The 288,358-nt window shown below is 46.0% G+C and overlaps 1 protein-coding gene across 1 annotated transcript; it reads right to left on the reverse strand.

Moving 5' to 3' along the window:
- Positions 1-24,379: 24,379 nt before the first annotated feature.
- Positions 24,380-229,482, reverse strand: LOC143808262 (arylacetamide deacetylase-like). The gene is made up of 5 exons (XM_077290750.1): positions 229,304-229,482; positions 118,708-118,930; positions 95,332-95,401; positions 34,683-34,854; positions 24,380-25,147 (listed from the first exon to the last, which is right to left on the reverse strand). The coding sequence occupies exons 1-5, from the start codon at positions 229,439-229,441 to the stop codon at positions 24,539-24,541; spliced, it is 1,212 nt and encodes a 403-aa protein (XP_077146865.1). The 5' UTR covers positions 229,442-229,482; the 3' UTR covers positions 24,380-24,538.
- Between the last annotated feature and the right edge of the window lie 58,876 nt (positions 229,483-288,358).

The following is a 288,358-nucleotide window of genomic DNA, read 5'->3' on the forward strand; positions in this document are numbered from 1 at the left end:
TATTCTGACTCCTCTGGATTCCTTGCCATCTGTCTCATGCAAGAAAAGCGAAGTCCTGTTTGCATACTTTGGATCATTTGCATTATCAGTGTTTTTTGTCCAGCTTGCTCAAAATGTGATTTTCTAACTCGCTGGAAGCTCTAGGGTGCTGATATTCTCCCCTCACACCGTCAGTCGGTGCGGGGGTTCTTGAATATTCAGCGTGGATGTTTTTGCAGGGTTTTCTGCTGACCGCATAGTTCACTTTCTATTTTCTGCCTATCTAGATTAGTGGGCCTCACTTTGCTTAATCTAGTTCATCTCTACGTTTGTGTTTTCCTCTTACCTCACCGTTATTTTTCGTTGGGGGCTTTCTACATCTTTGGGGTTAATTTCTCTAGAGGCAAGTGAGGTCTTATTTTCCCTCTAGGGGTAGTCAGTTCTCCGGCTGGCTCGAGACGTCTAGAATCAACGTAGGCACGTTCACCGGCTACTTCTAGTTGTGTGTGTTAGGATCAGGTATGCGGTTAGCCCAGTTTCCTCCTCCCTAGAGCAGTTCTATGTTTTTTGCACACTGAGCCAGAATACCAGAGATCCTCTACCATTAGGATCATAACAGTATACCAGGCCTAAAAGGAAATGTTTAATGCATCGCAGAAGTGGGATTAAAAAGAAGTTCTGAGGTTTTTGTTTTTTTGTTTTTTTTTGCTGCAGTTTGTCTAGCTTCTTCCATCCCCTTATACTCTGAGTGGTTTTGAACTCTGCTGCAGACATGGATCTTCAGACTCTGACTTCTTGTGTGGAGCAGCTTGCTGCAAGGGTGCAAAGCATTCAGGATTTTGTCACTCATAGTCCTATGTCTGAACCAAAAATACCTATCCCTGAGCTATTTTTTGGAGATCGATCTAAGTTCCTGAATTTTAGGAATAATTGTAGATTGTTTCTGTCTCTGAGACCTCGTTCCTCTGGTGATTCCACTCAGCAAGTTAAAATTGTTATCTCCTTCTTGCGTGGCGACCCTCAAGATTGGGCTTTCTCTCTGGCGCCAGGAGATCCTGCATTGTTGAATGTCGATGCATTTTTTCTGGCGCTTGGTTTGCTTTATGAGGAGCCTAATCTTGAAAATCAAGCTGAAAAAGCGTTGCTAGCTATATCTCAAGGTCAGTACGAAGCTGAGGTGTATTGTCAAAAATTTCGGAAATGGTCCGTGCTTACTCAATGGAATGAGTGTGCCCTGGCCGCAAATTTCAGAAATGGTCTTTCTGAAGCCATTAAGAATGTGATGGTGGGGTTTCCTATCCCTACAGGTCTGAATGATTCAATGGCTCTGGCCATTCAAATTGATCGGCGTTTGCGGGAGGGCAAATCTGCTAATCCTTTGGCGGTGCTGTCTGAACGGACACCTGATCCTATGCAATGTGACAGAATTCTGACCAGAGCCCAACGGCAAAATCATAGACGTCAAGAGGGGTTGTGTTTTTACTGTGGTGATTCAACGCATGTTATCTCAGCATGCTCTAAGCGCTTAAAAAGAGTTGTTAATCCTGTCACCATTGGTACTTTGCAGCCTAAATTTATTTTGTCTGTGACCTTAATTTGTTCATTATCTTCCTACCCAGTCATGGCTTTTGTGGATTCTGGTGCTGCTCTGAGTCTTATGGATTTGTCGTTTGCCAGGCGCTGTGGTTTTGTCCTCGAGCCTTTGGAATTTCCTATTCCTCTTAGAGGAATTGATGCTACGCCATTGGCGGAGAATAAACCTCAGTATTGGACGCAGGTGACCATGTGCATGACTCCTGTACATCAGGAGGTTATTCGCTTCCTTGTTCTGCATGATTTGCATGATGTGGTCATTTTGGGTCTGCCATGGCTACAGATCCATAATCCAGTTTTGTATTGGAAAGCTATGACTGTGTCAAGTTGGGGTTGTCGGGGGATTCATGATGATACTCCGGTGGTGTCTATTGCTTCTTTTACTCCTTTTGAGACCCCTGAGTTTTTGTCAGATTACCAGGATGTATTTAGTGAGCCCAAGTCCAGCGCCCTTCCTCCTCATAGGGACTGTGATTGTGCTATAAATTTGATTCCTGGTAGTAAATTTCCTAAGGGTCGACTCTTTAATTTGTCGGTACCAGAGCATGCCGCGATGCGGAGTTATATTAAGGAGTCTTTGGAGAAGGGACATATTCGCCCATCCTCTTCACCTCTTGGTGCAGGATTCTTTTTTGTGGCCAAGAAGGACGGGTCTTTGAGACCTTGTATTGATTATCGTCTTCTGAATAAGATCACTGTCAAATTTCAGTATCCTTTGCCATTGTTGTCTGACTTGTTTGCTCGGATTAAGGGTGCCAGTTGGTTCACCAAGATAGATCTTCGTGGTGCGTATAACCTTGTGCGCATTAAGCAGGGAGATGAATGGAAAACAGCATTTAATACGCCCGAGGGTCATTTTGAGTACTTGGTGATGCCTTTTGGACTCTCTAATGCTCCTTCTGTGTTTCAGTCTTTCATGCATGATATCTTCCGGAAATATCTGGATAAATTTATGATTGTTTATATGGATGATATTTTGTTTTTTTCTGATGATTGGGAGTCCCATGTGAACCAGGTCAGGATGGTGATTCAGGTTCTGCGTGATAATGCTTTGTTTGTGAAGGGCTCAAAATGTCTCTTTGGAGTACAGAAGGTTTCTTTTTTGGGTTTTATTTTTTCCCCTTCTACCGTGGAGATGGACCCAGTCAAGGTCCGTGCCATTCATGACTGGACTCAGCCTACGTCTGTTAAGAGCCTTCAGAAGTTCTTGGGCTTTGCCAATTTTTACCGTCGTTTTATCGCTAATTTTTCTAGCGTAGTTAAACCTTTGACGGATATGACCAAGAAAGGTTCTGATGTTGCTAATTGGTCTCCTGCGGCCGTGGAGGTCTTTCGGGAGCTGAAGCACCGGTTTACTTCAGCGCCAGTCTTGTGCCAGCCAGACGTCTCTCTTCCCTTCCAGGTTGAAGTTGATGCTTCTGAGATTGGTGCGGGGGCCGTTTTGTCGCAGAGAAGCTCTGATGGCTCTGTGATGAAGCCATGTGCTTTCTTTTCCAGAAAATTTTCGCCTGCTGAGCGGAACTATGATGTTGGTAATCGGGAGTTGTTGGCTATGAAGTGGGCATTTGAGGAGTGGCGACATTGGCTCGAGGGAGCTAGGCATCGTGTGGTGGTTTTGACTGATCATAAAAATCTGATTTATCTCGAGTCTGCCAAGCGTCTGAATCCTAGACAGGCTCGTTGGTCATTGTTTTTCTCCCGTTTTGACTTTGTGGTCTCATACCTGCCTGGTTCGAAGAACGTGAAGGCTGATGCGCTTTCTAGGAGTTTTGTGCCTGACTCTCCGGGAGTCTCAGAACCGGCTTGTATTCTCAGAGAGGGAGTGATTTTGTCTGCCATTTCCCCAGATTTGCGACGAGTGCTGCAGAAGTTTCAGGCTGATAGACCTGATCGTTGCCTACCAGAGAGACTGTTTGTCCCTGATAGATGGACCAGCGGAGTTATTTCCGAGGTTCATTCTTCGGTGTTGGCAGGGCACCCTGGGATTTTTGGTACAGAGATTTGGTGGCTAGGTCCTTTTGGTGGCCTTCCTTGTCGCGGGATGTGCGTTCCTTTGTGCAGTCCTGTGGGATTTGTGCTCGGACTAAGCCTTGCTGTTCTCGTGCCAGCGGGTTGCTTTTGCCCTTGCCTATCCCGAAGAGGCCTTGGACGCACATTTCCATGGATTTCATTTCGGATCTTCCAGTATCTCAGAAGATGTCTGTCATCTGGGTGGTGTGTGATCGTTTTTCTAAAATGGTCCATTTGGTGCCCTTACCTAAGTTGCCTTCTTCCTCCAATTTGGTTCCTTTGTTCTTTCAGGATGTGGTTCGTTTGCACGGCATCCCTGAGAATATTGTGTCTGACAGAGGATCCCAGTTTGTGTCCAGATTCTGGCGATCCTTTTGTGCTAAGATGGGTATTGACTAGGGTTGAGCGACTTTCATTTTTTTAAGATCGAGTCGGGTTTTGGGAAACCCGATTTTGTCCAGAGTCGAGTTGAGTGCAGTCGGCCGATTGTCGCTAAAAGTCGGGGATCGACCGAAACACGAAACCCAATGCAAGTCAATGGGGAAGCATAGTCGGCAGTGAGTGGAGGCCAGGAAAACACCTACAGTGCTCCAGCTGAACTGGAGCGTGTGCAGAGAAGAGCGACCAAGGTTATTAGAGGACTGGGGGGTCTGCAATACCAAGATAGGTTATTACACTTGGGGCTATTTAGTTTGGAAAAACGAAGACTAAGGGGTGATCTTATTTTAATGTATAAATATATGAGGGGACAGTACAAAGACCTTTCTGATGATCTTTTTAATCATAGACCTGAGACAGGGACAAGGGGGCATCCTCTACGTCTGGAGGAAAGAAGGTTTTAGCATAATAACAGACGCGGATTCTTTACTGTAAGAGCAGTGAGACTATGGAACTCTCTGCCGTATGATGTTGTAATGAGTGATTCATTAATTAAATTTAAGAGGGGACTGGATACCTTTCTGGAAAAGTATAATGTTACAGGGTATATACACTAGATTCCTTGATAAGGCGTTGATCCAGGGAACTAGTCTGATTGCCGTATGTGGAGTCGGGAAGGAATTTTTTTCCCCATGGTGGAGTTACTCTTTGCCACATGGGTTTTTTTTGCCTTCCCCTGGATCAACATGTTAGGGCATGTTAGGTTAGGCTATGGGTTGAACTAGATGGACTTACAGTCTTCCTTCAACCTTAATAACTATGTAACTATGTAACTATGTAAAAAACATCCATTCTTGTTTCTGAAGCTTGTCAATCTTAATTAACTTTATAATAATAGTTGGGCATTGGAACTTGGGGGTCATTTGGCAAAAGTTGTTGGGGGTAGGGCTGGTTCAAGGTTTTAATGGGCCCAGGAAACGTGGACTACGTCACGGCAGTGGAGCAGGGAGAGGTAAGTATTTCAACGTTGCAAGTGCTGTGATCCTGAGCAAGCAGGGGGGGCCCACTCGTTCGCATTGGCACTGGCACAGGTCCCCTCAAAGTATGGCGGTGTGTTTGCATGGCGGGGGCGCCTCCCACCAGCAGCGACACTTTTGCGTACTCTGAGGGGCCCTGTGCCAGTGACGTCGCCAACGAGTATGCCCCCCCCACCTGATGAAGGAACCTGCACTTTCATCTGCACCTTCCTCTTTGTCCCTGTGTAAGGTGGTATAACATGCGGGAAGGGGAACCTTACTTTCAGCAGGGTCAGATTCTGGCTGTGTAGAGTGCAAGGGGAATGTAGTGGTCTAGGTCAATGTACCAGCAGACTCATCTAGCAGTGGCTGGGCAATGGGCAGGATGAGGAGGAAACAGATATAGGGCCAAAGAATAAATTAGGCTAAATGCAGTTCAAAATTGGTAACAGGACTAAACAGGCGGCATTGCTTTGATCAGTGGAGTAGCAAACCCAAGAGCAGCAAACACTTTTTCAAGGGCCCAACCACACCAGTAGGCCAAATGCAGTTTAATATCTGATACTATAGGCCAAAAGCCAGAAGGTAGAAGCTCAGCTGTATTCAGTTGAGGACAAACACCAGGCAGGGGCAGACACCGTTAGTAGGCCCTAAACACCATTTTTTTTTAAATAAACAGCACTTAATGAGAGCCAGAAGGTAGAAGCTCTGCTGTATTCAGTTGAGGACAAACACCAGGCAGGGGCAGACACCGTTAGTAGGCCCTAAACACCATTTTTTAAAAACACAGCACTTAATGAGAGCCAGAAGGTAGAAGCTCAGCTGTACTCAGTTGAGGACAAACACCAGGGAGCAGCAAACAGAGGTATTAGGCCCCATCCAGCAATTTAAAAAAAAAAAAAAAAAAAAAAAAAAAAAAAAAAATGCTTAATAAGAACCAGAAGGTGGAAGCTCAGCTTTATTCAGTTGAGGACAACACCAGGGAGGGGCAGACACCGTTAGTAGTCCCTAACCACCAATTTTTAAAAACACAGCACTTAATCAGAGCCAGAAGGTAGAAGCTCAGCTTTATTCAGTTGAGGACAACACCAGGGAGGGGCAGACACCGTTAGTAGGCCGGAACCACCAATTTGTTTAAAAACAGCAGTTAATCAGAGCCAGAAGGTAGAAGCTCAGCTTTATTCAGTTGAGGACAACACCAGGGAGGGGCAGACACCGTTAGTAGGCCGGAACCACCAATTTGTTTAAAAACAGCAGTTAATCAGAGCCAGAAGGTAGAAGCTCAGCTTTATTCAGTTGAGGACAACACCAGGCAGGGGCAGACACCGTTAGTAGGCCAGAACCACCAATTTGTTTAAAAACAGCAGTTAATCAGAGCCAGAAGGTAGAAGCTCAGCTTTATTCAGTTGAGGACAACACCAGGGAGGGGCAGACACCGATAGTAGGCCCTAACCACCAATTTTTAAAAACACAGCACTTAATGATAGCCAAAAGGTTGAAGCACAGCTTTATTCAGTTGAGGACAACACCAGGGAGGGGCAGACACCGTTAGTAGGCCCTAAACACCATTTTTTAAAAACACAGCACTTAATGAGAGCCAGAAGGATGAAGCTCAGCTTTATTCAGTTGAGGACAAACACCAGGCAGGAGCAGACACCGTTAGTAGGCCGTAACCAAAGTTGAAGGCCAAATGCAGTTTAATATCTGATACTATAGGCCGAAAGCCAGAAGGATGAAGCTCAGCTTTATTCAGTTGAGGGCAAACACCAGGGAGGGGCAGACACCGTTAGTAGGCCCTAACCACCAATTTTTAAAAACACAGCACTTAATGAGAGCCAGAAGGATGAAGCTCAGCTTTATTTAGTTGAGGACAACACCAGGGAGGGGCAGACACCGTTAGTAGGCCGGAACCACCAATTTGTTTAAAAACAGCAGTTAATCAGAGCCAGAAGGTAGAAGCTCAGCTTTATTCAGTTGAGGACAACACCAGGGAGGGGCAGACACCGTTAGTAGGCCCTAACCACCAATTTTTAAAAACACAGCACTTAATCAGAGCCAGAAGGTAGAAGCTCAGCTTTATTCAGTTGAGGACAACACCAGGGAGGGGCAGACACCGTTAGTAGGCCGGAACCACCAATTTGTTTAAAAACAGCAGTTAATCAGAGCCAGAAGGTAGAAGCTCGGCTTTATTCTGTTGAGGACAACACCAGGCAGGGGCAGACACCGTTAGTAGGCCGGAACCACCAATTTGTTTAAAAACAGCAGTTAATCAGAGCCAGAAGGTAGAAGCTCAGCTTTATTCAGTTGAGGACAACAACAGGGAGGGGCAGACACCGTTAGTAGGCCCTAACCACCAATTTTTAAAAACACAGCACTTAATGATAGCCAAAAGGTTGAAGCACAGCTTTATTCAGTTGAGGACAACACCAGGGAGGGGCAGACACCGTTAGTAGGCCCTAAACACCATTTTTTAAAAACACAGCACTTAATGAGAGCCAAAAGGTTGAAGCACAGCTTTATTCAGTTGAGGACAACACCAGGGAGGGGCAGACACCGTTAGTAGGCCGGAACCACCAATTTGTTTAAAAACAGCAGTTAATCAGAGCCAGAAGGTAGAAGCTCAGCTTTATTCAGTTGAGGACAACACCAGGCAGGGGCAGACACCGTTAGTAGGCCGGAACCACCAATTTGTTGAAAAACAGCAGTTAATCAGAGCCAGAAGGTAGAAGCTCAGCTTTATTCAGTTGAGGACAACACCAGGCAGGGGCAGACACCGTTAGTAGGCCGGAACCACCAATTTGTTTAAAAACAGCAGTTAATCAGAGCCAGAAGGTAGAAGCTCAGCTTTATTCAGTTGAGGACAACTTGAATTAGGGACTGCAGACAGACTTAGCAGGCTGTCCCCTGTGTGGACCATGCATCCAATACATTAACCCATTGAGCCACAAAGGACACGTAACCTTCCGTGGCCATGCCTACAGGTCCATGTGTCTGTTGTCAGGTGTACCTTTGGACTCACAGATTGACAGAATGCAAGGACAATGCGGTCTTTAACATGCTGGTGGAGGGGTGGGATGGCTTTTCTCGCAAAAGAATTGTCAACTGGGTAGCTCATAGCGTGGTACATCGTAGTCCATCCTGGCTTTATTAATATTAAATTAAATAAAAAAATAGGCTCTATGCACTTTATAATTGGTTCCAGGGGTACACGGGCAGCAGTGGTCTGGTCAGTGGAAGCCTAGTGGAAGGAGGGACCGCAGACAGGCTTCGAAGGCCTAACACAATAAAATGGGCTGGCTGGAGGCACTTTATAATTGGTTCCAGGGGTACACGGGCAGCAGTAGTCTGGTCAGTGGAGGCCTAGTGGAAGGAGGGACCGCAGACAGGCTTCGAAGGCCTAACACAATAAAATGGGCTGGCTGGAGGCACTTTATAATTGGTTCCAGGGGTACACGGGCAGCAGTGGTCTGGTCAGTGGAGGCCTAGTGGAAGGAGGGACCGCAGACAGGCTTCGAAGGCCTAATACAATAAAATGGGCTGGCTGGAGGCACTTTATAATTGGTTCCAGGGGTACACGGGCAGCAGTGGTCTGGTCAGTGGAGGCCTAGTGGAAGGAGGGACCGCAGACAGGCTTCGAAGGCCTAACACAATAAAATGGGCTGGCTGGAGGCACTTTATAATTGGTTCCAGGGGTACATGGGCAGCAGTGGTCTGGTCAGTGGAGGCCTAGTGGAAGGAGGGACCGCAGACAGGCTTCGAAGGCCTAACACAATAAAATGGGCTGGCTGGAGGCACTTTATAATTGGTTCCAGGGGTACACGGGGAGCAGTGGTCTGGTCAGTGGAGTCCTAGTGGAAGGAGGGACCGCAGACAGGCTTCGAAGGCCTAACACAATAAAATGGGCTGGCTGGAGGCACTTTATAATTGGTTCCAGGGGTACACGGGCAGCAGTGGTCTGGTCAACGGAGGCCGATTGTAATGAGTGTCTGCCAGTTAGTAGTCAAAAACAACAATTAAATGTGAATGTCTCGCATTAAAACAAAACAAAAACACTAAAGGGTGCAATCATTAGGTTCAGGGGTGGGATCCTCTGCGTTGTTTCAGACCTACTAATTTAGCGCAAAGTATTTACTGTGGTAAATAGAGGACACTGCCCCTGACTATGGTACGTACCATCATACATGTCAACACAATGGTATTGTCAGTGGCAGGTATGGAAGGATGTCAGCGCATAGACTAAACATTGGTGGAAGTGTGAGAGATAACTGTGGAAGTGGTAGAGCAATGTTTGACCTGGGGGTGGGTGAACTCTCTTGTGGCCGGCGGTACAGGCCCAGGGCCCCTCATGTTACAACAGTGTGTCTGACGTTGGGTGCGCACCACCACCGCCAGAGACACTTTATTGTACTATAAGGGACCCAGTAGCAATGCCGTCGACCAAAAGCGAGCACACCCACCTCTTCAGACAAACAACAGTCTCACGGGTGCTTGTGCGGCGCCCCCGCACCGCCGCAGGGCCGAGGGGTACCCGGAGCCGGGCCTCTAGTTCTCAGTCTCGGGGTTGTCACGGTGGCTAGACCCGGTCCGTGGCCCTGTCCGTCAGTGGGGGACGTCCGGTGTAATAGGTAGTAGTAATGGTAGCGATGGAGCAGTGCGGTTGTGGGGTGTAAGTCGCGGTAAATAACGAGGACACCAGGTTGCAGTCTCTTTACCTCTTTACTGGAGATCTCTGAGTCCTCAGTCCAGAACACGGTTCACCAGGCTACGCAAGTCCGGCCGGTCCAATGGCACCTCCAGAGTTCTCCTCTCAGGTGGAAATCTGTGCCTTCCTTCTAGCGCTATGTGTTGTAGTCCTTCCCTGCTGTGCTCACGGAAAGTAACCCCACAACGGTTGTGTCTGTTTCTTAAGTTCCCTCACAACTCGATTTGATGTTCCTCTGTAATCCACCCCTTCCCTGTATTCAGGTTGGAATGGCACCCGTTTGTCAGGTAGGCCTGGAGTTCTTCCGGGACCCTAGAGTCGCCCCTCTCCCGCAATTGCCCCCCAAGACTTCATAGGTGATATGTGGTAGACAGCCCGCCTGAGACCGACTGTCCTGCCGCTGTTTGGAGTATGGCTTGAAGCTGTATTCTAATCCACTCCCTCGGCGTTCCGGCCACCGGTATTGCGCCTCAGCAGGGTGCTGCCTCTTTCAACAAAACCCCTGCTGGTATTCTCCTTCTGCTTGATCTCGTTTCTCACTCAGCACAATCTATCTCGCTTCTAGTCCTTTCTTGAGTCCCGCCGCTTCCAGGAGCCTGCGCGGACCCGTTACGTTCTTTCAATGCCAAGCCTCTGCCAGGATCCCACCCCTGGCAGAGACCCTACAGTCTCTCCCTTCACAACACCCCCTGCCACAGGGTGTTGCTCCGTTCAATCCCGTCAGCGTTCTGTCTAACTTCCTGCCTGACCCCCAGTTTACCCACTATGGTGGGGAGTGGCCTAATGAATAGCACCCTTAGCTCCCCCCGGAGGCCCAGCTGTGAAACATATTGGTGTCTGTGATACCTGATTGGAGGAACTCCTTCGGTGCCATCGAACATACCATGGCTCCCCTTAGTGGCAGAGCCACAGTACTGCAACGACCAGAACTCTGGGGCGCTGCACTTGCGCCAAGTCGCGATACCACAGCCCCGTGTGGGGAGTTTGGCCATTTAGGGAGGTGTAAACATGTCGTATGCTGGACAATCAGCTGCAGAAAATTAGACATTAGAAAAGTAATTCACAGTAGTCCACAGGCAAGAGCTTTTCATAGGAAAGCTAGGTGTCGGCCGGGCAAGGTGGGGCAAAAGATTTCGAAATCCAGTTGTGGTTCATTTTAATGAATGTTAGATCGTCAACATTTTGGGTAGCCAGACGAGTCCTTTTTTCGGTTAATATTGAACCTGCAGCACTGAATACTCTTTCTGATAGGACACTTGCTGCCGGGCAAGCAAGCTCCTGCAATGCATATTCTGCCAATTCTGGCCAGGTGTCTAATTTTGATGCCCAGTAATCAAATGGGAATGACGGTTGAGGGATAACATCGATAAGGGATGAAAAATAGTTAGTAACCATACTGGACAAATGTTGTCGCCTGTCACTTTCAATTGATGCAGCAGTACCTGTCCTGTCTGCGGTCATAGCAAAATCACTCCACAACCTGGTCAGAAAACCCCTCTGTCCAACGCCACTTCTGATGTGTGCACCCCTAACACTCCTAGTCTGCTGCACCCTGGAGCTCGTGTGAGAACGATCACGTGCGCTGTGTGCTGGGAATGCCTGAAGCAAACGGTCAACAAGAGTTGATGGTTTGGTTGCTAATATTAGTTCCAAGTTCTCATGTGGCATAATATTTTGCAATTTGCCTTTATAGCGTGGATCAAGGAGGCAGGCCAACCAGTAATCGTCATCGTTCATCATTTTCGGAATGCGTGTGTCCCTTTTTAGGATACGTAAGGCATAATCCGCCATGTGGGCCAAAGTTCCAGTTGTCAAATCTCCGGTTGTGATTGGTTGAGGGGCAGTTTCAGGCAAATCTACGTCACTTGTGTCCCTCAAAAAACCAGAACCCGGCCTTGCCACGCAACCAATTTCCAGTGCCCCCGGGAAAGCTTCCGCATTAAAAATATACTCATCCCCATCATCCTCCTCATCCTCCACCTCCTCTTCGCCCGCTACCTCGTCCTGTACACTGCCCTGACCAGACAATGGCTGACTGTCATCAAGGCTTTCCTCTTCCTCTGGTGCAGACGCCTGATCCTTTATGTGCGTCAAACTTTGCATCAGCAGACGCATTAGGGGGATGCTCATGCTTATTATGGCGTTGTCTGCACTAACCAGCCGTGTGCATTCCTCAAAACACTGAAGGACTTGACACATGTCTTGTATCTTCGACCACTGCACACCTGACAACTCCATGTCTGCCATCCTACTGCCTGCCCGTGTATGTGTATCCTCCCACAAAAACATAACAGCCCGCCTCTGTTGGCACAGTCTCTGAAGCATGTGCAGTGTTGAGTTCCACCTTGTTGCAACGTCTATGATTAGGTGATGCTGGGGAAGGTTCAAAGACCGCTGATAGGTCTGCATACGGCTGGAGTGTACAGGCGAAAGTCGGATATGTGAGCAAAGTCCACGCACTTTGAGGAGCAGGTCGGAGAAACCAGGATAAGTTTTCAATAAGCACTGCACCACCAGGTTTAAGGTGTGAGCCAGGCAAGGAATGTGTTTCAGTTGGGAAAGGGAGATGGCAGCCATGAAATTCCTTCCGTTATCACTCACTACCTTGCCTGCCTCAAGATCTACTGTGCCCAGCCACGACTGCGTTTCTTGTTGCAAGAACTCGGACAGAACTTCCGCGGTGTGTCTGTTGTCGCCCAAACACTTCATAGCCAATACAGCCTGCTGACGCTTGCCAGTAGCTGGCCCATAATGGGACAACTGGTGTGCAACAGTGTCATCTGCCGATGGAGTTGTTGGCCGACTGCGGTCTGTGGAAGAGCTGTAGCTTCTGCAGGAGGACGAGGAGGAGGAGGAGGAGGAGGGGGTGCGAACGCCTACAGCCAACTGTTTCCTAGACCGTGGGCTAGGCACAACTGTCCCGAAATTGATGTCCCCTGTGGACCCTGCATCCACCACATTCACCTAGTGTGCCGTGATGGACACATAACGTCCCTGGCCATGCCTACTGGTCCATGCATCTGTAGTCAGGTGCACCTTTGTATTCACAGATTGCCTGAGTGCATGGACGATGCGCTGTTTAACATGCTGGTGCAGGGCTGGGATGGCTTTTTTTGGAAAAAAAGTGTCGACTGGGTAGCTCGTATCGTGGTTCAGCGTACTCCATCAGGGCTTTGAAAGCTTCGCTGTCAACTAACCGGTAGGGCATCATCTCTAACGAGATTAGTTTAGCTATGTGGGCGTTAAAACCCTGTGTACGCGGATGCGAGGATAAGTACTTCCTTTTTCTAACCAGAGTCTCATGTAGGGTGAGCTGGACTGGAGAGCTGGAGATCGTGGAACTTTCGGGTGTGCCGGTGGACATGGCAGACTGAGAGACGGTTGGAGACGGTATTGTTTCCGCCGGTGCCCTAGATGCAATATTTCCTCCTACAAAACTGGTGATTCCCTGACCCTGACTGCTTTTGGCTGGCAAAGAAACCTGCACAGATACTGCCGTTGGTGTGGAAAATGGTGGCCTTACAGTGACGGAAGGGATGTTGCGTTGCTGACTAGCTTCATTGGCCGAGGGTGCTACAACCTTAAGGGACGTTTGGTAGTTAGTCCAGGCTTGAAAATGCATGGTGGTTAAGTGTCTATGCATGCAACTAGTATTTAGACTTTTCAGATTCCGACCTCTGCTTAAGCTAGTTGAACATTTTTGACAGATGACTTTGCGCTGATCAATTGGATGTTGTTTAAAAAAATGCCAGACTGCACTCTTCCTAGCATCGGATCCCTTTTCAGGGATTGCAGACTGAGCTTTAACCGGATGGCCACGCTGTCCTCCAACAGGTTTTGGCTTTGACACGCATTTTGGGCCAGATACGGGCCCGGTAGATGGAACCTGTTGCGATGTTGATGCCTGCTGCGGCCCCTCCTCCACCTCCGCTTCTGAACTACTGCCGCCTGCACCCTGTTCCCCCAATGGCTGCCAATCGGGGTCAACAACTGGGTCATCTATTACCTCCTCTTCGAGCTCGTGTGCAACTTCGTCTGTGTCACTGTGTCGGTCGGTGGTATAGCGTTCGTGGCGGGGCAACATAGTCTCATCAGGGTCTGATTGTGGATCAGTACCCTGAGAGGGCAATGTGGTGGTCTGAGTCAAAGGAGCAGCATAGTACTCTGGCTGTGGCTGTGCATCAGTGCACTCCATGTCAGAATCTACTTGTAATGGGCATGGCCTGTTAAGTGTTTCATTTTCTAAGCCTGGGACGGTATGTGTAAAGAGCTCCATGGAGTAACCCGTTGTGTCGCCTGCTGCATCCTTCTCTCTTGTTGTAGTTTTTGCTGAAGAGGACAAGGAAGCGACTTGTCCCTGACCGTGAACATCCACAAGCGACGCGCTGCTTTTACATTTACCAGTTTCAGAAGAGGAGGCAAAAGAGCTAGAGGCTGAGTCTGCAATGTAAGCCAAAACTTGCTTTTGCTGCTCCGCCTTTAAAAGCGGTTTTCCTACTCCCAGAAAAGAGAGCGTTCGAGGCCTTGTGTAGCCAGATGACGAAACTGGCTCCACAGCTCCAGACTTAGGTGGAATATTTTTATCCCCACGACCACCTGATGCTCCACTACCACTACCATCATTACCAGCTGACAATGAACGCCCACGGCCACGACGACCTCTTGCACCAGACTTCCTCATTGTTTTAAAAACTTAACCAAAGTAACTTTATTTGTTGCTGTCAAACAACTTACACGGTGAGCTATAACTTCAGTATGATTTCAATATCCCTTAACAGGTTGGTGAGACCACAAGGAAAATCAGGCACAATGTTACACACTCTGTTTTCTGTGGCACCAAATCACAGAGATGCCACACACGCAGGACTGTCACTCAAGCACAAATGTCAATATTAATCTCCCACTGTTTTTTTTTTTTTTTCTTTTTCAGGGAGACTTTAGAAACAAAATAATAAAAAATAAATAGGCTTTCTATGGCCCACTGAGTGAGAGATGGCACACACAGGAGTCAGGAGAGGCACACAAGCAGAAAGGGCAATATTAATCTCCCACTGATTGATGTAGTGTTTTTTTTTCAGGTAGATTTTAGAACCCAAATCAAGCAAAAAAATAAATAGGCTTTCTATGGCCCACTGAGTGAGAGATGGCACACACAGGAGTCAGGAGTGGCACGCAAGCAGAAAGGGCAATATTAATCTCCCACTGTTTTATTTTTTTTTATTTTTCAGGGAGACTTTAGAAACCAAATAATAAAAAATAAATAGGCTTTCTATGGCCCACTGAGTGAGAGATGGCACACACAGGAGTCAGGAGTGGCACACAAGCAGAAAGGGCAATATTAATCTCCCACTGATTGATGTAGTGTTTTTTTTTCAGGTAGATTTTAGAACCCAAATCAAGCAAAAAAATAAATAGGCTTTGTATGGCCCACTGAATGAGAGATGGCACACACAGGAGTCAGGAGTGGCACACAAGCCCTGAGGCCAATATTAATCTCCCACTGATTGATGTAGTGTTTTTTTTTCAGGTAGATTTTAGAACCCAAATCAAGCAAAAAAATAGATAGGCTTTCTATGGCCCACTGAGTGAGAGATGGCACACACAGGAGTCAGGAGTGGCACACAAGCAGAAAGGGCAATATTAATCTCCCACTGATTGATGTAGTGTTTTTTTTTTCAGGTAGATTTTAGAACCCAAATCAAGCAAAAAAATAAATAGGCTTTCTATGGCCCACTGAATGAGAGATGGCACACACAGGAGTCAGGAGTGGCACACAAGCCCTGAGGCCAATATTAATCTCCCACTGATTGATGTAGTGTTTTTTTTTTCAGGTAGATTTTAGAACCCAAATCAAGCAAAAAAATTAATAGGCTTTCTATGGCCCACTGAGTGAGAGATGGCACACACAGGAGTCAGGAGTGGCACACAAGCAGAAAGGGCAATATTAATCTCCCACTGTTTTATTTTTTTTTTCTTTTTCAGGGAGACTTTAGAAACCAAATAATAAAAAATAAATAGGCTTTCTATGGCCCACTGAGTGAGAGATGGCACACACAGGAGTCAGGAGTGGCACACAAGCAGAAAGGGCAATATTAATCTCCCACTGATTGATGTAATGTTTTTTTTTCAGGTAGATTTTAGAACCCAAATCAAGCAAAAAAATAAATAGGCTTTCTATGGCCCACTGAGTGAGAGATGGCACACACAGGAGTCAGGAGTGGCACACAAGCAGAAAGGGCAATATTAATCTCCCACTGTTTTATTTTTTTTTTCTTTTTCTGGGAGACTTTAGAAACCAAATAATAAAAAAAAAATAGGCTTTCTATGGCCCACTGAGTGAGAGATGGCACACACAGGAGTCAGGAGTGGCACAGAAGCAGAAAGGGCAATATTAATCTCCCACTGATTGATGTAGTGTTTTTTTTTCAGGTAGATTTTAGAACCCAAATCAAGCAAAAAAATAAATAGGCTTTCTATGGCCCACTGAATGAGAGATGGCACACACAGGAGTCAGGAGTGGCACACAAGCCCTGAGGCCATTATTAATCTCCCACTGATTGATGTAGTGTTTTTTTTTCAGGTAGATTTTAGAACCCAAATCAAGCAAAAAAATAAATAGGCTTTCTATGGCCCACTGAGTGAGAGATGGCACACACAGGAGTCAGGAGTGGCACACAAGCCCTGACTGAGGCCAATATTTTTCTCCCACTGATTGATGTAGTGTTTTTTTTTCAGGTAGATTTTAGAACCCAAATCAAGCAAAAAAATTAATAGGCTTTCTATGGCCCACTGAGTGAGAGATGGCACACACAGGAGTCAGGAGTGGCACACAAGCCCTGACTGAGGCCAATATTAATCTCCCACTGATTGATGTAGTGTTTTTTTTTCAGGTAGATTTTAGAACCCAAATCAAGCAAAAAAATAAATAGGCTTTCTATGGCCCACTGAGTGAGAGATGGCACACACAGGAGTCAGGAGTGGCACACAAGCCCTGACTGAGGCCAATATTTTTCTCCCACTGATTGATGTAGTGTTTTTTTTTTCAGGTAGATTTTAGAACCCAAATCAAGCAAAAAAATTAATAGGCTTTCTATGGCCCACTGAGTGAGAAATGGCACACACAGGAGTCAGGAGTGGCACACAAGCCCTGACTGAGGCCAATATTTTTCTCCCACTGATTGATGTAGTGTTTTTTTTTCAGGTAGATTTTAGAACCCAAATCAAGCAAAAAAATTAATAGGCTTTCTATGGCCCACTGAGTGAGAGATGGCACACACAGGAGTCAGGAGTGGCACACAAGCAGAAAGGGCAATATTAATCTCCCACTGATTGATGTAGTGTTTTTTTTTCAGGTAGATTTTAGAACCCAAATCAAGCAAAAAAATAAATAGGCTTTCTATGGCCCACTGAGTGAGAGATGGCACACACAGGAGTCAGGAGTGGCACACAAGCAGAAAGGGCAATATTATTCTCCCACTGATTGATGTAGTGTTTTTTTCAGGTAGATTTTAGAACCCAAATCAAGCAAAAAAATAAATAGGCTTTCTATGGCCCACTGAGTGAGAGATGGCACACACAGGAGTCAGGAGTGGCACACAAGCAGAAAGGGCAATATTAATCTCCCACTGTTTTATTTTTTTTTCTTTTTCAGGGAGACTTTAGAAACCAAATAATAAAAAATAAATAGGCTTTCTATGGCCCACTGAGTGAGAGATGGCACACACAGGAGTCAGGAGTGGCACACAAGCAGAAAGGGCAATATTAATCTCCCACTGATTGATGTAGTGTTTTTTTTTCAGGTAGATTTTAGAACCCAAATCAAGCAAAAAAAATAAATAGGCTTTCTATGGCCCACTGAGTGAGAGATGGCACACACAGGAGTCAGGAGTGGCACACAAGCAGAAAGGGCAATATTAATCTCCCACTGATTGATGTAGTGTTTTTTTTTTCAGGTAGATTTTAGAACCCAAATCAAGCAAAAAAATAAATAGGCTTTCTATGGCCCACTGAATGAGAGATGGCACACACAGGAGTCAGGAGTGGCACACAAGCCCTGAGGCCAATATTAATCTCCCACTGATTGATGTAGTGTTTTTTTTTTCAGGTAGATTTTAGAACCCAAATCAAGCAAAAAAATTAATAGGCTTTCTATGGCCCACTGAGTGAGAGATGGCACACACAGGAGTCAGGAGTGGCACACAAGCCCTGACTGAGGCCAATATTTTTCTCCCACTGATTGATGTAATGTTTTTTTTCAGGTAGATTTTAGAACCCAAATCAAGCAAAAAAATTAATAGGCTTTCTATGGCCCACTGAGTGAGAGATGGCACACACAGCAGTCAGGAGTGGCACACAAGCCCTGACTGAGGCCAATATTTTTCTCCCACTGATTGATGTAGTGTTTTTTTTTCAGGTAGATTTTAGAACCCAAATCAAGCAAAAAAATTAATAGGCTTTCTATGGCCCACTGAGTGAGAGATGGCACACACAGGAGTCAGGAGTGGCACACAAGCCCTGACTGAGGCCAATATTTTTCTCCCACTGATTGATGTAGTGTTTTTTTTTCAGGTAGATTTTAGAACCCAAATCAAGCAAAAAAATAAATAGGCTTTCTATGGCCCACTGAGTGAGAGATGGCACACACAGGAGTCAGGAGTGGCACACAAGCCCTGACTGAGGCCAATATTTTTCTCCCACTGATTGATGTAGTGTTTTTTTTTCAGGTAGATTTTAGAACCCAAATCAAGCAAAAAAATAAATAGGCTTTCTATGGCCCACTGAGTGAGAGATGGCACACACAGGAGTCAGGAGTGGCACACAAGCCCTGACTGAGGCCAATATTAATCTCCCACTGATTGATGTAGTGTTTTTTTTTCAGGTAGATTTTAGAACCCAAATCAAGCAAAAAAATAAATAGGCTTTCTATGGCCCACTGAGTGAGAGATGGCACACACAGGAGTCAGGAGTGGCACACAAGCAGAAAGGGCAATATTAATCTCCCACTGTTTTCTTTTTTTTTCTTTTTCAGGGAGACTTTAGAAACAAAATAATAAAAAATAAATAGGCTTTCTATGGCCCACTGAGTGAGAGATGGCACACACAGGAGTCAGGAGTGGCACACAAGCAGAAAGGGCAATATTAATCTCCCACTGATTGATGTAGTGATTTTTTTTCAGGTAGATTTTAGAACCCAAATCAAGCAAAAAAATAAATAGGCTTTCTATGGCCCACTGAGTGACAGATGGCACACACAGGGATGGCACTCTAGCAGAAATGCCAATCTTAATCTCCCACAAAAAAAAAAAAAAAAAAACAGGGACTGTCCTACAATTACTATCTCCCTGCAGTAATCTCAGCCAGGTATGGCAGGCAGCAATAAGGAATGGACTGATGCCCAAATTAAATAAAAAGTGTGGACAAACAAAAAAGATAGCTGTGCAGAAAGGAAGGAACAAGAGGATATGTGCTTTGAAAAAAGCAGTTGGTTTGCACAGTGGCGTACACACAGCAATACAGCTATCAGGGAGCCTTCTAGGGCAGCCCAATGAGCTACAGCGCTGAGAGAAAAAAAAAAAATGTAGCTTCCACTGTCCCTGCACACCGAAGGTGGTGTTGGACAGTGGAAATCGCTACAGCACAAGCGGTTTGGTGGTTAATGGACCCTGCCTAACGCTCTCCCTGCTTCTGACGAAGCGGCAGCAACCTCTCCCTAAGCTCAGATCAGCAGCAGTGAGATGGCGGTCGGCGGGAACGCCCCTTTATAGCCCCTGTGACGCCGCAGACAGCAAGCCAATCACTGCAATGCCCTTCTCTAAGATGGTGGGGACCAGGACCTATGTCATCACGCTGCCCACACTCTGCGTTCACCTTCATTGGCTGAGAAATGGCGCTTTTCGCGTCATTGAAACGCGACTTTGGCGCGAAAGTCGCGTACCGCATGGCCGATGCAACGCTGGGATCGGTTCGGTTTCATGAGACGCCGACTTTGCCAAAAGTCGGCGACTTTTGAAAATGAACGACCCGTTTCGCTCAACCCTAGTATTGACTTGTCGTTCTCATCGGCTTTTCATCCTCAGACTAATGGCCAAACCGAGCGAACTAATCAGACGTTGGAAACTTATTTGAGATGTTTTGTTTCTGCTGATCAGGATGACTGAGAGGGCTGCCATCACAGCTTGCAGATCCAAGAACTTACCGAACCATTTGGTCCGCAGCCACTATGTTGGCGAACCAGTTTGTACCTTTCTAAATACATTAGCGGAGAGATGTGAAGGCGACCTATGTAGTCAATGCATGGCATGCCCCAATATTGATCGCTGTGATACATTTTATAACTCCAGTCAATCATAATATGAGATCAGGAAATGGATCACATGCACCAGCACGAATGTTATTTACTACGCAACGTGCCCCAAAATATATGTTGGATTAACATGCAAACTAAAGGTATGCACAAGAGAACATGTGTTTGTTATTGCCACTACGGCGGCCCATGTGGATGCATGCACGCTCAAGATAATCCCACGCCATTTTAAATTGCATCATAATGGAGAAGAGCCTTCCCAGGGTTAGGGGCATCGACAAGATAGATGTCAATGGAGGAATCTCTAAGAGACTTGCTCAAATGGAGTCGATATGGATTTGGACACTTGGGACATTACACCCATCTGGCTTAAATGATAACAGTAGTTTTGCCCCATTTCTGTGATCGCAAGTCCTACTTTGTGCAAAACCAAATATTGATAGTGCTGTGTATAGAATTGCTGTAATTGTTTTTATTATTTTAATTTTTCTGTTTGTTCTGGTCTAGCAGACTCCGGTTGATGCTTGCATGTACCCCCGTCCCTTGCGTATCGTTCCCCTTGTGTGACAACAGCGACAATTGGAAGCACATTTGTAAAGAATAGAGATGACAATTCTTGCAGCATAAATTATAATATATTATGTCATGCGTATTGATGCATAATCTGTTATAAGTTCTTCATAGTTTGGGTCTCGGCATCTAATATGCTGTTGCAGTTTTTGTTTCATTTTTATGTAACACCCGCACTGGGAACTGTCAGGGCAGCTACTGGTATACTGGGACTTACAGACACTAAGAAGAGCTTTGCAGCTGCTGTTAAACAGGGACCTACAGACATTAACAGATTTTCCCCTGAGCTGCAGTGGACTACAATTCCCAGGGACCCTTGTTTCAGTCAGATGACACAACCTGGATTGAATGAGGAGGGACTTGGAGGGAGGAGCTGGGCAGAAAGTGAAAGCAAGAGTTCAGAGAAAGGAAAGAGCGTGGCAACTTGCTGGGAGAGACTGAGCACGGCGGATTTGCATCCCGCTACACTGCAGTGTTGCTGTCCCCTCGGATATACCCGCGCTGCTGGAGAGAGAGCGGTTTTGTTTTACCCTCTGGAGCAAGTTACATCAAGAACTTGGAAAGTTCTGCCGGCACTCCCACCGTATAAAGGACTGAATCCGGCTGCCCCCAGCTGGTGTCCAGAGACCCATCCGACCGTTGGAGACACGCAGTGAGTGCCCTTCTGAGACTTGTGGTTCTACCAGCGCTATTTACAGTGAGAACACTACAGCCCAGACTATTGCCCTTACTATTCATTTAAGTGCACCAACTGTTCTAATTTGCGCGCTAACATCCACGGCAACTGGGCGCCAACGTTTGGACTGAGTTAAACCAGAAGAGACAAAATACCCTGCTACGTTATACTTGCAGGGTGGAAGTAGAATTGGAGTGTGAGGTGTATATGACTTTGACAGAGCACAGTTACTTGTATTGCATGTTATTCTTTTAAATCCATCTCATTTATGCTGCATAGCAATAAATCCTGTTAAACTGTTTTATTCCTGATCCCTGTGAGTGTGTACTGAGTGTTGCAGGGGATTCCCGAGTCAGCCCCTGGCAGAAGATAATAGTCCTTCTGCAGTGCCAGAGAGAGCTCCAATCAAGATTCGGGTGGAGTCACTGCGCCCTGGAGAGGTGAGACCCCCCATAACACCCAGTGTACCGTGGTAGCCCTAAAGTGGTGTTACATTTATGTATGGTATGGGCACACCGTGCTCATCTCATTGACAAGCAATTGCTCTGAAAGGGAACCTGTCACCCCCAAAATCGATGGTGAGGTAAGCTCACTGTCATCAGGGGCTTATCTACAGCATTCTGTAATGCTGTAGATAAGCCGCCGATGTTACCTAAAAGAGGAGAAAAACAGGTTATATTATACTCACCCAGGGGCGTTCCCGCTGCGGTCCAGTCAAATGGATGTTTCAGGTCCGCTCCGTCACCTCCTATCTTCATTCCATGACGTCCTCTTCTGGTCTTCATGCCGCGGCTCCTGCGCGGCCTCTGTGACCTTTCCGGGGTCTGGGCACTGCAGTACTTTGCTCTGCCCTCAACAGGGCAGACAAAGTACGCCTGCGCCGGAGCCACGGCGTGAAGACCAGAAGAGGACTTCATGGAATGAAGATGGGAGGCGCTGTACCGGAGCGGAGACACCCATCAGAGCAGGACCGCCCTTGGGTGAGTATAATCTAACCTCTTTTCTCCTCTTTCAGGTAACATCGGCGGCTTATCTACAGCATTAGAGAATGCTGTAGATAAGCCCCTGATGACGGTGAGGCTTACCTCACCATTGATTTTGGGGGTGACAGGTTCCCTTTAAATAGTTCTATTTTTCTGTGGTTCCTTAATGCCTTGTTATTGTCACGTTTATCCTTGATCTAATTATAATGTGAGAATTATGCATACATACCCGTGCACTGGTTCTTGTGCTCCCTGTCTATGTGCACCCTGCTCCCATCACCCTTGCTGGCTTTCGGTGTCTCAGCATGGTGATTGGAATCCAGCATTTCCTACTATAGCCAGTGGGCATCATGGCGACACATGCGTCACTTCCAGCCAGGGATGTCACTTCGTTTTATTAAAGTCACTGCAAATGCAAATTCCAAGACAGTGTCTTTAAAAAAAAAGAAAAAAAAACTTTGCTGGATATTGAGGTATGTGCACGTGCTGACTCTGGCACCATTTTATTTAAGTATTGAACTTCAAAATTAAAGTGAACCGGTCACCAGCAGTAATGCTGTTAACCTGCAGTTAATATGCAGATTGCCAGCATACAGTCAAATGCAACGGGGTGAAAACTAACTTTATTCTCCCCACCCGCTTTCATTTTCAGTAATGATGGTGGCGCCAGTTTAGTTACCAATGTCAGTACACAGAGTGGCTGCTGTAACTGCACCCCCAGTCCTGACTGACACTGGTTCTACATTGAAGCCAGCTGTCAGAGCCAGGGACGTGGTTACAGTCACTGCTCTATATACTCACTCATAGTTGTGACAGAAGGGGCACTGCCCCCATGACTGAAACTGAATGCTAGTGGGAAGAATAAAAAGTTCATTTTCTTCCCATTGCATTTGGCTGCATGCAGGATCCGGGCGATCTCCAACGCCATTTTATTGAAGACATTGCATATGCGAAATTGCAGACTTTTTTTTAAACTAAAAAAAGTGCCGTATAGCATAGGGTATGTGCATGCGCGGAGTCCGGTGCCATGTTATTGAAGCATTGTAAAGGGAACCTGTCACCAGAAATAACGCTGTTAACCTACTGATATGGAATTAATTTGCAGGTTAGCAGCATTATGCTGCTTGGTGCCTACACGCAGCCGAGTACAGTGGGGAAGGGGGAAATGAACTTTATTCTACCTGCCATTATTTTGTTTCCACCATGGGGGCAGCGTCAGTTAAGTAACTGCTGGAATTATACAGGGTGGCGACTAACCGTGCCTCTGGCGCTGACTGACACTGGTTCTACATTGAGGCCAGCTGTCAGTCAGGACTGGGGTCGCGGTTAAAGCGGTTGCTCTGTATACTCCCAGTAGTGACCGAATTGGCTTTGCCCTCATTACTGAAACTGAATGCTGGCAGGGAGAATAAAGTTTGTTTTCTCCCAGCTGCATTCGGCTAGGTGCAGGGCACCATCATAACACTGTTAACCTGCAGATGTGGTCAATCTGCAGGATAACAGCCTTATTTCTGGTGACAGTTTCCCTTTAACATAGCACACAAATGTACCAATAAAAATGCTTGTCAACCAGGTGTAGAACAGGTTTAATAGCTAGCACAATCTATAGGCTGTTTATAATTGCAGTATCACCTATATAATGTATATACAGCGGTTTATGTACCTTATTCAGGTAAAGTTGCAACTGCTGTATACACACTAAAAAGGTTTCTATCTTGGCACTCACCCCGATCGCGGAGATTGAGGGGAGAGGGAGGATGAAGAGCTGTGGCCTTGTCAGCGGATGCAAGCAAGAGAACACGCGCACACAGGTGCTTAATTCAAAAGTTTTAAAAGGCCAGCGGCCAACTTTGACATTTGCCCAGTGAGCTGGCGGCTCTGAGCTGCAGACTTGGTAGATTGCCAGTTGTGGGGCCTGTGTGACATTCTCAAATGAACTTTTGTCTCCACTTTCATTGCATGCCAATAGAAGAGGTTTTCCTCTCCTGTACAGCTAGTACAAATTACATTTACAAGCCAATGTAAAAATGTTTTTGCCCTTGTTTTCTTACTCATACAGCTTCTTCAGGTTTCTTTAGGAACTGAGGATTGATCCATTCTAGTAGTCTCCAAATATAGTTAAGCGATAGCCATGCAACCCCTGCGATAATTACTTTGATTTAAAATGGATAATGTTAAAAACAATTTAATTGTAAATGAATGCACAGTCAATACAATTTGAAAGACCGTTTGAGAGAAACAAGCCGTAACATGTATAGCGCTCAGGTTTCAGTAGGTAGAATTGACACGTAATACATTCAAAAAGTTGAATTATTTTTGGAAGACTTGTCACAAATTAGTATCGAGCCAGTGTAAGTACTTTTCTACCATTCGACCTGCTATAGAATGAGTGAATGGTTCAGTGTTCATGAAAAGTATACCATGGAAGGCACTGTCATAATTTTCATGTACTACATGTACACCAGCATTTCTAAGTCGGGATACATACATAAAGCCATCATCTCTAAGCACATCATACATGCATGTGATCACATATGTCAATGGCAGACCCCTTAACTTTTCATCTTCTGCCAACAAAGGAGATGCTCTAACATCCAAGAGTCCTGGATACTTTTTCACAAACAATGAATTCTGGTTGTCAGGCATCTGGTACACGTGATTCTTTTTTAGATCTCCTGGCAATAAAGTGCTCCAGTTTACGTATTTAAATAAGTGAGCATCTTGAGATGGAATATGCTCGTTGGCCATCATGGCATCAAACAGCGATCGATCCGTGGTGTAGTATTCACTCCAGAAGCGGACCATCAGTGTCTTGGACAGTAGTGGCATGTAGGCATTTTCTTTATAAGATGGAGTATTTAAATCAAGGCTTTGGAGAACTGGGTATATTAAAACTTGAATCTTGAGATTCACCTTGACTTCTGGGTCATGAAGCAGCTGGAAAAATCAAATTCATATTTAAATAAATTAACACGTTTCAGCGTAGGAGTCAGCAAGTATTTCATGACATGCGGAGTCTACGTGTTTATTTTTTACAATGGACATTGATATACTTATAGGAGATGCAGACTACATTGAAACATTTCTATCTATTCTGCACTGATGAGAAAAACCCACTACGACAGGCAGTTGTACAGCCTTTCTATATACAGGTCCTTCTCAAAAAATTAGCATATAGTGTTAAATTTCATTATTTACCATAATGTAATGATTACAATTAAACTTTCATATACTATAGATTCATTATCCACCAACTGAAATTTGTCAGGTCTTTTATTGTTTTAATACTGATGATTTTGGCATACAACTCCTGATAACCCAAAAAACCTGTCTCAATAAATTAGCATATCAAGAAAAGGTTCTCTAAATGACCTCTTACCCTAATCTTCTGAATCAACTAATTAACTCTAAACACATGCAAAAGATACCTGAGGCTTTTAAAAACTCCCTGCCTGGTTCATTACTCAAAACCCCCATCATGGGTAAGACTAGCGACCTGACAGATGTCAAGAAGGCCATCATTGACACCCTCAAGCAAGAGGGTAAGACCCAGAAAGAAATTTCTCAACAAATAGGCTGTTCCCAGAGTGCTGTATCAAGACACCTCAATGGTAAGTCTGTTGGAAGGAAACAATGTGGCAGAAAACGCTGTACAACGAGAAGAGGTGACCGGAACCTGAGGAAGCAGTGGACTGAGTCTGGTGTGGAAACATCCAGAGCCACCGTGCACAGGCGTGTGCAGGAAATGGGCTACAGGTGCCGCATTCCCCAGGTAAAGCCACTTTTGAACCATAAACAGCGGCAGAAGCGCCTGACCTGGGCTACAGAGAAGCAGCACTGGACTGTTGCTAAGTGGTCCCAAGTACTTTTTTCTGATGAAAGCAAATTTTGCATGTCATTCGGAAATCAAGGTGCCAGAGTCTGGAGGAAGACTGGGGAGAAGGAAATGCCAAAATGCCTGAAGTCCAGTGTCAAGTACCCACAGTCAGTGATGGTGTGGGGTGCCATGTCAGCTGCTGGTGTTGGTCCACTGTGTTTCATCAAGGGCAGGGTCAATGCAGCTAGCTATCAGGAGATTTTGGAGCACTTCATGCTTCCATCGGCTGAAATGCTTTATGGAGATGAAGATTTCATTTTTCAGCACGACCTGGCACCTGCTCACAGTGCCAAAACCACTGGTAAATGGTTTACTGACCATGGTATTACTGTGCTCAATTGGCCTGCCAACTCTCCTGACCTGAACCCCATAGAGAATCTGTGGGATATTGTGAAGAGAAAGTTGAGAGACGCAAGACCCAACACTCTGGATGAGCTTAAGGCCGCTACTGAAGCATCCTGGGCCTCCATAACATCTCAGCAGTGTCACAGGCTGATTGCCTCCATGCCACGCCGCATTGAAGCAGTCATTTCTGCCAAAGGATTCCCGACCAAGTATTGAGTGCATAACTGAACATTATTATTTGATGGTTTTTTTGTTTGGTATTAAAAAACACTTTTATTTGATTGGTCGGGTGAAATATGCTAATTTATTGAGACAGGTTTTTTGGGTTATCAGGAGTTGTATGCCAAAATCATCAGTATTAAAACAATAAAAGACCTGACAAATTTCAGTTGGTGGATAATGAATCTATAGTATATGAAAGTTTAATTGTAATCATTACATTATGGTAAATAATGAAATTTAACACTATATGCTAATTTTTTGAGAAGGACCTGTACAGCATGGGCAATTTATATGGATACACCTAAATAAAATGGGAATGGTTGGCGATATGAACTTCCTGTTTGTGGCACATTAGTATATGGGAGGGGGAAAACTTTTCAAGATGGGTGGTGACCATGGCAGCCATTTTGAAGTCGGCTATTTTAGATCAAACTTTAATTTTTTCCAGTGGGAAGAGGGTCATGACACATCAAACTTATTGAGAATTTCACACGGAAAACAATGGTGTGCTTCTTTTTAACGTCACTTTATTCTTTCATGAATTATTTACAAGTTTGAACACATTTTATAAGTGGTCATAAAGTGCTGCCCATTGTGTTGGATTGACAGCGTCATTTAACTCTTAGCTCTTCCGGCGGGAAATGCGCGCAGCAGTGACCGCCATCATGTGATCAAAGGGTCATCGGCGAGTTGGCATAACCCGTGGTCTCCTTGAGACCTCTATGGTTTTTGTCAGATTGCTATGAGTGCCTCACTGTGGTCGGCACTCCTAACAATGCAGTAATTCTGCTACATAGGGGCGATCTGAGCATCGCCTCTATGTAGCTGAGCCGATCAAGTTGTGACAGCTTCTAGCCTCCCATGGAGGCTATTGAAGTATGCAAAAATTAAAAAAAATAAAAATAAATAAAAATAAAAATATGAAAAATATAAGAAGTTTAAATCACCCCGCTTTTACCTCATTCAAAATAAGACAAAAAAAAATTGTTAGATCAAAAAAATAAATAAATAAATAAAAATACTTAAAATGATGCAGAGAGGGAGGGCCAAAAGGGAAAATAAATATATACTCATGTACAAGCAGAGTTTTTCAGCCTTTTTTTGTGCTGAAAACATCTCCCTCGGATTATACACCAGTCATTGTCCCAAAAAGACAGCGGGGGAAGGTGAGCGGCAGAGCAGCATTTGACAGAGGGAGGAGCTGGCAGCTGCGGTCAAAGCCTGTGCCTGCTGCTAAAGAGAAATTAATGTTCACTGCAGTGGCTGAATATTTATTTCCCTTATAGAGCGCACATTTACAGCCACAGCTGCTGTCTTCCAGCAGCAGCTGGCCTAGCTTGGGTGCCTCCTCATTAAGGTAATGAATATTCACCTGACTACTCCCAGATGCATGGAGTGAATATTCATTACCTTAATCAGCAGCGACATGTGATCGCTTGGCCACAAGAGCTGCTGGCACCAGAACAAGATGCAGAGAGGGCATGCAGGGAAGGCAAGTTTTTTTTTTTGTTTGTTTTTTAAACCATGCATACAAGGACATGAATGGGGGGGCCTATTTTTTTTTTCATTTTTTTTTTTAAATTCTTAGAGGTCCATTTTCTTTTGGTGTTAAATAACATGGAGACAATCATTTCAGAAAGGTTTTGCAGTGAGCATCTCTTCCCCCTGACTAGTCCTGCCTCGGATCTTCTGACCACACCTGCAAGGCAGGATTGTTATGCAGGTTATCAATCGCACAAAGTTGGGATGAATGAATAATCTGAGGCAGAACTAGTGCCAAGAGGAGACCTGACTCCTTTGTACATGTGAAATCATTATGTACACCACTATATTAGCAGTTTGGGATAGTTGGATGATCTGACAACTAGTGTTGAGCATTCCGATACTGCAAGTATCGGGTATCGGCTGATATTTGCGGTATCGGAATTCCGATACCGAGTTCCGATACTTTCAGTATGTCGGATACCGGAATCGGAAGTTCCCATAATGCAAAGAGCCAGTTTCATTTAATTCAGCCAATGAGTAATCATTAGAAGTGTGGGCACATCCTGTTCTGCATGTTAGGCATGTAACTACTGGCATGGCTGAGATAGCCTGCTGAAATGATGTCATGATGCACACTAAAAGTTGCCACCGCCATTTTGTGTTCACTCTGCTGTGAATTCAGTTAGGGACAGGACGCTGTGTTCTGACTGAGGGCCTGTTTTGAGATAGCAATTTGCTTCATTGAGCTTTACCCAGGCTAATTTAGCAACCGCTGTGTGAGAACCTTGTTTTTGCCTTGCAGCACTGTTCACGGCTGTCTGTAAGGTGTCTGTGTGAGTGCAGCTCACTCTGTAGTCTGTTCTGCCGCCACCGCTGGTTGTAGTCAGCTCAGGGTGCGTCACTGCCTCATACTGTTCCATTGTCCTTTTTTAAATTCGTGCAGCCTGCTGCACATTTTTTCAAATTTATCGTATTAGTGGGTTTTCATCCGTATCCTGCTAGATTGTGGAAAAACACTATATAGGAATACATAGAGGAGCTTTTTTGGCCTTGCAGCGCCATTCACGGCTGTCTGCAAGGTGTCTGTGTGAGTGCAGCTCACTCTGTAGTCTGTTCTGCCGCCACCGCTGGTTGTAGTCAGCTCAGGGTGCGTCACTGCCTCATACTGTTCCATTGTCCTTTTTTCAATTAGTGCAGCCTGCTTGCACATTTTTTCATATTTATCCTATTAGTGGATTTCCATCTGTATCCTGCTAGATTGTGGAAAAAACACTATATAGGAGTACATAGAGGAGCTGTTTTTGGCCTTGCAGCGCCGTTCACGGCTGTCTGCACAGTCTCTGTGTGAGTGCAGCTCACTCTGTAGTCTGTTCTGCGAAAAAAAACAAAAAGTTAATAGAGTTCACCAAACACTCCACTTTACAGTTGTGTAGGCCACATTAGCTCATATTAAAGTCTAATCCACACTTTCTAAAATTAGTGTTTCCTATACCAGTTAGCAGCTGTTCAGAAATAAGCACACTAAGCCCTTAGTACTTTTCTGCCTATCTTTATCAATCTACCAAGATGAAGAAGGCAGGGAGTAAGGCACGTGTTCGTGGGCATGGAGGTGGATCAGGGAGAGGACGTGGGGATTCCGTGCCTGCTGTGGGCACTGGTGACTCATCATCCCCCAGTTTTAGCAGGGAACAGTCCTTCATGCGCAGCTTTGTAGGAGCTTACCGTACACCGCTGCTGCGGGATGAACAAATTGAAGCCGTTGTCGGATGGATGGCAGCTAACGCATTGACTTCAATTAGTGCCACATCCTCTCAGGCACAGAGCACTGAAGAGCACCCATCTGTCTCTTCACCACCTGCCAAATTGCCCAGGCAGTCAGAGAGCCCAGGACAGGAGCCATCTCTACTTCTGTTCTCTGAATCTCTTGGCTTGGAAAAAGGGGGCCAGCCAAGCAGCATTCGAGAAATGGAAGACGAGGCAGTATGCAGTGATGCCCAACAGCTTTGTCTCTCTGAATAAGAAGGTGGAAGGAGACGAGTTAGAGGCGAAAATATGTAATGTGCATGCCCATGAATCCCAGCCCCGCAGTGTAAATAAATCAGAAGACACTGCGGGGCATGATCTTGGGCAGCGCGGCCGCACAGGCGCAGTCAGCCTGACACCAAATGATGTCAGAAGACGGGCAGTGCTAACTGCGCATGCCCAAGGTTTAGCATGTGCTGCATCTCATTACAAAGGAAAGTCCCACCTCCGGGACGGTTTCACGGTATGAGTGGACACAGTTTATAAGTGTTTAGTTCAGCGTGTGCAAGGAGCATAACTAAAAGAGCCACCTTTTCCTTGTGCAGCATTAGTGCTGCACAAGGTGGCTCTTTCAGTTACAAATGCCTGGGGGGTTAAAGGTTTCTTTTCAACTTGCTCCAATTAGGCCTCAGCCTACACTCTGTTTCTCCTTTAATCCCTGGGCTCCAACAATGCCAGTTGCTGCTCGGAAATGCCGTTTGCACAGAGAAAAACACTCGCTCCTGTGTTAGTGGTGTTCAGTAACGTCAGCTGCTCCCCTGCTGTGTATCCGGCAATTGCTCCTGCTACCTCAACGCTGACACAACAACAGATATTAAACTGCCTCGAGTGCAGGCCTCGGCCTACACTCTGCTTCTCCTGGATTCCCTGGGCTCCAACACCACCAGTTGCTGCTCGGAAGTGCCATCTGCACAGTCAACACTTGCTGCCATGTTATTGGGTTTCAGTAATGTCAGCTGATCCTCAGCTGTGTATCCGGCAATTGCTCCTGCTACCTCCATGCTCACACTACAACAGACATTAAACTGCCTCGAGTGTAGGCCTCAGCCTACACTCTGTTTCTCCTGTAATCCCTGGGATCCAACACCGCCAGTTGCTGCCCGGAAGTGCTGTCTGCACAGTCAACACCTGCTCCAGTGTTACTGGGGTTCAGTAACACCAGCTGCTCCCCTGCTGTGTGTGCGGCATGTTCTCCACTCAGTTTCTTGCATTGACCCTGGGCTCCAACAGTGCCAGTTGCTGCCCGGAAGTGCTGTCTGCACAGTCAACACCTGCTCCAGTGTTACTGGGGTTCAGTAACGCCAGCTGCTCCCCTGCTGTGTGTGCGGCATGTTCTCCACTCAGTTTCTTGCATTGACCCTGGGCTCCAACACCGCCAGTTGCTGCCTGGAAGTGCTGTCTGCACAGTCAACAGTTGCTCCTGTTATTGGGGTTCAGTAACACCAGCTGCTCCCCTGCTGTGTGTGCGGCAATGTCTCCTGCCCCCTCCACACTAAGACTACAACAGATATTAAACTTGCTCCAATTAGGCCTCGGCCTACACTCTGCTTCTAGCATTGACCCAGGGCTCCAACACCGCCAATTACCTCCCAGAAGTGCTGTCTGCACAGTCAGCACTTGCTGCCGTGTCATTGGGTTTCAGTAATGTCAGCTGATCACCAGCTGTGTATCCGTCAATTTCTCCTGCTCCCGCCACACTCACACTACTACAGAAATTAAATGGAACCTGTCCCCCCCAGGCATTTGTAACTGAAAGAGCCAACTTGTGCAGCACTAATGCTGCATTTAGACAAGGTGGCTCTTTTAGTTATTCTCCTTGCACACGTTTGAGTTAACACTTATAAAATGTGTCCCCTCATACCGTGAATGTCCCAGAGGCGGGACTTTCCTTCTTTATGAGACACGGCACAGCCGTCATTCATACCCCCTTGGCGCCGCCTCCTGAGCGTTGCTTGAATCTGTCCCGGAGCCTGCGCTGTTATGTTATCCCTTGGCCATGCGCATTTAGCAATGCCCGTCTTCTGACATAATTTGATATCTGGCTGACTGCGCCTGTGCGGTCGCGCTGCCCGAGATCCCACCCCGCAGTGTCTTCTGATTTATTCACACTGTGGGGCTGGGATTCATGGGAATGTGCAGTGCATATCTTCGCCTCTCACTCATCTCCTTCCGCCTTCTTCAGACTGTGCCGCGTCACGGCCGTGGCATGTGATTAGGGATCAGCTGACGTGGGATCTTGGGCAGGGCAGCCGCACAGGCGCAGTCAGCCTGACACCAAATGATCGCATGCCCAAGGTTTAAAATAACAGCGCAGGCTCTGGGACAGATTCAAACAATGCTGAGGATGCTGCGCCCCGAACCAAGGGGGTATGAATGACGGCTGTGCTGTGTCCCATGTAGAAGGCAAGCCCCGCCTCCGTGACAGTTTCACGGTATGAGGGGCCACATTTTATAAGTGTTAACTTCAGCGTGTGCAAGGAGCATAACTAAAAGAGCCACCTTTTTCTTGTGCAGCATTAGTGCTGCACAAGGTGGCTCTTTTAGTTGCAAACGCCTGGGGGGAGTTAAAGGTTCCCTTTCAACTTGCTCCAATTAGTCCTCAGCCTACACTCTGTTTCTCATGTAATCCCTGGGCTCCAACACTGCCAGTTGCTGCTCAGAAGTGTCTTTGGCACAGGTACTCCCTTCTGCCCAGCCTGGTTCCATCACGTCAGCTGTTTCTGGGTAGTGTCAAGGTCACTTTGCCTCCAATACATTGTCCTGTCCTGTGTTGCGGTCGGGTCAGCCGACTCTATGGTGCCTGCAGTTTAGGTGCTTCCTATGTGGGCTGCGGGAACTGGCAATCAAGGCTGGTTCCGTAGTGCCAATAGGACAAGCTCCCCCTGTAGGACTGTGGGTTTTCGCTAACTCTGGCCGGCTCGCGGCCTAGCATTTTTTTCCTGTGGACCTTCTGCTGCCTATCTGAGTTCCAGCACCATTAGCTGGTTCTTAGGAAGACAATCTTGAATAGGTCCCCTGGTTCCAGTACTGTCAGCTGGTTCCAGGCAGAGCCTTTAGCTTAGGTGCCTCCTTTTGGGTATCAGAGTTCCACCGTCGTCAGGTGGTCCTTGGTAGTGCTTTCTGACACGGGTAGCTCCCTGCTTAGTAACCGGGTTCCAGTACAGTCAGCTGGTCCTCGGTAGTTCCATTGGCTCTTGTACCTTTGGCTACCCATCCGGGTTCCAGTACCGTCAGCTGGTTCTCGGCAGTGTCTTTTGCTCTTGTACCTTCTGCTCCCCATCCGGGTTCCAGTACCGCCAGCTGGTCCTCGGTAGTACCATTGGCTCTTGTACCTTCAGGTAGCCATCCGGGTTCCAGTACCATCAGCTGGTTCTCGGCAGTTCCTCAGCCTTCTTGTACCTTCTGCTACATTTCCAAGTTCAAGACCCTAAAGACGGCAACCCTGAAGACCACCCCGAAGAAGACGACGACCCCGGAGACAACGACCCCAGAGACAACAAACCTGGAGACCGAGAAGCAGAAGAACAAGAAGCTGCAGAACACAAAGCAGAAGAACATTAAGCATAAGACTAAAAATCAGAGCAAAAGATATTATCTAAATTATAAGCAGAAGAGTAAGCAGTGTATGGGGGTGAGTCCGTTCCTCCTCGTGGTGCCCCTGGAAAAAACCTGCTGCTGCAGGCCAAACTGGACGTGGACAAATCCTGTTGTAAACCTTTTGTGACAGGCAGTACGGAAGGTGTAATCTTCAAACTTTTATAGATAACTACAGGAATGCCTGTCACAAATAAGAATATGATGAAGAAGAAGAATATGAAGAAGATGAAGAAGTAGAATATGAAGAAGAATAATAGTTGAATAAAAAGAATATGAAGAATGTACAAAAAAAGAATAATAGGAAGAAGGTGAAGAAGAAGAAGATGAATAAGGTAAAGAAGAAGTTGATGGAAAAAAGGCTGCTGCTGAGGATAATGAAGAAGAAAGTGTGGGAGAAGTAAAAAAGAAGGTGAAGAGCATGGAAGTAGTGAAACATCAATATCTGACAAAATATAAAAAATCTTAACTTAGTCAATATCTTTGTAACTCCGAACGTCTTAAAAAAAATTAATTCCTGCTATTCCATTTGATTGGACTAAACCTCTATTCCTTTAATGTCTCCTCCACCTCCCCCAATACATCCTACATTATTCTTAGTTGTTTTCCTTCATGTAGAATTAACTTACAAGGAAAGAAAGGGTTTAATTTAATTCCGATATTTTTGTCCCATTGACTTGCATTGGTATCGGCGATATCCGATATTTTTTGAATATCGGCCGATCCAATCCGATACCGATACTTCTGGATATCGGAAGGTATCGCTCAACACTACTGACACCCCATTAGTTTTAAGAATCCCTGACAGACTTCCCTATTATATAGGACAGTATTAGCAAAACCTTTGATTTAAAATCTTCCGTTTAAAGCTTAAAACAGTCAATTTCTACAACAAATTCCAAATCAAATACTGATTCTTTAAAAAAAAATTGCAGTGACTTCTAAGAGAAAACTTCTATATGACTTCACAAAGTATTAAAATAATCGATTTGAGGACCTTATTTTGGATCCACACAGATCAGTAATACTGTTCAACAGTGTGCATAAGGTCATGGCAACAAAAAAACAAACAAAAAAACGAACAATATACACAGTATAAAGATATTAGAGACTGAAAATTGGCAAATCGTATGTTAACATTCATACCATTTGTGCTAAAGCTGCAGCTAGATTTCCTCCAGCGCTGTCTCCAGACGTGGCTACTCGATTAGGATCTACAGAATACTTTTCTAGAACATTCTCCTGCAGAAAGAATTTTGCTGCATTGTACACATCATCAATCTGGTTTGGGAAGTGAAATTTTGGTGCTAGGCGGTAGCTGTGAAGGAAGAAGAGTCATATAAGTACAACCTGGACCTTCAGAACATAAAAGCAAAAAAAGCATTTTCATATTTCTCGAAGTTGAAAAAAAAAAATCTAAAGCTAGCATCGTGAGTATGATGCAGATGTGCATGTCATTAGCAGTTATATAAACTACGTAGATAAACACTGTAGGAAAACAGCACAGCAAACCATGGGGAGAAACCTTTATATATTTAAAAAAAAAAAAAAAAAAAAAAAAGGATTGATCCAGATACTGGTCCTACACACCTCGCTTAGGTGAGCACAATGCCTGTAGAAGCTCTAATGGTTGCTACTGCCTTACTACTCAATGATCAACTCCGTCAGGATGCTTGCTAGTTTTGAGCTGCACTAACTGGTACATTGAACTGGCATCTTTCTCAAGTGTCCCAGTTGGCAGTTTAGATGTGTTGTGAACAGGAGGTGAGCGTAGCCTCTCTGTTGCCTGAGGCAAACGGCAAAATGGTACCCCCCCTTCCCCCCCGTAGTAAATTTTTAAAATCGGTAGACAAATCTGGTTCATACTGATTTATGTCTATCCTGTAAAACTGAGTACAATAGTGGACACTTTTTTCTATTTATCTAAATTAAAGTGTGCAGACACAAGGATGCCATCACACACACATACAAGAACCTCACAGAAGAATCCAGAACAAGGGTCATTCTTGGCAATGGCAGGCTTGGCACAAGCATACAGACAATGCTGGCTGCAGAGTGGTGGCAGTCCTGAATTTTTATTGCTCAGGAGGCAGCACTGATTGCCAACCTATTATCTCTGGCACACACCTACAGAACTCTGGGCAGCTGCAATGTGGTCGCTGCCTGGCACTAACTACAGAAGAGTCTGGGGATATAAACTGATGACTACTTTTGACATTCTCACTGCAGGAATGAATGTGTAGCATGGATTTATGTCTTTTTACATCAACTAAGGAACTTGCCCCTCATACTATGAGGGGTCATCATCACAACAGAACCAGACCCCAATAAAACAATCCTTATCTAAGAACTGGCTCAATATTTATGGACATAACTGTTTATCACTCATGGTAATTCTGCTTCATGTCACCTGTCTTATCCATGGTTTTTCCCTTTTTTTTCTATGCTATGTTGTGCATAAATATGTGATGCTTCAGGATTTGTTTTAGTCTTTGCCTGATGAAGAGACCTGTGTAGTCTCGAAAGCTTGCAATTTGTTACCATCTTTTCAGTTAAAGGTATCAACAACTGAGGACTCTCAATCCTAATATTTTTCTATCTACTGGCTAACACGGTACCAAGATATATTTCTTTCCTAGCACTAACTAGTCAGACATGTCCACCATGCAGCATCGTGCACACACCACATGCAACGACTTGCAGTCTGAGCATCAACAAGCCACTAAGCTGGTAAAATGGTATGTCTTCCCAACAGACCATGCCTCCTTCTCCTGAAACACTTAGCCAATCACAAGCACCACACACAGACCTGTCCGGAGCTAATAGCAGGGGCCTTCCAGTTGTGAGTAAGGGATGTGGGAGTGGGAAGAGCTCCACCGACAGGCCACCGCTTGTGAAGAGAAACACTTGAGCGATTACTTGGGGAGGTATAATGGAGACAAAAAATCCATGAGCACAACTATGATGGGTATAACTCTCCTGGGACGCAGCTATGATGGGGATAACTCATTGGTCAGAGCTATGATGGGAACAGAATAATATGGCAGAGTTGTGATGGGGACAGATTAGTATCTTCGCTCATCACTATTCTCCATTAGTTACTCGAGATTTCCCGAGCACGCTCGGGTGACCTCTGAGTATTGTTTAGTGTTCGGAGATTTAGTTTTCCTCACCTCAGCTGAATGATTTACATCTGTTAGCCAGATGTAGTCTGAAGGTACACAGGCCCACTTGTCACATGGTGAATATATAGTATCTTTATGCACTTGTTTTACACTCACCTCACATCTTGTGACCTACGACTAATTAACATACAGTCCCAGATGGTCTAGTATTACAACTCAGTCCTATTTATTGCTCAAAGGCCAGAGTCACAAGAGCGTATAACATGGCCGAGTGCTATGTGATAAATCACATAGCACTTGGCCCAGTGTTATCCCATGTTGCAGCTCAGAACTGCGATTTTCTCATGTCGATTCAGGAGGAGAGAACAATCGCTGCATGCTGCGTTTGGCACCGACACTCGGCTCACTCACACCCACACAAGTCTATGGATGTATGTGAAACAGACTTCACTCTGATGTCATTCCAGTGCAGTCCGATATACGCAGAGACAGGTAATGAAGGAGATGGAGGAATTACTTTTCCCGTCTCCTCCGCAGCTGTGCTCTGATCCTGTCATGCGAGAGCATCGGAGCACGGAACGCTGACTCTCACATCACGCTTGCAGCAGAGCTGGAGCCGAGGGTCACTGGCATATCGCATCCAGTGCTCTCATATCTGATGTTATACGCTTGTGTGATTCCAGCCTTAGTTGCAGTACCAAGAAAAGTTACTGCTTTACACACAGAGCGGGGTCTCGTAGATAATGAAGATGAAGCTGGGCTCGCAATCGTGCTACGGTCTGGTCCAAAGTGGCCACATTAGCTGGGAAAAATGTGCACAGAAAATTTAGCATATCGGCAAGAAAAATTGACATGGTGCGAATTTGAAGCATGCACTGCAGGTCAGTTTACACGGTATAAAAAAGCCCACTGGGCAGGAGAATTTTATACGGTAAATCCCATCCACATTGATGAACTGTAAGGTGCTGCATTTTTGATGCAACAAAAACTCACCAAAATCTCATCGTGGACGCAGAGCCTAAGGCCGGAGTTACACCATTGTGTCACATTGGATGAGATATGCCAAAGACCCTCGGCTCCTGCCCTGCTGTGAGCGTGATCCGAGTGTCAGTGCTCTGTGCTCCGACACACTCGAGAGAATCACAGCACTGAAGCAGAGGAGACAGAAAATAATTTCTCCGTCTCCTCCATGGCCTGACTCGGTGTATATCGGATTGCACTGGTGTGGTATCTGTGTGCAGTGTGAGGTTTCACTCAGACTTGTACGGGGGTGCGAGTGAGCAGAGCATGCTGCCAATTACAGCATGCTGCCATTGTTTTTCTCGGCATGATAGAAAAAAAAAAAAAACACTGCTCTGCCGCATAGAACACTGGGCCAAATGGTATTTGATAAATCACATGGCACTACCCCCCACGTTGTTTGCTTGGAAAAAAAAAACAAAAAAACCTGCCTTATTCACTCCGCAGATCCATCAGATACAGTTCTGATGTCACGTCAATAGTGCTGCAGCCAATCAGGGAGCTCAGCAGCCAATTCTCTGTAGCGCTATTGCCGTGATGTCAGATATAGACAATAAGGCCGGGATCACACACAGCGAGATACGGCCGAGTCTTGCAGGTTAAAACCAAGCTCTGGCACCGGCACTCCACAGCGGAGCGTGCGGCCGCATAGCAATACATGGAGCCGCACGCTACGCTCTGGAGTGCCGGTGCCACAGCTTGTTTTTAACAAGCGAGACTCGGCCGTAACTCGCTGCAGTGGGACTCCGGCCTAATAGATGCCAGCGCAGCAGCAGGGTGTATTCTTTTACAATAAACTGCAGAGGGGTAAATCTTCCATTGTATATACGTATGTGTAATATAATTGCATATATGTATAATATATATATGTATATATATATATATATATATATATATATATATAATTTATAACATACACCAACCTTGCGGATATATTTATTGATAGAAAAATCCCTTCTACATTGTGTACCCATTGCACACAATTGGGAAGGGGAAGAGGAGGGCAAAACTCCCACATAGTTTACTATATTGATTCAAGGGAGCATGATGACCCAGAACAAGAAATACGCAGCATAATCAAAGTTATGCAAATTGTAAATTTTTATTTAACACAATACAAACATAAAAGTAACACTGGCATATTGAGGATAAGATGTATGACATAGCCTCCCGAGGAAGCGATCAACGCGAAACGCGCGTCGGGGCTCCATTTCTGTGGACACCTTGCACGGAATATTGCACAAATGGGTAAGATTAGCTTAGGGTTCATGGCTTAGCCATATTTACTCTTCCGGGCATTTGCAATAGGGGTGGGTGTTGTTTTTTGGTGGGGCTTCCCCTCTTTATGAGGTGGACTGGTCATTGTACCATAGACTTTTTGCTCCCCTCTCTTACCGATAATTATATATCCCCGCAATTTGCACTTTATTGTTTGGTTATTAGTGTTATTATACACATTACCTGTGGTTTTATTACTGCACCCGTGTTACACTATTTCATGTGCATATTCCTATGCTGGTGTACTTATGAGTCATACACCTTATCCTCAATATACCAGTGTTACTTTTATGTTTGTATTGTGTTAAATAAAAATTTACAATTTGCATAACTGTACTTCTTGTTCTGGGGCATCATGCTCCCTTGAATCTATTTAGTAAAATATATATATAATTTAGTTGTTTTTTTAACCCCTTCAAGAAGCAGCCCTTTTTCGTTTTTGCCTTCTTCGTTCCCCTCCTTCCCAGAGCCATAACTTTTTTATTTTTCCGCCAATTCGGCAATGTGAGGGCTTGTTTTTTGCAGGACAAGTTGTACTTTTTAAGGTCGCCATTGGTTTTACTATGTTTTGTACAAGAAAACGGGAAAAAAAAAATTCCAAGTGTGGTGAAATTTCAAAAAAAGGGCAATCCCACACTTGTTTGTTTGGCTTTTTTGCTAGGTTCACTAAATGCTAAAACCGGCCTGCCATTATAATTTTCCAGATCATTATGAGTTCATAGACACCAAACATGTCTAGGTTATTTTTATCTAAGTGGTAAAAAAAATTAAAAACTTTACTAAAAAAAATAATTGCGCAATATTCCAATTCCTGTAGCGTTTCCATTTTTGGTATCTCTGGTCGGGTGAGGGCTTACTTTTTGCATGCTGATCTGACGTTTTTAATGATACCACTTGTGCGCAGATACGTTCTTTTGTTCGACCGTTATTGCATTTTAATGCAATGTCGCGGTGACCAAAAAAAACTTAATTCTGGCGTTAATTTTTTTTCTAACTACGCCGTTTTGCAATCAGGTTAATCCTTTTTATTGATAGACTGGGTAATTCTGAATGCGGCGATACCAAGTGTGTAGGTTTGATTTTTTTATTGTTTTAATTTGAATCGGGCGAAAGGGGGGTGATTTAAACTTTATTTTTTTCCACTTTTTCATATTTTTTAAAACTTTTTTTTTTCACTTTTGCCATGCTTCAATAGCCTCCATCGGTGGCATAGACTGATTGGCTTTGCTACATAGTGGTGAAGTTCAGATCGCCTCTATGTAGCAGAATTACTGCATTGCTATGAGCGCAGACCACAGGGTGGCATCATAGCAATCCAGCATCAACAACCATAGAGGTCTCAATGGCCGGAAGTGGTAGTTAAATGCTGCTGTCAGAGCTTGACAGTGGCATTTAACTAGTTAATAATAATAGTAATAATAATAATCTTTATTTTTATATAGCGCTAACATATTCCGCAGCGCTTTACAGTTTGAACACATTATCATCGCTGTCCCCGTTGGGGCTCACAATCTAAATTCCCTATTAGTATGTCTTTGGAATGTGGGAGGAAACCGGAGTACCCGGAGGAAACCCACGCAAACACGGAGAGAACATACAAACTCTTTGCAGATGTTGTCCAAGGTGGGATTAATAGCGGCGGGTGGATCGCGATTCCACCTGCCGCTATTGAGCGCACATGTCAGCTGTTCAAAACAGCTGACATGTCGCGACTTTGATGTGGACTCAGCGCCGGAGCCTACATCAAAGGGGGAGACACGACACGTGCAGTAATAGTACGGCGAATGTCATGAAGGGGTTAAGCTGACGGAGTATAAATGATAAGTAGTGTTGAGCGATACCTTCCGTTACTCAAAGGTATCGGTATCGGATGGTATCGGCCGATATCCGAAAAATATCGAATATCGCCGATACCAATACCCGATACCAATGCAAGTCAAGAGGACACAAGTATCGGAAGCTATCCTGGATGGTTCCCAGGGTCTGAAGGAGAGGAAACTCTCCTTCAGGCCCTGGGATCCATATTCATGTAAAAAATAAAGAATTAAAATAAAAAATATGGATATATTCACCCGTCCGGCGGCCCCTGGACCTTACCGATGTAACCGGCAGCCTCCGTTCCTAAGAATGAGGAGTTTAGGACCCTCGATGACGTCGCGGCTTGTGATTGGTCGCATGACCGCTCATGTGACCGCTCACGCGACCAATCACAAGCCGCGACATCATCGCAGGTGCCATGGCAGGTGCCATTTTTGTCACACTAGATGGAGGCCTGATGCTATTGCATCGGGAGGGAAGTAATGTCATGATGGGGCAGGCATGCGGTGCTGTTGTTGCCTAATGGCATCCTGTGATAATCTAATGACTTTTGCATCAGGGGACTCATGTGCTTGACGCCTACGCTTATATGCTTTGCTTTTGTCCCAGCGATGCTGTTGCTCTTCAAGAGTCTCATTTGCCCTTTGTTGTCTTAGACGTTGTGCCTTTGCTGCTTTACTTTCATTGTCATTGGCGTACTTTTTATGAGGAGCCATGTTGGCATTGATATTTGCTTTTTAAAAGGGGTTTTCCCACAAACAAAAACGGTAATTGGACCTACCGGTAATTGTATTTCCAGGAATCCATCCTGATAGCACCATGGATGACGTCCTTCTTATCCATAGTGGGACAGGAAACCACGACAGTTTAAAAGGACCCTCCCCCTACCACCCTTCAATGATTTTCCAAAGTAACACCTCTGGATGGATGCAAAAAGAGAATTTGGTTTGAACATAATCATTATACAAATGTTACTTCACATAAGTATGCAGCATATTTGTAATATGGATGGAACAAACAGTGCTGTCAGGATGCATTCCTGAAAATACAATTACCGGTAGGTCTAATTACGGTTTTCCAGGTCACCACCTGACACCACCATGGAGAAGTACCAAAGGAGATTTTTTGGTCCTAGGGTGGGACTACTGCTTGAAGCACATTCCTGCCAAAGGCTAGCTGAGATTACGCTACATCTAGTTTGTAATGTTTAGAAAATTTTTTGCAGCAGGGATTTAAGAATGTTAGGATGGTCAAAATCAACCGTTGTGTCTCCACAAAAACTGCAGAATGTTTTCCATATTTTTAAATAAATTGCAGAAGTTACTGGCTTCCTACTTGCTTGGAGGATGGAGATGACCCCTTCTGATAGCCCTTTTGCTTTCAGGATCTGGCATTCAGGATACAAGCCGCTAATTGGAGGCTGTCTGGGTTCTGATGAAGAATCGGACCCTGGAGGAGTAAATCTCTTCTTTTCAGAAGGAAAAAAGGTTCTTTTACCGTCAATTTTTTCAGTAAGGGGAAACCAGCTCCTTTTGGGCCAGAAAGGAACCACTAGAATGATCTGAGCTCTGTCCTCGTATATCTTCCTGATGATTCTTGGGATTAATGCAAGAGGGGGAAAGCATATAACAGACCCCTGCTCCATGACAGAGCATCTATTCCCACAGGTCTTTCCCAAGGGTTCAGTGAATAAAAGGTTTCGACCTTCAAGTTCTGTCTGACCGCGAATAAGTCCACCTCCGGTGTTCCCAAGCGTTGGCATAGCTCGCTGAAAACTTCGCTGTTGAGTACCCACTCCATAGCTGACAGCTTTTTTCTGCTCAGAAAATCCGCAACCTGGTTCTTCGAACCATCCAGATGCACTGCTGAAATTGAGAGCACCGATCTTTCCGCCCATCTGAAGATCCGATCCGCCAAGGTGTTGTAATTTTTGATGTCTTGGACCACCCTGATGCCAAAGAAAGGCTACAGTCGTCGTGTTGTCTGACAGAATCTTCAGGTGTTTGTTCTTTAGTAGAATTTGTGCTGAATACAGGACCTTCCAAACCGCATGTAGTTCTCTGCGATTTGAGGAATTCTTGCTGTCCTCTGAATTCCACTGCCCCTGATAGTATCTTCTGAGGATTTGACCACCCCAACCTTGTTGGCTTGCGTCTGTGGTCACCGTAACTGCTGGAGACTGACTGCATGGAACGCCAACCTGGAGATTTCTGGGAACAGTCCACAAGCGTAGGTATTGTCTGACTTGATGGGATAGACGGAACTCCCTGTCCAGTGAGGTTTGTCTTCTGTCCCAGGAAGTGAGAACTGCCCTCTGTAACAGACAGGAATGAAACTGGCTCCAGTTGACACAGGGAATGCAGGCTGTCATTAATCCGAGGATCTTCAATGCATCCCTAATGGAGACTCGACTTCTTGAAAAATGGCGAATCCTTTTTGTTCAAATCGGTTCCCTTCCCGTCTGGAAGAAAAAGATTTTCTGATGTTTGAGTCTAGGATAACTCGCAGAAACTTTATTTTTGGTTTGAGTGTCAGGTCTGACTTTGACCAGTTCACTACCCAACCCAATTTCTGCAGAGTGGAGATCACCAACTGACCAGTTGATTTTGAGCTGCCCTATAGTGTCTGCCACTATTAGGAAATCGTCTAAATAGGGTACTATCGTGATGTCTCGATTTCTCAGATAAGCCACTATTTCTACGACAAGTTTTGTAAAAACTGTGGCCGCTGTTGCCAGACCGAATGGGAGCCAACGAAATTGATAATGGTAGACTCCTTCTTTTTCCACTGCAAATCTGTGGTATTTTTGGTGATCTGTGAAGATTGTTACATGACAATATGCACTTTTTAAGTCTAAAGTGCACGTTACCACGTCTTTACCTAACAGGGGAATTGTAGAACGTATAGATTCCATTTTGAACCTCTTGTATTCTAGCCATTTGTTTAGGACTTGAGGTTTATTATAGTTCTGGATTCCCCCGAAGGCTTCTTAATAGAGAAGAGGCCCGAGTAATGTCCCCTTCCTATCTCCTGAGGAGGAACTGGAGATATTGCTGCTATCTGCAGAAGATCCTGGATGTCCAACCACTTAGGGGAGACTGAAGAGAGATGGAGGTTGGACACAGTTTTTCAGGGGGAAGGGAGTCAAATTCTATTCTGTACCCCTGGGAGATAACCTGGAGAGCCCAAGGACTTCTGGTAATCTTTTCCCACTCTGCCAGGAAGTTCGACAGCCGCCCCCTATCCTGATGGCGTCATTTCCTTCAAATCTTTGACCTAGAGGTCGAGTGACCTGAATCCCTATTTTTGTTCCTACTTTCTCCCCCTTTTTGATAGCTCCATCTCCCCTGCTTTCCCTTACCCCTATAGTCTGATCTTTGGCTATAATAGGGTCTGCAAAAGGGCTGATACTATCTATGTTTTTCCTCTGAAGCTTTTTCCAGAATATCATCCAGAATGGGTCCAAAGACTCTACCCCCTAAGAAAGGGATGGAGCACAGCTAATTTTTAAAATGAACATCTCCTGACCAGTTTTTCAACCATATAGCCCTCCTGGCTGCATTTGATAAAGACTGGCTTCTAGCTGTGAACCTAACCGACTCTGCAGTAGCATCTGCTAGAAAGCCGGTCACTAGCTTTAGTAGAGGAATAGCTTTTATAATGGACTCTCTAGGGGTTCTAGCTGACAACTGATCTGTCAAGTCATCTACCCACAAATGCATAGCCCACGCCACAGTTGTTGCCGCTATATTTGTGCGGATTACCGCCGCTGAGCTTTCCCAGGCTCTTTTTCAGAGCCCATCCGCCTTGCAATCCATTGGCTCCTTTAAGTTAGAGGAGTCCTCAAATGGAATAAAGGTTCTCTTAGGAACTTTTTCAAGAGAAATGTCAATTTTTGGGATATCTTCCCAGTCCTTGACTTCATGATTGAAAGGGAGGCGAAGCCTGAAGTCTCTAGGAATTGATAACCTTTCTGCTTCTTCCCATTCTAAAATCAGAATGAATATGGGCAATAACAGGAAATACTTTTGAGGTCTGAGATCGTAGCCCCCCCAAACATTTCGTCCTGAACTGTCGGAGTAGATGTGAGTTCCTCAATCTGCATAGTCTGTCTAACCGCTCCCAGGAGCTCCTCTATATCGTTAGACGAAAACAAATATTTCTTCCCTCTCTCTGGAGGATCCCTGCTTAACTCTTCCTCTTCCAGATCTGATTCAAAAGAGCTGTCCTCAGATGACAGATACAATTCTCTCTGCCTTTTCTTAGATCTCTGTGGATCCTGGACGTCAGACTGGATGGGCTGGGGAAATGTGAAGCCAGATATCGAGGCCTGCACCTCCTCTGACAATGGCTCTCATATTCGTCATGAGAGAGGTCTGTTCTCCCACAATAAGGCTGATGCAAGACTCGCAGAGAGACTTCTGCCAGGAGTCCTTAAGTCTTATGGCACAAATAGAACATTTCTTGTACTTCGCGGACTTCTTACCCACCAAAGAGGACAGGCCCTATAACACACCACTAAAACATAAAGGCCCATGTGACATTTTTATGTTAAGATCTGAAGGAGCAGACACCAAGCCGGGGACTTACTGCAGGAGGCCCAGGCGCATGTATCTTGGGTTTCACATCTTCCATACCGCTGCTTAAGCTTGTAACCCCCATAGCCCACACATACCTTTATGTGAAAATACTGTTGCCGCCCTGTCCCGGACCTCCTGACGCCCCAAGGAGTAGGAGGAGAGAAGACGCTGCCCCATGCTGCCGCCGCGACCCGGAAGTGACGTGCATGGCAGCCGCAAACCAGAAGTGACTCCTGCAGACACACCGGCCGCCCACTCTGCGATGACCTGTGGCACAACCTTCCCCATGGATCTGCTTGCTAAGGGTCTGCCTTGCAGAGGCGTTCAATCACAGGTACATCAGGGTCTTGCGCCAAGGGTCGAGAGCCCCCCCCAGAACCAGGAGCAGCGCTACACTGGTGCTGCTGAGTGACCCTATGACTCGGGTGTCAGCATGGCAGAGTCTTGTAGTGGGAAGGAGGAGGCCGAGCCCCCCCGATCCAAACCCTCTGCACGGGACGGACAGAACTCTCGTCGTTCCCATCCACAGTGGGACAGGAAAAACACTGAAGGGTGGAAGGGGGAGGGTCCTTTTAAACTCTCGTGGTTTCCTGTCCCACTATGGATAAGAAGGATGTCCTCCATGGTGCTGTCAGGTGGTGACCTGGAAAGTTAATTTTAAAATTTTCTGTCTCACTGTACCGAACATACCACAGCTCCTGGGCAGGGGAGGAAGCAAAAAGACAATATTGACATTACAGCAGGAGATACATTTTGTGAGGTAAAATATTTAAAAAAAAACAAAGAAAAAAAACACACAGTCAGTGAAATATTTTACCTCACAAAATGAATCCACTGTGATCCCCTGCTGTAATGTCAGTATCATCTTTTGCTTCCTCCCCTGCCAGGAGATGTGGTATGCTCCGTACACGGTCAGACAGTCAATTTTTAAAATGAACTTTCGTTCGTGGGAAAACCCCTTTAACCCCTTCACCCCGAAGCCTGTTTTCACCTAAGTGACAGGGCCAATTTTTACAATTCTGACCACTGTCACTTTATGAGGTCATAACTCTGAAACGCTTCAACGGATCCTGGTGATTATAACACTGTTTTCTCGTGACATATTGTACTTCATGATAGTCATAAAACTTCTTCGATATGACTTGCATTTATTTGTGAAAAAAAACAAAAATGTGTTGAAAATTATAAAAATTTAGCAATTTTCAAAGTTTTAGTTTTTATGCCTTTAAATTAGAGAGTTATATCACATAATATAGTTAATAAACGACATTTCCCACATGTCTGCTTTACATCAGCACAAGTTTGGAAACATAATTTTTTTTTGTTAGGGAGTTATAAGGGTTAAAAGTTGACCAGCGATTTCTCATTTTTGCAACAAAATTTGCAAAACCATTTTTTTTACGGACCACCTCACACTTGAAGTGACTTTGAGGGGTCTATATGACAGAAAATTCCCCAAAGTGACACCATTCTAAAAACTGAACCCCTCAAGGTACTCAAAACCACATTCAAAAAGTTTATTAACCCTTCAGATGCTTCACAGGAGTTTTTGGAATGTTTAAAAAAAATTGAACATTTAACTTTTTTTTCACAAAATTTTTAATTCAGATCCAATTTGTTTTATTATACCAAGGGTAACAAGAGAAATTGGACCACAAAAGCCATTGTACAATTTGTCCTGAGTACGCCGATACCCCACATGTTGGGTTAAACCATTGATTGGGCACATGGCAGAGCTCGGAAGGGAAGGAGCGCATTTGACTTTTCAATGCAAGATTTGCTGGAATTGAGATCGGAACCCATGTCGCGATTGGAGAGCCCCTGACGTGCCTAAACAGTGGAGACCCCCACAAGTGACACCATTTTGGAAAGTAGACCCCCTAAGGAACTTATCTAGATGTGTGGTGAGCACTTTGACCCACCAAGTGCTTCACAGAAGTTTATAATGTAGAGCCGTAAAAAAAAATTCATATTAATTTTCACAAAAAATTATCTTTTTGCCCCAAATTTTTTATTTTCCCAAGGGCACCAGGATAAATTGGACTGCAAAAGTTGTTGTGCAATTTGTCCTGAGTACGCTGATACTTCATATACGGGGATAAACCACTGTTTGAGCGCATGGCAGAGCTCGGAAGGGAAGGAGCGCCGTTTGACTTTTCAATGCAAAATTGACTGGAATTGAGTTCGGAACCCATGTCGTGTTTAGAGAGCCCCTGACGTGCCTAAACAATGGAAACCCCCCACAAGTGACCCTATTTTGGAAAGAAGACCCCCTAAGGAACTTATCTAGATGTGTGGTGAGCACTTTTAACCCCCAGTCGTTTCACTAAAGTTTAGAATGTAGCGCTGTGAAAATTAAAAAATCATTTTTTCTTTCCACAAAAATGATATTTTAGCCCCCATGTTTTTATTTTCCCAAGGGTAACAGGACAAATTGGACCCAAAAATTTGTTGTCCAACTTGTCCTGAGAACGCTGATACCCCATATGTTGGGGGGAACCACTGTTTGGGCGCACAGGAGAACTCGGAAGGGAAGGAGCACTGTTTTAGTTTTTCAAAGCAGAATTGGCTGGAATTGAGATCGGACGCCATGTCGCGTTTGGAGAGCCCCTGATGTGCCTAAACAGTGGAAACTCCCCAATTCTAACTGAAACCCTAACCCTAACCCCAACCCTAACCCTAATGGGAAAATAGAAATAAATATTTTTTTTTACATTTTATTATTTTTTCCTAACTAAGGGGGTGATGAAGGGGGGTTTGATTTACTTTTATAGCGTTTTTGTGGCAGATTTTTATGGTTGGCAGCCGTCATACACTAAAAGACGCTTTTTATCGCAAAAAATAGTTTTTGCATCACTACATTTTGAGAGCTATAATTTATCCATATTTTGGCCCACAGAGTCATGTGAGATCTTGTTTTTTGCGGGACGAGTTGACGTTTTTATTGTTACCATTTTTGGGCATATTACATTTTTGATCGCTTTTTATTCCGATTTTTGGGAGGCAGAATGAACAAAAACCAGCAATTCCTGAAATTCTTATAGGGGGGGCGTTTATACCGTTCCACGTGTGGTAAAATTGATAAAGCAGCTTTATTCTTCAGGTCAGTACAACTACAGCAATACCTCATTTATGTAATTTTTTTATGTTTTGGCGCTTTTACACAATAAAAACTATTTTATATAAAAAAATGATTGTTTTTGCATCGCTTTATTCTGAGAGCTATAACTTTTTTATTTTTCTGCTGATGATGCTGTATGGCAGCTTTTTTTTGCGGGACAAGATGACGTTTTCAGCAGTACCATGGTTATTTATATCCGTCTTTTTGATCGCGTGTTATTCCACTTTTTGTTCGCCTGTATGATAATAAAGTGTTGTTTTTTGCCTGTTTTTTTTTTTTTTGCGGTGTTCACTGAAGGGGTTAACTAGTGGGATAGTTTTATAGAGCGGGTCAATACGGACGCGGCGATACCAAATATGTGTACTTTTATTGTTTTTTTTTATTTACATAAATAAATGTATTTACTGGGAAATGTTTTTATTTCTTTATTTGGGGATTTTTTTTTCTTTTCTATACATTCTATTTTTTTTTTTTTTACTTTCTACCATTGTCCCAGGGTGGGACATCACTGTATTAGATCAGATTGTTGAACTGACAGTGTGCATAACAAGTTCAGGAAGCTTTTCGGCGCCTGCTCTCAGCAACTCTCAGCAGGCGCCGGCTAGCCAGGTCATTTCATGACCCGGAAGGAGTCCTGCGGCCATCTTGGATCCGGGGACTCCTTCCGGATCACCGGAGCAACGCGATCTCATCGTGTTGCTCCGGTGGGAGAGCGCATCCCCCTCTATGCCGCTGTCACTACTGACAGCGGCATCAGAGGGGTTAAATGCCCGCGATTGGCACTAGCGCCGATCGTGGGCATTGCTGTGGGGTGTCAGCTGTCATATACAGCTGACACCCGCACCCGATCACCGCGCCACTCAGCGCGAGACCGCGGTGATCAGTGCGCCGTACTAGTACTGCGGCTGGCACAAATGCAGTGCCAGCAGTGCAGTACTAGTACGGCGCATGTCACAAAGGGGTTAATGTGACCGGCTTCTTCTGCCTAGAGACACGTCGCGCATCTGCTGCAGGGATCAGCCGACTGATTCACTGCACTTGTGCGTAATTTGCACAGGAGCAGCAAATCAGACTGATGCCATCTTTGTGCAGACAGCAGTGGTAACAATAAAACTGTGCATGCACTCCTCCTGTGCACAGATGGTGGCAGTCAGTCAATCATTCGGCTCATCTCGGCGGTGGCGTGTTCGCGACGGTGTTCCGCTGGTAGTATCATGCAAGAGGCTGCGTGAGTGTGAGTGTGGCAAGAAGGTGTTTCCCCTGGTGGTACCGCCCAATAGGTTGGTACCAGCAGCAGTTTCCATAATGAGACAGCCATCACTTGGGTGTCCCAATATGATGGTCTGTGAACTTCCTCCTCTTGGAATTCTGGGATACGGTAACATCTGGACAGAACAGGAAATTAAAACATTGTAATCTAATTATATAAATAGATAGTTCACTATTATCTTCATGCCTTTGAGGAGAACTTTAACTTCCAGTATGTACAGCGGCTCCTATGGCTTGCTGGGAGTTACAGTTCACCACAGGAGTGGGGATTTTCTTTTGAGTTAGTGGCATGGGAGCAGAGTGGACACAGCTTTTTCTTAATTCTATTAATGCTTGCCTCTTAGCTTCTTTGTTCCTAGGTACAACTCCAGTGCTCTCTGGGCTTCTGCTCTGTGCACTCAGATAAGTTTTATAGATGCTTGTAAATACCTTCTGGCCCTGCCGCTGTGCTAGACAGGAGAAAGTGGGCGGTCCGGTGTCCTGATAAGAGCTGCAGTAAGAAGCAGGGCTGGAGTATGAGGTAACAGATGGGGAGGCTCTGTGCTGTTCTGTCAGCTCCAGTCTCCTATGCTGACTGCAGGCTGGAGCTACTACAGGAGAGCTGTGCAGTGATGTTGCCACCCCCTATGCACAGCAGCTGTCTGCCGCCTGAGGCAACATGCTCAACTTGCCTCATTTTAGGTGCGCCCCTGGTTGTGAAATTAAAACCACTCCTTTCCAATCAAGGATATTACATTTTGGTTAGCGCATCCAAAACCATGAATTGCCTCATTCTTCAGTTATACTAGCTGCACAGAATTCAGGGGTGTGGATTTCTACATTAAACAGTAGTGGGATCACAACACTATAGGAAAGTTTTTGTGCTTGGTAGGATAAGGACAAAGAAAAAAAAAAACACCTTAAAGATTATTCCACCATACCAAATATAAATGCATGGTTTTGGCCACAAGTGGGTCTCTTTCAAGTACTTTATGCAGTCTACACTTTTTTCGTTTGCTGCATATGACAGAGTGGGTTCCTTGGTCAATATGGATGTGCGCCCTACACAGCAAGTGCTGTCAGCCCCCTTGCCTGAAGGACTGTGGTCCTGTCAATCATAAGGGGTAACCACAGCACAGAAAAAGACAAAAGGCTTGATGCTTTTGCAAAGAGGGCAAGATTTGTTTGGATCCGGTATTGGAGAAAATAATTAATTCCAACATAGACAAGTGTAATGGTCACTTTCAAGGACATCCAATATGCAAAATATTACAAAATTACATTTAATCAAATGTGGATAATCTGGGATTCAAGAGGGAAGTGGGAATGTGGAGGGAAAAAAATCATATAGTTATGGCATACTGTGCAATATGTACAAGACGCAGCTGTGGATCCATGAGGAAGAGTAGGCAGCATGAAACGCCTTTCACTAGTGATTGAGCCACCTCCAAGTGTTCGAGTTCGGTTCGTCGAATTGGAGCGTGTTCGACGAACACAGTCGAACCCCATTAAAACCAATGGCAGGCAAACACAAACACATACAAACACATAGAAAACACCTTAAAAAGGTGTCCAAAAGCTGACAAACTGCTCAGAAGACACAACAAACACATGGAAAAGTCACAACTACATATAGTCATGCGAAAAGAAAAGAGGTGGAGGAGTAAAAAGAGGAGGAGACACAGATATAGGCATGTCATGCCCTTCTAAAAACAAGAAAGGCTGGAGTAAAAATCTAAAGTCAGCCTACCAACACCCAGACTGTTATGATCCGGTGGCCTTGGAGCAGCATGAGACGTACTTTAGAGAAGGTGGTACCTGTACTGACCGCAAACCCTGAACTTAACACCGCAACTAGAAGTAGCCGTGGGATGCACCTAACAATCCTAGACACCTCGACACAGCCGGAAAACTAAATACCCCTATAGATAGAAAAGGGAATACTATCTTGCCTCAGAGAAAATCCCCAAAGGATAGACAGCCCCCCACAAATATTGACTGTGAGAGGAGAGGAAAAAACACATGCAGACTGAAAACAGGATTTAGCAAAGGAGGCCACTCTAGCTAAATAGAAAGGATAGGACAGAATACTATGCGGTCAGTATTAAAACACTAGAAAATATCCACATCAGAGAATACAAAAACTCCACATCTAACTAAAGATATGGAGGGTATATCTGCATCTCCAGAGATTCCAGCTTGGCTGAATAAATCCTTACACAGACTAAGCTGGACAAGAAAAAACATTGAAAAGCACTGAACTGTAAGGCCCACAGCATGTGGACTGCAGAAACAAAAGCCAGAACTTATCTTTGCTGATTTGGGCAGCAGGGCAGGAGAAACCAGACAGAGATGTGAATCCTCCCAAGAACAATGGACAACTGGCAAGGACTAAAGGATCCTGCAAACCTAAATACCCAGCAAGAAAGCAATAAGCAGGGACACCTGAGCAGAATTACAATCCAGAGACAACTGCATTACCAGCAGCAACCACCGGAGGGAACCCAAGAGCAGAATTCACAACAGTACCCCCCTCTTGAGGAGGGGTCACCGAACCCTCACAAGAGCCCCAAGGCCGATCAGGACGTGCCAGATGAAAGGCACGGACCAAATCAGCAGCATGGACATCAGAAGCAAAAACCCAAGAATTATCCTCCTGGCCATAACCCTTCCATTTGACAAGGTACTGAAGCTTCCGCCTCGAAAAGCAAGAATCCAAAATCTTCTCAACTACATACTCCAACTCCCCATCAACCAACACAGGGGCTGGAGGATGAACAGAAGGAACAACGGGCACCACATATTTCCGCAATAAGGATCTATGGAAGACATTATGGATAGCAAAAGAGGCCGGAAGAGCCAATCGAAAAGACACCGGATTAATAATCTCAGAAATCCTATAAGGACCAATAAACTGAGGCTTAAACTTAGGAGAAGAAACCTTCATAGGAACATGACGGGAAGACAATCAGACCAGATCCCCAACCCGAAGCCGGGAACCAACACACCGACGACGGTTAGCAAAACGTTGTGCCTCCTCCTGAGACAACACCAATTGTCCACCACATGAGCCCAAATCTGCTGCAACCTGTCAACCACAGAATCCACACCAGGACAGTCAGAAGGCTCAACCTGCCCTGAAGAAAAACGAGGATGAAAACCAAAGTTACAAAAGAAGGGAGAAACCAAAGTAGCCGAACTAGCCCGATTATTAAGGGCAAGAAAGCCACCCAATCATCCTGATCAGCAGACACAAAGCATCTCAAAAAAGTCTCCAAGGTCTGATTAGTTCGCTCGGTCTGGCCATTTGTCTGAGGATGGAATGCGGAAGAAAAAGACAAATCAATACCCAGCCTAGCACAAAAGGCTCGCCAAAACCTAGAAACAAACTGGGAACTTCTGTCGGACACAATATTCTCTGGAATACCATGCAAACGAACCACATGCTGGAAAAACAACGGAACCAAATCAGAAGAGGAAGGCAATTTAGGCAAAGGCACCAAATGAACCATCTAAGAGAACTGGTCACAAACAACCCAGTTAACCGACATCCTCTGAGAAACAGGAAGATCAGAAATGAAATCCATAGAAATATGCGTCCAGGGCCTCTCAGGGACCGGCAATGGCAAAAGTAAACCACTAGCACAAGAACAACAAGGCTTGGCCCGCGCACAAGTCCCACAGGACTGCACAAAAGAACGCACATCATGTGACAAAGAAGGCCACCAAAAGGACCTACCAACCAGGTCTCTGTTACCAAAAATACCAGGATGGCCAGCCAACACAGAGCAATGAACCTCAGAAATCACTCTACTAGTCCATCTATCAGGAACAAACAGTTTCCCCACTGGACAGCGGTCAGGTTTGTCAGCCTGAAATTCCTGAAGAACCCGTCGTAAATCAGGGGAAATAGCAGAAAGGACCACCCCTTCTTTCAAAATGCCGACCGGTTCAAGGACCTCAGGAGAATCAGGCAAAAAACTCCTGGAGAGGGCATCAGCCTTAACATTCTTAGAACCCGGAAGATACGAGACCACAAAATCGAAACGGGAAAAAAACAAGGACCATCGAGCCTGCCTAGGATTCAGCCGTCTGGCAGACTCGAGGTAAATCAGGTTCTTATGATCGGTCAAGACCACAATACGACCCTGCCGGGTCGGATAAATGCTGGAGGGGGTGCGGTCACAGGGGAACTCTGGAACACACCTGGTGGTCGTGCCCAATTCTTCAACCCTGGTGGAGAGATATGGACCTTTTAATTGCACAGGTCTTGGGGATCCAGCTGACTCTGTCACCTAGGCAGGCCATTCTTCACATCGACCTGGAGGATATTCCACACATACTTCGAGGTACACTATCACATATTCTAATAGCTGCCAGGTTATTAGTCGCCTCAAGATGGAAAGACACTAATTCTCCCAATATTAGTGAATTGATTAATAAACTTAATGTCCACTGCCAATATGAACTCGCCTTGGCTCACTCCATGACTGCCAAAACCAAAAGACAAAATATTTGGCACCCTTGGTTACATAGCGGTCATTCCTCTATTGACCCGCACCACCTTGTTTGACTGTTTACTTGAGTGGGAATAAGTAAGCATAATTGACATATCTGTTTTTGTGTTTGTAATATTCTTATTCTGCCATAGTTTGCCAGGACCCCTTGTCTATAACTGAACTGCTAGATAATGTCTTGTGAATGCCTACACTTCTTTCCTCCCCCCCTATTCCCCCTACCGTACCTACCACTCCCCCCTCCGCTTCTCTCCCCTACTTCCTACTTCTTCCTTTCTGATTGGTTTTGTTTTTCTCCTCACTTATTTCTGGTCATTTTTAGTTGACCTCTGTTACTGTTATTACTGTTTGACTGTACTGTATTGTTTTGGAAATCTTCAATAAACACTAATTGATAAAAAAAAAGACCACAATACGGTGTTTAGCTCCCTCAAGCCAATGTCGCCACTCCTCAAACGCCCACTTCATAGCCAACAACTCCCGATTGCCGACATCATAATTGCATTCAGCAGGCGAAAACTTATGGGAAAAGAAGGCACACGGTTTCAACAAGGAACCAACAGAATCCCTCTGGGACAAAACGGCCCCTGCCCCAATCTCAGAAGCGTCAACCTCAACCTGAAACGGAAGAGAAACATCTGGTTGACGCAACACCGGGGCAGAAGTAAATCGGCGCTTAAGCTCCTGAAAGGCAGAGACGGCCGCAGAGGACCAATTCGTCACATCAGCGCCTTTCTTCGTCAAATCGGTCAAAGGTTTAACAACACTGGAGAAGTTAGCAATGAAACGGCGATAAAAATTGGCAAAGCCCAAGAATTTCTGAAGGCTCTTCACGGATGTGGGTTGAATCCAATCATGAATGGCCTGAACCTTAACTGGATCCATCTCTATAGATGAAGGAGAAAAAATGAAGCCCAAAAAAGAAATCTTCTGAACTCCAAAGAGACACTTAGACCCCTTCACAAACAAAGCATTATCACAAAGGATTTGAAATACCATCCTGACCTGTTTCACATGAGACTCCCAATCATCAGAAAAAATTAAAGTGTCATCCAAATATACAATCATGAATTTATCAAGATAAGTCTGGAAGATATCGTGCATGAAGGACTGAAAAACAGAAGGAGCATTAGAGAGCCCAAATGGCATCACAAGGTATTCACAATGACCTTCGGGCGTATTAAACGCAGTTTTCCATTCATCACCCTGCTTAATACGAACAAGATTATATGCCCCCCGAAGGTCAATCTTCGTAAACCAACTAGCCCCCTTAATCCTAGCAAACAAATCGGAAAGCAGAGGCAAGGGGTATTGAAACTTGACCGTGATCTTATTCAAGAGGCGATAATCAATACAGGGTCTCAGGGAACCATCCTTCTTAGCAACAAAAAAAAATCCCGCTACCAACGGTGAAGAAGATAGCCGAATATGCCCTTTCTCCAAAGACTCCTTAACACAGATAGATTGAAAAGTCGACCCTTAGGAAACTTACAGCCCGGAATCAAGTCAATCGCACAATCACAGTCCCTATGCGGTGGAAGGGCACTGGACTTGGGCTCATCGAATACATCCTGAAAATCAGACAGAAACTCAGGAATTTCAGAAGAGGAAGAAGAGGAGAGTGACATCAAAGGGACATCATTATGAACCTCCTGACAACCCCAACTAATCACAGACATAGACTTCCAATCCAACACAGGATTATGTACCAGCAACCACGGAAAACCCAGCATTGTGGCATCATGCAAATTATGCAACACCAGAAATTGACACTCTTCCTGATGTGCTGGCGCCATGCGCATGGTCACCTGTTTTCAAAACTGAAGCTTATTTTTAGCCAAGGGTGTAGCATCAATGCCCCTTAAAGGAATAGGGTTCTGCAAAGAAAAACCGCATCGCCTGGCAAACTCAAAGTCCATTAAGTTCAGAGTGGCGCCTGAATCCACAAACGCCATGACAGAAACTGACGACAAAGAGCAAATCAAGGACACAGATAAAATAAATTTAGGTTGTACAGTACTGATGGTCAATGAACTAGCGATTCTCTTTGTATGTTTAAGACAGAGCGAAATGACATGAGAAGCATCACCACAAAAAAAACACAACCTATTTTGACGTCTGAATCCTTGCTGTTCCGTTTTAGACAGAATCCTACACACTGCATTGGCTCAGGCATCTGCTCTGAGGACAACGCCAAAGTGCGCACAGATCTGCGCTCCCGCAAACGCCGATCAATCTGAATGGCCAGAGACATAGAATCACTCAGATCGATAGGCGTGGGGAACCCCACCATAACATCTTTAACGGATTCAGAAAGACCCTTTCTGAAAATTGCCGCCAAAGCATAATCATTCCATTTAGTCAGCACAGACCATTTTCTAAATTTCTGACAGTACAATTCTGCCGCTTCCTGACCCTGAGACAGGGCCAACAAGGTCTTCTCTGCTTGATCCACAGAATTTGGTTCATCATATAATAATCCTAGAGCCTGAAAAAAGGTGTCAAAATTAAGCAAGGCCGGATTCCCCAATTCCAGGGAAAATGCCCAATCCTGAGGATCGCCACGCAGCAGGGAGATGACAATTTTAACCTGCTTAATGGAATCACCAGAGGATCGAGGTTTTAGAGCAAAAAACAATTTACAGTTGTTTTTAAAACTCAAAAATTTGGACCTGTCACCAAAAAACAAATCAGGAGTAGGAATCTTAGGTTCTAAAACCGGAGTCTGAACAAGATAATCTGAAATACCCTGTACCCTAGCAGCAAGCTGGTCTACACAAGAAGCTAATCCCTGAACATCCATGCTAGCAAAAAACTCCTCAGCCATGCAGAGGTAAAGAGGGAAGGAAAGACAAAGCAGACTACAGAAAAAAAAATGGCTCAAAAGCTTCCTTCCCTTCTTCTGAGATGCATTTAACTCATAGGTGGCCAGTTGAACTGTTATGATCCGGTGGCCTTGGAGCAGCATGAGACGTACTCTGGAGAAGGTGGTACCTGTACTGACCGCAAACCCTGAACTTAACACCGCAACTAGAAGTAGCCGTGGGATGTACCTAACAATCCTAGACACCTCGACACAGCCGGAGAACTAAATACCCCTATAGATAGAAAAGGGAATACTATCTTGCCTCAGAGAAAATCTGCAAAGGATAGACAGCCCCCCACAAATATTGACTGTGAGAGGAGAGGAAAAAACACACGCAGACTGAAAACAGGATTTAGCAAAGGAGGCCACTCTAGCTAAATAGAAAGGATAGGACATAATACTATGCGGTCAGTATTAAAACACTAGAAAATATCCACATCAGAGAATACAAAAACTCCACATCTAACTAAAGATATGGAGGGTATATCTGCATCTCCAGAGATTCCAGCTTGGCTGAATAAATCCTTACACAGACTAAGCTGGACAAGAAAAAACATTGAAAAGCACTGAACTGTAAGGCCCACAGCATGTGGACTGCAGAAACAAAAGCCAGAATGTATCTTTGCTGATTTGGGCAGCAGAGCAGGAGAAACCAGACAGAGATGTGAATCCTCCAAGAACAATGGACAACTGGCAAGGACTAAAGGATCCTGCAAACCTAAATACCCAGCAAGAAAGCAATAAGCAGGGACACCTGAGCAGAATTACAATCCAGAGACAACTGCATTACCAGCAGCAACCACCGGAGGGAACCCAAGAGCAGAATTCACAACACCAGACGTCGTGACAAACTTTTTAAAAAGAAATATCTTTAGGTAGAATGGCGGGTCCATTCAGAAGACTTTCCTTAGAAGACGTAGTGGTATCCCCGCTGGCAGTCGTGCCCAAAAAGGAACCCAATACATTCAGACTATCCACTATTTGTGATATCCAAGGGGCAGGTCAGTAAATGACAACATCGACGCGGAACCAAGTACAGCACTATGTACTGTACCTCGTTTGACGAAGCAATCATGCGGATGAAGAAGTTGGGAAGGGGCACCCTAATGGCCAAAACAGACATTGAGGGGGCGTTCCGGTTACTACCTGTGCCTCCGAATAGTGTCCGCCTATTGGGCTGCTTCTGTGAAGGAGCATACTACATAGATCGCCGTTTGCCCATGGGGTGCTCCATATCCTGCTCACTATTTGAGGCATTAAGTTGCTTCCTCGAATGGGTCTTCATGGACGTTTAAGGCGGCACATATTATCCATTACCTCGACGACTTCTTATGCATGGGCCCAAAAGATTCACCACAGTGTGAATACATGCAGTAGTCCACCTGTGAGAAAGAGAGAGCTGGAGGAGAGCAGACACCCCAGAGCCGAGGGGTTAGATTGAGAAAGGAAGGCGGCGGTGTAGCTTGCTTCATGGGTGGGGTACTCTGCCGTGTAGCAGAAACTGCTACTAGGCCCAACAGGATTTCCTGGGCTAGATGCAGTTAAAAATAAGTAATTAGATAAACAGGCAGTGTAGCTTGCTTTATGGGTGGGCTACTCTGCTGACTAGCAGACACTGAAGCTTTGGAGCAGACCTCTGAATCCCAGGCCATAGTAATAGTAAACAGCTCTGTAGACTCAACTGTGTTACCCCAAGCCATAGTGTATGTAGTTTCTAAAGGTTAAAAGGGGGGGGAGCGACCCCACCCACCTGGAATTGATGATGCCAACGTCATGTAAAACACAACAAGGGGACTCCAAAAAGAGTCTCCATTTATTCCAAAAATTGGGCCACAGACACCACTTAAGTGGCATCAATTTCACCAGAGTTTCTTAAAATGGTTGGTGAGGTGGTTTTAAAAAATCAAGCTTTTAGTCTCCCCAGGATGACACGGGGGTAGAAAAGTCATTGCGGATCCAGGATTTCTTCATCTTGATGAACTTTAGTCTGTCTTCATTGTCACTGGAAGCTACGTGCGCTTATCTGTCAGCACACCACCAGCAGTGCTGAACACACGTTCAGAGAACGCTGGCTGCGGGGCATGACAAGATCTCCAAGGCGTGAGTGGCAAGCTCAGGCCATTTTTCCAGATTGGAAGCCCAAAATGAGCAAGGGTCCAGTTCCACAGTCATGGCATCGATGATAACTTGGAGATACTCTTGTACCATCCTCTCTAGGCGTTGGCTACGCGTCAGACTTCTTGTCTCCTGTGGCCTTGCAAAGGATGGTCTAAAAAAATTAGATGGGAAAAAATTGCTGTTACCACCAGATACGATGTTACTGTTATGGTTTGAGTGATCACTCGACAGTCCCATGGTTGGCAAGTTAGAACTCAGAGATTCTCTACGTGCACCACTGGTGTTTTGTGGAAAAGCAGATGTAAGATTCTGCAACAGTCTCTGCTGATACTCCTGCATGCGTGAATCCCTTTCTATGGCAGGAATTATTTCGCCAAATTTACTTTTGTACCGGGGGTCTAAGAGTGTGGCAACCCTGTAGTTGGCATTACTTTGGATTCTGACAATCCGAGGTTCATGTTGCAGGTAGTGCACCAAGAAGGCACTCATGTGTGTTGCGCATCCAGGAGGACCAAGTCCTTGTTGTCTTGGTGAGGATCATGCTTCCTTCCTGTGCCCTCTCCCCCCAACCTCGCACAACAGAAATTTGATCAAGGTCTCCCTCATCTGATGAGTCTTCCATGCCCAGCGCCAGTTCGTCCTCCAATTCTTCCTCGGCTCCTGCACCTTCCTCAACAGTTTGGCTGCTACCATGTGCCCTCTGTAATCCCTCTCCCCACCCTCCAATGCCAGCCGCCTTGGTGCTGCTGACCATCTGGACCTTGGAGATATTATCCCTTCTGCATACGACTCCTGCTGTTCCTCCTCTTGTCCCACCACCTGACTCCGAATACTGTTTAAGGTGTTCTCCAACATGTAAATGATCGGAATAGTCATACTGATAATGGCATCGTCAGCACTAAACATCTTCGTCACCATTTCAAAACTGTGCAGAAGGGTGCATAGGTCCCTGATCTGAGACCACTCCTGCAGCGTGATTTGCCCCACCTCTGGGTCTCGTTGGCCTAGACTATACGTCATAACGTATTGCACCAGGGCTCGTCGCTGCTGCCACAGTCGCTGCAATATGTGCAGAGTTGAATTCCACTGTGTGGTTGGAGTGCCCCCACTGCCGCAGGACCGAGGGGTACCCGGTACCGGGCCTCTCTGTCTCAGTTCTGGGAGTGTCACGGTGGCTAGACCCGGTCCGTGACCCTGCTGAGGGGCGTCCAGTGAAAGTTGAGAATGTTGTGGTGTGGTGCAGGTCATGGTGAATAACGAGGACACCAGGTTGCAGTCTCTTTACCTCTTTACTGAAGGCTTCAGGATCCTCAATCCGGAATACGGTTAACAGGGCTGTCTGAGACCGGCCGGTCCGATGGCACCTCCAGAGTTCCCTTTGCAGGTGGAAATCTGTGCCTACCTTCTAGCGCTTGTGTGTTGTAGTCCTTCCCTGCTTAGCACCACGGGATAGTCCTCACAACTGTTGTGTCTGTTTCTGAAGTTCCCACACAACTGATTCTGATGTTCTTCTTCGTCCCCCAGATGATATGGCTAGGACGCACCCGTATGACGGGTAGGCCTGGAGGTCTTCCGGGACCCTAGAGTCGCCCCTCTCCAACTGTTGCCCCCTATGTTTGCTTAGGTGATTTGGGTGAGACAGCCCGCCTAGAACTGACTGTCCTGCCGTAGGTTTGAAGTAAGGCCTGGAGCTCAATACTTCCTTGGCGTTTCCGGCCACCGGCTACGCGCCTCAGTAGGATGTTGCCTCGGTCTTACAGCACGACTCCTACTGGTGTTATCTCCTTGTTGTGTTGATCTCGTTTCTCACTCTTCACAATAAACCTCGCTTCTTGTCCTTTCTTGGGGTACCGCCGCGATGAAGTGCAGGCGCGGTCCCGTAACGTTCTTTCTGTTCCCTAGGCCTCTGTCAGGATCCCACCCCTGACAGGGACCCCCCTGAATCTTCCCCTGCAACACCCTCTGCCACAGGATGTTGCCTGGTTCCAACCCAGTCAGCTTTCTGTCTAACTTCCTATCTAACCCCCAGTTTTACCAGATTGTGAGGAGTGGCCTAATACATAGCACCCTTAGCTCCCCCTGGGGGCCAGACTGTGAAGTGTATTGGTGTCTGTGATAGCTAGTCAGGTGAACTCCTTCAGTGCCATCAGACGTACCAACACCCCCCTTAGCGGCGGAGCATCAGTACTGCAACGACCAGGGCTCTGGGGCGCTGCATGGTCACACTGCATTTCAGCCGGTGAACTGGCAGGCCCAACGACTTCTGTAGAGATACAAGTCGTTGAGCTGCGGGATGCGAACAGTGGAAGTGAGCACACAATGACCATGCCCTCTGCAGAAGCCCATCTAGTCCGGGATAGTGGGATAAAAATTGCTGGACAACCAGGTTCACAATGTGAGCCATACAAGGCACGTGTGTGTGACATTGCCCTGGCGAAGGGCCGCACCCAGGTTTGCAGCATTGTCGCACACAGCCTTCCCTGGCTGCAGGTTCACTGGGGACAACCATTGATGGAACTCAGTCTCCAGAGCTGACCACAACTCCTCAGCTGTGTGACTCACATTTCCCAGACTTTAACTTAAACAATGCCTGATGCCGTTGAGCCCTGGTTACAGTATAGTAAGGAGGTGTGCTGGATTCCTTCTGTGCAGTTAGAATGCAGGTGGCATTACCAGACAGGCTTTGGGTGCAGGACCGAGAGGTGGTTGAGGAGGTAAAAGCAGTGGAGGAACTTAGAGATACAGAGGATCGACGCGCAACTCATGGGGACGGCAAGACTTGGACAACAGCCCCTTTTCCCGATGTCACCATAGTTACCCAGTGCCCAGTCACTGACATGTAACGCCCCTGTCCATGTCTACTCATCCAAGTGTCTGTGGTGAAATGCACCCTGTCACACACAGAGTTTCTCAAGGAAGAGGTGAATTTGTGTGTGACATACTTGTGTAGCTAGCGCAGGCACAGCTTTCTTTGAGAAGTAGTGGCGACTGGGCAACTGGTACTGAGGCACTGCGACGGACACAAGGTCTTGAAAATCCTCTGTGTCCACCAGGCGGAAAGGCAGCATTTCTGTAGCCAACAGCTTGCAGATGGTGAAATTCAACCTCTTAGCTTTGTAATGGCTAGGAGGAAATGGTGTTTTACTTGTCCATATCTGAGGGACCGAGGGCTTGCTGCTGTGCTTAGACGGGGTTGAGTAGGGTGTCCCCAGCAAACTGCTGGTCTGTGAGGAAGGTGCAGGCGGAGATGTTATGTTGCCTTGATCAAAATGTGGTGGCATCGATGTTGGAGAGCACTCAACACCAGCAGGTGTTTGCACTCGCAAATTTACTGACGACCTGCCAATCACCTGCTGTTGCAGGTAAAGAGGTGGAAGGTCTGCATCCAAAACTATGTGCCACTGTTGTCTCCACAGTCACAGAGGATGAAGAGGCCAAGGATGCACTTGATGGGACGGTGGTTGGCCCAGCCCACTAGGCCGCATTGTAGCACCGTGAGCTTCCCACTGCAACTTATGCCTCATATCCATGTGACGGTTCATGCATGAAGTACTCAAACTAGTCATTTTTTGGCCTCTACTGAGATTTTGGTGACAAATCTTGCAGAAAACATGAGTCGGGTCATCCTTTGCGATCTCAAAAAGTGGCCAGGCTATGCAAGGCATAGAGCCCATGCGACCTGAAAAACTACCACGACTTGTGCTCAGAGGCACAGTTGTGGTTGAGGATGCAGTTGTTGACATGCTTCCAGTATGCAGTCTCTGTCCAGGAAGGCGCAACCTAACCTCATCGTCAGACTCATCACTAGCATCCTCCTCCACCTCCTCTGCTGACCTCATGGACTGGCGGACTGTGGGTGGACATCAAGTGGGGTCTCCAACCTACAGTAGTCATCACCCTGTGTGTTCTCACACCCGTCATCCTCAGAGCCAACCTCTTCCTGCCCTGACCGAAAAGTCAAGTTTTCATTCCAATCAGCTATCTCAGTCTCATCATCATCTTCCTCATTGTCTCCACCAACAGGAGTTACAGTTTGGGAACTAGGGTCTACATTATTCTCAGAACCTTCTTCATCTGGGCCTGGATCCGACTCACAAAGATTCTGGGCAACTGTGCAGATCATTTCCTCGTCTGGATTCACAGAAACTCTGGAGCAGACCTCTGATTCCCAGGCTATAGTATGAGTAAACAGCTCTGCAGACTCAACCATCTGTGTTACCCCATACTCAGATGAGCGGCTGGAGACATGGGAGCTGTGAGGAAGCAACTGCGATTGGGGTGACACCTCTGAGGACTGGAGTATTTGTGATGTTGAAGTTGAGGTGGAGGAGAGCCCACTTGAACGAGCACTTCATATCTGTACAAGCACCTGCTGTTTTTGTGCCTCATCTGGAATTTGTAGCAATGCTCGTAGCGATGGTCGTAAGAAAGGGATCATATCAGATTGTCCACAAAAAGAAGTAGACATCTTACTTTGGCTGGAAGATGGTCTTCTGCAGATGTTACTGTTGCTTTACTACCTACCCCACAGACACAACCTTTTTCTCTTTCCAACACGCCTATTCCCCTTTCCACCAGCAGCAGGCCTTTTGCCACTCATTTGGTGCTTTACTAATTGGCAACTCTGTACTTGCTGGCACAAAAAACGATGGAAACAGAGCAGAGCTGAGTGGACAAACTGTGGTACTAGGCCCAAAACGATTTACTGGGTTAGATGCAGTAAAAATTTAGATACACATGTGGTGTAGCTTCACAGGTTGTCTACTCCACTGATGTAGAGACAATGCTACTAGCCCAAAAGGATTGGCTGAGCTAGATTGCACCAAATGCTGTGACAAACACTTGCACAGCACTGGTACAGACCTGCCTGGCAAAAAGTGCTATGAACTGCTGTAACCTACCCTAAAAAAGGGCTGATATTACAACTATTCCTGACTCCCTAAACCTCTCTAATGGAAAAATTTGCTCGCAAAAAACTCTTAGTCTGTATAGCGCCCACAGCAGCGGTGCCGTCTAACACTAAGCTGCAGCAGTGAGGAAATGGTGGCGATGGGGAAAATGGATGGTTCTTATGAAGCAAGGACATACACAGCCAATGACACATGTCCTTGCTTGTGTGCATCACATGCACATTGCGCTTTGTGTGCACTGCTGATAGGCTGAGAGACTGCACCGCCCCACTGTAAAAGCGGGAAAAAAAGGCATTATTTCAGCACAGATCTATCCCCCGCCCCTCCCCGCCAACTATACACTGAAACAGTCTATTAACCCCTTCCCGACATTTGACGTACTATCCCGTCGAGGTGGGGTGGGCCCCCATGACCACGGACGGGATAGTACGTCATACGCGATCGGCCGCGCTCACGGGGGGAGCGCGGCCGATCGCGGCCGGGTGTCGGCTGCATATCGCAGCTGACATCCGGCACTATGTGCCAGGAGTGGTCACGGACCGCCCCCGGCACATTAACCCCCGGCACACCGCGATCAAACATGATCGCGATGTGCCGGCGGTGCAGGGAAGCATCGCGCAGGGAGGGGGCTCCCTGCGGGCTTCCCTGAGACCCCCGAGGCAACGCGATGTGATCGCGTTGCTGCGAGGGTCTTACCTCCCTCCCTGCCTGCTCCAGACCCGGATCCAAGATGGCCGCGGATCCGGGTCCTGCAGGGAGGGAGGTGGCTTCACAGAAGCCTGCTCAGAGCAGGCACTGTGAAGCAGCCTGCACTTCTCTCAGATCGGTGATCTGTCAGAGTGCTATGCAAACTGGCAGATCACCGATCTGTATTGTCCCCCCCTGGGGCAAAGTAAAAAAGTTAAAAAAAAAATGTCCAAATGTGTAAAAAAAAATAAAAAAAAATATTCCAAAATAATGAAAAAAAAAAAAATATTATTCCCATAAATACATTTCTTTATCTAAATATATAAAAAAAAACAATAAAAGTACACATATTTAGTATCGCCGCGTCCGTAACGACCCGACCTGTAAAACTGGCCCACTAGTTAACCCCTTCAGTAAACACCGTAAGAAAAAAAAAAAAAAAACGAGGCAAAAAACAACGCTTTATTATCATACCGCCGAACAAAAAGTGGAATAACACGCGATCAAAAAGACAGATATAAATAACCATGATACCGCTGAAAACATCATCTTGTCCCGCAAATAACGAGCCGCCATACAGCATGATCAGCAAAAATATAAAAAAGTTATAGTCCTGAGAATAAAGCGATGCAAAAATAATTATTTTTTCAATAAAATAGTTTTTATCGTATAAAAGCGCCAAAACATAAAAAAATGAGATAAATGAGGTATCGCTGTAATCGTACTGACCCGAAGAATAAAACTGCTTTATCAATTTTACCAAACGCGGAACGGTATAAACGCCTCCCCCAAAAGAAATTCATGAATAGCTGGTTTTTGGTCACTCTGCCTCACAAAAATCGGAATAAAAAGCGATCAAAAAATGTGACGTGCCCAAAAATGTTACCAATAAAAACGTCAACTCGTCCCGCAAAAAACAAGACCTCACATGACTGTGGACCAAAATATGGAAAATTTATAGCTCTCAAAATGTGGTAACGCAAAAAATATTTTTTGCAATAAAAAGCGTCCTTCAGTGTGTGACGGCTGCCAATCATAAAAATCCGCTAAAAAACCCGCTATAAAAGTAAATCAAACACCCCTTCATCACCCCCTTAGTTAGGGAAAAATAAAAAAAAAGTATTTATTTCCATTTTCCCATTAGGGCTAGGGTTGGGGCTAGGGTTAAGGCTACAGTTAGGGTTGGGGCTAAAGTTAGGGTTAGGGTTTGGATTACATTTACGGTTGGGAATAGGGTTGGGATTAGGGTTAGGGGTGTGTCAGGGTTAGAGGTGTGGTTAGGGTTACTGTTGGGATTAGGGTTAGGGGTGTGTTTGGATTAGGGTTTCAGTTATAATTGGGGGGTTTCCACTGTTTCGGCACATCAGGGGCTCTCCAAACGCGACATGGCGTCCGATCTCAATTCCAGCCAATTCTGCGTTGAAAAAGTAAAACAGTGCTCCTTCCCTTCCGAGCTCTCCCGTGTGCCCAAACAGGGGTTTACCCCATCATATGGGGTATCAGCGTACTCAGGACAAATAGGACAACAACCTTTGGGGTCCAATTTCTCCTGTTACCCCTGGGAAAATACAAAACTGGGGGCTAAAAAATAATTTTTGTGGGAAAAACAAAGATTTTTTATTTTCACGGCTCTGTGTTATAAACTGTAGTGAAACACTTGGGGGTTCAAAGTTCTTACAACACATCTAGATAAGTTCCTTGGGGGGTCTAGTTTCCAAAATGGGGTCACTTGTGTGGGGCTTCTACTGTTTAGGTACATTAGGGGCTCTGCAAACGCAATGTGACGCCTGCAGACCATTCCATCTAAGTCTGCATTCCAAATGGCGCTCCTTCCCCTTCCGAGCCCTCCCATGCATCCAAACGGTGGTTCCCCCCACATATGGGGTATCAGCGCACTCAGGACAAATTGGACAACAACTTTTGGGGTCCAATTTCTCCTGTTACCCTCGGGAAAATACAAAACCGGGGGCTGAAAAATATTTTATGTGGGAAAAATTTTTAGTTTTATTTTTACGGCTCTGCATTATAAACTTCTGTGAAGCCCTTGGTGGGTCAAAGCGCTCACCACACATCTAGGTAAGTTCCTTAGGGGGTCTACTTTCCCACATGGTGTCACTTGTGGGGGGTTTCTACTGTTTAGGTACATTAGGGGCTTTGCAAACGCAATGTGACGCCTGCAGACCATTCCATCTAAGTCTGCATTCCAAATGGCGCTCCTTCCTTTCCGAGCCCTCCCATGCGCCCAAACAGTGGTTCTCCCCACATATGGTGTATCATCGCACTCAGGACAACTTGGACAACGAATTTTGGGGTCCAATTTCTCCTGCTACCCTCGGGAAAATACAAAACTGGGGGCTAAAAAAATAATTTTTGTGGGAAAAAATTTTTGTTTTATTTTTACGGCTCTGCATTATTAACTTCTGTGAAGCCCTTGGTGGGTCAAAGCGCTCAAAACACATCTAGATAAGTTCCTTAGGGGGTCTACTTTCCAAAATGGTGTCACTTGTGGGGGGTTTCAATGTTTAGGCACATCAGTGGCTCTCCAAACGCAACATGGCGTCCCATCTCAATTCCTGTCAATTTTGCATTGAAAAGTCAAACGGTGCTACTTCCTTTCCGAGCTCTCCCATGCGCCCAAACAGTGGTTTACCCCCACATATGGGGTATCAGCGTACTCAGGACAAATTGTACAACAACTTTTGGGGTCCAATTTCTCCTGCTACCCTTGGGAAAATACAAAACTGGGGGCCAAAAAATAAGTTTTGTGGGAAAAAAAAGATTTTTTCTTTTCACGGCTCTGCGTTGTAAACTGTAGTGAAACACTTGGGGGTTCAAAGTTCTCACAACACATCTAGATAAGTTCCTTGGGGGGTCTAGTTTCCAATATGGGGTCACTTGTGGGGGGTTTGTACTGTTTGGGTACATCAGGGGCTCTGCAAATGCAACGTGACGCCTGCAGACCAATCCATTTAAGTCTGCATTCCAAATGGCGCTCCTTCCCTTCTGAGCTCTGTTATGCGCCCAAACAGTGGTTCCCCCCACATATGGGGTATCAGCATACTCAGGACAAATTGGACAACAACTTTTGAGGTCCAATTTATCCTGATACCCTTGTGAAAATACAAAACTGGGGGCTAAAAAATCATTTTTGTGAAAAAAAAAAGAATTTTTATTTTTACGGCTCTGCATTATAAACTTCTGTGAAGCACTTGTTGGGTCAAAGTGCTCACCACACATCTAGATAAGTTCCTTAGGGGGTCTACTTTCCAAAATGGTGTCACTTGTGGGGGGTTTCAATGTTTAGGCACATCAGGGGCTCTGCAAACGCAACATGGCATCCCATCTTAATTCCAGTCAATTTTGCATTGAAAAGTAAAATAGCGCTCCTTCCCTTTCGAGCTCTGCTATGCGCCCAAACAGTGGTTTACCCCCACATATGGGGTATCGTCATACTCAGGATAAATTGCACAACAACTTTGTGGTCTAATTTCTTCTCTTACCCTTGGGGAAATAAAAAAATGGGGGCGAAAAGATCATTTTTGTGAAAAAATATGATTTTTTATTTTTAAGGCTCTGCATTATAAACTTCTGTGAAGCACTTGTTGGGTCAAAGTGCTCACCACACATCTAGATAAGTTCCTTAGGGGGTCTACTTTCCAAAATGGTGTCACTTGTGGGGGGTTTCAATGTTTAGGCACATCAGGGGCTCTCCAAATGCAACATGGCGTCCCATCTCAATTCCAGTCAATTTTGCATTGAAAAGTCAAATGGCGCTCCTTCCCTTCCGAGCTCTGCCCTGCGCCCAAACAATGGTTTACACCCACATATGGGGTATCAGCGTACTCAGGACAAATTGTACAACAAATTTTGGGGTCTATTTTCTCCTGTTACCCTTGGTAAAATAAAACAAATTGGATCTGAAATAAATTTTGTGTGAAAAAAAGTTAAATGTTCATTTTTATTTAAACATTCCAAAAATTCCTGTGAAACACCTGAAGGGTTAATAAACTTCTTGAAAGTGGTTTTGAGTACCTTGAGGGGTGCAGTTTTTAGAATGGTGTCACACTTGGGTATTTTCTATCATATAGACCCCTCAAAATGACTTCAAATGAGATGTGGTCCCTAAAAAAAAATGGTGTTGTAAAAATGAGAAATTGCTGGTCAACTTTTAACCCTTATAACTCCGTCACAAAAAAAAATTTTGGTTCCAAAATTGTGCTGATGTAAAGTACACATGTGGGAAATGTTACTTATTAAGTATTTTGCGTGACATATGTCTGTGATTTAAGGGCATAAAAATTAAAAGTTGGAAAATTGCGAAATTTTCAAAATTTTCGCCAAATATTCGTTTTTTTCACAAATAAACGCAAGTTATATCGAAGAAATTTTACCACTATCATGAAGTACAATATGTCACGAGAAAACAATGTCAGAATCGCCAAGATCCGTTGAAGCGTTCCAGAGTTATAACCTCATAAAGGGACAGTGGTCAGAATTGTAAAGATTGGCCCGGTCATTAACGTGCAAACCACCCTTGGGGGTGAAGGGGTTAACATTGATAAACAGTTTTAATGTGAAAATCAAGCTAGGCTTTTGGTGAACGAACAGTTATTGAACAGAAACTTGAACAGCCGAATTTTAAGCAAATTGTTCTAGTTCGAACGACTCGAACATCGCCCAAAACAGCTCGAATTTGAAATTGGCGAACAGTTCGACTCGAAAACCGCTCATCTCTACTAGCGATATATTTTAATAGGACACAGGGATGTGGTTTTTACCATTGTGCGCGCAAGCTTTAACCCCTTCCCGACATGTGACGGTATAGTACGTCACATGTCGGGACCCCCGCTTTGATGTGCGCTCCGGCGGTGAGCGCACATCAAAGTCGCGACATGTCAGCTGTTTTTTACAGCTGACATGTGCGCGCAATAGCGGCGGGTGAAATCGCGATCACCCGCCGCTATTAACTAGTTAAATGCCGCTGTCAAACGTAGACAGCGGCATTTAACTACCGCATCCGGCCGTGCGGCCGGATATGAGCGCATCGCCGACCCCTGTCACATGATCGGGGGTCGGCGATGCTCCTCCATTGTAACCATAGAGGTCCTTGAGACCACTATGGTTACTGATTGCCGGTGGCTGTGAGCGCCCCCCTGTGGTCGGCGCTCACAGCACACCTGCATTTCAGCTACATAACAGCGATCTGATGATCGCTGTTATGTAGCAGAGCCGATCGGGCTGTGCCTGCTTCTAGCCTCCCATGGAGGCTATAGAAGCATGGCAAAAGTAAAAAAAAAAAAGTTTTTAAAAATGTGAAAAAAATAAAAAAAACATAAAAGTTTAAATCACCCCCCTTTCGCCCCAATCAAAATAAATCAATAAAAAAAAAAAAAACCTACACATATTTGGTATCGCCGCGTTCAGAATCGCCCGATCTATCAATTAAAAAAAAGCATTAACCTGATCGCTAAATGGCGTAATGAGAAAAAAATTCAAAACGCCAGATTTACGTTTTTTTGGTCGCCACGACATTGCATTAAAATGCAATAACGGGCGATCAAAAGAACGTATCTACACCAAAATGCTATCATTAAAAACGCCAGCTCGGCACACAAAAAATAAGCCCTCACCTGACCCCAGATCACGAAAAATGGAGACGCTACGAGTATCGGAAAATGGCGCAATTTTGTTTTGTTTTGTTTTTTGCAAAGTTTGGAATTTTTTTTCACCACTTAGGTGAAAAATAACCTAGTCATGTTAGGTGTCTATGAACTCGTAGTGACCTGGAGAATCATAATGGCAGGTCAGTTTTAGCATTTAGTGAACCTAGCAAAATAGGCAAGCAAAAAACAAGTGTGGGATTGCACTTTTTTTTCAATTTCACTGCACTTGGAATTTTTTTCCCGTTTTCTAGTACACGACATGCTAAAACCAATGATGTCGTTCAAAAGTACAACTCGTCCCGCAAAAAATAAGCCCTCACATGGCCAAATTGACAGAAAAATAAAAAAGTTATGGCTCTGGGAAGGAGGGGAGCGAAAAACGAAAACGGAAAAACGGAAAAAGCTCCGGGGGTGAAGGGGTTAAGGTCTTTAACAAGAAGTATTTTACTAAATACTACTTTAATTATTTTTAAAGAGTAACTACTATTCTAATTCTCTTTTCATACATTAACCCCTTCATGACCGTGGGATTTTCCGTTTTTCCGTTTTCGTTTTTCACTCCCCTCCTTCCCAGAGCCATAACTTTTTAATTTTTCCGTCAATTTGGCCATGTGAGGGCTTATTTTTTGCGGGACGAGTTGTACTTTTGAACGACATCATTGGTTCTACCATGTCTTGTACTAGAAAACGAGAAAAAAATTCCAAGTGCGGTGAAATTGCAAAAAAAGTGCAATCCCACGCTTGTTTTTTGCTTGGCTTTTTTGCTAGGTTCACTAAATGCTAAAAATGACCTGCCATTATGATTTTCCAGGTCATTATGAGTTCATAGACACCTAGCATGACTAGGTTATTTTTTACCTAAGTGGTGAAAAAAAATTCCAAACTTTGCTAAAGAAAAATAAATTGCGCCATTTTCCGATACTCGTAGCGTCTCCATTTTTCATGATCTGGGGTCGGTTGAGGGCTTATTTTTTGCAAGCCAAGCTGGCGTTTTTAATGATAGCATTTTGGTGCAGATACGTTCTTTTGATCGCCCGTTATTGCATTTTAATGCAATGTCGCGGCGACCAAAAAAACATAATTCTGGCATTTCGATTTTTTTTCTCGTTACGCCGTTTAGCGATCAGGTTAATGCTTTTTTTTTTATTGATAGATCGGGCGATTCTGAACGCGGCGATACCACATATGTGTAGGTTTGATTTTTTTTTTATTGATTTATTTTGATTGGGGCGAAAGGGGGGTGATTTAAACTTTTATGTTTTTTTTATTTTTTTCACTTTTTTTTAACTTTTTTTTTTCACTTTTGCCATGCTTCAATAGCCTCCATGGGAGGCTAGAAGCAGGCACAGCGCGATCGGCTCTGCTATGTAGCAGCGATCATAAGATCGCTGCTACACAGCAGAATTGCAGGTATGCTGTGAGCGCTTACCACAGGGTGGCGCTCACAGCTGCCGAGGATCAGTAACCATAGAGGTCTCAAGGACCTCTATGGTTACCATTCAGAAGCATCGCCGACTTCCGATCATGTGACGGGGGTCGGCGATGACGTCATATCCGGCCGCCCGGCCGGATGCGGTAGTTAAATGCCGCTGTCTGCGTTTGACAGCGGCATTTAACTAGTTAATAGGCGCGGGCAGATCGCGATTCTGCCCGCGCCTATTGCGGGCACATGTCAGCTGTTCAAAACAGCTGACATGTCTTGGCTTTGATGCGGGCTCACCGCGGAGCCCTGCATCAAAGCAGGGGACCTGACGTCGGACGTACTATCCCGTCCGACGTCAGGAAGGGGTTAATAGTGGACATGAAAATAAGTATCTTAGCAATATATATTTTCTAAAACATTGCTTTCCTTTCTGGACTGATCATTCTTAATTCATGAGTAAAGTCTATATTTAGTGAAGACAGATGAGAGATGACGGTTGGTGCTTCTAAAATTCTATGGAGAAGGCGAGGGATGAGCTAGAAGCAGACAAATACTGGTACAAGTTCTCTTGACGGACATTCAGTTTTCAATAGAACGTTAGCACCAATTGTTATTTTCCCATCTCTGTAATGGGAGAATCTGTAGTCCTATCTCTAAACAGCAAAAGCACAAAAAGAGGATTCGGAGATCCTCCAAAAATCGAAAAAACAGCAACAAAAGGCAAAGATTCTTACCTGCCTAGGCCTCCAAACAAAAGCACTAACAGGATGCAGTGGACCCATGTGGTTAAAATGGAAAAAACACAGGTGCAGCATAACCGATGAGGCAGCCACTCACCAGCTACCAAAGTAATAGAGGGGGTGGCTGCTTGGCACATTGCTGCACATAAAAACTTGTATGTGGCGCTGTTCACACAATGGAGATGCACAGCATCCAGGCAGGCCTAGTAGTGACACCCTTCTATTCAGAGGCGTAGCTAAGGGTTCAGCTCAGGGGGGGCGAACCTTCTGAGTGGGCCCCTAACCCTTGATTACAACTATGGTGGCACACTTTAATCATGGGTATAGGGGGAACCTCAGTAGATGATCCTGCTGTAATCGAAAAAGTATAATGGCCCCCGCTTTAGCCCCCACGTTGTATCTTTCTTGGATCCTGGACTCTGTCCCTTTCTGTGGGCTGCAAATTGCAGAAAATAAAAACAACCAGTAAATGCGTATAGAGTCCATCATATGGGAATAGGTCCCTGAATGAAACCAGGTAACCCTAAGGGCATGTGTCCACGTTCAGGATTGCATCAGGATTTGGTCAGGATTTTTCATCAGTATTTGTAAGCCAAAACCAGGAGTGGGTGATAAATGCAGAAGTGGTGCATATGTTTCTGTTATACTTTTCCTCTAATTGTTCCACTCCTGGTTTTGGCTTACACATACTGATGAAAAATCCTGACCAAATCCTGATGCAATCCTGAACGTGGACATACCCTAAAGAGGTGAATGGAAAGCAAGAGGAAAGCAGAAGAAAGGGGGGGGGGGGGGGGGAGGTAAAATATCACACAATGAAAGAAGAAAGTGCACCCCCTGTATGTCATCTCTTCTTTTTTTCCCTTCTCCCCATTTGCGGGCCATGTTATTCAGACTGAGTATATATATGCATCTATATGTGATTGTAATTATCTATACTCACCTACTGGCTGTTCCCATTTTTATTCTATTTGGTTTTCCATCATATATATTTATACTCAACTTTATGGGGATTTTTATGATGTTTGTTACCTTGTATTTTCTGATATGAGATGATACACACTGGACTGATAGGACCCTGAACCCAGCTGCAGGACCACATTACAAGAGATAGAGAGAGACTGAGAGACAGACAGAGAGAGATAGACAGAGAGACTGAGACAGAGAGAGATAGACAGAGAGACTGAGACAGAGAGAGCGAGACCTAGACTGAGACAGAGAGACTGAGAGAGACAGACAAAGAGACACTGAAGAGAGACTGACAGAGACGGAGAGAGACTGACAGAGATTGAGAGACAGAATGAGAGACAGAGAGACTGACAGAGACTGAGAGCGAGACAGAGACAAACAGAGTGAGACAAAGACTGAGCCAGAGAGAGACTGCCAGAGAGTGACAGAGAGAGACTGCCAGAGACCAAGACTGACAGAGAGACACAGAGAGAGCGCTAGACAAAGACTGAGACAGAGAGACAGTGAGAGACAGAGACTGACAGAGAGACTGAGAGAGTGACAGAGTGACTGACCCTGAGAGACAGAGACTCAGAGAGACTGAGAGAGAGCGAGACAGAGCGAAACTGAGAGAGCGAGACAGAGACAGAGCGAGACAGAGACAGAGCGAGACAGACAGAGAGCGAGACAGACAGAGAGCGAGACAGACAGAGAGCGAGACAGACAGAGAGCGAGACAGACAGAGAGCGAGACAGACAGAGAGCGAGACAGAGTGAGCGAGACAGAGTGAGCGAGAGCGAGACAGAGACAGAGAGCGAGACAGAGTGAGCGAGACAGAGAGTGAGCGAGACAGAGAGTGAGCGAGACAGAGTGAGCGAGACAGAGAGTGAGCGAGACAGAGAGTGAGCGAGACAGAGAGTGAGCGAGACAGAGAGCGAGCGAGACAGAGAGCGAGCGAGACAGCGAGCGAGACAGAGAGCGAGCGAGACAGAGAGCGAGACAGAGAGAGCGAGACAGAGTGAGAGGGAGACAGAGAGCAAGACTGACAGAGAGCGAGAGAGACAGAGCAAGACAGAGCAAGACAGAGAGCGAGACTGACAGAGAGCGAGAGAGACAGAGAGAGAGACTTACAGAGAACGAGAGAGACAGAGAGCGAGACTGACAGAGAGCGAGAGAGACAGAGAGAGTGAGACAGAGAGAGACTGACAGAGAGACAGAGAGCGAGAGAGACTGAGAGAGACTGACAGAGACAGAGCAAAACGGATGCAAGAAATCTCAGGGACTTGTCAGGAGGGGAACAGTGTCCTGCCTCTTCCTCACTGCACAGTGCAGTCACCTCCAGCCCCCTGCAGCTTGAGCTCCTACGTCGTCCTGTCTCCTGTCCTGCTCCTCTGTGCAGGGCTCAGTTAGGGAAGAAGCAGCGTCCTGAAGTCTCTTCAGCTGCAGCCACCACACAGCCGGCTATGTGTGCGTGTCTGCAGTATGCTCTGCTGGAGGCAGCAGGTACAGTGCCGGCACCCAGCGTCCCCAGGTACATGCTCCTCTACAGAACAGACCGCAGCAGAGCAGGGAGATTCTGTCCCTGCTCTACTGCAGAGCTCAACTATATTGGCGTGCAAGTAGGCTAATATAGTTAAGGGTAGCGTAGCTCCAGGTGGGCCCCCTCTGAGCTCGGGGCCCGGGGCGACCGCACCCTCTGCCCCCCTGGTAGCTACGCTACTGCTTCTATTAGATCAGGCGGGCCTGCCCAGCACTATCCAAATGCACCCCATGTAACAGACACCACAGTTTACAAGTAAAAAATGGGCCCAACTGCACCCCGAAAAAAGTGCAAAAAACACATAAAAAAAATTATTATGTCAGGTATTAGTTATATTCTGGCCAAAATACGCAAGCTCATAACCCACGTCAAGGGTCCTCACGCTTATGAGTCCTATCTCTAAACAGCAAAAGCACAAAAAGACGATTCGGAGATCCTCCAAAAATAGAAAAAACAGCAACAAAAGGCAGAGATTCTTACCTGCCTAGGCCTCCAAACAAATGCACTAACAGGATGCAGTGGACCCATGTGGTTAAAATGGAAAAAACACAGGTGCAGCATAACGGATGAGGCAGCCACTCACCAGCTACCAAACTAATGGAGGGGGTGGCTGCTTGGCACATTGCTACACATAAAAACTTGTATGTGGCGCTGTTCACACAATGGAGATGCACAGCATCCAGGCAAGCCTAGTAGTGACACCCTGTAGTTAAAAATTTTACTCGTGATTTGAGAATGCAAGAGAAGACCACTTTCACCTCCTTGTCTGGTAAAATTGATATCTTTTTAGACTATTTTCAGGTGTACTATTGATTTAGAATAAAATTAAAACTTCAGTTCCTTAAGTGATCATTTGACGCCATTCAGAGCAGTTCACTTCCAAATTGAAGGCTAGCAATAGGCGAGTTAAAGTGGGTGGTCCTGAACATCAGTTATTCTTTGTAATATACATAAGTTAATTAGTAAATCAGCATCTTTATCAGGCTTTATAGGCCTAATAGGTCTTCATTGTCTACTGTGACAAAATGGTAGTAATTGCTATATCATTATAATTATAGTCTCCAGGAATTGACTAGACTGACCGAAAACCTGTGGGAAAAAAACCCACTATTTATTTAATTTATTTTTTTGCTACATCATCTACATAATTTACTTACAAGGAGAAACAAGAGTTCTTTTGGGTATTAAGAGGTAAAAGCCAGAGTTTATTGAAAGTTCACATTACATATCATTAACACTGTTAAATACAGAAAAGAAATCAGATAAAGTGATACATGTGAGGAAAAAATACCGGGGTAACCAGAAGCCTCCAACAACATTTGCCCCTCAGTGCCAGACAATCCGTTCAACCATAAAGTGCATGTGCAGCAAAATATGGCACAGGTAGGTTTGCCCTGCCCAGAGTAGATCTTATATATGTAGTGACCAAAAGATAGAGAAAAATATATATAATACCATGTAGGACCGGCAAACACTTACCACGGGCAGGAGTTGGGGGGTTCTGGGCCGGGTATAGAAAAAGCCCGACGCGCGTTTCGCGTCCTCAATAGACCGCTTTCTCAAGGGAAGTGCAGTAACCAGTGCAGAAGGACCTTTTAAGGTCAAAGAGTGCATCACATGTCTTTTAGGGGCCAATCACAGTGGTCGGGAAGCGGCGCATGCGCACCGTATGTCACAGGTCCAGGAAGTGCACCGGAGCGTCATGCATAACTGCGCACGCGTGGGGAGAAAAAAGAAGCCCCAGGCGTGCGAGAAAGGCATAAAGACGCGCCGCTGCACCGCAGGGATCCCAGGCATCGGAGCGCATGTGCACAACCACTATATACCCGATATAAGGCATAGACATAGGTTAAAGGGAACCTGTCACCAGGTTTGGCCAATACGAATTACGGCCACTGCCTTTCAGGACTTGTATACAGCATTCTATAATGCTGTAGATAAGCCCCCGATTCGACCTGCAAAAGAAGAAAAATATCTTTTATTATACTCACCTGGGGGCGGTCCGGTCCGATAGGTGTCACTGGTCTGGCGCCTCCCATCTTCTTCTTACGATGCCGCCCTCTTGCTTGCTTCATGTGTATGATGCATCCCTGCATTATCCACACAGGCTCCCCAGCATCGACGCTCCTGCACAAGTGTACTTCTCTGCCCTGTTGAGGGAAGAGCAAAGTACTGCAGTGTGCAGGTGCTGGGAAAAGTCAGAGAGGCCTGGCACCTGTGCACTGAAGGACTTTTCTCTGCCCTCAACAGGGCAGATCAGTATGCCTGCACAGGAGCGCAATGACGGGAAGTCTGATGCAAGCAGGAGGGTGGCATCGTAAGAACATGGCAGTCGCTGGACCAGAACCAGCGACACTTGTCGGACCGGCCGCCCCCAGGTGAGTATAATAAAATTTATTCTTCTTTTGCAAGTTGGATTGGGGTAGATAAGCCCTGAAAGGCAGTTACCATAACTAGTTTTGGCCAAACCTGGTGACAGATTCCCTTCAATAAAATGTAGCGGTTTGAGCACCTTGAGGGCTGCAGTTTTTTTTAGAATGGTGTCACTTTTGGATATTTTCTTACATACAACCCTTAAAGTCACTTCAAATGTGAAGTGGACATTAAAAAAAAAAAAAAAAGGTAATTAGACCTACTGGTAATTCGGTTTCCAGGTAGTCCCTCAGGACAGCACCATGGAGGTCGTCCTTCCTTGACCTATAGTGGGACAAGATCACCGAGAGGTTAAAAGGTCCCTCCCACCTCCACCCTCCAGTGTTTTTTCAAAGTACCACAGAAGGATGGAAAGAAATGGTCTAAATGCGCCCTTACAAACACGTGTGTAATAAACCATTTAATGGCCTCATCTTAATTTCGAGCCATGGCGACTTGACGGACGAACGATCTGCCGGAAGATTAATCCCATGCAAGCCCAAAGAGAAATATAGGGGAGGGAAATAAGGATGCTGTCCTGAGGGACTACCTGGAAACCAAATTACTAGTAGGTCTAATTCCCTTTTACCATTACGTCCCTCCGGGCAGCACCATTGAGAATACCAAAGAAAAACCTCCCAGTGTGGTACAGAAGCTCAGGAATCAAAGTCCCAGACTACATATATAAATGATCTGAAAGATCATAAGAAAAAAAAAGATATCTAAAGAAGTCCACAAAGAAAATCACCGTAGTGAGTGTCTGGTAAACTAGGTATGCAGCAGAAAGAGTGAAAAACACCCATTGTACTCCAATACCAGTAATAAACCGCAGTGAGTTATTACAGTTATTGTGATAGACACATATAAACACTGCAGCCCCAGAATAGGTTTAGAAAACTTTACTGCGCCCCCTGAGGAAGGAGCTGCTTTGTCGCTCCGAAAAGCGCATTGGGGTGGGCTCTGGGTACCCCATCTGCTGCACACACCAGGTATGAGATGCTGTTCACATTCATTTAAGTGCTGGATATCGGGCCTTCAATACTATTATTTATTGTAGCATACTTAAGGTACCGTCACACTAAACGATATCGCTAGCGATCCGTGACGTTGCAGCGTCCTCGCTAGCGATATCGTTTAATTTGACACGCAGCAGCGATCAGGATCCTGCTGTGATGTCGCTGGTCGCTGAATAAAGTCCAGAACTTTATTTGGTCGTCCGATCGCCGTGTATCGTTGTGTTTGACACCAAAAGCAACGATACCAGCGATGTTTTACACTGGTAACCAGGATAAACATCGGGTTACCAAGCGCAGGGCCGCGCTTAGTAACCCGATGTTTACCCTGGTTACCAGCGTAAAAGTAAAAAAAACAAACAGTACATACTCACCCAGCGTCATACCTCCCCCAGCGTCATACCTCCCCCAGCGTCTGCTTCCTGACACTGACTGAGCGCCGGCCCTAAAGTGAAAGTGAAAGCCGCTGTGCTGTTAGGGCCGGAGCTCAGTCAGTGTCAGGAAGCAGAAGCTGGGGGACGCTGGGTGAGTATGTACTGTTTGTTTTTTTTACTTTTACGCTGGTAACCAGGGTAAACATCGGGTTACTAAGCGCAGCCCTGCGCTTAGCAACCCGATGTTTACCCTGGTTACCCGGGGACCTCGGCATCGTTGGTCGCTGGAGAGCGGTCTGTGTGACAGCTCTCCAGCGATCAAACAGCGACGCTGCAGCGATCGGCATCGTTGTCGCTATCGCTGCAGCGTCGCTTAATGTGACGGTACCTTTAGTTGTCTATATGGGTTGATATCCGAGTGTAGTTTAGTATGGTGTGTGTTAGCTATGGGTGGTACCTTAGGCCCTTTTCAGTACAGTGTACTGTTAATTAGTGCTTCACCATCCCTACCGTTGTCCTTTGTACCTGTCTACATTTACTGATTGCTGCTGCCAGGATCATATTCCTCGCCAACCGTTACACCGATGCCTCTACCTTGTGCCAGTCATTACACTGGCTACCCATCCAATCCAGAATCCAGTACAAAACTACTACCCTCATCCACAAAGCACTCCATGGCTCAGCACCACCCTACATCTCCTCTCTGGTCTCAGTCTACCAACCTACCCGTGCCCTCCGCTCCGCTAATGACCTCAGGTTAGCATCCTCAATAATCAGAACCTCCCACTCCCGTCTCCAAGACTTTACACGTGCGGCGCCGATTCTTTGGAATGCACTACCTAGGTTAATACAATTAATCCCCAATCCCCACAGTTTTAAGCGTGCCCTAAAAACTCATTTGTTCAGATTGGCCTACCGCCTCAACGCATTAACCTAATTATCCCTGTGTGGCCTATTAATAAAAAACAACAACATAATCACGTTCCTCCATCATGTTCTCATACACTTTATGCAGTTAATAGCCTCTGTGTCTGTACTGTTACATACTTAGGCAGTTAACTGGTTCATGCAGCTTTACATGAACACCCGAGCCTTACACTATGGCTGGTCCAAATAACTAAAGCAATTGTTACCATCCACCTCTCGTGTCTTCCCTTTTCCTCATAGATTGTAAGCTTGCGAGCAGCAGGGCCCTCATTCCTCCTGGTATCTGTTTTGAACTGTGATTTCTGTTATGCTGTAATGTCTGTTGTCTGTATAAGTCCCCTCTATAAGTTGTAAAGCGCTGCGGAATATGTTGGCGCTATATAAATAAAATTATTATTATTATTATTATTACTGATTTTAAGTCTCTTATTAATAAAAGTGATATTTTATGGAATTTATCTGCGTTTTGTGGTGATTAGGATATTTGTTTTCTTGCAGTTGTCCCTATTAGTCCTTAGCATACATATATGGGGTAGTTAATTAGTTGCGTGTATATATTATGTGCAATGTACCATGATTTTCCCCGTATGTAGTATGCATGTTACAACTTTATGCCTTGCTTTAGCACGCAAGATAGAAGCTCACCTGAGAGATCTGTTCCAAATGGAAGAAATGCTAATTTACTAAGATAGCCAAGCACACAGCTATGCTTGAACTAAGCCCTGTTGTAAAGAATTAAGTAACAGAAGCTGGATCTGGGTCCAAAAACACGAGGACTCTGTAACAAGAGCTGAGGCCCAAGACAAAAATGTGAAGTGGTAGGCCAACGATACAATGTGCGGCCACACAACAAGGCACCAGTCAGAAGGTCTAACCCAGTGGCCCACAGCCAGAGGCAAAAAAGGCACCAAGTTCGACAATAATGATACCCCATGAGGCACAGGGAATGGAAGCACTATGATGCAATATGATGCACAAAGTCACTATGAAGCGCTATGATGCATATAGGAACTATGAAGTAATATGATCTAATAGGATGCACAAAGGCAATATGAAGCATTATGATGCATATAGGCCCTACCATAGCCTAGAGGTCCAAGGCCTAGCTGCATATATGTGGAAACATACCTTTGCACATGGGTTCCAGGTACAGCTTTGGCACAAAGGCATGAGACTAGAATCAGCCAAGAGGCCTAGGCCATCAATGCAACATTCCACCATGCACTCACCTGTACTGGCTCCATACCTGCTAGAAAACAGGGGGAGCTGGTAACGCCGAGAGCCTACCATGGAAGGTAGTGGCGTCCTGTCAGGAATGCTGCATTACTGCCATGATTTCCTCTCCTGTGCCCACTTCTGCGTTCCACCGTGGAACGCACAACGACCTTATGTCCCGGCACCCCGCTCTGACGTCACCGGAAGCGCAACAGCCTTCACCACGTAGCTTCCCGGAAGTAGCGGTGTTTTGCGGGCCGGCGTCCGAGCATAGAGCCCCCACATCAGGAGGAAGCGGCTCTACCCTGGAGCCCGTCCACTCGACTGGTCTCTGGGGCTGAGGGACTCCCCACCGGGGAGTTTCCACCCTGGGCTGCTTGACAGGGGGAAGGATTGGACATGCCACACAATCCTCTCAAAAAGGAGTCTGCCACAGTCCATCTGACAGGGGAAGGGAAGGTGTAGAGACCCCCTGATCCCATCAGGTACAGCAACTCATAGCTGAGGGACCTCTACCCAGTGAGGTGCTGGTCACAGACCACTTGACAGGCGGAAGAGAAGGCAGTAGACATCCACAGGCTATCTTTGCTCTAGGAACAACTCTCATACAATGACTCCCTGTAGGGACGGGGGAGAAAAAAAAAAACACGGATTACTTACCGGTAATGCTTTTTTATTGAGCCCATGACAGCACCCACTGAGAGAGGGAATTCGCTCCTAGGAACAGGAAACCTACAGAGAAATAAAAAGGGCGGCCCCCCCTCGCTCCTCAGTTGTATTACAGAGAATAGGAGGAACCGCCACCAGGCTTTAGTTAATAAGCTCCATAACAATTATACATATAGATATTTACAAATTCTAATATTTACAGTGCACTATTTACCATGGAAGTACCACGTGCCACTATAATAAGGGAGGGATGTGAGTGGGTGCTGTTGTGGGCTCTATAAATGAGCATTACCGTTAAGTAATCCGTTTTTTTCTATTTGCCACAACAGCACCCACTGAGAGATTTACAGAGACAATCACCTGGGTGGGACCAACGTGTCAAGAACTGACACTCCAAAGGCTAAGTCAGAGGAAGATAGGTCTAGCCTACAGTGCCTATAAAATGTAGAAGGTGAAGACCAGGTTGCGGCCTTACATATAAGGTCTATTGGCACGTCTGCTTTTTCTGCCCAGGAAGTTGACATAGCTCTTGTAGAGTGAGCTCCCACATTTTCTGGTGGATCTCTTCCTTTAGCTTTATATGCCAGCATTATGGCATCTCTAAACCAGTGGGATAACGTATTTTTCGTGACCCTGGAACCCTTCTTCTTACCCTGAAAAAATACAAAGAGAGCCCTGCTCTGCCTCCAGCCCTTGGTTCTGTCTAAGTAGGTCAAAACAGCTCTCTTTACATCCAGACCATGAAGTTTCTCCTCCTCTGGAGTCAAGTTGTCTTCATAAAAAGTAGGCAGAAAAATCTCTTGGGACCTATGAAATTTAGTAGCGACTATGGGAAGATAGAATAATTTTAAAGACGGACCCGTCCCATCAAGTCTTATTGATAAAAAAAATAGAGGATCTATTGACAAAGCATGGAGATCGCTCACTCTCCTAGCAGATACCAAGGCTACTAATAATATTGTCTTTAACGAGATATATTTCAATGAGGTTTCATGAAGAGGCTCAAAGGGACTGTTAACGCGTCCAGAACTAAATTTAGATCCCATGGTGGGAACTGTGGTATATGGATCGGCTTTGATCGCTGACATGCAGATATAAACAGAGATACCTATCTATTACCTGCAATGTCATAATTAAAGAGAGCTCCTAGAGCTGAAATCTGAACTTTTAGAGTGTTTTCCAAGAGACCTAATTCAAGTCCTCTCTGCAGAAACTCCAATATGTGAAATATAGGTATGTCTGTAGATACCTGTGCTATGTAACAGACAAGAAATTTCCTCCAGACTTTAGCGTAAATTTTTGTAGTGAATAGTTTTCTACTTTTCATGTGTATCTATTAACCCTTCAGAGAAGCCTCTAAGTGTAACTGCCACTCAAATTCCAAGGTGTCAAGTTCATAGTCTTGACCTGAGGGTGAAAGAAGGGCCCATGTGACAGTATGTCTCTGGTTTGTGGAAGAATCCAAGGGTCTGAAATCGACATTGCCCTTAGCCATGCAAACCATGGCCTTTGGGGCCAAAATGGAGCTATCAACATTACTCTTGCCCTTCCCTCCATTATCTTCCTGATAACTATAGGAAGAAGATTCCATGGGGGAAAGGCATAGGCTAGACTGAATGTCCATGGAACCTGCAGGGCATCGAATATGTCCAGATTGTCCTTTCTGCACAACGAGGCGAATGTTTTGACCTGTCTGTTGGATCTTGTTGCAAATAAGTCTGAGGAACACCCCATCGGATAGTTATCATTTTGAAGATTTGTTTGTTGAGCATCCATTCGCCTTGATGAAGGGTGTGGCGGCTGAGAAAGTCTGCGTGAAAATGGTCTATACCCTTTATATGTACCGCTGATAGGGACAAAAGATGCCTCTCGGCTAGATTCATGATGCTTGTTGCAACATTCATGAGACTGTTCGATTGAGTACCTCCTTGATGGTTTAGATAAGCTACTGAGGTAGTGTTGTCGGAAAGAATCCTCATATGGGAGCCTCGTAGCTGCTGAAGAAAGTGGAGTATGGCATAATATACTGCCCTTAATTTTTTAACATTAGAAGAGTCACTAGTCTCTGTCCTAGAACATTGACCCTGAACTATCTCTTAGTTGAAATGAGCACCCCAGCCCCAAGGACTAGCGTCTTTGGTAATTATGTTTGAAGGGACTATTACCCAAGTAACTCCACCCAAGAGATTTTTGAAGTCTAACCACCATGTAAGGGAACAAACTACATCTGATGAAAGGAATATTGTGCAATCTAAAAGTCCCTGCATTCTGATATCTTCCTCTAGGACCAATCTCTGTAGTTTTCTAGTATGTAGTTGTGCCCACCTTACTGCAGAGATGCATGATGTTAGTGAATCTAACAAAGACATGGCTTTCCTTAATGACATGCTACGTTTTTCAACGGATAGGCTCACCTTATTAACTATGGATGTCTTTTCCTCAGGAAGCAGACATTTCTGGCTTACTGAGTCTAGAAAAGTCCAAGGAATCTTTGAAACGTCACTGGCTGGAGCCTGGATTTTTCCCAGTTGATAATCCAGCCAAGTGTTTGCAAAGAAGAAACCACCTCCCCCAACCTCTGCTCACATTGAAAGGGGGATTTTCCTACTATTAGGAGGTCATCCAGATATGGAATAACTAGGGTTTCTTTGAGTCTTAGAAAGGACATTACATCAAATAATAATTTGGTAAAAACTCGGGGGGCCATTGACAACCCGAAGGGCATTGCTCTAAATTGTAGATGACAAATCTGGCCTCCTAATGAAACCACTACTCTAAGGAACTGTTGATGTGATTGGTGTATAGGTAGATGATAATACGCATCTTTAACCCCTTCATGACCCAGCCTATTTTGGCCTTAATGACCTTGCCGTTTTTTGCAATTCTGACCAGTGTCCCTTTATGAGGTAATAACTCGGGAACGCTTCAACGGATTGTAGCGATTCTGAGATTGTTTTTTCGTGACATATTGGGCTTCATGTTAGTGGTAAATTTAGGTCGATAATTTCTGCGTTTATTTGTGAAAAAAATGGAAATTTGGCGAAAATTTTGAAAATTTTGTAATTTTCACATTTTGAATTTTCATTCTGTTAAACCAGAGAGTTATGTGACACAAAATAGTTAATAAATAACATTTACCACATGTTTACTTTACATCAGCACAATTTTGGAAACAACATTTTTTTTTTGCTAGGAAGTTATAAGGGTTAAAATTTGACCAGTGATTTCTCATTTTTACAACAAAATTTACAAAACCATTTTTTTTAGGGACCACCTCACATTTGAAGTCAATTTGAGGGTTCTATATAGCTGAAAATACCCAAAAGTGACACCATTCTAAAAACTGCACCCCTCAAGGTGCTCAAAACCACATTCAAGAAGTTTATTAACCCTTCAGGTGTTTCACAGCAGCAGAAGCAACATGGAAGGAAAAAATGAACATTTAACTTTTTAGTCACAAAAATGATCTTTTAGCAACAATTTTTTTATTTTCCCAAGGGTAAAAGGAGAAACTGGACCACGAACGTTGTTGTCCAATTTGTTCTGAGTACGCTGATACCTCATATGTGGGGGTAAACCACTGTTTGGGCGCACGGCAGAACTCGGAAGGGAAGGAGCGCCATTTGACTTTTTGAATGAAAAATTGGCTCCAATCTTTAGCGGACACCATGTCGCGTTTGGAGAGCCCCCGTGTGCCTAAACATTGGAGCTCCCCCACAAGTGACCCCATTTTGGAAACTAGACCCCCCAAGGAACTTATCTAGAAGCATAGTGAGCACTTTAAACCCCCAGGTGCTTCACAAATTGATCCGTAAAAATGAAAAAGTACTTTTTTTTCACAAAAAAAATATTTTAGCCTCAATTTTTTAATTTTCACATGGGCAACAGGATAAAATGGATCCTAAAATTTGTTGGGCAATTTCTCCTGAGTACACTGATACCTCACATGTGGGGGTAAACCACTGTTTGGGCACATGGTAAGTCTCGGAAGGGAAGGAGCGCAATTTGACTTTTTGAATGAAAAATTATCTCCATCGTTAGCGGACACCATGTCGCGTTTGGAGAGCCCCTGTGTGACTAAACATTGGAGCTTCCCCACAAGTGACCCCATTTTGGAAACTAGACCCCCCAAGGAACTTATCTAGATGCATAGTGAGCACTTTAAACCCTCAGGTGCTTCACAAATTGATCCGTAAAAATGAAAAAGTACTTTTTTTTCACAAAAAAATTCTTTTAGCCTCAATTTTTTAATTTTCACATGGGCAACAGGATAAAATGGATCCTAAAATTTGTTGGGCAATTTCTCCTGAGTACGCCGATACCTCATATGTGGGGGTAAACCACTGTTTGGGCGCATGGCAAGGCTCGGAAGGGAAGGCGCGCCATTTGACTTTTTGAATGGAAAAGTAGCTCCAATCGTTAGCGGACACCATGTCGCGTTTGGAGAGCCCCTGTGTGCCTAAACATTGGAGCTCCCCCACAAGTGACCCCATTTTGGAAACTAGACCCCCCAAGGAACTTATCTAGATGCATAGTGAGCACTTTAAACCAACAAGTGCTTCACAGAAGTTTATAACGCAGAGCCGTGAAAATAAAAAATAATTTTTCTTTCCTCAAAAATGATTTTTAGCCCAGAATTTTTTATTTTCCCAAGGGTAACAGGAGAAACTGGACCCCAAATGTTGTTGTCCAGTTTGTCCTGAGTACGATGATACCCCATATGTGGGGGTAAACCACTGTTTGGGTGCACGGCAGGGCTTGGAAGGGAAGGCACGCCATTTGGCTTTTTGAATGGAAAATTAGCTCCAATCATTAGCGGACACCATGTCGCGTTTGGAGAGCCCCTGTGTGCCTAAACATTGGAGCTTCCCCATAAGTGACCCCATTTTGGAAACTAGACCTCCCAAGGAACTAATCTAGATGTGTGGTGAGCACTTTGAACCCCCAAGTGCTTCACAGAAGTTTATAACGCAGAGCCATGAAAATAAAAAATATTTTTTCTTTTCTCAAAAAAATTTTTTTAGCCCTGAATTTTTTATTTTTCCAAGGGTAACAGGGGAAATTTGACCCCAATAGTTGTTGTCCAGTTTCTCCTGAGTACGCTGATACCCCATATGTGGGGGTAAACCACTGCTTGGGCACACGTCGGGGTTCAGAAGGGAAGTAGTGACGTTTTGAAATGCAGACTTTGATGGAATGCTCTGCGGGCATCACGTTGCGTTTGCAGAGCCCCTGATGTGCCTAAACAGTAGAAACCCCCAACAAGTGACCCCATTTTGGAAACTAGACCCCCAAATGAACTTATCTAGATGTGTGGTGAGCACTTTGAACCCCTAAGTGCTTCACAGAAGTTTATAACGCAGAGCCGTGAAAATAATAAATACGTTTTCTTTCCTCAAAAAAAAATTTTTTAGCCCTGATTTTTTTATTTTCCCAAGGGTAACAGGAGAAATTTGACCCCAAGATTTGTTGTCCAGTTTCTCCTGAGTATGCTGATACCCCATATGTGGGGGTAAACCACTGTTTGGGCACATGCCGGGGCTTGGAAGTGAAGTAGTGATGTTTTGAAATGCAGACTTTGATGGAATGCTCTGCGGGCATCACGTTGCGTTTGCAGAGCCCCTGATGTGCCTAAACAGTAGAAACCCCCCACAAGTGACCCCATTTTGGAAACTAAACCCCCAAGGGAACTTATCTAGATGTGTGGTGAGCACTTTGAACCTCTAAGTGCTTCACAGAAGTTTATAACGCAGAGCCGTGAAAATAATAAATACGTTTTCTTTCCTCAAAAACATTTTTTTAGCCCTGATTTTTTTTATTTTCCCAAGGGTAACAGGAGAAATTTGACCCCAAGAGTTGTTGTCCAGTTTCTCCTGAGTACGGTGATACCCCATATGTGGGGGTAAACCACTGTTTGGGCACATGCCGGAGCTCGGAAGTGAAGTAGTGACGTTTTGAAATGCAGACTTTGATGGAATGCTCTGCGGGCATCACGTTGCGTTTGCAGAGCCCCTGATGTGCCTAAACAGTAGAAACTCCCCACAAGTGACCCCATTTTGGAAACTAAACCCCCAAGGGAACTTATCTAGATGTGTGGTTAGCACTTTGAACCCCCAAGTGCTTCACAGAAGTTTATAACGCAGAGCCGTGAAAATAAAAAATCATTTTTCTTTCCTCAAAAATAATTTTGTAGCCCGCAATTTTTTATTTTCCCAAGGGTTACAGGAGAAATTGGACCCCAAAAGTTGTTGATCAGTTTCTCCTGAGTACGCTGGTACCCCATATGTGGGGGTAAAGCACTGTTTGGGCACACGTCGGGGCTCGGAAGGGAGAGAGCACCATTTTACTTTTTCAACGCAAGATTGGCTGGAATCAATGGTGGCGCCGTGTCGCGTTTGGAGACCCCCTGATGTGCCTAAAAAGTGGAAACCCCTCAATTCTAACTCCAACACTAACCCCAACACACCCCTAACTCTAATCCCAACCCTAACCACAACCCTAACCCCAACACACCCCTAACCCTAGTCTTACCCCTAATTCCAACCCTAAGGCTATGTGCTCACGTTGCGGATTTGTGTGGATTTTTCTGCAGTTTTTGAAAAATCTGCAGGTAAAACGCACTGCGCTTTACCTGCGGATTTACCGCGGATTTCCAGTGTTTTTTGTGTGGATTTCACTTGCGGATTCCTATTATGGAGCAGGTGTAAAACGCTGCGGAATTGCACAAAGAATTGACATGCTGCGGAAAATACAACGCAGCGTTTCCGCGCTGTATTTTCCGCACCATGGGCACAGCGGATTTGGTTTTCCATAGGTTTACGTGGTACTGTAAACGTGATGGAAAACTGATACGAATCCGCAGCGACCAATCCGCTGCGGATCCGCAGCCAAATCCGCACCGTGTGCACATAGCCTAATTCTAACCCTAATTCTAACCCTAAGTGCAACCCTAGCCCTAAGTGCAACCCTAGCCCTAAGTGCAACCCTAAGTGCAACCCTAGCCCTAAGTGCAACCCTAAGTGCAACCCTAGCCCTAAGTGCAACCCTAAGTGCAACCCTAAGTGCAACCCTAGCCCTAAGTGCAACCCTAAGTGCAACCCTAAGTGCAACCCTAGCCCTAAGTGCAACCCTAAGTGCAACCCTAAGTGCAACCCTAAGTGCAACCCTAGCCCTAAGTGCAACCCTAAGTGCAACCCTAAGTGCAACCCTAAGTGCAACCCTAGCCCTAAGTGCAACCCTAAGTGCAACCCTAAGTGCAACCCTAGCCCTAAGTGCAACCCTAAGTGCAATCCTAAGTGCAACCCTAGCCCTAAGTGCAACCCTAAGTGCAACCCTAAGTGCAACCCTAGCCCTAAGTGCAACCCTAAGTGCAACCCTAAGTGCAACCCTAGCCCTAAGTGCAACCCTAGCCCTAAGTGCAACCCTAAGTGCAACCCTAAGTGCAACCCTAAGTGCAACCCTAGCCCTAAGTGCAACCCTAAGTGCAACCCTAAGTGCAACCCTAAGTGCAACCCTAGCCCTAAGTGCAACCCTAGCCCTAAGTGCAACCCTAAGTGCAACCCTAAGTGCAACCCTAAGTGCAACCCTACCCCTAACCCTAACCCTACCCCTAACCCTACCCCTAACCCTAACCCTAATGGAAAAACTAAAATAATTATATTTTCTGTATTTTATTATTATCCCTACCTATGGGGGTGATAAAGGGGGTGATTTATTTACTATTTTTTTTATTTTGATCGCTGTGATAGAACTTATCACAGCGACCAAAATGTGCAGGAACGAATCTGCCGGCTGTCAGATTCGGCGGGCGTACTGCTCATGCGCCCGCCATTTTCCAAGATGGCGGCGCCCATGAAGCAGACGGCCGGACACCGGGAGGGACATCGGAGCTAGGTAAGTATGGGGGGGTGGGACCGGAACACGGGGGGGGATCGGAGGACCTGGGGAGCGGACAGGAGGACCGGGGGAGCCGACAGGAGGGAGGAGGGGAGCGGAACGGACATCGGGGCAAAAAGGACGACTGGGGGGGCGATCGGTGGGCTGGGGTGGGGGCAGATCGGGGTCTCCAGCCATGGCAGATGCTATTGCAGCATCGGCCATGGCTGGATTGTAATATTTCACCATTTTCATAGGTGAAATATTACAAATCGCTCTGATTGGCAGTTTCACTTTCAACAGCCAATCAGAGCGATCGTAGCCACGGGGGGGTTAAGCCACCCCCCCTGGGCTGAAGTACCACTCCCCCTGTCCCTGCAGATCGGGTAAAATAGTAGTTAACCCCTTCACCCGATCTGCAGGGACGCGATCATTCTGTGACACAGCATATGCGTCACAGGTCGGGAAGGCACCGACTTTCATGACGCATACGCTGTGTCACAGGTCGGGAAGGGGTTAAGATCCAAAACCGCCATATAGCAGCCAGGAAACAAGTTTTTAATAGCTGAACGTATGGACTCCATTTTAAATGTCTTAAATTTAAAGAAATTAAATACCTTTTTAAAATCTATTATAGTCCTGAACGAACCATCAGGTTTGGGAATCAGAAACAAGGGAGAATAAAATCCCTTCCCTCTTTGAGCCGACGGAACTTCTATTAACACCTGATTAGCCAGGAGAGACTTAATTTCTAACTCTAATGCCTCCTGCTGTGGCTGGGATTTTAAGGAAGTCAAAAGGAAGGAATCCAGAGGTTTCCGGATAAGGTCTAAGGTCAGGCCAGATGATATGATATTAATGGCCCAGGAATTTTTAGTTGTTTTCTTCCATTGGTGACTAAAATGTAGCAATCTACCCCCTACTGGCAGGAAAGAACTAGCGGGATCTATCAGCCGGTTTGAAGGGACGTCTGTTAAATAGGTTTCCCTTCTGTCTGAATTCTTTGTTATTCCAGCGATCTTTAAAGTCTTTTCTCCTGCCAAATGCCGGCTTCCTGTATGCCCTTCTGTAGGAAGGAATGAAAGGATTAGGAAACTCTTTTTTTCTGCTCACCTGACAGGGTATCGCACAAAGCTTAGACCTGGATTGGGCATCACCTTTCCAATTTTTTAACCATAACGCTCTACGAGCTGTATTGGTTAGATTAGCTGTTCTGGCTGCCAAACGGAGAGAGTCTATAGAGGCATCTGATAAAAAAGCCGCAGCAGCTTTAATCAAGGGAATAGAAGAAGGTAACTTCTCTTGACATTCCATTCTTTATATTCTGGTCCAGCTGATCCAGCCAAACTAGCATAGATCTGCCCGTACATGTGGCTAAAATTGCTGGCTTAAATGCAGTTATGCAGGCTTCCCAGGATCTTTTAAGAAGAGCATCTGATTTCCAATCCAATGGATCAGACAGGGTCCCTACATCCTCTACAGGCAAGGAGGAGCGACGAGATGTAGAGGCTACCGCAGCATCCACCTTAGGTACTTTAGTCCAAGTCGCTAGGTCCTTGTTATCAAATGGGTAGCGTCTTTTACAAGCTATGGGCACCAACCCTTTTTCCTGTTTGTTCCATTCATTTTTAACCAGATCTTTAATAGTCTGAATTACAGGGAACACGCGACCCTTCCGCTGGGAGAGACCCGCAAACAACTTCTTGCGGGGTCTGGGGTTCTTTGGATTCTGGAATCTCTTACAGATTTAATTAGATTATTAACCCCCTCTGTTGGAAAACATACATAATATTCCTTGTCTGAGGAACCAGAAGCTTGTGAAATATCTGAGTCTATCTCTCCACTCTCCGAAGAAGTGTCAGCTCTGGGTGAGGGTAATCTTTTGCTGGATTTCCTTTCTACATTCATGTAGGGGCCACTAAAGGACTGCAGTTCCTGTCTGATCATTAAACGATTGTCCTCCATTTTGACCGACCCCTCCTCCTGCAAGGCACTACTTATGCAAAACTGGCATAATCTTTTAGGATACATATTAGGCAGAGGTTCAGAACATAATGCACACTGCTTATGCTTGGTCTTCCCCGTCTTTTTAGCCTATGAAAGTAACAGAAACAAATAGGCGACTATGAGTCCAGTGAAGTTTAACTCCAACTCACCCAGCTGTATGATCATATAAATACCAGCTGTAGAGTTGTCTGCTTAGCCTGAGGTGTGGACTGGGGTGATCCTCTGTCCGTTCCTGATTTTTCAGGGGAATCACTCATTTTAGAGCGTCCACTACTCTTTTTGCTAGTGTCACGTGTCGATATTAGCTCCCCCAGTGGGCGCGCAGTATTAGCACTTGGAGATGACATATTGGCGCACCTACTAACACAGCTGAGTGCCTTATATAGTGGAGGTGACTCATACACCCATACATGCACACTCCCTTTTTTTTTTTTTTTTTTTTTTAATTACCCCAGCTGTGGATCCTGCTCCGGATGGGACTGCCTTAGAACTGCTATGAGCCCCAGAATAGGTTCGGCAGCAGCACGCCATTCCTCCATTGCAGTGCTCCCGGAAGTATACCTATCTATTTCCGGGGCGCACTCCACACTGCGCATGCGTCCCTGCAGGATGTCAATGGTATACAGCAGCGCCTCTTACCGGACCTCTACCAGGTACTTCTTGTGCTGTTCTGGGAGAAAAAAGGCGGCGGGACTTCCAGTTGCAAACTTGCGGTGCTGTCTCACCGCCGGGCGTACCGCTCTGGGCCTCTGCCAACAGGCTTGTCACATACGGTTGCAACAGGGAGATGGTCCATCAAACAGAGTCCCAGCAGGGAGACTGTTGAAAGCACATGGGAAGCCTTGTTCCACATGTGTCACAGAGGGGGGAGCCTGCAGGAACATTCCCCCGAACCTGTTACCCGCACTGGAGCCCCTGCCGCTCAGCCAGAACTGCACAGGCGGCAATCCAGGCAGGTTTTCCTCTTCATCTTCAGGAATCTTCTCCAAAGGTTCCCCTCTAGGAACAGGAAACCAACTGAGGAGCGGGGGGGATGCGCCCCTTTAATCTCTCCGTAGGTTTCCTGTTCCTAGGGGCGGATCCCCTCTCTCAGTTGGTGCTGTCGTGGTGAATAGAAAAAAAACACACACACACACACACAGAGGGTGGAGGTGGGAGGGGCCTTTCAACCTCTGTGATCCTGCCCCGCTATAGGTCAAAGAAGGACGACCTCCATGGTGCTGTCTGGAGGGACCTAATGGAAAAAAGGTTTTTTATTTTGTTGGAAAAAAGGAGAAATCGCTGGCTAACTGTTACCATTACAACAATAAATTTTGCTTCAAAAATGGTCCTGAAGTAAATTAGACATGTGGGAAATGTTCTTTATTAACTGAATTAAAAAGTTTGAAAATTATGAAAAAAAAAAAAAAAAACGGAAATTTTGCAAAATTTTTGAAAATTTCACAAATAAATGCAAGTCATATCAAAGACATTTTACAGCTATCTTGATGTACAGGGTGGGCCATTTATATGGATACACCTAAATAAAATGGGAATGATTGGTGATATCAACTTCCTGTTTGTGGCACATTAGTATATAGGTGGGGGAAAACTTTTCAAGATGGGTGGTAGTGACCATGGCGGCCATTTTGAATCTAACTTTACTTTTACAATGGGAAGAGGGTCATGTGACACTTAGAGAATTTCACAAGAAAAAAAAATAGTGTGCTTGGTTTTAACTTAACTTTGTTCTTTCATGAGTTATTTACAAGTTTATGACCACTTATAAAATGTGTTCAAAGTGCTGCCCATTGTGTTGGGTTGTCAATGCAACCCTCTTCTCCCACTCTTGACACACTGATAGCAACACTGCAGAACAAATGCTAGCACAGGCTTCCAGTATCTATAGTTTCAGATGCTGCACATCTCATTTTCACAGCATAGACAATTGCCTTCAGATGACCCCAGCATCTGAAACAGATAATGGAAGCCTGTGCTAGCATTTCTTCTGCTGTGCTGCTATCAGTATGTCAAGAGTGGGAGAAGAGGGTTGCATTGACAACCCAACACAATGGGCAGCACTTTGAACACATTTTATAAGTGGTCATAAACTTGTAAATAACTCATGAAAGAATAAAGTTACATTAAAACCAAGCACACCATTGTTTTTCTTGTGAAGTTCTCAATTAGTTTGATGTGTCATATGACCCTCTTCATATTGGAAAAAATAAAGTTGGATGCAAAATGGTCACCACTAGTGTTGAGCGACCTTTACATTTATAGGATCGGGTCGGGTTTCACGAAACTCGACTTTTTCGAAAGTCGGGTCGAGTGAAATTAGCTGATCCTATAAAAAAGTCAGGGTCAGGGTCGGCCGAAACTCGAAACCCAATGCAGTGCATTGGGTTTCCAATGGTTCCCAGGGTCTGAAGGAGCGGAAACTCTCCTTCAGGCCCTGGGATCCATATTTAAGTGTAAAATAAAGAATTAAAATAAAAAATATCGCTATACTTACCCTCTGATGCGCCCTGGTACTAAGCGGGAACCTTCCTTCCTTAGAATCAGCCTTCCAGGACCTTGCGGTGACGTCGCGGTGACGTCGCGGCTTGTGATTGGTCATGGAGCCGCCCATGTGACCGCTCGCATGACCAATCACAAGCCGCGATGTCACCGTGATGTCACCGAAGGTCCTGGAAGGGCTGATTCTTAGGAAGGAAGGCTGCCGGAAAGAAGCCGAGGGTGAGTATATTCCTATTAGGTATATACTCATCCTCGGACGCGCCCTGCTTCTTTCCGGCAGCCTTCCTTCCTAAGAATCAGCCCTTCCAGGACCTTCGGTGACGTCACGGCTTGTGATTGGTCGCGCGAGCGGTCACATGGGCGGCCGCGCGACCAATCACAAGCCGCGACGTCACCGCAAGGTCCTGGAAGGCTGATTCTAAGGAAGGAAGGTTCCCGCTTAGTACCAGGGCGCATCAGAGGGTAAGTATAGCGATATTTTTTATTTTAATTCTTTATTTTACACTTAAATCTGAATTCCGATACCAATTCCTGATATCTTAAACATATCGGGAATCGGTATCGGAATTCCGATTCCAGATTCAGAAGATCGGCGACTTCTGAAAATTGCCGACCCGTTTCGCTCAACCCTAGTCACCACCCATCTTGAAACGTTTTCCCCCTTCCAACCTTATTTCTGAGCCAGCTCTCAGTCAATACCAGGGGCACAGTTACAGCCACCACTCACTATGCACTGAGCGGTGACAAGCAGCACCTGCCCACCTCATGACAAAGCTTATGGCTGCCAGCAGGGCTTTCAGTGCAGATGCCAGGTAGCTCGAAAACACTATCAACACAGATTTTTCTCTATATCTGCAAGTTAGAAGTTGTTTTTTTTCTTCACATGACAGGTTTCCTTTAACTAGAATAAGAAAACAACATTTTGTACTAATATCTACATTTTTCAATCTATTTCTGAAGACTAGAAGAATAGACAAAACTATTAACAATTGTTTAGGTATTGTTTGATCCTCTTATTCATCTTTTACACTTCAATGCAACTTCCAAATTCTGTTAATAAGTTAAATTGTTGACTTTGTACTTCAACGTGATCCAGGATCAAAAGTCTGTTGCACATATTTGATGTGGGGCACAAGGTCATAGTATGAGGCGAGGCAAGGCACAAGTTAACAATGGAAGCTTGAGAACAGCACAGTACCTACTTCATTGACACAATTACTGCATTCAGTTTATGTGCAGATTGTTTTGATAGAAGATCATATGGCTTCATAGCTGCAAGACATCAAAACAAGGAACTTGATTAATTCTTCATGTGAGGGAATTGCAGAAGAGTTTACTATATTTGTAGACTTAAAAGCATCCTCAGGATGCAATGCCGATTAAATTATATAGTAAAGTGAGAGATGAATGGATTAATCTGCTGTCAATTCAGAAATTGTCAATTTTGAATAAATTTATATTCCAAATCAAATTGCAAACATTGTAGCAGCCACATAGTGGAATCTTTATATCTGGTGTGGAAATGTGGGCTTCACTTAATGTTTTGCAGTCATAACTAGTGATCGAATAGTGATCTATTCGGATTCTGGAAAATCTGCATGAATAATTTGCATGTTCGTACAGAATAATGAATCCAATGCAAGTCAATGGGAAGGCCGAATATTTTTCCGCTGGACCCAAACAGGTCTGGGGGCACGAGAGAAAAGCTGAAATTGATGAGAGAGCTAAAACTAAATGGGAACAGCATGGAGAAGATGCCTGCATGCCTTTGACTCACATATGGTATCTGGAAATGTTGTCAGAGTATTGCGCCGGTTTCACGGATTTTTGAAAAGACCTACCAAACCAAAAATATATGAAAAGGGAAAAAAAATGCCAAGAAACCTAATTTTCTTCATACACTGTGTGCTTCCCGCTCTGACTGTCTGCCGACCGGAAAGTGAGAGCAGATCACAGCGGTGACGTCACCGCTGTGCTGTGCTCTCACTGTACGGCGGCACTCAGTCAGAGCGGGAAGCGGACGGCAAGGGACCTGACGGACATCAGATGGTGAGTAAGTACGGTTTGTTTTTTTTACTTTTACGCTGGTAACCACGGTAAACATCGGGTTACTAAGCACGGCCCTGCGCTTAGTAACCCGATGTTTACCCTGGTTACCAGCGAACCTCGGCATCGTTGGTCGCTGGAGAGCGGTCTGTGTGACAGCTCCCCAGCGACCATACAATGACTTACCAACGATCACGGCCAGGTCGTATCGCTGGTCGTGATCGTTGGTAAATCGTTATGTGAGACGGTACCCTTACACTACAGTCCTCTGGCATGCATACACTGAAAGTGCCACGTCTGCCTCTAACATTAGATATGCAGATATCTCCTTGTACTGTGGGTCAAGAAAAGTGCACAGCCAGTATTTCATGGTGGACAAAAGGTCTCATACAGAGTTCATGTTCAGATGGCTTTCCTAAGACCCTCGCATGAGACCTTTGTGTGGCAGACTACAAAGAGTCAAACGTTCAGTGTCCTCACCAGGAATACTAACCATCCTCTCCTCCTCATGATGCACAGCCTCATCCTCCTCTTGAGACAATCCATGCTGGACAGGCATGAAGCTAGGATTGGGTGTCCCCTCTGTAGCACAGAGAAAAAAATCCTATTCTTCCTCCTCCTGTTTCTCATCACCCAATGTTGCCTGAGAATAATGTGTGAGGCTGGGTTGTGTGGTATCAGCCTCTGTCTCTCCATAGCCACCTGCTCAGCATTCAAAGCTTCCTCTTTCAGATTCTATAGCAAATGTTTTAATAGACAGAACAGTGGGATGGTTATGCTTCTAATAGCATCATCAGCGCTCACCATCTTGTGCAGTACTCAAAGTTTTAAAGAACCCCACATAGGTCAGCGATACACACCCATTCGGCATTTGTTGTGTGTGGGGTCTGAGTATTACTCTGATGGGCATGGAGATGCTAGAATTCTGAGACAGCCCTCTTCTGCACACTAAGCCTTGCCAACATATGGAAAATAGAATTTTCAGTGTGTGGGCAGGTCACAAATCAGTTGGTGACGAGGCAAATTAAAGCATTGCTGCAGCAAAGCTAGACTGTCGAAAGCCTGAGATGACTTCCGAAAATGTCCGCTGACACGACATACCTTGGCAAGTAGGTCAGGCAAGTCAGGGCAGGTTTTTAAAAGCCGCTGAACCACCAAGTTCAGCACATGGATCATGCATTGGAATGGGTAACAGCTTGCCAAGCTTTATATCCGTCACCAAGTTCCACCAATTATTGCACACAACCAGACCCAATTGGAGGTTCAGCAGGGAGTGCCACCTATTGGTCTGTTTTATCCCTTTCAACAACTCGGTTGCATTGTGAGCTTTATCACCTAAACAAATGAGCTTTAGCAGAGAGTGCTGCCGCTTCACCAAGGCAGTGCTGCAGATTTCCCAGGAGAATAGATGAAGATGAAGAAGATTAAGATGAAGATGGAATATAAGGCGACAAACTGATGGAAGTTAGGCCCGCCATTTTTGGTGTGGATAAGATGTGTGACATCCCAGCCTCTGCCTGTCCCAAACAACTAGGTTAACCCAGTGTTCAGTCAGGGAAATGTATCATCCCTGTACACAAGAACTTGTCCATGTGTGTGTTGGGCAGATCATGGCTGATATTGTGTAACGTGCTTATTACTGATGAGCGAATATACCCGTTATTTGAGACTTCCCAAGCACGCTCATTTGACCTCCGAGTATTTTTTAGTGCTCGGAGATATAGTTTTCCTCACCTCAGCTGAATGATTTACATCACTTAGCCAGCTTGATTACATGTGGGGATTTCCTAGCAACCAGTCAACCCCCACATGTACTTATCCTGGCTAACATGTAAAACATTCAGCTGCGGCGATGTAAACCAAATCTCCGAGCACTAAAAAATACTCGCGTGCTTGGGAAATCTCGAGTAACGAGTATATTCGCTCATCACTAGTGCTTATGTAACTTGAGGACGTCACTGGGAAAAATCGTGATGGCTGGGAATCGAGCACTGTGGGGCTGCCACCACCAACAGGTTGCAGAAAGGCTCAGTTCCCACAAGTTGAAATGGCAACATTTCCAGGGCTGGCAATCAGCCAACATGAGTGTTTAGCATTTGGGCCTGTGGGTGGGTGGCTGGATATTTCTGCTCTCTAGTAAATGTCTGCGGCAGGAACAAACAAAGTGGACGTGGTTGCTGGACTGTTGTGTGTGCAACCGTTGGTTTTGGGCAGGAGGCATCAGCACTTCTTGGTCAGCAGTTTGGGAAGGGGCAATGGTTTGACCCTCAGACACAGATTTGGTACCCAGTCGTGCCGCCCAACTACAGGGATGCTTGGCTGCGATTGTGCTTTTGCATGTTGGTGGTGCTCAGGTTGGCAATGTTCTTGCCCCTTAGCTTTGTTTGGAAGATGCTGCAAGTTAGTTTTATCTGAAGGACTTTCAGGAAAAAAACAAAACTGCCATACCAAGTTCATTTTAGGGCAAGCCACTACCTCTTGCCCATTTTCTTGCTGTGGATCCATCCCTCTACACTGCTGTGCTCGCTAGACATGCCAGATTGGATCAGTGGCCTCAACCACATCTTTCAAGTCCTCAATCTGATCCACCTTCTGAGCTGCCATTTGCAGCTGACCTAATGGCAACTGTGCCTCATTATCCTCCACTGTTTTAGACAAATGACTTTCCAATGTGCCTTTCTCCTGGCCATGGCAGCTTAAATGTTTGGGCATCACTGCCCTGACCCTCCAATGGTGCATGTTGAGAGACCTGACAAATCACAAAGGAACATAAACAGTTCCTCAGAGTGGCCAGCTTTGGGGTCATATATCTCCTGGGACTCTTGATGGTGGGAGGAAGAAGGGCCAGGTTGAGGATTGAGAGGCCCAGCCTCTTGGCTGCTGAGACTGGACCATGTGGAAGACTTTGTGGTACTGCTTGTCAACACACAGAAGCTTTTGTCTGCCATTCAACCCACAACATCCTTGCACTTGTCTGGATTCATTAGTGGTGCAGCACGCTGACGAAATTTTGACAGGAAACTAGAATGAGATAGTCCCCTTCAGATCTGTCACACAGCCTTGGCAGGCACCACCACATCCCTTAACGTCACCCTTTTGCATCTTGAATGCATTATGCTTATGAAACCCCCCAAAATACTGCCTTTCTTTTTCACAAATACCCTTACAAAGGTCTTCTGTACAAATTCACTGTATCTAGCAATGTGTGGCTATGTCTTTGGAGATTGTCTTGCTGATAAAGTGCAAAGGCAAGTAATGAAGGTTATTGCCCCAGCTAAGTTGTCACATACAGTTATATCTACTCAGATTGGGGCAGTCGCACAACTGCTAGACAAAATTAGGTATTTTAGAAGTGGAAGATAGAGAGCTGCAGCATGAAATTTCAATGATCACAACACCCAGGTGCACACCTTTCAATCACCCTATGTCCTATTAAATCTCACTACTAAATCCCCACCTACCAAAAAAAAACAAACAGGTAAATATTGAATTTTCAGCTCTCAAAAAGCTTTTTGGAACTAATAAATGCTCAGTACAAACTCCTATCACTACTTTCACTTTCCCTATGCTCTCCCTACGCCGTTTCCGGCTGAAATGTGTGCAAGATGGTGCCGGCAGGCTTTAAATATACCCCATCATGCTGGAAGGCCAGCCAATCACATCACTCACCAATCACACACCAGTGATGGGATTACTGTGATTGGCAAGCCAGCCCAGTATGTTCATTGGCTGCAAATAAAGCGCCAAACCTGCTGGGTGGGTCACTTGAATCTATCGAGGTGAATACCCAATGAATAACCTGAATACCGTACTATTTGTGCTACTAACATATTGTGCCGAATGTATTCGCTCAACACTAGTCATGACATCAGGTACAGCCAATACAGGAGGACCATCACAGCTACTGTAAATGATTTAGGCAGGGTAAGTGCAGCACCCCAGAGTCCTGGTTGTTGCAGTACTGTCGCTCCGCCACTAAGGGGAGTGATGGTACGTCTGATGGCACTTAAGGAGTTCACCTGACCAGGTATCACAGTCACACATTACACTTCACACTCTGGCCACCAGGGGGAGCAAAGGGTTCTATGTATTAGGCCACTCCTCACAATCTGGTAAAACTGGGGGCTGGATAGGAAGTTAGCGAGAATCTGACTGGGTTTTGCCCAGGCAACACCTAGTGAGAGAAGAGGTTGCTTGGGAAGATTCAGGGGGGTCCCTGTCAGGGGTGGGATCCTGACAGAGGCCTAGCGAAAAGGACAGATCGTTACGGAGCCGCGCCTGCACTTCATTGCGGTGGTATCTTAAGAAAGGACAAGAAGCGAGGTTTTTTGTGGAGAAGTGAGAAACGAGATCACAGCACAAAGGCGATAGAACCAGTAGGAGTCGTGCCCCGAGATCGGCAACATCGTACTGAGGCGCGTAGCCGGTGGCCGGAACGCCGAGGAAGTATTGGGCTCCACGCATTACTTCAAACCAATGGCAGGGCAGTTAATTATAGGTTGGCTGCCTCACCTAATTCACCTAATGAAGACAACGGAGGCAATTGTGGGAGAGGGGCGTCTCTAGGGTCCCTATAAAATAACTCCAGGCCTACCCCGTCATACGGGTGCGTCCTATCCATATCATCTGGGACGGAGAGAAAGAACAGAAACATACATGACAGTTGTGAGGACTATCCCGTGGTGCTCAGCAGGGAAGTACTACAACACCCAGGCGCTAGTAGGTAGGCACTGATTTCCACCTGCAAAGGGAACTCTGGATGTGCCTTCGGACCAGCCGGTCTCAGCCAGCCCAGTTAACAGTGCTCTGGATTGCAGATGCCAAAGCCTTCAGTAAAGAGGTAAAGAGACTGCAACCCTGTGTCCTCGTTATTTACCGCAACCTACACCACCACCTACACCTTTTATTGGACTCCCCTTAGCAGGACCACGGACCGTGTCGGGCCACCGTGACATCCTCAGAACCGATAGACCCGGTACCGAGTCCTGCGTCTGGGGGCCGCTCCATAAGCAGCCAACATTTTAGAATTTTACAGGCTAGGGATAGTCCTTCAGAGTGAACAGCTCATTACACAAATAATCTTAGCCTCATACAGACATACGATGTTGTATCCAATTTTTTTCCCCCACAACTAGATCACCAACCCATTATAATTAAGCAAGAACTGTCAGAAATTTGATGGGAGATGGACTCCAATACACCCTGTATTAGACATAAAGGAGGGCCTCCCTGAATTAGACAAAGGAAGGCCTCACACACTATGTCCAAATTGTTATGCAGTGGTACTTGCGACATCCGCTGGGGCCATGGGGTACTCGGAACCAATTCGGACGGTCCTTAAAGTGGTGGTCACAGCAGCGGTGACCCTGTCCATGGCCCTGGGCGCACAATAAAAGGATGATGGAATGTTTGTATGGGGATAAGGGAATTGTTTGTGACACCACCTGTGGTACTCGGCTAGGGATGGCAGACACTGCTAAAAGATCGCTGGGGCTGGCACAGCAGAGTTGTTACAGCCCTCCACAGGTAGAGCTTAGTCCCAGAGCATCTAAAGGTGTCAAGTAAAGTTACTGATGGATGGTAGTAGTGCAGGGCAAGTGGCGCAGGAAAGAATTGAGAGGACACAGCAGTTTGCAGCCTTCACGTTTTACTCACAGTTCTCACAGTACGGTATCTAACTGGGTGTGCCGTGTCCTCCGGGTCCGTGGTACAGCCAATTCTCCAGTAGCTTGGGGCACTTGTCCAGAACCCCCTTCTTATGTGCCTTTCCGGGTCGACTCTTTGCGCTGGCAGGGCTCTCCTGCCCTGTGCTCCACACACACACACACACACACACACAGTGTCCTAAACTGGAAGTCACGGGTCCTACCGGGCGACGTCCTCACTGTCCTCTTGACCCTCTGACTCCCTTTTCAGCGAGCTGTGCATGGCTGTGGCTCAAAGTTACGACAGCCTCTGGTTTCCTAGCTGAGACTTGCAGTACCTCCGCTAGTTCAGGGCCGGTCCCCTACTGTGACCTGGTCCCTCCACCTGACAGTCAGCATGGATGTGGGCCCTACGGGTGGTTTCCACACTTCCTGTGCCCCAAGGACACCTTCATTCCTTCTCTCCTCAGACTTTCTTCTGTTCTTTCGTGCTGGGATGAGCTCCTACCAGCTCCAGTCCTTGGCTCCAACTCACTCTCCATGCTTAACTCTTCCCTGGTTTCTATAACAACAACTGTCTCTACCCAAACCTTCTACCTAATCCCTCCCTGGCCTGGAAAGGCCTAGTGATGGGTGCTAGTGTCAGGGTCCTGTATAGTGTCCTCTCCTTACCAGAGAGTTGGGGCACCACATCTCTGGCTGAGGTGCAGTACCTCTGTGGCGACTGGACACTCAGGCGCATCACATATTCCTAGACTGTAAAAAGTTAGAAGCAGAGTCATCCATACACCAACTGGAGTGTGTTATTCAAGTATTGATGATTAAAAACACATTATGTGTTGCTGTCTTCTGGTGGTTGATAAAAATGAACAAATCCTGGATTAGCCCATACTTTAACCAGAGTGAGCCTGTCAGCATTTTCGGTTGACAGCTGAAAGTGCCTGGTTTATGACACCCCCGGTGACACTAAAAACCAGCTCAGACAAGACACTAGTGGAAGACCAGCACCAAACCTCCAAGGCATAGAGGTACAGCTCATGCCAGGTGTCCAGCTTTAAGACCCAATATTTGAACGTTGCAGAGAAATTAGGGAGTATGCTGGATTTGTCAACCAGGCATTGCTTGACCATATTTAAAAACTTTCCTCCTTGTCAAAAATAACCAGTCATCAGGGCCTGGACACTGGGACAGTGTCAGAAAATTGGCTTAAGCCTTTGACAGTGCACCCATGCTTCTGCTGTAACGGGTGCGTTTCTCCCTTGCCCATCCTACTTTGGGCAAATAAGTTTTCCCCCTGCCACTAGCATCAAATGGGAATTTTCTCAATAAGTTTTCTACAATGGCCTTTTGGTATAGCACTGCCTCAGGATGGAGAAGATGCAAGGTTCTCTTCATAGTGTGGGTCTAATAGGGTGAACAACCAGTCCTGTTTTTTTTCGGCAAGATGAATGCAACTAGGGTCAAGGCAGCGGTACCTAAAGTCCGCCATATGTGTCAAGCTCCCTACAGCCATTACTTCCCTGTCTCCACCATGATTATGACTCCAGCTCTTCCTCCCTCCCTCCTCAGCCCATTCACATAGAGATGGGATGAAGCGTGTGTGACTGCTAGAATCCGTTGCGCTAGCAACCAGCTCCTGTTCCTCCTTCTCCTCAGCCTTCTCCTAATTGTTACTTAAGCAGCACTTAGCAAATGACATGAGGCTGGACAAGATAGTATCTCCCTGTCTCATGTCTTCATTCCATCTCCACCTGGTTCACATACAAAGCTTCATATTTAACTGTGAGCAGAGACTGTTTAAGTAGGCATAGAAGCAGAATTGTCGCTCTGATTAGGGCATCACCACCACTCACCATCTTTGTGGAGTCCTAGAAGTCTTGGATCAGAGATATGTCAGACATCCATGCCCACACTTCAGATGTTATGAGTGGAAGCTGACCAAAATGTCAATGGGCATGTATTCCACAACTGACCTCTGCTGTTCACAAAGCCTTGCCAGCATGTGCAGTGTGAAGCTCCAGCACCAGCCTGTAAGCTGGCACTTGGATGCACTGCCATAGCAGTGGCAGCAGTAGCCGACTTGCAAAAATGAGTGCGGATGCGGTATACCTTGACCAGAAGCTCTGGCAAATCTGAGTAGATTTTAGAATCCACTGAAACCACCAAGTTGAGCATGTGGGCCAAACATGCCGTGTGCAAGTTTGACAAGCTTCACAGATGCCCCCAGGTTACTGCAATAATCACACACGACCATGCCCAGTTGGAGGTTCAGTGATGAGAGACACAGATCTGTCTGTGCCGTTATTCCTTGAAGTAACTGTCACGATGTGCGGTTTGTTGAATAAACAAATCCTCTTCAGCAGAGCCTGTTGCCGCTTTGCTGAGGCAGTGATTAAAGCTTCCGGTTAATGTGGACAACATGCTCTGAGATAACACCTCAGAGATAGATGGGGTGGAGGAAACAATGATAGAAGTAAGGGTATGTGCACAAGTTCAGGTTTTTTCACGTTTTTTTCGCGATAAAAACGCTATAAAAACTCATTAAAAACGCATACATTATGCATCCTATGATTTAGAATGCATTCTGCATGTTTTGAGCACATGGTGCGTTTTTTCCGCGAAAAAAACGCATTGCGGTAACAAAGCAGCATGTTCATTAATTTTGCGGTTTTTTCACGTTTTTCCCGCTATTCTATGCATTGGGAAAAAACGCACAAAAACCGCGGTAAAAATACGGTAAAATCGCGGTAAAAACGCATGCAGATTTCTGGCAGAAATGTCCGGTTTTTGTCAGGAAAATTTCTGCCAGAAATCCTGACGTGTGCACATAGCCTAAGGACTGCAACCCTCAGCAGCAAAAGCCTGGTGACCGGGTGGGATTCGACCCTGGCCTCCACAATGCTTACCACAGTGTGCAGTCAGGAAAATTTAGCTACCCTGGCCACAGAATGTGTTTGCTGTTAAATGGACAATCCAAGTAAGTGCATTTGTAACGGTACAGGGGATGCTCCTGGACACGTGCTGGTACAATGCAGGGACAACACACTGGGACAAAATAGTTGCAGCTGGGGACCAAGTACTGAAGTGGTCATGTGCAGCAGCATTTAGCGATGGACTGCAAAGCCCCAAGCCCTGCTTAGAAGCTGTATTCAGCCACTCTTTGCTCCAGCAATTGTCCCTAGGCTAAATGAAGAACACAAGATGAGCTCTTCGTAGAACTTTTACTATGATGATTAAACATCAGTCAGCACCAGTAGAATCACTAGAGTGCTTTGATCAATGACTCCATTCAGGCCTAGATCCCCCTGTAATCACAACTGTCCCTGAGCTGTGCAATGACATCAGTGAGCTGAGCATGACAGCACCTAACTTTTTATAAGCTCTGATGAGGTAATGCGGCCATCCAATCACAGTAATGCCACTACCAAGATTGCTACAGCATTACAGTGACTCGCAGGCAATACCTGCATGTATATTGGCTGTGTGACAGGTGCCATACATGCGGGCGGAGATTTGAGCATTGAAACAGCGCTCCACCTAATGTTTGACAAGTTCTGAGCACAGAACGCCCACAGACTTCAGTGATAGTCTTAGTTACTCACCAGTTAATGGTGTTTTTTGGAGTCCATGACAGCACCATGGAGAGAGGGGATCTGCACTTCAGGAACAGAAAACCTACAGATACGTCCCTCGCATCAGTTGGTTTACAGAGCACAAGAGGACCACCAAGGTTAACAGCATAATTAATAGACAACGATACTACTGCTAACTATTCACCACAAGTGGATTATATAAACAAAGGAAGAGGTGTACACCCAGAACTTAAGAAGGCGGGAGGGTATGTACGGGTGCGGTCATAAACTCAGTTACTCACCGATTAAAGGTGTTTTTCGAAGACTTTATCGGTCTTCCATGACAACACCACGGAGAGAATTACAGAGAGTAACTGTTTAGGGAGGGACTACGGCTTGCAGCACCCTTACACCAAAAGAGAGGTCCGAGGAGGCACCCAGGTTTATTAATCTATAGTGGTTATAGAAAGTGTTTGGAGAAGACCAAGTAGCAGCCTTACATATTTGGTCGATCGACACCTCTATCCTCTCCGCCCACGAGGCAGCCATAGCTCTCATGGAATGCGCTCTTAGACCTTCAGGCACCAGCTTGCCCTTTGAAATGTATGCCAGCGGAATAGCCTCCCTGGTCCACCTAGCTAGTGTAAATTTTGATACTCTATGATCTTTCCTGCTACCCTGATAGGACACGAATAGGCCGTTATCTATCTTCCAAGGATCAGTCACTGCTAGATACTCTAGGATACATCTACTTACGTCTAAAGTGTGTAGTTTCCTTTCCTTATCATTAGTAGGATTAGGGAGGAAAGATGGAAGAACTATCTCCTGTGTTCTATGGAATCTGGACACTACTTTAGGAAGATATGCTGGATCAGGGGACAGTATCACTATCATCCCCAAGTTGCATGTAAGGGGGAAGCCTGGATAACACCTGGATGTCGCCCATCCTATGATCTGACGTTAGGGCCACCGGGAAGGCTACTTTAAGTGACAGATTTTTAATAGAGGCTGAAGAAATTGACTCAAATGGGGCTTCTGTCATGGCCGAGAAGGCTAAGTTTAAGTCCCACGGCATGACTCTATTCATCAACATTGGCCTAGACCATTTTGCCGCCTTGATGAATCTGCTGACCCTGTAACTTTTAGAAATGTTGCAGCCAAAGAGGGCCCCTATGGCTGACACCTGCACTTTAAGAGTATTTGGGGATAACCCCATATCCAACCCCTTTTGCAAGAACTCCAAAATCTGGTCTATTGGTGTTGATTGACCAGCTACTACCACTGAGTTTTAAAGAAATCTTTTCCAGATCCTGATGTAAATTTTTGTGGTGATTAACACTCTGCTGAAGAGCAGAAAAATAATCAGGCCTGGAGAGAAACCTCTATCTCTTAACAGCGACTGCTCAAAATCCACGCAGTCAGACGAAGGCCAACCGCCCGGGGATGGTAGACTGGGCCCTGGGATAGGAGATCCGGAATGTCTGGTAAGACCCATGGGTCGGACATTGACATGGTCCTGAGACATGAAAACCACGTCCTTCTGGGCCAGATGGGGGCAATTACTATAACTGTGGCCTTCTCCTTCCTGATTTTCCTCACCAGAGGAAGTAGAGACAGGGGAGAAAAGGTGTAAGCTAGCCTGAAGTTCCAGTCCATGAGGAGGGCGTCTACTGACAGAGGATTTTCTCTGGGGTTCAGAGAGCAGAATTCTCTCACTTTTCTGTTTTCCTTTGTGGTGAAAAGGTCTACCTCTGGTTGACCCCACCTTTTCACAATGAGGTTGAAGATGGAGTCGTTTAGAGACCATTCACCCTGCCTCAAGGTGTGGCAGCTTAAGTAATCCACCATAGTATTTTCTGCCCCTCTTATATGAAGAGCCGTCAATGAGAGAAGGTGTTGCTCAGCTTGCTGGAACAGACGATCTGCCATGTTCATTAGTGATTTGGAACGGGTTCCACTTTGATGATTGATATATGCCACGGTGACCCGATTGTCAGAGAAAATCTGTACGGGTGGCCCTGTAGATAGACAAGGAGTCTTTTAACTCCCTCCTCCACTGCCGTTAACTCCTTCAGGTTAGAGGACATTTCCGTCTGCAGCTGATCACCCATGTGAGCCCCCCAACCAGAAGGGCTAGCGTCTGAGGTGATTATACGAGTTACGTTATATTCCCAGGGGACCCCCGTGGATAGGTTATTTTGGTCTAGCCACCATTCAAGGGATACATTAGTGTTTTGGGACAAGGTCAGCTGGCTCTCTAGGTGACCCCCCAACATTTTTTGTTGTGATAATACCTCACCCTGAAGTATTCTTGTATGATACTGGGCCCATCGGACTGCTGGAATGCAGGACGAGAGAGAGCCTAACAGACATTACTTTATGTAATTGTTCTAAACAGTGATCCACTGTTTTACTCATGATAAGGAGATCGTCGAGGTAGTGGATTACCAGAATGTCAGACTCATGTAGGTGGGCCATAACCTTAGTAAATACCCGGGGGTGACCGATATACCAAAAGGGAGGGCCCTATACTGGACATGTCTGACCACCCCATCTAACCGGACTGCTACACTCAGGATTCATTGGTGTCCTGCATAAATGGGGATATGGTAATAGGCGTCCTTTAAATCCAACACCACCATAAAGCAGTTTTTATACAGTAGTTTTATTGCGGTATTTACAGTCTCCATTTTAAACTGTTGTTTGGTCAGAAAATTGTTTAGTGCCCTAAGGTTGATAATGGTTCTGAAGGAGCCATCTGGTTTACGTATTAGGAACAGAGAGTAGAATCCTCTACCCCATTCTCCTTCCGGAACCTCTGATAGGACCTTCTTACTGAGCAGGTCGTAAGCTTTCATTTCCAGGGCCACCTGTTCTGCTGGAGAGGACCTGAGCGGGGTAACTGAAAAAATTATGAGGGATAGAGGAAAACTTAAGCCATAGACCCGTAGCTATTAATCCCAAAATCCAATTGCTACTGGAAATTTTGGACCAGGCTGGGTAGAAGGCAGATAGTCTACCTCCCACCGGGGGGACTAATCATTGGGGTGGCTTTTTGATCTCATGGGATGGCTCCTGACATCCCCCACCTCCAAACATGAATCCAGTACCTTTTTTCTTTTTATCGTCCCATCTGCCCTGGTCCCTGGCCGACCTTCTGCGAAAGAACCTTTTCCCTGTGAAGGTACGCCTATAAGAAGTGGTCGGTAGACTGAGAAATTTCTTTTTCTCATCGCCGGCCTTCTCCAGCAGTTCGTCTAGAACTGGACCAAACAGGTATTCTCCTTCACACGGAATAGCGCAAAGACAGGAGCTGGCCTGAAGGTCGCCAGGCCAACACTTCAGCCATAGGGCCCTGCGTGCCGCATTTGATAATCCTGCATCCCCAGCTGCCATCCTTGCAGAATCTGCGGACGCATCCGCGAGAAAAGCAGCGAAAAGCAGCGGCATTCTGGATTTTCGGCAGGGATTTTAATATGGATTCCTTAGAGGCTCCATCTTCTAGCTTATACCCTAGTTGGTCCAGCCAGACCATCATTGATCTGGCTGTGCATGTCGCAGCTACTGCCGGTCTTAGAGCACCAGCCGACATCTCCCAAGTCCCTTTAAGAAATGAATCAGCCTTCTTATCAAGAGGATCTTTTAAAGAAGCCATATCATCGAAGGGAATAGAGGATTTCTTAGAAGCTTTAGCCACCGCTGCGTCTAATTTTGGAGCCAAATCCCACGTGTTCACCAAGGGGTCGTCAAAGGGATATCTCCTTTAAAGGCCGGTGGTAAGGAGCCCTTTTTTTCTGGCTTTTTCCACTCTCTTGATAAGGTTTTGAACTTTGTCATGAAGTGGAAATGATTTACGCTTCCTTGGGTCTAGACCGCCAAACATTAGGTCTTGAGCCGAAAGTTCTGGTTTTTCGTCAGCCACCCCCATGGTGGATCTGACTGATTTAATCAGCCTGTCCATCTGGTCTAGCGGGAAGCAGAATCGATTAGAATCCTTTTCTGAAGAGGATGCAGGAGACGGAGGCTTCAGAATCACATTCTTTCCTAGGGGCAGTAGATGAATCTGAAATGCTAGGCTCCCTTCTCTTGGAAGGCTCTCCTTGGGACAAGGATTTTAGGGAATCTTTTACTTATCTCCTTATAATTTCTCTAAGGTTTGAAGTAAAAATTGGGAGACTCTTCCGCCACCTATGGGAGCGGAAAAAAACCCTATGTAATTTAACTAGTACTATAGATATACATACGTATACATATACGTACACGCATATATTTCCTTTTCTCCCTACCGTCTGTCGCATACACGACTGACAGTCTTTTAGGGTAGGCGTCTGGCAAAGGGCACCACATAGTGCGCACTCCTTATTCTTTACTTTACCAGCGCATTTTTTCCCCTAAGGAAAAAACATAGGAAAAGACTGCATCAGGGTACGTTCGCGAAGATCTCTTACCCAGGCAGCAGTGGTAGGTACCGGATTACTGGGGGAGTGAACCAGATCTTTCAGTCTAGAAGAAGTCCTGCGACTGGGCTGATCACTGCATCCGTGGGTCTTCGGCTGGGGGTTTGCTTGGGACCTCTGAGACTCTGTCCTGCTCCTGCTCCAGTAGACCGACTGAAGCTTCTGGCTCATCCATTGCTGCAGATGGGCTCACCAGCAGCCCTGCAGCATTCTGTGTGGCTATATATAGCCCTTCCCCCGGATCCAGTTTGTCAGCAGGTGTGTGGCCAGTGGATCCGCCCCCCATGTAGGTCACCACCAGACCCCGTGTGGCCTCCGACCACCCCCTGCCATCGCTGCACTTGGCTGCAGCACAGCGGCTGTTATGACCCCAATGGCGAGGGTCTCAGAGGAACAAGTAAGTCTGCGAAGTACAAAAATCCAGCTCATAGGGCAGTGGTAACTGGGTTGACCATATATCTACTCCTAACGCCAACACTAGAAGTAGCCGGGGAACATGCCTACGTTGGTCGCTAGATGTCTCGCGCCAGCCGGAGGACTAACTACCCCTAGAAGAGGAAAACAAAGACCTCTCTTGCCTCCAGATAATAGACCCCCAAAAGTAGGATACAAGCCCCCCACAAATAATAACGGTGAGGTAAGAGGAAATGACAAACACAGAGATGAACTAGGTTTAGCAAAGAGAGGCCCACTTACTAATAGCAGAATGTAGTAAGATAACTTATATGGTCAACAAAAACCCTATCAAAATTCCACACTGGAAATTCAAGAACCCCCGAACCGTCTAACGGCCCGGGGGGAGAACTCCAGCCTCCCTAGAGCTTCCAGCAAGGTTAGGATACAGATTATGTACAAGCTGGACAAAAATGCAAACAAAAACAAATAGCAAAAAGCAAGAAAGCAGACTTAGCTTAATCTAGCAGGAACCAGGATCAGTAGACAAGAGCACAGCAGATTAGCTCTGATTACAACGTTGCCAGGCATTGAACTGAAGGTCCAGGGAGCTTATATAGCAACACCCCTGAACTAACGGCCCAGGTGAGCATACAAGGGATGACTGATATACCCAGAGTCAAATCACTAGTAACCACTAGAGGGAGCCAAAAAGCAAATTCACAACAGTACCCCCCCCTTAGTGAGGGGTCACCGAACCCTCACCAAGACCACCAGGGCGATCAGGATGAGCGGCGTGAAAGGCACGAACCAAATCGGCCGCATGCACATCAGAGGCGACCACCCAGGAATTATCCTCCTGACCATAGCCCTTCCACTTAACCAGGTACTGAAGCCTCCGCCTGGAGAGACGAGAATCCAAGATCTTCTCCACCACGTACTCCAACTCGCCCTCAACCAACACCGGAGCAGGAGGCTCCGCAGAAGGGACCACAGGCACAACGTACCGCCGCAACAAGGACCTATGAAATACGTTGTGAATGGCAAACGACACCGGAAGATCCAGGCGAAAGGATACAGGATTAAGGATTTCCAATATCTTGTAAGGACCAATGAAGTGAGGCTTAAATTTGGGAGAGGAGACCTTCATAGGAACAAATCGAGAAGACAGCCACACCAAATCCCCAACGCGAAGTCGGGGACCCACACCGCGGCGGCGGTTGGCAAAATGCTGAGCCTTCTCCTGTGACAACTTCAAGTTGTCCACCACATGACTCCAGATCCACTGCAACCTATCCACCACAGAATCCACCCCAGGACAGTCAGAAGGCTCCACATGTCCCGAGGAAAAACGAGGATGGAAACCAGAGTTGCAGAAAAATGGCGAAACCAAGGTGGCGGAACTAGCCCGATTATTAAGGGCAAATTCAGCCAATGGCAAGAAGGTCACCCAATCATCCTGATCAGAAGAGACAAAACACCTCAAATAAGCCTCCAGAGTCTGATTAGTTCGCTCCGTTTGTCCGTTAGTCTGGGGATGAAAAGCGGACGAAAACGACAAATCAATGCCCATCCTACCACAAAAGGATCGCCAGAACCTGGAAACAAACTGGGATCCTCTGTCCGACACAATATTCTCAGGAATGCCGTGCAAACGAACCACGTTCTGGAAGAACACAGGAACCAGATCAGAAGAGGAGGGCAGCTTAGGTAAAGGAACCAAATGGACCATCTTGGAGAAACGATCACATATCACCCAGATGACAGACATGCCCTGAGACACCGGAAGATCAGAAATGAAATCCATAGAGATGTATGTCCAAGGTCTCTTCGGGACAGGCAAGGGCAAGAGCAACCCGCTGGCACGAGAACAGCAAGGCTTAGCTCGAGCACAAGTTCCACAGGACTGCACAAATGACCGCACATCCCTTGACAAGGAAGGCCACCAAAAGGACCTGGCCACCAGATCTCTGGTGCCAAAAATTCCCGGGTGCCCTGCCAACACTGAGGAATGAACCTCGGAAATGACTCTGCTGGTCCATTTAGCAGGCACAAACAATCTGTCAGATGGACAAGAGTCAGGCCTACCAGCCTGAAATCTCTGCAACACACGCCGCAGATCAGGAGAAATAGCTGACAAGATAACTCCTTCCTTAAGAATACCCACAGGTTCAGCGACTCCAGGAGCATCAGGCACAAAGCTCCTAGACAGAGCATCGGCCTTCACATTCTTAGAACCCGGTAAATACGAGACCACAAAGTCAAAACGGGAGAAAAACAATGACCAGCGGGCCTGTTTAGGATTCAGGCGTTTAGCAGACTCGAGATACATCAGATTTTTGTGATCAGTCAAGACCACCACACGATGCTTAGCACCCTCGAGCCAATGACGCCACTCCTCAAATGCCCACTTCATGGCCAACAACTCCCGATTGCCCACATCATAATTTCGCTCTGCCGGCGAAAACTTCCTGGAGAAAAAGGCACAAGGTCTCATAGTAGAGCAACCAGGGCCTCTCTGCGACAAAACGGCCCCTGCCCCAATCTCCGAAGCATCCACCTCCACCTGAAAGGGAAGTGAGGTGTCAGGTTGGCACAAAACAGGCGCCGAAGTAAACCGGCGTTTCAACTCCTGGAAAGCCTCCACGGCAGCAGGAGCCCAGTTAGCTACATCAGAGCCTTTCTTGGTCATATCCGTCAATGGTTTAACAACGCTAGAAAAATTTGCGATAAAACGACGGTAGAAGTTAGCAAAACCCAAGAACTTCTGAAGACTCTTAACTGACGAGGGTTGAGTCCAATCATGAATAGCTCGGACCTTGACTGGGTCCATCTCCACAGCAGAAGGGGAAAAAATGAACCCCAAAAAGGGAACCCTCTGTACACCAAAGAGACACTTTGAGCCTTTAACAAACAAAGAATTTTCACGCAAAATCTTAAAAACCATCCTGACCTGCTCCACATGCGAGTCCCAATCATCAGAAAAAAACAGAATATCATCCAGATAAACAATCAAAAATTTATCCAGATACTTCCGGAAAATGTCATGCATGAAGGACTGAAAAACTGAAGGTGCATTAGAGAGCCCAAATGGCATCACCAAGTACTCAAAATGACCTTCGGGCGTATTGAATGCGGTTTTCCATTCATCGCCTTGCTTAATGCGCACAAGGTTGTACGCACCACGAAGGTCTATCTTGGTGAACCACTTGGCACCTTTAATCCGGGCAAACAAGTCTGACAACAGCGGCAAAGGATACTGAAATTTGACAATGATCTTGTTTAAAAGCCGATAGTCAATACAAGGCCTCAAAGATCCGTCCTTTTTGGCCACAAAAAAGAATCCCGCACCAAGAGGGGAAGAAGAAGGACGGATATGCCCCTTCTCAAGAGACTCCTTGATATATGAACGCATCGCGGTATGTTCAGGTACCGACAAATTAAACAGTCTCCCCTTAGGAAACTTACTGCCAGGAATCAAATCTATTGCACAGTCACATTCCCTATGAGGAGGCAGTGCACTGGACTTAGACTCGCTGAAGACATCCTGATAATCAGACAAATACGCCGGAACTTCTGAAGGCGTAGAAGAAGCAATAGACAAGGGCAGGGAATCTCCATGAATTCCATGGCAGCCCCAACTTGACACCGACATTGCCTTCCAGTCCAAGACTGGATTATGGGTCTGTAACCATGGCAAACCCAAAACAACCAAATCATGCATCTTATGCAGAACAAGAAAACGTATTACCTCCCGATGTTCGGGAGTCATGCACATGGTAACCTGTGTCCAAAACTGCGGTTTATTTTTTGCCAAAGGCGTAGCATCAATACCCCTAAGAGGGATAGGATTTTCTAATGGCTCCAGAACAAAACCGCAGCGCTTGGCAAATGACAGATCCATCAGACTCAGGGCAGCACCTGAGTCTACAAACGCCATGACAGGATATGATGACAGTGAGCAAATCAAAGTTACAGATAGAATAAATTTAGGTTGCAAATTACCAATGGCGACAGGACTAACAACCCTAGTAAGACGTTTAGGGCATGCTGAGATAACATGTGTAGAATCACCACAGTAGTAACACAAGCCATTCTGGCGTCTATGAATTTTCCGCTCATTTCTAGTCAGGATTCTATCACATTGCATTAAATCAGGTGCCTGTTCAGACAACACCATGAGGGAATTTGCGGTTTTGCTCCCGCAACTGCCGGTCGATTTGAATAGCCAGGGCCATGGAATCATTCAGACCTGTGGGAATGGGAAAACCCACCATCACATTCTTAATGGCTTCAGAAAGGCCATTTCTGAAATTTGCAGCCAACGCACACTCGTTCCACTGGGTCAGCACGGACCATTTCCGAAATTTTTGGCAATACACTTCAGCCTCGTCCTGGCCCTGAGACATAGCCAGCAAGGCTTTTTCTGCCTGAATCTCAAGATTGGGTTCCTCATAAAGCAAACCGAGCGCCAGAAAAAACGCATCAATATCAGCCAATGCCGGATCTCCTGGCGCCAGCGAGAAGGCCCAATCCTGAGGGTCGCCCCGTAAAAAAGAAATAACAATTTTCACTTGCTGAGCGGAGTCTCCAGATGAACAGGGTCTCAGGAACAAAAACAATTTACAATTATTCCTGAAATTTCTAAATTTAAATCGGTCTCCGGAAAACAGTTCAGGAATCGGTATCTTAGGTTCTGACATAGGATTTCTGATAACATAATCTTGTATGCCCTGCACACGAGCAGTAAGCTGGTCCACACCTGTAATCAAGGTCTGGACATTCATGTCTGCAGCAAACACAAGCCACTCAGAGGTAAAGGGGAAAAGAAAAAAAAAAATGAGAAAAAGAAAAAAAAAACTCAGAATTTTCTTTCTTATAATCCCGCTTCTGCAATGCATTTAACATTTAATACTGGCCTGGCAAACTGTTATGACCCCAATGGCGAGGGTCTCAGAGGAACAAGTAAGTCTGCGAAGTACAAAAATCCAGCTCATAGGGCAGTGGTAACTGGGTTGACCATATATCTACTCCTAACGCCAACACTAGAAGTAGCCGGGGAACATGCCTACGTTGGTCGCTAGATGTCTCGCGCCAGCCGGAGGACTAACTACCCCTAGAAGAGGAAAACAAAGACCTCTCTTGCCTCCAGATAATAGACCCCCAAAAGTAGGATACAAGCCCCCCACAAATAATAACGGTGAGGTAAGAGGAAATGACAAACACAGAGATGAACTAGGTTTAGCAAAGAGAGGCCCACTTACTAATAGCAGAATGTAGTAAGATAACTTATATGGTTAACAAAAACCCTATCAAAATTCCACACTGGAAATTCAAGAACCCCCGAACCGTCTAACGGCCCGGGGGGAGAACTCCAGCCTCCCTAGAGCTTCCAGCAAGGTTAGGATACAGATTATGTACAAGCTGGACAAAAATGCAAACAAAAACAAATAGCAAAAAGCAAGAAAGCAGACTTAGCTTAATCTAGCAGGAACCAGGATCAGTAGACAAGAGCACAGCAGATTAGCTCTGATTACAACGTTGCCAGGCATTGAACTGAAGGTCCAGGGAGCTTATATAGCAACACCCCTGAACTAACGGCCCAGGTGAGCATACAAGGGATGACTGACATACCCAGAGTCAAATCACTAGTAACCACTAGAGGGAGCCAAAAAGCAAATTCACAACAAGCGGCATCTGCAGCAGAAGCCAGCATTCCTGGAGGGCGGATCCCCTCTCTCCATGGTGCTGTCATGGACGACTGATAAATCAAAGTATCACTGAGCACATTCACTCATTAATTATTTATATCTATGGTGCTATTCACATCTCCACGTTTTTTGTGGGAGCATGAATGACAAGGGAAAAAAGTCATTGGGTCTGTGAAATGCACTTACAGCACCCGGATGGCACACCTGTGTCAGTGTGATTGTGAATGGGTTGATCCATGATATTAATGTGCTAGAATTTAAGGAATTACATACAGTCATAGATAGATCATTAAAGATTAAAAAATAAAGATTAAATAACAGGGTCTGTACCACAGGACTGGCATGAGGGGACAGTACAAAGACCTTTCTAACAATCTTTTTACTTGTAGACCTGAGATGGGGACAGGGGGGCATCCTCTACATCTGGAGGAAAGAAGTTTTAAGCATAATAACAGACGCGGATTCTTTACTGTAAGAGCAGTGAGACTATGGGACTCTCTGCCATATGATGTTGTAATGAGTGATTCCCTACTAAAATTTAAGAAGGAACTGGATGCCTTTCTTGAAAAGTATAATGTTACAGGTTATATACACTAGTTTCCTTGATAGGGCGTTGATCCAGGGAACTGATTGCCGTATGTGAAGTCAAGAAGGAATTTATCGTCAATGTGGAGCTTACTGTCTGCCACATGGGTTTTTTGTCTTCCTCTGTATCAACATGTTGGGGCATGTTAGGTTAGGCTATGGGTTTAACTAGATGGACTCAAGTCTGCCTCCAAACTTAAAAACTATGTTACTTTGTTACTTACACCCCCCGCATGGCACACCCATGTCCGTGTGATTGTGAATGGGTTGATCCATGATATTAATGTGCAGAACATGATTTTTTTGTTTGTTTTTAATGCCTTGCAAAAAAGCAGAGCAGCATTAAACCCCTCTGTCCCAATTTTGGGTTTATGTTAGAGTTAAAAATGTTCATACAGTCCGAGGAGACCTCACAGTTCTATACACATTTTTGGGCTGTTAGAGGTTTAGCAATATGTAGATTCAAACTTTTAGTAAAAGTTCTCAGTGAAGCTGGCAAATATTTTGAAATTATTTGCTTTTCTCTAGTAACAGCCCATGGGATCACTGTCGCCAACCAAGGAATCTTTAGGCAGACATAGGAGATGCAACTTCTATTTTCTCTATATGACTCCAAGTCCTCTGTGTACACAGAATCTTTGAGACAATGATGTTACTGGCTTCCCTAGTAACCACCTAGATACAAATATGAATACTACGAGTGCTGTGTTCACTTTTTTTAAGACAGGAAATTGTATAATTTCCCTCTTACATTAGAGCAGTGTTTGCCATCTAGTCCTCAAGAGCCACTATCCATTGTTTTCAGGATTTTCTTAGTATTGTACAGGTGAAATAATTATCACCTGTGCAATACTAAAAATCCTGAAAACATGATCTGTTGGTGGCTCTTGAGGACTGGAGTTAGAGGAACAGTGCATTAGAGTATTCCAGGTGTTCATGTGACGTCTGTTGTAAATGAGCAGCATGGTGGCTCTGGAATTTGAGCCTATGGTCACACTCCATTAAATACATCAGAAAGGGGTTTGTATGTTCTCCCCATTTTTGCGGGCATTTCCTCAGGGTCCTCCAGTTTCCTCCCATACCCCAAAGACATACTAATTGTAACACCCAATGGGACAGTGATGGCAAGGTCTGTAAATTGCTGCAGAATAGGATGATGCTATGTAAGCAAGTAATATAATGGGGCAGAGTTATCAAAGTCAGCACATTAATTAACTGGCTTCTGGCACTTGAACCATGCTATTAACCATTTAATTTGTCAGGCGGACACAAAGTGGTTTGGCTTCTTTCTGCAGTATTATGCTAAAAATCCAACATGCTGAAATAGCACTTTGGTATCATTTTCAATATTCACACAGCATATGGTTTTAAGAGGAGATAACACCTAGTGGCCGACATGTCACATATAACTTGGCACAAGGCAACCATTATTTGCTTTAATTCCATTGTTTTTAAGCTGAGAGTATAACATATTGGAGATCAGGAAAGTACTGTAGAAATTGCCAATTGGTCCCATCGGGCACCTCTGCCCAGAGGGATTCCTAAAATTAGAAGTTTGCATCATGTGACTGCAAGTTTTACCTGGAGAGATCCCCTGTTTGGATTGCTATGGTGCCAACATACCGTATTCGGCTATCCTTATTGTTTAATTTAGAGTTCTCTCTACAGACATTTCTGACTGCTAGATAGTTTGTGTGATCTTACATATTTACAATTAAGAATTCTGTTCACTTCATATTTTCAGTTGAGTCCACATCTACTGTTATGACAGTATCCTTACCACCATGTGACAACCACTGATAGTACCTGACTCTTTACAGGGTAGTCTGTTGTCTGGTTTGGTCATGGCGTTTATTACGGTACATTTTGATGGAGGGGGGGAGGAAATGTGCAGCAAGGAGTATTCCCACAAAATAACTCTGTAACTAAAGCTTGAGCAAACAAGATGGTTACTGTACATACGCATGATGAGTTCTAAAATTTAATGAGGAGATGGGGCTTTTTTTTTTTTTTTAACTAACACTATACAGTAATTGTCAATATACAAATGTCCTGTTTTAGAGTTTAGTAAACAGCAATCGGCTAATTAGAGTCAGGAGTCAGCTTTCTTCTGTGAAAAAGATATATGTTGACATCAGGAAGTTTGCTGTATAACATTTTATCACTTACTTGCACTTCCTACGCACCATCCACCACCATGAATGTAGATAATTGCTCTTCTCAGTGTGTTGGATTTTCCTTTAGGTATATACAACCGAACTGGAACATCACTAAACTCAGTGTCCGTGACAATAACGTGGTCATCAGATATGGGCTCTGTGTGTTCAGCGTAGGTTAGAAGCATCATAACATCCATGTAATGCTTCACCCCGAACATCTCTGCCAAGGTACTCTGTGATTGAGATACAAATATCCAAAAAGTATAAGCGAGATGTAATATAAAAACACCATCACAAGAGGAACTGTAGCCGCTGCAGGCGATATGTGCAATATACAGCAGATGGAATGTATTTGGACTCTTAGTCTACTCGAGCTCAATTCCCCATTAGAGATTTTTCCTGGAGTTAACAGGATATTTGGCTTCATTCTAGACAATGGCATGAAAATGTTAAGGAATTTAGTCGCCAACTTTTTCAGTTTGCTTCTGTAGCTGGCTCATTTAGGATTTCTCCAAATCCCACCATCTGCAAGGCGTTTGTATGTTCTCCCTGTGATTGCATGAGCCCATGTATCACTTGTCCTGTACATCTAAGTAACTGACTGTTTAAGACGGTTTATATAACCCTAAATAGTGAAAGGAAACCTGTAATGATGAAGATGCAGTCCAATCTTCAGGCACCATGTTATAGAGCAGGAGGAGCTCAGTAGATTTATATCATGTGAGAAAATATTCACTATAAACTGTTATAATCCTCTGCGCTGGGATTTTAGATCCATTGGGGGCATTTATCACTGATTTACTGACGTCTCTGTAGGAATACATACAAAGCTAATAAACATAATCTACTATGGTAAGTGCAATATAGAGAAGTAATAGGAAACAAAACTGCTAAAATAATATCTTTAATTATCATATAGAAATAAGTTAAGAACACAGGGCAAATACAAAGAAAGCCGTCAGTCACTGATTGGACTGAGAATACCACAAAGAGCAGAGAATTAAATTATTAAAGTACACGCCATATTAAAATATTCTCTCACTAAACTATATATCCTTTTACTCAGCCCTCCCTGCTCTATAACATGGTGTCTGCAGATTCCATTGCATTTTCATGGTGCCAGGTTCTCTTTAATGGCATTTGTTTCAATTGTTTATGTAAATTTTACTTGTATACTTTATATGCACCATGCATGTTAAAGACTTTTTTTTTTTGGGGGGGGGGGGGCGTTTATACCGTTCCATGTTTGCTACAATTGATAAAGCAGTTTTATTCTTCGGGTCAGTACGATTACAGCGATACCTCATTTATTTTTTTTATGGTTTGTTGCTTTTAGATGATAAAAACTATTTTATAGAAAAAATATTTTTTGCATCGCTTTATTCTGAGGACTATAACTTTTATTTTTTCGCTCATGATGCTGCATGGTGGCTCATTTTTTGCAGGACAAGATGACATTTTCAGTGGTACCATGGTTATTTATATCCGTCTTTTTGATCGCGTGTTAGGCTACTTTCACACTAGCGTTAACTGCAATACGTCGCAAATGCGTCGTTTTGCTGAAAATACGCATCCAGCAAAAGTTCTTGCTGGATACGTTTTTTCGTCATAGACTAACATTAGTGACGCATTTGCGACGCATTGCCAAACGTCGCGTCCGTTTTGCGACGCTTGGGCGTGTGGTAGCGGACCGTCGGGAGAAAAAAACGTTACATGTAACGTTTTTTGCTCCCGACGGTCCGCTTTTTCCGACCGCGCATGCGCGGCCGGAACTCCGCCCCCACCTCCCCGCACTTCCCCGCACCTCACAATGGGGCAGCGGATGCGTGGGAAAAATGCATCCGCTGCCCCCGTTGTGCGGCGGAGACCACGCTAGCGTCGGGAACATCGGCCCGACGCACAGCGACGGGTTGTTCCCGACGCTAGTGTGAAAGTAGCCTTATTTCACTTTTTGTTCGATGGTATGATAAAACGTTTTTTGCCTCCTTTTATTTATTTTTTTACGGTGTTCACTGAAGGGGTTAACTAGTGGGACAGTTTTATAGGTCAGGTCGGTATGGACGCAGCGATACTAAATATGTGTACATTTATTTAGATCAAGAAATCTATTTGTGGGAACAATATATATTTTTTCTTATTTATTTTTTTTTTTTTACACTATCACATTGTCCCGGGGGACATCACATTACAGTGACAGATCGCTGAAAAAAAAAAAAAAATGTAATTCTGGCTTTTTGAAATTCTCTCATTCCAACTGTGTATGTTTGATTTCTTTTTATTGTTTTACTTTGAATTGAGCAGGTGGGGTGATTTGAACTTCTATTTTTAAATTTTTACAACTTTTTATTTTGCATGTTTCAATAGTCTCCATGAAAGACTAAAAGTTGCAGTACTTTGATCGGCTCTGCTACATACACGCAATGATCAGATCGCCTGTGTGAGAGCAGAAATGTTCACTTGCTATGAGTGCCGACCACCAGGAAGTGCTCATAGCAATCTGGCTATGACAACCATAGAGATCTACACTACAGGAGACCTCTGGTTGTCTTGCCGACCCATCAGTGACCAACGATTACTTGCCGTGGGGGGGGGGTGTCACTGATGGGTAGGATTTCTGGCACGCTTCCGGAAACCGCAAGTTAAGTTTAACTAGTTAGCATGTTGATCATGATTCCAAAACAGCCGACATGTGCCGGGAAAGATGTGGGCTCAGTGGGGGAGCCCACATCAAAGGGAGGAATTCCAAAGTGGGCGTACTATTACGCCCAATGTTGGAAAGGGGTTAAGGGGATAATTAATGGGAGTTCTTATTTCAAAAAACAAAACAAAACAAAACACAGGATAAATTCTTGTTCAGACATTAGTGTTTCAAATGTGTGCTCAGTGTTTTTCACAGAAGGAAGATTTACACATTACAGTCCATCATAATGTATAGGAGAAGCTTTGCAATTTATATAAAAATTAATGTACAAATTACATGAAATTATGATTAAACACCGATACTAGGACAAGTTTTTCAGACGTGAAAAATCACGTCCATCTGAATATGAATCAAGTCATAATTATGACAAATGAGATATTTGCCTTCGTTAGAGATATACAGTTAGGTCCATATATATTTGGACAGAGACAACATTTTTCTAATTTTGGTTATAGACATTACCACAATGAATTTTAAACAAAACAATTCAGATGCAGTTGAAGTTCAGACTTTCAGCTTTCATTTGAGGGTATCCACATTAAAATTGGATGAAGGGTTTAGGAGTTTCAGCTCCTTAACATGTGCCACCCTGTTTTTAAAGGGACCAAAAGTAATTGAACAGATTCAAAAATTTAGATAAAATGTTCATTTCTAGTACTTTGTTGAAAACCCTTTGTTGGCAATGACTGCCTGAAGTCTTGAACCCATGGACATCACCAGACGCTGTGTTTCCTCCTTTTTGATGCTCTGCCAGGCCTTCACTGCGGTATTTTTCAGTTGCTGTTTGTTTGTGGGCCTTTCTGTCTGAAGTTTAGTCTTTAACAAGTGAAATGCATGCTCAATTGGGTTGAGATCAGGTGACTGACTTGGCCATTCAAGAATATTCCACTTCTTTGCTTTAATAAACTCCTGGGTTGCTTTGGCTTTATGTTTTGGGTCATTGTCCGTCTGTAGTATGAAGCGACGACAAATCAGTTTTGCTGCATTTGGCTGAATCTGAGCACACAGTATGGCGGCTCTGAATACCTCAGAATTCATTCACTGCTTCTGTCCTGTGTCACATTATCAATAAACACTAGTGACCCAGTGCCACTGGCAGCCATGCATGCCCAAGCCATCACACTGCCTCCGCCGGGTTTTACAGATGATGTGATATGCTTTGGATCATGAGCTGTACCACGCCTTCGCCATACTTTTCTCTTTCCATAATTCTGGTAGAGGTTGATCTTGGTTCCATCTGTCCAAAGAATGTTCTTCCAGAACTTTATTCTGCGATCATCCACCACTGTTGTCTTCCGTGGGCGCCCAGGTCTTTTTGCATTGATGAGTTCACTGGTATATCCTAAGAAAGAAGGAAAGCACTAAACTGTAGATTTTGCCACTCCTAATATTGTAGCAATTTCTCGGATGGGTTTTTTCTGTTTTCGCAGCTTAAGGATGGCTTGTGTTACCTGCATGGAGAGCTCCTTTGAGTGCATGTTTACTTCACAGCAAAACTTCCAAATGAAAGCACCACACTTCGAACCAACTCCAGGACTTTTATCTGCTTAATTGAGAATGACATAACGAAGGGATTGCCCACACCTGTCCATGAAATGGCCTTGGAGTCAATTGTCCAATTACTTTAGGTCCCTTTAAAAACAGGGTGGCACAGGTTAAGGAGCTGAAACTCCTAAACCCTTCATCCAATTTTAATGTGGATACCCTCAAATGAAAGCAGAAAGGCTGAACTTCAACTGCATCTGAACGGTTTTGTTTAAAATTCACTGTGGTAATGTTTATAACCAAAATTAGAATAATGTTGTCTCTGAGACAGAGAGATATAGATAGAGATAGAGATATATATATATGCAGTGCCCCAGAGTCCTGGTTGCTGCAGTAATGTTGTTCTCCCACCAGGGGGAGCAATATTACATCTGGAGACAATAAAGGAGATCTCCTGTCCAGGTATCACAAACACACCACACACTTCACACTCCAGCCACCAGGGGGAGCAAAGGTTCTATCTATTAGGCCACTCCTCACAGTTAGGTAAAACTGGTAGTTGGAGGGAAAGTTAGTTAGAGGGTTCCTGGCTGGAGACAGAGAGAAAGGTCTCCAGGCCGGGCTGTCTGGAGTGATCTCCAGATCCAGACTTCGGACGAGGGTACACGGAGCTGCACCTGCACCCCATGCAGCAGCATCCTAAGAAAGACATTGAAAGGAAGCGTGTTCTAGTGAGTGAGAAACAAAGGCATAGCAACAAGTGGATACCAGAGAGGATAGTAGACGTGAGGCGCTGCATCCTTCTGGTGCGTGTTCCAGTAGCCAGAATACCGATGGAGAAAAGTGCTCTACGCCATTGCTTCAGAGACTGGCAGGACAGTCAATTCCAAGTTGGCTGCCCGACCTAAAATACCTAAGAAGACAGGTGGCAACTTGTGGGGGTCAGGGCGTCTCTAGGGTCCCTATAAACAACATCAGTCATACGGGTTTTGTTCTATCCGACCACGGGGAACAGAGAGAGAAGAGTAATAACAGTGAGAACTTCATTAGAGCTTAAGCAAGTGAGGACCTACTGTGTTGCTGTGCGCATAGGAAGGCTATTGCATTCCACCTGAATAAGGAGACTCTGGATTTGTCTTCAGACCAACCAGACTCTGCCTACCCCGTGATCCGGTGCCCAGGACTGTGGACACTGAAGCCTTCAGTAAAAGGTAAAGAGACCGCAACCTTGTGTCCTCGTTATTCACCGCGCCTTGCACCATCATCATCTACACTCTGGGAAGCACTGGGGATACACTTCACCTGTGGGAAGGTATACCATCTAGCTGCCATAACATCACCCCAGCGGACGCCTAAGCAGCGTCGGTCACCCTGACCAAATACCACAGGTGGCGTCATGAACATCTATAAACTACACCTTTAATTGGACGCCCCTCAAAGTGCCACGGACCGGGTCGGGCCACCGTGACATCCCCAGAACTGAGAAGGACCCGGTACCGAGTACCCCATTGTCTCTCTCTATATATACACGCATACACACACTGCATATTCACAAAATGTATCCAATGTCACTAGTAAATGCACTTAAAAGTGTAAATATTCTTATTGGCTCTGATACAGAAGGCACCTACTTTGATATCATAAAAGCACATGCTATAAATCTGTTATTAAAGGTCCACATACACTGATAGTTGTTGGTTAAACAAGTTTACAAACCAAAAAAAAAAATCTTTTAGCCTTGCAGACACATCACCTGACTCTTCTGTACCAGGAACACTTGCTCTGGTGAGCGGTCCTGTGGTCTGGCAGAAGCTCTCGTAGAGACATTTCTGCTACTTCTTACAGAACATAAAGGATCAGCAGTCCAAAATCAGGTGTGCAACACCTCATTTTCCCCCAAACATCATTTAGCCTCCTTACACATTAGACTGTCAGTCATTAATATTAATGACCTATTAATAAAAATCGGCAGGATAAGTGTTTATGGAGGCTTCAAGTACCAAACTCACAGCAGAGACCCTTGCTCAAGGTCTACAGGTAAATGAGCTACATCACATGAAGTGAAAAACAATATCCACAGACATCATGCATGAGACAAGGATGACTTGTTTGAAAAAATAAAAATAAAAAAAAAAGCTTTCAAATCTAAATTGAAATCAGAGCCAAATCTGGACAATAAAAAATATCAGCAATGAATGCTCACACACAAGCCAATAAGAGGCCATAGAATAGTTGCTGTGTCCCACATGTCAAGTACACATAAGATGACAAAGCAAATGCATTAATAAGTATTGCTGCACTCAGCAAGCCATCCAATCTGACCCAAAATGTAACATTAAAAATACAGGAATAAATACAGAAAATAAATAAATAAATAAGCACAAGTAAGAGGTGACAGAAGCAACATACATACATTTTTTTAAGATTCATTGAAAAGTGGGCTCAAAAAAATTAAAAAACACAATATAATAAACAAAAATACATTCTACCTATACATAAATTAAAAAAAATAAAATTAAATATCAAATAAGTACACATATTTGGTATTGTAGCATCAAGCCCAGCCTATAAAACTGACCCAATAGTTAACCCTTTTCAGTGAACACTAAAAAAACAAAAAAAACCTATGCTTTTCTATTATAACAAAAAGATGCAAAAAAAAAGGGAATCAAAAAGATGAATGTCCATAAAAATTGTATTGCTGAATATCTTATCCCTAAAAAGCAAGCAGTCACAGTTCGATCAGCGGAAAAATAACAAATAAAGTTGTAGCTCTCAGAATATAGTGACAGCAAGTGATGGTAATCGCACCGACCCAATGAATAAAGTAGTCTAAGCATTTATACCACACAAGAAACAGCATAAATAAATAAAATCAGTTCTTTACCAACTATTAATTTGTTAATTTTGCATCCCGAAGATTGCAATAAGGCTCTGTTCACATTTATGCTGAGCTGTACACTGAGCACTTATGCGACACCCACCAGGGCCGTGAGGTACTTGGAAGAGAGTCGGACAGTTCTTTGGGGGAGGAGGTTTAGTCACAAGGCCGTGACCCAACTTCATGGCCCTGGGCGTGCAATAGAATAGAAGAAAAAAAAATGATGCAAGGGGAAGTTATATGGGATTGATTCGTGACACCACCTGTACAGGTCCTTCTCAAAAAATTAGCATATAGTGTTAAATTTCATTATTTACCATAATGTAATGATTACAATTAAACTTTCATATATTATAGATTCATTATCCACCAACTGAAATTTGTCAGGTCTTTTATTGTTTTAATACTGATGATTTTGGCCTACAACTCCTGATAACCCAAAAAACCTGTCTCAATAAATTAGCATATCAAGAAAAGGTTCTCTAAATGACCTATTACCTTATTCTTCTGAATCAACTAATTAACTCTAAACACATGCAAAAGATACCTGAGGCTTTTAAAAACTCCCTGCCTGGTTCATTACTCAAAACCCCCATCATGGGTAAGACTAGCGACCTGACAGATGTCAAGAAGGCCATCATTGACAACCTCAAGCAAGAGGGTAAGACCCAGAAAGAAATTTCTCAACAAATAGGCTGTTCCCAGAGTGCTGTATCAAGGCACCTCAATGGTAAGTCTGTTGGAAGGAAACAATGTGGCAGAAAACTCTGTACAACGAGAAGAGGTGACCGGACCCTGAGGAAGATTGTGGAGAAGGACCGATTCCAGACCTTGGGGAACCTGAGGAAGCAGTGGACTGAGTCTGGTGTGGAAACATCCAGAGCCACCGTGCACAGGCGTGTGCAGGAAATGGGCTACAGGTGCCGCATTCCCCAGGTAAAGCCACTTTTGAACCATAAACAGCGGCAGAAGCGCCTGACCTGGGCTACAGAGAAGCAGCACTGGACTGTTGCTAAGTGGTCCCAAGTACTTTTTTCTGATGAAAGCAAATTTTGCATGTCATTTGGAAATCAAGGTGCCAGAGTCTGGAGGAAGACTGGGGAGAAGATATGAATCGCAGAGAAGATATGAATCGCAGATTCAGCACCAGATGCTGGTACGTGTGGTACCCAGCACGGTGCGTGTGGTACCCAGTGGGCACACGGGCGGCACACGTGTGTCGCAAGTGTTCCACACTGATGTACACCAGACACGTAGGGGCACATGGACACGGATAATTCCGGTACCGATTGTTTCCGGTACCGGAATTATCTGGACGTGTGAGACTGCCCTGACTCACAGTTTTAAGATACAATCACCAGCAGGTTGCTGTGTCCTCCAGGTCAGTGGTCCAGCCAGCTCTCAGGTAGTTCGGATGCTCTTTTCCGGGACCCCCTTGTGTACATGCCCAGGTCGTCTTTCTATGCTGGCTCACACTCTCCTGCCCTGTGCCTTACAGTGTCCCAAGCCTGCAGCCTCAGGTCCTGTCACACAACGACCTCCTGGTACCCTTGATCCTTAATAGCTGCCTTTTCAGTGATTGTGTGTAGATTTGGCTGTTGTCCATACAGATACTCCAGCCTCCGGTTCATAGCTGAGTCTCTCCACTAGTCTGGGGCCGGTACCTACTGTGACCTGGTCCCTCCACCTGATTACGGTCGGAGTGGATTTGGGTGCCACGGGTGGATTTTTCACTTCCCTGGCCCCTAGGACCCCTTCTCATGAGCTACTTTCCATTACTCTTTTCTTTAACTCCCACTACTTCACATGGTCTCTACCTTGTTCTCACTCCATCCTGAAATGGGGCCCTCCCTAAATAGGGTCCGCCCCGATCCCCTGGCCTGGAATGGTGTGGTGTTGGATGCTAGTGTGCGGGTACTGGTTGGTGCCCCCTCCTTACCCGAGAGTCGGGTACCTCTGGCTGAGGTGCAATACCTCTGTGGTGACTGGACACTCAGGGGCACCACACTTACACCCATGTTTCCATGTAAATTTTTGAAATACGTGATTCATGCATAACCCCCGGCTGAAGATAGTGCCTTCATCTGTTTCATTATAAGCTATGAATGGTGCCTGGCCTATGATGTGCCAGTGTCCATCTTTTTAGGTGTGCATAAAAGTGTTGCCAGTTACAGTAAAAATGTTCCCAACAAAAGCTTAAAAAAAAAAAAAAAAAAAAACCACACACACACTACAAAAGCAAGTCCTCGCTCAAGTATCTCATCTGTTATTGCTGGTATTATTAAGGCTCTGGAAAATCACTATAGCGCTTCACCAACAAACAAAACAACAAATTCTGCTCTCCCAAAACCTAAATGCCTCAGCCACACATTTCTGTAGCGATGACAGCCCGTCTAATTTACTGGAGCATGTTTTTAGATCAAGCTGGACATAACAGCACATTTGCCATTTTCCACTGCTGCTTGTTTCTGGAAATCACCCATGAGGTCAAGTCACCACTATACCTGTAGATCTACTCATTTTGGAATTTAATTTCCAAAATGGGATTTCTCAAGAGGTGTATTCTTCTCTTAGCACTTAGGGACTATGTAAATGGAGAGTGCAAAATGCTCTAAGAAAATTTGCGCTCCAGGAGGCAAATAGCACTCTGTCCTTCCCAAGTATCATGTGAATAAGCAGTACTATACTGCCACATGAGGCATTTCCATGTTCAGCAGAAATTGTGGGATAAATTTTGGTGCCATCTTTTACCCATTACCTCATGTGGAAATGAAAAATCTGGGGCTAAAACTAAATTTGTGGTAAAAAAAATTTTTTGTTTTTTTTTCACTTGCCCAAGTGTTTAAAATGTGGTGAAAAAAAAAAAAAAAAAAAAAAACACCCCATGGTGTCCATATGATCATTACAAACTTAGACGAAATCATTGAGATGTGTAGTTTGTAAAGTGGGGATATTTATGGGGCAGTTCAGCTATTGTGTTATCTTAGGGGCTTTCCTAGTGGGTCAGGGCACCTGCAAACCATAACAGTAAAATCTGCACTATAGTATGACGCTCCTTCCCTTCTGAGCTTTGTTCTGTGCCTCAAAAACTGGGATTAGACTTTCCGGTTATTAGGTTTCCATAATTCCATTCTGACCGCACCATGGAGGTAGTCCTTCTCCTTTCAGGGGCTGGAAACCCAAGATTGAAAGGCCCCTCCCACTCACCTCCCTCAGTGCTTTTGCCAAGTACCATATCAGGATTGATGCAACTTATGTTTTACTAAATTCCAATACAATGTTAAATCACAGTCGTAATAGGAAATCAGGGAGGGAACTAACCATGCTATCAGGATGGACTCCTGGAAACAATGGTAAGTTCAATCTCTGTTTTCCAGGACGTCCCTCCTGAGAGCACCATGATAAATACTAAAGTACCTCCTTCTAGGGTGGGACCACTGCCTGGAGAACTATCCTTCCAAAAGCTGTTTGTTGACCTGACATCCAATTTAAAATGTTTACAGAAAGTATACATTCTGGCCCAAGTTTCTACCCTACAAATCTATTCCACCAAGGCCCCTGCTCTTTCAGCCTGGGAGGTGGAAACTGCTGAGTGGGCCCTTAGGTTCTTGGGGGGGGGGGGAAATCTTCTCTAATCTATAAGCCAGAGATATTGGAGATTTGATCCACCTGGCTATAGTGGGCTTGGAAGCTTTCTGCCCCTTATTAAACAAACAGGTTGGTATCCTGCCTCCAGTGCCATGTGGTCTATGTAACTAATAATCACCTGTCTTACATCCAAGGTATGGAAGAGGTGCTCCTTTTGGTTTTTTAGGATGTTGACAAAAAGGAGAGCAAAACTATTTCCTGATTTATGTTCTGGGTAGATACTACCTTTAGCAGAAAAGTTGGATCAAATATAAAGACTATCCAATCATTCACAATCTGAAGATATGGATCCTGTAATGACAGAGCCTGTATCTTCCCCATTCTTTTGGTGGAGTTAATGGATACTAAAAATTTGGTTTAAAATGTTAAGCATTTCAAGACTGTCCTTTTTGGTCATGGAAGGGAGCTTACATAGGGCATTAAGAACTAAGTTTAAGTCCCATGGGGCACGGATCTTATAGTGGGTCTTAGCCTCTGTATTGCTATAATGAACCTGCTCACCCACGTGAGAGGCTAGGGGATGATCGAAGAAATCAGCTCTTAGTGTTATCTGGAACTTTAGTGTGCTTGGTAAAACCTGACTTGTAGGTAATCTAATATTTTAGGCATATCCAGCTGGGAAGTGTCTTTATAAGAACTGCCACCCTCCAAACAATCTTTTCCAGATTGTTATAAATTGCGAGGTGACCCTCTTTCTACTGGCATGGTTCTTAGTTATCACCTGATCAGACAGTCCCTAGGACCTTAGGATGTTCCTTTCAGGATCTATGCCAACAGATGGAGTCTCGCCAGTTCGTGGTGAAAAGCTGGCCTGTTATGGATCCTGGTGGTAAGGATCACAAAACTGACCAAGTAGGAAAGCCAAAATATTAGGACCAGCTCTGAGGATGTGGTAACTATACTGACCGCGACCCTGATCCTATCCAAACACACTAAAGGCAGCCGTGGAGCGTTCCTAAAAACCTAGACGCCTCTTCACAGCCTGAGAAACTATCTACCCCTAGAGAGAAAGCAAAGACCTCACTTGCCTCAGAGAAATAACCCCAAAGTTTAGACATCCCCCCCACAAATAATAACGGTGAGTTAAGGGGAAAGCACAAACGTAGAAATGAAAACAGGTTTTAGCAAATGAGGCCCGCTAATACTAAATAGTCAGAAGATAGCGAGGGATCTGTGCGGTCAGTAAAAAGCTAACAAAAATATCCACACCGAGAATGCAAGAACCCCCACACCGACTCACGATGTGAGGGGCGCAACTCAGCAACCCAGAGCTACCAGCAAGCGAGAAATCACATATAAGCAAGCTGGACAGAACTCAACATATAGTGAGAAACATTTTCAATGAAACAATGAGCAAATGAACTAGCAAGACTTAGCTTCTCCAAGAGGAGACAGGTCACCAGAGTTGTCCAGCAAATATCAGAACCAGAACTGAATACAACGACAGCAGGCAACCAGTAAAGGTCCAGGTGAATTAAATAGGCAGGAAACGAGACAGCTGAGCAACCTACAGACCAGCCGTACCACTAAAGGCCACAAGAGGGAGCCCAAGAACAGAACTCACACAGTACCACTCATGACCACAGGAGGGAGCCTGAGAACGGAATTCACAACAGTACCCCCCACCTTGAGGAGGGGTCACCGAACCCTCACCAGAGCCCCCAGGCCGATCAGGATGAGCCAAATGAAATGCACGAACCAAATCGGCCGCATGGACATCAGAGGCGACAACCCAGGAATTATCCTCCTGACCATAGCCCTTCCTTTTGACTAAGTACTGAAGCTTCCGTCTTGAAACACGAGAATCCAAGATCTTCTCCACCACATACTCCAATTCTCCCTCGACCAAGACCGGAGCAGGAGGATCCACAGAAGGAACCACTGGCACCACATACCTCCGCAACAAAGACCTATGGAACACATTATGAATGGCAAACGATGCTGGGAGGTACAAACGAAATGACACAGGGTTGAGGATTTCGAGAATCTTATAAGGACCGATGAACCGAGGCTTGAATTTAGGAGAGGAAACCTTCATAGGAACATAACGAGAAGACAACCATACCAAATCCCCCACACGAAGTCGGGGACCCACACAGCGACGGCGGTTGGCAAAGCGCTGAGCCTTCTCTTGTGACAGCGTCAAATTGTCCACCACGTGGTTCCAAATCTGCTGTAACCTATCCACCACAGAATCCACCCCAGGACAGTCGGAAGGCTCAACTGACCCGAGGAAAAACGAGGATGAAAACCAGAATTGCAAAAAAAAGGCGAAACCAAAGTAGCAGAACTAGCCCGATTATTGAGAGCGAACTCAGCCAAAGGTAAAAAAGTCACCCAATCATCCTGATCAGCAGAAACAAAACATCTCAGATAAGTTTCCAAGGTCTGATTAGTTTGTTCAGTTTGGCCATTCGTCTGAGGATGGAAGGCCGACGAAAAAGATAATTCAATGCCCATCTTAGCACAAAAGGACCGCCAAAATCTGAACACCAACTGGAATCCTCAGTCAGACACAATGTTCTCCGGAATACCATGCAAACGAACCACATTCTGAAAGAACAGTGGAACCAAATCGGAAGAGGAAGGCAGCTTAGGCAAGGGCACCAAATGGACCATTTTAGAAAAACGATCACAAACTACCCAGATTACAGACATTCTCTGAGAGACTGGAAGATCCGAAATAAAATCCATGGAAATGTGCTTCCAGGGCCTCTTCGGGACGGGCAAGGGCAAAAGCAATCCACTGGCACGAGAACAGCAAGGCTTGGCCCGAGCACAAATCCCACAGGACTGCACAAAGGTACGCACATCCCGCGACAAAGAAGGCCACCAAAAGGACCTAGCCACCAAATCCCTGGTGCCAAAAATCCCAGGATGACCCGCCAACACTGAAGAATGAACCTCAGAAATGACTTTACTGGTCCATCTATCCGGGACAAACAGTCTCTCCGGAGGACAACGGTCAGGTCTATTGGCCTGAAATTCCTGCAGCACCCGTCGCAAATCAGGGGAGATGGCAGACAAAATCACCCCCTCTCTGAGGATACCAGCCGGTTCCGAAACTCCCGGAGAGTCAGGCACAAAACTCCTAGAAAGGGCATCAGCCTTCACGTTCTTCGAACCCGGGAGGTACGAAACCACGAAATCGAAACGGGAGAAAAACAGCGACCAACGGGCCTGTCTAGGATTTAGCCACTTGGCAGACTCGAGATAAGTCAAATTCTTGTGATCCGTCAAGACCACCACACGATGCTTGGCTCCCTCAAGCCAATGTCGCCACTCCTCAAATGCCCACTTCATTGCCAACAACTCCCGATTACCAACATCATAATTCCGCTCGGCAGGCGAAAACTTTCTTGAGAAGAAAGCACATGGTCTCATCACAGAGCCATCAGAGCTTTTCTGCGACAAGACAGCCCCAGCTCCAATCTCAGAAGCATCAACCTCGACCTGGAAGGGAAGAGAGACATCCGGCTGACGCAAAACAGGAGCCGAAGAAAACCGACGTTTCAGCTCCTGAAACCCTCCATGGCCGCAGGAGACCAATTCGTCACATCAGAACCCTTCTTGGTCAAATCCGTCAAAGGCTTAACCACACTGGAGAAATTAGTGATGAAGCGATGGTAAAAATTAGCAAAACCCAAGAACTTCTGAAGACTCTTCACCGATGTAGGTTGAGTCCAGTTATGAATAGCCTGGACCTTGACTGGATCCATCTCAATAGTAGAAGGAGAAAAAATAAAGCCCAAAAAGGAAACCTTCTGGACTCCAAAGAGACATTTAGAGCCCTTCACAAACAAGGCATTGGCTCGCAGGACCTGAAATACCATCCTGACCTGCTTCACATGAGATTCCCAGTCATCAGAAAAGACCAAAATATCATCCAGGTACACAATCATAAATCTATCCAGATACTCTCGGAAGATGTCGTGCATGAAGGACTGGAACACAGAAGGGGCATTAGAAAGCCCAAAAGGCATCACCAAGTACTCAAAATGGCCTTCGGGCGTATTAAATGCTGTTTTCCATTCATCGCCCTGCTTAATACGCACAAGATTATATGCTCCACGAAGATCTATCTTGGTGAACCAACTGGACCCCTTAATCCGAGCAAACAGATCAGACAGTAGAGGCAAAGGGTACTGAAATTTGACCGTGATGTTATTTAGAAGGCGATAATCTATACAGGGTCTCAGAGAACCATCCTTCTTGGCCACAAAAAAGAACCCCGCACCCAAAGGGGACGAGGACGGGCGAATATGCCCCTTCTCCAAAGACTCCTTTATATAACTCCGCATAGCGGCATGTTCTGGTACAGATAAATTAAAGAGTCGTCCCTTAGGGAACTTACTACCAGGAATCAAATTTATAGCACAATCACAATCCCTATGAGGAGGTAGGGCGCTGGATTTGGGCTCATCAAATACATCCTGATAGTCCGACAAAAATTCAGGGACTTCAGAAGGAGTAGAAGAAGCAATTGACACCAAAGGAGCATCGCCATGAATCCCCTGGCAACCCCAACTTGACACAGACATTGCTTTCCAATCCAGGACTGGATTTTGAGCCTGCAGCCATGGCAAACCCAACACGACAACATCATGCAAATTATGCAACACAAGAAAGCGAATCACCTCCTGATGTGCAGGAGTCATGCACATGGTCACTTGAGTCCAGTACTGAGGTTTATTCTTGGCCAATGGAGTAGCATCAATTCCCTTTAGTGGAATAGGGAACTGCAAAAGGCTCCAAGATAAAACCAGAGCGCCTGGCAAAAGACAAATCCATCAAATTCAGGGCAGCACCTGAAACCACAAAAGCCATAACTGAGTAGGATGACAGAGAGCAAATCAAAGTAACAGACAAAATGAATTTAGGCTGTACAGTACCAATGGTGACAGACTTAGCGAAGTTTTTTGTGCGCTTAGAGCATGCTGAGATAACATGAGCAGAATCACCACAGTAAAAGCACAACCCATTCTGACGTCTGTGATTTTGCCGTTCAATTCTGGTCAGAATCCTGTCACATTGCATAGATTCAGGCTTCTGTTCAGAAAATACTGCCAGATGGTGCACAGGTTTGCGCTCCCGCAAACGCCGATCAACCTGAATGGCCAAAGACATTGACTCATTCAGACCCGCAGGCGTGGGGAACCCCACCATAACATCCTTGAGGGCCTCAGAAAGACCCTTTCTGAAAATCGCTGCCAGGGTACACTCATTCCATTGAGTGAGTACAGACCATTTTCTGAACTTCTGGCAGTAAACCTCTGCTTCATCCTGACCCTGAGAAAGAGTCAGCAAAACCTTTTCTGCTTGGTCTACCAGATTAGGTTCCTCATAGAGCAATCCGAGCGCCAGAAAAAACGCATCCACATTTAGCAATGCAGGATCTCCTGGCGCCAGTGAGAATGCCCAATCTTGACGGTCACCACGTAACAAAGAAATAACAATTTTAACTTGTTGAACAGGGTCACCGGAGGAACGAGGTCTCAGAGAAAGAAAAAACTTACAATTATTCTTAAAGTTCAAAAACCTAGATCGATCTCCAGAGAATAACTCAGGAATAGGTATTTTAGGCTCGGACATAGGACTGTGAATTACATAATCCTGTATGCTTTGTACCCTTGCAGAGAGATGATCCACACTAGAGGACAGACTCTGAATGTCCATATCTGCAGCTGATTTCTGAACCACCCAGAGATTAAGGGGAGGAGAGAAGCAAAAACACACTGCAGAGAAAAAAAATGACCTCAGGATTTCTCTTATCCCTCTTCGGCGATGCATTAACACTTTATGGCCTGCTGTACTGTTATGGATCCTGGTGGTAAGGATCACAAAACTGACCAAGTAGGAAAGCCAAAATAATAGGACCAGCTCTGAGGATGTGGTAACTATACTGACCGCGACCCTGATCCTATCCAAACACACTAAAGGCAGCCGTGGAGCGTTCCTAAAAACCTAGATGCCTCTTCACAGCCTGAGAAACTATCTACCCCTAGAGAGAAAGCAAAGACCTCACTTGCCTCAGAGAAATAACCCCAAAGTTTAGACAGCCCCCCCACAAATAATAACGGTGAGTTAACCCCTTCACCCCCAAGGGTGGTTTGCACGTTAATGACCGGGCCAATTTTTACAATTCTGACCACTGTCCCTTTATGAGGTTATAACTCTGGAACGCTTCAACAGATCTTGGCGATTCTGACAGTGTTTCTCGAGACATATTGTACTTCATGATAGTGGTAAAATTTCTTTGATATAACTTGCGTTTATTTGTGAAAAAAATGAATATTTGGCGAAAATTTTGAAAATTTTGCAATTTTCCAACTTTGAATTTTTATGCCCTTAAATCACAGACATATATCACGCAAAATACTTAATAAGTAATATTTCCCACATGTCTACTTTACATCAGCACAATTTTGGAACCAAAATTTTTTTTTGTTAGGGAGTTATAAGGGTTAAAAGTTGACCAGCAATTTCTCATTTTTACAACACCATTTTTTTTTAGGGACCACATCTCATTTGAAGTCATTTTGAGGGGTCTATATGATAGAAAATACCCAAGTGTGACACCATTCTAAAAACTGCACCCGTCAAGGTACTCAAAACCACTTTCAAGAAGTTTATTAACCCTTCAGGTGTTTCACAGGAATTTTTGGAATGTTTAAATAAAAATAAACATTTAACTTTTTTTCACACAAAATTTATTTCAGCTCCAATTTGTTTTATTTTACCAAGGGTAACAGGAGAAAATAGACCCCAAAAGTTGTTGTACAATTTGTCCTGAGTACACTGATACCCCATATGTGGGGGTAAACTTCTGTTTGGGCTCATGGCAGAGCTCGGAAGGAAAGGAGCGCCATTTGACTTTTCAATGCAAAATTGACTGGAATTGAGATGGGACGCCATGTTGCATTTGGAGAGCCCCTGATGTACCTAAACATTGAAACCCCCCACAAGTGACACCATTTTGGAAAGTAAACCCCCTAAGGATCTTATCTAGATGTGTGGTGAGCACTTTGACCCAACAAGTGCTTCACAGAAGTTTATAATGCAGAGCCGTAAAAATAAAAAATCATATTTTTTCACAAAAATGATCTTTTCGACCCCATTTTTTTATATCCCCAAGGGTAAGAGAAGAAATTAGACCACAATAGTTGTTGTGCAATTTGTCCTGAGTACGACGATACCCCATATGTGGAGGTAAACCACTGTTTGGGCGCATAGCAGAGCTCGGAAGGGAAGGAGCGCTATTTTACTTTTCAATGCAAAATTGACTGGAATTAAGATGGGATGCCATGTTGCGTTTGGAGAGCCCCTGATGTGCATAAACATTAAAAACCCCAACAAGTGACACCATTTTGGAAAGTAGACCCCCTAAGGAACTTATCTAGATGTGTTTTGAGAGCTTTGAACCCCCAAGTGTTTCACTACAGTTTATAACGCAGAGCCGTGAAAATAAAAATTCTTTATTTTTTTTTCACAAAAATGATTTTTAGCCCCCAGTTTTGTATTTTCACAAGGGTATCAGGATAAATTGGACCCCAAACGTTGTTGTCTAATTTGTCCTGAGTACGCTGATACCCCATATGTGGGGGGGAACCACTGTTTGGGCGCATGACAGAGCTCGGAAGGGAAGGAGCGCCATTTGGAATGCAGACTTAAATGGATTGGTCTGCAGGCGTCACGTTTCATTTGCAGAGCCCCTGATGTACCCAAACAGTACAAACCCCCCACAAGTGACCTTATTTTGGAAACTAGACCCCCCAAGGAACTTATCTAGATGTGTTGTGAGAACTTTGAACCCCCAAGTGTTTCACTACAGTTTATAACGCAGAGCCGTGAAAATAAAAATTATTTTTTTTTTTCACAAAAATGATTTTTAGCCCCCAGTTTTGTATTTTCACAAGGGTATCAGGATAAATTGGACCCCAAACGTTGTTGTCCAATTTGTCCTGAGTACGCTGATATCCCATATGTGGGGGGGAACCACTGTTTGGGCGCATGACAGAGCTCGGAAGGGAAGGAGCGCCATTTGGAATGCAGACTTAAATGGATTGGTCTGCAGGCGTCACGTTGCATTTGCAGAGCCCCTGATGTACCCAAACAGTACAAACCCCCCACAAGTGACCCCATATCGGAAACTAGACCCCCCAAGGAACTTATCTAGATGTGTTGTGAAAACTTTGAACCCCCAAGTGTTTCACTACAGTTTACAACGCAGAGCCGTGAAAATAAAAAATCTTTTTTTTCCCACAAAACTTATTTTTTGGCCCCCAGTTTTGTATTTTCCCAAGGGTAGCAGGAGAAATTGGACCCCAAAAGATGATGTCCAATTTGTCCTGAGTACGCCGATACCCCATATGTTGGGGTAAACCCCTGTTTGGGCACACGGGAGAGCTCTGAAGGGAAGGAGCACAGTTTTCCTTTTTCAACGCAGAATTGGCTGGAATTCAGATCGGATGCCATGTCCCGTTTGGAGAGCCCCTGATGTGCCTAAACAGTGGAAACCCCCCCAATTATAACTGAAACCCTAATCCAAACACACCCCTTACCCTAATCCCAACAGTAACCCTAACCACTCCTCTAACCCAGACACACCCAACCCTATTCCCAACCGTAAATGTAATCCAAACCCTAACCCTATCTTTAGCCCCAACCCTAACTGTAGCCCCAACCCTAGCCCCAAACCTAGCCCTAACAATAACCCTAGCCCTAACACTAGCCGTAACACTAGCCCTAACCCTAGCCCTAACCCTAGCCCTAACCCTAGCCCTAGCCTAACCCTTGCCCTAACCCTAACCCTGACTCTAGTCCTAACTCTAGCCCTAACCCTAACCCTAATGGGAAAATGGAAATAAATACATTTTTTATTTTTTTTATTTTTCCCTAACTAAGGGGGTGATGAAGGGGGGGTTTGATTTACTTTTATAGCGGGTTTTTTAGCGGATTTTTATGATTGGCAGCCGTCACACACTGAAAGACGCTTTTCATTGCAAAAAATATTTTTTGCGTTACCACATTTTGAGAGCTGTAATTTTTCCATATTTGAGTCCACAGAGTCATGTGAGATCTTGTTTTTTGCAGGACGAGTTGACGTTTTTATTGGTAACATTTTCGGACACGTGACATTTTTTGATCGCTTTTCATTCCAATTTTTGTGAGGCAGAGTGATCAAAAACCAGCTATTCATGAATTTCTTTTGGGGGAGGCGTTTATACCGTTCCGCGTTTGGTAAAATTAATAAAGCAGTTTTATCCGTCGGGTCAGTACGATTACAGCGATATCTCATTTATATCATTTTTTTAATGTTTTGGCACTTTTATACGATAAAAACTATTTTATAGAAAAAATAATTATTTTGGTATCGCTTTATTCTCAGGACTATAACTTTTTTATTTTTTTGCTGATGATGCTGTATGGTGGCTCGTTTTTTGCGGGACAAGATGATGTTTTCAGCGGTACCATGGTTATTTATATCAGTCTTTTTGATCGCGCGTTATTCCACTTTTTCTTCGGCGGTATGATAATAAAGCGTTGTTTTTTGCCTCGTTTTTTTTTTTTTTTCTTACGGTGTTTACTGAAGGGGTTAACTAGTGGGGCAGTTTTATAGGTTGGGTCATTACGGACGAGGCGATACTAAATATGTGTACTTTTATTTTTTTTTATTTTATTTAGCTAAAGAAATGTATTTATGGGAATAATATATATATATATATTTTTATTTATTTATTTAGGATATTTTTTTTATTTATTTTTTTACACACATGTGGGGAATTTTTTTTAAACTTTTTTACTTTGTCCCAGGGGGGGACATTACAGATCATTGATCTGACAGAGTGCACAGCACTCTGTCAGATCGACGATCTGCTGTGCAGGGCTGCAGGCTTACCAAGTGTCTGCTCTGAGCAGACACTCGGTAAGCCACCTCCCTCCCTGCAGGACCCGGATGCCGCGGCCATCTTGGATCCGGGACTTGCGGCGAGGAGGGAGGTAGGAGACCCTCAGAGCAACGCTCCGGGGGTCTCAGGGAAGCCCGCAGGGAGCCCCCTCCCTGCGCGATGCTTCCCTATACCGCCGGTACACCGCGATCATGTTTGATCGCGGTGTGCCGGGGGTTAATGTGCCAGGGGCGGTCCGTGACCACTCCTGGCACATAGTGCTGGATGTCAGCTGCGATATGCAGCTGACACCCGGCCGCGATCGGCCGCGCTCCCCCCGTGAGCGCGGCCGATCGCGTATGACGTACTATCCCGTCGGTGGTCATACGGGCCCACCCCACCTCGACGGGATAGTACGTCAGATGTCAGAAAGGGGTTAAGGGGAAAGCACAAACGTAGAAATAAAAACAGGTTTTAGCAAATGAGGCCCGCTAATACTAAATAGTCAGAAGATAGCGAGGGATCTGTGCGGTCAGTAAAAAGCTAACAAAAATATCCACGCCGAGAATGCAAGAACCCCCACACCGACTCACGATGTGAGGGGCGCAACTCCGCACCCCAGAGCTACCAGCAAGCGAGAAATCACATATAAGCAAGCTGGACAGAACTCAACATATAGTGAGAAACATTTTCAATGAAACAATGAGCAAATGAACTAGCAAGACTTAGCTTCTCCAGGAGGAGACAGGTCACCAGAGTTGTCCAGCAAAGATCAGAACCAGAACTGAATACAACGACAGCAGGCAACCAGTAAAGGTCCAGGTGAATTAAATAGGCAGGAAACGAGACCGCTGAGCCACCTACAGACCAGCCGTACCGCTAAAGGCCACAAGAGGGAGCCCAAGAACAGAACTCACACAGTACCACTCATGACCACAGGAGGGAGCCTGAGAACGGAATTCACAACACTGGCCCTTGATAAATTAGTTCTTTCCTCAGGGGAAGCAAGAGACTGGTTCTTCTAGGGCCATGATCTTTAGAAGAGGGAACCAACTTTTTTTTTTAGCCAAAGTGGATCTATTAGAAACTCCTTTGCCTGATCTTCCCGAGTACTCAAGATTAAGGCCACTGGAGTAAAGGCGTAAGATAACGTCCTGCTCAAAACCTGGTTTAAAGAGTTGAACCCTCCTGGGTTGTCCATGGAATTCCGAGTGTAAAACCAGTCTACATTTGAATTCTTCCTGGTTGAGAACAGGTCTATTTGAGGAAGTCCCCAGCGCTGACAACTGCTGGAACAACTCCCCATTTAATTACCACTCAGTAGGCCAGATCTTCCATCTGCAACCTTGTTCTGGGATCCCTCCAGATGAACAGGTGAGATTGATAACACTGTTCTTTCTGCCCAAGCGAAGATTCTTGAGGACAACTCCTGAAATGCACGATGTTTCAGGTTTCCCTAGTGTGGTAGGAAAAATAAAAAATAAATAAGATATACTGTTGTCATGTTGTCCGACATGATCTTTTTGTAATGACCTTCCGGCAATGATCGATTCTGTCTTAGAGCATCCCATACTGCGTAGAGCTTCCTGTAATTTGAAGACTGGGACTGGATCTCTGAAGACCAAATCCCCTGAAGTATATTCCCCTGCAGATGTGCTCCCCATCCTTCCTTGCTGGTGTCCATGGTAACTTTCATGCAGGGAAAAGCAATACATGGTATTCCCAACCAAAGGTTCTTGGGGATAGTCCACCAAAGCAAGGATTTCCTTACTGCTAGCAAACAGGGATAAGGACATCTCTGTTGAGCATTATTTGCCATCTGTCCTAGAAGGCTATTCCCTGCAGGTCCCTGGAGTGGAATTGGCTCCAACAGACACAGGGAATGCACAATGTCAGAATGCCTAGTATCTTCCGTGCTGTCCTGGCTGAACAGTGGTTTCCCAAAAACAGCTGGACTCATTACGGTCTTACACTTTTCTGCCTGTCAATAGGTAGTAACCCCCCCCCAAAAAAAAAAAAAAAAACAAGTATACCTTCCTTGGCCCTGGCACCAAATCTGATTTTTTTTTTATTTTTATTTTTTTTAATATCCTAGATATTCCAATGTTGAGCTCGGCCTCTTCATGTGGACCTGAAGTTCTACCGAGTTGGGTACTAGCAAGAAGTCAGTAAGGGATTAGAATTATGCCCATCTTCCTTAAAGGGAACCTGTCATCTGAATTTGGCGGGACCGGTTTTGGGTCATATGGGCAGGGTTTTCGGGTGTTTGAGTCACCCTTTCCTTACCCGCTGGCTGCATGCTGGCTGCAATATTCGATTGAATCTCATGCTGTGTCCTCCGTAGTACACACCAGCGCAAGGCAATATTGCCTTGCGCAGGCGTGTACTCCGGAGGACAGAGAATGAACTTCAATCCAATATTGCGGCCAGCATGCAGCCAGCGGTAAAGAAAGGGTGAATCAAACACCCGAAAACCCTGCCCATATGACCAAAAACCGGTCCCGCCAAATTCAGATGACAGGTTCCCTTTAAATAGACCATGATATCTGTGATTAGACCTGGGGAGCTGAGGCCAGACCAAATGGAAAACACTGAAATTGAAAGTGACAGTTATGTTTTTGAAATTTTACCACAAGCCTTAGAAAGGTCTGACCAGGGCCAGCGTCAGCACCCGGCGCACCCGGGCAAGTGCCGGGGCCCCGACAAGATGGGGGGGGGGCCACTCACGCAGTCATAGATCCATCTGGCCGCTTACCCTTTCAATTTGTGCTGGCACAATCATCTTCTCAGTCAGTGCAGGGCCAGGCACATAGGGGTTAAGGACACAGCCAGCGTGACTTTGTGGGCGGAGAGAGCACGTTCTCCTGCTCTGCTCTCCTGGCTGCATGCAGTGCTGAACTTATCAGGCACAGGAAGATTCCGGAGGAGCTGTTACCAGCGCCTGAGTGAGTGCCATGCTATATCGCTGTATATTCTGACAGTCTGGGTGACCTGGGGCGGCCATGGGCTGGGCAGCTGCAGCTGACATATATATATATGTATATACTACAGCAGCCACCCAGCCCAAGCCCCCAGCACAGCCTGTATAGATACAGTGTATATAATATATATACAGGACAGGTGCTGGGGGCCTGGGCTGGGCGGCTGTTGAAGTATATACACTGCACAGTACCTCTCCCCTGTATATATACACTGCACAGTACCTCTCCCCTGTATATATACACCGCACAGTACCTCTCCCCTGTATATACACCGCACAGTACCTCTCCCCTGTATATATACACCGCACAGTACCTCACCCCTGTATATATACACCGCACAGTACCTCTCCCCTCTATATATACACTGCACAGTACCACTCCCCTGTATATATACACCTCACAGTACCACCCCTCTCTATATATACACTGCACAGTACCTCTGCCCTGTATATATACACCGCACAGTACCTCTCCCCTGTATATACACCGCACAGTACCTCTCCCCTGTATATATACACTGCACAGTACCTCACCCCTGTATATATACACCGCACAGTACCTCTCCCCTCTATATATACACTGCACAGTACCACTCCCCTCTATATATACACTGCACAGTACCTCTCCCCTGTATATATACACCGCAAAGTACCACCCCCCTCTATATATACACTGCACAGTACCTCTGCCCTGTATATATACACCGCACAGTACCTCTCCCCTGTATATATACACTGTACAGTGCCACTCCTCCTGTCCTGTATATATACACTGCAGAATATTCAATAGCTATCACTCATGTAAGAAGTGAAATCTGGCATTGCACTATACCTATATTTCTCTGCTGTATCTGTGCATCATGAATCGTGGTATGTGTTAAACGGGGGGGGGGGGGGGGGGCACTGAGACTTTTTCGCCCAGGGCCCTCAATAACCTGGAGCCGGCCCTGGGTCTGACAATAGGGGTGTATGGTGCAGGATTCGCCTGAGGGTTTGCCAATTGTGAAGTTGCTTGAATAGTGAGAGTGGCCTTCCTCTATCTGCGGGACCGGTACTAATCACTCACAACTCTACAAGTCCCCCCCCCCCCCCCCAATTTCTTGCAAACTGCCTGGTGTCATTATCTCCTTGAGCCTAAACCTGAGCCAAAAAAGGGAAACTCTACCCCTCCCATCATTGTGGTAGTGCCACCTGCCCAACTTCCCTTTCCCTGTCCCTGGGAGGGCCTAGGTCTCTGAAAGGGTCGAAAATTTCTAGCTCTAATGTTTAGGGAATCTTTTTATCCAAATCATTCACTAAAATCTCACCTAAAGACAGCCTGAATAATTGCAACCCTGTACAAGGAATAGAGCAAAGTTTATTTTTCGATGAATTGTCCCCGACCACGTCTTCATCAAAATGGCTCAGCGGGCCACGGATAAATAAACTATTCCGAGCAGTGACAGATTGCATGGATGCAGCCGCCGTCTTTTTAGTCACTTTAGTGACTGGTACATCAATCTTAGGGATGGAGGGTAACCGAATCCTGAAGTCACTGGGTATGACCAGCTGTTTCCACATCGTCCCATTCTAGGATCATTACACAGATATGGTTATTTACTGGAAACACCCTATGCTTTTGGGATCTGACCTTCAAACATTTCATCCTGGATTGACTCTGGCTTCTGATCTTCCTCCACCTGCATAGTATTCCTGACTGCCCAAATGAGCTCATCAGTATCCTCCAAGGAGATTAGATATCTTTTACTCACATCTGGGGGTCCTGAGACTCTATTCTCCTGGTCCAAGCCTATAGATTAGGGCTCATTTCCACTTGCGAGGAAAACGGACGAGTGCAATCCGATTAAAAAAAAAAAAAATCGGATTGCACTCGGACCAATGTTATTCAATAGGAGTCTTTTAATTTGCGATTTTTTTCTCAGCCGAAATTGGACTGAGAAAAAGAAATAAATCGCAGCATGCTGCTTATTGCTGCGATTCTCGGACGAGACTCGCAAATGCAAGTCAATGGGTGCGAGGCAAAAAACGCATGGAATACGGACCATCTGTATTCCATCCGTTTTTTACGGATACCTTACCATACTGTGGCATAGAACACTGTAAATAGTCCTGTAAATGACTGTATAAAAATAGTTGCAGAGAAAAAAAAATGGATTACATACGGATGTCATACAGATGTAAAACTGATGGTGCGATTAAAAAATTTGCATTGAACTCGCATACTTTTCATCCTTTTTTTCGGTCCAGATTACGGACCGGTTTTTTTCTCACAAGTGGAAATGAGCCCTTAGATTGTAGCTCTTCGTCTGAGCTCAACTCCATTTCTCATCTTGGTCTTTTAGCCCGTAGACCTGGTTTGGGAGTCTGGAGGAATGAAGCTACAGATAGAGGCCTGAATATCTCCTCGAATCATGGACCTCCTCTGTGTTATAAATGTTGGCTGTTCATCCCTCACAATCTTAGTGGTGCAGCCTTGACATAACAGTTTTCCATAGGCTTTGGGCAATATTATGTTGGATATTGGGCATCTTTGGCTTCCAAGAGGCATTGGCCGACCTCTTTGGTTTAGGGAGTGATGTAGCAAGAATTCCCTTATCCTGAATTGTAACAAGAAGGAGAGGGGAGAAGACTAACAGTATTCTGCATAGCTAGGGAACCTATATTTATTTCCTACTCACCATGCAGTCCTGGCAGTCTTACCCTGCCTGCTTCTTCCATCGTGTCCTGAATGTGTGCAGTGTGACCCCATTAGACAAGGGCAGTGTTCTTATTACCTTGTCTTCAGCTCTTCCGGGCACGGTGTGCGTTCCACAGTGGAATGTGGAAGGGAGATGCTGCAGTGTTTCATTAAGTCACCGCATATGCGTCCATCCATTATGTCGTGTGGCTGCCTGGAAAATGCTAATCACCAGCTAGCACTGTAGCCAAGAGTCCCTTTTCAGAGAAGTGGCTTGAAACCCAGGAGCTATTCTGCTCTACTGGTTTTTGACTGGAGGGACCCCAACTTTCAGGGTGTTGGCAGCGGATCTCTTGATAGGGGGAAGGAGAGTATGAACTGCCGATCCCCCAGAGCCCGACTCAAAGTCTGATCCTCTTCTTCAATGTCACCTCATGTGTCCTTACAGGGGCAGGCAAAAAAAAACACTGGAGGGAGGTGGGTTGGAGGGGCCTTTTAACCTCTAGAGCGCTTCCCCTCCCTGAAAGGAAAAGCATGACCTCCATGTTGCTATCATGTGGGACATTCTGGAAAGTAGTTTGACCACATGTGGTTTCTGTATACTCAGGAGAAATTGTACAACAAACTATATGGTTCATTTTGCTCCTGTTACCCTTGTGAAAATGAAATGTGTGTCAAAAACAACATTTGAGGGGAAAAAAAAATTTTCACAGTTCAAAGTCAAACTTTTGTGGAGCATCTGGGGATTCAATGTGTTCACCACTTATCTAGATACATTTCTTCAGAGGTCTAGTTTTCAAAATGGGCTGAATTGTTATTCCAGCAAATTTTGCACTAAAAAGTTGAATTGTGCTCCTTCCCTACCGAGACCCTGCCATGCGCAAAAAGTCATACTGGGTATCATACTCCAGAGTAACTACATAAATTATATCGTGCATTTTCTCCTGTTACACTTGAGAAAATGCAAAATTCGGGGCCAAATTGACGTTTTTGTGAAAAAAAAAGTAAAATGATCATTTTTCCTTCCACATTGCATTAATTCCAGTGAAGCACATGAAGGGTTAATAAAATTATTCAATGTGATTGAGGGGTGCACTTTAGGTAATTTTCTGTAATAGACGCCCCCAAAGTCACTTCAAATGGGGTCCCTAAAAAATAAACACACATGTAAAAAATTGGGCTGATGTTAAGTAGGCATGTGGTAAATTTTATTAACCATTTAATTAAAAGGTTGAAAATTGAGACACTTTCTCCAAATTTCTGTGTTTTTCCAGAAATAAATGCAAGTCATAGCAAACAAATTTTACAGCTTTCATGGGGTACTTACAATATGTAAAAAAAAAAAAAAAAAATCTCAGTGGTATTCATTGAAGCTTTCACGATTGCTGTCCTTCCCTGCGTTGTGTAGATAATGAGTCCTACGTCATGGTCAGTGGCCACATTGTGCTTCTGTTCATGTGCACTCTGGTGTGATGAGGGCAAAATACTGTAGTGAGCATGCACCAAGAAAGGCCAAACAACGCCGATGACCCAGAAGTAAAGCCGCTGCGTGTGCACAACAGTACTTTGCTCTGTCTTCAGCATAGCAGACAGGAGTCTGCCTGTGCAGGAATGCAATAGGGCTACTGTGAGGATGAAGAAGGACGGTGATTATAGGAAAAGAGGGGCACTGGATCTAGACCAATGGCTCATCCGACCAGAATGTATGACAGCTTTAAACTATTTTTTGAATCTACAGACTGGATTGGGGACTTACACCTTTCCTGTGTGCAAAAAAAAAAGGTCCAAATGGTGATGTCCCTACTTTACAACTTGAAAAACTCAATGACATGGTTTTTTTTATCACTTGTTTGGTAAATATTTATTGGATTGACTAATCTTTATCAGATGCATTGCCAACATTCTGTTCTTGTGCAGAAGCCTCCCTGATTAGGACAATGCCTTATAGAAGTAATGTGTGCCAAGTGTGTGCGAGTCCATGGCAAAATGCTGAAGTAAACACTATAAAGAGCTCAGTCACAAATGTAGAAAAGGCCATATAATGGTGACTTAGCAAAGGAAAGGTTTTCATTGCGAGAGCTGCTATTACGGAGCCATCCTTATAAAAACAATTTTCATTTGCTTAGGCTATTAAACATCGGAAAGAATATTTATAAACTTACCTACTTAATGAATGTTATTTTATATGGCAGTAACTTTAAAGGCCAGGGACCCACTAGGGTATCACATCAGATGGGAAAGCATCCGATGTGTTATGCTAATGGCACTACTCCTGCTCGGCTGTGAGCGGGAGCCGAGTGTCAGTGCTCTGATCCTCTTGCATGAAAAGGATTGCAGCACAGCTGTGGAGGAGACGGAAAAGTTAATTTCTCCATCTCCTCAGCTGCTGGCGTCTGCAGAAATTGCACTGCACTCTGTTGCATTTTAAAAAAAATAAAAAAATAAATTATATTATATATTATATTATATATTATATTACATACACACACACACACGATTGACAACCCCTTTACATAAATATATTTGATAGATTGCATAGACCTATGGGTGCACACAATTTTTTTTCGCTGAACAATTGAGAGCAGGGAAAAAAAAAAAAGCAATCTGATTTTTAAATCAGACTATTAGTCCGATTTAATCGTAATTGGGATCGAGCCCTAACACACCGATCACCTGAAATTGGCTCACTGCAATGATTGAAACTTGATTTGGGGTTATTATTGGAATTCTAGATTTTTATATACCCAGCAAGAGGAAATGTGCAGGCATTTTAATACATTAATCTGTTCAACTCCAATCTTCATTCAGGGCAGTAAAGCTGGTTTCATACATTAAGGACACATTCACATGTTGAGTATTGGGTGACTGACATATCAGTAGTACTAAAAAACCAAAACCAGGAGTGGGTGATAAATGCAGAAATTGTGATATGTTTCTATTATACTATTCCTCTTAGGCCAGTTTCACACTTCAGTGTCTCCGGTACATGTGGCGAGTTCTCATGTACAGAGACCCTGACATACAGACTCATTCAAATGAAAGGGTCTATGCACATTTCTGTTTTCACGGACCGCATGTCCATGTGCACAACATGCAGACATGTCAGTTTTCACATGGACCATAAAACGTGCCACACGGAGAACAGTGCACACTGTCCTCCGTGTGCACGTTGACCGCTTGGGAAGTAGTGCTACTGTAAGCCGCTGTTCCCCAGCAGCTGGTGCTGAACGCAGCTTTCATCCATTCTCCCCTGCTATGCCTGTGAGCAGGGGAGAAAGAATGAATGACCTGAGGTGGGGTCTCCCTATGTTTTTAAACCAACCCTGCACTACTCTGCAGCCCGCAGCTGCCCAGAAAAGGCGCATCTATTAGATGGAGTTTTGCTGAGTTTTTCCCACTTGCCCTGTAGCAGTGGCAAGTGGGGTAATGGGGTGTTAATGTCATCTTCCTATTGTAAGGTGACATTAGGCCCGTTTAAGTAATGGAGAGGTGTCAACAAGACACCTCTCCATTACTAATCCAATAGTAGAGGGTTAAATAAACACCACAGTAAGAATAAAGTCTTTTAATGAAATCACACACCACAGTTTTGCCAACTTTATACTGGTAATCCCTGCAAAAAAAATAAATAAATAAAATATACCCACACTTGTATTACATTCAGTCAGTCCCACGCTGTATTCCATATTTAGGGGATACAGTTTATAACTGGGAGCGGTGCCAATGAGACCAGCCTGGCTGTAAACTGGGGAATGAATGATACGCAGTGGGCACAGGCTCAGTAACTAGCGGTGACATCACTGAGTCTGTGCTCGCTGCCAGCATGAACTTCTGTGACCTCAGGACCGTGGGAGAAAGCAAGTGATGAGGTCACTGGCAGAGCTTGAACTGCTGTGACCTCATCACTTGCATTCTCCCACAAACTGAGGTCACAGGAGTTCATGCTGGCAGCAAGCACAGACTCTGATGTCAGTGCTAGTTACTGGAGCTTGTGCGTATCATTCATTCTTCCCTGCACATGCTGCTCACCAGCCGAGCAGGGGAGAACAGATGACAGCCGCATTCAGCACCAGCGCTTACAAGTAGCTCTACTTCCACGGCGGCCATCCGTGTGGTACGGATGCGGCACACAGTTGCCACATGTGTAGGAGAGTGTTGCTGTTATGGACAGTAAGGAACACACTGTTACTTTAAGAGACTGCACCCCCTTGTCTGGCAGGATGCAATGTTCTGCTTCTCCCCTGAGATATACTGCGTGAATGAACTGGACTGTGCAGATGGCAGGGGTGGAGCCTGAACAGCGTGTGTGAGCTGAGGCTGCTGCAGAGAGAACTTTGTGCTTATAGCTGCAAGAGAGGAGAACTGTGTCCCGATATAGCTGCAAGAGAGGAGCCCCGGCCTGAAATGGAGTGAACTTGTGAGATTTCAGACTTTTCCGCATGCAGCGAGGGTGGCTGTCCTGTGTTAGTTCGACGAGCCATAAAGATACTGAGAACGGGATTTACAGTTTCTAGGAGCACCTCCAGGACCCCAAAGCAAGGATAAGACAACGTTTCACAGAGATGGCATAAAGCCGTGCGCACCACTGTACTAGACTGTAGGGGGCCCCCCGGGACTGGATCGGAGTCCTCAACATCACTGAGTTTGTTCCTGTTTTGTGCACATGGCAGGGCCTAGTGTAGGCTTCAATAGTCAGAACACGGCAGTCGTGCGGCCTGCTTAGTAAAGGCCAGGGAGGTTATATATAGAGTAGCATCATTCTTTGTTTATTATTTCATTTACTTGTGTGACATAATGAGTCTGTAACAGTTGGAGCACCGTGCTATTTTACGGACAAGCTAAAGAATGTAACTCTTGTAAATTATCTTTTGCCATTGCATAACCCTGTTTGCATCTTCCTCATTCACTTCATTCCTTGCCTTCCAATAAATCTACCCTTTGTTGTTTGCACCTCATCTTGTGTACAGTAGTCTTCCTGCACTGTGGTGGTCCCCCGGCCATCGCTTCACACGTGTGTCGCATGTTGTACACATGGACACTGATATCTCCGGTACCGGAAATATCAGGACATGTGAAACCAGCCTTACTGTTCCATTCCTGGTTTTCACTGATATACTGAATGTGAAATACAATACCGATGTGAAATACTGAACATGGCCTAAGAGAATCTTTCACCTCCAACGTTCTTTACCAGCAGATTTAGTAGTACTGTGACTTTCTACGCATGCGCATACTTCCCTTACTCAGTATGGTGGTCACATTACTGTATGCTGCTTCTGGTCTCAGTCACCTGAAAACCTGATGGTCCTTTCAGATGCTTTAGGCCATGTTCACACGTTCAGTATTTGGTGAGTTTTTTTACCTCAGTATCTAAAAGCCAGAACCAGGAGTAGACCAGTTACAGGAAAAATGTATAATTGAAACATGTCAACACTTATTATTTGTAAGCCAAAATCAGGAGTGGGTGAAAAATACATGAGGTAAAAATAAATAAATCTGACCAAATACTGAATGTGTGCACATGGCAGTAGGCTCTTCCTTGACAGTAGTGAAGCTTGCCTGGATTTAGGACTGTCCCGCTGGATACAAGATGGTTGGGAGATATGTTTTAACTGTTTAAAAGTTGATATAAATGTAATGCTTATGTGTGTGATAAAAGTTATGGATTGAGGTGAGAAAAAGTCCGTTCACATGTTTTTTTTATTTTGGTGTTCTTTGTTAGAAAGTTATGTTTGCCATTCATACATGTAGGTGTGATGTGCATAAGCATGCTGATGCATTTTTCATACATGAATGTGCATATATATTCAGAAGAAGCATAATGGTGAGCGGTGCAGAGAGTCTGTACAGGGGCCTTTGCTCCATGGCCCAAGACATAATAAAAGCCCTTCTTCTAAGCCAATCATCTGTAATAAAGTATCTTAGGTTGGTAGATTGCTGAAGTTATCTACACAATGTGATAGCGGAGCTCAAAGGGCAAAATCTGTGTATTTTATTAATGTGTAAGTGTCTGGCTTGTGTGTAAAAAGGCTAAAGCAATAATTGTTTATATCGCAGGGCAGGAGCAAAGCAAAAGGCCCTCGTGCGCAAATTGCGTTTGGGCCTCCCCATCCTAAAAAGGAATATTCACTTAATTTTTTTGTCCTCAAAGACTTGTGTTAGGGAAAAAATCTTAAATGTGCTGAGTAGTGTTGAGCATTCCGATACCGCAAGTATCGGGTATCGGCCGATACTTGCGGTATCGGAATTCCGATACCGGGATTCCGATACTTGCCGCGTATCGGATACCGGAATCGGAAGTTCCCAGATTCAAAATTCCGAAATTCAGCCAATGAGAATGATTCCAAGTGTGGGCACATCCTGTTTAGCATGGAGGGCATGAAACTACTGGCAAGGCTGTGATTGGCTGCTGAAATGATGTCATGATGCAGTTTAAAAGTCGCTGGCGCCATTTTGCGATCACTCTGCTGTGAAATCAGTTAGTGACAGGACGCTGTTTGCTGACTGAGGGACAGTTTAGAGATAGCGATTTGCTTCTTTGTGCTTTCCAAAGGCTAATTTAGCAACCGCTGTGTTCACCTACTATTCACCTTGCTTTTGCCTTGTAGCGCTGTTTTCACAGCGATCTGCAAGGTCTGTGTGTGTGTGTGTGTGTGAGTGCAGCCCACTCTCTAGTCTGAGTGCAGCCACATAGGCCATCCATAGCTGGTTGTATTCAGTTCAGGGAGGGTGGTTCATTGCCTCATACTGTTCTTTTTTTTTTTTTTTTCAAGTAGTGTAGTCTGCTGCTAATTTATTCAAAAAAATCCTATTAGTGTCTTTCCACCCGTCTCCAGCTAATTTGTGGAAAAACACTACATAGGATAAAGTAGAGGAGGGTTTTTGGGCCTTGCAGCGCCGTTTACGGCTGTCTGCACGGTCTCCGTGTGACTGCAGCTCGCCCTGTAGTCTGTGAGCAGCCGTAGCCTGGTTGTCTCCAGCTCAGGGTTGTTCACTGCGTCATACCGCCAAATCAATTTTAATTTTTTTTCAAGTAGTGTAGTCTGCTGCTAATTAATTTAAAAAAATCCTATTAGTGTCTTTCCACCCGTCTCCAGCTAATTTGTGGAAAAACACTACATAGGATAAAGTAGAGGAGGGTTTTTGGGCCTTGCAGCGCCGTTTACGGCTGTCTGCACGGTCTCCGTGTGACTGCAGCTCGCCCTGTAGTCTGTGAGCAGCCGTAGCCTGGTTGTCTCCAGCTCAGGGTTGTTCACTGCGTCATACTGCCAAATCAATTTTAATTTTTTTTCAAGTAGTGTAGTCTGCTGCTAATTAATTTAAAAAAATCCTATTAGTGTCTTTCCACCCGTCTCCAGCTAATTTGTGGAAAAACACTACATAGGATAAAGTAGAGGAGGGTTTTTGGGCCTTGCAGCGCCGTTTACGGCTGTCTGCACGGTCTCCGTGTGACTGCAGCTCGCCCTGTAGTCTGTGAGCAGCCGTAGCCTGGTTGTCTCCAGCTCAGGGTTGTTCACTGCGTCATACCGCCAAATCAATTTTAATTATTTTTTCAAGTAGTGTAGTCTGCTGCTAATTAATTAAAAAAAATCCTATTAGTGTCTTTCCACCCGTCTCCAGCTAATTTGTGGAAGAACACTACATAGGATAAAGTAGAGGAGGGTTTTTGGGCCTTGCAGCGCCGTTTACGGCTGTCTGCACGGTCTCCGTGTGACTGCAGCTCGCCCTGTAGTCTGTGAGCAGCCGTAGCCTGGTTGTCTCCAGCTCAGGGTTGTTCACTGCGTCATACCGCCAAATCAATTTTAATTTTTTTTCAAGTAGTGTAGTCTGCTGCTAATTAATTTAAAAAAATCCTATTAGTGTCTTTCCACCCGTCTCCAGCTAATTTGTGGAAAAACACTACATAGGATAAAGTAGAGGAGGGTTTTTGGGCCTTGCAGCGCCGTTTACGGCTGTCTGCACGGTCTCCGTGTGACTGCAGCTCGCCCTGTAGTCTGTGAGCAGCCGTAGCCTGGTTGTCTCCAGCTCAGGGTTGTTCACTGCGTCATACCGCCAAATCAATTTTAAATTTTTTTCAAGTAGTGTAGTCTGCTGCTAATTAATTTTAAAAAATCCTATTAGTGTCTTTCCACCCGTCTCCAGCTAATTTGTGGAAAAACACTACATAGGATAAAGTAGAGGAGGGTTTTTGGGCCTTGCAGCGCCGTTTACGTCTGTCTGCACGGTCTCTGTGTGACTGCAGCTCTATCTGTTGTCAGTTCAGCCCTCAAAAAAGAAATAAATAATAAAGTTCACCAAACACACCAGTTACACCACTTTACATTTCTGTAGGCCACATTAGCTCATATTAAAGTCTAGTCCACACTTTAGAAAATTAGTGTTTCTTATACCTGTTAGGAGGAGTTGCTCAGGAATAAGCACACAAATCCGTTAGTACTTTTCTGCTTATCTTTATCAGTCAACCAAGATGAAGAAGGCAGTGAGTAAGGCACGTGGGCGTGGGCGTGGGCGCGGAGCAGGGAGGGGACGTGGGGATTCTGTGCCTGCTGCGGGCACCGGTGACTCATCAGCACCCACTTTCACCAGGCAACAGTCGTTCATGCGCAGCTTTGTGTCAGAGCGCCGTACACCGCTGCTGCGTCAAGACCAAATTGAAGCTGTTGTCGGATGGATGGCAGCTAATGCATCAACTTCCATTAGTGCCACATCCTCTCAGACACAGAGCACTGGAGAGCAGCCATCTGTCTCTTCACCACCTGCCAAATTGCCCAGGCAGACAGAGAGCCCAGGACAGGAGCCGTCTCTACTTCTGTTCTCTGAATCTCTTGGCTTGGAAACAGGGGTCCAGCCAAGCAGCATTGGAGAAATGGAAGAAGAGGCAGGGTGCAGTGATGCCCAACAGCTTTTTCTGTCTTCCTCTGAAGAGGCGGGTGGGCCAGTGGCTCCGGTCACCACATCGCAGGCCGCATCAGCTGATGATGACACTCAGGTGCCACTTACTGGTGCGTGCTCTGCTGCTGAGACTACCCAGGAGGAGCAGTTGGGGGCAGAGGGTAGTGTAGATGATGAGGTCCTCGACCCATCTTGGCGTGAGGGACAGGAAGGTGGTGGGAGCAGCTCTGAGGAAGAGATTCCCCGTACGGCCCAAAGAGGGAGAGGGAGGGGGAAGACTGCGGATCCTGCAGCCTCCGCTTTGGCACCCGTTAGGAGCATGTCTCTTCCAAAAGCCAAAAAGGGCGCTCCCAAGACTTGCAGTGCCTGGTCCTTTTTTGACACAGTTGCAGATGACATTTGCTATGTCAGATGCAACGTGTGTCATCAAAAAGTCAAAAGAGGTCGAAATGTCAGCAACCTCAATACCTCCAACATGTGGAAACATGTGCGCAACAGGCACCCGGCGGAGTTAGAAAAACACACTGAAGAGGTAGGCCAACCAACAGCGGCAGCTACCACCTCTTCAGCTCGTGTTGCCTCTTCCTCTAGCTCACACGCAGCTGGTTCGGCTTCCTCCCAGGATCGCCGTGGAAGAACCTCTGGCCCTGTTGTCCAGAGACCCGCTGTAATTCCACCCGCAGCACCACTTTCCCAGTCATCCACACACTCCCAGCCCAGTCTACAGCCATCGGTAGTACAGGCATGGGAGAAAAGGCGGCCTTTCTCGTCAAACCACCCACGAGCACAGGCTCTGACTGCAGGCATTGCCAAACTGCTGTCACTGGAAATGCTGTCATTCAGGCTGGTGGAGACTGACAGCTTCCGTGACTTGATGTCATTGGCAGTCCCACAGTACAATGTGCCCAGCCGCTTTTACTTCAGCAGGCAAGCCGTCCCTGCCCTGCACAAGCATGTGGAGGGACACATAAAACACGCGCTTCTGAACGCCGTCAGTAGCAAGGTCCACCTCACCACCGATGCGTGGACCAGTCAACATGGACAGGGGCGATACCTTTCCCTCACTGCCCATTGGGTTAATGTCGTTGAGCCAGGTACAGACCGTGCGAGTGGCGCAGGACGTGTCCTGCCCACTCCAAGGATTGCAGGAATCCATTCTGTACGCATTGACTCCTCCTCTTACACCAGTTCCTCAGAATCATCGCTGCAGGAGCCGTCACAGTCCACCTCCACATGGACCCGTGATGAACGTGTACCTGTTACGACCGACATGAGCACAGCCGTGGCCAAACGTCAACAGGCCGTCTTGAAATTAATTTTTTGGGGGAATCGTAGCCACACAGCGCAGGAGCTCTGGAATGCCATCAAGCAGGAGAGCGATGTGTGGTTTGTGCCAGCGAATCTCCAGCCAGGCATGGTAGTGTGTGATAATGGCCGAAATCTGGTGGCAGCTCTGGGCCTCGGCAACCTCACTCACATCCCATGTCTGGCACATGTGCTCAATTTGGTCGTGCAGAGCTTTTTGAGGGACTATCCGGATCTTGATGCACTGCTGCACAAGGTCCGCCTAGAGTGTGCTCACTTGCGGCGTTCCAGCACGGCAAAAGCGCGCATTGCGGCTCTGCAGCGCCGACACCGCCTGCCGGAACATCGCATCATATGTGACCTACCTACCAGGTGGAATTCCACGTTACATATGTTGGAGCGGTTGTGTGAGCAGCAGCAAGCTGTAATGGAGTACCAGCTGCTTCAGGCGCAAAAAAGTCGCAGTCAGCGCCGTACAGACTTCACAACCACAGAGTGGGCCACTATGAATGACGTCTGCCAGGTTTTGCGTCCCTTTGATTATTCCACGCGGATGGCGAGTGCAGATGATGCACTAGTCAGCATGACTGTCCCCCTTATCTGCCTGCTTGAAAAATCACTGCAAGCGCTAAGGGATGATGTTGTGGAAGAGGTGGAGGATGAGGATTCACCATTTCCATCATCTTCTGGACAGTCAGCGCCACGTGGTTCCTCACAAACGCGTAGGCAGGGGACAGTTTGTGAGGAGGATGAGGAGGAGTCAATGGAGGAGGAAGACGTCCGTCCAGAGGAGGGAGTTACCGAATTGTCCAGTACTCAGTGTGTACAGCGAGGGTGGGGTGATGACGAGCAGGCAGAGATCACGCCTCCAGCAGGGGACAGCGTTTCTTGGGCAGTTGGCAGTCTGCAGCACATGGTGGATTACATGCTGCAGTGCCTGAGAAACGACCGCCGCATCGCCCACATTCTCAACATGTCTGATTATTGGGTGTTCACCCTCCTCGATCCTCGCTACCGGGACAACGTAGAAAGCCTCATCACACCGTTGAACCGGGAGCGAAAAATGCGGGAGTACCAAGACACACTGGTGAATTCCATCATCTTCTCCATTCCAACTGAGAGAAGTGCTGCTAGTGCATTACAAAGCAGCTCAGTGCGTCCAGGCAGTGGAGGAGGCTCTGCACAAAGAGGGAGCAGAAGCAGTGCCTCTGCCCAAGGCAAGACCAGTATGGCCCAACTGTGGCACAGTTTTCTGTGCCCCCCACAAAAGTCTACACCATCACAGACGGCTCCAGTCAGCAGGAGGCAACGGTTCCGTCAGATGGTGACAGACTACATGTCTTGCCCTCTTGCTGTACTCCCAGACGGCTCTTCCCCTTTCAAGTTTTGGGTCTCAAAGCTGGATACATGGCCAGAGCTAAGCCAGTATGCATTGGAGGTGCTGTCTTGCCCTGCGGCCAGTGTATTATCGGAACGTGTCTTTAGTGCTGCAGGTGGTGTACTAACTGACCGTCGCATGCGACTATCCTCCGATAACGTTGACCGGCTTACTTTCCTGAAAATGAACAAGGCCTGGATCTCGCAGGAATTTGCCACTCCTCCTCCTGATTAAATAATTAGGTCACTGTATACGTTATCCAGGTCTCCTGTTGTGTTCATCTTTCTACCACCTGAACTTAAATTCCTGTGCTCCAACACCGCTAGTTGAGGCTCAGAAGTGCCGTCTGCACAGTCAAAACATACGACCCAGTGTTATTGGGTTTCAGTAACGTCAGCTGATCCCCAGCTGTGTAGCCGGCAATGTGTCATGCGACCGCCACGCTGACACAACAACTGAAATGTAAGGGAATCTGTCCCCCCCCCCCCCAGGCGTTTGTTACTGAAAGAGCCACCTTGTGCAGCAGTAATGCTGCACAAGGAAAAGGTAGCTATTTTTGTTTAGCTCCTTGCACACGCAGAACTTAACACTTATAAAATGTGTCCACTGATACCGTAAAACCGTCCCGGAGGTGGGACTTTCCTTCGTAATGTGACGCAGCACAGCCGTCATTCCTACCCCCACGGCGCCGCGCACCGGCTCCTCAGCGTTGTTTTATTCCGTCCCGGAGCCTGCGCTGTCATGTTATCCCGTGGCCAGGCACACTTAGCGCTGCCCGTCTTCTGGCATCATTTGGTGTCAGGATGGCTGCGCCTGTGCGGCCGTGCTGGCAGAGAGCCCGCCTCGCAGTGTCTTCTGATTTAATCCCACTGGGGGCCTGGGATCCATGGACATGCGCAGTGCATATCTGAACCTCCACCTCTCACTCATTTCCCTATGGCTTCTTCAGACTGTTCGGTGTCAGCTGGTCCCTAATAGCATGCCACGGCCGTGACACCGCACAGTCTTAAGAAGCCGTAGGGAGGGGAGTGAGAGGCGAGGATATGCACTGCGCATGTCCATGGATCCCAGGCCCCCAGTGGGATTAAATCAGAAGACACTGCGAGGCTGGCTCTCTGCCAGCGCGGCCGCACAGGCGCAGCCATCCTGACACCAAATGATGCCAGAAGACGGGCAGCGCTAAGTGTGCCTGGCCACGGGATAACATAACAGCGCAGGCTCCGGGACGGAATAAAACAACGCTGAGGAGCCGGTGCGCGGCGCCGGGGGGGTAGGAATGACGGCTGTGCTGCGTCACATTACGAAGGAAAGTCCCACCTCCGGGACGGTTTTACGGTTGCAGGGGACACATTTTATAAGTGTTTAGTTCTGTGTTTGCAAGGAGCATGATGAAAAGAGCCACCTTTTCCTTTTGCATCTTTTGTGCTGCAAAAGCTGGCTCTTTCAGCTACAAACACCTTGGGGGGGGGTTAAAGGTTCCCTTTCGACTTTCTCAGGCTTCGGCCTACATTGTGTTCCTCTGCTTTTCCACCTGTCCCTGGGCTCCAACACCGCCAGTTGCCGTCCAGAAGTGCTGTACGCACAGTCAACAGTCCCTCCTCTGTTATTGGGGTTCAGTAACGTCAGCTGTTCCCCTGCTGTGTGTGTGGCAATCCCTCCTACCTCCTCCAACCTCCTCCTCCTCCACCTGTCCCTGGGCTCCAACACCGCCAGTTGCCGTCCAGAAGTGCTGTACGCACAGTCAACAGTCCCTCCTCTGTTATTGGGGTTCAGTAACGTCAGCTGTTCCCCTGCTGTGTGTGTGGCAATCCCTCCTACCTCCTCCAACCTCCTCCTCCTCCACCTGCCCCTGGGCTCCAACACCGCCAGTTGCCGTCCAGAAGTGCTGTACGCACAGTCAACAGTCCCTCCTCTGTTATTGGGGTTCAGTAACGTCAGCTGTTCCCCTGCTGTGTGTGTGGCAATCCCTCCTACCTCCTCCAACCTCCTCCTCCTCCACCTGCCCCTGGGCTTCAACACCGCCAGTTGCCGTCCAGAAGTGCTGTACGCACAGGCAACAGTCCCTCCTCTGTTATTGGGGTTCAGTAACGTCAGCTGTTCCCCTGCTGTGTGTGTGGCAATCCCTCCTACCTCCTCCAACCTCCTCCTCCTCCACCTGCCCCTGGGCTTCAACACCGCCAGTTGCCGTCCAGAAGTGCTGTACGCACAGTCAACAGTCCCTCCTCTGTTATTGGGGTTCAGTAACGTCAGCTGTTCCCCTGCTGTGTGTGTGGCAATCCCTCCTACCTCCTCCAACCTCCTCCTCCTCCACCTGTCCCTGGGCTCCAACACCGCCAGTTGCCGTCCAGAAGTGCTGTACGCACAGTCAACAGTCCCTCCTCTGTTATTGGGGTTCAGTAACGTCAGCTGTTCCCCTGCTGTGTGTGTGGCAATCCCTCCTACCTCCTCCAACCTCCTCCTCCTCCACCTGCCCCTGGGCTCCAACACCGCCAGTTGCCGTCCAGAAGTGCTGTACGCACAGTCAACAGTCCCTCCTCTGTTATTGGGGTTCAGTAACGTCAGCTGTTCCCCTGCTGTGTGTGTGGCAATCCCTCCTACCTCCTCCAACCTCCTCCTCCTCCACCTGCCCCTGGGCTTCAACACCGCCAGTTGCCGTCCAGAAGTGCTGTACGCACAGTCAACAGTCCCTCCTCTGTTATTGGGGTTCAGTAACGTCAGCTGTTCCCCTGCTGTGTGTGTGGCAATCCCTCCTACCTCCTCCAACCTCCTCCTCCTCCACCTGCCCCTGGGCTTCAACACCGCCAGTTGCCGTCCAGAAGTGCTGTACGCACAGTCAACAGTCCCTCCTCTGTTATTGGGGTTCAGTAACGTCAGCTGTTCCCCTGCTGTGTGTGTGGCAATCCCTCCTACCTCCTCCAACCTCCTCCTCCTCCACCTGTCCCTGGGCTCCAACACCGCCAGTTGCCGTCCAGAAGTGCTGTACGCACAGTCAACAGTCCCTCCTCTGTTATTGGGGTTCAGTAACGTCAGCTGTTCCCCTGCTGTGTGTGTGGCAATCCCTCCTACCTCCTCCAACCTCCTCCTCCTCCACCTGCCCCTGGGCTCCAACACCGCCAGTTGCCGTCCAGAAGTGCTGTACGCACAGTCAACAGTCCCTCCTCTGTTATTGGGGTTCAGTAACGTCAGCTGTTCCCCTGCTGTGTGTGTGGCAATCCCTCCTACCTCCTCCAACCTCCTCCTCCTCCACCTGCCCCTGGGCTTCAACACCGCCAGTTGCCGTCCAGAAGTGCTGTACGCACAGTCAACAGTCCCTCCTCTGTTATTGGGGTTCAGTAACGTCAGCTGTTCCCCTGCTGTGTGTGTGGCAATCCCTCCTACCTCCTCCAACCTCCTCCTCCTCCACCTGCCCCTGGGCTTCAACACCGCCAGTTGCCGTCCAGAAGTGCTGTACGCACAGTCAACAGTCCCTCCTCTGTTATTGGGGTTCAGTAACGTCAGCTGTTCCCCTGCTGTGTGTGTGGCAATCCCTCCTACCTCCTCCAACCTCCTCCTCCTCCACCTGTCCCTGGGCTCCAACACCGCCAGTTGCCGTCCAGAAGTGCTGTACGCACAGTCAACAGTCCCTCCTCTGTTATTGGGGTTCAGTAACGTCAGCTGTTCCCCTGCTGTGTGTGTGGCAATCCCTCCTACCTCCTCCAACCTCCTCCTCCTCCACCTGCCCCTGGGCTCCAACACCGCCAGTTGCCGTCCAGAAGTGCTGTACGCACAGTCAACAGTCCCTCCTCTGTTATTGGGGTTCAGTAACGTCAGCTGTTCCCCTGCTGTGTGTGTGGCAATCCCTCCTACCTCCTCCAACCTCCTCCTCCTCCACCTGCCCCTGGGCTTCAACACCGCCAGTTGCCGTCCAGAAGTGCTGTACGCACAGTCAACAGTCCCTCCTCTGTTATTGGGGTTCAGTAACGTCAGCTGTTCCCCTGCTGTGTGTGTGGCAATCCCTCCTACCTCCTCCAACCTCCTCCTCCTCCACCTGCCCCTGGGCTTCAACACCGCCAGTTGCCGTCCAGAAGTGCTGTACGCACAGTCAACAGTCCCTCCTCTGTTATTGGGGTTCAGTAACGTCAGCTGTTCCCCTGCTGTGTGTGTGGCAATCCCTCCTACCTCCTCCAACCTCCTCCTCCACCTGCCCCTGGGCTTCAACACCGCCAGTTGCCGTCCAGAAGTGCTGTACGCACAGTCAACAGTCCCTCCTCTGTTATTGGGGTTCAGTAACGTCAGCTGTTCCCCTGCTGTGTGTGTGGCAATCCCTCCTACCTCCTCCAACCTCCTCCTCCTCCACCTGTCCCTGGGCTCCAACACCGCCAGTTGCCGTCCAGAAGTGCTGTACGCACAGTCAACAGTCCCTCCTCTGTTATTGGGGTTCAGTAACGTCAGCTGTTCCCCTGCTGTGTATACGGCAACGTGTACTGCGACCGCCACGCAGGCACAACAAGTTAAATTTAAGGGAACCTGTCCCCCCCCCCCAGGCGTTTGTTACTGAAGGAGCCACCTTGTGCAGCAGTAATGATGCAAAGGGAAAAAGTGCCTCTTTTCGTGGTGCTCCTTGCAGATGCTGAACCTAACACTTATGAAATGTGTCCCCTCACAGCGTTCAACCGTCCGGTAGGTGGAACTTTCCTTTGTCATGTGACGCAGCACAGCCGTCATTTTTACCCCCTTGTCGCCGTGCGCCGCCTCCTCAGCGTTGTTTGAATCTGTCCCGGAGCCTGCGCTGTTAGGTTACCCCTTGACCATGCACACATTTTGCGCTGCCCGTCTTCTGACATCATTTGCTGTCAGGCTGGCTGCGCCTGTGCGGGTGCGCTGTCCGAGATTCAGCCTCGCGGTGTCGTCTAATGTAATCCCACCGCGGGCCTGGGATCTGTGTCCATGCGCAGTGCATATCCTCGCCTCTCACTCCCCTCCCTACGGCTTCTAAAGACTGTGCGGTGTCAGCTGATCCCTAATAGCATGCCACGGCCGTGACACCGCACAGTCTTAAGAAGCCGTAGGGAGGGGAGTGAGAGGCGAGGATATGCACTGCGCATGGACACGGATCCCAGGCCCGCGGTGGGATTACATTAGACGACACCGCGAGGCTGAATCTCGGACAGCGCACTCGCACAGGCGCAGCCAGCCTGACAGCAAATGATGTCAGAAGACGGGCAGCGCAAAATGTGTGCATGGTCAAGGGGTAACCTAACAGCGCAGGCTCCGGGACAGATTCAAACAACGCTGAGGAGGCGGTGCACGGCGACAAGGGGGTAAAAATGACGGCTGTGCTGCGTCACATGACAAAGGAAAGTTCCACCTACCGGACGGTTGAACGCTGTGAGGGGACACATTTCATAAGTGTTAGGTTCAGCATCTGCAAGGACCATAATTAAAAGAGCTAAGTTTACCTTTTCCAGCATTAGTGCTGTACACGATGGCTCTTCCAGCTACAAACGCCTGGGGGGGGGGTTAAAGGTTTCCTTTCAACTTGCTCCAGTGCAGGCTTCGGCCTACACTCCGCTCCCCCTGCTCCTCCTGCTGACCCTGGGCTCTAACACGGCCAGTTGGGGCCCGGTACTGCTAGCTGCACAGAGAAAAACACCTCGCCAATGTGTCAGTGGGGTTCAGCACCGCCAGCTGTTCCCCTGCTGTGCAGCCGGCAACGTGTCCTGCAACAGCCACGCAGGCACAACAGACCCAAAGCTGCCGCCAGTGCAGGCTTCGGCCTACACTCTGCTCCCTCTCCTCCTCCTGCTGACCCCGGGCTCCAACACCGCCAGTTGGGGCCCGGTACTGCTAGCTGCACAGAGAAAAACACCTCGCCAATGTGTCAGTGGGGTTCAGCACCGCCAGCTGTTCCCCTGCTGTGCAGCCGGCAACGTGTCCTGCAACAGCCACGCAGGCACAACAGACCCAAAGCTGCCGCCAGTGCAGGCTTCGGCCTACACTCTGCTCCCTCTCCTCCTCCTGCTGACCCCGGGCTCCAACACCGCCAGTTGGGGCCCGGTACTGCTAGCTGCACAGAGAAAAACACCTCGCCAATGTGTCAGTGGGGTTCAGCACCGCCAGCTGTTCCCCTGCTGTGCAGCCGGCATCGTGTCCTGCAAAAGCCACGCAGACACCAGAACTGAAATTGAAGGGAACCTGTCCCCCCTCCCCCAGGCGTTTGTACGTTTTTAAGGCCACCTTGTACAGCGGTAATGCTGCATGTGTGCAAGGTGGCTCATAAACGTATTCTCCTCGCACATGTGGAACGGAAAACACGTCTAAAATGTGTCCTCTGTGTGACCATTTAACCGTCCCGGTGGTGTGACTTTCCTTTGTAATGACACGCTGCAACCCCCTTGGTAGCGCTGCCCGTCTTCTGGCATCATTGTTTGGCTGCCTGCGCCTCTGCGGCCGCCCTGACCCACACAACGCCCCTCGGTGTCTTATTTCTTGGGACTGCGAGGGTGTGTTTGATGGGCATGAGCAGTGCATCAGTTCGCCTGTCCCTCATCTCCTTCCGCCTTCTTCAGACTGTGCGGCTTCATGGCCGTGGCATGCGATAAGGGATCAGCTGACGCCACATAGTCTGAAGCAAGTGTAAGAACCCAAGCGAGAGGCGAACATATGTACTGCGCCAGGCCATGAATCCCAGCCCCGCAGTGTTTTAACTATGTCAATACACTGCGGGGCTGTGATTCATGGGCATCGCGAACCGCACCAGCCAACATTAAATGAGGTCAGAAGATGGGCAGCGCTAACAGCGCTAGGCCAGGGGATAACACGACAGCGCAGACTCCTGTACAGCAAATAACAATGCTCAGGAGGCTGCACCCAGCACCAAGGTAGGATTCTTGACATCTGTGCTGCGTCTCATTACAAAGGGAACTCGCGCCTCCAACACAGTTTGACTGTATAAAGGGCTAAATGTTATACGTGTTCCATTCAGCGTGTGCAAGGAGCCAAATTAAAAGAGCAACCTTTGACTTGTGCAGCACTACTGCTGCATAAGCTGTGGCTCTTCTACTTTGTAACCCCTGAGGGGGGGTTAAAGGTTACCTTTGAAATTGGTTCGATTAGGCTTCGGCCTACACTCTGCTCCCCCTGCAGAGCCCGGGCTCCAACACCGCCAGTTGGGGCCCGGTACTGCTAGCTGCACAGAGAAAAACACCTCGCCAATGTGTCAGTGGGGTTCAGCACCGCCAGCTGTTCCCCTGCTGTGCAGCCGGCAACGTGTCCTGCAACAGCCACGCAGGCACAACAGACCCAAAGCTGCCGCCAGTGCAGGCTTCGGCCTACACTCTGCTCCCTCTCCTCCTCCTGCTGACCCCGGGCTCCAACACCGCCAGTTGGGGCCCGGTACTGCTAGCTGCACAGAGAAAAACACCTCGCCAATGTGTCAGTGGGGTTCAGCACCGCCAGCTGTTCCCCTGCTGTGCAGCCGGCATCGTGTCCTGCAAAAGCCACGCAGACACCAGAACTGAAATTGAAGGGAACCTGTCCCCCCTCCCCCAGGCGTTTGTACGTTTTTAAGGCCACCTTGTACAGCGGTAATGCTGCATGTGTGCAAGGTGGCTCATAAACGTATTCTCCTCGCACATGTGGAACGGAAAACACGTCTAAAATGTGTCCTCTGTGTGACCATTTAACCGTCCCGGTGGTGTGACTTTCCTTTGTAATGACACGCTGCAACCCCCTTGGTAGCGCTGCCCGTCTTCTGGCATCATTGTTTGGCTGCCTGCGCCTCTGCGGCCGCCCTGACCCACACAACGCCCCTCGGTGTCTTATTTCTTGGGACTGCGAGGGTGTGTTTGATGGGCATGAGCAGTGCATCAGTTCGCCTGTCCCTCATCTCCTTCCGCCTTCTTCAGACTGTGCGGCTTCATGGCCGTGGCATGCGATAAGGGATCAGCTGACGCCACATAGTCTGAAGCAGGTGTAAGAACCCAAGCGAGAGGCGAACATATGTACTGCGCCAGGCCATGAATCCCAGCCCCGCAGTGTTTTAACTATGTCAATACACTGCGGGGCTGTGATTCATGGGCATCGCGAACCGCACCAGCCAACATTAAATGAGGTCAGAAGATGGGCAGCGCTAACAGCGCTAGGCCAGGGGATAACACGACAGCGCAGACTCCTGTACAGCAAATAACAACGCTCAGGAGGCTGCACCCAGCACCAAGGTGGGATTCTTGACATCTGTGCTGCGTCTCATTACAAAGGGAACTCGCGCCTCCAACACAGTTTGACTGTATAAAGGGCTAAATGTTATACGTGTTTCATTCAGCGTGTGCAAGGAGCCAAACTAAAAGAGCAACCTTTGACTTGTGCAGCACTACTGCTGCATAAGCTGTGGCTCTTCTACTTTGTAACCCCTGAGGGGGGGTTAAAGGTTACCTTTGAAATTGGTTCGATTAGGCTTCGGCCTACACTCTGCTCCCCCTGCAGAGCCCGGGCTCCAACACCGCCAGTTGGGGCCCGGTACTGCTAGCTGCACAGAGAAAAACACCTCGCCAATGTGTCAGTGGGGTTCAGCACCGCCAGCTGTTCCCCTGCTGTGCAGCCGGCAACGTGTCCTGCAACAGCCACGCAGGCACAACAGACCCAAAGCTGCCGCCAGTGCAGGCTTCGGCCTACACTCTGCTCCCTCTCCTCCTCCTGCTGACCCCGGGCTCCAACACCGCCAGTTGGGGCCCGGTACTGCTAGCTGCACAGAGAAAAACACCTCGCCAATGTGTCAGTGGGGTTCAGCACCGCCAGCTGTTCCCCTGCTGTGCAGCCGGCATCGTGTCCTGCAAAAGCCACGCAGACACTTGCTCTTGTACCTTCTGCTCCCCATCCTGGTTCCAGTACCGTCAGCTGGTTCCGGGCAGAGCCTTTGGCTTAGGTGCCTCCCTCTGGGTATCCGAGTTCCACCAACGTCAGGTGGTCCTTGGTAGTGCTTTCAGGCACGGGTACCTCCTGCTTAGTAACCGGGTTCCAGTAACGTCAGCTGGTCCTCGGTAGATCCATTGGCTCTTGGACCTTCGGCTACCCATCCGGGTTCCAGCACCGTCAGCTGGTTCTCGGCACTGTCTTTTGCTCTTGTACCTTCTGCTCCCCATCCTGGTTCCAGTACCGTCAGCTGGTTCCGGGCAGAGCCTTTGGCTTAGGTGCCTCCCTCTGGGTATCCGAGTTCCACCAACGTCAGGTGGTCCTTGGTAGTGCTTTCAGGCACGGGTACCTCCTGCTTAGTAACCGGGTTCCAGTAACGTCAGCTGGTCCTCGGTAGTTCCATTGGCTCTTGGACCTTTGGGTAGCCATCCGAGTTCCAGTTCCATCAGCTGGTTCTCGGCATTTTCTCAGCCTTCTTGTACCTTCTGCTACATTTCCAAGTTCAAGAGACTAAACACGATGACCCGGAAGAACACCCCTAAGATGACGACGACACCAGAGACGACAACCACCGTGATGACGACGACCCTGGAGACGATGACCCTGAAGACCACCGTGATGACGACGACCCCGGAGACGACGACCCTGAAGACCACCCCGATGACGACGACCCGGGAGACGACAACCCGGGAGACGACGACCCTGGAGACGACGACCCTGGAGACGACGACGACCTGGAAGACCGAGAAGCAGAAGAACAAGAGGCTGCAGAACAAAGAGCAGAAGAACATTAAGCATAACACTAAATATCAGAGCAAAAAATATTATCTAAATTATAAGCAGAAGAAGACTAAGCAGTGTATGGGGGTGAGTCCGTTCCTCCTCGTGGTGCCCCTGGATAATGCCTGATGCTGCAGGCCAAACTGAACGCGGACAAATGTAACTGTTTTGTGACAGGCAGAACGGAAGGTGTAATCTTCAAACTTTTATAGATAACAACTACAGGAATGCCTGTCACAAATAAGAATATGATGAAGAAGTAGAATATGATGAAGATAATAGTAAAATAAAAAGAATATGAACAATGTAACCCAAAAAATAATAGGTAGAAGATGAAGAAGAAGATGAATAAGGTGAAGAAGTTGATGTCAAAGAAGCTGATGATGAGGATAATGAAGAAGAAAGCGTGGGAGAAGAAAAAAAGAAGGTGAAGGGCGTTGAAGTAGTGAAACATCAATATGTGGCATAAAAAAAAAAAAAATTAACATAGTCAAATTCTTTCTAACGCCGAACGTCATCCAAAAAAAAAAAAATCCTGCTATTCTATTACATTGGGCTAAACCTCTGTGCCTTTAATGTCTCCGCCACGTCCCCCAATACATCCTACATTATTCTTAGTTGTTTTCCTTCATGTAGAATGAACCTACAAGTGTATAAAGGGTTTATTTTAATTCCGATATTTTCGTCCCATTGACTTGCATTGGGATCGGCTATCGGTATCGGATTGGATCCGATATTTTGACGGTATCGGCCGATACTTTCCGATATCGGAAAGTATCGCTCAACACTAGTGCTGAGATTTGTTTGCTTTGGTGTTTTTTTCCTGGCAATTTCATTCTTGAACAACTGCAGTGCCATCAGTCAATCCAAAAGGTTAAATCTGAATATTTAAGGTTAGTCTGTTACCTAAAAATGGACTTCCTAAATATACTTCAATCTATAAATGTTGGGGGTGACATTTCAATGGAGAAGAGTTGGAAACAGGACTCTACAGGAGGCTGCACTCATCTCCCGCCATATTACACTGCTCAACAAATTCCAGGGAAGTTCTTGTCCCCTGAGTAAATTTTATTGTATCTTATAGATTTTGACATGCTGGACATGAATATGTGCTCAAAAAGTCTGTATAACGTAAGGTTTATAAGAAACAACTGTTTATAGTCTACATTACGATATCCAAGACACTACATACATGTGCATTGATGTCAGTAGCAAAAGCAATTGTCCAAAAGTGTTTTGCAGACGAATTGTTTATAATCAGTGTCAGATGCTTCTTGAATAAGATTCCAACAATAGTCAGCCAGCATTGATGTACTCCACTTTCTCTGGTACCTTTTCTCCATCAGCGCCATCTCTTGGTGAAAGCTTTCACAGTGTTCATTGCCAACGTCACCAAGATTGGCTGTAAAGAAGTCCTAGTGAGAATGAAGAAAATGCATTTTTAGTGACATTGCATTTCATCAAATGATATGCTGTGAGCATGCTGTCCACAAGTTGTTCAAAGTTCGGTGCCCTGCTGTTGCCAAGGAAGTTGAAGGTCACATCTTGAAAGGCTCTCCATGCCACTTGTTCAGCACCTTGCAAAAGACCATCAAAGCTATGGTCATTCATTATATCTCTGATCTGTGGGCCAATAAAAATACCTTCTTGAATCTTTGCACTTATTCTTTCAAAATTTGTCACAAGTAAGAAAAGGGTTCAGATTCTTTGTTCATTGCTTTAACAATTCGTCATAAGCCCAAGTTTAATATGCAAAGGAGGGAGAAATATATTTGCTGGATCAACAAGAGGATTAGGTTTTAACATCCAAGCAACCAGGTTTTCGTGGAGTGGCCAGTCCATTCGGAAATAGTGCATTTCTCGTGCATGACTGTCCCACTCACAAATAAAACAGCAATACTTGGTATATCCAAGCTGCAGTCCAAGAAGAAGTGCAACAACTTTTATATCACCACATATGTTCCAGTTATAATTTCTATAATTAATGCGAGTCAACAGTAACTCCATATTCTAATACGTTTCTTTCATGTGTACGGCATGTCCAATAGGTATAGAAGGATAGATATTTCCATTGTGTAGTGAAACGGCCTTCAGACTTAAAACTGATGAGTCAATTAACAGTAGCCATTCCTTCAGGTCATGCTCGCATCCAAGAGCGCCAAACAACCCCAAGACGTTGTTGCTAAAGGTTAAACTGTTGACATGGTTGAAAAATTGATTAAGGTCGTCTTGACGACTGAAAAAACAAACTCTTGTTCCTCGTAATAAGATTCTGTTCTTGTAGCCTTGATCCCAATAATTCTGCCTGCCTCTTTGACAATTTCAAATCTCCAAGTCACTCAGATCAGCTTGACTTAACAGATATGGATTAGATGTAGAAGGCTCAATGTCTGGGTCTGCAGCAGTTTCATTTTCCACTGACATTGTTAGTTCATCTTCGTTGTCCTCCATTGTCCATACTTTTGAACATGAAGACTTTTAGTGTTTCACTGGTCTTATGGCTGAAGGAAGATTATATTCTATTGATTTCTTCTTCTTTGCTGAATATCCTGTTACATGATCTCTCTGCTCTTTCCATATCATTTAGACAGCGAACGGCATTGAAGGTTGTGATCCATTCAGCCAGGCTCCAAGTATGTCAGTGTTGTCTTGAGATTCCTCCCCTGCCCAGGAGATGTGGTATGCTCCATACACTGTCAGCCAAGTGATTCACTGCGCCTGAGCAGAATTTGCATAATAAGTACTTGCATATGTGTAGATCAGTGATTTATGTTATTTCAGAAAAAGTTCATATGAGTTTTCAGAATTATAACAGATTATAATGTTTTGTATCATCTCAAAAAACTTATGTGATAGGAAAAATCTGAAGTCATTTCTGAAATCAGCATAAAAAAACCCTATCATGAACACTCAAGATTGTCCGAGGGACAAAACCTTTGTAACAGTGTTATATGAGAAAGGTGATTAAGTAATTTCATAAAATAGAAAGACATTTAGAATCTGAAAATCTGACTTCATTTCCAACTGATACAGTAAACTCATTACTATAATTAGAGATTATATTGAAGAGATTTTTAGAAAACTGAATTTGTCAGCAATTGGTTGATTTGGCAACAGGCACAGCTGCAGGTGGTTCTTGCACACCATGATATGGCAGTCTTCAGGAAAATGGTGGCGGCGCATACGAAAATTGACCTCCTGCCTGTCTTCTGTATAGTGGTAGTGCATGAGTTATTGAGACGAGATCTAAATCAGCACATGCACCGCCATTTTCCTTAAGACTGCCAGGAGCTCAATGTGTGCAAGCGCTGCCTGCTGCTAAGATGGCGTTGCCGTGACGTTAAACCAAGAGGATAATAAGGTAACAGGAGCAGCGGAGGGGCCAGGGCAGAGCCCAAGATCTTACCCACAGTCCCGCCTCGATGCATGAAGCCATGTTTATATGAAAACTTCAAACTGATTAAATAAAATCCAAAAAAGGATTTTCACCACAGGTGTTGTTTTAATCAGTAATACAGCACCAATAAGACCATGTGTGTACTTTTAAATGAAAATAGCAAAATCCTGCTGAAAGGTTCTCTAAGTTTTATTTCTATCATGAGTATGGGTGCTGAGTGCGCAAGAAATATGTAGATTTTCTGATCTATGGCTTAATGATCCATATGAAGAGTTTTTAACCTCTTACCGACATTGGGTGTAAAAGTACACCGATGTAGGTATCCCCCCCACTTTAATGTGGGCTCCAGTGGTGAGCCCACATCTTTTCCAGGACATGTCAACTGTTTTCAACACCTGATATGTGCCCACAGTGGGTGGAATTGCGATCCACCTGCAGCTATTAACTAGTTAAATGGCACTGTCAAACTGATAGCAGCATTTAAAAATCTCACTTCCAGCCATCGGGCTGGCAATATGTGCACCGGTGAGCCCGTCATCGGTATGACAACCAAAGGTCTCCTGGAGACCTCTATGGTTGTCAGTGCCAGATTGCTATGAGCGCCACCCAGTGGTTGGCGCTCATAGCAAGTCAGTATATCTGCTACATAGAGGCGATCTGAACATCGCCTCTATGTAGCAAAGCAGATAGAGTTGTGCCAGCTTCTAATCTACTATGGAGACTATTGAAGCATGGCGAAAGTAAAAAAAAAAAAAGTTTAAAAATATAAATATAAAAAGGTAAAAGGATTAACCTGATCGTTAAATGGTGTAGCGATAAAGTTAAAATGCCAGAATTATGTTGTTTTGGTCACTGCACCAATCTATTAAAATGCAATAATGAGGGATCAACAGAACGTATCTGCACCAAAATGGTATTAAAAAAGTCAGCTTGGCATGCAAAAAACAAAAAAAAAACCCTAGACATGGTTTTGGGTCTATGAAATTGTAATGACCTGGAGAAACATAAAGGCAGGTCAGTTTTAGCATTTAGTGAACTTCGCAAAAAATGCGAACCCAAGTGTGAGAAAATGGAATTAGACTTACCGGTAATTCGGTTTCTAGGAACCTTCCACGACAGTCACCTTGGAGGAGGTCTCCCTGCCCTAATGGGGGACAGGGACACAAAGAGGTTAAATAACCCTCCCCTTCCTGCTAACTCCAGTGTTTTTTCTGGCCATAATAATGTGAATAGTTACCACTAAAGTGCAGGAATCATCCAGAGAAATATCAGATAGGGAGGGAAATTAGTGCTGTCGTGGAAGGTTCCTAGAAACCAAATTACCGGTAAGTCTAATTCTATTTTCTCTAGTCCCCTTCCACGTCAGTCACCTTGGAGATATACCAACATTAATTTCTTTAGGGAGGGATCACAGCATGTAGAACACGTCTGCCGAAGGTCAGATCCCTGTCGAAATTCAGCCTGTAATGTCTGGTGAAGGTATGAACAGAAGACCATGTGGCGGCTCTGCATATCTGTTCTGATGAGGGGTTTCCTCTTGCTGCCCATGACGTGGAGACCGATGGGGTAGAATGGGCCTTCAGAGAGATCGGCGGGGGGAGATCTTTGGCCGAATATGCAAGGCAGATGGCTTGTTTTATCCAGCTTGCAATCGTGCGTTTAGCCGCCTTCTTCCCTTTATTTGGTCCTGAGAATTGGATAAAAAGATTCTGGTTGACCCTCCAAGATTTGGACTGCTCCAGGTAAGTTTTCCTCCTTCTCGTTGGAAGGGTTTGGACAAAATGAGGGTAAAACCACATCCTGACACCTATGAAAATGTGAAACGACCTTGGGCATAAAGGCAGGGTCTAGACTTAGGATTATGCTGTCAGAATTTATGGATAGAAAAGGTTCTTGAATTGACAAGGCCTGCAATTCTCCTACGCGCCTAGCTGTGGTAATAACTAGGAACACCGTTTTAAGTGTTAGGATTTTAAGGGGTAGAGAAGACAAGGGCTCAAAGGGTGGTTGAGTTAAACTATTGAGTACTAAATTTAGATCACAAGGAGGGATCCGACTAGGGAGACTAGGATGTAGTTTACTAGCTGAAGTTATGAATCGCTTGATCCAGCAGTGGCCAGCTAGATCCTGGTCAAAAAAGGAACTGAGGGCTTATACCTGAACTTTCAGAGTACTCGGGGAAAGTCCAAGATCTAAACCCTTCTGCAGGAAGTCCAGGATTTGAGAGATGTTGGGGTGGAAGGGATCCGGGACACTGGGAAGACACCAGGAAGAGAAGTTCTTCCATACTTTGTTATATAGATGGCGTTAGTCACCGGTTTCCTACTCTTTTGGAGAGTTTGAATAACCCTATCTGAGAGACCTCTGGCTTTTAGAATGTTGGTTTCAGTAGCCAGGCAGCTAGATTCAATTTTTTGAGATCCGGATAAAGGAGGGGACCTTGGAAGAGGAGATCAGACCTTTGAGGAAGAAGAATGGGACCTTCCTTGGTCATTCCCCTCAAGGTGCTGTACCAGCTCCGTCCTAGCCACAATGGGGCGATCAGGATTGTTGTGACTGTCTGACCGGATTTTCTGCAGTGTCTTTGACAACATCGGAATTGGCGGAAAGGCGCAAGCCAAATTGAAGGTCTATGGATGAATGAGAACATCCATTCCCAGAGCACCCTGCACAGGGCTGAGGGAGAAATATGTTTCCGACTTTGCATTTTGGGAATTCGCAAACAAGTCAACCTCCGGGGTTCCCCATCTCGAGGTTAAGGATAGGAAAACCTCCTGATTCAGGCACCATTCTCCGGGATGCACGTCTTTCCTGCTGTGGAAGTCCACTTTGGTGTTGTCTGAACCCTTCAGGTGAACCGCGGAGATTGAAAGGTGGTGTTTCTCCACCCAGAGAAATATCCGAGCTGCCACTAGTTTCAGACTGGTATACTTTGTGCTCCCCTGGTGACGAAGATAAGCCACAGTCGTCACGTTGTCAGAGTAGACACGAATATGATGGCCTTGGATTGGAGGCGAGGCAGCTAGCAGCGCTTCCTACTGCCTTTAGTTCCCTCAGATTGGAGGATCTGGAACTTATGTCTGTGGGCCATAGGCCCTGAAAAAAAGTTTGATCCACCACGGCACCCCAACCTCTTCGGCTGGCATCTGTGTGGAGCACTTTCAGAGGGAGCTGATCCAAGCTTACCCCTAGCTAAAGGTTTCGGCCTTTTAGCCACCACGACAGGGCTGCTTTCACATGTCCGGGAAGAGGGATTCTCCTGGACAGGGTGTTTTGATACCTCCAAGAATGTAGGACAACGCGAGTCTGAAGGGTCCGAGTGTGTGCCTGGGCCCGGAATACTGCTTGAATGCATGAAGTTAGGGACCATAGAATAGACATGGATTCCCTGAGAGTTGGGGGATTTTTGTTGCTTGAATCTTGAGATTCTTTGGCAAAGGTTGTGCTGACAGTCTTCGGGAAGGAAGGACATACTTTTCTCTGAATCCAGGAGAATCCCCAGGAATTTTCTTCCTCGTGGAAGGCTGTAGGTCCGACTTTAGGAGATTCAGGATCCAGCCCAGGGACTTGAGAATATCCAGAGTTTAATACATCCTGATTCAGCTGCGACGTTGAAGGAGCCATGATAAGAAGATCGTCTAGGTAAGGGACCAGGCAGATTCCCTGATGACGGAGGAAGATGACTGTTTCCCTCATGATTTGAGAATACTCTCGGGGCCGAGGATACTCCGAAGGGAAGGACGTTGAATTGGTGGTGAGAGATCTTGCGGTTGTGGGAGATTGCGAACCTGAGGAACTTCCTGTGATCCGGATGGATTGGAACCTTGCCATCACCCAGTCTTGTCCAATTAGTGGGATTGCGGTTTTGATTGACTCCATCTTGAACCTCTGATACTTGATGACCTGGTTCAAGGGTTTCAGATTTATGATCAGCCTGCATTTCCCGGAGGGTTTCCTTATGAGGAAAAGGCAAAAGTGATGACCTCTGCCTAAATCCTGCTGGGGTATATGGGAGATCACTTTCTCTCGCAGAAGTTCCTGGATTTGAAGGAGAAAGGAGTCGAGAAGGTCTGGGGGTTGTTCTGGGGTAATTCTCAGGCAATGGGGGGGACTCTCGAATTCCAATTTTAGTCCGAATTGTATTGTGTGAAGGATCCACTGGTTCGTGGATATGGACCGCCATTGGGTGAGAGCTGGCCCCCGACAGAAGAGTCACTGTTTGTCCTGAGTCTGTTGCTGCTGAGCCACGAGGATGTTCCTGCCTCCACCCCCTTTTGGGTAGCTCCAACGACCCATTTTTCCTTTTCCCCTGAAATCCTTCTGAGAGGACTGGTCTCGGGGGGGGGGGGGGGGAACAAAAAAACGCTTTCTTGTAACTTTTTCTTCAGGAAGCGATTTCTTCCTATCAGAAGCCTTATCCAGGATATCATCCAGTATTGGCCCGAACACATGGTGTCCCTGAAAGGGGATGGTCAAAGTTTTGTCTTAGAGGTAATATTGCCTCCCCAAGCTTTCAGCCAGAGAGCTCTCCTGGCTGAATTTGAGAGGACTAGGGACCGTGCGGCCACACGAACGGACTCTCCCGAAGCATCCGCTAAGAATCCCGAAGCCTTTTGTAGAAGGGGATGGAATTTAGGATTTCCTTTCTGGAAGTACCCTGAGAGAGATGATCCTCTAATTTGCGAAGCCAGAGAACCAGAGCCCTGGCGACGCAAATAGAAGCAATATTTGCCTTAAGATTCGTAGAGGACTCCCAGGATTTCTTTAGGTGACTCAATCTTTCGATCCATCAGATCTTTTAATTGAGAAGAGTCCTCAAATGGGAGAGACTTTTTTGGTGACTTTAGAGACCTGAACGTCCACTTTGGGAACCTCCCAAATAGAATTATCACACTCCAAGGGAAACCGGTTTTTAAAATCTGAAGGGACACTAAGGCCTTTCTCTGGGGAAGCCCACTCTTGGAGAATGAGATTTTTGAACATTCTCGTGTATAGGGAACCCTTTTTTAGGCTTGGGCCTCAGACCCCCAAACATTACATCCTGTACGGAATGTTTTTCCTCTACTTCAACCCTCATGGTGCTCCTTACTATGGAGACTAGCTCATCCATATCTTCAGAAGAAAAGTAGTATTTTTTCTCATCTGCTTTAGGGGTGGATGTGGAGCCCTCGTTCTCCCAATCACCTCCTGACCCAGAAGAATGGACCTCACCCGAGTCAGAATCAGTATTAACTGGGGCCATCTTCCTCTTTTTAGGGGGGGGGGGAGAAATGCGATACTTGAGCTTGGGAGAAGGCCGCCATGGAGGATTGTACCTCCTGTTTAATCAGGCTTTTTATGCTGTCCAGGAGGGAGGGCTGTTCAGCACGTATTATGTCATCCGTACAGGGTTGACATAGGGTCTTCTTATAGGTGGAGGGTAGCCAGGAGCCACAAACACCACACTTGCGGCTAGGTTTATTCTTTGGGGCAGACACCTTTTCTCCCAAAAAGAGAGAGGTATACTAAGTAACCCTTCAAACATGTCAGAACAGTAAAGGGACCAGCCCAGCTACTCATGGCAGGAGGGTGAATGCTGGGATCTGCCGATGAAGCAGAGGGTTTGTCGCCGTCCATGGTCAGCTGTATACAGTCACAGAGAGACAGGGGGGCAGCGCTTACCTGGAGGCCCAGACCAGCATATATAGGTACCATGGTCTCCCAGTGATATTGTGTGCTCCTCCCCCTTCGGTACATAGGGAGGCTTGAATGACCCTATCCGGTTGGCGATTCCCCCCGGTGGCCTCCAACCTCGTGGAATGCCAGGCTGTTATGACCCCAATGGCGAGGGTCTCAGAGGAACGTGGAAGTCTGCAGAATACAAAAATCCAGCTCATAGGGTAGTGGTAACTGGGTTGACCATATATCTACTCCTAACGCCAACACTAGAAGTAGCCGGGGATCATTCCTACGTTGATTCTAGATGACACGCGCCAGCCGGAGAATCTAGCTACCCCTAGTAGAGGAAAACAAAGACCTTTCTTGCCTCCAGAGAAGGGGACCCCAAAGCTGGATAGAAGCCCCCCACAAATAATGACGGTGAGGTAAGAGGAAATGACAAACACAGAAATGAACCAGGTTTAGCACAGAGAGGCCCGCTTACTGATAGCAGAATAAAGAAAGGTAACTTATATGGTCAACAAAAACCCTATCAAAATCCACACTGGAAATTCAAGAACCCCCGAACCGTCTAACGGTCCGGGGGGAGAACACCAGCCCCCTAGAGCTTCCAGCAAAGGTCAGGATATAGATTTGGAACAAGCTGGACAAAAATACAAAACCAAAACAAATAGCAAAAAGCAAAAGGCAGACTTAGCTGATATAACTGGAACCAGGATCAGTAGACAAGAGCACAGCAGACTAGCTCTGATAACTACGTTGCCAGGCATTGAACTGAAGGTCCAGGGAGCTTATATAGCAACACCCCTAACTAACGACCCAGGTGCGGATAAAAGGAATGACAGAAAAACCAGAGTCAAAAAACTAGTAACCACTAGAGGGAGCAAAAAGCAAATTCACAACAGTACCCCCCCCTTAGTGAGGGGTCACCGAACCCTCACCACGACCACCAGGGCGATCAGGATGAGCGGCATGAAAGGCACGAACCAAATCAGCCGCATGAACATCAGAGGCGACCACCCAGGAATTATCCTCCTGACCATAGCCCTTCCACTTGACCAGGTACTGAAGCCTCCGCCTGGAGAGGCGAGAATCCAAGATCTTCTCCACCACGTACTCCAACTCGCCCTCAACCAACACCGGAGCAGGAGGCTCAGCAGAAGGAACTACAGGCACAATGTACCGCCGCAACAAGGACCTATGAAATACATTGTGAATAGCAAACGACACAGGAAGATCCAGACGAAAAGATACAGGATTAAGGATTTCCAATATCTTGTAAGGCCCAATAAAACGAGGTTTAAATTTGGGAGAGGAGACCTTCATAGGAACAAAGCGGGAAGAAAGCCATACCAAATCCCCAACGCGTAGTCGGGGACCCACACCGCGGCGGCGGTTGGCAAAGCGCTGAGCCTTCTCCTGTGACAACTTCAAGTTGTCCACCACATGATTCCAGATCTGCTGCAACCTATCCACCACAGAATCCACCCCAGGACAGTCAGAAGGCTCCACATGACCCGAAGAAAAGCGAGGATGGAAACCAGTGTTGCAGAAAAAAGGCGAAACCAAGGTGGCGGAACTAGCCCGATTATTAAGGGCAAACTCAGCCAACGGCAAGAATGTCACCCAATCGTCCTGATCAGCAGAGACAAAACACCTCAAATAAGCCTCCAAAGTCTGATTGGTTCGCTCCGTCTGTCCATTAGTCTGAGGATGGAAAGCAGACGAAAACGACAAATCAATGCCCATCCTACTACAAAAGGATCGCCAGAACCTGGAAACGAACTGGGATCCTCTGTCTGACACAATATTCTCAGGGATGCCGTGCAAACGAACCACGTTCTGGAAAAACACAGGAACCAGATCGGAAGAGGAAGGCAGCTTAGGCAAAGGAACCAAATGGACCATCTTGGAGAAGCGATCACATATCACCCAGATAACGGACATGCCCTGAGATAGCGGAAGATCAGAAATGAAATCCATGGAGATATGTGTCCTAGGTCTCTTCGGGACAGGCAAGGGCAAGAGCAAACCGCTGGCACGAGAACAGCAAGGCTTAGCTCGAGCACAAGTCCCACAGGACTGCACAAATGACCGCACATCCCTTGACAAGGAAGGCCACCAAAAGGACCTGGCCACCAGATCTCTGGTGCCAAAAATTCCCGGGTGACCTGCCAACACCGAGGAATGAACCTCGGAAATGACTCTGCTGGTCCACTTATCCGGAACAAACAGTCTGTCAGGTGGACAAGACTCAGGCCTATCAGCCTGAAATCTCTGCAACACACGTCGCAGATCCGGAGAAATAGCTGACAAGATAACTCCATCTTTAAGAATACCAACAGGATCAGCGACTCCAGGAGCATCAGGCACAAAGCTCCTAGAAAGAGCATCGGCCTTCACATTCTTTGAACCTGGTAAATACGAGACAACAAAATCAAAGCGGGAGAAAAACAATGACCAGCGGGCCTGTCTCGGATTAAGGCGTTTAGCAGACTCGAGATACATCAGATTTTTGTGATCAGTCAAGACCACCACACGATGCTTAGCACCCTCGAGCCAATGACGCCACTCCTCAAATGCCCACTTCATGGCCAACAACTCCCGATTGCCCACATCATAATTTCGCTCGGCAGGCGAAAACTTCCTAGAGAAAAAGGCACAAGGTTTCATAACAGAGCAACCAGGGCCTCTCTGCGACAAAACGGCCCCTGCCCCAATCTCCGAAGCATCCACCTCAACCTGAAAGGGAAGTGAGACGTCAGGCTGGCACAAAACAGGCGCCGAAGTAAACCGGCGTTTCAACTCCTGGAAAGCCTCCACGGCAGCAGGAGCCCAGTTAGCTACATCGGAGCCCTTCTTGGTCATATCCGTCAAAGGTTTCACAATGCTAGAAAAATTAGCGATAAAACGACGGTAGAAGTTAGCGAAGCCCAAGAACTTCTGAAGACTCTTAACTGACGAGGGCTGAGTCCAATCAAGAATAGCTCGGACCTTGACTGGGTCCATCTCCACAGCAGAAGGGGAAAAAATGAACCCCAAAAAGGGAACCTTCTGTACACCAAAGAGACACTTTGAGCCCTTGACAAACAAAGAATTTTCACGCAAAATTTTAAAGACCAACCTGACCTGCTCCACATGCGAATCCCAATTATCAGAAAAAACCAAAATATCATCCAGATAAACAATCAAAAATTTATCCAGATACTTCCGGAAAATGTCATGCATAAAGGACTGAAAAACTGAAGGCGCATTGGAGAGCCCAAAAGGCATCACCAAGTACTCAAAATGACCTTCGGGCGTATTGAATGCGGTTTTCCATTCATCACCTTGCTTAATGGTTGTACGCACCACGAAGGTCTATCTTGGTGAACCACTTGGCACCCTTAATCCGGGCAAACAAGTCAGACAACAGCGGTAAAGGATACTGAAATTTGACAGTGATCTTAATTAAAAGCCGATAATCAATACAAGGTCTCAAAGATCCGTCCTTTTTTGCCACAAAAAAGAATCCCGCACCAAGAGGGGAAGAAGACGGACGAATATGTCCTTTCTCCAGAGACTCCTTGATATATGAACGCATAGCGGTATGTTCAGGTACCGACAGATTAAACAGTCTTCCCTTAGGAAATTTACTGCCTGGGATCAAATCTATAGCACAGTCACAGTCCCTATGAGGAGGCAGTGCACTGGACTCAGACTCACTGAAGACATCCTGATAATCAGACAAATACTCCGGAACTTCCGAAGGCATAGAAGAAGCAATAGACACAGGCAGGGAATCCCCATGAATACCACGACAGCCCCAACTTGAGACTGACATAGCCTTCCAGTCCAGGACTGGATTATGGGTCTGTAACCATGGCAGCCCTAAAACAACCAAATCATGCATTTTATGTAAAACCAGGAAACGTATCACCTCGCGGTGTTCAGGAATCATGCACATGGTAACCTGTGTCCAATACTGCGGTTTATTTGCTGCCAATGGTGTAGCATCAATACCCCTAAGAGGAATAGGATTTTCTAATGGTTCAAGAGTAAAACCGCAGCGCTTAGCAAATGAGAGATCCATGAGACTCAGGGCAGCACCTGAATCTACAAACGCCATGACAGGATAAGATGACAGTGAGCAAATCAAAGTTACAGACAGAATAAATTTAGGTTGCAAATTACCAACGGTGACAGGACTAACAACCTTAGCTATACGTTTAGAGCATGCTGAGATAACATGTGTAGAATCACCACAGTAGTAGCACAAGCCATTCCGGCGTCTATGAATTTTCCGCTCATTTCTAGTCAGGATTCTATCACATTGCATTAAATCAGGTGTCTGTTCAGACAACACCATGAGGGAATTTGCGGTTTTTCTATCACATTGCACCGAATTAGGTGTCTGTTCAGACAACACCATGAGGGAATTTGCGGTTTTGCGCTCCCGCAACCGCCGGTCAATTTGAATAGCCAGTGCCATAGTATCATTCAGACCTGTGGGAATGGGAAAACCCACCATAACATTCTTAATGGCTTCAGAAAGGCCCTTTCTAAAATTAGCGGCCAGTGCACACTCGTTCCAATGTGTCAGCACGGACCATTTCCGAAATTTTTGGCAATACACTTCAGCCTCGTCCTGCCCCTGAGACATAGCCAGCAAGGCCTTTTCTGCCTGAATCTCAAGATTGGGTTCCTCATAAAGTAAACCGAGCGCCAGAAAAAACGCATCAAGATCAGCCAATGCCGGATCTCCTGGCGCCAGCGAAAAAGCCCAATCCTGAGGGTCGCCCCGTAAGAACGAAATAACAATTTTTACTTGCTGAGCAGAATCTCCAGATGAACAGGGTCTCAGGGACAAAAACAATTTACAATTATTCACGAAATTCCTAAACTTAAATCTGTCTCCGGAAAACAGTTCAGGAATCGGTATTTTAGGTTCTGACCTAGGATTTCTGATAACATAGTCTTGTATGCCCTGCACACGAGTAGCCAGCTGGTCCACACTTGTAATCAAGGTCTGGACATTCATGTCTGCAGCAAGCATAGCCACTCTGAGGTAAAGGGGAAGAAGAAAAAAAAAAACTCAGAATCTTCTTTCTTATAATCCCTCTTCTGCAATGCATTAAACATTTAATACTGGCCTGGCAAACTGTTATGACCCCAATGGCGAGGGTCTCAGAGGAACGTGGAAGTCTGCAGAATACAAAAATCCAGCTCATAGGGTAGTGGTAACTGGGTTGACCATATATCTACTCCTAACGCCAACACTAGAAGTAGCCGGGGATCATTCCTACGTTGATTCTAGATGACACGCGCCAGCCGGAGAATCTAGCTACCCCTAGTAGAGGAAAACAAAGACCTTTCTTGCCTCCAGAGAAGGGGACCCCAAAGCTGGATAGAAGCCCCCCACAAATAATGACGGTGAGGTAAGAGGAAATGACAAACACAGAAATGAACCAGGTTTAGCACAGAGAGGCCCGCTTACTGATAGCAGAATAAAGAAAGGTAACTTATATGGTCAACAAAAACCCTATCAAAATCCACACTGGAAATTCAAGAACCCCCGAACCGTCTAACGGTCCGGGGGGAGAACACCAGCCCCCTAGAGCTTCCAGCAAAGGTCAGGATATAGATTTGGAACAAGCTGGACAAAAATACAAAACCAAAACAAATAGCAAAAAGCAAAAGACTTAGCTGATATAACTGGAACCAGGATCAGTAGACAAGAGCACAGCAGACTAGCTCTGATAACTACGTTGCCAGGCATTGAACTGAAGGTCCAGGGAGCTTATATAGCAACATCCCTAACTAACGACCCAGGTGCGGATAAAAGGAATGACAGAAAAACCAGAGTCAAAAAACTAGTAACCACTAGAGGGAGCAAAAAGCAAATTCACAACACCAGGCACAGTGTGCGTTCCAGTGCAGAGCCCCAGGCTGCGAACCGGAAGTACAATGACGTCACATCCGGCCGCGCGAACCCGGAACTCCACACAGATGCTGGAGAGGGAGGACGCCGGGGGGGCTCAGCGAGGACCCTGGCAGCACGTCACCACCCCAATTTTCCCCAGACAGAGGCACGGGAAGGAGGGCCCGAGTCCAACACCAGGATAGAGATGGAGCGCAGCACATGGAGGAGGAGAAGATCACCGCCCGACCTCGGCGGTAAGAGATTCCAGGTGCTCCGTTCACCGGCCACGACAGCACCTGAAGGACCTCTTCATGCCCCACTGGGGGACAGGAAAAACACTGGAGTAAGCAGGAAGGGGAGGGTTATTTAACCTCTTTGTGTTCCTGTCCCCCATTAGGGCGGGGAGAGATCCTCCAAGGTGACGGTCGTGGAAGGTGACTAGAGAAAGCACTTTTTTTTAACAATTTTACTGCACTTAGTTTTTTCCCCGTTTTCTGGTACACGACATGGTAAAACCAATGGTGTAGTTCAAAAGAACAACTCCTGCCGCAGAAAATAAGCCCTCACATGGCCATATTGATGGGAAAAAATTATATATATCTCTACGAAGGAGGAGAGTGATAAACAGCTTTTTTCAGTTGTGCATTTTTGGAGTGAAGGGGTTAATATATAAGTAAAGTTGAAAGATTTTACACCGTTAAGCTGGATTTCTTTCTACTGCATTAAATGTTGAAATGACTTATTATTTTGTTTTCTTCAGTGTAATAAATTTTATACTCGATTATGTATTCACTTCCCAAAGACTGCCTTTACTTATCTCAGCTTTTGTCATTAGTAAATTATTGAAACCGGATAGTTTATTGTCTGACTCAAATTCAAGAGTTTTGTTCTCATGCTCTGTGGCCTATTGTCACTAGAGTTGAGCGACTTACTTTTTTCGGATCGAGTCAGGTTTCGCGAAACCCGACTTTGTCAAAAGTCGGGTCGGGTGAAATTGGCCGATTATTGCGTAAAGTCAGGGGCCGACTGAAACACGAAACCCAATGGAAGTCAATGGGGAATCAAAGTCGGCAGTGAGTGGAGGACAGGAAAGCACCTACAGTGCCCATTTTAATGACAAAAACATCAATTCTTATTACTGAAGCTTGTCAATCTTATTTTACTTTATAATAATAGTTAGGCATTGAAAACTGGGGGTCATTTGGTTAAAGTTGTGGGGGGGTAGGGCTGGCTCAAGTTTTTCGTGGGCCCAGGAAACGCGGAATACGTCACGGCGGTGGAGCAGGGAGAGGTAAGTATTTCAACTTTGTAAGTGCTGTTATCCTGAGCAAGCAGTGGGGGCCCACTCGTTGGCATTGCAACAGGGCCCCTCATAGTACGGCGGTGTGTTTGAGGGCGGGTGGCGCCTCCCACCGGCAGACACTTTTGCGTACTATGAGGGGCCCTGTGCCAGTGATGTCACCAATGAGTATGCCCCCCCACCTGATGAAGGAACCTGCACTTTCATCTGCACCTTCCTCTTTGTCCCCGTGTAAGGTGGTATAGTATGCGGGAAGGGGAACCTGACTTTCAGCAAGGTCAGATTCTGGCTGTGTAGAGCAGGGGTGTCAAACTGCATTCCTCGAGGGCCTCAAACCATGCGTGTTTTCAAGATTTCCTTCTCATTGCACAAGGTGCTGGAATCATTCTGTGCAGGTGATTAAATGATCACCTGTGCAATACAAGGAAATCCTGAAAACATGACCTGTTTGCAGCCCTTGAGGAATGCAGTTTGACACCCCTGGTGTAGAGTGCAAGGGGAATGTAGTGGTCTGGGTCAATGTACAAGCAGACTCATCTAGCAGTGGCTGGGCAAAGGGCAGGATGAGGAGGAAACAGATATAGGCCCAAATAATAAAGTGCACTAAATGCAGTTCAAAATTGGTAACAGGACTAACCAGGCGGCATTGCTTTGTTCAGCGGAGGACAACTGTAATGAGAGGCTGGCACAGTGAGTAGGCTCAAATAAGTAAGTAGGCTAAATGTCTGCCAAAATGTTTTTCATAAATAAACAGGTTGCATAGCTAGGTACAGGGATGGGCTCCTCTGCCGAGTAGCAGAGAGTGGTAGTTGGCGCAAATTATTAACTGGTCTAAATGGAGGCCAGGGCCCCTGTATATTTTAACTCCTCTATCATTTCAACAAATTTGTATTGGCAGTGCCATTGAAGGATTTAATAGCACAGACTACACAGTGATGAAGCAGGGAGAGGTAAGTATTGCAAGTGGTAGAGCACTGTTCCAGCTGGGGGGGGGGCACTCTCTCATGGGTGGCGGTACTGGCACAGGGCCCCTCATATTACGACGGTGTGTCTGACGTTGGTTGTGCACCACCACCATCAGAGACACTTCATTGTACTATGAGGGACCCTGTGTCAGTGTCGTCGCCCAAGAGAGGGCACACCCACCTGTCCAGGCAAACGGCACTCGCATGGGTGCTTGCGCCAGGTGGTGACCACGGCCCTGTGTGGGGAGTCAGCCCATTTAGGGAGGTATAAAAATGGCCTATGGTGGACATTCAGCAGCTGCAAATGGAGGAATTGGAGAAGTCAGTAAGAGGAGGCCAAAAGCAAGACATTTTTCAGGCAAGCTACGTGTCAGCAGGGGAAGGTGGGGCCAAATAATTTGAAATCCATGATTGGTTCATTTTAATGAAGGTTAGATCATCAACATTTTGGGTAGCCAGACGTGTCCTTTTTTTGGTCAGTATTGAACCAGCAGCACTGAAGACTCTTTCTGATAGCACACTAGCAGCAGGGCATGCGAGCTCCTGTAATGCATTTTCTCCCAATTCAGGCCAGGTGTCTAGTTTAGATGCCCAGTAATCAAAGGGGAATGACCTGTGAGGGAGAACATCGATAAGGGCGGAAAAGTAGTTTGTAACCATACTGGACAAATGCTGTCTCCTGTCACTTTGAATCGATGCAGCAGCAAATGTCGTGTCAGCGGTCGTTGCGAAATCACTCCACAACCTGGTCATAAAACCCATCTGTCCAATGCCACTTCGGATTTGTGCACCTCTAACATCTCTGCCATGTTGCCCACTACGGCTCGTGTGAGAACCATCACCGCCGCTGTCTGCTGAGAATGCCTGAACCAAACGGTCTACAAGAGTTGCTTGTTTGGTAGCCAATATTTGCTCAAGGTTCTCATGTGGCATGATATTTTGTAATTTTCCTTTATATCGTGGATCCAGGAGGCAGGCCAACCAGTAATCGTCATCGGTCATCATTTTGATAATGTGGGGGTCCCTTTTTAGGATATGCAAGGCATACTCAGCCATGTGAGCCAATGTTCCAGGTGTCAATTCACTGCTTGTGCTGGATTGAGGAGCACTTTCATGCAAATCAACATCACTTGTGTCCCGCAAAAACCCTGTACCTGACCTTGAAACGCCACCAGTTTCTATTGCCCCCTGAGAAGCATCCTCCTCCCATAAATATTCATCCCCATCTTCCTCTTCATCTGCCACCTCGTCCAGGACAGTTCCCTGAGCTAACAATGGCTAACTGTCATCAAGGCTTCCCTCCTCCTCGGCTGCAGATGCCTGCGCCTTAATGTGCATCAAACTTTGCATCAGCAGACGCAATAGTGAGATGCTCATGCTTATGATGGCGTCGTCTGCACTTACCAGCCGTGTGCATTCCTCAAAACACTGAAGGACTTGACAAAGGTCTTGTAGCTTCGACCACTGCACTCCAGACAACTCCATGTCTGCCAACCAAGTGCCTGCCCGTGTATGTGTATCCTCCCACAAATTAATTACAGCACGCCTCTGTTCGTACAGCCTCTGAACCATGTGCAGTGTGGAGTTCCACCTTGTTGCAACGTCGATTATTAGGTGGTGCTGGGGAAGATTCAGCGATCGCTGATGGTTCAGCATACGGCTGTAGTGTACAGGCGACCGGCGGATGTGCGAGCAAAGTCTTCGCACCTTCAGGAGCAGGGCTGGTAACCCTGGATAATTTTTCAGGAAGCACTGCACCACCAGGTTCAAGGTGTGAGCCAGGCAAGGTATGTGTTTCAGTTCTGAAAGGGCTATGGCAGCCATAAAATTCCTTCCGTTATCACTGACTACCTTGCCTGCCTCAAGATGTACACTGCCCAGCCATGACCGAGTTTCTTACTGCAAGAACTCGGCCAGTACTTCCGCGGTGTCTGTTATCGCCCAAACACTTAATTTGTAACACAGCCTGCTGACGCTTACCACTAGCTGTTCGATAATGGGACACCTTGTGTGCAACACTGGCAGCTGCGGATGGAGTGGTCGTGCGACTGTGCTCTGTGGACGAGCTTTCGCTTCTGAAGGAGGGGTGGCGAACAACTACAGCCAATTGTTTCCTAGACCGTGGGCTAGGCAGAACTGTCCCATTATGGCTGTCAACAGTGGACCCTGCATCCACCACATTAGCCCAGTGCACCGTGATGGACACGTAACATCCCTGGCCATGCCTACAGGTCTATGCATCTGTTGTGAGGTGCACCTTTCCACTGACTGATTGCCTCAGTGCATGGACAATGCGGTCTTTGACATGCTGGTGGAGGGCTGGGATGGCTTTTCTCGCAAAGAAGTGCTGACTTGGTAGGTCATAGCGTGGTACTGCATAGGCCATCAGGTCTTTGAAAGCTTCGCTTTCAACCAACCGGTAGGGCATCATCTCTAACGAGATTAGTTTAGCAATGTGGGCGTTCAAACCCTGTGTGAGAGGATGAGTACTTTCTTTTCCTAACGAGAGTCTCTTGTAGGGTGAGCTGGACTGGAGAGCTGCATATGGTGGAACTAGCGGTGGTGGTGGTGGACATGGCGGATTGAGAGAGGGTTGGTGATGGTATTCTTGATGTTGGCCTACATACAGTGTTTCCTACCAATAACCTTGTGATTCCTTGACTGCTTTGGCCTTGCGACGATACCTCCACATTTGCTGCTGGTGGTGTCCTAACCGGTGGGCTTACAGTGAGGGAAGCAATGTAGCGTTGCTGACTACCTTCATTGTGAGCAGGGGCACCAGCGGTACGTGACGTTTGGTAGTTAGTTCAGGCTTGCAAGTGCATTCTGGTTAAATGTCTACGCATGCACATTGTATTTAAATTTTGAAGATTCTTCCCTCTTCTAAAGGTCTTTGAGCATTTCTTACATATTACTGTGCACTGATCATTCGGATCTTGGTTAAAAAATTGCTACACTGCACTCTTCCTACTATCGAATACCTTTTCAGGCTTTGCATGCTGTGCTACTTTCACCGGATCGCCATGCTGTCCTAAAACTGTTTTTGACACACGTTTTTGGCCTGATATGGGGCCTGCCAGATGACATCTGTTGCGATGTAGATGGCTGCTGCGGATCACCCTCCTCCGCTTCTGAGCTACTGGCAGCGGCAACCTCTTCCCCCAATGGCTGCCAATCTGGGTCAACAACTGGGTCATCTATCACCTCCTCTTCAATGTCATGTGCACCTTCCTCTGTGTCACCGTGTAAGGTGCTATAGCGTTCGGGATGGGGCACCATAGTCTCATCAGGGTCAGATTCTGGCGGAGTACACTGCGAGGGCAATGTATTGATCTGAGTCAATGGAACATCATAATAATCTAGCTGTGGCTGTGCATCAGTGCACTCCATGTCCGATTCTTGTAATGGGCAGTTAACAATTTCCCTTTCTAACCCAGGCACGGTATGTGTAAAGAGCTCCATGGAGTAACCTGTAGTGTCGCCTGACGCATCCTTCACTTTTGGTTTGGGTGAAGGACACAAGGAAACGTCTTGTTCTTGACCAGGAGCATCCACTGACGACTCGCTGTTTTTATATTTGGAACTTTCTGAAGAGGAGGCGAAAGAGCTATAGGCTGAGTCAGCAAGGAAAGCCAAAACTTTTTCCTGCTGTTCCGGATTTAAAAGCGGTTTTCCTACTCCAAGATAAGGGAGCCTTCAAGGCCTTGTGTAGCCAGACGATGATGCTGGCTCAGCACCTCCAGCCTTAGGTGCTATTTTGCTTTTCCCACTACCACCAGATGCACCACCACCATCAGTACCAGCTGGCAACCACCGCCCACGGCCTCTTCCACCAGACTTCCACATTTTTTGGAAAATGTAACCAAAATAACAACCGTTATATGGTACTGTAAAACAAGGTAGAAGGTGTATATAAACTTGTTGAGAATTTAAATCTCCCTTTTTATTTTGGGGAGAGTGAACCAAAACTCAGGCCCAGTGTATAACACAACACAACGTAAGTGGCAGAACGTGGCTGGCTGATATACGACAAACTAACAGAACTGACGTATATCCACTTTGTGACAATTTGAAACACCCTTTTTTTGGGGGGGGGAGACTGCACTGCAACTCAGGGCTAGTGTATAACACAACACAATGTAAGTGGCTGGAAGATATCTGAAAAAAAAATCCAAGGACTGTAGTACAATTTCAATCTCCCTACAATGATCTCAGGACAAGTTTGGCAGCAACAAAAAGGACTGCTGCACACAAAAGTGTGGACAAATAAACAAGATAACTGTGCAGAAAGGAGCAACAGGATTTTTGCTTTTAAAAAAGCAGTTGGTTTGCACAGCAGCGTGCAAACAGCAATGCAGCTATCAGGGAGCCTTATAAGGCAGCCTAATAAGCTACAGAGCTGATGCACAAAAATATAGCCTCCACTGTCCCTGCAAAAAAAAGGTGGTGTTTGACAGTGGAAATCGCTACAGCTGTTATGATCCCAGTGGTAGAGGATCACTGATACTCCGGCAAGATAGCAAAAACCTAAATACTGCTCTAGGGAGGTGGAAACTGGGCTAACCGCATACCTGATCCTAACACACACAACTAAAAGCAGCCGGTGAACGTGCCTACGTTGGTTCTAGACGTCTCGAGCCAGCCGGAGAACTGACTACCCCTAGAGGGAAAATAAGACCTCACTTGCCTCCAGAGAAATTGAACCCCAAAGAGATAGAAAGCCCCCAACAGATAATAACGGTGAGGCAAGAGGAAAACACAAACGTAGAGATGAGCTAGATTCAGCAAAGTGAGGCCCACTAGTCTAGATAGGCAGAAAATAGATAGTGGACTATGCGGTCAGCAGAAAACCCTACAAAAACATCCACGCTGAATATTCAAGAACCCCCACACTGACTGACGGTGCGGGGGGAGAATATCAGCTCCCTAGAGCTTCCAGCGAGCCAGAAAATCAAATGTAAGCAAGCTGGACAAAAACACTGGAAAATGCAAATGATCAAAAATACAAAACGGACTTAGCTTTTCTTGCATGAGACAGACTGAAAGGAATTCAGAGGAGACCATATAGGTGCCAGGCAAGAGACTGAGTCCAGAAGAGACTTAAATAGGGAACACCCGCTGCTTAACGACACAGCTGGAGCTCAGGCCTGCAACAAGACATGCCTAACACAATACCGTTAGTGACCACCAGAGGGAGCCCAGAAACACAGTTCACAACAGTACCCCCCCTTGAGGAGGGGTCATCGAACCCTCACCAAGACCCCCAGGGCGATCAGGATGAGCAGCGTGAAAGGCATGAACCAAATCAGCCGCATGAACATCAGAGGTGACAACCCAGGAATTATCCTCCTGACCATAGCCTTTCCACTTAACTAAATACTGGAGTTTCCGTCTAGAGATACGAGAATCCAAAATCTTCTCCACCACGTACTCCAACTCGCCCTCAACCAAAACCGGGGCAGGAGGCTCAACAGCAGGAACCACAGGCACCACGTACCGCCGCAACAAGGACCTATGGAACACATTATGAATAGCAAATGACGCTGGAAGGTCCAAGCGAAAAGACACCGGGTTAAGGATCTCCAAAATCTTATAAAGACCGATAAAGCGAGGCTTGAACTTAGGAGAGGAGACTTTCAAAGGAACATGCCGAGAAGACAACCAAACCAAATCCCCAACAAGAAGTCGGGGACCCACACCGCGGCGGCGGTTGGCAAAACGCTGGGCCTTGTCTTGTGACAATTTCAAATTGTCCACCACATGGTTCCAAATCCGCTGCAACCTATCCACCACAGAGTCAACCCCAGGACAGTCAGAAGGTTCAATCTGGCCCGAGGAGAAGCGAGGATGAAAACCAGAGTTGCAGAAAAAGGGCGAAACCAAGGTGGCAGAACTAGCCCGATTATTAAGGGCAAACTCGGCCAGTGGCAAAAAGGTAACCCAATCGTTCTGATCAGCAGAAACAAAACATCTCAAATAGGTCTCCAACGTCTGATTAGTTCGCTCGGTCTGGCCATTAGTCTGAGGATGAAAAGCCGACGAAAAAGACAAATCAATACCCATCTTAGCACAAAAGGATCGCCAGAATCTGGATACAAACTGGGATCCTCTGTCAGACACAATATTCTCAGGGATAACGTGCAAACGAACCACATTCTGAAAGAACAAAGGAACCAAATCAGAGGAGGAAGGCAACTTAGGCAAGGGCACCAAATGGACCATTTTAGAAAAACGGTCGCACACCACCCAGATGACAGACATCTTCCGAGATACCGGAAGATCCGAAATGAAATCCATGGAAATGTGCGTCCAAGGCCTCTTCGGGATAGGCAAGGGCAAAAGCAACCCGCTGGCACGAGAACAACAAGGCTTAGCCCGAGCACAAATCCCACAGGACTGCACAAAGGAATGCACATCCCGCGACAAGGAAGGCCACCAAAAGGACCTAGCCACCAAATCTCTGGTACCGAAAATCCCAGGATGCCCCGCCAACACTGAAGAATGAACCTCAGAAATAACTCTGCTGGTCCATCTGTCAGGGACAAACAGTCTCTCCTGTGGGCAGCGATCAGGCCTATCAGCCTGAAACTTCTGCAGCACTCGTCGCAAATCTGGGGAAATGGCAGACAAAATCACTCCCTCTCTGAGAATACCAGCCGGCTCCGAGACTCCCGGAGAGTCAGGCACAAAACTCCTAGAAAGTGCATCAGCCTTCACGTTCTTCGAACCAGGCAGGAACGAGACCACAAAGTCAAAATGGGAGAAAAACAACGACCAACGAGCCTGTCTAGGATTCAGGCGCTTGGCAGACTCGAGGTAAATTAGATTTTTATGATCAGTCAAGACCACCACACGATGTCTAGCTCCCTCGAGCCAATGACGCCACTCCTCAAATGCCCACTTCATAGCCAACAACTCCCGATTACCAACATCATAGTTCCGCTCAGCAGGCAAAAATTTTCTTGAAAAGAAGGCGCATGGCTTCATCACGGAGTCATCAGAACTTTTTTGCGACAAAACGGCCCCTGCACCAATCTCAGAAGCATCAACTTCAACCTGGAAGGGAAGAGAGACATCCGGCTGGCACAAGACTGGCGCTGAAGTAAACCGACGATTCAGCTCCCGAAAGGCCTCCACGGCCGCAGGAGACCAATTAGCAACATCAGAACCCTTCTTGGACATATCCGTCAAAGGTTTAACCACGCTAGAAAAATTAGCGATAAAACGACGGTAAAAATTAGCAAAGCCCAAGAACTTCTGCAGGCTCTTAACAGACGTGGGCTGAGTCCAGTCATGAATGGCACGGACCTTGACTGGGTCCATCTCCACAGTAGAAGGGGAAAAAATAAAACCCAAAAAAGAAACCTTCTGTACCCCAAAGATACATTTTGAGCCCTTCACAAATAGAGCGTTCTCACGCAGAACCTGAAACACCATCCTGACCTGGTTCACATGGGACTCCCAATCATCAGAAAAAACCAAAATATCATCCAGATAAATAATCATAAATTTATCCAGATATTTCCGGAAGATGTCATGCATGAAGGACTGAAACACAGAAGGGGCATTAGATAGTCCAAAAGGCATCACCAGGTACTCAAAATGACCCTCGGGCGTATTAAATGCCGTTTTCCATTCATCTCCCTGCTTTATACGCACAAGGTTATACGCACCACGAAGATCTATCTTGGTGAACCAACTGGCACCCTTAATCCGAGCAAACAAATCAGACAACAATGGCAAAGGATACTGAAATTTAACCATGATCTTATTTAGAAGACGATAATCTATACAAGGTCTCAAAGACCCGTCTTTCTTGCCCACAAAAAAGAATCCTGCACCAAGGGGAGAAGAGGATGGGCGAATATGTCCCTTCTCCAAAGACTCCTTTATATAGCTCCGCATCACGGCATGCTCTGGCACAGATAAACTAAAGAGTCGTCCCTTAGGAAATTTACTACCAGGAATCAAATCTATAGCACAATCGCAGTCCCTATGAGGGGGAAGGGCACTGGAACTAGCCTCATTAAATACATCCTGAAAGTCTGACAAAAACCCAGGGATCTCAGAAGGAGTAGAAGAAGCAATAGACACCAATGGAGAATCGCCATGAATCCCCTGACACCCCCAACTAGACACAGTCATAGCTTTCCAATCTAAAACTGGATTATGGGCCTGTAACCATGGCAGACCCAAAACGACAACATCATGCATTTTATGCAGTACCAGAAAACGAATCACCTCCTGATGTACAGGAGTCATGCACATGGTCACTTGCGTCCAATACTGAGGTTTATTCTCTGCCAATGGCGTAGAATCAATTCCTCTAAGAGGAATAGGATTTTCCAAAGGCTCCAGGACAAAACCACAGCGCTTGGCAAACGACAAATCCATCAGACTTAAAGCAGCACCAGAATCCACAAAAGCCATAACTGAGTAAGAAGATAATGAACAAATTAAAGTCACAGACAGAATAAACTTAGGCTGAAAAGTACCAATGGCGACAGGATTAACAATTTTTTTAAAGCATTTAGAGCATGCTGAGATAACATGTGTTGAATCACCACAGTAGAAACACAACCCATTTTGACGTCTATGATTTTGTCGCTCGGCTCTGGTCAGAATTCTGTCACATTGCATAGAATCAGGTGACCGTTCAGACAGCACCGCCAAAGGATTAACAGATTTGCGCTCCCGCAAACGTCGATCAATTTGAATGGCCAGAGCCATTGAATCATTCAGACCTGTAGGGATAGGAAACCCCACCATCACATCTTTAATGGCTTCAGAAAGACCATTTCTGAAATTTGCGGCCAGAGCACACTCATTCCATTGTGTAAGCACGGACCATTTCCGAAATTTCTGACAATACACCTCAGCTTCGTCCTGACCCTGAGAGATAGCCAGCAACATCTTTTCAACCTGATTTTCAAGATTAGGCTCCTCATAAAGCAAACCAAGTGCCAGAAAAAACGCATCAACATTCATCAATGCAGGATCTCCTGGCGCCAGAGAGAAGGCCCAATCTTGAGGGTCGCCGCGCAAGAAGGAAATAACAATCTTAACTTGCTGAGCGGAATCACCAGAGGAAACAGGTTTCAGAGACAGAAACAATCTGCAATTATTCCTAAAATTCAGGAACTTAGATCTATCTCCAAAAAACGGCTCAGGAATAGGTATTTTTGGTTCAGACATAGGGTTATGGATAACAAAATCCTGAATGCTTTGCACCCTAGCAGCAAGCTGATCCACACTAGAAGTCAGAGTCTGGACATTCATGTCTGCAGCAGAACTCCAACCACTCAGAGTAAAAAGGGGATGGAAGAAGCAAGGCAAACTGCAGCAACAAAAAAAAAAAAAAAAAAAACTCAGAACTTCTTTTTAATCCCGCTTCTGCGATGCATTAAACTTTTTCTTTCTGGCCTGGCATACTGTTATGATCCCAGTGGTAGAGGATCACTGATACTCCGGCAAGATAGCAAAAACCTAAATACTGCTCTAGGGAGGTGGAAACTGAGCTAACCGCATACCTGATCCTAACACACAACTAAAAGCAGCCGGTGAATGTGCCTACGTTGGTTCTAGACGTCTCGAGCCAGCCGGAGAACTGACTACCCCTAGAGGGAAAATAAGACCTCACTTGCCTCCAGAGAAATTGAACCCCAAAGAGATAGAAAGCCCCCAACAGATAATAACGGTGAGGCAAGAGGAAAACACAAACGTAGAGATGAACTAGATTCAGCAAAGTGAGGCCCACTAGTCTAGATAGGCAGAAAATAGATAGCGGACTATGCGGTCAGCAGAAAACCCTACAAAAACATCCACGCTGAATATTCAAGAACCCCCACACCGACTGACGGTGCGGGGGGAGAATATCAGCCCCCTAGAGCTTCCAGCGAGCCAGAAAATCAAATGTAAGCAAGCTGGACAAAAACACTGAATAATGCAAATGATCAAAAATACAAAACGGACTTAGATTTTCTTGCATGAGACAGACTGAAAGGAATCCAGAGGAGACCATATAGGTCTGGATACAACGATGCCAGGCAAGAGACTGAGTCCAGAAGAGACTTAAATAGGGAACACCCGCTGCTTAACGACACAGCTGGAGCTCAGGCCTGCAACAAGACATGCCTAACACAATACCGTTAGTGACCACCAGAGGGAGCCCAGAAACACAGTTCACAACATACAGCACAAGCGGTTTGGGGGTTAATCTTCCCTCCCTAACTATATCCCTTCTTCTGACGAAGCTGCAGCAACCTCTCCCTATGCTGAGATTGGCAGAAGTAAGATGGCGGTCGGCCTGCACACCCCTTTATAGCCCCTGTGACGCTGCAGAAAGCAAGCCAATCACTGTCATGCCCTTCTCTAAGATGGTGGGGAACGAGACCTATGTCATCACGCTGCCCACACTCTGCGTCCTCCTTCATTGGCTGGGAAATGGTGCTGAACGCGTCATACGAAACGCAACTTTGGCATGGCCGATCCCACACTAGGATCGGGTCGGGTTTCATGAAACCCGACTTTGCCGAAAGTCAGCGATTTTCGAATTTGTTCGATCTGTTTCGCTCAACCCCAATTGTCACTATGTAAATAGGGAAAAGAGCCTTGCACTGTCCCTAGGGCTGGGAACTTATGTATTCCGAGTGTACCTCTAAAGATGGAAGTTTGGGCTACCAGCATTCATCTTCTCCGGTTATACCCCAAGCCATCTCATCCCCTTCCTCAAGGAGTCCTCTGACAGAAATGCTAATGTACAGTGCCTTGCGAAAGTATTCGGCTCCCTGGAAATTTTCAACCTTTTCCCCACATATGCTTTAAACATAAAAATACCAAATGTAAATTTTTGGTGAAGAGTCAACAAGTGGAACACAATTGTGAAGTTGAATGAAATTTATTGGTTATTTTAAATTTTTGTGGTGATTTAGATACAGGAAAGATATATATCTTGGTACCGTGTTAGCCAGTAGATTCAGTTAACCATTAAAAGGTATCAACCACTGAGGACTCTCAATTCTAAATATTGTCGAAATTTAAACACTGAAAAGTGGGGCATTCAAAATTATTCGGTCCCTTTACTTTCAGTTCTGCAAACTCACACCAGAAGTTCATCGTGGATCTCTGAATGATCCAATGTGGTCCTAAATGCCTAATGATAAATATAATCCACCTGTGTGTCGTCAAGTCTCCGTATAAATGCACCTGCTCTGTGATAGTCTCAGGGATCTGTTTGAAGCACAGAGAGCATCATGAAGACCATGGAACACAACAGGCAGGTCCGTGATACTGTTGTGGAGAGGTTTAAAGCCAGATTTGGATACAAAATGATTTCCAAAACTTTAAACATCCTAAGGAGCACTGTAGCACTGTGCAAGCGATCATATTGAAATGTAAGGAGTATCATACCACTGCTAATCTACCAAGAACCGGCCGTCCCTCTAAACGTTCATCTCAAACAAGGAGAAGACTGATCAGAGATGCAGCGAAGAGGCCCATGATCATTTTGGATGAACTGCAGAGATCTACAGCTGAGGTGGGACAGTCTGTCCATAGGACAACAATCGTACACTGCACAAATCTGGCCTTTATGGAAGAGTGGCAGGAAGAAAGCCATTCTCAAAGATATCCATAAAAAGTGTTGTTTAAAGTTGTTAGCAAGCCACCTGGGAGACACACCAAACATGTGGAAGTATGTGCTCTGGTGAGATGAAACCAAAATCAAACTTTTTGGTAACAATGCTAAACAATATGTTTGGCATAAAAGCAACACAGCTCATCACCCTGAACACACCACCCCCACTGTCAAACATGGTGGTGGCAGCATCATGATTTGGGCCTGCTTTTCTTCAGCAGGGACAGGGAAGATGGTTAAAATTGATGGGAAGATGGATAGAGCCAAATACAGGACCATTCTTGAAGAAAACCTGTTGGATTCTGCAAAAGACCGAGACTGGGATGGAGATTTGTCTTCCAACAAGATAATGATCCCAAACAAAGCAAAATCAACAAAAGGAATGGTTCGCAAATAAACGTATCCAGGTGTAAGAATGGCCAAGTCAAAGTCCAGACCTCAATCCAATTGAGAATCTGTGGAAAGAGTTGAAAACTGCTGTACAAACGATCTCCATCAAACTTCACTGAGCTCGAGCTATTTGCCAAGGAAGAATGGGCAAGAATTTCAGTCTCTCGAAGTACAAAACTAAGAGACATACCCCAAGCGACTTGCAGCTGTAATCGCAGCAAAAGGTGGCGCAACAAAGTATTAAGTTAAAGGGGCCGAATAATATTGCACGCCCCACTTTTCAGGTTTTGAATTTCCACAAAAGTTTAAAATAACCAATAAATTTCATTCAACTTCACAATTGTGTTCCACTTGCTGATGCTTCCCCAAAAATTTACATTTGGTATTTTTATGTTTGAAGCATGATGTGAGAAAAGGTTGAAAAGTTCCAGGGAGCTGAATACTTTCGTAAAGAACTGTATAAAAACACAAGACAAACAGGGATAACAAAGCAACTAACATACAAAATTCTCAAAGGTACAGAGGTATAGGGAAGGGTAGGAACGTACAAACAAAATGGGAATAGGACAATGAGGAAACAGCCAAAAACAGAATGCAACAGTCTCCAGCAGCAACAACCTTCAACTCAGCTTAGTGACTAAGGAACTAGAAAGTAAAAAAAAAAAAAAAAAAAATTTCACTGGCAAGGAAGAGAAGGTCTGGACAGATTTTATATAGAGGAAATGACCAGGTCAAAAACCGCTGTGAAATGTATCTGCAAGTTTCTAACTAGCATAGAAAGGGTCGTTAACCTCTTCAGCACCAGAGGAAACAATCCTTTTAAAGGGAACCTGTCACCTGAATTTGGCGGGACCAGTTTTGGGTCATATGGGCGGGGTTTTCGGGTGTTTGATTCACCCTTTCCTTACCCGCTGGCTGCATCCTGGCCGCAATATTGGATTGAAGTTCATTCTCTGTCCTCCGGAGTACACGCCTGCGCAAGGCAATCTTTAAGGCACATATGGTATGTGTTCAGATAAATAGTTACTAAGTCCAAATGTGAAAGCTCCAGAAATCAAATGTTTACTATGAGCTAAACTAGGCGCTGATCACGTTTTGCCCTTTGTAATTGCCGAGGCTCAATGGTATACAACTGATGACTAAAGCAGTGCAAACACACCTGAATTCTTTTCATATCTAATAATCTACAGTAATGCTTATGCTGCTTCACAAACAAGCTGCTGCCACCTCTATTGTCCTCCAAGTTTTTATCCTTTTATTACCTTGCATGAAATTTAAAGAGGCATTTTTTTAATTTTTTTTTTAAAGGGGCTTGTCTTTCTTTTTTAGCTCCGTTCCCATGGAGTGTAAACTTTGCACAATCTGAACAGAGGTAATTATGAAAAATATTTCTTAAAAGATCACATTGCTGGAACAAACTAGCAGGTGTTATATAAATCAACAGTGAACAAATCTAAACAGGCCTGGGAGAGTCCAGGATCTATTCTTAAGAATAATGGGAAGACTAGATTTGTCATTATGGACTTCTGCCATCAACATTCATGGTTTCTATATTTATATAAACAAATCAATGTCAAATTAAACAATTTGTGCAGTTAATTTATCAGTCTTGCTTTTACATATAAAAGGATGATAGATAATAGACAACCTGTGCATTTTAAAGATCGTATGGTTAAGTTCTCACTCAGGTTTTTTTTTTTTTTTTTGGTGGGGGGTTAGTCTTGGACACTTTACATTTATCATGCAGTTACAGCAAAGTGGATGGGATGCATAGAAATCTCATGTCCACATTCTCTTTTTGTACTGTAAAGTGACCGTTGCATTTTTTAAATCTGCAACATAGCATACTAACAATAGAAATGGAGTTTTAAGTTTGGATTTTCCCTATTGAAATGCATTTAAAGGTAGAAAATCCACAGGTAAAAGTGCACATGCTTCTTAGGCTGGTTTCGCACAGTTATTTCCAGTACTGGAAAAAACTGGTACTGTTGTGTGGCAACCATGTGCCACATCAGCACCATACAGACAGCTGCCAGGGAGAAGCGCTACAGTAAGTGCTGCTCCCCGGCGGCAGGTGCTGAAGACTGCTGTCATCTTTTTATCTTGCTTTGCCGGTGATGGGTGCGAGCAGAGTAGAATGATGAGAGTTATATTGAAGTCAGAACATTGACAGCAGGTGTGGGCTTTTGGGACTTACTCCCATCATATGACACTTGCTGCCGCTAGTAACCGACAGCAGGAGCAGATGATTGGGGGTATTTGTCAGCCGCCGGTGATCTAACTAAATAAATGAATAAAACACCTGGCGTGGATTCCCCTATATTTCTCTTTAACCAACCAGGCAAAACTCACAGCCGGGGCAACCCTCAGCTGACAGATTCAGCAAGGTTGGGTTATCAAGAATGGGGTGGGGGGTCACCAGGCTTTTTTTTTCTTTAAAACAAAAAAAAAGCGTGGTGACCCCTCTATTCTTGATAATCAACCTTGCTGAAGCCGACAGCTGAGGGTTGCCTAATTGGTTAATGAAAATATGGGGGAACCCGCGCCAGGTGTTTTAATTTATTTCGCCAGATCACAAGTGCAGCTGAGGAATACCCTGATCCCCTGATCCTGCTGTCACTTATTAGCGGCAGCAAGTGTGTCAGATGATGGGAGTAAGAGTCCCAAAAGCCCCCACCTGCTGTCATCATTCTGACTAATATAACTCATCATTCTCCTATGCTCGCACCAATCGCCGGCAGAGCAGAGTGATGAGAGCTGTCATCAGCACCTGCTGCCGGGGAACAGCGCTTACTGTAGCGCTTTGTCCCCAGTGCTGATGCGTGTCACTCGGATGACATCAATTTGTGTTCTGTGTGCGGGATGTTTTGCACCCCCTGAGGAAGATAATACGAAACATGTGTTGGGGTGCAGGGAAGCACTGCCAGACCCTGCAGCAATACCTTGGACTCTGTATTTGGACTCCCACTACAATAGGTAATTTAACAAGTGTGAAAAGCCTATTTTATTTTTTTTAAAGGATTTCTTGACAGGATCTTACATTGACAATATATACATATGGGCACTTGTACCCCTTTTTCATGCTGAAGTCTTAAGAGACTGTTGAGTATATTAAGTTTGGGAATTTTATTTTATATTTTAACTATATGCCTATTGATATGCAAATGGAATACTGTCCAGTATAGTCCACATGGACATTCATGCCAAACCAAATATATATATACACACACACACACTTTCTTCCGGCAGCTCTTCCTTCACACAAGGGGCATCTTGTTAATATTTATAATAGAGTTTGTGTTTTAAGAATATTTATTAATAAAATAACGTAACTTCTAAACAAACACATTTTTTGTAAGTGGTTATTTTAGTATGCCCCTGGTAGTGTAATTGATCTAGGTCATACGGTTGGCTTTTACATTAGCTATAGCGCCAGGAGTTTTAAGCTTATTGATTATGTTTCGCACCGTAGACAAGTGAACATAAAATCTTTGGAGATAGACTTGTAACCTTGAGATTGATATTTTTCAACAATTTTGGTTCTCAAGTCCTCAGACAGTTCTTTGCTTCTCCATGCTCAATGTGGGACACGCAGACACAATGGATGTGTATAACAAAGTATGTGTTATGGCACTATTCTGTGAGAAACTTCATTTTCTGAAACCATTTCAAGGGTGGCAACATTTTTTTGGACATGACTGTACATCAGATTAGCTATATCCAATTATATTTTTTTAATCCGATAGCACTTGGACCAATGTTATTCAATGGTTCAGTGCTGATGCAAGATTGTCAGAGGGAATAAAAAAAAAAAAATTGCAGCACGCTGCGATTTTATTCTAACATCTGAAGCCACTGATCCATTTAAGTCTACGGGGTGCGTGGAACACATCAGACTGCACTCAGATGACATTTGAATGTAGTTTGACTTCCAAGGACTCACAGAATGGAGACGTTTATCTCCATCTTCTCATAATGTGTTATGGTTCTCTCATTAGAGAGAATCAGATCACATTATGCTGACGCTGAGCAAACTTGGATCAGAAATTGATCTGTGTCAATTGCATAATCTACATGATTCTCTGATGACAATCTACAGCCATCCAAATAGTGCTATTGTAATCTAAACCTTGATATAAATCGGAATATAATTGGTGAGTTCACAACTCCCTACTTTCATAGGCCTGGAGAAGGGCATGTACTGTGGCCCATACACAGGAATTATCACTAATAAAACCTCTTACCATTATCACTAGCGATGCATGCTTTTATGGCCATTATAGTGTACACTGCTTCCAAAAACACCTCCAACCACATACTGAGTATGATGATGGCATCTCCACAGTAAATCCCCCCTCCAGTTTCACCCCACGTGTATAGTACAGAATGTGAGTGCCACCAACACAGTACAATACCCCCACATCAGGATGCACCTAAAGTGGCAACCAATAGTATGAGATCCCTATAGTCTCATCCAGAAACACATAGTATGATGGCAAGTCAGTATAATGGCCCCATGCTGCTCAGAACTGTGTGAGTACTGAGGCTTCAGCACAGCAGTTACAGGTCCAGAAAAATAATTAATCCAGGATCATTTTAATAGGTATATTTGCATATTTATCAGCAGACACCATTAGTAACATTCGGGTCAACTTTCAAGTGATATCAGGGAGATGACAAATGCTTATCAGAAATAAAGCCCCAGACAAGATCCCATAAAATATATTAAATATTTTCTCTCCCCTAGGTAAGACCTTGTTAATACAAGCTTCAGAGTAAGCCATCAAAATGAGTGGTCCAAATCTAATGGATTTATTTTAAGGAAATAAGCCAGTGAGGAGGATAAGCAGAGACTAGTTAGTATCATGGTACTCGGCGAGCACTTCTGGGATTTGTCGGTGGGAGCTTGGGTCTCCGCCTTTAAGTTTTGGCTTTTTTTTTTAGACTGCATGCGTTGCGGATTTTGCTGCGGATCTGCAGCCGATTTCCATGTGTTGTACAGTACCGTGTAAACTTATGGAAAACAAAATCCGTAGTGCACAAGCTGCAGAAAAAGCCATGTGGAAATGCAGCAGTGTTTTTTCCACAGCATGTCAATTCTTTGTGCAGATTCCACAGCAGTTTACACCTGCTACTCGATAGGAATCCGCAGGTGTAAAACTGCAGGTGGAATCCACACAAAAACTGCTGTAAGGGCTCATTTCCACATGCGAGGCACACGTCCGTATCTCGCATGTTGAAACCAAGCTGTGGAGCTGGCACTCCAGAGCGGAGCATGCGGCCGCATAGGAACACATGGAGCTGCACAGCTCCGCTCCTGAGTGCCGGCGCCAGAGCTTGGTTTCCACATGCGAGACACGGACGTGTTTCTCGCATGTGGAAATGAGCCCTAAATCTGCGGGTAGTCAGCAGTGCTGTTTACCTGTGGATTTTGCAAACTGTGCGGAAAAATCTGCAACATGTGCACATAGCCTGAAAGTGCCAGTGAACCTGCAGGGATTGTCTGCCATGCACTAATACCGCAGCCATCTTTCTTGTGGCATTACAGTGATTGGCTAGTTGCACATCACCAAGTCTATAAGACCTGATGCTGCCCTGCGCATTCTGCTCCGGACTCAGCTAGTATAGGGAGAGCGGCAGCTGAGATGGGTCAGATTTTTTCATTAGTTAGTGTGGGTCTACTATTGTTCAGTCTTACCTGCACGCAACCTCCGATCCTCAAAGATCTCCTTCTCTACTCCCTTCTTATCTCCTCTTCTAACAATCGCATACGAGATTTCTCTCATGCATCACCCAAACTCTGGAACTCTCTACCACAACAGACTCTCACCTACCGTGGAGACCTTCAAAAAGAACCTGAAGATCTACCTCTTCCGACAAGCCTACAACCTGCAGTAACCACTGATTGACCAAACTGCTGCACGATCAGCTCTACCCTCACCCATTCCTTGTAGACTGAGCCCTCGTGGGCAGGGTCCTCTCTCCTACTGTACCAGTCATAACTTGTATTGTTTAAGATTATTGTACTTGTTTTTATTATGTAGTAATATGTATTAGAGAGGGCACCACAAAAGATAAGTTAGTAGGGATACACCCTAGGTCTACACATATACATAGAACCATAAAGTAGAAAAAGCTGTAGACCAAACAAGGGGATCACCACAAGGATACTAAATAAATTTTTATTGGATACAAAACACAAAACACACACATTAAAACCAATTAAAAAGTCACAACATGACAGATAAACAACCCAAATAGCTTATAATAAAGCTTGGAGTCACCCCTTCCTGAGTCCGTGCACAGATGTTATTATACAAGTTATCCATTGATGGCCATCAATAATATGACCTGATAGTACAAAGTAGTATATCTAAAACATATGCCCCAACTAGATGCAAAGCTAACAAAATTATGCAACAGAATATATCGGTACCCTTATGAAATATACAGCCTAGAACCGCTGATATAATAACCATCAAGTGTCTAGAGGTATAAATGACAATGAGAAGTAAATACTAACAGGTACTGTATTGAGAAAGAAGTCAGATATCAGCGAGGCATGTTATACTTAGCCACCAGTTCAGACCATATACGTCATATAAAGTGCACAGGACCAAACAAGGAGGGGAACCCGTGGAGATGCCCGACGCGTATCGCCACCGCAAGGTGGCTTCGTCAGGGGCTGGGTATGTACAGAGATTTGTATCCTTATATATTTCTATGAACCCAATATCATGAGTAGCAGCTGCGGTGATTACCTTAAGTGAATAGCGAACCTGCAGACAGTTTCCAGGATGCCGAGGCAACATGTGCTCGAGATGGCGCAACTCAATGATGCCTGATACTTCCTGGTAACGAGTTAAAGCCCAGTGCGCATGATCAGTATAGCAGAACCATAGAGCCGCGCACATGAAGCTGCCCGTAACCAGGGCAATGTTAGATGCCGCAAGACAACATAGGGCGCATGCTAAGAGCGATCAGCGCTCAGCATGTCAGAGTATACACACTAATGGAACGTGCTTTAGATGGTTCTAATACACAGCGCAAAAGAGGCACACATGCACACCGTAACACATTATATCAATGGGGCATCTCCCCCCGATGACGCAGCACATTTTTTAAAAGGTGAATTTAAACATATAAAAAAAGCATTTTTGCTTTTGTGTGGTACTTTAAACATATAAGAGTTCACAGCACATATGCAACTCGGTAAAGTCAAAAATCACCTGATACCTGGTTATAGCACAGTACGCATGATGGATAAAGCAAAAACATATAGCTGCGCACCAAGAGCCACCCATAACCAGGGAAATGCTAGGTGCCAACCAGAAAAAGTGGGGCGCATGCTAAGAATAATATTCTGATATATTCTGTTGCATAATTTTGTTAGCTTTGCATCTAGTTGGGGCATATGTTTTAGATATACTACTTTGTACTATCAGGTCATATTATTGGTGGCCATCAGTGGATAACTTGTATAATCACATCTGTGCACGGACTCAGGAAGGGGTGACTCCAAGCTTTATTATAAGCTATTTGGGTTGTTTATCTATCATGTTGTGACTTTTTAATTGGTTTTAATGTGTGTGTTTTGTGTTTTGTATCCAATAAAAATCCATTTAGTATCCTTGTGGTGATCCCCTTGTTTAGTCTGCAGCTTTTTCTACTTTATGTTTTTATTATGTATACCCCTCCTCACATGTAAAGTGCCATGAAACAATAACAATCCTGATAAACATACCCACATCAGTACAAGGCCTGCAGGCACTGTATGTGAATATATAGATCTCACTGCATACATCAAAAGGCTTCATGTATGTATGTATGTATGTATGTATGTATGTATGTATGTATGTATGTATACACACCTAGCTGCAGTTATCTGTGGCTAGGATTTTTTATTTTTTTTTGCACCTTATACCTGCTAATTTTATTACAAAGTAATCCATAGCCCCCTTTTTTTTCTGCATTTATTTGCTTGGTCACACTTGACTACAGCCAGGTTATTTTTATACTAGAGCGTGAAAAATCTAACAATTTAAAACTTGTTTTTTGTCACTGGCATCAGATTTAGTTCGCAGAAAATTCTGGCCTTTTTTTGGTACTATAGTATTTTTTTGAGTGTCTTAGAATATTTTTTTGGACACCATTTTGCTTTACAAAAAAAAAAAAAAAAACAACCCTTCAGCTGGCCCCAAAATATTTAGCTACAGTTTATATCACTGATTTTTATGCCACATGCGTGGCGCTAAATATTTTACAGTTTTAGCACTCCCAATTTCTGTTTGTTTGTTTTTAGTGTCAGCCTACTAATTGACAAATTTGGTGGGCCCAAAAAATAAATATCAAGGCCACATTTTGATCAGTGTTATCTCCGTCAGATGCCCGGTCTGTGGTCTACAAATAATTGCTTTTCAGGCATACATTCCACTTTTTTGGCATTGTGTTAACCTACTTCGTGACAGTAATTTTCTTTTCAAAAAAATAAGGGCATATATTGAACATTGTGGTTTCTCTGTCAGACACCTCCTCTATCTGGGGGTTAAAACTATTGCATTTCAGTGCTCCTTTGAACTAATTTTGGTGTGTATTACCCTAGTTAATAAATTTTGTTAAAAAAAAAACAAAAAACAACAACATTCCATTACATTAAAAGTGTTGTTTTTTCGGCACTGGTCACTTATAAAAGTTATCAAAATTAATCCATTTGTGTTGAACTTTTAAAATATTCCTGTAGTCCATTTAAAATGGGCAAGGGGCGGGGGACGGGAGGTGGACGTGATACTGATGGTGCATGCAGAGAACGAGGCTGTGGCCAAGCTGAAAGTGGGCCACAACAAAGACCCATATCTTCTCGCATGACCTTCTTGTCCAAGTTTCTAGGGGACTGCAGCACACCACTATTGACGCCTGAGCAGTGTGAAACGGTTGTTGGTTGGGTAGCGGATAATGCTTCAAGTAACTTAGCTAGTGATGAGCGAGCCTAAAGTGCTCGGATACTCGTTGCTTGGGTCGAGCAGATAGGTATGCTTGGGTACTCAGCCAGAACAAAGAGCCCAATGTAAAAATCTATGGGAGACCAAGTATTTTTACTGTGATCCCCCCCGAGGGTGTCCTTTTAAGGTCTTAAAAAAAACCAAAAAAAAAACCACCCCATCTGAAAATCATGGAAACACTGCTCAAATGACAGGAACATCATGGGATCGCCCCTGGAAGCAAATAATTAACCCCAGACAGAAAACTTCCTCCCCCACTTAGGCTTAGTTCAGACGCAGCGTTTTTGAAGCGTTTTTCAACTGTAACATTGCTTTCAACCACTACAAATGCATTCACTGGGAAATGTCATTGTAACATTTAACACCCCTAGCTGGCCATGTGGTGTGACACATAAGCTGACTCATCTAGTTTCATTTATGAAGGATTGACTCTTAGGCCGGTTTCACACGTCAGTGGCTCTGGTACGTGAGGTGACAGTTTCCTCACGTACCGGAGACACTGACACACGTAGACCCATTAAAATCAATGCATCTGTGCAGATGTCATTGATTTTTTGTGGACCGTGTCTCCGTGTGCCAAACACGGAGACATGTCAGTGTTGGTGGGAGCGCATGTATTACACGGACCCAAAACACGGACCACACACGGACCTTCTCCGTTTGCAGTCCGTGTGGCGTGCAGGAGACAGCGCTACAGTAAGCGCTGTCCCCCCCACTGGTGCTGAAGCCGTGATTCATATGTTCCCTGCAGCAGCGTTTGCTGTAGAGAAAATATGAATAATAGTGTTTAAAATAAAGATCTATGTGTCCGCCGCCCTCCCACCCCCTGTGCGCCCCCCCGCTGTTCTGAAAATACTCACACGCTCCCTCGTTGGCTGTCGCTCCTTCTCCTGTATGCGGTCACATGGGGAAGCCGATCAGTCATGAATAGGCGGCTCCACCCCTATGGGAGGCGGAGCCGCCTATTCATGAGTGTAAATGAGCGGCCCCACGTGACCGCATACAGTGGAAGCTGCGGCCAGACCAGGAAGCACCGACAGCCAACGAGGGAGCGGGTGAGTATTTTCTGAACAGCGGGGGGGGCGCACAGGGGGTGGGGGGGCGGCGGACACATAGATCTTTATTTTAAACACTATTATTCATATCTTCTCTGCAGCAAACGCTGCTGCAGGGAAGATATGAATCGCGGCTTCAGCACCAGATGCTGGTACGTGTGGTACCCAGCACGGTGCGTGTGGTACCCAGTGGGCACACGGGCGGCACACGTGTGCCGCAAGTGTGCCACACTGATGTACACAAGAAACGTAGGGGCACACGGACATGAATAATTCCGGTACCGATTGTTTCCGGTACCGGAATTATCTGGACGTGTGAGACTGCCCTTAGTCACAGACTATTTTTACTAGTGCATCAGGCGGCATTAATCTTCTTAAAGGGCCATTATTAAACAGTGTGTCTCCTAAACTGTTGTAGCTTATGTTGTGAATTGATGGGCTGCCGAGAATTACAATGCACGACAATACCCTTTTCATAAGACGTCCAGGAGGACCTCCTTAAAAAAAAAAAAAAAGTTGCATTGAATGCAAGGCCTGCCCTGCTATCAATTCATATGCACCCCAATAAGCCTTTGAACTGATATACTGGATGGGCCCATGCAAACCCACTTCACAATATTAATTTTGTACTCCGTACTCATTTGTTTTACACATTGGAGGCAAGGCCAGCCCTGCTGCATAGTCATATGCACCCCATTACACCTTGGAACTCACATACTGGATGGGCCCATAAAAATCCACTCATTTTTTAGTGGTATGATGGTTCCCTCTTTGCACAATTATTTACAGGAGAATTTGGCAATTTTATTTGCAATGTTTTTAACACTAAGGTTCAGATACAGCTTTAAATAAGGGTAATACTTGTAATACAAGGCAATTTTATTGCAAACTACAAAATTCAAGGAATAGTATGATTGAATAGTGTGAGTGCGTACACTTTTGTATGTGTTAACATACACAGGTTAATAAGTACATATAAGGATTAAATATAGTGATTACGTACTGTACATATGCAGATTAACTACATACAGTATACTTAGATCACCACAAAGAGGCTTTTAAACATCATCTGTCTGGAATAGCAGAAGCAACACCAAGACAGAGAACCCCTGGGAGATTACCTACACTGCATGGGCATCCCCAATTATGCAGGTTTCAGCACACTGTACATGTACCCCAGTTTTGGCATCTGTCTTAGTCATGTTTCTCTGGTGTTATATAGTGATTTACACTATGTAGTAACTCTAGTTTCACCCAGACCTTCAAGTGGCCAGTTTTCAAGGTTGTATGAAACAGATATCATGGAGTCAGAGGAGAGACAATAAACCCCTAGAATATAAAAGCCACAAAGATTTAGATCAAACAACCGCAGGCAGGAGTTTCAGTAAATCTTAATGTTTTACAACTACAAACAGCAGCTTAAAACTGTTTGTGAATTGAATAAACAAACATCTCAAGATTTTGTCACCATGAGCATTGTCGGTCACATCTGTAAATGTTTTACAAGAAATGCAGCTATGTGATAGTCTGAATGCATTCAGTATTTTAATCTGGATCCCAAATCGCCAGTTGTATATTCGCCATTTGTACATTTGAGGAAGCCAAAGTTATGGCTCTCAAGGAGAGAAACTGATATAGCGGCAAAGAAATATTTGTAATGAACTACTGAGCCAAACTAACAGCATTGCTTTATTAAATTTATATGAAGTCTATTGTGTACACAATGTGAGCAACCAGGCAACACAAAAAGGAGTTTTAAGGGAGCTCTTTAAGGTACACAAATGTTATGAAGTCTTTGCCAACAAGGATGTGGTTTCACCAATGGGGGGGTACCTTTTTTAAAAATATACTATTGCCATTACAGCCCCCCTTTGCTCAAAATTCTGTGGCCTATAAAAGTAAAGAACATGTTCACCCAGGTCATGTCGTTGGAGATAAGGAAGAGACATTGCAGGAAACAGAGTTAAGAAGTAGGCCCAATGTAGTAGTGTGGGTCTTTTCTGAGACTTGTAATGGAGGGCATGAGCCAACAAACAATTCCTTAATGTGGGGGGTCATTCTTTTACTAAATAAAATAGTGCCATCACAGCCCCCTTGTCCAAAATTCACCGGCCTATAACAGTACAGAGCACGTTCACCCTGGTCATCTAGTGGTTCTGGATGATGATGAGGAGGATGATAACAGCAAACAGACCAAATCTGGAAGCGTATACCCATGTGTGGTTGTGAAGAGGTGCATGAGAATACACCTCCTAAAAACAAAGTATTTGAGGTTATGTTTTGCTGTTTTCACTTGGTGTACAGAAGTCTTTCCCAATCTAGCCCTAGTTCATTTTTATAAGAGTCAGCCTGTCAGCATTTTCAGTTGACAGGAGGATGCGCTTATCTGTTATAATTCCACCAGCTGCACTAAACCCGCTCAGACAGAACTCAAGCAACAAGCCAGGCCAGAATCCCCAAGGCGTAGACAGCCAGTTCATGCCAGGAGTCCAGCTTGGATACCCAATAATTAAAGGGCAGATGAATCACAGAGGATGTTTGTACGATCTGCAAGGTACTCCTTCAGCATCTTCCCAAACATTGCACTTCTTGTGACAGCACCTCTTGCCTCTGTGCCAGCACGATGGGAGGGTCTGAGAAAAACTGTCCCAGAACTTTTCCTTGGTTCTCCTGCCTCAGCAGGATTGTACTTCTGTCTCTCTCGCTTGGACAACATACTCCGATGTCTGCTGCCAGCGTTCTCACATGGGAATTTTCTAATTAATTCCGCAACAAGGGCCCTCTGGTACTGAAACATTTTAGTACACCTCTCTGCCTCTGGTAGAAGAAATTGAAAATTCTCCTTGTAGCGTGGGTCTAGAAGTGTCACCAACCAATAATGATTGTCACCCAAAATTTTTATAATGCAAGGGTCACATGAAACGCAGCGCAACATAGCAGTCTGGCACGCATGGCTGACTAACAGGCAACACTTCCGTGTCCTCACCAACAGGACAGTTGACCATGCTATCCTCATCCTCCCTGTCCTCAGGCCATCCACACTGAACAGAGGATATGACAGCTGTGCTTGTAGTAGCATCTATAGCGCATGAAAGTAGCTCCTGTTCTTCCTCCTCATTGTCTACCAATCCACGTTGATAAGACATGAGGCTGGACTGAGTGTAATCCCCCCATATGGTTCCTTTCTCCATGTCCTCGTGCTCTGCCTGCAATGCATCCTCTTTAATTCTGAGCAGAGGTTTTAAGAATGCTGAGAAACGGGATGGTGACGCCAATTATGGCATCATCGCCGCTCACCATCTTGGTGCAGTCCTCAAAGTTTTGGAGGATGGTACATATGTCTGACATCCATGTCCACTCCTGAGCTCTTATGTGTGGAGTCTGAACTGAATATTGACAGCCTTGTTGATGTTGTTAGTCAACAACTGCCCTCCTCTGCTCACAAAGCCTTTCCAACATATGCAGCGTAGAGTTCCAGAGCGTGGGGACATCACACGCCAGCCAGTGAGCTGGAAGTTGCAAATGCTGCTGAAGAATGGCAAGGGTGGCTGAAGCTGTAGACTTTCTAAAATGGGCAGACAGACTGTACTTTCTCTAGCAGATCCAGCAGCTCCGGGTAGCTTTTCAGAAAACGTTGGACCACGAGGTTAAGCACATGGGACAAGCAAGGTACGTGTGTGACCTCACCTTGCCTAAGAGCTGCCACCAGGTTACAGCCATTGTCACACACGACCATGCCTGGCTGTAGGTTCAGCGGTGTCATCCAAACATCTGACTGCTCTTTCAGCGCTGTCCACAACTCTTCTGCATTGTGCGGTTTGTCACCTATGCAGATTAGCTTCAGCACAGCCTGTTGCTGCTTGGCTGAAGCAGTGCTTACAGCTCCTGACTGATGTGTTGATCTCAGAAATGGAGGGTGAAGAGGAGGAGATGCAGGAGCTGTAGACTGGGAGCAACCCTGATTGACATAGGGCCAGCAATCCTCGGCGTGGGGAGCATGTGTTCCATCCCAAGGTCCGACTGGGTTCCGGCTTCCACTATGTTAATCCAGTGTGCCGTCAGTGAGATGTACAGTCCCTGCTCACAAGCACTTGTCCAGGTATGTGGTTAGGTGGACTTTCCCAGTAACAGCATTGAGAGCACGGGTAATGTTGTGGGACATGCTGGTGTAATGCCGGTACGGCACACCGGGAGAAATAGTGGTGACTGGGGACCGAGTAACTTGGGAGGCCGCAGTCATCAGGTTGCTGAAAGCTTCCATCTCAACGAGCCTAAAAGGCAACATTTCTAGCACAAGCAGAAGAGAAATATTAGAATTTAGGACTGACCTGTAGGGCATTGGCTGGGATTTCTGCTTGCGTTCCAAAGACTAGGGTATAGACAACTGAAGACTGTGCGCGGACAAGGACGGGCTTGATGATTGTGCTGCTTGACTGGGCAACAACAGGTGCGGGACTAGAGGCATCTTCACATGCATGGTGGACTGGGGATTGGCTTCTTCACAAAACAGTGGAAGAAGCATTGGTGTGACCTGTAGACAGTGTTCCTGGAACCTTGGGTTCAGCCCACAAAGTTGGGTGCTTTGCTGCCAAGTGCCTGATCATGCTGGTGGTTGTCATGCTGGTTGTTTTGCTACCCCTGCTGATGTGGGCATGGCAGGTGCTGCAAATGGCCTGTTTGGAGTTATCAGCAGAGTCTTTCAAAAATAGCCAGACTCTGGAAGATCTAGCAGTTGGAATGGCAAGTAAAATCATGTTGGTGTTATGGGGAAATGGATGCGCGCATTCTGTCTGTGACCACCACACTGCTCCTTCCTGCTTGTTGGGGTGATATGCCCCCTTCCCCATGTGTGCTGCTGTCCTCGCTATGCTTGCCCTCCCGCCAGGTTGGGTCAGTCACTATGTCATCCACCACCTCATCTTCTACATCTGCACCCTGCTCCTCCTTTTGACTTTCTGGCAATTGTGGCTCATCATCGTCCACCTCTCGTGACACTTTCCCACCATTGCCTTCGTGTGACCAGAGCTTTGGGCATCTCTACATGCGATCTCATCTGTCCCCACTTCAAGTTGACCAGCCGAGAGTTCTGAATCTTGAAATGGAAAACTGAACAGTTCTTCAGAGTGTTCAAGTGCGGGATCATTTGTCTCAGGGTACTCGGCATGGTGGGAGGAAGGAGGATCAGGGTGAGGAGTATCCGGCCCACACTCACGGCTACTCAGACTTGACGGTGTGGAGTCATGGTGTTGGTGGCTGTGGCTGTGACTGGAAGCATTATCCGCTATCCAACCAACAACCGTTTCACACTGCTCTGGCTTCAATAGTGGTGTGCTGCAGTCCCCTAGAAACTTGGACAGGAAGGTTGAGCGTGAAGATGTGGGTCATTGTTGTGGCCCACTTCCACCTTGGCCGCAGCCTCATCCTTTGAATGCACCATCAGCATCATGTCCACTTCCCCATTTTAAATGGGACTATTGCACTATTTCAAAAGCTGAACACAAAAAAAACAATAACAAAACCCACACACCATGGACAAGGCTAGCAGACCGAACTATGAAACTTATGCCTGACAAGCTACGATTTTTCAACCACAGATACAACAGGGCTCAATCTGACATAACAGACTATGATTTTTTTTTTTATTTTTTTTTTTGGGGGGGGGAAGGTTGTAGAATTTCTAAAAAAAAAAAAAAAGCAAAATAGTGTTGCATGTAACTAGAGTGAGAGGAGTAAGAATCAGCAAAAACAGTGGAAAACCGTCCTAAAATGCCCAAACATGGAGCATGATGATATATGAGGCATTTTTTGGGTACAAGGCTACCACACAGAACTATGCTACTGCGGAAATACAATTTTTTTTAATATATAAAACACCAGGACTCAGCCTGACGTAGCAGAGATACATATATATTTTTTGAGGGGGTGAATTTTTTGAAAAAAAAAAAAAAATATGTGAAAATAAAAACTGCAACTAGGTATATAGTAAATAAGCAGCAGACAGTTATGGAGATTTGGGAGGGATGCAGTGGGAGATATGGATGCACATACAGTGCCTGCAGGCCTTGCACTGATGTGGATATGCTGTGCCCTGCCTACCTAGCGCTGCAATCTCAGGACCCACGAATTAGCCCTAAAAAGGACTGTTGGTTTCTCAGGAGTTGTGGATTTAACAGTTGCAGACCTACAATAACCATTAAAAACACGATTATGACCCTATCTCTGCAGCAGCTCTCCCTACTCTCTCTGAATGAGATGAATGCGGCAAGCAGGGCGGCTCCAGGTGTCATACGCGGGATTATGCTGTGCAGCCAAGCCAATCACTGCACAACCACAACAAAGATGACTGGCATTTCATGGCCTGGCAGAAAATCCCTACACCATGATTGGGTCTCTGAAGTCCACCAAAAATGCTGGGTGGAGACACCAGTTATCGCCCAATAATCCCAGAAATGCTCGGTGCTCGCCGAGTACACCGAGCATAGTGATACTCGGGCGAGTAACGGCGAGCTTGTTCGCTCATCACTACACTTAGCCACTACGTCTTCCACATGGTCAAGTCTGAGTAGCCTTGAATGTGGGCCGCATATTCCTCACCTTGATCCTCCTTCCTCCCACCATGCCGAGTGCCCTGAGACAACTGATCCCACACTTGGACACTCTGAAGAGCTGTTCAGTTTTCCATTTCAAGATTCCAGAGTCTCGGGCGGTCAACTTGAAGTGGGGCCAGATGAGATCGCATGTAGCTATGCCTAAAGATTTGAGCAGCCACGGTCACATGAAGGTGTGAAAGTGTCCCAAGAGGTGGACGATGATGAGACAATTGCCAGAAAATCAGGAGGATGTGCAGGGTGCGGATGTGGAAGATGAGGTGGTGGATTACAGTGACTGACCCAACCTGGCAGGAGAACATACAGAGCAAGAACAGCAGCACACATGGGGAAGGAGGCATAGTACCCCAACAGGCAAGAAGAATCAGTATGTTGGCCACAGAAAGAAGGCGTGCATCCGTTCCCTGTAACACCAACATAACGGAAGTTGCCATTCCAACTGTTAGATCTTCCCGAGTCTGGCTATTTTTGAAAGACTCTGCTGGTATCCCCAAACAGGCCATTTGCAGCACCAGCCATGCCTGCATCAGCAGGGGTAGCAAAACTACCAGCACGATCAAGCACATGGCAGTAAAGCACCTGACTATGGTCCGAACCCCAGGAACATTGTCTGCAGGTGACACCACTGTTTCTTCCACTGTTTCGCACACAAGCCAGTCCATGCAAATATACCTCGTGCCCTGCACCTGTTGCCCAGTGTCAACTAGCACCATCATCAAGCCCATCCACATCCTTGTTCCAGCGCAGCCTTCATTTGTATATACCCCAGTCATTGTAATGCAAGCAGATGAGAAATGTAGTCTTTTAGGCTCATTGAGATGGAAGCTTTCTGCAACCTGATGGTGGCAGCCATCCCAAGGTACTCAGACCCCAATCACCACCATTTCTCCTGGTGTGCTGTACCGGCATTACACCAGTTTGTCCCACAACATTACCCGTGCCCTCAACAATGCTGTTACTGGGAAAGTCCACCTAACCCCAGACATTTTGTCAAGTGCTTGTAGGCATGGACGGGACATCTCATTGACGGCACACTGAATTAACATAGAAGCTAGGATCCAGTCAGACCTTGGGATTGAACACATGCTCCTGACGCTGAGGATTGCGGGACCTACGTCAATCAGGGTTGTCCCCACAGTCTATAGCTCCTGCACCTCATCCCCCATCTCTGAAATGAGCACATCAGTCAGAAGCACTGCCTCAGCCAAGTGGCAACAGGCTGTGCTGAAGCTAATCTGCATAGGTGAGAAACCACACAATGCTGAAGAGTTGTGGACAGCGCTGAAAGAGCAGTCAGATATTTGGATGACACCGCTGAACCTCCAGCCAGGCATGGTCGTGTGTGACAATGGCCAGAGCCTGGTAGCGGCTCTGAGGCAAGGTGAGCTCACACATGTACCTTGCCTGGCACATGTGCTTAACCTCGTGGTTCAACGTTTTCTCAAAAGCTACCTGGAGCTGCTAGTGAAAGTACGCTGCCTGTCTGCCCATTTTAGAAAGTCAGCTACAGCCGCCCTTGCAGTTCTTCAGCAGCGTTTGCAGTTTCCAGCTCACCAACTGGTGTGTGATGTCCCTATGCGTTGTATCAGATTTGTGAGCAGACCAAGGCAGTTGTTGACTACCAGCATCAACAAGGCCGTCGTTATTCAGTTCAGACTCTACACAAGACCTCAGGAGTGGACATGGATGTCAGACATATGTACCATCCTACAAAACTGATGACTGCAACAAGATGGTGAGTGGCGATGACACCATAGTTAGCATCACCATCTCACTTCCCTACATTCTGGAAACCTCTCTGCTCACAATTAAAGAGGGTGCATTTCAGGCAGAGCATGAGGACATGGAGCAAGGAACCATACAGGGCGATTACACAGCCCCGTCTCATGTTGTCCCAACGTGGATTGGTAGACATGAGGAAGAGCAGGAGCTACTTTCACACGGTATAGTCAGTACTACAATCACAGCTTTCATACTGTCAGTTCAGCGTGGATGGCCTGAGGACAGGTAGGAGGACAGCATGGTCAGTCATCCTGTTAGTGAGGACACGGAAGTCTTGCCTCTTATTCTGGCACACATGGCTGACTTTGTTGCGTTTCCCCGTGACCCTCGCATTATTAACATTTTTGTTGACACTGAGTAGGCTATGTGCACACATTTCGGATTTTGCTGCAGATCTGACGCTGCAGATCCGCAGCTGTTTTCCATGCGTTGTACAGTAACATGTAAATGTATGGAAAACAATCTGCAGTGCACATGCTGCAGAAAAAAAGCGTGGAAATGCAGCGTTGTTTTTTCTGCAGCATGTCAATTCTTTGCGTGGAATTCCACAGCGGTTTACACCTGCTCAATAGGAATCCGCAGGTGTAAAACCGCGGGTAATCCGCAGTGTGGTTTACCTGCGGATTTTGCAAAAACAGTGCGGAAAAATCCACACACCAATCTGCAACCTGTGCACATTGCCTTACTGGTTTGTGACACTTCTACACCCACACTACAGGGCGAACTTTCAATCTCTTCTTCCAGAGGCAGATGGGGGGGATTCTAAAATGGTGCAGTACCAGAGGGCCCTTGTAGTGGAATTACTAAAAAAAAACAAAAACTCCCATCTGAGAAAGCTGGCAGCCGACGTCACTTTGTTGTACAACCAAGGAGTACAGGCGAGAGAGACAGAAGTACAATGGCAAAGTTATGTGACAGTTAAGACCCTCCCATCGCGCCGGCACAGAGGCAAGGGGTGTTGTCGCAAGAAGTGCAATGTTTGGGAAGATGCTGAGGGAATACCTTGCTGATCATACAAACATCCTCCGTGATTCCTCTATGCCTTTTAATTATTGGGTATCCAAGCTGGACATGTGGCATGAACTGGCTCTCTACGCCTTGGAGGTCAGTGCCTGCCCTGCTGCTAACATTCTGTCAAAGCGGGTTTTTAGTGCAGCTGGTGGAATTATAACCGATAAGCACATCTGCCTGTCAACTGAAAATGTCAACAGGCTGGCTCTTATATAAAAATGAACAAGAGCTGGATTGGGCAAGACTTCTGTACACCACTGAATGAAAACAGCGAAACAACCTCAAATACATTGTCTTTTTTGGGGAGGTGTATCTTCATGCACGTCTTCACAACCACACATGGTATATGCTTTCTGATTTTGTCTATATGGTGTTATCCTTTTTATCCACAGCCACTAGAAAACCAGAGTGAGCGTATTCTGTGATGCAAAAGTCACTCAATTTTTGTGCAAGGGTGTTTTTATGATGCCCGTAAATACTTAAACGTAAATGTTTGTTAGCCTATAGACTTAGTGTATGGGCATTCCAAGTATAGGTGAAGCACTCCTTTTTAATGTGACTTTTTTTTATTTTTTTTTATTTTATTTTTTTTTAAATGAGACCCTCCCTCCCTCACCCTTGCTTCATGTGGCCATCCAGTACATAGTTTCAAAGGGTTACTTGGGTGCATTTAACTGAGACAGGCCAGGCCTTGCATTCAATGCAACATTTTTCTCAGGAGGCCCCACTGTACGTCTCGTGAAAGGGGTATTGAGTGCGTCATAATTTTTGGAAGCCCAGCCACTCACTGCATAGTCAATAACAGTAAAGGAGACTGTTATGGTTCTCAATGGCAAGAGAACATAGCCCAGCAAACATACGAACTAGCTCTTGGAAGGATGGAAACTAAACTGACCATGAACTAAACCTGCCGCACAACTAACAGTAGCCGGGTAGCGTAGCCTGCGTGTTATCCCTAGACGCCCAGCGCCGGCCGGAGGACTAACTAATCCTGGCAGAGGAAAATATAGTCCTGGCTCACCTCTAGAGAAATTTCCCCGAAAGGCAGACAGAGGCCCCCACAAATATTGGCGGTGATTTTAGATGAAATGACAAACGTAGTATGAAAATAGGTTTAGCAAAAATTGAGGTCCACTTACTAGATAGCAGGAAGACAGAAAGGGCACTTTCATGGTCAGCTGAAAACCCTATCAAATACCATCCTGAAATTACTTTAAGACTCTAGTATTAACTCATAACATCAGAGTGGCAATTTCAGATCACAAGAGCTTTCCAGACACAGAAACGAAACTACAGCTGTGAACTGGAACAAAATGCAAAAACAAACAAGGACTAAGTCCAACTTAGCTGGGAGTTGTCTAGCAGCAGGAACATGCACAGAAAGGCTTCTGATTACAATGTTGACCGGCATGGAAGTGACAGAGGAGCAAGGTTAAATAGCGACTCCCACATCCTGATGGAAACAGGTGAACAGAGAGGATGATGCACACCAGTTCAATTCCACCAGTGGCCACCGGGGGAGCCCAAAATCCAATTTCACAACAGTACCCCCCCCTCAAGGAGGGGGCACCGAACCCTCACCAGAACCACCAGGGCGATCAGGATGAGCCCTATGAAAGGCACGGACCAAATCGGAGGCATGAACATCAGAGGCAGTCACCCAAGAATTATCCTCCTGACCGTATCCCTTCCATTTGACGAGATACTGGAGTTTCCGTCTGGAAACACGGGAGTCCAAGATTTTTTCCACAACGTACTCCAACTCGCCCTCAACCAACACCGGAGCAGGAGGCTCAACGGAAGGCACAACCGGTACCTCATACCTGCGCAATAATGACCGATGAAAAACATTATGAATAGAAAAAGATGCAGGGAGGTCCAAACGGAAGGACACAGGGTTAAGAATCTCCAATATCTTGTACGGGCCGATGAACCGAGGCTTAAACTTGGGAGAAGAAACCCTCATAGAGACAAAACGGGAAGACAACCACACCAAGTCCCCAACACAAAGCCGAGGACCAACCCGACGCCGGCGGTTGGCAAAAAGCTGAGTCTTCTCCTGGGACAACTTCAAATTGTCCACTACCTGCCCCCAAATCTGATGCAACCTCTCCACCACAGCATCCACTCCAGGACAATCCGAAGATTCCACCTGACCAGAAGAAAATCGAGGATGAAACCCCGAATTACAGAAAAAGGGAGACACCAAGGTGGCAGAACTGGCCCGATTATTGAGGGCAAACTCCGCTAAAGGCAAAAAAGCAACCCAATCATCCTGATCTGCAGACACAAAACACCTCAAATATGTCTCCAAGGTCTGATTCGTCCGCTCGGTCTGGCCATTAGTCTGAGGATGGAAAGCAGACGAGAAATACTCAAGCTACTTACCAGGTAGCGGTGTTTTTCAGGAGTCCATGACAGCACTAACGAGAGAGGGGATCCGCCCTTCAGGGACAGGAAACCTACAGAGATAAAAGGGCGGCACCTCTCTCCCGCATCAGTTGGATTACAGAGCATGAGAGGACCTCCATTGATTAGTAACACATAAATATCTTAACACATTTCACCTTGTGACTAAAAATTTGTAGAAAATTAACCTACATGAGAATATACTTATCGTGATGAAAACCCATACCAGTAGAAAGGGAGGGAATATAGGAGTGCTGTCATGGACTCCTGAAAAACACCGCTACCTGGTAAGTAGCTTGAGTATTTATTCAGTCGTCATGACAGCACTAATGAGAGAATTACAGAGAAAAGAGTATTAGGGTGGGATTACTGTTTCCAGCACCCTTCTACCAAATGTAAGATCATTGGAGCTACCAAGATCTAATCTATAATGATTCAAGAAAGTAGACGGAGATGACCATGTGGCCGCCTTACATATGTCCTCAATTGACACCTCCGATCTCTCTGCCCAGGAAGATGCCATGGCACGGGTGGAATGAGCCTTTACGCCTTCCGGGACTTCTAGGCCACCTGCTGAATAAGCCAGAGAAATTGCCTCCCTAATCCATCTACTCAAGGTGTTTTTGGATACTCTAAACCCTTTCTTGACTCCCTGATAGGATATAAACAGGGAATTATCTTTTTTCCAGGGATCTGTTAAAGAAATATATTTAAGAAGGCATCTTTTGACATCTAATGTATGGAGTTTGAGTTCCTTTGGGTTTTTAGGATTAGGACAAAAGGTGGGGAGATTTATCTCCTGGAGTCTGTGGAACCTAGATGCTACTTTTGGGAGATAGAGGGGATCCGTTCTTAATACTACTCTATCTTCTCTAATCTGCATATATGGAGTCAGTCTAGAGAGGGCCTGTAAGTCACTTACTCTCCTAGCCGACGTAAGAGCAATCAAAAGAGCAGTCTTTAAGGATAGGATCTTTATAGATGCCGATTCTAAAGGTTCAAAGGGGGGTCCCGTTAACGCTGAGAGGACTAAGTTTAAGTCCCACGGGGCCAGTCTATTCTTAACGATGGGTCTTGATCTAGCGGCCGCTTTAATAAGCCGAGCAATCCAATAATTTTTAGCTAACCCGCAATTATATAGCGCCCCCAAGGCTGAAACCTGGACTCTAAGGGTGCTTGTAGCTAGCCCCATTTCGAGACCTTTCTGCAGGAACTCCAAGATCTTTGGAATACTAGCTTTCTGACTGATAACCGCTCCTGAGACCGAAAGGAATTTTCTCCAGATTCTTACATAAATATTTGTTGTGGAGTTTTTTCTGCTTTTTAATAGGGTATTAATAAGTCCCTCTGAAAAACCCTTTTTTCTTAGTAATGACCCTTCAAATCCCACGCCGTCAGATGTAAACTGGCCACTCGTGGATGGAAGATCGGACCCTGTGAGAGGAGGTCTGGGAGTTCTGGGAGAATCCACGGTTGAGAAACGGACATTTTCCTCAGCCAAGGAAACCACGGCCTCTTGGGCCAGAACGGTGCTATCAAAATTACATGAGCATTGTCCTCCCGAATCTTCCTGAGGACTATCGGGATCAAGTTCAACGGGGGAAAGGCGTAGGCTATTTCGAAGTGCCAAGGAATCAGGAGAGCATCCACCGCCACCGGATTGTCTCTGGGGTTTAGGGAACAAAACCGACGACATTTTTTGTTTTCTTTGTTGGCGAAGAGGTCTATCTGTGGGTACCCCCAACGATGGGTGATCTGATCGAAGATGACCTGATTGAGCACCCAATCTCCTTGCCCGAGCTTTCTGCGACTTAGAAAGTCGGCTACAACGTTGTGTTTCCCTTTTATGTGCAGTGATGTTAGGGACCGTAGATGATTCTCGGCTATCTGTAAGATACGACCCGATACTTCCATTAAGGACCTGGATCGGGTTCCCCCTTGGTGGTTAATGTAAGCTACCGTTACCTGATTGTCTGAGAATAGTCTGACGTGATGGTCCTGTAAGGATATAAGGAAATGTCTCAGAGCTTGTTCTACGGCTAACAACTCTTTGAGGTTAGATGACAAATCCTGTTCGGAGGGTGACCAAACCCCCTGGACCCACATCTCGCCCATATGCGCCCCCCATCCCGTGGGACTAGCGTCTGTGGTTAATACTCGCGATATGTGGTTTATCCAGGGAACCCCATTACGAAGGTTTGGAGCGTGTAACCACCAACGTAAGGACTGAATAGTGGAATCTGACAAGGAAAGAAAACTGTCCAAGTGACCTTCTAACCGACGAGTGTTGTACAGAACCTCCCACTGTAGGACTCTGGTGTGGTACTGGGCCCAACGTACTGCCGGGATACACGACGTGAGTGAGCCTAACAGTGACATTGCTCCCCTCAATGTTATAACTGGATTAGCAATCACTCCAAGAATCTGTCGTTGGATTTTTTCCAACTTAACGTCAGGTAGACGGCACTCTTGTAACCTCGAGTCCAATATGAGACCCAGGAATTCTTGAACCTCTAGAGGCTGCAACCGCGATTTTTTAAAATTGATTATCCACCCCAACTTTTGCAAGGCTGTAATTACTTTGTGTAGTTGGGACGTGCAGTGTGATTCGGAGTTTCCTATTATTAATAGGTCATCGAGATATGGAACTATGAGAATATCCTGCTCATGGAGGTGCGCCATAACCTCCACCATTATTTTAGTGAATACCCGAGGGGCCACCGCCACACCAAAGGGGAGTGCCTTGTATTGGAAGTGTCTTATTGATTCTCCTAAGAGGACTGCAACTCTTAAATAACACTGGTGGTCTACGTGTATGGGGACGCGATAATACGCGTCTTTCAGATCCAAGACGACCATAAAGCACCCGCCAAACAATAACTTTATTGCAGACTTGACCGACTCCATTTTAAATGACGGGATCCACAAAAACCTATTTAGGCCCTTAAGGTTTATAATTGTGCAAAAGGTATTATCTGGTTTCTTAATCAAGAAGAGGGGAGAATAGAATCCTTTACCCCTCTGTACTTCAGGAACCTCCACCAAAACGCCTTTCTGTTGGAGTTCCTGGACCTCAGTCTCTAATGCCAGCTGTTCTGTGGAGGAAGAACGCATTGGTGTTACAAGAAACCTGTCGTCAGGGGTGAATCGAAAGTCAAACTTTAATCCAGACTCAACAATGTTCAAGACCCACGGGCTATTGGAAATAATACGCCACGCCGGATAGAAGGCTAGAAGTCTGCCTCCTACCCGGTCCGCCAGTCATTGTGGCTTCCTGTTGTCTCTAAAGGAATTGAACATGTAGCCTCTACCTCTCTTTTTATTGGCGTCATATCTGGATCTTTCTCTATTTGGTCTTGTTCGATCAAACCACCTCCTATTAGTGCCTCTTCTGTAAGTGGGCCTACCCAGGTAGGGAAACCGTTTCTTACTGTCTCCCGCTTTTTCTAATAATTCGTCCAGAACCGGACCGAATAAGTGCTCTCCCACGCACGGGATGTTGCACAATTTGGATCTGGCCTGCATGTCTCCTTGCCAACATTTCAGCCAGATTGCTCTACGGGCTGAATTAGAGAGTGCGGCCGACCTAGCCGCCAATTTAACTGAGTCCGCTGAAGCATCAGCAAGGTAAGCCGCAGCCCCCTGAATCATAGAGAGGGAGGATAATATTTCATCTCTCGGGGTTTTGTCCTTCAGCTGACCCTCCAGGCTATCCAGCCACACCATCATGGAGCGTGCCGTGCAGGTGGCAGCGATTGATGGTCTGAGAGCCCCTGCTGAAGTTTCCCAGGCTCCCTTGAGAAGCACATCTGCCCTCCTGTCCAGTGGGTCCTTTAAAGTCCCCAGATCCTCAAACGGTAGAGAGGACTTTTTAGAAGCCTTGGCTACAGCCGCATCAAGCTTCGGGGCTTTATCCCACGTGGCCGAAGCAGACTCCTCGAACGGATACTTCCGTTTGAAGGATGGAGGAAGAGAACCTTTTCTTTCCGGTTTTTTCCATTCTCTGGAAATTAGGGCGCTAACTTTCTCCACCACCGGAAAGCATCGGCGGGATTTACGGTCCAGACCTCTGAACATGACATCCTGCATGGATTTCTCTGGCGGCGTCTGCTCAATTCCAATTGTATTATTTACCGCTTTAACGAGGCGGTCTATGCGGTCAAAAGAAAAACAAGAATGTTCATATTCAGAACCCGAGGAGGATACTGATGAGAGAGAGGCTTCCGACTTCAGATCTCCTAAGTCACTTTCGTGTGAACTCGGGGAACCAGGGTCTATTATTTTAGACCTATTATGAGAATGAGATCTTGTAGAGCTCCTAATCTCTTGTCTAACCATCTGTCTCAGACTAGAAGCAAAATCTGGTGTTTCTTCCGCTATTAGACGTTGGATACATGGACCACATAGTCTTTTAACGTATTCGTCAGGGAGAGGAATACCACATTCTGCACATTCCTTGTGCTTGGATTTAGAGGACCGCTTTCTTCCCTGATGTAAAAAAGGGAATAAGGAGGGACACCAATCACTAAGTGAACTTTCACGATGATCACTTACCCCTACAGTGTCCAAGTGGTACCGAAGATTGCGGGGGGACCCTCTCCACCGAAGCAATATCCATCCGGCTTGAGGACTTTCCGGCTTTAGCAGATTGACCAGCTTTACCCCCAGGACGACTACTGCCACTAGAACGTCGCTGGGTGTTTGCTGCATGGGGCTTCTCCAGGGAATGACACTGCTGCTCAGAAGGCAACTGCACCTGCTCCTGAGACTCCATTGTAACAATGGATATGAAGCATGAAGCAGCCATCATTGAATCCTTAAGTAGCCGGCCCCCTAAAGGTACCTCCCCCTGATGGGGGACAGCCGGCCAATCCTGGTGAACTGCCTGGTACAATCCGGCGTGTGGGAGGCCCCTCCCCTTCCCAAGACCCCCGCCAATGGTACTCACGATCTTCGTCCGGAAGTACCGCCGTCAGATATACCGCACGCCGACTATACAGGGGAGACCAACGGGCGCCGCCATGTTTTTTTTTTTTTTCCCCGCGCGACGCACTGCGCATGCGCCGGGCGTCATTGCCTGCTGCCGAGCTAAGCCCCGCCCCCCTATGCGCGTCACCTCCGGTGCGACTCTTCCTGAACGCTGAACGCAGCGCTCGTGCTGCTTAGAACGCCGGTGTAGAGGGGACGCCTCAGCACATCGCCGGCTGCCAGGGAACCGCTGCCGCGATGTGCGCGCCGATTAGGACGCCGGTGAGAGGGGATGCTCCAGCGCAGTGCCGACAGCAAGAGTACCGCCGCCGCGATGTGCGCCACTAGCCGGGAATGCGGAGGGCCTCCCACAGCATACTTACCCGCACCTGGCGATGGGACACCCCTGGAGACAGCACTCCCCCTTGTCTGAAGGCTGCTCCTGCCGTGCTGTTGCCTACCCCCACAGCCCTCTGTGGTGCGGCACTTCCAGCGTCGCGATCAACACCAAGGAAGGGGCCATCCCGCCTCCAGGATCGGTGAGTCGGACCTGGGTCCCAATTTCTTCGCCTTTCTTCAAAAGGCCTCTGCAGGGTCCCCTGTCAGGGACAGGAAACCAACTGATGCGGGAGAGAGGTGCCGCCCTTTTATCTCTGTAGGTTTCCTGTCCCTGAAGGGCGGATCCCCTCTCTCGTTAGTGCTGTCATGACGACTGAATAAAGACAAATCTATGCCCATCCTAGCACAGAATGCTCGCCAAAATCTAGACACGAATTGGGTACCTCTGTCAGAAACGATATTCTCCGGAATACCATGCAAACGGACCACATTTTGAAAAAACAGAGGAACCAACTCGGAAGAAGAAGGCAACTTAGGCAGGGGAACCAAATGGACCATCTTAGAGAAACGATCACACACCACCCAGATGACAGACATCTTCTGAGAAACAGGAAGATCCGAAATAAAATCCATCGAGATGTGCGTCCAGGGCCTCTTCGGGATAGGCAAGGGCAACAACAATCCACTAGCCCGAGAACAACAAGGCTTGGCCCGAGCACAAACGTCACAAGACTGCACGAAGCCTCGCACATCTCGAGACAGGGAAGGCCACCAGAAGGACCTTGCCACCAACTCCCTGGTACCAAAGATTCCAGGATGACCTGCCAACGCAGAAGAATGAACCTCAGAAATGACTTTACTGGTCCAATCATCAGGAACAAACAGTCTACCAGGTGGGCAACGATCAGGTCTATCCGCCTGAAACTCCTGCAAGGCCCGCCGCAGGTCTGGAGAAACGGCAGACAATATCACTCCATCCTTAAGGATACCTGTAGGTTCAGAATTACCAGGGGAGTCAGGCTCAAAACTCCTAGAAAGGGCATCCGCCTTAACATTCTTAGAACCCGGCAGGTAGGACACCACAAAATTAAACCGAGAGAAAAACAACGACCAGCGCGCCTGTCTAGGATTCAGGCGTCTGGCGGACTCAAGATAAATTAGATTTTTGTGGTCAGTCAATACCACCACCTGATGTCTAGCCCCCTCAAGCCAATGACGCCACTCCTCAAAAGCCCACTTCATGGCCAAAAGCTCCCGATTCCCAACATCATAATTCCGCTCGGCGGGCGAAAATTTACGCGAGAAAAAAGCACAAGGTCTCATCACGGAGCAATCGGAACTTCTCTGCGACAAAACCGCCCCAGCTCCGATTTCAGAAGCGTCGACCTCAACCTGAAAAGGAAGAGCAACATCAGGCTGACGCAACACAGGGGCGGAAGAAAAGCGGCGCTTAAGCTCCCGAAAGGCCTCCACAGCAGCAGGGGACCAATCAGCAACATCAGCACCCTTCTTAGTCAAATCAGTCAATGGTTTAACAACATCAGAAAAACCAGCAATAAATCGACGATAAAAGTTAGCAAAGCCCAAAAATTTCTGAAGACTCTTAAGAGAAGAGGGTTGCGTCCAATCACAAATAGCCTGAACCTTGACAGGATCCATCTCGATGGAAGAGGGGGAAAAAATATATCCCAAAAAGGAAATCTTCTGAACCCCAAAAACGCACTTAGAACCCTTCACACACAAGGAATTAGACCGCAAAACCTGAAAAACCCTCCTGACCTGCTGGACATGAGAGTCCCAGTCATCCGAAAAAATCAAAATATCATCCAGATACACAATCATAAATTTATCCAAATAATCACGGAAAATGTCATGCATAAAGGACTGAAAGACTGAAGGGGCATTTGAAAGACCAAAAGGCATCACCAAATACTCAAAGTGGCCCTCGGGCGTATTAAATGCGGTTTTCCACTCATCCCCCTGCTTAATTTGCACCAAATTATACGCCCCACGAAGATCTATCTTAGAGAACCACTTGGCCCCCTTTATGCGAGCAAACAAATCAGTCAGCAGTGGCAACGGATATTGATATTTAACCGTGATTTTATTCAAAAGCCGATAATCAATGCACGGCCTCAAAGAGCCATCTTTCTTAGCCACAAAGAAAAAACCGGCTCCTAAGGGAGATGACGAAGGACGAATATGTCCCTTTTCCAAGGACTCCTTTATATATTCTCGCATAGCAGCATGTTCAGGCACAGACAGATTAAATAAACGACCCTTAGGGTATTTACTACCCGGAATCAAATCTATGGCACAATCGCACTCCCGGTGCGGAGGTAATGAACCAAGCTTAGGTTCTTCAAAAACGTCACGATATTCAGTCAAGAATTCAGGAATCTCAGAGGGAATAGATGATGAAATGGAAACCACAGGTACGTCCCCATGCGTCCCCTTACATCCCCAGCTTAACACAGACATAGCTTTCCAGTCAAGGACTGGGTTATGAGATTGCAGCCATGGCAATCCAAGCACCAACACATCATGTAGGTTATACAGCACAAGAATGCGAATAATCTCCTGGTGATCCGGATTAATCCGCATAGTTACTTGTGTCCAGTATTGTGGTTTATTGCTAGCCAATGGGGTGGAGTCAATCCCCTTCAGGGGTATAGGAGTTTCAAGAGGCTCCAAATCATACCCACAGCGTTTGGCAAAGGACCAATCCATAAGACTCAAAGCGGCGCCAGAGTCGACATAGGCATCCGCGGTAATAGATGATAAAGAACAAATCAGGGTCACAGATAGAATAAACTTAGACTGTAAAGTGCCAATTGAAACAGACTTATCAAGCTTCTTAGTACGCTTAGAGCATGCTGATATAACATGAGTTGAATCACCGCAATAGAAGCACAACCCATTTTTTCGTCTAAAATTCTGCCGTTCACTTCTGGACAGAATTCTATCACATTGCATATTCTCTGGCGTCTTCTCAGTAGACACCGCCAAATGGTGCACAGGTTTGCGCTCCCGCAGACGCCTATCGATCTGGATAGCCATTGTCATGGACTCATTCAGACCCGCAGGCACAGGGAACCCCACCATAACATCCTTAATGGCATCAGAGAGACCCTCTCTGAAATTCGCCGCCAGGGCGCACTCATTCCACTGAGTAAGCACAGCCCATTTACGGAATTTCTGGCAGTATATTTCAGCTTCGTCTTTCCCCTGAGATAGGGACATCAAGGCCTTTTCCGCCTGAAGTTCTAACTGAGGTTCCTCATAAAGCAACCCCAAGGCCAGAAAAAACGCATCCACATTGAGCAACGCAGGATCCCCTGGAGCCAATGCAAAAGCCCAATCCTGAGGGTCGCCCCGGAGCAAAGAAATCACAATCCTGACCTGCTGAGCAGGATCTCCAGCAGAGCGAGATTTCAGGGACAAAAACAACTTGCAATTATTTTTGAAATTTTGAAAGCAAGATCTATTCCCCGAGAAAAATTCAGGCAAAGGAATTCTAGGTTCAGATATAGGAACATGAACAACAAAATCTTGTAAGTTTTGAACTTTCGTGGTGAGATTATTCAAACCTGCAGCTAAACTCTGAATATCCATTTTAAACAGGTGAACACAGAGCCATTCCAGGATTAGAAGGAGAGAGAGAGAGAAAGGCTGCAATATAGGCAGACTTGCAAGAGATTCAATTACAAGCACACTCAGAACTGAGAAAAAAAAAAAAAAATCTTCAGCAGACTTCTCTTTTCTCTCCTTTCTCTGTCAATTAATTTAACCCTTTGAGGCCGGTCAAACTGTTATGGTTCTCAATGGCAAGAGAACATAGCCCAGCAAACATACGAACTAGCTCTTGGAAGGATGGAAACTAAACTGACCATGAACTAAACCTGCCGCACAACTAACAGTAGCCGGGTAGCGTAGCCTGCGTGTTATCCCTAGACGCCCAGCGCCGGCCGGAGGACTAACTAATCCTGGCAGAGGAAAATATAGTCCTGGCTCACCTCTAGAGAAATTTCCCCGAAAGGCAGACAGAGGCCCCCACAAATATTGGCGGTGATTTTAGATGAAATGACAAACGTAGTATGAAAATAGGTTTAGCAAAAATTGAGGTCCGCTTACTAGATAGCAGGAAGACAGAAAGGGCACTTTCATGGTCAGCTGAAAACCCTATCAAATACCATCCTGAAATTACTTTAAGACTCTAGTATTAACTCATAACATCAGAGTGGCAATTTCAGATCACAAGAGCTTTCCAGACACAGAAACGAAACTACAGCTGTGAACTGGAACAAAATGCAAAAACAAACAAGGACTAAGTCCAACTTAGCTGGGAGTTGTCTAGCAGCAGGAACATGCACAGAAAGGCTTCTGATTACAATGTTGACCGGCATGGAAGTGACAGAGGAGCAAGGTTAAATAGCGACTCCCACATCCTGATGGAAACAGGTGAACAGAGAGGATGATGCACACCAGTTCAATTCCACCAGTGGCCACCGGGGGAGCCCAAAATCCAATTTCACAACAGGAGACCCACTGTAATGGCCCTTTAAGAACATTAATGCCATCTGATGCGCCTCAAAAAATAGGCTCTGTGACTAAGAGTACCTCCTTCATAAATAAAACAAAAACGCAGTAAAAATGCTCAGGTTGCCCATAGACTTACATTGGGCTTGGTGGTCCACCCAAAATTTGCCACATTCTTGGAAGGGACAAAACTTTGTAATCAAACTAGTAGTAAAATTAAATAAAGCAGCACGAGTAGAGAGGGAATGCTAGAGTCTCATTTAAAGCATATTAGATAAGAGATTAAATTACTACATTAAATCAATTTGCATTTCATACTTTCCCTTTGACCCCACTGATTTCTATAGATTTTTAGTATTCCATTCAAGCCAGCTGGTATGTCACTCTCCATAAGGAGAAACGTTACCCCTTAGACCCCAGTCCAGAGCCTCTCACCTAGCCAAATCACTTCTCATGCTTCACACTGACGAGGGCCAACAGCCCGAAACACCGTGTCTGCGAATTGAGATACTGATTTGGCTTTTATCCTAAGTCATATTGCACGACTCGTTAGAGGGTTGATTGTGACTTGTAGGATCGCTACTTCCAATAGGTGGCGCTATAGAGTTAAGTCCTCTTTTTTTCAGCAGAGGCAATTTGCATAGTATTTCATTAGCAGGCACCTCTGGAGACAGCATTGTGATGCTGGCCTGAATGTCAGGACAGTTTCTGTAAGGGTCCTGATCCAAAAAGGAATAAGAACTTAGAGAGCTCAGATTTTTTTTTTAATTAAAACACGCAATAGCTGGGAAATGTGAGCTGAGCTCTAATATCTGGTATTTTTTTGTTCTTTTATTTATTTAGTTTTTTTTTTGGGGGGGAGAGAGAGGCATCCTATACATTCTAAAGATTTGGCAAGTCTTAGGCTATTTGCGTTTAAAAACGCAGCATTTTTAACGCAAACGCATGTGGTGAAAAAACGCATGTAAACGCGTGCAAACGCTGCGTTTTTTAGACGCATGCATTTTTGCATGCAGAAAAAAAACGTGGCGTTTTGCCGCGTTTACATGCGTTTTTTCCTGCGTTTGCGTTTTTGAAACACATGCTGAGAAGTGTGTGACAGCTGCCGATCATCAAAATCAACAAGAAAACCCACTATAAATAGAAATAGCTAGGGTTAGGGGTAGGGTTAGGGTTAGGATCCCTAGGGTTAGGGGTAGGGTTAGGGTTAGGGGTAGGGTTAGGGGTAGGATCCCAAGGGTTAGGGGTAGGGTTAGGGGTAGGGTTAGGGTTAGGATACCTAGGGTTAGGGGTAGGGTTAGGGGTAGGGTTTGGATCCCTTTATCACCTTGATGGTGGGGGTGGCTTATAAGTGTGTATTCTTGTTTTTTTCTATAAAAAACGCATGCGTTTTTAACGCAAACAAACGCATGTGCTTAAAAACGCATGCGTTTACATAGACAGCAATACGTTTTTTTGCCGCAAAAAAATGCCTCTAGAAGTTACTACATGTTGCATTTCTGCAACCAAACGCAAGTATGGAAAAAAACGCATGCGTTGTCAAACGCGGCAAAACGCATGCAAAAAAAACGCATGCGTTTTTAATGTTAAACATAGGAAAAAAACGCATGCGGTTTTTTTGCAGAAAAACGCAGCGGCAAAAAACGCAAATGTGAAACCAGCCTTACAAGTTTTTTTTCCCCCCCCACCTTTTTTGCACTGTTAAAAATGCATATTCCGGAATGGTGAACAATCAATGCTCATGTGTCAAGGGAAATTATTAATAAAAAATATCAATATAATGAGTTAATAACAGTAATATTTCTAAGATTACTTAAATCATTAGGTGAATTGTAATCAGCCTTTGCTATTGTCTGAACATCTGGCTAGAGAATCTTGACTTGTTTTTATTTTAGCTCTGTATGATTACATAAGGAGAAGTGGCAGATCTTTGTGCAACTCTGTAAGAAAGGGACGTTACATTACAAAGGGTGATACAACATATTGGGATATAGCAACTAGATTTCCTACCAACTATCATGTTCATGCAGTATTTTCTAAATCCTCCTTGCAGGCACTATAATATTCTCATTCTATAAGCATTCAGAAGCTGCAGAAAATACAAAACATATCAAGAGCAAGGAAGCAATTAAAAAAAAAAGCTTACCAAATGTCCAAGACTTCTAAAAGTTGCATCAAACAACATAACTTTCCATTTCTCCTCCATGTTATCTGGTAAAGGTTTATAAATATAATATGCCAGCAGCACGGACAGAAGCACGAAGCACAGGGATTTCCATGCCATGACTACAACAGTATCCACTTCTGTCAAGTGATTAAAGCTTCCTTGCACTGACTCTTATAAGTCAGCAGCAGCCACTGATAGGTCCAAGCTATTAACTTTGGGCTGAGCCCATTCGTAATCTGATCTCCTCTGCAATCTTAAAAGAGAAACATGTTTCAGTGCCTCCTATATGCAAACAGGAAAATACAATCTGAATCCTTTCCTTGGAAAAGAGCCAAAATAAGATTATATAATATGTGTACAATGTGGGAATGTCAAATAGTTTAATACGTATTTACATAGATAACTATGACTTGACTATACATGATTATATAATCTACTAGATGGTGGCCCGATTCTAATGCATCGGTATTCTAGAATATGCATGTCCACGTAGTATATTGCCCAGCCACGTAGTATATTGCCCAGCCACGAAGTATATTTCCCAGCCACGTAGTATATTGCCCAGCCACGTAGTATATTGCCCAGCCACATAGTATATTGCACAGGCCACGTATATTGCACAGCCACGTAGTATACAGCACAGAGCCACGTAGTATATTGCCCAGCCATGTAGTATGTAGTATATTGCCCAGCCACATAGTATATTGCCCAGTCACGTAGTATATAGCACAGCCCATGTAGTATATTGCCCAGCCACGTAGTATATAGCACAGCCCATGTAGTATATTGCCCAGCCACATAGTATGTAGCACAGTCCATGTAGTATATTGCCCAGCCCACGTAGTATATAGCAATGTGGGCATCATATCCCTGTTAAAAAAAAAGAAATAAAATAAAAAGTAGTTATATACTCACCTTCCGGAGCCCCCGGATCCAAGCGAAGCAGTTACCGACGCTGCTCGTGCGCTCCGGTCTCAAGAGTGCATTGCGGTCTCGCGAGATGATGATGTAGTGGTCTCTCGTGACCGCTACGTCATCATCTCGCAAGATCACAGCATGGACCGGTTACCAGAGCATCGCGAGTGGGAAAGGCCTGTTGTCGATCAGGGGGCCGACGGATGGTGAGTATATAACGATTTTTTATTTTTTTTATTATTTTTAACATTAGATCGTTTTACTATTCATGCTGCATAGGCAGCATGAATAGTAAAAAGTTGGTCACACAGGGTTAATAGCAGCGTTACCCGAGTGCGTTACACCGCGGTCAATGCTGCCATTAACCCTGTGTGAGCGCAGACTGGAGGGGAGTACGGAGCGGGCACTGACTGCGGGGAGGAAGGAGCGGCCATTTTTCCACCGGACTGTGCCCGTCGCTGATTGGTCGTGGCAAATCAGTGACTTGGATTACGTGACAGACAGAGGCCGCGACCAATGATTATCCGTGACAGACAGACAGACAGAAGGACGGAAGTGACCCTTAGACAACTATATAGTAGATTAATTTTACAAAGTATATTTACTTGACTATTTAAGCCCCCAGTGTTCCATGATGACTACTTCGGTGGGCCACCAGGATCACTCAATGACGACATCACTTACAGGTCCTTCTCAAAAAATTAGCATATAGTGTAAAATTTCATTATTTACCATAATGTAATGATTACAATTAAACTTTCATATATTATAGATTCATTATCCACCAACTGAAATTTGTCAGGTCTTTTATTGTTTTAATACTGATGATTTTGGCATACAACTCCTGATAACCCAAAAAACCTGTCTCAATAAATTAGCATATTTCACCCGTCCAATCAAATAAAAGTGTTTTTTAATAACAAACAAAAAAACCATCAAATAATAATGTTCAGTTATGCACTCAATACTTGGTCGGGAATCCTTTGGCAGAAATGACTGCTTCAATGCGGCGTGGCATGGAGGCAATCAGCCTGTGACACTGCTGAGATGTTATGGAGGCCCAGGATGCTTCAATAGCGGCCTTAAGCTCATCCAGAGTGTTGGGTCTTGCGTCTCTCAACTTTCTCTTCACAATATCCCACAGATTCTCTATGGGGTTCAGGTCAGGAGAGTTGGCAGGCCAATTGAGCACAGTAATACCATGGTCAGTAAACCATTTACCAGTGGTTTTGGCACTGTGAGCAGGTGCCAGGTCGTGCTGAAAAATGAAATCTTCATCTCCATAAAGCATTTCAGCCGATGGAAGCATGAAGTGCTCCAAAATCTCCTGATAGCTAGCTGCATTGACCCTGCCCTTGATGAAACACAGTGGACCAACACCAGCAGCTGACATGGCACCCCACACCATCACTGACTGTGGGTACTTGACACTGGACTTCAGGCATTTTGGCATTTCCTTCTCCCCAGTCTTCCTCCAGACTCTGGCACCTTGATTTCCGAATGACATGCAAAATTTGCTTTCATCAGAAAAAAGTACTTGGGACCACTTAGCAACAGTCCAGTGCTGCTTCTCTGTAGCCCAGGTCAGGCGCTTCTGCCGCTGTTTATGGTTCAAAAGTGGCTTTACCTGGGGAATGCGGCACCTGTAGCCCATTTCCTGCACACACCTGTGCACGGTGGCTCTGGATGTTTCCACACCAGACTCAGTCCACTGCTTCCTCAGGTTCCCCAAGGTCTGGAATCGGTCCTTCTCCACAATCTTCCTCAGGGTCCGGTCACCTCTTCTCGTTGTACAGCGTTTTCTGCCACATTGTTTCCTTCCAACAGACTTACCATTGAGGTGCCTTGATACAGCACTCTGGGAACAGCCTATTTGTTGAGAAATTTCTTTCTGGGTCTTACCCTCTTGCTTGAGGGTGTCAATGATGGCCTTCTTGACATCTGTCAGGTCGCTAGTCTTACCCATGATGGGGGTTTTGAGTAATGAACCAGGCAGGGAGTTTTTAAAAGCCTCAGGTATCTTTAGCATGTGTTTAGAGTTAATTAGTTGATTCAGAAGATTAGGGTAATAGGTCGTTTAGAGAACCTTTTCTTGATATGCTAATTTATTGAGACAGGTTTTTTGGGTTATCAGGAGATGTATGCCAAAATCATCAGTATTAAAACAATAAAAGACCTGACAAATTTCAGTTGGTGGATAATGAATCTATAATATATGAAAGTTTAATTGTAATCATTACATTATGGTAAATAATGAAATTTTACACTATATGCTAATTTTTTGAGAAGGACCTGTATATTACAAAACAAAATGCGATACAGAAAAAAAAGTGTTCACACCCGGTTCTACAAAAACTATAGACTGTAAAGTGCTATGTGCAATATGGAACCACCAGCTTATCCACAGTTAGAATATGGACCTGAATACCAAGCTTTATAATAGCACAGGCAAGCTCACATAGAAGCCTGTATAGGGCTCCCCTATACATGGATTAATATCAAGGTTCAAGCATGAATATATACCAGACAGCCCTAAACAAGCAAAGTAAGCCATAAGAAATACATGATATAATAGCAATAAGTATCACCAATGGAAGACCCTTTTGTGTATTAGCCCAAACACCCAATGTGGATTGCTGCGCAACACAGTTTCATCAGGGAAGTTGTATGAGGAAAGTGTGCCAGTTGGGTGTATATACAGTGGGTACGGAAAGTATTCAGACCCCTTTATATTTTTCACTCTTTGTTTCATTGCAGCCATTTGGTAAAGTCAAAAAAGTTCATTTTTTTCTCATTAATGTACACTCTGCACCCCATCTTGACTGAAAAAAACAGAAATGTACTAATTTTTGCAAATTTATTAAAAAATAAAAACTGAAATATCACATGGTCATCAGTAGTGATGAGCGAGCATACTCCATAATGCTTGGTACTCGCCAGAGCATTACTGTACTCGCGGTGCTCAGCGAGCACCGAGCATTTCTGGGATTATTCGGTGGACGCTTGGGTCCCCGCCCTGGATGCTTGCCACTCTTTAGAGCACCAATCAACAAGCAGGGATTGTCTACCATGCACTGTAATGCCGCAGCCATGTTAGTTGGCCGTAATCGGGTCTATATCAGACCTGGCGCCGCCTTGCTCAGCACAGTCACCTCCGGAATCACCAGTGTAGGGAGAGTTGCTGCAGCGATAGGGAAAGAATAGGTGGTGTATCAGTTACTGTGGGTATACCATAATTATTATTCTAAGGACTAATTAAAGGGTATATAGATTGCAGTGCTAGGTAGGCAGGGAGTGTATGTGTTTATATAGATATCAGTATCAGGCAGGCATTTGTATGTGGCATACTTCATTGCATACATCAAGAGGGTCCATTCCATTACTGTCCGCTGCTGCCTATCTATATATATATATATATGAGAGGCATCGTGATTACTCGCTAATCCCGCCCCCTGCACAGTAGCTCCGCCCCCCACCACATTACCACACATAATCCTGCCCCCCACCCCATTACGACACACAATCCCGCCCCACCACATTATCACACACAATCCCGCCCCCCACAAATACCGCCCCCATCACATCACCACACATAATCCCGCCCCCACCACATCACCACACATAATCCTGCCCCTTCAACACATCACCACTCCTAATCCCACCCCCCAACACATTACCACACAATCCTGCCCCCAACACATCACCACACATAATCCCGCCCCCACCACATTACCACACATAATCCCACACCCCACCACATCACCACACAGAATCCCGCCCCCCACCACATTACTACAGATAATCCCGCCCCCCCACCACATTACCACACATAATCCCACCCCCCACCACATCACTACACATAATCTCGCCCCCCACCATATCACCACACGTAATCTCGCACCCCCAACACATCACACATAATCCCGCCCCCCACCCCATTACCACACATAATCCCGCCCCCCCACCACATTACTACAGATAATCCCGCCCCCCACCACATTACCACACATAATCCCGCCCCCCACCACATTACCACACATAAGCCCGCCCCCCCACCACATTACCACACATAATCCCGTCCCCCACCACATCACCACACACAATCCCACCCCCCACCACATTACCACACATAATCCCGCCCCCCCACCACATCACCACACAGAATCCCATGCCCCCAACACATACATCACCACACATAATCCTGCCTCCCACCCCATTACCACACATAATCCGGCCTCCACCACATCACCACACATAATCCCGCCCCCAACACATCACCACACTATTGTTATTAACTTAATTTTAAGTTAATTTACCACCTGTGTAAGCACTATTGAATGTTGTCATTATTTACTTTAGTTTAATCACCAGCAACGTTAATTAGATAGCAATGAGCGTGCCGAGCGTTAAGGCCCCGTCTCACATAGCGATTTACCAACGATCACGACCAGCGATACAACCTGGCCGTGATCGTTGGTAAGTCGCTGTGTGGTCGCTGGGGAGGTGTCACACAGACAGCTCTCTCCAGCGACCAACGATCAGGGGAATGACTTCGGCATCGTTGAAACTGTCTTCAACGATGCCGAAGTCCCCCTGCAGCACCCTGGTAACCAGGGTAAACATCGGGTTACTAAGCGCAGGGCCGCGCTTAGTAACCCGATGTTTACCCTGGTTACCAAAAAAAAAAAAACAGTACATACTCGCCTTTCAGTGTCCATCAGGTCCCTTGCCGTCTGCTTCCTGCTCTGACTGAGTGCCACCGTACAGTGAGAGCAGAGCGCAGCGGTGACGTCACTGCTGTGCTGTGCTCTCACTGTACGGCGGCACTCAGTCAGAGCAGGAAGCAGACGGCAAGGGACCTGACGGACATCAGATGGTGAGTATGTACTGTTTGTTTTTTTTTACATTTACGCTGGTAACCAGGGTAAACATCGGATTACTAAGCGCGGCCCTGCGCTTAGTAACCCGATGTTTACCCTGGTTACCAGTGAAGACATCGCTGGATCGGTGTCACACACACCGATTCAGCGATGTCAGCGGGACCTCAACGATCAAAAAATGGTCCAGGCCATTCCGACACGACCAGCGATCTCACAGCAGGGGCCGGGTCGCTGGTACGTGTCACACATAGCAAGATCGCTACTGAGGTCGCTGTTGCGTCACAAAACTTGTGACTCAGTCAGCAGCGATCTCGCTAGCGATCTCGCTATGTGAGACGGGGCCTTTAGCTGGCTGGAAACATCTAGTTACTTATATTGACCACATATACATAGCCCCAGGTATCATTGGCCGGGAATAATTTTTTTTTGCATCTTAATCCTGTTTATATAATTCCAAAGCAATCCAGAGCCCATGTTTTTTTTTCTCCATTTGTTTGTTGGGACTGCAGAATACAGCCAGATCCTTTTCATAGTATAGCGTGAAAATCCAGCTATTTCAAATGGGTTTGCCCGTCCCAGTGGTCACATCTGAGTGGGCATAAAATTCTGCCATTTTTGTGATACTGTAAAATTTTTCGTGAGTTTCTTATACAATTTCTTGACACCATTTTGCTGCCAAAAAAATATCTAGCTACAGGGCAGATATTTTACACTGGTTTTGTGCACCACACAGATCGCATATCATTGCAGTCAAAATTGTGCCATTTCAGGCCTCCATAGAATTGTTTTTGTTGTGTCTTAGCCTACTTATTGAAACAATTTTGCAGGCCAAAAAAAAATAAAAATACAGGCCAAATATTTGAAAGTGGGCTATCTCTGTCAGACGCCTCATCTCTCTGTGGGCTACAAATTGTGGCATTTGAGGCCTATGTTTAACTGTTTTTGCTGTGTGTTACCCTAGATAGTGACTCTATTTTGCTGTAAAAAAAAAAAATACAGGCCACATATTTTACAGTGTGGTATCTCATTCACACGCCTCATCTATCTCTGGGCTAAAAATTGTGGCATTTCATTACTTCATTCAACTGTTACCCTAGTTCTTGACACTATTTTCATGTAAAAAAGATAATAATAAAGGCCACATATTTTACAGTCTGGTATCTCCGTGACACGCCTCATCTATCTGTGGGCTAAATATTGTGGCATTTCAGGACTATATTGAACTGTTTATTGCTGTTTGTTACACTAGTTATTGACATGATTTTCCTGTAAAAAAAAAAAAATACAGGCCACATATTTTGCAGTGTGGTATCTCTGTCACATGCTTCATATATCTGTGGGCTAAAAATTGTGGCACTTCAGGCCTATATTGAACTGTTTTTGCTGTATGTTACCTTAGTTCTTGACACTATTTTCCTGTAAAAAAAAAAGACACATATTTTACAGTGTGGTATCTCAATCACACGCCTCATCTATTTCTTTGCTAAAAATTGTGGCACTTCAAGCCTATGTTAACCCCTTTCTGACCTGTGACGCCACGTAGGCGTCATGAAAGTCGGTGCCAATCCGACCTGTGACGCCTATGTGGCGTCATGGAGGGATCGCGTCCCTGCAGATCGGGTGAAAGGGTTAACTCCAATTTCACCCGTTCTGTAGGGACAGGGGGAGTGGTGCTTCAGCCCAGGGGGGTGGCTTCACCCCCTCGTGGCTACGATCGCTCTGATTGGCTGTTGAAAGTGCAACAGCAAATCAGAGCATTTCGTAATATTTCACCTATAAAAAGTGGTGAAATATTACAATCCAGCCATTGCCGATGCTGCAATATCATCGGCCATGGCTGGAAACCCTGATGTGCCCCCCCCACAGCCACCGATCCCCTCCCCAGTCCTCCGTTCTGTCCCGTAGTCCCCTCCGTTCGCCTGTCTGCTCCCCCATCCTCCTGCCCGCTCCCCCGTGCTCCGATCCACCCCCCCCATGCTCCGATCCACCCCCCGTGCTCCGATCCACTCTTCATACATACCCAGCCTCCCGGAGTCCGTCTGTCTTCTCCATGGGCGCCGCCATCTTCTAAAATGGCGGTTGCATGAGCAGTGCGCCCGCCGAATCTGCCAGCCGGCAGATTTGTTCCAGTTACATTTTGATCACTGTGATAAAACTTATCACAGTGATCAAAATAAAAAAAATAGTAAATGACCCCCCCTTTATCACCCCCCATAGGTAGGGACAATAATAAAATAAAGAATATTTTTTTTTTCTGCATTAGGGTTAGGGTTAGGGCTAGAACTAGGGTTAGGGTTAGAATTAGGCTATGTGCACACGATGCGGAGCTGGCTGCGGATCCGCAGCGGATTGGCCGCTGCGGATTCGTAGCATTTTTCCATCAGGTTTACAGTACTATGTAAACCTATGGATAACCAAATCCGCTGTGCCCAAGGTGCGGAAAATACCGCACGGAAACGCTGTGTTGTATTTTCCGCAGCATGTCAATTCTTTGTGCGGATTCCGCAGTGTTTTACACCTGTTCTTCAATAGGAATCCGCAGATGAAATCCGCACAAAAAACACTGGAAATCCGCGGTAAATCCACAGGAAAAACACAGTGCCTTTTACCTGCGGATTTTTCAAAAATGGTGCAGAAAAATCTCACACGTGTGCACATAGCCTTAGGGTTAGGGTTGGCATTAGAGTTAGGGTTGGAATTAGGGCTAGGATTGGAAATAGGGTTAAGATTAGTCCTGTGGTTAGGGTTATGGTTAGGGTTAGGGGTGTGTTGGGGTTAGGGTTGGGGTTAGGATTGGGATTGGGATTAGGGTTAGGATTAGGGTTGGGATTAGGGTTATGGGTGTGTTGGGGTTAGGGTTGTGATTAGGGTCATGGCTAGAGTTGGGATTAGGGTTAGGGGTGTGTTGGAGTGAGTGTTGGAGTTAGAATTGAGGGGCTTCCACTTTTTAGGCACATCAGGGGTCTCCAAACGCAACATGGCGCCACCATTGATTCCATCCAATCTTGCGTTCAAAAAGTCAAATGGTGCTCCCTCCCTTCCGAGCCTCGACGTGCGCCCAATCAGTGGTTTACCCCCACATATGGGGTAACAGCATACTCAGGACAAACTTGGCAACAATAATTGGGGTCCAATTTCTCCTGTTACTCTTGCGAAAATAAAAAATTGCTTGCTAAATCATAATTTTAGAGGAATGAAAAAATATTTTTTATTTTCACGGCTCTGCATCATAAACTTCTGTGAAGCACTTGGGGGTTGAAATTGCTCACCACACATCTAGATAAGTTCCTTGGGGGGTCTAGTTTCCAAAATGGGGTCACTTGTGGGGTGTTTCTACTGTTTAGGCACATCAGGGGCTCTACAAATGCAACGTGATGCCCGCAGACCATTCCATCAAAGTCTGCATTTCAAAAGTCACTACTTCCCTTCCGAGCCCAAACGTGTGCCCAAACAGTAGTTTACCCCCACATATGGGGTATCAGCGTACTCCAGACAAACTGGGCAACAACTATTGGGGTCCAATTTCTCTTGTAACCCTTGTGAAAATAAAAAATTGCTTGCTAAAACATCATTTTTGAGGAAAGAAAAATATTTTTTTATTTTCACGGCTCTGCGTTGTAAACTTCAATGAAGCACTTGGGGGTTCAAAGTGCTCACTACATATCTAGATAAGTTCCGTGGAGGGTCTAGTTTCCAAAATGGGGTCACTTGTGCGGTGTTTCTACTGTTTCGGCACATCAGGGGCTCTGCAAATGCAACGTGACGCCCGCAGACCATTCCATCAAAGTCTGCATTCCACACATCAAAATTAAAACACCGTGAGAATAATTTTTGGGGATTTTTGGGGATCCCTAGTATGGTACCTATGCTTGCACCTTCCTATCAGCAGTAGTTGGCACCCTATGGGATACGTATTGGCGCCCCCGCTCAGCGATGGCTGCCCCTAATGGCCCTAGATATTTAAATGAACCACATGCTTCCTCCCAAGATAAGGATTAAAGGGCACCTCTATATCTAAACAATGATCACTCCTAATTTCTAGGGATACCCTAGTCCCCAACAAAAGTGCAATAAAAACAATGAAGATCAACCTCTTTAAATAGTTATAAATGGTTATCCCCTTATATGATAGGGTACCAAATAGCCATGACCGCTAGTCACATTAGTTGCTGCAGTCCAACAATGTTCTAACTGCCCACTATGGTCATAAACAGAAGTTCAAACATGGCATATAGACTTGATGGTACTCATCTTGCAACACCACCCACCAGTTCTGCCTCAACGCATTTCTCCCCTCGGGCTCATCAGGAGGCCCGCTAATTAGAATGTGTTCCGATCTGGATATGATGCTATTATGGATATGCTGTTCTTGCTGTTTGTTACCCTAGTTTTTGACACTATTTTCCTGTAAAAAAAATACAGGCCACATATTTTACTGTCTTGAATCTCCATCACATGCCTCATCTACCTGTGGGCTAAAAATTGTGTCATTTCAGGCCTATGTTGAACTGTTTCTGCTGTTTGTTACCCTAGTTCTTGACACTCTGTTCCTGTAAAATAAAATACAGGCCACGTATTTTACAGTATGGTATCTTCGTCACACACCTTATCTATCTGTAGGCTAAAAATTGTGTCATTTCAGGCCTATGTTGAACTGTTTCTGCTGTTTGTTACCCTAGTTCTTGACACTCTGTTCCTGTAAAATAAAATACAGGCCACGTATTTTACAGTATGGTATCTTCGTCACACACCTTATCTATCTGTAGGCTAAAAATTGTGGCATTTCAGGCCTATATTGAACTGTTTTTGCTGGGTGTTGCCCTAGTACTTGACATTATTTTCCTGTAAGAAAATAAAAATACAGGCCACTAGGGTTGAGCGACTTTTACTTTTTCAGGATCGAGTCGGGTTTCGCGAAACCCGACTTTGTGAAAAGTCGGGTAGGGTGAAATCGGCCGATTATTGCAAAAAGTCGGGGATCCGACCGAAACACGAAACCCAATGCAAGTCAATGGAGAATCAAAGTCGGCAGTGAGTGGAGGACAGGAAAACACCAACAGAGCCCATTTTAATGCCAAAAACATCAATTCTTGTTACTTAAGCTTGTCAATCTTAATTTATCTTATAATAATAGTTAGCCATTGAAAATTTGGGGGTCATTTGGCAACAGTTGTGGGGGGAGTAGGGCTGGCTCAAGTTTTTCGTGGGCCCAGGAAACGCGGACTACGTCACGGCGGTGGAGCAAGGAGAGGTAAGTATTTCAATTTTGCAAGTGCTGTGATCCTGAGCAAGCAGGGGGGGCACACTTGTTTGCATTGCCACTGGCACAGGGCCCCTCAAAGTACGGCGTAGTGATTGACAGCGGGGGCGCCTCCCACCGGCAGAGACGCTTTTCCGTACTATGAGGGGGCCTGTGCCAGTGACGTCGCCAATGAGTATGCCCCCCCACCTGTTGAAGGAACCTGCACTTTCATCTGCACCTTCCTCTTTGTCCCCGTGTAAGGTGGTATAGTATGCGGGAAGGGGAACCTGACTTTCTGCAGGGTCAGATACTGGCTATGTAGAGTGCAAGGGGAATGTAGTGGTCTGGGTCAATTATCCGGCAGACTCATCTAGCAGTGGCTGGGCAATGGGCAGGATGAGGAGGAAACACAGATATAGGCCCAAAGAATAAAGTAGGCTAAATGCAGTTCAAAATTGGTAACAGGAGTAAACAGGCAGCACTGCTTTGTTCAGTGGAGGAGAACAGCAAGGAGCGGCAGACACCGTTAGTAGGCCCAACCAAACCAGTAGGCCAAATGCAGTTTTAAAATTCCTATAGGCTGAAAGCCTGAAGATTGAAGCTCAGGAGAAAAACACAGGAGAATACCAAGCGGCAGACACTGTTAGTAGGCCCAACCAAACTAGTAGGCCAAATGCACTTTAATATGTGATATCGGCTGCAAATTGAGGCTCTGCTTTGTGCAGAGAAGGACAGCTGTATTGAGTGGCGCAGACAGACACAGGTAGTAGGCCTAAATTAAAAAAATTGGCTCAATGCAGTTTAAAATTGGTTACAGGGGTACACAGGCAGCACTGGTTTGGTCAGCGGAGGACGATTAGTAGGACTGGCGCAGACAGACTTTCTAGGCCTAAAATAAAAAAGTAGGCTCAATGCAGTTCAAAATGGGTAACGGGTACACAGGCAGCATTGTTTTGGTCAGCGGAGGACAATTAGTAGGAGTGGCGCAGACAGACTTACTAGGCCTAAAATAAAAAAGTTGGCTCAATGCAGTTTAAAATGGGTAACAGGGGTACACAGGCAGCACTGGTTTGGTCAGCGGAGGACGATCGCTAGGAGTGGCGCAGACAGACTTACTAGGCTGTTATGATCCTAGTGGCAAGGATCGCAAGTAGGACTAGCTAAGTACCTGAACAGACTACAAACTCTGGGGAAGTGGTAACTGAATTGACCGCAACCTGATCCTATCCGCACACAACTAAAAGTAGCCGTGGAACGTTACCTAAAAAATTCCTAGACGTCTCGTCACGGCCGGAGAAACTGACTACTCCTAGAGGGAACGAAAGTCCTCGCGAGCCTCAGTGAAATGACCCCAAAGATATAGAATAGCCCCCCACAAATATTAACAGTGAGTTAAGGGGAAAGCACAAACGCAGAGATGAAATTAGATTTAGCAAATGAGGCCCACTAAGACTAGGTAGCAGAAAATAGAAAGGGAACTGTGCGGTCAATTTAAAACCCTATTCAAAAAATCCACGCAGAGATTACTCGAGCCCCCGCACCGACTCACGATGCGGGGGAAGCAACTCTGACCCCAGAGTTAACCAGCGGCAAAATCACATATTAGCAAGCTGGACTATACTCATCATACACGGAAATAATATTGCAAACTGATGAGCAAAAATGATGAAACAGAACTTAGCTTCTCAGAAGAGACAGGAACCGAAGATTATCAGGAGTAATCAGAAAGGCACTGAATACATTGACAGCCGGCAACAAGTGGAAGTGAAACAGAGCTATATAGGAACCTCCCAGTGACTAATGAGGCAGCTGATAAGCCACAGATCCGCAGGATAACAAACAAAGCCACCAGGGGGAGCCCAAAACAAAAGTCACACCATACCACCTGTGACCACAAGAGGGAGCCCGAAAACAGAGTTCACAACAGTCCCCACCTGCAGAACACTCCTTTATTGAGTGTGTCTTGATAATTGCCAATAATTTCCATCTGTTGTCTATTCAATTTGCACAACAGCAAGTGAAATTGATTATCAAACAGTGTTGCTTCCTAAGGGTATGTTTCCATGGTCAGTAAACGCTGCTTGTTTGACGCTGCAGCGTGAAACAAGCAGCGTCCAGATGTTCCAGCATAGTGGAGGGGATTTGTCGTGGTTCTCAATGGCAAGAGAACGTAATTAAGCATACAAAAGGACTAGCTCTTGGAAGATGGGAACTCGAGCTGACCATGAGCTAAACCTACCGCACAACTAACAGTGGCCGGGTAGCGTGCCTACGTTTTATCCCTAGACGCCCAGCGCCAGCCGGAGAACTGACTGACCCTAGCAGAGGAAAATACAGACCTGGCTTACCTCTAGAGAAATTTTCCCCAAAAGGCAGACAGTAGCCCCCACATATATTGGCGGTGATTTTAGAGGAAAATGACATACGAAGTATGAAGATAGGTTTAGCAAATTGAGGTCCGCTTACTAGATAGTAGGAAGACAGAAAAGGGAACTTCACGGTCAGCTGAAAACCCTTTCAAAATACCATCCTGAAATTACTTTAAGACTCTAACATCAACTCATGACACCAGAGTGGCAATTTCAGCTCACAAGAGCTTCCAGCCTCAGAAATATTCAATCACAGAGAACTGGAACAAAAATGCAAAACAAACTTAGGACAACAAGTCCAACTTAGCTGATAGTAGTCTAGGAGCAGGGACATGCAACAGAAAGGCTTCTGGTAACATTGTTGGCCGGCATAGAAATGACTGAGGAGCAAGGCTAAATAGAAAACTCCCACATACTGATGGAAAACAGGTGAACAGAGGAGATGAAGCACACAAGTGCAGTACCACCAGAAACCACCGGGGGAGCCCAGAAACCAAATTCACAACAGGGATTTTATGAAATCCCGTCTCCACTATGCGTGGAAACCCGCACGCGGCGGCCCTGCGACTCCGGACATGCTGCGCGTCTTTTCAGAACGCAGCATGTCCGTACACCTTGCGGGGACGCAGCATCCCCGCAAGGCATATCACAGGGCCCTATGGCGAGGGGTGCGATGATCCCGGATGTGTACTGTACACATCCGGCACCATCGCGTCCCATTAAGGGTGCGGGGCTTAGCGCCGAGCGGCTTCGCCGCTGCGGCGATACCGCCGCGTAGCCTTAACGTGGAGACATAGCCTAAGGGTATGTTTCCACGTTCAGGAAACGCTGCTTGTTTGACGCTGCGCAGCGCTGCAGCGTCAAACAAGCAGCGTCCAGATGTTCCTGCATAGTGGAGGGGATTTTATGAAATCCCGTCTCCACTATGCGTGGAAACCCGCACGCGGCGGCCCTGCGACTACGGACATGCTGCGCGTCTTTTCAGATCGCAGCATGTCCGTACACCTTGCGGGGACGCAGCGTCCCCGCAAGGCATATCACAGGGCCCTATGGGACAGAGCGATCATCCCGGATGTGAAGAGTTAACACATTCGGCATGATCGCGTCCCAGGAAGGGGGCGGGGCTTAGCACCGAGCGGCTTCGCCGCTGCGGCGATACCGCCGCCCCTCCGGACCGTGGAGCCATACCCTAAGAGGACAGTCTGATTTCACAGAAGTTTGATTTACTTGGAGTTATATTGTGTTGTTAATGCATTCCCTTTATTTTTTTGAGCAGTATGCTTAAGTTATGATGAGGGAAAAAGAAAATATTTATATCAAAAGGAAGGAAGGAGTGTATTTTAGAAAGCAAAAGACATATAATATCAATGAAATATAGGATGAATATATACCATAATGTAAGTAAAAGGCGCTCCTCTGCTGAAATATATTTGCGCATCTTGGTGTCCTTGAAGGTAATACCAGGGCGCACAGCCTCCAGAAGAAGGTCAAATGTAGGAACGCTCATCCTACAGTACTGGTAGAAGTTGTCCAGATAACTGTGTAGAGAAGCATACAGTCGGTAGAAATGTCCTTTAGTCAGCCATCGCCTCAAAAGCGGATTTACTCCGCCTCTTTGGATCCACATTCACTGGGTAAGGCTCCCCAAAACATTGGGATAAAACCCACTGGAAAAGGACACTCTCAGTTTTATTGAAGGTTAGCCTGTCACACATGTTTGAAACAAACCAGCAAAACCAATACACCAGCAGGGACTCTAATGCAAAGATTGCAGAAGGGAACTTGTTGTGTAGCCAATAAATAGGTTCCTTGATTAGGTTTTTATTTCAGGCCATTGAGCCATTTATTTTAATGTGGAAAGTCAGTGAGAAATGTGAAGCCATACATACGCATGACATACGAATGCCATACGGATGTCATACAGATACATAGATGCGAGAAAATCGTATAATCGCATTGCAAATGCATTACATAACGGATGACCATATGAAGAACACTCTTGCGATTCTCGGCAGGGAGACTCGGACCGATTTTCCATACGTTAAGTGTGATTCTGGCCATATGGTAAGAATTCACACCACATGTTTTGTATCTCATACTTATAATAAATTGAAAAAGTATTCACAACATCTAACATGCAGATATACTGTACAACATTTAATCTGGTCTGAGAGATAGAGTTTGCTCCGTTTTTTTTTCCTCTTTCTCACTTTTTGAATTTTTATGTTGCAACATACAGCGCTAGCGCAAGGAAGTACATGTTCACTCAAAAATATTTATTGGTATGACAAAAGTACAAATTAAAAACAATTAAAATCAGAGAATCCACATTGACATCCAAAAGGTAATATAAACCAATAAAAAAAGAGAATAGTAGATTAGTGTTGACACAATAGATGTTCACATCCAATATAATATAATGATCACCTACAGGTCAGTGGTATAATCAGGTATAAATCTCATACAATTGCATATGGACAAAGGAAAGAGACCCTACTAAATAAAGAGAATAAATATGGATGCCATGTAATAGAACGAATAAAGAAGTGCAAACAGTTATACGTTTCAAAGTGCAAAATACAAAAATATGAAAAAGAGAACCAAGATGGCAAATGATATACTAAAAATTAAGGCAAAATATCCATAGATCATAAAAACACTACGAGTCATATCAACATGTAAATTATATTTTATACTCTACCACAGTATGATGCAACACAGTGCAAATGCAGATGTATTGTAAAGGAACGGCAAGATGGGAGTAAAGACAGAGCATCAGTCCAAAAATAATTTGATCCTGAACATAGAGAACAGTGCCAGCCTAAGTATATTGGTAACATTACCGTAGAATGCGGGCGAATGCTATGCGAGAAAACATTGCATAGCACTCGGACAAGTGTTAATCTATGGGGCAGCTCACATCAGCTTTTATTTTCTCAGGTATATTCAACATGCATGTAAAATTGCAGCATGCTGTGATTGTTGTACACGTATATCATCCGAGACTCACCAATGCAAGCCTATGGATGCAAGAAGAAGAAAAAAATAAAAAAATCGCACAGCATTCAGACCATACAAGTGCTGTCCAATTTTTACGCACCAGTGGCCTTTGAAAAGCCGGCAATTCATGTCCCGCATACAGTAAAATCACAGAGTGACAGGTTAGAATAGAATAGATTTCATAGATATATACACAAAGAATACATAGATATATAGATGTCAGTGTAACACACACATTAATAGGCTGTAAGCCAGATGCTCTGCATCTTCTGTGTGTGAACAATGCCACAAACAGATTGTATATTTTGTGCACTGGTATACCAAACGGCCAATCCCTGATTGTAGGCTGGCTGTCTCGTCGGTATTATTGCACCTGTGTAGCCGCCATCTTTATTTGGGTCCACTGCACCCTGATAGTACATTTATTTTTAGGCCTAGGCAGGTCAGCATTTTTTGCCTTTTTCCTGTTGTGTTTTTCATAGAGTTTTGGCTGATTTTCTATCCTTTTTTTGAGTTTTTGATGAATCTGCAATAGGCAAGCAGCTTGGTGTGATGAAATCAGCTGTGGGAGCAATAATAAGAAAATGAAAGACATACAAGACCACTGATAATCTCCCTCGATCTGAGGCTCCAAGCAAGATCTCACCCTGTGGGGTCAAAATGATCTCAAGAACAGTGAGCAAACATCCCAGAACCACATGGGGGGACCTAGTGAATGACCTACATATAGCTGGGACTACCGTAACAAAGGCTACCATCAGAAATACACTACGCCGCCAGGGACTCAGATCCTGCAGTCCTAGTCATGCCCCCCAGTACATGTCTGGGCCCATCTGAAGTTTGCTAGAGAGCATTTGAATTATCCAGAAGAGAATTGGGAGAATGTGATATGATCTGATGAAGCCAAAGTAGAACTGTTTGGTAGAAACAAAACTTGTCGTGTTTGGAGGATACAGAATGCTGAGTTGCATCCAAAGAACACCATACCTACTGTGAAGCATGGGGGTGGCAACATCATGCTTTGGGGCTGTTTCTCTGAAAAGAAACCAGGACATTAAAGAAACAAATCTCAAAGCAGGGTATACATATAAATTAATCAGAAGAAATCGATTAAACAAAATTAGAACAAGATTATAGCACTATCGCCACAATGTATACCAGATGGACTATCAAACGGACCACTCGGTAATTACAGAAAGAAAAACGAAAAAAAAGACTGAACACAAGTCCAACAATTCACTAAATGAAAATATTTATTGAGAATGTACAAAAAATATAGGGTAGGGGGGAATACCAAAGAAGAAGCACTATACCAGGGGACAAAAACATTATTAAATACAGAGTTGATGTGGTAATATGTAATAATTATAATATAATTAATATAATTAATAGACTGGCAAATTTATGTAGCCAGATACTTATTCATATAAAAGCAAAAAAAAAGGGAAGAAGCCAGCACTGCTTAGGGTCAGAACGCAATACAAAAGGTGCACATGCACATACTGAATTCTAACTGTATTTCAAATATGAGACATTTAGCAAATAATTGATCAATTCTTTGAGCTACCCCGCCACTTCACGGCAATCTCATAATGGGGCAGTCCTACTCTACATATTTTATTAACATTGTGCCATTACGGCCTCCTAAATGTATAAAGAGTATAAAAAGAAAGACACCATTACATTACTATAACATGCAAACTGTACCTGGAGCATTTTCAGAATCACTCCCTTGGTGCCAGGAAGGGCAAGCGCAGGTAAAGGCCGATCAGGTCCTGTGCAGACATTTCAGATCTGGCTTCCACACTGCCAAACCAGCACCAAAGTTAAAGGGTGAGACAGGCTGAGACACAGGTGCACAATTAACTAGAGCCTGAGGCAGGGCAGGGCTGCTGTGTGTGTGAACAGCAGCCTATCAATCACAGAGAACACAGAAAGAATGGCGTACGTAACCCAGCATGCGCGGCAACAGTGGTGGTCACCCACTTACCAATGTAAGTTCACCACTTATTCATATATATTGTACACATACCACACACCAGCAGGATAACATATCAGGTAAGTATATATGCCAAAATAGATAGATTATAAAGTGCAGCTGCAAGTACCACAAGTGGCCAAATCTGCCGCTATGTAAGAAATAAACACTAATTGTGTGCAAAAGAATTACCGTATTTTCTGGTGTATAAGACGACTGGGCGTATAAGACGACCCCCAACTTTTCCATATAAAATATGGAATTTGGGATATGCCCGCTGTATAAGACTGGGGTCATCTTATACGCCCAGTCATCTTATACGGCGTGTGGTTCCCAGGGTCTGAAGGAGAGGAGAATCTCCTTCAGGCCCTGGGATCCATATTCATGTAAAGAATAAAGAATAATAATAAAAAATATGTATATACTCACCCCTCCGAGAAGCCTGGCTGTGACCACTGCAAGCGTCTGCCTCCGTTCCTAAGAATTGCAGAGCATGAAGGACCCTCGATGACGTCACGGTCAGGTGACTGGCCTGTGATTGGTCCGTGACCGCTCATGTGACCAGTCACCTGACCGTGACGTCATCGAAGGTCCTTCACGCTCTGCAATTCTTAGGAACGGAGGCAGACGCTTGCAGTGGTGACAGCCAGGCTTCTCGGAGGGGTGAGTATATACATATTTTTTATTTTTATTCTTTATTTTTTACATGAATATGGATCCCAGGGCCTGAAGGAGAGTCTCCTCTCCTTCAGACCCTGGGAACATCCAGGATCTCTCCCTGCACATGCCGTACCTGGCGTATAAGACGACCCCCGACTTTTGGGACAATTTTTAGGGGTTAAAAAGTTGTCTTATACGCCAGAAAATACAGTAGATCCTGACTAAGGGCCACATAATAATTACCTGTTGCTGGGGTAAGAGGAGTCCCCTGGATGCGCCTTGCCCCGACGTGCGTTTCGGCGTGACTGATCCGTGTGCATGAAAGAATGAATGGGGCCATATATCGTGAGATTTTGAGTGCAAACCTCCTTCCATTAGCAAGGGCATTGAAGATGAAACATGGATGGGTCTTTAAGCATGATAATGATCCCAAGCACACCGCTAGAGCAACGAAGGAGCGACTTCGAAAGAAGCATATGAAGGTCCTGGAGTGGCCTAGCCAGTCTCCAGATTTCAACCCCATAGAAACCCTTTAGAGGGAGTTGAAAGTACGTTGCCCAGCGACAGGCCCAAATCATCACTGCTCTAGAGGAGATCTGCATGGAGGAATGGGAAAACATACCACTAACAGTGTGTGCCAACCTTGTGAAGACTAACAGAAAACATTTGGCCTCTGTAATTGACAACAAAGGATATATAACAAAATACTGAGATTAACTTTTGCTATTGACCAAATACTTATTTTCCACCATAATTTGCAAAATAAATCTGGCCAAATCAGACAAGGTGATTTTCTGGATTTGTTTCCTCATTTTGACTCTCATAGTTGTGGTCTACCTATGATATCAATTACAGGCCTCTCTCATCCTTTTATGGGGGAGAACTGACTAAATACTTTTCTTCCCCACTGTAGATGTCAGTGACAAATACAATTAGTACACTGTGTGCAGCTTACTGTACTGTACATGTATTTAATTAAAACGAGATCATTTTTCTGAAAAAAAAAAACATGGTTTGGACTCCCACGCAATTTTCGTAACCAGCAGACGGAAAGTCGACAGCTGGCGGCCAATGTTTATTGCCTGGGAAGAGGGTAATACCCATGGAGCTTCTCAGGTTGTTAAAATCAGCTCACAACTGTATACCTAGCCTTTACTGGCTATTAAAATGGGAGTGAACTCTCGGGACCTGTCTGACAGCACTGCAAGCAGGAGAACTCTCTTACACTCGCAGAAGTCTGTATCACATAAGGTTTTTAACCCCTTCATGACCAGAGCTTTTTTCTATTTTTCATTTTCGTATTTGGTTCCCCTTCTTTCCAGAGCCACTTTTTTATTCTTTCATCAATATGGCCGTGTGAGGGTTTATTTTTTGCAGGATGGGCTGATGTTTTTAATGATACCACATTTGTGCAGATAAGTTCTTTTGATTGCCCATTATTGCATTTTAATGCAATGTTGAGGCGACCAAAAAAGCTTAATTCTGGCGTTTTGATTTTTTTTATCGCTACGCCGTTTAGCGATCATGTTAATTCTTGTTTTTATTGATAGATTGGGCGATTCTGAATGCGGCAATACCAAATAGAGGGGTGATTTGAACTTTTTATTTTTTGGGATTTTGTAAATATTTTTAAACACTTTTTTTACTTTTGGCATGCTTCAATATCCTTCATAGGAGGCTAGAAGCTGCCATAGCGTCATCCCCTCTTCTACATAGAAGTGATGCTCAGAACATCTCTATGCAGCAGAATTACAGGCTTGCTATGAGTGCCGACCACATGGTGGCGCTCATAGCAGTCAGGCATCAACAACTATAGAGGTCTGCAGCTGACCTCTGGTTGTTATGCCGACACACTGATGACCCCCGATCATGTGACGGGGTCGTCGCTGCGCGTATTTCTGGACTGGTGTCCGGAAGTGCATTTAAATACCCACTGTCAGAGTTTGACAGCGTCATTTAACTACTTAAAAACAGCTGACATGTTGCGGCTTTGAGGTGAGCTCACAACCGGAGCCCACCTCAAAGTGGGGGATACTGCCAGCTGACATACTATTCCATCAGCTGGCAGTAAGCAGTTAAGAAACAACAGTTTATAGTCTACATTATGACGTCCGAGACACTACATACATGTGCATTGATGTCAGTAGCAAAATCAATTGTTCAAAAGTGTTTTGCACACGAGTTTCGTTTCACTCTGTTACAAAGGTTTTGTCCCTCGGACAATTTTGAGTGTTCCTGATAGATTTTTTCATGCTGATTTCAGAAATGACTTCAGATTTTTCCTATCATGTAAGGTTTTTCAGAAATGATACCAAGCATTATAATATTCTGTTATAATTCTAAAAACATGGATTACACTGCTCAGCAAATTTCAGGGAAGTTCTTTTCCCCTTAGAAAATTTGATTGCATCTTATAGATTTTGATATGCTGAACACGAATATGTGTTCAAAAAGTCTGTATCACATAAGGTTTTTAACCCCTTCATGACCAGGTTTTTTTTTTATTTATTTTTTTTCGCTCCCCTTCTTTCTAGAGCCATAGCGTTCTTATTTTTAATATTTCCAAGGCAGCAGATTACATGTGCGGGAGAGAGCGTGATGCCGTTTACCATAATAGCTGGGGGACATACGCGAGGTGGAGGAAAGATGATGAGTTCGGTTTTGTCTACATTGAGTTTTAAGAAGTGAGAGGTGAACAAGAAGGATATGGCTGATAGACACTCCAGGATTCTGGACAGCGGGGAGGTGACATCTGGGCCAGAGAGGTAGATCTGAGACTCGTCTGCATACAGGTGGTATTGGAAGCCATAGGACTTTATGAGTTGTCCTAGGCCAAGGGTACAGATGGAAAAAAGTAGGGGCCCCAGGACAGAGCCTTGAGAGACACCAACACAGAGAGGGCGGGATGAGGAGGTAGTATGGGTGTGGGAAACGCTAAATGTGCAGTCGGAAAGGTATTAGGCAATCCAGGACAGGGCAAGCTATTTAATGCCAAGGGAAGAAAGAATCTGTAGCAGTAGGCAGTGGTCGACTGTGTCGAAGGCAGAGGCCAGGTCGAGAAGGAGGAGGATGGAGAACTGTTTTTTTGGCTTTGGCTGTACGTCATTAGTAATTTTGGTCAGGGCAGTGTCGGTTGAGTGGTGGGGGTGGAAGCCAGATTGGAGGTTGTCAAGGAGAGAGTTAGATGAGAGGTGGGAAGAAAGTTGAGCATGGACATGCTGCTCAAGGAGTTTTTGCAGCAAACGGGAGCAGTGAGATGGGGCAAAAGCTGGACATAGCAGTTGGGTCAAGGTTTGTTTTTTTGAGGATGGGTGTGATGGCATGATTGAAGGCAGAGGGGAAGGTACAAGAAGATAGCGATAGGTTGAAGAGATGGGTTAGGACTGGAATGAGCGTGTTAGTGAGGTTGGGGAGCAGATGGGAAGGGATGGGATGGCGGGGGGCAGGATTGGGGGATATATCGCCAGCAGTGATAAGGAGCAGAGAAAGGGAAAGCAGGTGGGTGAAGGAGAGTGATCGGCTTATATTATATTTTAGTAGGAGAGGTCTGAAGTTAGGGAGCAGGTATGCAGATGAAGCGAGGTTGGGGGGTAAGAGTGAGGGGGAGATAGTTATTTGGTATGAGGGTGCAGGGGTTTGGGGAAAGGGAAGAAGAGTCAGGATTAGTTGAGCAAAAACGATGAGGGCAAATGTGAGCATGGTTAAAGAGCAGGGGAAGAAAAGAAAGGCAAGTATAATTAGAAGACAGTGATTAGTCTTACCGTCTGGCCGATTTCTGGACTATTTCTGGTTTATTTCTGATGTTACACTTGAAAGATGTCACACTTCAAATGATGTCACATCTGACCAAGGTCATGTCTGACCTGCTCCATTCAATTTATACCATTCAAATAACCAATTCAAGCAATCTTTTATTAAACTTAATTCAAAATAATCTTTTATTATTTTAACCCCTTCAACCCATGAGCTTTTTTCGGTTTTGCGTTTTTGTTTTTCGCTCCCCTCCTTCCCAGAACCATAACTTTTTTATTTTTCAGTCAATATGGCCATGTGAATGCTTATTTTTTGCGGGTTTTTTTGTGCTTTTGAACGAAACCATTGGTTTTACCATGTCTTGTACTAGAAACCAAGAAAAAAATTCCAAGTGTGGTGAAATTGCAAAAAAGTGCAATCCCACACTTGTTTTTTGTTTGTTTTTGCTAGGTTCACTAAATGCTAAAACTGACCTGCGTTTATTATTCTCCAGGTCATTACAAGTTCATAGACACCAAACATGTGTAGGTTCTTTTCATCTACGTGATGGAAAAAAATTCCAAATTTGCTTAAAAAAAAAAAAAGTGCAATTTTCCGATACACGTAGCATCTCTATTTTTCGTAATCTCGGGTTGGGTGAGGGTTTATTTATTGCGTGCCCAGCTGACGTTTTTAATGATACCATTTTGGTGCAGATACGTTCTTTTGATCGCCCGTTATTGCATTTTAATGCAATGTTGCGGCGACCAAAAAAACGTAATTCTAGCGTTTTAACTTTTTATTTATCGCTACGCCGTTTAGCGATCAGGTGAATCCTTTTTTTATAGATAGATTGGGCGATTCTGAACCCGGCGATACCAAAAATGTTTATGTTTGATATCATTTTTATCGCTTTATTTTGAATGGGGCAAAAGGGGAGGGGATTTGAACTTTTCTATTTTTTTATAGTTTTAAAAACATTGCTATTTTAGCTTTTGCCATGCTTCAATAGTCTCCATAGGAGACTAGAAGATGGCGCACCTCAATTGGCTCTAGTACTTAGAGGCGATGTTCAGATCACCTCTATGTAGTAGATATACTCACTTGCTATGAGCACCGACCACTGGGTGGCGCACATAGCAATCCGGCACTGACAACCATAGAGGTCTCAAGGAAACCTCTCGCTGTCATGTCGTCGAACGGATGACCCCTGATCATGTGACAGGTGTCGCCGATGCGTGTATTTCCAGCCCGATTGCCGGAAACACAATTTTAATGCAGCCATCAGAGTTTCGCATTTAACTAGTTAATGGCCATGGGTGGATTGCAATTCCACCCGTGGAAATTGCGGGCATATGTCAGCTGTTGAAAACAGCTCCAGCCTGAGTTCTGTTCCCCATAAGAGATGATGGAGAGAATTGTGGTTGATCGGATGGTGCGGGCTCTGCCGGCCACCATGCTGCGTTGGGTCGGGCAGAGGGTCCTAGGCACCCTGGAACGGCAGATAGAATTGATTGAGCGGTATAAACACACTCAGGACATTGCACCAGAGCCCAGGTATGGGGCTAGTAACTGTTCAGTAACATATAAGCTCATGGACTGCAGCAACACTTGCGATGAGTCAATGTGTGCCCAGCCAGTCTGTATCACCACTACAAGCACAGCCGGCAGCAAACCATGATTGTGCCAGGTACTCGTGAATGGGTACCAAACAGAGGCTCTCCAGGACACTGAGAGTAATGTGACTTTGGTCCATAGGTCTCTTGTTGCCGGGGACAACCTCAAAGGATCAAAAGTGGAGGTGATGGGTATCCATGGGGACATTCGTGAGTACCCGACCACGGAGGTTAATTTTTCTACACCATGTGGGGACTTTAAACAGGTGGTGGGATTGGAGAAGACCCTTCCATATGGGACTGTGTTGGGGAGAGACTTGCCACTGTTTTTGGTCCCTGTGGGAGACCAGGATCAACCCTCTCACGGAAAATGTTGTGCCAGGTGCAGAACCCAAAAATTTTGAGATACCTGCCATAGCGGTCGCCAACCTAGGGACAGAGTGTAATCCCGATAGGGTCCCATAGAGGTAATGGCAGGAGAAACTGAAAATGTTGTGTCATGCATAGAACCCCGATGATGCTAAGATATCTGCCACAGGGGTCGCCAATTTAGGGATAGAGTGTAAACCTGGTAGGCTCCCTCTAGAGGGTGTGGCAGTAGAGGTAGTGGGGACCCCATTGAACCCTGAGTGGGAGGTGTTCCCTGGTAAGTTCAGGACAGCTCAGATCCAGGGTCCCACGCAGAGACACAGAATTAAAAAATGCAGGTATGAGAAGAGCTGGGAGTGTATGGTCACAGAGGCAATTAGGGGCATGTGCACGAAGAACCCTCTGGCATCGGTCAAGGATGTGGCCGGGGGTCAGCGTAACTTGGAGCACTTGCTAGACAGCAGTGTCGAGAGGCTCTGGTTCGGGTGCGACGTAATACAGACGTATGCTCAGAGTTTTTCAGCTTTTCAGTGTGACATACTCACCAGGGCATGGGTAAGGGTACGGAGTAAATGAAAGCAAGGGCCCAAAGGCCAGTACTTAGGTGACAGGATGACCTGCGGGGCTAGTGAATCCAAAATAAATAAGGTCGAGACCACCCAAAACTTGCCCAAATCTATGGTTAATCAGAAAAGAGGGCTTGGTTTATGCAATGGAGAATGGGGTGGGTGGTCTCGTAAGGAAGTATGGAAGAGAAATGCAAAGCGGAGAGATGCATGCTCCGATCGATGGTTCAAGTCCCTTTGGTTTCTTAGTGTAGTGTCGGGCGGAGATGTCATGCAGATGCCCTGTCTCGTGCCCATGTGGGGTGACACGTTTTCAACCCCACAGGTTTGAACAGGGGAGGGGGATATGTGAGGCAGTGACTCTTGTTACAGTTAGGGGGCACTGTTTGTACTCCCCAGGATGCGCACAGAGGCGTAGTGAGGCCATGATGGGGAGTTGTAGTCACAGATGTAGCTGTGATTACAATTGTTAAAAGCCCTATAGTATAGAGAGGTTAGAGAGTTGAGTCTGAGAAGTCTCAGGTGTGTCAGGGCCAGAGTGAGGCCTGGCAGCCCATAGCATACACAGTGGTGCTGCTGTCCACTATGACTGGTCACGGATGTGGACAGGTCTTGTGCCTGGAGGTGAATTGGAAATAGACTGTCCTGTGTCCGAGGAAGGACAGCTGCAGACAGGAGGATGTCAAGGTCTGTGTAAGGCTGTGAGTAGAGACTGTGATACACCAGGACACCCACGACAAATAGTCAGAGGATGACTATTGTGTGTAGTGACTGCAATCTAAAGGATGCTGTGTACTATGAAGTGCTATGAACTGGTGTGAATGGAACACTGACAATATGAATTGAAGCTATATGCATTCTTGTGGATTGGAACCTTTTCTGTGTGAAGATAAGGCATTAGAGACTATTACGTTTGAACTTTGTGGGTCACTGCCTCATCACTGGCTACCGGTGCACTACATATGGTGGAGAATGCAGTCCATGTGAACTGAGGCATACCCCAAAGAGTGCTGCAGATCATTGTGCAATTCTGCTGGAGAAATGGAGGAGCTTTTGGAGCAGGTTGTGTTCAGTCAGCAAAGGCGTCAGCAAGAGGTGGTGGAATTTCAGCGGTCGATGCAAGAAGTTCTGCAGCAGCAGGAGCTACAGTTGCAGCAGCAGCAGCAACAAGAGGCGCTGCAGTGGAAGCTAGCAGAGCTTCAGCATGGTAAGAGGAGACCCCTAAGATGAGGGGTGTTCAGCAGAGTCATGAAGAGACCCCTAAGGTGAGGGGTGATCATTAGGTGTACCAGTGGTCCTATGTAGAGTCTTGGTCCGCCAGGTCTCAAGCAAATGACTTATTGCAGTTGGTGAAGAATATATATATATATATATATATATATATATATATATATATATATATATATACATACACTCACTGGCCACTTTATTACGTACACCTGTCCAACTTCTTGTTAACACTTAATTTCTAATCAGCCAATCACATGGCGGCAACTCAGTGCATTTAGGCATGTAGACATGGTCAAGACAATCTCCTGCAGTTCAAACCGAGCATCAGTATGGGAAAGAAAGGTGATTTGAGTGCCTTTGAACGTGGCATGGTTGTTGGTGCCAGAAGGGCTGGTCTGAGTATTTCAGAAACTGCTGATCTACTGGGATTTTCACGCACAACCATCGCTAGGGTTTACAGAGAATGGTCCGAAAAAGAAAAAAAATCCAGTGAGCGGCAGTTCTGTGGGCGGAAATGCCTTGTTGATGCCAGAGGTCAGAGGAGAATGGGCAGACTGGTTCGAGCTGATAGAAAGGCAACAGTGACTCAAATCGCCACCCGTTACAACCAAGGTAGGCCTAAGAGCATCTCTGAACGCACAGTGCGTCGAACTTTGAGGCAGATGGGCTACAGCAGCAGAAGACCACACTGGGTACCACTCCTTTCAGCTAAGAACAGGAAACTGAGGCTACAATTTGTACAAGCTCATCGAAATTGGACAGTAGAAGATTGGAAAAACGTTGCTTGGTCTGATGAGTCTCGATTTCTGCTGCGACATTCGGATGGTAGGGTCAGAATTTGGCGTAAACAACATGAAAGCATGGATCCATCCTGCCTTGTATGGAGCATCTTTGGGATGTGCAGCCGACAAATCTGCGGCAACTGTGTGATGCCATCATGTCAATATGGACCAAAATCTCTGAGGAATGCTTCCAGCACCTTGTTGAATCTATGCCACGAAGAATTGAGGCAGTTCTGAAGGCAAAAGGGGGTCCAACCCGTTACTAGCATGGTTTACCTAATAAAGTGGCCGGTGAGTGTATATATATACACAGTATATTGTAGCATTTATCCACTATCTGTGGACAGGGAGTACTCACTTGGCTGGTCATTGAGGAATGTACCGGGACACTAAAAAGTCCATCGATTCGGTTTATTAGTACACAGCATAAACCTCTCCTCAGGAACTTGGTAACACACAGCAACCAGTGCATCATCTGGCAGCCACTCGGCTTCATAGAACCCATGGTCCTTGTTGAGCCCCAGTATGCCTGATAAGGATTAGTGTCCATTAACTGTCAGTGATGTTCGCACAGGTGTCTGGATACCTCTTACTCTCAGAGGCATCCTTCCAACATGTTTCACTCTGGCACACACTAGCCAGCACTGCCACCCATGCACAATCACACAGACTCCATCTTGGGTCTCTAGACATACCCCCTTGGGTGGGGTATGTAGGTGACTGGACCTGTCTATTTCTCCAAATCACCTAGAAGCCTTCCCAATGTACAGCAAACTCTCAGCAGTAGATCTGCTGGGAGAACAAGCTCAGACTTCCATCACAGTGCCATCTGTTATGATCCGGTGGTAAGGATCACAAAACTGACCTGATAGGTAAACCTGAATATTAGGACAAGCTCTGGGAATGTGGGAACTATACTGACCGCAACCCTGATCCTATCCACACACACTAAAGGCAGCCGTGGAGCGTTACCTAAAAACCTAGACGCCTCTTCACAGCCTGAGAAACTGCTACCCCTAGAGAGGAAGCAAAGCCTCACTTGCCTCAGAGAAATAACCCCAAAGTTTAGACAGCCCCCCACAAATAATAACGGTGAGTTAAGGGGAAAATACAAACGTAGGAGTGAAAACAGGTTTTAGCAAATGAGGCCCGCTAACACTAAATAGACAGAAGATAGCAAGGGATCTGTGCGGTCAGTACAAAATACTATCAAAAACTATCCACACAGAAAATACAAGAACCCCCAAACCGACTCACGATGTGACGGGTGCACTCTGCACCCCAGAGCTACCAGCAAGCGAAAAATCACATATAAGCAAGCTGGACTGAACTCATTATATACTGAGAAACATTTTCAAGGAAACAATGAGCAAAAAGAACTAGCAAGACATAGCTTCTCCGGAAGGAGACAGGTCACAAGGGGAGTCCAGGAGAGATCAGAACCAGTACTGAATACAACTACAGCAGGCAACAAGTAAAGGTCCAGGTGGAGTTAAATAGGAACCAGCATAGCAGGAAATGAGGCAGCTGAGCCCTGCTACAGACCTGCAGTATCACTAAAGGCCACCAGAGGGAGCCCAGACGGAAATCACAACAGTACCCCCCCCCTTGAGGAGGGGTCACCGAACCCTCACCAGAGCTCCCAGGCCGATCAGGACGAGCCGAATGAAAGGCACGAACCAAATCGCCCGCATGGACATCAGAGGCGACAACCCAGGAATTATCCTCCTGACCATAGCCCTTCCACTTAACTAAGTACTGAAGCCTCCGTATCAAAATACAAGAATCCAAGATCTTCTCCACCACATACTCCAATTCTCCCTCGACCAAGACCGGAGCAGGAGGATCAACAGAAGGAACCACAGGCACCACATATCTCCGCAACAATGACCTATGGAACACATTGTGAATGGCAAACGATGCTGGGAGGTCCAAACGAAATGACACAGGGTTGAGGATTTCCAAAATCTTATAAGGACCGATGAAACGAGGCTTGAACTTAGGAGAGGAAACCTTCATAGGAACATAACGAGAAGACAACCACACCAAATCCCCCACACGAAGTCGGGGACCCACACAGCGACGGCGGTTAGCAAAGCGCTGAGCCTTTTCTTGTGACAACGTCAAATTGTCCACCACGTGGTTCCAAATCTGCTGCAACCTATCCACCACAGAATCCACCCCAGGACAGTCAGAAGGCTCAACCTGACCTGAGGAAAAACAAGGATGAAAACCAGAATTGCAAAAAAAAGGCGAAACCAAAGTAGCAGAACTAGGCCGATTATTGAGGGCAAACTCAGCCAATGGCAAAAAAGTCACCCAATCATCCTGATCAGCAGAAACAAAACATCTCAGATAAGTTTCCAAGGTCTGATTAGTTCGTTCGGTTTGGCCATTCGTCTGAGGATGGAAGGCCGACAAAACAGATAATTCAATGCCCATCTTAGCACAAAAGGACCGCCAAAATCTGGACACAAACTGGGATCCTCTGTCAGACACAATGTTCTCAGGAATACCATGCAAACAAACCACATTCTGAAAAAACAGTGGAACCAAATAGGAGGAGGAAGGCAGCTTAGGCAAGGGCACCAAATGGACCATTTTAGAAAAACGATCACAAACCACCCAGATAACAGACATCCTGAGAGACTGGAAGATCCAAAATAAAATCCATGGAAATATGCGTCCAGGGCCTCTTCGGGACAGGCAAAGGCAGAGGCAATCCACTGGCACGAGAACAGCAAGGCTTTGCCCGAGCACAAATCCCACAGGACTGCACAAAGGAACGCACATCCCGCGACAAGGGAGGCCACCAAAAGGACCTAGCCACCAAATCCCTGGTACCAAAAATTCCATGATGACCCGCCAACACCGAAGAATGAACCTCAGAAATGACTCTACTGGTCCATCTATCTGGGACAAACAGTCTCTCCGGTGGACAACGGTCAGGTCTATTGGCCGGAAATTCCTGCAGCACCCGTCGCAAATCAGGGAAATTGGCAGACAAAATCACCCCCTCTCTGAGGATACCAGCCGGTTCAGAAACTCCCGGAGAGTCAGGCACAAAACTCCTAGAAAGGGCATCAGCCTTCACGTTCTTCGAACCCGGAAGGTATGAAACCACGAAATCGAAACGGGAGAAAAACAGCGACCATCGAGCCTGTCTAGGATTTAACTGTTTAGCAGACTCGAGATAAGTCAAATTCTTGTGATCCGTCAAGACCACCACACGATGTTTGGCTCCCTCAAGCCAATGTCGCCACTCCTCAAATGCCCACTTCATTGCCATCAACTCCCGATTACCAACATCATAATTCATCTTGGCAGGCAAAAACTTTCTTGAAAAGAAAGCACATGGCCTCATCACAGAGCCATCAGAGCTTCTCTGCGACAAGACAGCCCCTGCTCCAATCTCAGAAGCATCAACCTCGACCTGGAAGAGAAGAGAGACATCCGGCTGACGCAAGACAGGAGCCGAAGAAAACCGATGTTTCAGCTCCCGAAAGGCCTCTACGGCCGCAGGAGCCCAATTCGTCACATCCGAACCCTTCTTGGTCAAATCCGTCAAAGGTTTAACCACACTGGAAAAATTAGTGATGAAGCGACGGTAAAAATTAGCAAAACCCAGGAACTTCTGAAGGCTCTTAACCGATGTAGGTTGAGTCCAGTCATAAATAGCCTGGACCTTTACTGGATCCATCTCAATGGTAGAAGGAGAAAAAATAAAGCCCAAAAAGGAAACCTTCTGGACTCCGAAGAGACATTTAGAGCCCTTCACAAACAAGGCATTGGCTCCAGGGCCGTATTTGCCACTAGGCACTCGAGGGCACGTGCCTAGGGCGGGGACAATGCAGGGGGCGGCACCTGAGCGAGTTTAAGAATATTTTTTTTTTTTTTTTGAAAGTCCGGGGTCGCCCCACCCAGGTGCGCCGCTATAATGAGGTGAGTTGAGCACTTCGCCTCTAGCGGCATCCAGTCCCTCAAAACAGGGGGCGGCAGCGCAGCGCCACCCCCTGCAGTCAGATCAGATGTGCCGGGTAAGCATGAGGCTGTGTCACCAGCAGCAGGAGGAGGCGGCGGGGATGCCGGGCGCGGTGCTGCCTCCTCACACAAACTTGTCCGGTTATAAGTACTGAGGGACGGGAAGGGGAAGGGGTGAGCAGCCCAGGCAGCCAGGAACACGAGCTACTTGAACGACCTAAACACAGCCTGTGGGCGGGGACTGTGGCTGCTTGCTACACAGTAGCGTAGTGACTGGAGGGGGCAGAGGGGGGCATCGCCCGGGCCCTGTCACATGAAGGAGCCCACCGGGAGCCAGGGCCACTTCTGTGACATACATACAGAACACCGCATAGGAGCAGAGCAGTATGATGTCTGCTCTGCTCCCATCTGACGGAGACTCTGCAGGCTGCTAGCACAGTGGCCGGCTGCAGTCTCCCCCCTGCAGTGAATGGTTTCGCCCCTTCTGACCTGATCATGAAGCTTTTCCCATGGCTGGCGCTGCAGTTCTTCACTCTGTGCAGTGTGCACGCTGGGATTGGCTCAGGCACGCTGGGTCCTAGTGCCCACATGTTGCATTTCACCAAGACACTTCCTGGTCCTGTCTGCAAACTTTATTAGTAAGTGCTGGGGATGGAACATTTTTGGCTTATTAAATTCAGGTATGTCACTGTGATGTGAATGTGAGACCATTGGGGTATTGTGGGTGAGGGGGGACAGGGTACTGAGGGGGTGGATGTGAGAGCATGGGGGTGTTGTGGGGGGAGGGAGACAGGGCACTAGGGGGTGAATGTGAGACTATGGGGGTGTTGTGGGCGCTGAAAGTGGGTGAGGGGGACAGGGTACTGATGGGGTGAATGAAAGATGATGGGGGTATTGGGTACTGAAGTGGGGGAGGGGAGACAGGGCACTGGGGGGTAAATGTGAGACCATAGGGGTGTTGTGGGGGCTGAAGGTGGGTGAAGTGGGACAGGGCACCGAGGGGTGGATGTGAGATGATGGGGGTATTGGGGCTGAATATTATAATGTTTTGTTATGATATTATATGTGATCCATCATGTAATATTTGCTGTCTGGGGAGGCTGGAGATGGGGGGATGGTAGGGGGCTTTTGATACGTACCACATAGGCCTTTTATGAGTATTAGTATAAGGAGCCGCATACAGTAACCAAGAGCTGCATCACATTTACAGCACCACTCCAGCATTATCTTTTATTTCATTGCTGGAGCGGTGCTGACAATCCCCGTCCCCTGCCCCCTGTCTGATACTCACCTTCTGGCGTTCTCATCTGTTTTAGTCTCCGCTCGGCTCCGTCTCCTGCAGTTTGTGTCCTGTCCAAGGCTCCAGTGTTTCATGAAGCGGCGCAGAGGTCACTAATCAATGTAAGTCTATGGGAGCCTCGTTCTGGCCTCCTTCTCACTCTCAGGCTATGTGCACATGGTGCGGATTTGGCTGCGGATTCGCAGCAGTTTTCCATGCGGTGTACAGTACCATGTAAACCTATGGAAAACCAAATCCGCAGTGCCCATGGTGTTGAAAATACCACACAGAAACGCTGCTTTGTATTTTCTGCAGCATGTCAATTCTTTGTGCGGATTCCGCAGCATTTTACACCTGCTCCTGTATAGGAATCCGCAGGTGTAAAAACACAGGTGAAATCCTCACAAAAAAGCAGGAAATCCGCGGTAAATACACATGTAAAACGCAGCACATTTTACCTGTGGATTTTGCAAAAACTGTGCGGGAAAAATGCGCATACGAATCCGCAACGTGTGCACATAGCCTCATAGTCTTACATTGAGCGCTTGTGACATAGCTTCTCACTTCTGGCCTGTCAGAAGCTGCGCTCACAAGTTTGAGCTGTGGGACTGCAGCAGTGCCACAAAATAGTGAATACGCCGGAGGATGAGTAAATGACTGGGAATGGGGACCTGCGCTTAAAGCACCACCCCAACGGTGGGAAAAAAAACCCTGCTAGAGTGGTGCTTTAATAATAAGCAATTTAATACTATAAAGTTGATAAAGGTTTGGAATAAATGTCTGCAGTCACTTTATGTGACTGCAGACTGCCAAATCATGACAGGGAGCTGCGGGCCCATCATACTGTGTATAAGAGAGCTGCGGGCCCATCATACTGTGTATAAGGGAGCTGTGGGCCCATCATACTGTGTATAAGGGAGCTGTGGGCCCATCATACTGTGTATAAGGGAGCTGTGGGCCCATCATACTGTGTATAAGGGAGCTGCGGGCCCATCATACTGTGTATAAGGGAGCTGTGGGCCCATCATACTGTGTATAAGGGAGCTGTGGGCCCATCATACTGTGTATAAGGGAGCTGTGGGCCCATCATACTGTGTATAAGGGAGCTGTGGGTCCATCATACTGTGTATACGGGAGCTGCGGGCCCATCATACTGTGTATAAGGGAGCTGTGAGTCCATCATACTGTGTATATAGGAGCTGTGGGCCCATCATACTGTGTATAAGGGAGCTGCAGGCCCATCATACTGTGTATAAGGGAGCTGCAGGCCCATCATACTGTGTATAAAGGAGCTGCGGGCCCATCATACTGTATATAAGGGAGCTGTGGGCTCATCATCCTGTGTATAAGGGAGCTGTGAGTCCATCATACTGTGTATAAGGGAGCTGCAGGCCCATCATACTGTGTATAAGGGAGCTGCGGGCCCATCATACTGTGTATAAGGGAGCTGCGGGCCCATCATACTGTGTATAAGGAAGCTGTGGGCCCATCATACTGTGTATAAGGAAGCTGTGGGCCCATCATACTGTGTGTATAAGGGAGCTGTGGGCCCATCATACTGTGTATAAGGGAGCTGTGGGCCCATCATACTGTGTATAAGGAAGCTGTGGGCCCATCATACTGTGTGTATAAGGGAGCTGTGGGCCCATCATACTGTGTATAAGGGAGCTGCGGGCCCATCATACTGTGTATAAGGGAGCTGTGGGCCCATTATACTGTGTATAACGGAGCTGTGAGTCCATCATACTGTATATAGAGGAGCTGTGGCCCCATCATACTGTGTATAAGGAAGCTGTGGCCCCATCATACTGTGTATAAGGAAGCTGTAGCCACATCATACTGTGTACAGGAGAACTGTGAGGGACATCATACTGTTTATAAGGGAGCTCTGGACCCACCATATTGTGTATAAGGAACTGTGAAGGCATATTGTGCATATGGGAGCTGTTGGCCCATTACACTGTATATAGAGGAGCTCTGGGGGGCATTATACTTTCTATAGTGGAGCTCTGTCAGCATTATACTGTGTATAGGGGAGCAGTGAGAACATCATACTGTGTATAGGGGAGCTGTGGGGGCCTTATACTGTGTATATGGAAGCTTTGAGCTCACCATACTGTGTATAATGGAGCAGTACATGAGGGACTTAGGGGACATTATTAAATGTAAAGTGGGCACTTCAGCATTATTGTATTGTTATAGGGGCACTCAGAGTATTGCGACCATCAGAGTTGCATATTGTCACAATATGGCGGTAAAATCAGTGTTCGTTTTTGTATATAGATCTATTTTCAATAACAGCGAGGTCATATTCTGAGGTTCCCCTATATTCACAATTACAGTGCGCAACCGTCACTGTAATTCTCTCGTGCCCCCATCTATTCTCTCGTCCCCCCCCCTCTGTTCTCTCGTGTCCCCCCCCTCTGTTCTCTCGTCCCCCCCCCCCCCTGTTCTCTCGTCCCCCCCTCTGTTCTCTCGTGCCCCCATCTAGTCTCCTATGCCCCGGGTATTATGCGCTTGTCACTGTCACTAGAATATAGCAGTGATGCCAGCAGTGTAAATCCCACGTCATAAATTGCTTCCTTAATATGACAATGGTACCAGTCCCCCCTTGCTGCCTTCTGTGTGCCCTCTTTGGTATACACCAGGTAAGCGCAGGAGACTGTGTGACCATGAAGGTAAATAGAAGAGGATGTGTTATGTCTGTATTGTATCCTGCCTGGCATTAAAGGGCCACTGTCACCCCCTCCAGCCGTTATAAACTAAAAGAGCCACCTTGTGCAGCAGTAATGCTGCAGTCTAACAAGGTGGCTCTTTTAGTTTTTGATTCTTTTATTACCTCAATAAAGCGTTTTAAAAATTGGCCACAAATACCGGATTTTGTACCTGGAGGCGGTCCGAAGCGTCCTGTATGAATCTTCCAACGGCCTTCACTCTTCTCTTCAGGGGCGATGGTCGCCGCGCCCTGAGCGCTGTTCTTCTTAAATCCAGCGCCTGCGCTGTGCGTGCCTGCCTGGGGCAGGCGCAGTCTTCATTGTCCGTCATAGGTCAGATGCAGGGTGCCTGACTGCGCCTGTGCGGGCAGTGCGGCCACCCTGTTGCTGAATCCCCGCACTGTGTTATTCATTATGCACAGTGCGGGGCTGGTATTCCTGGGCATGCGCACTGCGCTTGTCAGACGCTCCCCCGGTCCCTCGCCTTCCAGCGTTGTTCTTTATGGCTGTTTCAAACGTCGGCAATGAAACCTGTATATTCGGGCAATGCTGGAAGGCGGGGGACAGGGGGAGCATCTGACAAGTGCAGTGCGCATGCCCAGGAATGCCAGCCCCGCACTGTGCATAATGAATAACACAGTGCGGGGTGGGGATTCAGCAAAAGGGAGAGGCTGGTGAGGGGAGGCTGCTGAGGAGAGGGGATGAGAGGCTAGAGAGGGGAGGCTGCTGAGGAGATGAGGCTGGTCTCATGCTGTATATGGGGAGGTTATGTGGGTCTCATGCTGTATATAAGGGGCTGTGGGGGGTTTAAAGATATATAGCGGGTGTCAGCATACTTAATTCTCAATATTAAGTGATACAATTAATACTAATTAATATTGAGTAGAATTATTTTCATGCTATTTCATGCTCCACAACAGTCATGGTCTTTCATCTGGCCCCTCGGGGAAATAAATTGCCCACCCCTGATCTAGAGACATGGAGTGAGAAGCCCACAGACGATGGCACCAGATTAGTCAGTTCTCTCACTAAATTACCCATCCAGCTCTTCACTATTCTCTGTGAAACGTCCGAGCACTGCAGAGATAAACGTCCCTGTTTGCAGTCTGACTGATGCTGCCCGTGGTTTTGGTAGTATGACTCGACTGACAGGTTGCCCTTAAAAATCTGTCAGCCAAACCTTGCAACCATGGCAGAATCAACTGACCATGTACTGTGTATGAGATTCACCATATTCTCACATGACAACTAATGGAAAGGTTTGCTAAGGCTACTTTCACATCAGCGATTTTCTCCGTTCGCGGCAGATACTGCAGTTTTTCTGCATCTGTCACATAACATATCACTCAAGGGCCGGCAACTCTGCGTTTGGCCTCATTCATTCCCTATGGGACTTGTGGACATGTGCGGCACTTGAGGCGAGACAAAAAAAAAACACTGCTAGCAGCATTTTTTTTTCCTGTTGCTGCAAGTACCGCATTTGCCGGATCACAGCAAAACCGCAAGTGCCGCAAGTCCCATAGGGAATAAATGAGGCCGAACACAGTGTTGCCATAAGTGATCCGTTACGGATGCGGAAAAACTGCCGGATCTGCCGCAAATGTCAAAAATCGCTGATGTGAAAGTAGCCTAAGTCACTGCCGATAGTGTCTGCATTAGTCATACTCGCCAATGGGGGAGGCAGCACGAAAAGTACCTAGGGCAGCAGAAACTCTAAATACGGCCCTGATTGGCTCGCAGGACCTGAAATACCATCCTGACCTGCTTCACATGAGATTCCCAATCATCAGAAAAGACCAAAATATAATCCAGGTACACAATCATAAATCTATCCAAATACTCTCGGAAGATGTCGTGCATGAAGGACTGGAACACAGAAGGGGCATTAGAAAGCCCAAAAGGCATCACCAAGTACTCAAAATGGCCTTCGGGCTTATTAAATGCTGTTTTCCATTCATCGCCCTGCTTTATACGCAAAAGATTATACGCTCCACGAAGATCTATCTTGGTGAACCAACTGGCCCCCCTAATCTGAGCAAACAGATCGGACAACAGTGGCAAAGGATACTGAAATTTGACCGTGATTTTATTTAGAAGGCGATAATCTATACAGGGTGTCAGAGAACCATCCTTCTTGGCCACAAAAAAGAACCCCGCACCCAAAGGGGACGAGGACGGGCGAATATGCCCCTTCTCCAAAGACTCCTTTATATAACTCCGCATAGTGGCATGTTCTGGTACAGATAAATTAAAAAGTCGTCCCTTAGTGAACTTACTACCAGGAATCAAATTTATAGCGCAATCACAATCCCTATGAGGAGGTAGGGCACTGGATTTGGGCTCATCAAATACATCCTGGTAGTCCGACAAAAAGTCAGGGACTTCAGAAGGAGTAGAAGAAGCAATCGACACCAAAGGAGTATCGCCATGAATCCCCTGGCAACCCCAACTTGACACAGACATTGCTTTCCAATCCAGGACTGGATTATGAGCCTGCAGCCATTGGCAGACCCAACACGACACCGTCATGCAAATTATGCAGCACAAGAAAGCGAATCACCTCCTGATGTGCAGGAGTCATGCACATGGTCACTTGAGTCCAGTACTGAGGTTTATTCTTGGCCAATGGCGTAGCATCAATTCCCTTTAGTGGAATAGGGAATTGCAAAGGCTCCAAGATAAAACCACAGCGCCTGGCAAAAGACAAATCCATCAAATTCAGGGCAGCACCCGAATCCACAAAGGCCATAACTGAGTAGGATGACAGAGAGCAAATCAAAGTAACAGACAAAATGAATTTTGGCTGTACAGTACCAATGGTGACAGACTTAGCGGAGCTTTTTGTGCGCTTAGAACAATCTGAGATAACATGAGCAGAATCACCACAGTAAAAGCACAACCCATTCTGATGTCTGTGATTTTGCCGTTCAATTCTGGTCAGAATCCTGTCACATTGCATAGACTCAGGCTTCTGCTCAGAAAAAAACGCCAGATGGTGCACAGGTTTGCGCTCCCGCAAACGCCGATCAATCTGAATGGCCAAAGACATTGACTCATTCAGACCCGCAGGCGTGGGGAACCCCACCATAACATCCTTAAGGGCTTCAGAAAGACCCTTTCTGAAAATCGCTGCCAGGGCACACTCATTCCATTGAGTGAGCACAGGCCATTTCCTAAACTTCTGACAGTAAACCTCTGCTTCATCCTGACCCTGAGAGAGAGCCAGCAAAACCTTTTCTGCTTGGTCAACAAGATTTGGTTCCTCATAAAGCAATCCAAGCGCCAGAAAAAATGCATCCACATTTAGCAATGCAGGATCTCCTGGCGCCAGAGAGAATGCCCAATCTTGAGGGTCACCACGTAACAAAGAAATAATAATTTTAACTTGCTGAACAGGATCACCAGAGGAACGAGGTCTCAAAGAAAGAAATAATTTGCAATTATTTTTAAAGTTCAAAAACCTAGATCTATCTCCAGAGAACAACTCAGGAATTGGTATTTTAGGCTCGGACATAGGACTGTGAACTACAAAGTCCTGAATGCTTTGTACCCTTGCAGTGAGATGATCCACACTAGAAGACAGACTCTGAATGTCCATAGCTGCAGCTGAATTCTGAACCACCCAGAGATTAAGGGGAGGAGAGAGGCTAGACAGACTGCAGAGAAAAAAAAAATGAACTCAGGATTTCTCTTATCCCTATTTTGCGATGCATTAAATTTTACTGGCCTGCTGTACTGTTATGATCCGGTGGTAAGGATCACAAAACTGACCCGATAGGTAAACCTGAATATTAGGACAAGCTCTGGGAATGTGGGAACTATACTGACCGCAACCCTGATCCTATCCACACACACTAAAGGCAGCCGTGGAGCGTTATCTAAAAACCTAGACGCCTCTTCACAGCCTGAGAAACTAGCTACCCCTAGAGAGAAAGCAAAGCCTCACTTGCCTCAGAGAAATAACCCCAAAGTTTAGACAGCCCCCCACAAATAATAACGGTGAGTTAAGGGGAAAATACAAACGTAGGAGTGAAAACAGGTTTTAGCAAATGAGGCCCGCTATCACTAAATAGACAGAAGATAGCAAGGGATCTGTGCGGTCAGCACAAAATACTATCAAAAACTATCCACGCAGAAAATACAAGAACCCCCACACCGACTCACGATGTGAGGGGCGCACTCTACACCCCAGAGCTACCAGCAAGCGAAAAATCACATATAAGCAAGCTGGACTGAACTCATCATATACTGAGAAACATTTTCAAGGAAACAATGAGCAAAAAGAACTAGCAAGACTTAGCTTCTCCGGAAGGAGACAGGTCACAAGGGGAGTCCAGGAGAGATCAGAACCAATACTGAATACAACGACAGCAGGCAACAAGTAAAGGTCCAGGTGGCGTTAAATAGGAACCAGCATAGCAGGAAATGAGGCAGCTGAGCCCTGCTACAGACCCGCAGTATCGCTAAAGGCCACCAGAGGGAGCCCAGACGGAATTCACAACAGCCATCCACCTCTGCGATACATACCGCCCATAAACCACAAGACCAGTTGCCATACCACATACCTCCCTCTCCCCTCCCTGCCGTGGTGCTTGGCAACTTCTATTAACTGACCAGAGACCCTTCTTGGTCGTCTCTGAAAGTCACACTGTCAATCGAGCCCTGTCACTGGACCCTTTTGGAACCCTCTGTCATCCGACTCCATTACCTCCTCTGGTCAATACATTGTGGTGATTCCGTGGCACACATACCTTCTATCTGGACTGACCCTTTGTCACCACATCCACTGTGGGGTCTACCATCTAGGTCACTTAGCACTAAGCTCATAGAAGTGTCACCCCTTCTAATTCTTCCATGTCCTCTTCCCTCAGGTCACCTGCGGTTCTCTCTATGCTGACAATTTCTATTCTTGTCTTTATTACCCAGAGAGCAGTCATTCGATTTATCTTCTGGTTGAGTACTTCCACCCTTCAAAGAGCCCCTTCATTTCTTCATACCTTGGGTTGGAAGTGGCCGACATCTTCTTCGCCTTTCCTGCAGCTGTTTATTAATTTGCCGTCTTTCCAGACTCGGCTGCTCTACCTCTCGTAGGTACGCCAGCCGATGTTCAAGGAGTATTTGAATATTTTTAAGGCTCTCCATTGACCCAACAACGAAGAATGGAACCATCCCATCTTCACTAGTTTCCTGGGCTTCGGAGCTAGCCGGGATCCTCACACCCGCCACACCGAACTTATTTACAATTTCTTGCATCACTTGTCCAAGTCTCCCAAAGACTTTCCTTACCAGATTTCTGGGCACTTGAATAATGTCTTCCACAAACCCCAGCCGACTTTGAGCTTTCATTGCATGCTCCAGACATAGAGCGGCTTCCTTATTCCTCAACAGGATCATCTGTTTTGTGCGGAGACAGTGTAGGGGCATGTCACTCAGGATAGCCACCCGCTTCAGTGTGACTTCCCTAGTCGACAGTATAACCAACTGTTGAGTCTCTGGTGCCCAGTTCACACTACATGCTTCCACCGCTTTCCTAAAATCTTCATGCACCGTCTCACTAGCACAAAGTTCTCACACATCCTCAGGTACCTTTACTAAGCACTTGAAGAGCAAAGTCTCATCCTCTTCATGACAGGACTGCTCCTGCTTTGCCTTGGATATTTCAACCATCAAGTCATCTGCCACAACCGGGGGATCGTCTTGTTCAGCTTTTAGCGCAAGCTCTCCCTGAGCTTCACACTCTTCCAGACCACTCGCCAAGATGGGCATTTGCAGCTCCGCCTCTTTACTACTCTGGCACTGCCGTTGTAAGTCTGCGACCACCATCTCCTTCTCCTGTAGGAGTCCTCTTAATGCTTCTCTGAACACCTCCATATTTTACAATATGGCATTGTTTACGGATTGACATGTTGACAGGTGATCTCTGCGCTCAAAGACTTCCTTCTCCAGCTCCTCCACTCTGTACTCCGTTGTCTCAGGACTTTTTCTTGCTCGACATAATCTGTTACTGTCTCTTTAAGCATCTCTATTTCGTGAGCCTGTTCCCTTTTGGCTAACACGTGTTGCACCATAACTTCTTTAATTATATTTTCAAATGGGGCAGCTTGCCCACCCACTCTCTGTTGTTTCAGAGTTCTATCAAGGGAATCTATCAGGAGGAACTGCCAGGTGGGCACTTCCCAGCTGTTAATGCTGCCCTGACAGTGAGAGCCCGGAGCCTCAGACGGCCTGTGACAACTGTACTCACAGTGCCCGAGGGCTGGGCAAGAAAACACCAATACAGCAGAGCTGGAGTGAGAAGAACGCCTAGTGGTGAGTGTAGTGACAGGACCTGTGGTCACGTGGCCACAGGGGGCGGAACTTATCGTCCTGTTGCTGGAGAATGCAGGATACTATGGGGAAACTGAGCAGAGGAGAAGGGAAAGGGGGTAACCGGACACCAGGGAACAGATGGGGCACCAGAGGGAGATGCAATCCAAGACAAGCTGATGTCAGTAAATGAGAAAGGTTATGCGGTACACAAGGAGTAGGCTAATCAAGAATAGTCAGGGACGTAGCAGGAGTCAGAAAACCGGAGAAGCAGATACACAGTACAGAATCAAAAGGCAAAATCACACCAGGGAACAGAACCGAGTCAGAACCATACAAGCAAGCTAGAATACAGGCACAAGGCACAGGCACACAGGGGTCAACACACTCAGCCAATAGCAAAAGTATAACTGACGGAGATTGGAGCTTCCCAGGGCTATAAGAAGCTGTCCCCAAACCAAGGAGAGGCAAAAATATTAAACCCCAGGAGTGCAGGTCAGAGCCTGCACTGTGATCAAAACATTAACCTCTGGCATGCAGGTCAAAACCTGCACTGGGATCATGACAAGTTCTACCTGCACCTTCATCAGTATTCTCTTGAGTCTTCACTCCATTACTCTCGACTGCCTCTAGGATCTCTGCTGGGCTCTCTGAAGATTCAATGTCCTCGTTCCCAGGCTCCACCTCCCCAGCCTCAGGTTCCTTGGAGTCCTCACCGCCTACTTTCCTGGTGTCACACACCTCAATACAGTTCCCTTCTCCTTCTGGAGCTTTGGTGCAGTTGTCCTTTTCCGCCACCTTTGCTGATGGGCCTCCAGCGTCACAATGTGTCAGTTTTATTTTCCACTCATCAGCGACTACTTCTGTGCTTGGGTTTGTCAGTGGTAATGTGACTTCCTTATCAAGGACATTAAGTTTGTTTGCACCTGACCCCGTCTCTTCTTCAGAGGGTTTGGCCTGTCCCGCCTTTCTGCGGCCGCCATGTCCCTGGTGATGAGAGGAAGACTTGCCACTTTTACTCGGTCCCCCTTAATGCACTCTCTTGTGTTAGAGTCACAGTCTGAATGGGAGTCATCACTACTCACCCTGTCACCCTGACACAACAAATCCCCACTTAAATAGGTGTTGTACCCCTTTTGTTGAGCTACCCCGTTTTCAACGGTCACACTGTTGGTCACCTCTGCCAAGTCCCAGCGTTGGTCAGACCCACACTTTCTTCCGGTGACCCATAACTTTGGACTATCGATCTTATGGGGCGCTACCTCCTCCTCAATATGCATCACATTAACAGGAATCCCTTTACCTGACTGCTGTGGTGGGACTCCCTTAAGGTCATTCCAGCTCCCCTCTAAGCATTCAGACACTCCCCTTTTCTTCCACAAGTTCCAAAACAATTCAAAGTCCTGACCGATTATAATAGGGTACAGCAAATCCAGGACAACAGGGATGTCATGGCTGGTAAGAATCGTGGATGTCTCAATGATCACCGGATAATCCTTAACCCCTTTCTGACCTCGAATGGGATAGTACGTCCGAGGTCAGAAGCCCCTCTTTGATGCGGGATCCGGCGGTGAGCCCGCATCAAAGTCGGGACATGTCAGCTGTTTTGAACAGCTGACATGTGCCCGTAATAGGCGCGGGCAGAATCGCGATCTGCCCGCGCCTATTAACTAGTTAAATGCCGCTGTGAAACGCAGACAGCGGCATTTAACTACCACTTCCGGCCAGGCGGCCGGAAATGATCGCATCGCCGACCCCGTCACATGATCGGAGGTCGGCGATGCTTCAGATTAGTAACCATAAAGGTCCTTGAGACCTCTATGGTTACTGATTCCCGGCAACTGTGAGTGCTACCCTGTGGACGGAGCACTGCTCCTAATAGCCAGTTTCCTACTCCACACTGATGAGGGGCAAAAACCCCGAAACAGCTGTTTGTGGATGGATACCATGCTTGGCATAGGTGGTCTTCCTTTATTGGATATTCTCCTTTATTGGATGCTGCCCTTCCCGTGGTTGTTCCTTCCCGGAGAAAGGCCTGGCTATTCATTGCTTGCGTTGAGAAATACGTGATGGTGTCTCCGCAGCTTACTTTACACACTCTCCATTGACTTCCACAGTACATCTCTGCGACATCTTGTCAGGTGGAAAGTCAGTACATAATCCCAGACATGGGCTGTTCAAACACTGATCCCGCCAACAGTCCCCTGGCGCATTCGCCACTGATTTTTTTGGCCACCATCCCTATTTTGGTCACCGCCCCCTTTTGGGATTCCACCCCTTTCTGGGAAACTATCTCTGTTTGCATTGCCACCCTTTTTTGGACTTCTTTCGGGCAACCATCCTTCCTTGGGGTGCACGCTGTGTACTCCCATGTCCTCTCAGGCCCCTCACTGCCTGTGCATGGCAGTTTATTTGCTCCAACAGTACCTCACAGCGTGGCTCCGCACTGTCCAGCTCCACAAGGCTTTGTATGGGTCAGCAATGTGAGGCTCTGCACTGCTTCCGCCAGGCTTTGCATGGCGCCACAAGGCTCTGCTCTGCACAGTGAGGCTATGTACTGCTTCTGCCGGGCTCTGCAAGGTTCTGCACCTCTCTGCACTGCATGGCTCCGTGGACTTCCAGACTGCTTTGTGGACCTCTGGACGGCTCTGCGGACCTCCAGAGAGCTCTGGGACCTCCGGACGGCTCTGTGGTTGCTTTTAGTCCTTGCACGCTCCTCCGAGCCACTGCACATCTTTGTAACCCCGATGAGTTAGCACCAGAAGCTTGTAGTCTTTGTGGACCCTCCAATTCACAGCAAATACCTGCTGTAGTCCTCCCAGGTACCTCCTGGAACAATGCCCGCATTCTCCACCAAATATAGTATTTCTCCACTATCTGTGTACGTGGCGTACTCACTTGGCTGGTTGTTAAGGAATTTACCGGGACACTCATTGGTTAAAAAGTCCATTTGGTTTATTAGTACACAGCAGAAACCTCTCTTCAGGAACTTGGCAACACACAGCAATCTGTGCACCCGTGCCATTTGAACCCATGGTCCTCGCCGAGCCCCAGTATGCTTGATACGGATTAGTGTCCATTAACTGTCAGCAATGTCCGCACAGGAGTCTGGATGCCTATTACTCTCAGAGGCATCCTTCCAACATGTCTTATCATTATTATTATTTATTTATATAGCACTGTTATTTCCACGGTGCTGTACATGAGATGGGGTTACATCAAAATACAAATATCACTAACAGTAAACAAACTAACAATGACAGACTGATACAGATACAGGGGAGAGGACCCTGCCCTTGTGGGCTTACATTCTACAGGATTATGGGGAAGTAGACAGTAGGTCGGGGATTGCAGTAGCTTCGATGGTGTTGAGGTGGCCGTGTGACTATTACAGGATGTAAGCTTCTATGAAGAGATGGGTTTTCAGGTTCCGTTTGAAGGATCCAAATGTGATGGATAACTGGACATGTTGGGGCACAGAATTCCAGAGGATGGGGGATATTCAGGAGAAGTCTTGGAGGCGATTGGGTGAGGAGTGAATAAGCATGGAGGAGAAAACGAGGTCTTGGGAGGACTGGAGATTACGTGAGGGAAGATATTGAGAGATTAGGAGATGGCTTTGTAGGTCAGTGTTAGTAGTTTAAACTGGATACGCTGGGAAATTTGGAGCCAGTGAAGGGATTTGCAAAGAGGGGAAGCAGGAGTGTAGCGAGGAGAAAGATTAATTAGTCAGGCAGCAGAGTTAAGGACGGACTGAAGGGGTGTAGGAGTGCTAAAGGGTAGCCCACAAAGGAGGATGTTGCAGTAGTCAAGGCAGGAGAAGATTAGGGCATGCAGAAGCATTTTGGTAGAGTGAGGCTGTGTGCACACGTAGCATATTTTTCGCGGGTTTTTTTGCGGTTTTTCGCTATAAAAACGCTTTAAAACCGCAAAAAAAACCGCTAACATTAAGCATCCTATGTAATAGAATGCATTCCGCATTTTTTGTGCACATGCTGCATTTTTTTCCTGAGCGGAATCGCATTACAGAAAAAAACGCAGCATGTTCATTAAAATTGCGGAATCGCGGTGATTCTGCACCCATAGGAGTGCATTGATCTGCTTACTTCCCATACGGGGCTGTGCACACCATGCGGGAAGCAAGCAGATCATGTGCGGTTGGTACCCAGGGTGGAGGAGAGGAGACTCTCCTCCACGGACTGGGCACCATATAATTGGTCAAAAATAAAAGAATTAAAATAAAAAATAGTCCTATACTCACCCTCGATGTCCCCCGCAGTGTTCCTGCCTCACCGCTGCATGCTGCCGCTTTGGTTCCTATAGCTGCTGTGCGGTGAAGGACCTGCGATGACGTTGCGGTCTTGTGATTGGTCGTGAGACCGCTCATGTGACCGCTCGCGACCAATCACAAGCCGTGACATCATCGCAGGCCCTTCACCGCACTCCAGCTATAGGAACGGACGCCGCTGAGGTCTGCAGGTGAGTATAACCATTTTTTTTATTTATTTTTTATTTTTAAACATTCTATCTTTTACTATAGATGCTGCATAGGCAGCATCTATAGTAAAAAGTTGGTCACACTTGTCAAACACTATGTTTGACAAGTGTGACCAACCTGTCAGTCAGTTTTCCAAGCGATGCTACAGATCGCTTGGAAAACTCTAGCATTCTGCAAGCTAATTATGCTTGCAAAACGCTAGTTTTCTGCGGGTATATGCATGCTAATTCTGCATGCAATATACCCGCGGCAGGAGGCGCAGAATTGCTGCGGAAATTTCCGCGGCAATTCTGCAACGTGTGAACTTAGCCTGAGGGTTAAGGAAAGGATAGATTCTATTTTTGAGCTGTAGGCGACAGGAGGTTTCAAGAGCTTGGATGTGCGGTTTAAGGGTATGTGTACACGTCAGGATTTCTTGCAGAAATTTCCTGAAGAAAAACGGAAATTTTCTGCAAGAAATCCGCAATTTTTTTTTGCGTTTTTTTCCTGTTTTTTCGTGTTTTTTTTTTTAGCATTTTGCAAGCGAAATTAGCTTGCAGAATGTTAAAGTTTTCCAAGCGATCTGTATCATCGCTTGGAAAACTGACTGACAGGTTGGTCACACTTGTCAAAAATACTGTTTGACAAGTGTGACCGACTTTTTACTATAGATGCTGCTTGAGCAGCATCAATAGTAAAAATATATCATGTTAAAAATAATAAAAAAAATAATAAAATGGTTATACTCACCTTCTGCAGACAGCCGATCTCCTCAGCGGCGTCCATTCCTATAGATGGTGTGTGCAGGACCTTCGATGATGTCGCGGTCACGTGACCGCGACGTCATCGCGGTTATGTGACCGCAACGTAATCGCAGGTCCTTCACACACACCATCTATAGGAATGGAAGCGGCAGCATGCACCGCTGAGGCAGGAAGACTCCGGGGGCCATCGAAGGTGAGTATATGACTATTTTTTATTTTAATTCTTTTTTTGACCAATTATATGGTGCCCAGTCCATGGAGGAGAGTCTCCTCTCCTCCACCCTGGGTACCAACCGCACATGATCCGCTTACTTCCCGCATGGTGGGCACAGCCCCGTGCGGGAAGTAAGCAGATCAATGCATTCCTAGGTGTGCGGAATCCCCGCAATTCCGCAAATTTAATGAACATGTTGCTTTTTTTTCCGCGATGCGATTTTTTCGCGGAAAAAAATGCAACATTTGCACAAGAAATGCGGAATACACTTAAAATAATGGGAGGCATATGTAAGCATTTTTTCGCATTTTTATCACGTATTTATAGCGAAAAAACACGGAGAAAATGCGAAAAATACTGAACGTGTGCACATGGCCTAAAGGACAGGGTAGAGTCCAGGGTTACTCCGAGGCAGCAGATTACCTGGACGAGGGAAAGTGTGAATTCATTTATTGTGATAGATAGATCAGGTTGGGAAGATTTGCGAGATGGAGGAAAGATAAATAGTTCGGTTTTGTCCACATTGAGTTTGAGGAAGCGAAAGGAAGGAGGATGTGGCTGATAGACACTCTGGTATTCTGAACAGTAAAGAGGTGACATCTAGGCCAGAGAGGTAGATCTGAGTGTCATCAGCAAATAGATGGTACTGGAAGCCATAGGACTTTATGAGTTGTCCCAGGCAAAAGGTCTAGATTGAGTCAATAAGAGGTCATAGGACAGAGCTTTGAAGGACACCAACAGAGAGGGGGTGAGAGGAAGAGGTAGTATGGGAGTAGGAAATGCTAAATGTACGGTTGGTAAGTTATGAGGAGATCCAGGATAGGGCGAGTTCTTTGACACCAAAGGAAATGAGGCTCTGTAGTAGGAGGCAGTGGTCAACTGAGTCGAAGGCAGAGGACAGGTCTAGAAGGAGTAGTATAGAGAATTGTCTGTTAGCTTTGGCTGTAAGTAAGTCATCCGTAAGTTTAGTCAGGGCAGTCTCAGTGGAATGCTGGGGACAGAAGCCAGATTGTAGGCTGTCGAAGAGGGAGTTAGATGCAAGGTGAGAGGAAAGTTCAGTGTGGACATGCTGTTCAAGTAGTTTGGAAGCAAATGGGAGCTAAGGTATGGGGCAGTGGCTGGACATAGCTCTCGGGTCAAGTGAAGGCTTTTTGAGGATAGGTGTGATTGTGGCATGTTTGAAAGCAGAGGGGAAGGTACCAGAAGTTAGTGATAGATTGAAGAGATGGGTTAGGGATGGGATTAGTGTAGTGGTGAGGTTGGGGAGGAGGTGGGATGGGATGGGGTCAAGCGCACAAGTGGTGATATGTGATTTGGAGAGAAGATGAGCAAGCTGTCCAATGATTTTGAGAAAGGAAGTTATGGGGTTATGGCATTGGTCAGGCATACAAAGGGGTTGTGGTGGTTGGACAACAAATACTTGCCTTGTTTGGTCTATCTGATCTTTGAAGTGTGTGACAAAGTCCTCAGCAGAGATTAAGGAAGCTGGAGAGGGCAATGGTGGGCAGAGGAGGGATTTAACGGTCTTGAACAACTGTTTGGGGTTGTGGGATAAAGAAGATAGGAGGGATGTGAAATAGGCCTGTTTAGCAGAGGTGAGAGCTGATTTGAATGCGAGTGTTGCTTGTTTGAGTGCAGTGAAATCATCTTGCAAATGCGTTTTCTTCCAACACCGTTCTGCAATTCTGGATTCTTGCCGAAGCTTTTTAGTGATGTTATTGTGCCAGGGTTGTCTATTGATTTGTCGTACTCTGCTGTGCATGACAGGAGTGACCGAGTCGATGGCTGAAGCAAGAGTAGCATTGTGGAAACTAGTGGCAGTGCCTGTGTCCTGAAGTGAAGCTATGGAGGACAGTGGCTGTATAGAGTCAGAGAGTGTGCGAGGGTATAGATGTGCGAGGTTTCTGCAGGGGTGTGCATGTTGCTGGACATGGGTGACAGGTGTGGAGGACAGTGATGAGAACGTGAGCAGATGGTGGTCGGATAGGAGGAGAGGGGAGGTGGTGAAGTTAGATAGGAAGCGGGTGAAGACTAGGTCTAATGTGTGGGTGGCAGAGGAGGACCACTGATTACTTACTGATTACTCTTACTTTGGCTCACACTAGCCAGCACTGCCGCCCATGCACAAACACACAGACTACATCTTCAGTCTCTAGACACACCTCCTTGGGTGGGGTATGTAGGTTACTGGACCCACCCATCTCTCCAAGTCACCTAGAAGCCCTCCCAATGTATAGTAAACCCTCAGCAGTAGATCTGCTGAGAGAACAAGCTCAGGCTTCCATCACATTACCATCCACCTCTGTGATACATACCGCCCATCAACCACATGACCAGTCGCTATAGTCGGGGTCAAGTGCACAAGTGGTGATGTGTGATTTGGAGAGAAGATGAGCAAGCTGTCCAATGATTTTGAGAAAGGAAGTTATGGGGTTATGGCATTGGTCAGGCATACAAAGGGGTTGTGGTGGTTGGACAACAAATACTTGCCTTGTTTGGTCTATCTTATTTTTGAAGTGTGTGACAAAGTCCTCAGCAGAGATTAAGGAAGTTGGAGAGGGCAATGGTGGGCAGAGGAGGGATTTAACGGTCTTGAACAACTGTTTGGGGTTGTGGGATAAAGAAGATAGGAGGGATGTGAAATAGGCCTGTTTAGCAGAGGTGAGAGCTGATTTGAATGCGAGTGTTGCTTGTTTGAGTGCAGTGAAATCATCTTGCAAATGCATTTTCTTCCAACACCGTTCTGCAATTCTGGATTCTTGCCGAAGCTTTTTAGTGATGTTATTGTGCCAGGGTTGTCTATTGATTTGTCGTACTCTGCTGTGCATGACAGGAGTGACCGAGTCGATGGCTGAAGCAAGAGTAGCATTGTGGAAACTAGTGGCAGTGCCTGTGTCCTGGAATGAAGCTATGGAGGACAGTGGCTGTATAGAGTCAGAGAGTGTGCGAGGGTATAGATGTGCGAGGTTTCTGCAGGGGTGTGCATGTTGCTGGACATGGGTGACAGGTGTGGAGGACAGTGATGAGAACGTCAGCAGATGGTGGTCGGATAGGAGGAGAGGGGAGGTGGTGAAGTTAGATAGGAAGCGGGTGAAGACTAGGTCTAATGTGTGGGTGGCAGAGGAGGACCACTGATTACTTACTGATTACTCTTACTTTGGCTCACACTAGCCAGCACTGCCGCCCATGCACAAACACACAGACTACATCTTCAGTCTCTAGACACACCTCCTTGGGTGGGGTATGTAGGTTACTGGACCCACCCATCTCTCCAAGTCACCCAGAAGCCCTCCCAATGTATAGTAAACCCTCAGCAGTAGATCTGCTGAGAGAACAAGCTCAGGCTTCCATCACATTACCATCCACCTCTGCGATACATACCGCCCATCAACCACATGACCAGTCGCTATACCACAATCTTATGTATATTCAGCTCTGCAAAAAATTATTGTTACTATCCATAATCCTCTTGATTACATTCCAGAGGTTTTCAATGTCGTGTTCAGGCCTGGAGATTGTTCTGCCCATGACAGGGTATTGATATGGTGGTCTCTTAATTTTTGTCAGAGCTGTATATATATATATGTGTGTCTCTGTGAAATTTTTTTCTCGTACCCATTGACTTCTATTGCAGGATGCGATCCGATTTCTGATTGCAATCAATTTTTTCCAGCCCGATCGTGATCCGATCCGAGCTGGAAGAAAAACACAGATGAACACACAACTCACAGACTAACATTCATCCGAATTCAATACGATTTTTTATTGGGTTGAATTCGTCCGATTTCATTGCAAGTGGGCATGAGGCCTAAAGGTATACCAAATGTGTATGGCTGCTCAAGGCAGCTTCATCAGGGGTAAAAAGGCAGAGAATGAGGAGAAAATTTACATATATGTATGTATGTACAGTGCCTTGCGAAAGTATTCGGCCCCCTGGAACTTTTAAATCTTTTCCCACATATCATGCTCCAAACATAAAGATACCAAACGTAAATTTTTGGTAAAGAATCAAGTGGAACACAATTGTCAAGTTGAACGAAATGTATTGGTTATTTTAAATTTTTTGGGAAATTCAAAAACTGAAAAGTGTTGCGTGCAATATTATTCGGGCCCCTTTATATTCAGTGCAGCAAACTCACTCCAGAAGTTCATTGTGGATCTCTGAATGATCCAATGTTGTCCTAAATGCCTAATGATGATAAATATAATCCACCTGTGTGTAATCAAGTCTCCGTATAAATGCACCTGCTCTGTGATAGTCTCAGGGTTCTGTTTGAAGCACAGAGAGCATCATGAAGACCAAGGAACACAACACACAGGTCCGTGATACTGTTGTGGAGAAGTTTAAAGCTGGATTTGGATACAAAATGATTTCCAAAACTTTAAACATCCCAAGGCGCACTGTGAAAATGAACATATTGAAGTGAAAGGAGTATCATACCACTGAAAATCTGTCAAGACCCAGCAGTCCCTCTAAACTTTCATTTCAAACAAGGAGAAGACTGATCAGAGATGCAGCCAAGAGGCCCATGATCACTCTGGATAAACTGCAGAGATCTACAGCTGAGGTGGGGCAGTCTGTCCATAGGACAACAATCAGTCGTACACTGCACAAATCTGGCCTTTATGGGAGAGTGGCAGGAAGAAAGCCATTTCTCAAAGATATCCATAAAAAGTGTTGTTTAAAGTTTGCAACAAGCCACCTGGGAGACACACCAAACATTTGTAAGAAGGTGCTCTGGTCAGATGAAACCAAAATTGAACTTTTTGGCAACCATGCCAAACGATATGTTTGGCGTAAAGGCAACACAGCTCATCACCCTGAACACACCATCCCCACTGTCAAACATGGTGGTGGCAGCATCATGGACCTGCTTTTCTTAGCAGAGACAGGGAACATGGTTAAAATTGATGGGAATATGGATGGAGACAAGTACAGGACCATTCTTGAAGAAAACCTGTTGGAGTCTGCAAAAGACCTGAGACTGGGACGGAGATTTGTCTGCGAACAAGGCATTGATCGCAAACATAAAGCAAAATCTGCAATGGAATGGTTCACAAATAAATTTATCCAGGTGTTAGGGTACCGTCTCACAGTGGCACTTTGGTCGCTACGACGGCACGATCCATGACGTTCCATCGATATACATACGATCTCGCTGTGTCTGACACGCTACTGCGATCAGGGACCCCGCTGAGAATCGTATGTCGTAGCAGATCGTTTGAAACTTTCTTTCGTCGCTGGATCACCCGCTGTCATCGCTGGATCGGCGTGTGTGACGCTGATCCAGCGATGTGTTCGTTTGTAACAAGGGTAAACATCGGGTTACTAAGCGCAGGGCCGCGCTTAGTAACCCGATGTTTACTCTGGTTACCATTGTAAATGTAAAAAAAAAAAACACTACATACTCACATTCCGGTGTCCGTCGTGTCCCAAGCCATCTGCTTCCCGCACTTACTGTGAGCGCCGGCCGTAAAGTAAAAGCAGAGTGCAACAGTGACGTCACCGCTGTGCTGTGCTTTACGGCCGGCACTGACACAGTCAGTGCGGGAAGCAGACGGCGAGGGACATGACGGACACCGGAATGTGAGTATGTAGTGGTTTTTTTTTACATTTACAATGGTAACCAGGCTAAACATCGGGTTACTAAGCGCGGCCCTGCGCTTAGTCACCCGATGTTTACCCTGGTTACCCGGGGACTTCGGCATCGTTGGTCGCTGGAGAGCTGTCTGTGTGACAGCTCTCCAGCGACCACACAATGACTTACCAACGATCACGGCCAGGTCGAATCGCTGGTAGTGATCGTTGGTAAATCGTTTAGTGTAACGGTACCCTTAGGGTATGTTTCCACATTCAGGAAACGCTGCGTTTTTGACGCTGCCTTTTTTTCACAGCGTCAAAAACGCAGCATCCAGATGTTACAGCATAGTGGAGGGGATTTCATTAAATCCAGACTCCACTATGCGTTAAACGCATGCGTTTTTGCCGCAAAAACGCATGCATGGTGCGTTTTTTCAAAACGCAGCATGTTGCTACAATGAGCAAAACACGCAGGCACACCGCAGGTGACCTGCCAGTGACCTCAGGTGCAGTTTTGGTCAGGATTTTACCTGCATAAAATCCTGACCAAAGCCTGAAGCAAAACTGAACGTGGACACATACCCTTAGGGTGAGTGTCCACGGTAAGTAAACGCTGCTTGTTTGACGCTGCAGCGTCAAACACGCAGCGTCCAGATGTTCCAGCATAGTGGAGGGGATTTGTTGAAATCCCGTGTCCACTATGCGTGGAAACCAGCACGCGGCGGCCCTGCGACTCCGGACATGCTGCGCGTCTTTTAAGATCGCAGCATGTCCGTACACATTGCGGGGACGCAGCGTCCCCGCAAGGCATATCACAGGGCCCTATGGCGAAGGGTGCGATGATCCCGGATGTGTACTGTACACATCCGGCACCATCGCGTCCCAGAAAGGGGGCGGGGCTTATCGCCGAGCGGCTTCGCCGCTCCGGCGATACCGCCGGCCATCCTGAGCGTGGACACGCAGCCTTAGAATGGCCAAGTCAGAGTCCAGACCTCAATCCAATCGAGAATCTGTGGAAAGAGCTGAAAACTGCTGTTCACAAATGATCTCCATCAAAGCACACTAAGGCCGGTTTCACACGTCCTGATATTTCCGGTACCGGAAAAACCGGTACCGGAGATATCCGTGTCCGTATGTCCGTGTGCTCAAGTGGCACATATGTGCGGCATCCGTGTGCCGCCCGTGTGCCGCCTGAGCACCACACGGACCGTGCAGGAGAGACAGCGCTACACTAAGCGCTGTCCCCCCCGCATGTGGTGCTGAAGGCAGAATTCATCTCTTCTCCCCCAGCGTTCGTTGGAGAGCAGAGATGAAAGATCTTTTTTTTTTTTTTTTGGGGGGGGGGGTGAAAAATAAAGTTTGCATGTGCGTCCGCGTCCCCCCCCCAGTGCGCCGCCTGGCCCCTTGCCGCAGAAATACTCACCTAGCTCCCGCGATGTCTCCTCTGTCCTCTCCGCGCTGGCAGCTTCTCCTGTGTGAGCGGTCACGTGGGAGTTATAATTTTTTTTTGTTAGGGAGTTATAAGGGTTAAAAGTTGACCAGCAATTTCTCATTTTTACAACACCATGTTTTTTTTAGGGACCACATCACCTTTGAAATCATTTTGAGGGGTCTATATGAAAGAAAATAACCAAGTGTGATGCCATTCTAAAAACTGCACCCCTCAAGCTGCTCAAAACCACATTCAAGAAGTTTATTAACCCTTTACGTACTTCACAGGAACTGAAACAATATGGAAGAAAAAAATGAACATTTAACTTTTTTTTGCAAACATTTTACTTCAGAACCATTTTTTTTAATTTTCACAAGTGTAAAAACAGAAATTTAACCACAAATTTTGTTGTGCAATTTCTCCTGAGTACGCTGATACCACATATGTGGAGGTAAACCACTGTTTGGGCGCACCGCAGAGCTTGGAAGTGAAGGAGCACCGTTTGACTGTTTCAATGCACAATTGGCTGGAATTGAGATCGGACGCCATGTCGCGTTTGGAGAGCCCCTAATGTGCCTAAACAGTGGAAACCCCCCACAAGTGACACCATTTTGGAAACTAGACCCCTTAAGGAACTTATCTAGATGTGTGGTGAGCACTTTGAACCCCCAAGTGCTTCACAGAAGTTTATAACGTAGAGCCATGAAAATAAAAAATCACATTTTTTCTACAAAAATGATTTTTTTGCCCCCAAATTTTTATTTTCACAAGGGTAACAGGAGAAATTAGACCACAAAATTTGTTGGGCAATTTGTCCTGAGTACGCCGACACCCCATATATGGGGGTAAACCACTGTTTGGGCACATGGCTGAGCTCGGAAGCAAAGGAGCGCCATTTGACTTTTCAATGCAAAATTGACTGGAATTGAGATCGGACGCCATGTCGCGTTTGGAGGGCCCCTGATGTGCCTAAACAGTAGAAACCCCCCAAAAGTGACCCCATTTTGGAAGCTAGACCCCCCATGGAACTTATCTAGATGTGTAGTGACTAGGGAGAACTTTGAATGCCCAAGTGCATCACAGAAGTTTATAATGCAGAGTCGTGAAAATAAAAAATATTTTTTTTTAACAAAAAGATTTTTTAGCCCACAAGTTTTTATTTTCACAAGGGTAACAAGAAAAATTGGACCACAAAACTTGTTGTCCAATTTGTCCTGAGTATGCTGGTACCCCGTATGTGGGGGTAAACCACTGTTTGGGCGCATGGCTGAGCTCGGAAAGGAAGGAGCGCCGTTTTGGAATGCAGACTTTGATAGAATTGTCTGCGGGCGTTATGTTGCGTTTGCAGACCCCTAATGTACCTAAACAGTAGAAACCCCCCACAAGTGACACCATTTTGGAAACTAGACCCCCCAAGGAACTTATCTAGATATGTGGTGAGAACTTTGAATGCCCAAGTGCTTCACAGAAGTTTATAATGCAGAGTAGTGAAAATAAAAAATATATTTTTTTCCCACAAAAAATATATTTTAGCCCCTAAATTTTTATTTTCACAAGGGTAACAAGAGAAATTGGACCCCAAAAGTTGTTGTCCAATTTGTCCTGAGTATGCTGGTACCCAATATGTGGGGGTAAACCACTGTTTGGGTGCACGACAGAGCTCGGAAGGGATGGAGTGCCATTTTGGAATGCAGGCTTTGATAGAATGGTCTGCGGGCATTATGTTGCGTTTGCAGAGCCACTGATGTACCTAAACAGTAGAAACCCCCCACAAGTGACCCCATTTTGGAAACTAGACCCCCCAAGGAACTTATCTAGATATGTGGTGAGAACTTTGAATGCCCAAGTGCTTCACAGAAGTTTATAATGCAGAGTAGTGAAAATAGAAAATATTTTTTTTCCCACAAAAAAGATTTTTAGCCCCCAAGTATTTATTTTCACAAGGGTAACAGGAGAAATTGGACCCCAAAAGTTGTTGTCCAATGTATCCCGAGTACGCTGATGCCCCATATGTGGGGGTAAACCACTGTTTGGGCGCACGGCAGAGCTCAGAAGGGAGGGAGCACCATTTGACTTTTTTAGCGCAAAATTGGCTGTCGTGTTTGGAGACCCCCTGATGTACCTAAACAGTGGAAACCCCCCAATTCTAACTCCAACCTTAACTCCAACATACCCCTAACCCTAATCTCAACCCGATCCATAATCCTAATCACAACCCTAACGATAATCACAACCCTAACCCCAAAACAGCCCTAATCTCAACCCTAACCATAACCCTAATCAAAACCCTAAATCCAACACACCCCTAACCCTAATCTCAAACCTAACCCTAATGCCAATACACCCCTAACCCTAATCCCAACCCTAACCTTAACCCTAATCCCAGCCCTAACCCTAATCCCAACCCTAATCCCAAACGTAACCCTAATCCCAACCCTAATCCCAAACGTAACCCTAATACCAACCCTAATCCAAACCCTAACCCTAATCCCAACTCTAACCCTAACTTTAGCCCCAACCCTAACCCAAACTTTAGCCCCAATTCTAACCATAACTTTAGCCCCAACCCTAACCCTAACTTTAGCCCTAACCCTAAATTTAGCGCCAACCCTAACCCTAAATTTAACCCTAACCCTAGCCCTAACTTTAGCCCCAACCCTAACCCTAAGGCTACTTTCACACTTGCGTCATGTGGCATCCGTCGCAATCCGTCGTTTTGGACAAAAAACGGATCCTGCAAATGTGCCCACAGGATGCCTTTTTGACCATAGACTTGTATTACCGACGGATGGCCACACGTCGCGTCCATCGTGCACTGGATCCGTTGTGTTTTGGCGGACCGTCGTCACAAAAAAGTTCAATGCAACCTTTTTTGTACGTCTCGTCCGCCATTTCCGCGCATGCGTGGCCATAACTCTGCCCCCTCCTCCCCAGGACATAGACTGGGCAGCGGATGCGTTAAAAAACTGCATCCGCTGCCCACATTGTGCACATTTTTCATAACGTGCGTCGGTACGTCGGGCCAACGCATTGCGACCGCCCTGTACCGACGCAAGTGTGAAAGAAGCATGAGGCTACTTTCACACTAGCGTCGTACTCTGCCCATCGCAGTGTGTCGGGCCGACGTACCGACGCTAGCGTTGTAAGCGCCGCACAACGGGTGCAGCGGATGCTGTTTTTTCAACGCATCCGCTGCCCCATTGTGAGGTGCGGGGAGGCGGGGGCGGAGTTCCGGCCGCGCATGTGCGGTCGGAAATGGCGGACACGTCGCACAAAAAAAGTTACATGTAGCTTTTTTTGTGCCGACGGTCCGCCAAAGCACGACGCATCTGTCGCACGATGGATGCGACGTGTGGCAATCCGTCGCAATGCGTCGCTAATGCAAGTCAATGGAGAAAAAACGCATCCTGCAAGCACTTTTGCAGGATGCGTTTTTTCTCCAACGACGCATTGCGACAGAAGCCAAAGAACGCTAGTGTGAAAGTAGCCTAACCCTAACCCTAGCCCTAACCCTAAATTTAGCCCCAACCCTAACCCTAAATTTAGCCCCAACCCTAACCCTAACCCTAATTTTAGCCCCAACTCGTCTCTCCTGCTGGCAGGCAGATGGCAGCAGATGGCGGGCGCACTGCGCATGCGCCCGCCATTTTCTTTACCGAGGAAAAAGCCGGCCGGCAGGAGGAGACGCAAGAGGACCCAGGGACACCGGATGAGTATGATAGGGTCCCCAAATCCCCCTATTTCTCTGTCCTCTGATGTGCGATCACATCAGAGGACAGAGAATTACAGATCGCTTTTTTTTTTTTGCGGTCGCCGGTAAACAGTTAATTACCGGCGATCGCAAAACAGGGGTCAGTAAAAACCGACCCCGATCATGTTCTTTGGGGTCTCGGCTACCCCCGGCAGCCGAGACTCCAAAGATCTTCCGGGTGCCGGGTGGCGGGCGCACTGCGCATGCGCCCGCCATTTTTTCCCCGGAAAAAAGATGGCGGCGCCCATCAGGAGCCACGAGGAGCACCGAGGGAGATAGGTGAGTATTGGGGGGCTATCGGGGGCGATCTGGGACCCTATTTCTCTGTCCTCCGATGTGTGATCACATCGGAGGACAGAGAAATTAAATGGCAAATCGCGTTTTTTTTTTTGTTGCGACCGCCGGTAAACGGTTAATTACCAGCGATCGCAACTCGGGGGTCGGTAAAAATCCCCCGAATCATGTTCTCTGGGGTCTCGGCTACCCTCGGCAACTGAGACCCCAGAGAAAATCCGACTCTGGGGGGCGCTATTCACTTTTTCCACAGCGCCGTTAATTAACGGCGCTGTGGTTTAAGTACCCTTAGCTGCCGCCGTTAAAAGGCGTATCGGCGGTCGTTAAGGGGTTAAGTTAAAGGGGCCGAATAATATTGCACGCCCCTCTTTTCAGTTTTTGAATTTCCTCAAAAATGTAAAATGAAAATAACCAATAAATTTCATTCAACTTCCCAATTGTGTTTCACTTGTTGTTGATTCTTCACCAAACATTTGCATTTGGTATCTTTATGTTTCAAGCATGATATGTGGGAAAGGTTGAAATGTTCCAGGGGGCCGAATACTTTCGCAAGGCACTGTATATCTCCAATTGTAAAATAATAATCAGTGGTAAACTTGGTTTGGTGATAAGTCCACATGAAAAGCATTATTCTGCCTAATTTTTCCATCTCCGCAGCTGTGCTGCATGCCTCTCATGCAAGTGGCTCGAAGGACTGAGTACTGACACTTGGCTCATGCTTGCAGCAGAGCAAGAGCCGAAGTGTTATTAGCATATCACATCTGATGCTCTCGCATCGTATGTGATGCGCTAGTGGGAATCGGCCTAAGGCTGGGGGTCACACTTATTATATGAAAAATCTGTCCGAGTCTCCTGCTGAGAGATGCACAATTGTTATTCGTATGGTCATCCGTGTGTAATCC

The sequence above is a fragment of the Ranitomeya variabilis genome, chromosome 2 (genome assembly GCF_051348905.1).
Source record: "Ranitomeya variabilis isolate aRanVar5 chromosome 2, aRanVar5.hap1, whole genome shotgun sequence".
In the NCBI taxonomy this organism is placed as follows: domain Eukaryota; kingdom Metazoa; phylum Chordata; class Amphibia; order Anura; family Dendrobatidae; genus Ranitomeya; species Ranitomeya variabilis.

Bases quoted from the DNA above. Each gene is read 5' to 3' on its own strand.
- LOC143808262 (XM_077290750.1), bottom strand. From the start codon at position 229,441: ATGGCATGGAAATCCCTGTGCTTCGTGCTTCTGTCCGTGCTGCTGGCA. The intron at 118,931-229,303 runs GTAAGCTTTTTT...TCTCAATCACAG, and splicing joins TTAGAAGTCTTGGACATTTG to AGTACCTTGGCAGAGATGTT. The intron at 25,148-34,682 runs GTATGAATGTTA...TGATTTTTCCAG, and splicing joins CTGCAGCTTTAGCACAAATG to CTGCTTCATGACCCAGAAGT.